At 38.1% G+C, this 245,065-nt stretch overlaps 10 protein-coding genes and 2 long non-coding RNA genes across 22 annotated transcripts; 4 read left to right on the forward strand and 8 right to left on the reverse strand.

Annotated features, from left to right (window-relative positions):
- Window positions 1-44,374: 44,374 nt before the first annotated feature.
- Window positions 44,375-46,505, reverse strand: LOC102216753 (suppressor of cytokine signaling 3-like). The gene is made up of 2 exons (XM_023348887.1): window positions 46,330-46,505; window positions 44,375-45,944 (listed from the first exon to the last, which is right to left on the reverse strand). The coding sequence occupies exon 2, from the start codon at window positions 45,861-45,863 to the stop codon at window positions 45,258-45,260; it is 606 nt and encodes a 201-aa protein (XP_023204655.1). The 5' UTR covers window positions 45,864-45,944; window positions 46,330-46,505; the 3' UTR covers window positions 44,375-45,257.
- Window positions 46,506-66,487: 19,982 nt separating this feature from the next.
- LOC102223380 (cytohesin-1) lies at window positions 66,488-106,619 on the reverse strand. 4 transcript variants are annotated; one of them, XM_023348951.1, is made up of 13 exons: window positions 106,320-106,619; window positions 80,396-80,478; window positions 77,569-77,633; window positions 76,041-76,107; window positions 75,840-75,958; window positions 74,225-74,305; window positions 73,980-74,092; window positions 72,921-73,069; window positions 72,719-72,831; window positions 69,310-69,388; window positions 69,162-69,230; window positions 68,876-69,030; window positions 66,488-68,518 (listed from the first exon to the last, which is right to left on the reverse strand). In XM_023348951.1, the coding sequence occupies exons 1-13, from the start codon at window positions 106,336-106,338 to the stop codon at window positions 68,440-68,442; spliced, it is 1,191 nt and encodes a 396-aa protein (XP_023204719.1). In that variant the 5' UTR covers window positions 106,339-106,619; the 3' UTR covers window positions 66,488-68,439. The 4 variants fall into 4 exon arrangements, with proteins under 4 accessions (XP_023204719.1, XP_014325166.2, XP_023204718.1 ...); XM_014469680.2 differs by lacking the exon at window positions 106,320-106,619 and adding an exon at window positions 101,115-101,482 and having other exon boundaries at window positions 69,310-69,386; window positions 72,720-72,831; XM_023348950.1 differs by lacking the exon at window positions 106,320-106,619 and adding an exon at window positions 92,728-93,018.
- Window positions 106,620-107,975: 1,356 nt separating this feature from the next.
- Window positions 107,976-122,229, reverse strand: usp36 (ubiquitin specific peptidase 36). The gene is made up of 20 exons (XM_014469681.2): window positions 122,140-122,229; window positions 118,100-118,365; window positions 117,764-117,985; window positions 117,422-117,532; window positions 116,049-116,151; window positions 115,901-115,968; window positions 115,676-115,746; window positions 115,502-115,584; window positions 115,265-115,376; window positions 115,004-115,144; window positions 114,813-114,913; window positions 114,594-114,732; window positions 114,143-114,505; window positions 112,631-112,855; window positions 112,189-112,313; window positions 111,464-112,102; window positions 110,939-111,144; window positions 110,124-110,312; window positions 109,932-110,047; window positions 107,976-109,732 (listed from the first exon to the last, which is right to left on the reverse strand). The coding sequence occupies exons 2-20, from the start codon at window positions 118,350-118,352 to the stop codon at window positions 109,601-109,603; spliced, it is 3,399 nt and encodes a 1,132-aa protein (XP_014325167.1). The 5' UTR covers window positions 118,353-118,365; window positions 122,140-122,229; the 3' UTR covers window positions 107,976-109,600.
- A 1,674-nt stretch (window positions 122,230-123,903) lies between these two features.
- On the reverse strand, window positions 123,904-133,908 carry LOC102223119 (metalloproteinase inhibitor 2-like). The gene is made up of 5 exons (XM_005801452.3): window positions 133,549-133,908; window positions 125,537-125,637; window positions 125,344-125,452; window positions 125,096-125,220; window positions 123,904-125,009 (listed from the first exon to the last, which is right to left on the reverse strand). Exons 1-5 carry the CDS (start codon window positions 133,676-133,678, stop codon window positions 124,812-124,814), a joined length of 663 nt encoding a protein of 220 aa, XP_005801509.1. The 5' UTR covers window positions 133,679-133,908; the 3' UTR covers window positions 123,904-124,811.
- A 7,612-nt stretch (window positions 133,909-141,520) lies between these two features.
- LOC102238299 (galectin-3-binding protein A-like) lies at window positions 141,521-145,822 on the reverse strand. The gene is made up of 6 exons (XM_023348656.1): window positions 145,670-145,822; window positions 144,896-144,996; window positions 144,605-144,808; window positions 144,303-144,437; window positions 143,015-143,306; window positions 141,521-142,928 (listed from the first exon to the last, which is right to left on the reverse strand). Exons 2-6 carry the CDS (start codon window positions 144,972-144,974, stop codon window positions 141,872-141,874), a joined length of 1,767 nt encoding a protein of 588 aa, XP_023204424.1. The 5' UTR covers window positions 144,975-144,996; window positions 145,670-145,822; the 3' UTR covers window positions 141,521-141,871.
- Window positions 145,823-147,765: 1,943 nt separating this feature from the next.
- On the reverse strand, window positions 147,766-150,833 carry LOC102238039 (galectin-3-binding protein B-like). Of its 3 annotated transcripts, none has more exons than XM_023348377.1 (6): window positions 150,747-150,833; window positions 150,520-150,610; window positions 150,106-150,309; window positions 149,792-149,926; window positions 149,153-149,441; window positions 147,766-149,066 (listed from the first exon to the last, which is right to left on the reverse strand). In XM_023348377.1, exons 2-6 carry the CDS (start codon window positions 150,605-150,607, stop codon window positions 147,977-147,979), a joined length of 1,806 nt encoding a protein of 601 aa, XP_023204145.1. In that variant the 5' UTR covers window positions 150,608-150,610; window positions 150,747-150,833; the 3' UTR covers window positions 147,766-147,976. The 3 variants fall into 3 exon arrangements, with proteins under 3 accessions (XP_023204145.1, XP_023204146.1, XP_023204144.1); XM_023348378.1 differs by having other exon boundaries at window positions 149,153-149,438; window positions 150,520-150,613; window positions 150,747-150,827; XM_023348376.1 differs by having other exon boundaries at window positions 150,520-150,613; window positions 150,747-150,827.
- Window positions 150,834-151,001: 168 nt separating this feature from the next.
- Window positions 151,002-158,847, reverse strand: cant1 (calcium activated nucleotidase 1). 3 transcript variants are annotated; one of them, XM_005801451.3, is made up of 4 exons: window positions 158,743-158,847; window positions 153,182-153,844; window positions 152,005-152,208; window positions 151,002-151,919 (listed from the first exon to the last, which is right to left on the reverse strand). In XM_005801451.3, the coding sequence occupies exons 2-4, from the start codon at window positions 153,819-153,821 to the stop codon at window positions 151,549-151,551; spliced, it is 1,215 nt and encodes a 404-aa protein (XP_005801508.1). In that variant the 5' UTR covers window positions 153,822-153,844; window positions 158,743-158,847; the 3' UTR covers window positions 151,002-151,548. The 3 variants fall into 3 exon arrangements, with proteins under 3 accessions (XP_005801508.1, XP_014325173.1, XP_023205406.1); XM_014469687.2 differs by lacking the exon at window positions 158,743-158,847 and adding an exon at window positions 156,204-156,457; XM_023349638.1 differs by lacking the exon at window positions 158,743-158,847 and adding an exon at window positions 154,664-154,904.
- A 1,276-nt stretch (window positions 158,848-160,123) lies between these two features.
- On the reverse strand, window positions 160,124-165,161 carry LOC102222607 (synaptogyrin-2-like). Its single transcript, XM_005801450.3, has 4 exons — window positions 164,945-165,161; window positions 162,715-162,952; window positions 161,537-161,670; window positions 160,124-161,428 (listed from the first exon to the last, which is right to left on the reverse strand). The coding sequence occupies exons 1-4, from the start codon at window positions 165,041-165,043 to the stop codon at window positions 161,246-161,248; spliced, it is 654 nt and encodes a 217-aa protein (XP_005801507.1). The 5' UTR covers window positions 165,044-165,161; the 3' UTR covers window positions 160,124-161,245.
- Window positions 165,162-166,561: 1,400 nt separating this feature from the next.
- LOC102237780 (transmembrane channel-like protein 6) lies at window positions 166,562-193,712 on the forward strand. 4 transcript variants are annotated; one of them, XR_002754142.1, is made up of 21 exons: window positions 166,562-166,891; window positions 167,210-167,334; window positions 167,408-167,530; window positions 167,609-167,752; window positions 167,854-168,004; window positions 168,778-168,865; window positions 168,956-169,207; window positions 169,305-169,462; window positions 169,551-169,695; window positions 171,051-171,194; window positions 171,620-171,771; window positions 172,655-172,745; window positions 172,927-173,024; window positions 173,118-173,213; window positions 173,291-173,366; window positions 173,463-173,596; window positions 173,794-173,970; window positions 174,057-174,135; window positions 174,486-174,605; window positions 174,689-175,878; window positions 193,639-193,712. XR_002754142.1 is itself a non-coding variant. In XM_023348971.1 (21 exons), exons 2-20 carry the CDS (start codon window positions 166,836-166,838, stop codon window positions 174,570-174,572), a joined length of 2,376 nt encoding a protein of 791 aa, XP_023204739.1. In that variant the 5' UTR covers window positions 166,562-166,716; window positions 166,814-166,835; the 3' UTR covers window positions 174,573-174,605; window positions 174,689-176,653. The 4 variants fall into 4 exon arrangements, 3 of the variants coding, with proteins under 3 accessions (XP_023204739.1, XP_023204738.1, XP_023204740.1); XM_023348971.1 differs by lacking the exon at window positions 193,639-193,712 and having other exon boundaries at window positions 166,562-166,716; window positions 166,814-166,891; window positions 174,689-176,653; XM_023348970.1 differs by lacking the exon at window positions 193,639-193,712 and having other exon boundaries at window positions 174,689-176,653.
- Window positions 193,713-199,930: 6,218 nt separating this feature from the next.
- LOC111611714 lies at window positions 199,931-201,237 on the forward strand. Its single transcript, XR_002754177.1, has 3 exons — window positions 199,931-200,013; window positions 200,900-200,990; window positions 201,169-201,237. It is a non-coding gene; the product is annotated as an uncharacterized LOC111611714 (long non-coding RNA).
- A 1,085-nt stretch (window positions 201,238-202,322) lies between these two features.
- On the forward strand, window positions 202,323-202,744 carry LOC111611715. The gene is made up of 3 exons (XR_002754178.1): window positions 202,323-202,370; window positions 202,487-202,572; window positions 202,661-202,744. It is a non-coding gene; the product is annotated as an uncharacterized LOC111611715 (long non-coding RNA).
- An 8,578-nt stretch (window positions 202,745-211,322) lies between these two features.
- cenpx (centromere protein X) lies at window positions 211,323-213,407 on the forward strand. Its single transcript, XM_005801511.3, has 5 exons — window positions 211,323-211,392; window positions 212,029-212,080; window positions 212,156-212,209; window positions 212,292-212,380; window positions 213,274-213,407. The coding sequence occupies exons 1-5, from the start codon at window positions 211,357-211,359 to the stop codon at window positions 213,286-213,288; spliced, it is 246 nt and encodes an 81-aa protein (XP_005801568.1). The 5' UTR covers window positions 211,323-211,356; the 3' UTR covers window positions 213,289-213,407.
- Window positions 213,408-245,065: the final 31,658 nt, after the last annotated feature.

A 245,065-nucleotide genomic window follows, 5' to 3' on the forward strand; every position in this document is an offset into this window, starting at 1 on the left:
AGACCAGCCATGGCATGGTCATCGACCAAACTATACAAGACATGCAGCAAATGGAAAAGCAGAGCAGAGGGGCATTGTTACTCTGGAGGAGCCACTGAGAGCTACAGAGCAGTTGAGAAATTATAGGGGAAAGTAATATTCATGTCCTTCATGTGTCTGGTCTTTATATAAGATGGACAAGAACAAATATGTTCTTGGAAGAAAGGTAAGTGACCTATTTGTAGTTTGTAGTCAGTGGATATAAATTAACATGCTAGATCACCCAGATCCCAATTTTCACCCTAAACTGGCAATGGTAGGATGTGGTGGGTAAAATCTTCCTCATGAGGGACATTGATACCAGTCAGAGTTGAAGTCAAGATGGATTGAGTTACATTCAGGCTGATCCTGAAAGTAAACCTTTAAGTAAAGAATAATTGGCACTGGAATGAAAACTTCCAGTGCACACTCAATATCTTTCAATACATCAATCTGAAATGGATGAATGATAGAGTGATTTCTGTCCAAGGACATTCAACAAGCTTAAAGAAGACAAAATAAACATTTGTCTTCTAAAGTAATACTTTTTCATTTCCAAGTGAGATTTTATTAGACGTTGATTCTTCTATTTCTTTAATCCTTTTGTATAAAACATTTCTTTATTCTTACCTTTTACATTCTGTTTTTTTTTTTTTTGGCCTCTTAATTTTCTTTTGTACAGTAAATGGACTGCTGAGGTAAAAGACATTGAACATTGACATCATCGTACACAGGCATCCAAAAACGAGTTGCTTGTTAGAAGACAAACAAGCTTTACATTGCATCATCGATCAGTTGAGCTATTTGTCATTGGGTTGGGAGACAGAGGAGCGTTAGAGGTGTAATGCTTCTTTGTTGTGATATTAATGAACTTATGATGTTGTGAATGATTGTTTTCTCTAACAGTCTGTTCTTTTGTCCCTTATGTTCTTTTCTACTGCCAGAAATTATCTTGTATCTTCTAACTCTGTGAATAAGTAGTAATATGCTAATTTTTATTAGATTTGAAATGAAAATGTCACACTGAATCTTTGAGTGATATATCAGCCTTTAAATTGTAAGTCACATTTTCTCTGATATAAATGAGATGCTTGAGACAATGCTGGGGGTGACTCAAATTCCTCTTGCCTGTATGGAGTATTGTGTAGCTGAGTGATGCCAGACCCCCACTCGCTGCTGTGCACTGCTGGTCAGCTGGCTGAAAGAAGATCAGTACAGTGAAATACGCACAAGTATTCCAAGGCTTTCAAGGAAGAGGAGTTCAGTGATAACTAGCAATCAGCATGGAAACCTAAAAAATACCACTCTCTACTTATATTGAGGACATTTTTGTTTTGAAACTTTACCTGACAAGACACAATATCTGTAGTGCTCAAGTCCAGGCTGGCTACCTAAGCTGATAGTCTGACTAATTATCCAGCTCACATCAGACTAACATTTGTGTTAGTCTGTAAATAACAGAATGACAAAAAGGTAGCGTGTTCTGTACCATCAGTGGATATACATTAAAACTAGTAATAAGTGTATTATGATTATGCTGTAAATCTTTTCAATATTGAGTCCTGTTTTTGCAGCTCTATGGAAAACTATTGCTTTTGCAGACTAAGGGTTGTCCAATCCAGTCCTTTTGAGGGCCTCTAACTTTTAAATGTGTCTGTGGTTCAACACACCTGAATCAGATAATGAATCGAATAAAGGACTCTGGAGAACTAGACTGCATACTGAAGAAGTAATTCAGTCATTTGATTCAAGTGTTGGACCAGGGACATATAAAAGTTGAAGGACATTGGCTCTCAATTTCAGGATTTGATGACCCTTGCTCTAGACTATATGTTTGAGTTAAAATACTGTATGTCATGCTGTATAGTATATATAGAATACTAAATCTAAAAAGAGAAAACCTGAATACGAGTCGTTTTGTCAGAATATAATACAGACACTCCCCATCAGTAAATTAGCATAATAAAGTTAATTCAATTCACTATAAGTAAAGCATTACATAGATTCATTTCACTCAGAATGATGTTTTCAAACTTTTACTTATGTTATTTATGATTTTCTACTTACAGCTGAAGGAAGCATAACATTTAAGATTGGAATATTACATCAGACTATGAACAAGCATTTTAAATACTGTGGCCGTTGTAAAAAGTATATTCAATACTTGTTTAACTGTTATTTTAAAAGGTAATTTTATTCAAATTAGCAAGCATCATCAGGCACATTTTCTAATTTGCTGGATATGATTGTCAGCATATCTGCTAACATACGCGAATCCATGTAAACGAAAGGAATGGAAGTGTGAATATATGGAAGACTACATTTCCATATTCAGGCTGTTATTCCTTGCGTTCAGACATTTATTATGAAACATTATAAATAACACCCATGTCTCACATAATTTGTCCCACTTTCTCATTGTTAAGACATACAATCTCTGTTCATCACAAAGGAGGAAAGAAGTCTTGCACATGCTGGCCTTAAATAAGGATGAAATAAGAAAAAGGACACGAATGCACAGAGAAATAGGTTTTTTTTCTTTTCTTCACAGCTCTCCCATCCTTTACTTGCTGTAATAAATCTTGCCTGGCTGACTTTTTTTTTTTTTTTTTGCTTCAGGCCTACAAAGATGTATTGTTTCTATGGAAGTAAAACATATTCTTATCTTATCAGTGCAGTCCTTCCGTCATACAATAGAACAGCTTGTGAACACAATCCGCATGAGGTTAATAAGGGTAAACGAAGGCAGCAAATTATGTAGAGGGCATGAGGTAAATTATGTGTGAGAAAAAGCCTTTTTTCAGTGATTGCTGGAAATATCATGCAGCGTGTCTGCAGCAGCTGTGGTTGCAGTTATTCCTTCCAGGCACAGGCTAACCTAATAAACCATGACATGCATAACATCTAAATGGATTTAAGATCACCTGAATCTTTTTTTTTTCTTGCAATTTTCTGTCTTAATATACATAAAGATACCGAGGCAAGATCATTTCATTCTGGACAGCCTGTTGTGGGTGGAATTATTCCCGGCAGCTCCAAGAATAAAAGGCTGTCAAAGCAATTAATGCCGCTGTTCATCACAGCTACGTAAACATTTTAAGTATATTTAAAATTAATTATTGTTTACCGTTTTTCTCAAATACTATTATTATGCTGCTCAGACCACAGACAATTAATTTGACATTGAATGTACCCCAGTCCAGAATCGCTAACAGAGGGCACAGAAAGAGGCATTCCTTTCTGGAGGAATAAAAGTAAGCCTGTAACTGTAAAAAATGTTAAAAATCATGGTTTGCATCTTTCCCTTGTGGTCTCCTTAACAACAAGTTCTTCCCAATGCATGAATTCAGGACACTGTAAAAGAAAATTGTCTGTACTACAGTCAGAGCAAAATTTAAAAACAAGTGGTCTATGACAAAAACGCAGTGAGGAGAGTTGTGAGGAAGGCGACAAGACAAAAACTTGTCAACATATCACTGGAGAATAGTAGTAAAAAAAATCCCATCACTGGATGACCAAGTTTCCGTAACAGAAACATGATTTAAGGCTTTTGTGCTCCTTTAAATGTAAATAAGAGTGAAGAGAGTTGTGAATTTCATAATATGCACATTTCTTTCACGTGTAACTGTTTTCTTTGATAAAAGCAACAACCAGTAAAAGTCCATTCAGATATCAATTAGCAAGATGGTGGTCTTTTTAAAATGTTAGAAACATTTTCTTTGAAATGCAAGTATTTTTTTCAGGGTTTTTATTTCCGCTTTTGTTCTCAGATAAATAAACGTCATTTTGAAGTTAAAAACATAAATTTTTAGTTTATTGTTATCATTCTCCTTTCATATGTCTTTGTTCACAAAACATTTTTTGCCCACAGATATTACATCCTTATTCAATCAAAGCCAAAAGAAAAAACATTTTTTGTTAATTATATTTCTTTTATCAGCTGAAGAAATGAAGTTTTGAACATGACTGTTTTGAATTCCTACACGAATTGTTTCATATTTTTGTAGATAAGAGAATATTTGTGCATCGCATTGCAACAGGAGATTAAAACACTGCAAGTGATTAACTGTAGATATGTTTCAGATGAATCTATAAGTTTGTAAATCCACTCTATTCTTCTTCTATATTTATTCTTTCCAAATGTAGAAGAATCCCTCTTTGAACTCGACAGTAAAACAAAATAAAACCCTCAGAAGTTCTATAATTGCACTTACTCTGCAGTAATGCTGCATATAGACTTCATTAAGTATTTGCTTTAATACATTAGTATTTGGTTGTCCAGATTCTGAGCCTAAATGATTCAGACTCTGATCTTCTCAGTTTTGAGACTCATCAGACCAGGCAATGTTTTTTTTTCCAATTTGTAATTGTCCCATTTTAGTGATCCTGTTTGAACTCTAGCCACTGTTTCCAGCTAGCTGAGAGGAGTGACTGCAAGTGTGGTCTTCTGTTGCTTAAGTCAATCTTCTTTAACTTTTGACAACATATAGAAAGAACATTCTGCACATACTGGTTGAAACAAGTGGTTATTTGAGTAACTGTGTCCTTTCTTTCGTCTCACACCAGTCTGCCCATTCTCCTCTGACACCAGCAATTTATTTTCCTCCACACAACTGCTGCTCACTAGATAGTTTCTCTCTGTCGGGCCATTATCTGTAAGACTGAGATGGTTGTGTAAGGTCAGCAGTTTGTAAAATTCTCAGAGCAGCCCATCTTCCAGCAACAACCATGTCAAGTTCAAAGTCACACAAATCTCCCTGCCGTATTCTGATGCCGTGTCTGAATTTCAGCATGTTGTCTTCACCAAGTCTCGATGTTTACATGCACAGAGCTGCCAAGTGATTGGCTGCTTGTATTAACAAGCAATTGAAATATGTACCTGCGAGAGTAAATGAGTGTGGCAGGCAAATGACTGAGAACATATCCATTCAAAACAAGCTACCCAATCATTGATTTTGCAGTTTCTCTCGCACCCAAACACATTCTGTCCTGCAGTTGCTCACTTGTTTTCCCCACACTTGCTGCAGAGAGATGAATCAGATATTTTGGTGAATACATTTTCTAGCATACCATTAGCTTCTTTGCTGTTTGATCATGCAATTATATATATACAGCAGGAATTTTTCTGTCTTTTCTGTTTTTTAAAAAGATAAAAACCCTTTGAAAAAAAGGTCCTTGTAGAAAAGTGAGAACTGGTGGGAAGTGTGAATTGGAACCATAAACTCACAGATGTTACCACCACAGCAGCAATGCGCTGAGACAGGCTAAATTATTACAGAGTTTAAGGGACATGCCAACTTGAACAACCCATTTCTGTTGATGTGGCAGCTTGAACACATTCATTTCCCCAGTCCTTTATGGAAGCTTTATACTATTTCATTGTTAGCCTTTGCTAAGCTTCCTATTGCATTTGGACTAATCTTTCTGAATGTGTTTATTGAGTCACTATGCATTATATTTAATCCACAATGAATCCCTAATAAAATAATAACATAATAATAAAAAAATAAGACTCCAAAAAAATTAACATGATTTTAAAAAAGTTTTTGCTTTTAGATTTGCCGAGAGAATGTGCTAGTCTCCTATTGAAATATTAAAACAATTATCTTGAATGTTTCGTGTGTGACTCACTTGTTATGAATAAGGGATAGCTTTTTCTTTATCACAGATTCAATGATTCTTGTAACAAGGAGAGCATTAATCAATACCCCATATTAGAACGTCTCCAAACAGACCTTTCTTCCCCAGCCCACCTCAGAATTTATTAATTGCTCAATCTCAGTGACCACTAGGTGTCAGCATTTTACCATTTACAATCTAGGTCCATTTTCTTCAGGCTGCAGATGTTTAAAAAAAACAGCCTTTGCATTACTTTGCAAAAGGTGGCCCTTTTATAGTAAATATCTAAAACATAAACTAAATATTTTTGCATTTTGTAAACTCAACTGGTTAAAAAAAGAATTGATTCCATTGAAGAGTTAAAGATTTTGAAAAAAGAAAAAAACAGAAACAAACAATCATCAAAATATTTGGATGCAATCATGCGTACTGCACAATGTTGTGAAGGAATGTATTACTACTCTATTCTGACTGGTATGAGGTGGCGTCTGTCATGTCATGTGAGGAAACTCAAACAGCACAGCCCTTCCAGTAAGGCCCAGCAGGACATACTTTTTGGCACAGTTTCCTGCTATTATGTTCACTTACAGTCAGGTCACAAGCCACACCTGGGGAGAAAGTCTCTTTCTTTTAAAGTTATGTAAACACGTCTTGCTGTTTGACCAGAAATCCTTGTGCAAATAGTGGTAAGTATTTTTTGCACTTTCCCCTTTTATATGGAAGCAAGTCAAGAAAATATTTGCCATTTATGTATTAGATCTGAAATCTCTGTACTTTTGCACACTTTTAGGCTTTCACACATTGCAGGTTGCACCAAAATGTTGGTGCAAGGAAAATGTTCTCTAAACTCTCCTCAGTCTTTGCACAGAGGAGGATCAGAATATCAAGGCTTACTTGCAATGGATGTGGGCCAGGTAGAGCCGTTTCATACACTTAATGAGTCATAATTCACAGTGAAAATCTTACAAGGGATTTTGGGATGCATTAACTGCATAACCAAACTTGGATTCCATTGATACACACCATTCTACTCAACTTATCTGTGTCTATGCATAGGTGACACATGACTGGTGCAAAATAAATGCTAACATTAAAAGGACTGGCTCAGGTTTAAAGCTAATATCAGCAAAAGTCACAACTTCAGTGTAAGAATACAAACTAATCCCAGTTTCCATATCACACTTTTAACCAGTGTTGATGATCGAAGAAAGAAAACCAGAGTAACTTTCAAAACAGCCAAAAGGTATTCTGATGAGTGGCTTTGTGTACCATAATTTCCAGACCATAAGCTGTTATTTGTTTCACACACTTTGAAAACTGCAATGTGGGGAATATATTATTTTCTACCAACAGGTTTTGAAAGGCTGAACTGCAGAGCCATGAAGAGTGATTGTGATTGTTTCTTGGCTGGCCTGAGAAGGCCTTGATTTTAGTGGTTTGAGAGCAAAGGAGGAAGATGATGAAGATCAATTACTTTTTCTGGTAGGCTACTACATTTTTTTTTTACCAGCCTTGTTACAGGCACTAAAAAGCATTCATATGTTAAGTATTTGTCTATATACGTAGCATATTTACATTTTTCTTACCTTTTCAAAATTTGTGGGTGCCACATATATACAGGTGCACTTTATAATTAATTATCCTAATTTTAAAGTAAAGGATTCCAGTCCTGATAAAAAAAAAATAATAATAATAATAAATAAACAACAAAAAAAAAACATTAGGATTGTGTGATTTATTTGTTGCTTTATAAAACAGAATAAATAATGAACCAGTTAAGCTTTGACTCTGGTCCCAAACTGGTGTCTCAAATTTGGGATGTTCCTATGTTTAGAAATTTGGATTAGATTTGGATCTCATCATTTCATGGCAGAGCAAAAAGAAACCCAGTGGTGCCTTTGTTATGGATAGGCTGGACAGATTTCTCCTTTATAAAGCTGCTGTGAGTCAGTTAGAGTAAGGAAACAAAGACAGATGCATTATTCCTATCTACTCTGACATTAGCTATTCACTGCTGTCTTTGTTGTGTTCCAAATCAAATCTACTACTATCACTTTGGCTCAAAGGCTTTGTGCAGAAGGTGTTCACTGGCACTTCTACCAGAACAAAATGTGCATGCTTCCTTTAGCATTCTAATCTGGTTTACCTGTGGTGTCAAGGGAAGTGCGTAAGGTCATCTCTGCATGGTTCAACAAGACTATAAATCTAGCATACTGCTTCCGCTACAGAGATGACGCTAAAGTCAAGCCAAGATGGGAAGAACCAACATTAGGTCAGTGATGGAGCCCTGCCAACTCTCCTGCCGCCATACACCAGACCTTTCTGTTGCAGTTGCTTTCTCTCTTCAATCTCACTCTATTTGCAATATTTCAATGAAAACATCCTGCAGCTTGGAGTGGGTTTGATGAGGTAGCCACAAATTTAATTCCACTAAATGTCATGCCTTCATGCTGAAGTCAGGTGCTTTGAAAATACAGATTTACCCTTTTCTTTTTTCATTGCCTTTTTCCATTCATCCAGCCAACATTTCCTCTCAGCTTTTCTTATTCTTTTTCTTCTCCAATCCAGTCCACTCCTACACTTTAACACAGTCTCACCTCCATTAATATTTTCTTTGTCAGCAACACAAGAGGTTACTGGGGAAAAAAGCTCTATTTGGGGCACAATCAGTCCACCCACACTTCAAATTTACAGGAGAAAATTTTGAGATTACCATAAAAAAGTTTTAAATGTCCACAGGATTTTCACACATTGCAGATCCATCCTCTTCTGACTCGTATTTCATTTTTCTCACTAATTACACTAAGCACACATTATCACAAAGGCCATATTAGATCAAAGTTAATGATTATCAACTTCACCATCTGTTGGTCTTGTACAGTGGGAGCACGTACATTGCTGTGAAACACCAGAGAAGCTTTTTACTGAGAAAGAGGAAACAGTTAAGCCAATCATTCTTGTTGTGTTACAGAAGAAATTCCAGGTTAAATTTCACCACAACGAACATGGATGGTTCACACGAAACTGCAAACAGATTGTGAAAGCACACAAAGATCTGGAATGGGCAAGATGGTCTCGACTTGAAGAGTTATGCCGTTGAGAAGGCGCTACCAGTTGAGTAACGTTCAAAAGAAATCTTTGTATGAAAGCGCAGCCATTTCTATTTTTGACACATATCAGATAGAATAGAGTTGCATTCATTTTTGAGTAATGACTGACATATATTTCAAGCCTCAGGGCATAAGACCTATTGCATGAAGAAGTTTTGATAGAAGTAATATTAACCATATCACTTAAGTACAAAAACATTTGTTTTTACTTTTTTTAAATATTATCTGTTCCTTCCATTTCTTTTTTTAAAATAAAAATGTAAACAACTGATTTAATCATTTCTAACATTTCTAGCATACAGTCAGAATTGGAAATTCTTAAACAACATAAGATGTTAGGGATTTGTTAATGAAAGCTTTTTCAGAGTATTTGTGCATGGCAGTGCATGTTGTTACAATAGCCATATCACAATTATTGATTAGTTTTATATCAGTAACGGACATTCTTAAAGCCGTGAACTAATGACACTGGGGCCTTAAAATGTTACTGCAGAAATAGTAAGGCTTATATTTTCCTCATAACTATTACAGTAAAGTCAGCTTCTATCAACAAATCAGCTTATCTGTATGAATGTTTTTCTTTTTAACTTATTTTTTGCTCGTCATTTTCAAACTGCATCACTACAAAGTAATTGAAGAATTGTGAGGTAGCGAACACTGTCATTTTATAAGTATTTCACCTTTTTCAAACTATCAGACCAAGAAAAATATAACATTATGAAAGACAGCCTGAAGAAATATATATACATTAAAAAAATAAAATAGAAGCTACAAAGCATTCTAAAATAGCGCATCAATAACTAAAACACCACAGGTAAAAATAAACTTCTAAGTTTTCAGACTCATCACACCAGCAGCAACGGCACTTTGAATAAAAAATATATATATTCTCAAATCTGAGGATCGCCATCTGCCTTAAAGGTAATGGACTTTTGACTTTCTTAAGTCTTTAGGCATTTTATTAAAAAGGCAAAATTTATTTTATTTTTATTTAACTTTTTATTACTTTTCAGGCCATGTCACTCTATTTCATTGTGGCTCAGACTGTCTCCTCTTGGTTAAACTTTCATTATATCTGTTCTTGGGCATTCACATCTCCTCTTGTTTATTAAATTACATGTCAACTTTCTGCTTCAGCTTTAGATATGCGACAGATGACCTCCTTCAGTGTTTTCTGTCAGGAAAATAAAATGTTCATTAATGTTGTTTGGTTTTAAATACCAGAATTACAGAACTACTTTTTTTGTTCATGTACCTCAGTTACATTTTGTTGAATGATACCATCTAAATATACACTAAAGATTTGCCTTCACTCATCTCTGGTATTACTGTCATATTTCTATTAGGAATGTTTACAATTTGTCTTATTCAATGGAAGGATTATAATCCCAAAGTAAAAATTGTGTTGAGAAGTTTGATTTTACTTTGGATTATCCTTTTATTCCCACACAGGCAAAATTATACAAACAAGCTCAAATAAATACATACCACCAATAAATGGTTTTGTAAACATCAACATGTTTCTGGTACGATTCTGGTGGAACAATTGTGCAAAGATTTCCTGCCACAGACGAATAGTACATTTTTAAAATGAGTCAGTGCTTTGGGAAGGCCCTTCCAGATGTTTAACATTAGCCTGCTTTAACCAGACCAAAATTCATTTACTGCGTGTTTTGGATCATTATCACACTGTTAGAACACTGTGTCCAAGTTCCAACCACCCAATGGTAGGAAACTGGTTAAGAATTTCAGGAATAACAGCAAACCCAGTGATACATATAACTGGGATGAATCGTAAATTGATGTAACAAAAGTGTCAACTTCCACAAAGTGGCAAGTTTTTCCACTAGCGGAGACTGAGCTTGTTTGAAAGCTGCAGCTGGCCAGATGGTAAAGCCAACTGCAATCTGATCAGACAAGACAAACATAGAGCTAATTTAAACACGTTTAAAGGTGAATGTCTCAAAACTGAGAGCAAATTTAACACAGTGCCTGCTTCACCGGAGATGCTGCACAAGTCTTCCTATTGATCTTCCAGTCTATTTTTCCCTTATTCATCAACAAGATCCCAATGTACTTTGAAATTTCATGAAAATTATGGAATGTGTGGTTTGAAAATCAATATTTGGAGAAAGTTTCCCTAACGTTTCCTGAGAACAAATGGTCGTGCGTTAGTTATTTTTCATTTCTGTCAAATGACAAAATGTTACCCAAAATTCTGACGTCAGCCTTTATAATTGTAAAACTGCATTGAAATTGTGGGTGGTGAAATAGGAAATAGTTTATGACTGATACATAACGCATGTTCTCCCAGTTTTTCTTCCCTTCTGCATATTCAGGGAAAATGTCACATTTTCCACTTTAAGCAATGTCGTCATTATGATATCCAATTCACCTTCTTATGTTTGTGTAACCACTACTTAATTTAATTAGCAATAAATTCAGGAGGAAAGTTACTTTTGTTCTAGGGTCACACAGGAGGATGATAAGCATACAAGTTTTAACAACTCAAGTTTATTTTTCTTTCCCCACAAAAAAATAATAATCCAGGTAACACTAATTACCTTAATAAAATTAAGGTATACAACTTAAATTGTCCACCCTTATATAAAAACATCAAAGTAATATATAGAAAATTGAGGGTAGTTTTTTTTAACTGTAGCTTTAAAACTTACTTCAACAAAAGAAATTACATATTCCAATTAGTCCTTCAATATAACAGTCAAGTCAGTCAGTTCAGTCAATGTGCACATAAGTTGTCCGTTATGAAAATGTTCATGAACAAATAGTTTGTGGAATAAAAAAAAAAGATTTGGGGGCCCAAATGTCCAATAAGCTTATCTGTTGTCCACGCAAAACATCCAGCTCCAGCAGCACCAGGCCCTCCGTCTTTCCAGGCTTCAGTCCGAGTCACAAAGATGGCGGCGGAACCATCCTGGTTCTGGAACTCCACTGGCTCGTTCAGGTATCGGTCGTGCAAAAAAAAAAAAAAACAACCTGCATGCAGAGCGTTAACCGATCATGCAGGTATACGGAAATCATAGAAATCTTTCAATTACTTCTCAGTGAAAACCAAATTAGCGTTTAAAATAAACCAAAAACGCTCAGTAATAAAGAAATTACTTAATACACATCACTTCATCATAAACGGTCTCATTTCACAGAGCTATGCTACTTACAGAGCGACACTTTATACTCCCGGTTGGTTTATTTTTTTCAGTTCGAAAAAAACTGAGCAACGTTAGCTCCAGCTAGGTAGCCATTCTGCGTAAGTAAGCAGCTGAAAATAAAACAACAGACTCACCGGAGAACTGTCAGAACAGAATGTACATTATCCAGTTCAAAATAAACAGATTTCTCTCATATCACAGCAGCACTTATGCGTAGTAACTTCTCTACTTCTGCTGAAATGTGCTTAGTCTGCACAGTCTGCCATTTCTTTTTTCTTCTTCCCTCTTCTTTACTCTTCTTCTCGTACCGACACAGGAGAAATGTGGGTCTAGTGCTCCCTACAGGACATTCTAAGAACTAACAAACAAACATGTTAAACATACAGACAGATCAGCATAGTTTATGGGGGTTACATTTGTCTTACTTCATATTGTGACATTGTGACATTTTACAACAGTATATTAAGTACTGCTATAAAGATTTAAAATGAGCCCAATTAGTATTCTGACTGTGTGTAATTTAACATAAAAATAAACTTTCCATGCATTTGTTTTCTGTAGCATTTATTCTAGTTTACTGTTGTCCGGTGTGTTTTTAGCTACTACTGTATTCAGTTTTATTCAATAATAAACTTCTTGAGCCTTTACAGAACAGAACAACTGTATTTATGAGACACAAGTGGATTCTATTAACTAGTCATATAGTTCTGACTTCTGAGCTCAATTACATTAGATTGAATTTTATTTTGAGGTATATAAATAAAAACCTCAAGGGAGATATAAAAAAGATGGACTACACCAGGTGCCATTTGGAAAGAATGACCCAGGACAGAATTTTTGGGGCCTAAAGAAATTGAAAATCACATAAAAAATGTCCTTCAACAACTTTGAAGATCTCCTGCATACAACCCTTATACTGTAAAACACATTGCTGTTTGTAATTGCAAAGTCACTAAGTGTACAAAAAAAGAGTAAGATTTGAATACTTTTGCAAAGCACTTCAGCTACACATTTTAAGAATCTATGTTTAGCTTTTATTTCTCTGTGACATTTCACTTCCACACTAACACAAAAAGGTGTTTGATATAAAATCCAGGAAGTGGCTTTTATGGGACTTTATTGTCTATTTTAAGGTCTGGGTGGATAAAAAAAAAACATGCGACATCAAACACAGAAAGAGAGGGATGAAGGGAGGAAGTGTGTGTGTTGTGTGCATGTGTTTGTGTGTGAGCTGATAAAAAATGAAAGTGCTTCTCCTTGATCTCCATTCTGTCATCTGATCCAGTTCTGCAGTCTGACTACACACGGCACAGCACAGCATTACCTCACACCAGAGGAGCTAAGGTTGCTTTAGAGCATATAACAGAAGGATTGTGGACCATTCATTCTTCAGCTCATTCTTCTACCCCTTTTTTCTCACCCAATGACTCATGGAGATCCAGAACTGCTTAATCCATGCAGTACTGTATGGATTAAGTAGCTATAGAAAATGGCAGATTAGATGTCCACATGTCCAAATTTTCATTAGGCTTCCATGGGCTGTCCCAAATGACAAATGAGTTTGAAAACCCCTTGTTTCTTACAGTGCTTTCCTGAGATTTGTATATACAAATAAAATCCATGTAGAAAACTTTTATGGATGGCCAAATAGCATACAGATCTATTGCAATAATTCACCTTTAGATGTAGAATATTAAATGTGATTGACTTTATACATGGAAAATTAGTGTTCTCTGCAGGAAAACAAATCTGAGCTTTTTTTGTTTAAACTTTAAGTTTAACTCCTCCTTTCTCAGTTATTTCTGTGCATCCAGGTGCTGAGATTAGTTTGTTTAGCTGCAAACACATGCATGTGCATGACTGAATTCTTGTTCACTAGACTGGAGGTGCCTGAGTCAAATGCTCTGCTTTGTTTAGTTGTTGCTTATCTGTCTTGGCTGAGTTCTGAAGCTGGAATCCTATCGTTTATGTACTGTGTTTATGAACCTTTTGTCCACCTGATAAGCAGCATATCATATCACCTGGTTTTGACATGACATTCTGCTGTAGTAATGGTAGAGTAATTCTTTTCTTGTAAAGAAATTCCCACTAACAAAGGACTTCTTGGGGTTTGGCTTGTTCAGCTTATCTTCTTTCAGCTTTCTCTTCCTTTCCTCCAACATTTTTTTCTTGTTACCTTTATAATGTAGGGGTTTTCCAAAAAAACTTTTCCTCCTTGCTGGTATCCTGGTAGCTGTTTGATCATTTTTGACCTGACAGGTGTAGGCTTGTGTTTCCCGATCGAGGATGATCCACTTCGGCAGTTTAATCCTTTGTGACTCATGGGTAAAAGAAAGCACACTCATATTTAACTTTCAACAACTTCATTTCACTTAAACTGAAGACTGTTAGCCTGCGACTGTGACTATATTTCATTTGTAAAACAATTTACAGCTATTTCTAATGTCCTACCTTATCATTTGGTAATGGTGTTAATGCATTGTAAGCTTAAGCAAATATCCCAAAGGAACTAGTGACAGGGATGATGTCTTAGGAAAGCACAGCTTCCTCGTGATAATGAAACAGTTTATGCAAATAATTCCCATCTCTTTATTGTTCAAGTTCCCCAGAAGTTGCTCATTATCATTTTGAATTGGAATGCTGAGCAAGTGAGCTGTATTTACATGTAAGCACAATTTCCCTCACTTATCAGGCTTTTTTATTGCAGCTGAATGTTATAACCTAGTTTGAGGAGTAAGTTTGTTAGTAATAAATTGGTAAAACATTACAAAGACTGCCTTTGTTTAAAGAGGTTCTTCTTTGAGACCCGAGTTTCATGCCTAATGTTCAGACCAATCTATTTCTAAACCCCTTGTTTACTAAACTCCACAGAACCAACAAATGCACTTGTAAAAATGAAAGTTTGCTTATCAATTAAGCCCATTAAAAACCTTGTGAACTACAATTTTGAATAAATATAAATCCAAAATAGTGTGGCATGCATTTGTATTTAGTATCTTTGCTCTAATCCTTGTAAAGATTTGTATTCTCTACTGCATTCATAAGTCATCAAATTAGTAAATACAGTCCACGCATGTTTGATTTAATGTCAGTTTGACACGGCTGTTCTGTGTAGACTTCAGATGTTTGTTAGAGAACATTTGTTAGGAAACAGCATAATGACGATCAAGGAACACAACACACAGGTCAGAGTTGTACTGCATTCATTCAAAGCTTTAAAAGTACTAAACAGAAAAGAGACCAGGAGGCTTAAGTCAACTCTGGAGGAGCTGCAGCGATTCCTATATCAGATTGGGGAAATGTTAACAGGAAACCTCAGTTATCTACTCCATAAATCTGCCTTTATGGAAAATTGACAAGAGCAAGTCCTGTTTGAAGTTCACCACAGACTGTGTAAGGGATACGAGAACACATGTGGAAAGTGCTCTGATGAGATAAGACTAAAATTAAATATTTACCCCACATGCAAAGCATATCATGTGGAGGAAAACTAACATTACACATTCACATCACCCTGAAAAAGTTATACTTCAGATATTTTATTATTATTATTATTACTCACCAATTAGTACTACTCCTACTTCAGCTTAAAGGATAATGGTGGTGGAAGAATCATCTTGTGGGAATATTATTTCAGCAACGACAAGGAAGCTAGTTCGACTTCATTGGAAGGTGGGTGGAAGTAAATACAGGAAAGTATTTGCAGTTATAATTTATGCAAAAGTTGGTTAAACAAAGAAAGTTGACTCAGGTCAACTGAGAATAAAAGTTTGAAATTATTATTTTTAAAAAAACAGTAAGCCCTTAAATATAGACTTTTATTTACTTCTTTGTGTAGAGAAAGCAGTATCATATACGTACATTCCCCTAAAATACATTGAAATTAGAGGATGTAAAAGTGATGATGTGGAAAAGTTGCTTGGATAGGAATACTTTTACAAGACACTGTATATAAATCACTTATGAGAAAACAAAATTGGATGCTTTGTGACAGTTTATAGCATAGGGGGGAAGCAAGTATTTTAGAACTGTGGAGGAGATTAATAGGAAAAGGGCTGATAGTGCCAGCAATGTTATGGGTAATTCCTGTCACTCCTGTTTCAAGACTTGTTCCATTTCCAGAGAAGCTCTGTGGTAAATGCAAATGAAACCGAATGGAATAATGTGAAAAGAGATATAATATTTCCAACTCATTGGATGATAGGTAAAAAAAAACATACTGAATCCACCAACTGTGGCATTTTTGTTTATTTATGAGCAGAAGTATAAAATGAATAGATTCAGCATGTGCCAACAGTAGGAAATTTTCAAATATAAGAACTAACTACAGGAAGCGTTGCATACAGGGGCCTTATCGTCATGCTTAGTGGAAAGGAACAAGGCATTTCCCTGTGTCATATCTGAATACTGAAGTAAATGGACATTTGAATGGCCCCAATCTTGCTAGGTGCCAAATGAGGTTAACATGTTGTATTCCAAGAAGATCACACGAGGTCACAAGTTTTGATAGCTCTTCTCCCAGAAGAAAGAAATAGTGTTTTGTTCCCTTATCTTTTCTTGACAGGTAAGTGGTTTTGTAATGTGTCGTGCCTTTAGCTTATGGGAATCTTTCTTTTTCTGGTTATCTGAAATGCAAAAGTAACAAAATTTTGTGGCCAGGCTTTTCCAGGAAGCTGCAAGAAGGCCCTCTTTGACAGAACTCACCTGAGTCAGATTAATATGAAAGATATAAAGTTTCTGTCTTTGATGTCCAAAGCCTCAAGCGTTTCACTCTCACGTCCCACAGTTTGCTGTGCGACTGCCGGTTTATCTCTCTGTATCTCTCATCTACTGTTTCCTTTCTGTCTTCTTCTCTGTGTTTTTTTTTCTTTTTTGCCACCCCCACCACCACCACAGATTCACGCAGGAAGACACAAACCAGACAAAGATAACAAAAAACATCACCAAATGTATCAGTTGTTTTTCTTTAAATACCAGAGTTTGAAAAATAACTAATATCCGGTGATTTTTTTTTATAATTTTGCTTACTTTAATTCAAATTTCAGATTCATGCATCTATCATTTACTTTATAATGGCAATGTTGTAAAGTAAATGACACTTTTTCTTTGGCATTTCTAAGTCTTCAGAAGACTTATTATCTGTCATTTGTTATAAAAGTGCTATATATCAAAAATGACTTAGAAGAAATTTTACTTCTTAATTTCATGCCTTGAAATGGGCTTCTGCCTCTTTAAAAACTGGGGCTCTTTTTTTCCTCTGCCTTAAGGAAATCATCACAACATAGCTCCTCTATTAGCCCTTTCACAATGTTTTTACCACTGAGAAGTAGCTTGTACAATGAGCTCAGCAGAAATCCCACTTCCATCAGATGTTTGCTAATTGCTGCCGGCTAGTCTGAAGGTGCTGAGTGGGAGGATCGCAGGTGAGGGATGCTATGTGAGGCAGAAGCTTGAAAGCTTGGAAACTGCAGCTCATAGGAGGAGCTGTGTCTTGCAGGCGGTACACGTCCACATAGGCGTTTTGCACAGCTGAATGGTTGCCATGGGAGATTAAAGGATTACTCAAACATGCTTGAAAGAATTAAGGCAACACTCCAGGGAATGACGTTATAACAAGATGTAAAGCTCAAAAAAGCTGATTTTACATAACACCAGCCTTTTAAGGCCTCAAAGGTTTGTTTGGACAACAGTGAATTATCAAGATCATGAAGACCAATAAACATTTCAAGGTCACCGCTTGTCTCCTCACCTATTTACTGCCATTTAATGCCATCCTACTTTTGTTTCAGCTGTTTGAAACTAAAGCGATAATCCATTGTGGTTCAATTTGCATTTCTTTGAAGTCGTGAATTGGACTAAGGTTGTAGATACATGATCATAAAAAGTTTGTGTATCAAATATCAGTATTTGAAAAGTTTGAATTGCTTTCTGATCACCGTTTGGGCCTGTTGACACATGATCCCTAATAAAACCAGAACCTACAAGAAGGTTTTATTTACTGAAACAAAATAACTATATTTCTTTACATTGGACAAAAAATTAAATTGTTATTTATCAAGATGGGTATGATGGGGCAAAATGAAAAAAACAAACAAACAAAAAGAACAAGTGAGTATCAAAGTTGTGGATACTCAACTTTGATGTGAGGGAAAACTAGCACTATTCATCCCCAGCTTCCTTGTGAAAAATCGTGGTGGCAGAATTATGCTGTGGGGCACATCTGCCAGGAACAGGGAAGTAAGTAAAAGTTGATGGGAAGATTGCTAGCGCTAAATACAGGGAAGTCCTAAAAGAAAACCAGTTCGAGGAATGCAAAGACTAACAACAAACATACAAGAAAAACAAAACCGGAATGATTTATGTCAAAGCATATCTGTAGTTAATAATGGCCCAGTCAAAGCCCAGAACTAAATCCATCTGAGAATCTGTGTCAAGACTTGAAAGTTGATATACATAGACTCTATCAAGTCTAACTGACCTTGAGATTTTGGAAAAGGTTTTAGTAGGTAAACTTGGTGGACTTGCTGCTTGAATCACATCAGAAGTTGTTTCTAAAAATTTATCAACTCAGAGGGTCTGAATTCATACATACATAAAGGTTTCTGAAAACATAATTTTCCTTCCACTTAACAACAATCTACTACTCTGCCTTTATGGAACATTGACAAGAGCAAGTCCTGTTTGAAGTTCACCACAGACTGCGTAGGGAACTATCATTAAAAAAAACATGATAAAATACAATAGTGTTTGTTGTTGGAATGTGACAACGTGAAAAGTTCAAAATTCAAAAAGTATGAATAGATATGCAAGGCAGCATATATGAAAAATTATGCAAATATTAATATGACATCCTTATAACTATAGTGGGTGGTTTCTTGTATGAATTAATTCATGGTTTACATGTGTAACAAAATTATCAACTGCAAAGCTGAAGTAAGTTTAAATAAATGCCAAAAAAGGTTGTAGTCAAAATTAATTATTTTCATTGTCACCATGTGTCAGTTTATATATAGTGAGCTAGTAAGCTATGGAAACAATCTATCATTGATTTAAAAAAAAAATCCAAAATTAGTCAAATCTTCTGAAGACGGACTATTTTCATCTCTGTAGCACCTCAGTGAAATCTTTACAACCTTACAGGAAACTGAGCTCAGAGATTGCCCACCTTAAACAGAAGCAATGGAATAATTCAGTCTGACTAGGTTCTGCATTTTTCTTCATCTGAGTAAACACAATACTTTGATGGTGAAAGACCAAAAAAGAGCTTAAAGGAAATTCATTCTCTGGCAAGGAGGCGGATGAGTTGTTATCACAACCGCAGCTGAAACATAGGGGTCCCAGTGGTTTTGCGACAGGAGAGGAGGGGGTTGAGTATTTGTTCTCACGCACCATGAAAGAGAGATTGAGACCTGCTCATTGCAGTAACATCACCTATTAGAAAGAGCCACATGTTTTAAGATTATGTGCAACACACAAACAAGGACATGAAGTGCGCTAAAAACTGGGCTTGTAAAGAGATTCCAGAGGAGTGATTGGGATGCTGGCTCGTCTGTTATGATTCACAACATTTTCCCAAATACTTTCTTAGGTTGGGAAATACAACATTCAGTTGCTTCTTCGGTTACACGTCACATTTTACTAATCTACAGCCAATGATTCAGACTGACTACAACACCAGTGCTTGTGTCTCTGTTAGGGGAAGTGAGCCTTTCTAACCGTACGGTGACTCGTTTCACGTTTGCAGGTTTGTTTCTTTGTTCCCACTTCGAATCACAACAACCTGGCGTGAGCTTTTATAGTAAATTAAAACCTCAGTGGGGAGATACAGAGCAGAAGGCGTGCGGGTTTAAAAAAAAAAAAAGAAGGGTGGGTGGGGGAGCCATGCCCCCTCACTGTAAGCTTTAAGAGGAAAAGCAAGGTTAGCAAGAGTGTGACTGCTTTGCATAAGCTGTGGTCATATTTGCTCAAGTCACAAAGGTTATGAACAACATCTGAAGGGTTTCCTGATGCGCAGTAGACTGAGTCATACTTCTCAGAGACCACAATCAATTCCTTGAATTGTTAGTAAGAGAGCAAACCCCTTAGACTCCCCCTCCTTGCCTCGTCTCCTCCCATCTTTATATCTGTGGCAGATATTTTCCCATTCACATACATAAGAGTCAATCTCAATCATCAGAAGATCTGCTCTGGCAGGGGATGGCTGTTCCAAGAAGCATATTACCATTAGATACTTACTGATCTTTTTTTTTTTTTTTTTGAGCCAATGTCAATTACCAATTTTGTTTTGGATACATGTTCTTTTCCTCTTATGGGCTACTATACATGATAGAAATTATGTCAGACTGGAACTTTTGTGTAAATACATACACTGATGCATCTGGACACATCATCAGTGATGTTCCTGGAATCATTGTTGGATCTTTCAACTTCACACACCCTCGTCCTGGTGGTTTGATCTTTTTACTGAGTCCCGACCTGCACATTCTGATTTTAACCAGTTACCAAAAACCTACAAGTTATAAAAATATTAATAGCCATTTTCTTCATGGATGTGGGAGTTAGAAAAAAAATTTCATCAAGTGCATAAAATGCTGAGAGTATGTGGTTATGATGGATTTAATGAATAAGAAAATTCAATTTAAAAAAAGAGAGGTGAAAAGGGGTCAAATTAATGGGAGGAAAGCATTAATGCTCTATTTCTTTAAAGAAATGATTTATGGATGCGCATATGGTTATAGTCAAAGCTGATCAACAGTGTATTGTTTACGATAAGTTAAATCTGATAAAAGGCTCCAATGGGAATAAAAAAACAGTCAGAAACATTTTCATTTCCAAGAAAAGCTAGAGCACGCCCAGCTTTGGCCAAATTTTCACATTTCATTTCCTCAAAATATGTGTGGTACAAAGCAGTTTGATCATATCACAATTGTCAGTGTCTAGTTATGTCCTATGAGCCATCAAAGCATGATAGTTTCAGAATATTTCCACTCTCTTTTATCACTTAAACTGGAAGAACTACCCCCTGTCCTTGTAAGTGTGTAAAAGCTCAGAAAAAGCAGCCAAATAACCACAAACGCATAATCATTAGCAGCAGCAGAGACCAATCTGCCAGTGATCAAATTCCCGGAGTTGATTCATTTCTGACCGCTATCAGCATGACGAGGTCATTCTTTTAATATGCACAATCCTCTGAAATTTAGATTGTGCAACTATGTATATTTGGTAAAAAATATTTTGCAAGTTCATACCAGTCTTCTGGAAAAGTTTCTTTCTTTTTTTCATTACTGAATGTTGCAACAGCCACATCAGTTCAGGTCTTTGTATTGCTGCTCTTTCGGAGTTCATTCCAGCCAAAAACAAAATGATTAAAGAGAGAAAGACCAGCTGAGATAGCTTTAAAATCTTCCTTTGGATATACAGTATATATATACAGTACAGACCAAAGGTTTGGACACACTTTCTCATTGAATTCAATGAGAAGGTGTGTCCAAACTTTTGGTCTGTACTGTATATATATATATATATATATATATATATATATATATATATATATATATATATATATGGGAATCTAATAAATATTTATAAGTGTGTGTGTGTGTGTGTGTGTGTGTGTGTGTGTGTGTGTGTGTGTGTGTGTGTGTGTGTTTGTGTGTGTGTGTGTGTGTGTGTGTGTGTAGGGGTGTGTGTGCGTGCGGGGGTGTGCGTGTTGGTGGGAGTGAGGAGTTGATGGGAACAGTGATCTATCCCAGTTTACAGTCACTAGTCTGTACATTGTGACTCAACCTTCAGCAACAGTCACTAATAGGTACCTTTAGTCATTTAAAAGTTTTATGAGGAATCTTGCTGTGCTGGTTAAGCTTTTTGATCACAGCTTGTTCTAGCTTTGTATAGCCACAAATTCTTTTTGACCAGCAGTAAGCAAGTCAAAAGAAACTCATTTTCAAGCAGGTGTTCTAAGAAAGTGCTTTTATGGTTTAATCCCTTTTATTTGCCTAACAGACAAAAAGGTGTAAAATTCTGGATATTTTTTGACAGGTTCATCAAACCGTTTTGCTGTAAGCACTGACTTCTTGGAAGCTTGCTTGAGGTTTCGACAGTATGAAAGTGGAAGATAAGGCTGATTTCAAAGATATATTTCACCTATTTTCTTTCAAACAATGACACAGTTTCCCCAAATTTTAGTGAAATGTCTGCAACATGCTTCTGTAATTTTACCACAAGGTTACATTACTGCTGCACCCTGTCTTCGTGGTTGTTTTAAAGAGCCCACTTCCAGTGAAGTAACCACTCAGGTTTTCTCTGTAACACTATGAGGTCTGACTGTTTTCTTAAACCCTTTGTACCTTCAGAGCCCTCACTCAAAGGTCAGTGAAAGAAAAATTCTTTTAACAGCCAATTTAGTCACAACATGTTGTCTTCAATTTTTAGACAGTTGGAACCAGTTCAGCTTGGCAGACTCTGAACTTGACTGAAGTGAAGTGTTCGTTAACCGTACAGGCAGACAATCAAACATCATATCATATGTATGAAGAATAGACTATGTAAAACCCGGGCTTCCCTTTTCAAACAGTTCCTCTTTTGACATTAAGTCAGTGAGGCTATTTTTTTTTTACTACAGTGATACTGTGAGTTGTCAGAGACCATAGACTTTCCACTTCCAATGAACAGTTCTGGTCAGGATTCTACATAATGACTTTCAGGGTCATGAATGTCATGTTAATTAGAAGTTTTTGATTGTTTCTCTAAACCTTGTTGTTTTCACTGTGGAAATTTGTGGGTTTTCCGTATTGTATTTTTTGTGTATTTACTCTGCACAGTTCCAAATATAAATAAATGATACAGGTTCAAATACAGTACAGACCAAAAGTTTGGACACACCTTCTAATTCAATGGGTTTTCTTTATTTTCATGACTATTTATAAGGCAAGAAATCCCACTTATTAACCTGACAGGGCACACCTATGAAGTGAAAACCATTCCAGGTGACTACCTCTTGAAGCTCATCAAGAAAATGCAGAGTGTGTGCAAAGCAGTAATCACAGCAAAAGGTTGCTACTTTGAAGAAACTAGACTATAAGGGGTATTTTCAGTTGTTTTACACTTTTTTGTTTAGTGCATATTTCCACATGTGTTATTCATAGTTTTGATGCCTTCAGTGTGAATCTACAATGTCAGTAGTCATGAAAATAAAGGAAACTCATTGAATTAAAAGGTGTGTCCAAACTTTTGGTCTGTACTGTATATAAATACAGGAATCTGGGATTTCATTACCAAGGATCTGCCTTGACAAAAATGATTCATCTGAACAATTTTGTACTTGTATGTGCGTGTTCGAATGGATGATCTTAGATATTACTCAAAAAAGCCATTCCCAATAGTACTGGTCAGTCTTGTGATTGTCATGTTGGATTTTAATTTCCTTGCCCACATGCAGGTGCGCACAGAAGAACAGATTTTTATGGTTACGAGGGTTTGTTTTAATGAGGTAGAATTGAGACTGGGGGACGTCAGGAGGGAACGAGAGTCCAGGTAGGTTCGGGGGTCCCGGGCCGCAGCGGATCAGAACTGTTTGGAGGTGCCCACCAACGAGACGCGCCTGACCGGTGGAGTTCCAGGCTTGGCTCCGGGAAGCGGGATCAAGATCTGAGAGGTAACGAAGAGAAAAAGGACAAAATGACTGGACAATACTTAACATGGATTTTGCGAGAACTTAAGGCTGAGTCTGACCAACAAGTGGTAACCATCGAGCGATGACTGGTGGTTCCACCGCTTCTTAAGAAGCCAGCCGCTGGTTACCGGAATCCAATGCAGGTGCGTCAGGCTGTCAAACTCCTCCGCGTAGCTCGTCTCTGGAAAGATCCCTCACTCCAACCTGAATCCTGACAGTACCCCCCCTTCAACGACCGCCACCTGGCGGTCCAGCGACGCTCCTGGGCCTGGAGGCGTGAAACTCACGTAGAACCGACGGGTCCAGAATAAACGATCTGGGAATCCAGGAGCGCTCCTCCGGGCCGTACCCTGTCCAATCCACCAGATACTGAAATCCTCGTCCTCGCCGACGGACATCCAGAATCTTATTCACCGTATAGGCTGGAGCTCCATCGATGATGCGGGCGGGGGGAGGGGAGGCAACCGGAGGACACAGCGGGCTAGTCCTCACCGGTTTCAACAAGGAGACATGAAACACGGGGTGCACCTTAAGAGAGGGCGGGAGCTTAAGCCTCACCGCAGAAGGGTTTAACACCTCCCGAATTTCAAAAGGGCCCAGAAATCTAGGGGACAGCTTCCGAGGCGCGGCCTTTAGGGGAATATCCTTAGCTGAGAGCCAAACCCTCTGACCAGGACTATAGAGAGGGGCCGGCTTCCTTCTCCTATCCGCAAAGCGGCGGTTCAGGGCAGCGGTGCGATGCAAGGCCGCTGCGGCGGCCTTCCAGATGCGCTGACATTTGCGGATGTGGCCGTGGACCGAGGCAACTGCATTCCTCGGTTCGTCAGAGGGCAGGAGAGGGGGCTGATACCCCAGAGAACACTGAAAAGGGGAGAGACCAGACGCAGAGGAAATGTGACAATTGTGTGCATACTCAACCCAGGGCAGATGGACGGACCAGGCGGAGGGGTTGGAGGAGCACAGGCAGCGGAGCGTAGACTCCACTTCCTGATTCAGACGCTCGGTTTGCCCGTTGGTTTGAGGATGATACCCTGAGGACATCGATACCTTGGCCCCCAGCGCGCCACAAAACTCCCTCCACACTCTGGACACGAACTGGGGCCCCCTGTCGGACAGGATCTCTGTGGGAATTCCATGAAGCCTGAAAACATGTTTAATGAGCAACATGGCGGTCTCCAAGGCCGACGGCAGTTTCCGAAGGGGAACCAGGTGACAGGCCTTGGAGAACCGATCAACAACAGTGAGAATGACCGTAAAACCCTTTGAGGGCGGGAGGCCAGTGACAAAATCGAGTGCAACATGGGACCAGGGACGTGCCGGGATGGGTAAGGGTTGCAGGAGACCACAGGGCGGCTGGTGCAGGGACTTGTTTCTCGCACAGGTGGGGCAGGCTGAAACATACTCCTTCACATCCCTGTGAAGGGACGACCACCAGAAGGAGCGTCGGATAAGAGCCACGGTCCGACTGGTGCCAGGGTGACCAGAAAAAGGAGAGGCGTGGGCCCAATGGATTAAACGGGGACGAACAGAGAGGGGAACATAGATACGGTCCGGAGGGCCGGTGCCCGGATCAGGATCAGACTGTTGAGCTGCGAGTACCTGATCAGAGATGTCCCAGGACACCGCCCCCAGGACGCAGGAACTCGGGATTATGGTGTCCACGACAGGAGCTTCGTCGTCCGAGGAGAACTGTCGGGAGAGAGCATCCGGTTTCACGTTCTTCGATCCAGGTCTGTAAGAGATGAGGAAGTTAAACCGGGAGAAGAAAAGGGACCACCTGGATTGCCGTGGGTTCAACCGCTTGGCTGCCTGCAGGTAGGACAGGTTCTTGTGGTCTGTCCATACTACGACCGGAAGTGCGGCTCCCTCCAGCCAGTGGCGCCACTCCGCAAAGGCCAGCTTCACCGCCAGCAGCTCGCGGTCCCCCACATCATAATTCCTCTCCGCGGGCGACAGGCGGCGAGAGAAAAAGGCACAAGGGTGCAGCTTGTGATCGGAGGGCGAAACTTGGGACAAAACCGCTCCCACCCCAGAATCGGAAGCATCCACCTCCACCGTGAACTGCTGAGCGGGGTCCGGTTGAATCAGCACCGGGGCATCCGCGAACTTTTGCTTCAAGACCGAGAAGGCTGCATCCGCTTCCGGGGTCCAAGAAAACTGGGACTTGGTGGAGGTAAGACAGGTCATGGGTCCCGCGGTCTGACTAAAGTTGCGGATAAACCTCCGGTAAAAGTTGGCGAATCCCAAAAACCTCTGTAACTGCTTACGAGAGGCAGGAGTCGGCCATTCCAGCACCGCACGAATCCGTCCCGGATCCGGCTTCACCCGCCCACTCTCTAAAATGAACCCCAGGAACGAGATGGATGGCACGTGAAACTCGCACTTCTCTGCCTTGACATACAAACTGTTCTCCAGCAGGCGCTGGAGGACCAACCTGACGTGTCGTTTGTGCTCTGTCATGTTCTTAGAAAAAATCAGGATGTCATCCAAGTAAACGAATACAAACTCGTCCAAATAATCCCGCAGCACGTCATTAATCAGGGATTGGAAAACGGCCGGGGCGTTCGTCAACCCGAAGGGCATGACCAGGTACTCGAAGTGGCCCACCGGGGTTTTAAAGGCGGTTTTCCACTCATCGCCCTCCCGTATACGCACCAGATGGTAAGCGTTCCGTAGGTCCAACTTAGTGAAGACAGTGGCGCCTTGTACGGGTTCGAAAGCTGACGAAAGGAGGGGGAGGGGATACTTATTCTTGATCGTGATCTGGTTCAAACCTTTAAAATCAATACATGGTCTGAGTGAGCCGTCTTTTTTTGAAACAAAGAAAAACCCGGCCCCTAACGGGGACGTGGACGGGCGAATAATGCCTGCAGCCAGTGACTCGTTAATATAAGTTAGCATGCTCTCTCTCTCTGGCCTCGATATATTATACAGTCGACTGGAGGGCAACGGCGCGCCGGGAAGGAGATCAATAACACAGTCGTAGGGGCGGTGGGGCGGGAGCGAAAGTGCTTTATTTTTCCTAAACACCGAGTGCAGATCATGGTATTCCGGAGGAATTCGAGACAAATCCTGCTTTTCCTCTTGGTCCTCCCGGGTGACGTCACATCGAGGATTCGGCCGGGCCGACTGTAGGCAGGTTGCGTGGCAGGACCTACTCCACGCGTCCACTCTCTCCTCAACCCAATTAAGGTGGGGATTATGCCGTCTCAGCCAGGGGAAACCCAGAACCAGAGGAGACTGTGGGGAGGGAAACACAAAAAAGGTCAACACCTCGCGGTGATTGCCTGAGACTATGAGTTCCACAGGTTCGGTCTGTCGATGAATGGTTGGCAGAGTGCCACCATCCAGAGCCTTAACCAGGATAGGCGCCTGAAGCGTGATCGTGGGAATATTCAGTAGCGTTACTACATCCGCATCGATCAGGTTCTGCTCGCACCCTGAATCAATCAAAGCCGAGATGTTTACTGACCTTTGGTTGATGGAGAGGGAGACGGGAAGAGAAAGTCGGGATTTCAAACCGGAGCAACCACCCACCAGGACTCCCGTGATCACTGGTGGGCTCTCCCTTTTAGCCGAGCGGGGCAGGCGGTGACGAAGTGGCCTGTGAGGCCGCAATAGAAGCATGCCCGGGCTTCCAACCGCCGCTGCCTCTCAGTGGGGGAGATCCGTGCTCGACCAACCTGCATGGGTTCATCAGGCGAGAGCGCGTTCGGGGAGGCGTCATCGGAGGTGTCCTGTACAGGGTTGTTTGAAAAAAACACAGGTTTAATTTCCTTCCTGCCCCGAGCCCTTCCCCGAAGCCGGTTGTCGATCCTGATGGCCAGGGAGATCAACCCCTCCAAGTCGGCGGGTTCGTCCCTGCAAACCAGCTCATCTTTAAGTGTGTCATCGAGAGCCTGGATAAAAGCTCCTTTAAGAGCTTCGTCATTCCACCCAGACATGGCGGCTAAGGTACGAAAGTCTATGGCGAATTCAGCTACTGAACGGGAAGCCTGCTTCAGGTTCCAAAGCCGGTAGGAAATCTCAGCGCTGGATTCGGCGTGACCAAAGGTTTGCTTAAACTCGTCGATGAAGGTGTCAAGAGCCGTTTGAGTGAGAGCTATGAGACTAAATTTCGCTTCTGCCCATTTGAGAGCTTTTCCCTTCAACAGTCCAACCATATATGCTATTTTGGCGGAGTCATCAGGGAACGAGCCTGGAGCTCGGGCAAAAACAATAGAGCATTGCAGGAGAAATCCACCGCACTTCCCGATTTCACCTGAATAATGTTCGGGAGTCGGGGGTGAAATTTCCCGGCCCCGGGGCAACCCCGCCGGTTCGGGTGGAGCGGGAGGCTCCGCCCGCGGCGATGGAGCGGGGTTCGCTGCTCCGGCTAAGTTCAGAGGCTGCATGCCGGAAGCCAGTTGTGAAGCTAATTCCGAGACCGTGGTTTTTAGTTGATCCATCACCTGTCCCTGGAAAGTCTGCTGATCCAATAGGGCGTGAAGCATGGCATCATGACGCGCTAGGTGGTCGGCAGGGGTTGGACCGGGTCTTGTGTGCGGACCTGCTGGGTCAACATGGCTCGATGGTTCTGTCATGTTGGATTTTAATTTCCTTGCCCACATGCAGGTGCGCACAGAAGAACAGATTTTTATGGTTACGAGGGTTTGTTTTAATGAGGTAGAATTGAGACTGGGGGACGTCAGGAGGGAACGAGAGTCCAGGTAGGTTCGGGGGTCCCGGGCCGCAGCGGATCAGAACTGTTTGGAGGTGCCCACCAACGAGACGCGCCTGACCGGTGGAGTTCCAGGCTTGGCTCCGGGAAGCGGGATCAAGATCTGAGAGGTAACGAAGAGAAAAAGGACAAAATGACTGGACAATACTTAACATGGATTTTGCGAGAACTTAAGGCTGAGTCTGACCAACAAGTGGTAACCATCGAGCGATGACTGGTGGTTCCACCGCTTCTTAAGAAGCCAGCCGCTGGTTACCGGAATCCAATGCAGGTGCGTCAGGCTGTCAAACTCCTCCGCGTAGCTCGTCTCTGGAAAGATCCCTCACTCCAACCTGAATCCTGACAGTGATTGTTTTAAACAGATACTGTTATCCTGACACAGTGAAACTGTTATCTGTGGTCATCCATGACCACCGATAAGTTAATTGGCTTGGGCTTTGTCAAGTTAAAAGACATATAAAATCTAATTCTTATACTACACTGTTGTAAATAAAAAAGCCACATTTATAAAAAAAAAAAAAAGGTCATTGCATTTACATTTAAAGTGCTATAGGTAACACACTTAGTTTTGTCAGTTTTGCTTGGTCAATATTTTTGTTGTGCTTGTTTTCCAGTTAGCTCAAAAATAAGGTTGTGCATAAAATAAAATAGGCTTTATGGTTGATGATCGTCATGACTGCATTTTACATTTAACTGAGTGTACAATTTTGTATTGCATAATTCCAAATTCTAACAAGAACCTTTGTGTGTCAATAACGAGTTGCAATTGCAGCTGCTATAGCGCTGTGTCTTGTTGGTGCAGACCTTGTGAGCACCAACATGCATCAACAAACCGATGACTGTGATCTGACAAATTCCCAGAATCAGCCTAAAGGTTTCACAGCATCTGTCACTTGCTGTGTCACAGATGCTGAATGTTTTGCATTGTTAAAATGCAAACAGTTGGAAATATGGAAGTTATTCAATTTAGTGTTCAGGTCAAAATTTACAATAATCTCTTAGAGGGGTCCACACTTTTGTATTTTGTTGTTGAAAGAAAAGTGGGACGTTTATCCCACATTAATCGAAAAGAAGTTGAATTTTAAGATACACCTATAAAATTATAACAACTCCAAATAAACTGAGATGAAGATGAGTTGTTTGCAAAGAGAGAGAGAGAGGAAGGGGGAATATGGCAAACTGTTTTTCTCTATCTCCTCCAAATAATCTTAAATTAACCATGTGAGTCAGTTTTTTAAACTAATTTCCTGACTTGGCTGATGTCCTCTGATGACCTGCGAGCTCAATTTGCAAACACACCAAGTGGAAAGAGCCCCCAGCGCAGTGCACACTGAAGCTTTTCAATGATTTTACTGGCATTCAATAAGGACATTTATTTGCTTCAATTTTTGGACTTTTGAGCTATTTGTGTTTTGTGACACAGAACCTTACTGTTTCCAGTGATTCACATTACTACTTGTGAAAAGTAACAGTAAGACCCCCATCCAAATATCTTCTTTCCTGTCTTTACATGTGTTGCACAATAAAAAAAAATGCATTCACAATTTCTGCCACAGTCTGCATTTTTTTCATCATGTCAGGTTGAATTGTTTTTTTTTTTTTTCTTTTTCATTTTGGTGAGGCCTACTTTTCCCTTCAGGGGGAAATAAATTACTTGGAATGAGAACTTAAAACATCTTTCAGCAACACATATATAAAAGCAATAAAAACAATTTTAATCACAGCTAAATGTTACACACTGTAAAAACAAAAAGCATATCTGATTTACAGTACAGTTGTTTTCTTATGAAACTATCCGCTGAAAAAAGTTGTCCCGATTTGAAGCCATCAAAATCAATGTTTAAACATCTGACAAATAATAGATTATTTTGAAGCTTTCAAAGTTTCAAGGGCTTTGACATGTATTGACAGGCATTAAGAAAAAAAAAAACTTTTTGAAAATAACAACTAATAAGGTTACATATGCCTTATATCATGAGACCTCAGAGTGCCATCTGTGTGGAAAAGTAGCTTAGTTTGACTGGACCTCCATGCCAATGAGAACATGTTCAGGAAATTTGAGAAAATCCATTATTGTAGATATAAGATCAAATCTGAGGTGTTTACATCAACTTACATTGATTTTTATTTCTCCTCTTTTAGTTTGGACCTATAACTATAACTTATCTTTCTGCAAATGACCGAAAACAACACGGGTTGGGGGGAAACTAATAAATATGCACAGATCTATTGTAGTAAATAAATAATAAAAACTCTGTTTTATATTCTATTGTTAAAGAGCACACAGAAAAGCAATGCTGAATATCTAAAGAATATTGGTACAAAGGTACAGATCAACTGATCAACTCAATTAGTTTAGTTGATCAGGTATACATATTTTTTCCAAGAGGATTAGATAGAGTGATTAAATGAATACATGAATGACATGATTAAAATAGAAACTAAGCTCTTCTTTACCTTGTGACTGAGACGTCTTTAGAGAAATGAAAGTGCTTTGTTCTTGCACAAAACATGTGGTTATCTCACTGTAAATCCATAGTTATTTTCTTCAGAACCCTTTTTTATTACAATGGAAACAATAACAAAAATGGTAATAAAAATGCCTACTGCTCTTGTATAATGAGTATTGAACCATGTATGTGTCCCAAATTGTGTCTTTGAGCTGTGAATTTGTCTTATTCTTAAAAGAAGCAACAACTTTTGGGAAAACTAAGCAGTCAGCAGGGGAGAACTAAAACTAAACAGAATAAAACAGATTCAGCTGTTAATTCAACCCTAGTCTTCGGATTCGCAGTCCAGCACTGAATAAATTCGTATGATAGACTTTATCATTCTTTATCTCACCTAAAAGCCATTTTGGCAGAAACCCCTGAGGCAAACCTCTCCAAATAGCATTTCTTTGAAACTAACTGGGAAATTCACTTTCTTTTTCATGCCCCCAAAGTACATGGTAAGGTTTACCAACATAAAATTTTGAATTCAAGTCAAAAGAGCACGGAAAACTGGGGCAAATGCACAACTCGCATGTGGGCTGCGTGTGGCCTGTAGAGCCGCAGCAAGCACTGCACAAAGTCTCTCTGTTCCCTCCTTCCTATGTCTGCATTTCCATGGAAGTGGCAACTGTTTCCAAAGCATTCTCCGCACTGTGTGGTTTCCTTTGAGAGATCTAAATGTCCTCAGCACACATCTCCCTAGCAGCTGTTTGTTATTACAAGTATACCTTTCTGCAGAAAACAGTGGAAAGCTTTTCTGATGTTTTGCTTCCTTAGACATGTTTAAAGAAGGATAGAAATATGAGACAGTGCAACTAATCGCTTCCTTCTGAAAAAGAAAAAAATGGGTGGGGGAGGGAGAGTGTGATCTATGCAGGTTTGTTGGGATTTGTGTTGTTTGGCCAAAAGTAATTGCATTGCATGGAATACTTTCTTTTTAACAGCATGATGAATTATTTTAGGAGTTTTTTTTGTTGCAAAAAGAGAAAAAAATGTTTGCCTTAGCCTGAGGTGAATGTTTCTATGGCTCTTTCGGTAAAATACCCAGGTTGCAAAATTTAAAAAGAAAAACACGAACATTGGCTTGCATGTCTGGAAGTGGAAAGTTAAGGGTAAAACCTAACCACATTGAAATCACTTCAGGTCAGAAGTTTCTACAGAAAAACATATTCATCATAGACTATTTTTTTGTCACCAACTCAGCACACTTGAACACAAAGGGTTTGTAACTGCAGTTCAGTTTTGTACAAAACTGTTATTAAAAAGCTCAACCAAAAGTAGAAAAAGATGAAATTCTATTAAAACATAAAGTCCTCTGCTACAGGATCTGTGCTGTTTTTATTTACAGGCACCTGGTTCTCTCAGAGTTTCCATGCTTTGTTCAGTTTTCTTGATAAACAAGCTTTAGCGGAAAAGTCTCACAATAGATCATGCTCTGTGATGACACTCTCTGATGTCAAAGGCAGAGCCATCTGTCTTTGCGGGTTATCTTTGTTTACTTGACCTTTTACAGTGCATTTCAAGATCATTAATCGCGCTCTCTCTCAAATTTGCCAATTTAGACTTTAACCTTTAAAATATTTTAATAATATTTTATGTGGCGGGCCACCACAAAGTGACACATTCTTTTGAGTGAAGGGAAAATTATACATTATTTTCACAATGTTTTACAAATAAAAATCAAAACAGCATAGTGTGCTGCTGTTGAAAGAATGCCCGATGGGGGGGAAAAAATTATGTGTTTTTCTGCACATAATCATGAATACCCCAGCCCTACCCTAAAAAAAGTAAAATAACGGGACCGACATAGTAATAATTTATAAGAAAGATAAACAAAGCTGAACACCCGACAATGCATGTTTATAAGACTCAAAAGACTTTTCAGTTGGACTTCCATAAAGATACAGACATTTGTTGGTCAACAACACTGATGTTCTGCACAACAGTCACCCACAGCAAAAAAAAAAAAACCCTTTTCCAGTAAGGCATAAATGGCAGATGACCATATATAAATATTATATGATGAACAAATATTAGTTTAATTTTTTAATATCCCCCATTAAATCTCATTGACGCTAAAGCTCAACTGTCACAGTATTGCTAGTGGTCCTGCTGCTCAGTTCCTTAAAAGTGAGGCACTGTAAAAGCGTTGTCACTTTAACTGCAGCAAAATGTTACTCACACTTCGTTTAAGCTTTAGATTTAATTTTACATCAAGTTCCGCTAAAATTCACAGGAATTTCTGATTGTTACATGAAAAAACATGAAAAATTACAAGGATATGATTGCTTTTGTGAGGTACTGTACATTCTCAACCACTTATTCTATTTTTTTTTTGTCAGTGTCCCGGTAGCGACTGGACTCTGCTATTACAGCACTGCATCACATGACAGGTTACACAGGTTCATCTCAGGTAATTTAATTTTCTTCCAGAGATCAGCTTTCAGCTTTTGAGTCTCTATTATTAAGCTGCCTATTACTCCAACACTTTGAAGTCTTCTTTTTTTAAAAAAAGACATCAAGAATTAATGCTTCTCAAAAGCTTCTTAAATGAGTTCCATTTTTCCATGTGCTTCTCTTGATGTGGATTTATTTATTCACTCCTTCCACAAGCACATCCTTTGTTTGACAAAATTGGGTATGACCTTTCAATAAGCACTCCTTTGTCTCGGGAAGCTTGATAAGCGGACAGCTTTAGCGGGAATACTTTTCTGATACTGAAAATCTGCATCAGCACTACCGCGTTATCATTACAGTTACAAGGAAGTTACAGGAAAGATAATTTTACTGATAAGAAGTTGGAATGTTTACATGACTTTACTACATGTCATATGTAGAGATAAAGGTGCCTTGAAGTGCCAGTAAAGAGCAGGTGTTCAGTCCAGCCACCTTGATAAGACAAAGATTTATTGAAAGCCAGGATGCATTGGCTAGGTGGCTTTCTCGGCAGATATGTGCATTATTTTACAACAACAGAGATGTTTGCTTAGCTTAGCATGAGGATTGGTACATAAGAGGCACCAACCTTATGGCGCCTCTTATAACATAAGATGAAGTTATGGCGCCTCTTATATTATTCTCGACTCTTGATGAAGAGTCGAGAAAACTCAGAGGAAATTTTTGAGGAACAAGGTTCCCATGTGATGACTGTCTGTCTGCCAGCTGTTGCTCTCTATTTGATATAGTACACCGCTGCCAAACAGACTGGGTGTTTTGGGTTTTCCTTTTGCTTGTGGGTTGTGTGGTGGAGCTGAATGTTAAACAGTTCTTAATTGGGCCCTGCTCTTAATTATACGGAGCACTGACTTGAGATATTATTAGAAGTACTTGGCCTTGTTGCAGGAAAAAAATGTTTTTTTCATTTGAAAACCATTCAGTCTCCTCGAACTGCTCCACCAGCTTGGTAAAAATAAAAAAAGTTCACTTCTTTAAACATTAGCTGTTGATAATAAACTTCGATTAATTGCCAATGTAAGGAGCAGCTCACATACTTGACTCAGCACATGCTGGGTTGAACCTGGTGATTTATGCTGTCAGCTCCAAATGGATGGATATACATGTTGACATCCTGACGCGTAAAATGTCACGCCCTGTTCCAAGATGAAACAATCACAGGAACATTGTGTAATTCTTGAAATATCCCACTTTTGGCAAGAAACTGTGGAATATGGGACATTTCATAAAACAATCCTGGGAAAGAAATTTTTTCATGTGTAAAAACACATATGATGGGGAAAAATTATTATACAACCAATGTCAAATTAGATATGGCAATATCATAAGACCCAAACAGTTTGTAGAAAATATCTATTTAGGTTGGTGGTTGTAGATGTTTTTTTTTCTTTAATTATCTTAAATTATTTAGCAAAAAGCAATAAAGAAGTAGTAATTTTCTGATCTTATTTTCAAAAGAAATCATTATGATTATGCAGTAGCAAAAAGTGTAAACACTATCAAAAATGTTTGATGGTAAAATACATCAATCATTTTTCCACACAGAAAATGAAATTTATCCTGTACCATTCATCAAGCAAGCTGAAAGAGGAAAAACAAAATACGTAATAATAATTGTGTAAACTATTAAACTAAGGCTTTTCTCAAAGCATTCTCTGATTCAATTAAAGTGTTCCATTTTGTGGGCCCTATTGTCATCCCACATCCTGACTTGACAATATTTATCCACATTATCTTGTAAAAGTTCTCCAAATCCCTCAGAGGGTTAAGGTAGCTCTCCTTTCACAGCCACAACGTATCTGTAAAAGTAAGTTCTGGATTTTGGTTAAAACACTCCAAATGTTTTAACTGAGGCTAGATGTTTCCTTTGGCAGAAAGCAATTCTGTCTTGCAACTTTACTCCTTAGTCCGGTCATAAAGCTATCATGGGAGATAGGCATCACATATCAAACACAACATTGCTGTTGTCCTTCACTGTTGCTATCAACCTCTTAGCAGACCCCCCAATACAATCTTTTTTATTGGTTTTCTAGAAATGTCCACCTTTTGTAATATGCCTGTAATTTCAACTCCCCCCCCCCCCCAATTGAATGCAGGATACCAGTGGAACTTTGTATTTTTCTCCTGAATGATACCTTTGTACAATGGAGTTCATTTATCCTTTTTACTGTCTATTTAACAATGCTGTTCACCAAAGCTAAAAGTATCAAAGTGGAAATGCAAGGCAGTTCGGTAATCTAACTATACTTTTTCTGATAAGTCTTTTCACAAAGATTACGCAATAGACTTCTGAAGAGCGTACTGACGTATCGGTTGTTCCCTTTTACTAATGCTGTGTCATTTCACTCTGCTTCGTGTAGCTGTGACTCAGAGGGTGTTTCCCAGCAAAAGGAGTGGCAGGGATTTCTTTTCAGCTGACGTTGTTTACATGCGCTCGATGGCAGCTACAAATAACCAATATCTGCCTTGAGGAAATATGCAAGAGAAAGAAAACATTTCAGTGGCTTATGTGTTCCAGTAACTTAGTGTCTTTTATGAAATGAAACCAAAAGAAACAAAGTGTCCTTTATAGTAAAGGATTTTTTTCCCCTGATGAAAACATGTTATGTTACATATCTGTTGAATCCAAATCCTGCTTCACTGAACCAAACCAACAATCACTGGCTAGACACTTTATGTTTACTTTTTCTGGTGTTATACAGGCCTTATTGAACTGTGGCTACAAAGGATTTAACAATGTAGTACTTTGAATCAAAAGTACACTCCTTGAATTTGTTCAAGTTTTATCATGTTACAACCACAAAATTCAATGCCATATGTTGGACTTTTATGAGGCAAGTGAAAATATTGTATTGCACAATTGTGAAGAAAAATGGCAGCAATTATTTGCATTCAGCCTTTATTATTTGGATACCACACAATACCACGCCATACCATTCGCTATATATAAAAGCTCTTTAAAACAACCACAGCTGACACAGTGCTGTACACACAAACACCCAAAAAGAAGAAAATTCCTTACATTGTAAATCCATATCATTTAAAACTAAGTCTTTGCCATCTGTTCAGTTCCCATCTCTTTTCAGTGCTTCATCTGTAATTTCTTCCATTGAGTGATTCCCCCAGTTGAATTTTAATCAGACCAATCAGCAAACAGAGGACGAATTTGTGAACGATGACATCAATTTTCTGCGCTGTTTTAGAATTGTAGTCTGCCTTTAGTTTAGCAATGGCAGTGGTAGAAGTGATGGTGATGGTTTCTGTTGACCATACTTCCAAATATTGAACTAACATTAACAGTCATCTCATTCAGTTCTGCATCTCTCTCTACACAGTTGGGAAAGGTTGTTTGCATTGCAGGCAATAGCCGAGGGTTCAGACTCTGTACAAAGTAAAGCGCAGTAAAAAGGAACTATTTTTTTTCTAGGATAAATACAATCTAAACCATGATACAGTTTGAATAATATTGAATGATACTTTAAACAGAATAGTCAGAAAAGAGTTTGGACAACACAATGAAAAAACAGTTAAATTAATATTTGCAGAACCAATTGAAAGCATAGAAATAATGAGATCCAATTTAAGCTTTCTGCAGTGAGTCATCACTTCAGCCAGCTATACAACCAGAGCTTATCCTTTACATAAGTGTCCTATGAAAGATGTGATGAGATTGAAAAGGCTGCTCCCATTTTTGGAGCAGTTCATACAGCTTTTCCACTCATCACAGGCAATGCTTTACAAGCAGTTTCTACTTTTGCAGCATTCTCTCATCTGTTTATCTCCCCTTCTTGGAAACCAATAATTCCCAGTCTAAAGCTTTAAGTTCCAATATCATTTGGCTGAAAGATGCTGAGGTAAGCAAAGATTCAGCATCAAAGAAAACCATAAATACAAGAGTACATATTTATGGGGTTACAGTGACCAGGAACGGAGAGGAGAATTAATTGTAAACTTGAAGACCCATAAGAAGAACAGGACGAGTGTGTGCGAGAAGAGGCTTAAAGGGAGGGATTTGCGGGTTGCGATGACTCACAACCTCTCCCTGGTTGGCTCAGATATCTGGCATCTGGAGCTCATAGACTACAGGCTCCATGGTAACCAGCGGTTGCGGAATTGTAAACAGACTGAGAGACTGGAAAGACGAACGGGAACCAGACTTTCAGTGTTTATCCGCAGCATAGTCAAGGGCTCCGGAAGGGCAATCAGTGTACAGCATTCGCACGGGCTGAGGTCAAAAAGAGCAAATGAGGGAAAATACAACAAAAACAGACATATCACGCACTACAGATTCTTCTTTCTCTCTACCTTTATGGGGGTTAGAGAATGATGGTGTCCCACAGGAGGGATATAACTAGACAGAAGACAGAAAGAAGCCCACCAAAAGAAACGTTCAACCAGTAAAATCCCAAATGAGCAGCAAAACAATACTGATTTGACTACATTTAGAAAAAAAAAATTTTTTTTACACTGACACACATAACAAAGACAAACAGTACACAAATAGAGAACAACTTTGAGTTTTAGTTCAACTAAAACTCAAAAATAACCAAATAAATCCAGAACGCAGTAGTTTTTAAATACAACTCTTCATATGGGTTTGAGTTTGGTTGATCTTCTTTGTCTCTACAACCACAGAAAGTTTCTGTCTTTGCATCTGCTCAGAACTAGGCACTGTCTATAAATCTCTGCTTATGAAGCCTTTTTAAGTTCTTGTCTTGCATTGATACTCTTGCCACCATCTGTGATAAAAATGTGTGTGTCTGGTCTCAAATGTACACGTTTACTTGACTGCTGAACACATGAATGGAGACGTGGTCTTTGACACATGAGATGCCATTGTAAGTCAGCATTTTCTAACACTTCAAAGTAAAGACTGTAAATCTTCAAAGATTCTAATCTATGTTTAATAAAGGTTTTATAAAGTCAGGCTGATGGTTACAGCAACAGACCACATGCAAATAAAAAAAGTCCCTAAAATCATGTGGTCTTCGTTTTTGCCCAATTCTCTGTAGATGTCTGCTGAGAACAAGAAGTGATTAAACAAATATGGAAAATTAAAGAGAATGAGGAACAAAAGACATAGAGCTGCAAATATAAAACAGGAAATTCAAGGAACAATTAGAGCTCAACAAAAATAATAGTCAAAAGTCAAACAACAATATGTTCTGGTTTTATCATTTTCCAGGAACCTACTTTGCATTGGTAAAAATAGAGCAGGTCTAACGGTAGCCTTCCCTTCCTACTCAACAATTCAATAATCAGAAATACTGTAACTAACAATAGCAGTTACAGGGGGGCAACATTTTTTCTAAGTAGTTTCCATTCTTTTGAGATGTTGAATAACCCAAATTAAACAGCACTATTCTTAGACATAATTCAACATTTTGTATGCATTATGGTGGTGCAAGGGCAAAGCACAACCCATAGTCCTCAACACGGCTGTCAGAGGCCTGATGATTTTTACCGCATTTCTCCTCCCTCTCTAATTCTCGAAGAAAGGCCACTAAAGCCAATAAAACCTTTAAAATAAAAAAAGATCCTGTACAATGAACTTTTAATAATCCTGCTATTTAAAGTTCAGGAAGCCGCTCTGAACTGGGGAGGAGCTGTTTTTATGTGGAAAAATGGATGTTGCTACATACTTCCAATTAGTACATACAGTATGTCCTGTTGTTTTTAAGATATTTGGTCATGCTGAGGCTGACACTGAATAGTAATCTTGTCAAATTTCTTTGACAGACAGATATAAATAAATAGGATGACTGCATGGTGTGACACTTTGGACTATGTTATCTCAGTGCTTGTTACAATAAAGCTTACAAACTAATGTGTGAGTTCTCCAGAGGAAATATAGTTTGGTCCTCTTCTACTTGCCTCCGGATCTACCATTGCGCTGCCAATCAAAAAAAAAAAACCCTTTTACTCCATAATCTATCCAAATGTCAATAGCTAGTTTATTTAATTAGATTATGGCCAAAGAAACAATTAGATTAACAAATATCCAATAACTTACGTGATAATGACATAAATATAAATAAAATAAGTTGTAATTTAAGCGAAAGTATTTTTGGCTTACCATGGTAGTATGCACTACCACCATCTCTGACTTCCAGGAAATTGAGAAGTCAGTCCCTGCAGCCCTAATTTGAAGTCAATAGTTGAATCATTTGACTTCACAGAGCCAGTCCGACTCTTTTTCTAACTCAGTTTGCAATAATAGCTATTTTGCAAACTGGGTTATTAATTTATTGTGATGTCCATCACAATAAATGATGGACCATCACAATAAATCACAATAAAAGTCATGGTTGTAACATGATAAAATATACAAAAAGCTATAGGGAATTAATACTTATGCAAGGAATGATGTAAACCTGCATAATTTTCTATTTGTTTGGTGTAAACTTTCAGGTTGAGAAATCTGGAAAACATTCTAGTCCGATATTCATTGTGGAAGAGGAGGCCTTAAGTTTAATTGGCGCAGTATGATCGCAACATTCTTTTGCAAACTCAAACCTCCATATTTGGTGCTCTCTCACAGTAAGATCTCTTTTGTTTTTATCATAAATCCAAGCAGCCACGTCACATGACTCGTGAAAGGAAAAGTGAGTTTTTTTTTCCTTGAACGGTCAACTCTGATATATTGCCCTGACTCACACAGAGGAACACTAGGTGTTGTGGAGTTGTGCTCACATAAAGATCCTGAGGTGGCTGGACCTATTTTTACACCGACCTGATTTGTTTCTGTTAGAACTTGACTAAATAGGCTTCGAGCTGACTGTGAAACTAAGAAAACCATAAAAACAATCCAACCTCCACACACCCAGTCAACACCAAGAGGCATTTTTCTTTTTTAGCACTTCTCTTGAACCTCTTTGTACAGACTTGTTTAATAATAACACTACAATTAGCTCATGTATTTATCTCATTACTTCTGCTGGAGAGCTGGTGGCATGACCATGCATATTATTCTGTATTCCTGTTCATCTTACTTGCCTCAAACTTGGACCTAAATTACCTGTAATAACTGATATCACCTGTACATGCAGAACCTTTCACAGCTGTGCCTTCTAAGGAAAGAAAAAACAAATTAAAGCAAACACGCCACCACTTGCCCTCAATGGTTTTATTTGTACTTCTGTGGGAGCACCAGTTTAAACCAGTGCATCAAGGTTCTAAGTATGTAATTACAACTAAGTCGCTCTTATGGATGGATTTTCCCAGCCTCAGGCTCACAGTTGCCATCTCTTTTAATGTGACAATCTCATTGTTCTGTGTCAATGCAAGCCAGACAGAACTCTAGGACCATCAATCAATTCTCTCGGTTATAAAAAGTCCTAATTTCTTAACATGTCAAATTATGACATAAAAATAAAAATACTGTATGTGAGATCAGAAGATTTTAAATGTGTCGGACTATCAACAAGATTACTGAACAATTACTAGAGCCTGTTTCTACCCTGAAACACTCCTGCAAGTAATTTAACAAACTGGAAGAGTAAATTGCAGATAAATGCTTTATTTTAGCCTAACTTATTTGGAAGAAAGACAGTAATGAAAAAGGAATTCTTTATTTGGTATTTGTTGTGGGTCAACTGTGTTGCATGTTTGACTGCAGCTGCAGAGGGCTTGTGGGTACTTCCTGAGAAAAAACATAGGAACTGTGATGGTTTCAGATTGCCGCCTCAGATGCCTGCAATGGCTGAGGGTGTAACAATAACATATTTGTGAATTGTGTAATATGACACAATAGACCTCTGGGCTTTTTCTATGGAACTACAAGATCACACTCTACCAGAGAATTTCTCCTGATAAACGAGCAAAGTCAGCAGCAGCAGTCATCGCTCTTCCACAGAAAGCAGACCGGTTTAAAACTCTGAAAGTGATATTGTGTTACATGCAAAAAGAATATATGCAGTGGTTTGCAGAAGTCTGCACATTTTGCCACAACACAACCTCAAGCATCAATGTGCTGTACTGGGAATATACAGTACATACTGTATATGACAGACCAACACAAAGTGGTGCATAGTTGTGAAGTGAAAGGAGCAGGAAACACTGTTTGCTTTAATGTTTTTTACATATATCTGAAAAATGTGGCATGCGTTTTTCTTTCAGTTCATTTTTCTCTGTTATAAAAAAACCTTAGGAAGTTATTGATTTTGTTTGGTCCAACGAGGCCACATCTGCACAAATTATGTTTAATAAACAATGTGTGATGGAAACTAGCAATGCACATCAGTCACTGTGAAACATGGTGGTGGCAGCATCTTGTTGTAGGAATGATTTTCTTCAAGAGGAACAGGAAAGTTTGTCAGAGTTTATGGGAAGATACATGGGGCTAAATATGTTGGTTCCAAGAGAAAACGTGGAGGCTACAAAAGATTTGAGAGTAGAGAAGATGTTCACCTCCAGGAGGACAGTAACCCTAAACATACATATCCACTGGATATGTATGTTTCACACAAATGTTGACTGATGTCCTCCATCCAAAATACTTTTAGCTGAAACAAATGCTGTAAAAAAGACTCTATATATTCTACTGAATCAAGTGGGACCAATGTCGTAACTAGTCCATATTTGTAACATTTCACTATTTAATTTTTTCCATTTGGGAAAAAAGTGAAAATGCATATTTTCCTCTCCATTCCAGAAATATGCCTTACTTTCTGCTTCTTCTGCTACGACCTTGAGGAAATACATTCCTGTTTGTAGCTGTAATATGTCAGAATGTGGAAAAGTTCAAGATGTCTGAATACTTTTTCAAGACGCTGTAGTATTGAACTCTTCGCTAATCTTTTAAAAGCCTTTCACAAAAACGTACAACTGAACCAGTCATGTTTTGTTTTGTTTATGGTAACTGCTCTTAGTTCTCTTTTGTGTTGTTCCTGCACGGATCATAGCCATAATCACAGTCTAAGGACACATTCCACAAGCCTAATTGTTTTAAATCCTTACCCTTTCCAAGAAAATCATTATATGGGCTATTTCCTGTTAAGAGAAACCAAATGACTTACAAAACAGTCTAACTGAAGAGAAAAAAACTTAAGCCTTGCTTTTTGTAATATTTATTTATATAGGGGGCAGTGATGCTTTCAACTTGTTTATCATTTTAACAACTAACAATAAAGTTAATGTTTTACTTTGTGCAGTCTTATGTAACGCATATATGGATGTTCACCTGAGTAATAAAAACAGATGGGAATCACAACTTGTGATGGGAAAAACTGTTTATCTGATTGTTATCAATTTCTAAGATTAAAACATTAATGCTGCAGTATGTAACTTTTACAAAATATATATATATATATATATATATATATATATATATATATATATATATATATATATATATATATATATATATATATATATATATATAAATATTAAAAGTATTTATATATGTGTTTATTAAAAGTGCACTATGTATTGACATTATAATATGAGCCAAATAATATATGAAAAGACCAAGCTCCTAAGCTTGCTCTGCCTCACACTGGGAACCTAACACTGGGTACCTAAGTAAAACAAAAGTAAACTTAACCATTAAACCATTAAACCATTAAAAATGGGAAAGCTAATTGCAAAACTCAGCATGAAGGAAACTGTCTTAAATTCTTTGTTAGTTATTTAGTCTGCTTGCACAGCACATTCTGTACTTCCTTAAGATGCTGCATTTCTCAGGTGTACATGACAGCATATGTTGGTGTCATGTACACTAAAGACAATGTTGCAGAATGTCTTTAGTGACAGTACACATTGTTCTATGGAAGCGAGCAGCTCTGCAGCTTCACTCCTGCTCATGTTACACAACATGAAAACAATACACCCCGCAGAGGGTCTAAGTTCCATCGAACTGACGTGTTCGTGTTTGCATATTTTTGAAGTCTGCTAAATGGTGTGCAAGGTAGTGGACATTCTCAGAACTGGAGTATTGCTATAATAATTTTAGACTTCTCTCAGACTGTAGTGTCACTATGCTTGTGCTTGCACTAGCATGTCAAGTCACAGCAACACCTACAAAGAAACCAGTGAGTCACATAAGAACAAAGGACGCGCCTTCCCCTTCTCTAGAAAACTAGATCATAGCCTGAAAGTTCTTGAGTATTTTGACAGAGATCAGTTTCTTTAGTAAGAGGAGCACCATTTTATTCAAAGGGGGACAAGAGCGAAAAAGAAATTTATAACTAAGAGAACAATTTATATCTTGATCCAGTTTGTGATGAGAGGGGTTTTTGCCTAGCATCACTGAAAATACAGCAACATATTGCTGTGGTTTTCTTTAATTCTTTAAGAGTTCAAGGTGTTGCTTAATTTAACATAAGGGGGGAAGTCACGAACTCAGAAGAGCAAACTTGTGGCTTTGTTTCTGTTGCAAGAAAAGTTCAGCTGAAAATGACGTAAACACGTTGACGTTGGTGTGAGATTTCAATAGCAGAATAACTTCTAGTCAAAAATATCCCAGTTCCACAGAATAAATACAAAGATGTGAAACTGTTCCTCCTGCTGCCAGAGCTACAGTTCTGTGGTATTTATTTGTATTTTTCCTCTCATCATAGACTCATGACAGAAAAATACACTTGACAAATTTTCTAAAACTAATAAAACACCTGCTTAGATTTAGTAAATGCAGTCCTTACAGCCAAAATTGGATTATAAAGGTAAAGTGCCTTCTTTCAGAAAGATGACTGGCAGAGTGCAGCAGGTAGGGGAAGGAGAAAGCTGCTGGAAAAATAACCTATTCACTACATTGCTTTTTCTTCCATCTCACTTAGTATTTAACCACAGGAAAACTAGTCAAATACTTAATATATTTACTTTACTGATTTAAAAATGTAAAACCTTAGACTTCTATCATGAAACCTGTAACTGCAGATTCTCTGCACTCAAGAGTATCCCTTTAATTTATATATTTTTGGTCATTTTCATAAGAGCACAAAATATAGATAAACAACAACAACTTGTTTTAATAAAAATATGACTTTATTATAAATTAATATGTTTAGACAAATATAAATAAGTGCAAAGTTGTATTAATCTGCTTGCTTTGTCAAACTTCTCAGATATCTTCAAGCATCCACAACCAGAGTTTGGCTGACAAAAATACATCTTTAAAAAAAAAAGATCACACACACACCCACAAATAAAACAAAAAAAATATACAATTTCATTATGTAAACATGGTATAGAGAAAAGTAAATACTTGATCTACTCCCCTTATATAAAAACATGATAACCAATGTTATAGTTCATCTACAGGCACTGGATATGATCTCTGTGCCACAACACACACACACACACACACACACACGCACACACACGCGCACACACACACACACACACACACACAAAACAACCAAATCTCTTAGAACAGAGTTGTTCATCTCTACTGTCTTGTAGGATTCTGAGTCAGTCATTTTCCAACACGCTTCCATGTTGTTCTGGCAATTTTTGGCATAATCTCCCATCCCCCTGAAGCAACACACAGGTTAACATTTTGTTAACATTTTGTTTAATCCTGACCCATAAACAAAAACCACAAGCATCCACAGTATCTGTTAAGCTCTTAGGCTTCCGATGTCTGGGAACATTCGGCTGCAGATCTATGGGTTTGCTTAGAGCAAGTCCAGCCTTGGTTGTATTGATCGTCTTCTAAGGCTTTCGTTTATGAACTTGTCAGTCTCTCAGGGTGCTGATTAGCATCAGCAGCAGCACAGGAAAGTTTGTGTCATCACATAATAGACAGCTGACTCTGAACTTCACTTGAGTTCTTAATGAGTTGTACGTCATCAGTGAGGCAGAGGAGGACGGCGTGGCTTATCTCTCGTTTTCATATCACCAGATCACAACGCTGCTTTTCTCCTCGTTGTGTCTTCTGACAAACTGAAGAGAATCTGCACTTTCATTTGCTCCACTGGGCCCGATTCAATCATCTCTGCTACATCATACATGGGTGTCCTCCCATAGCTGTACTGGCACCATCCCGTTTTCATTGGCGTCAGTCTAGAGAGCAATCTGGTATCTATCAAGGTATTCTTTAACTTTGCCAGGAAGCTTCTCTTTTATGCCTGAAATGTCCAAGTCTTTGTTAATTTTCTTCCTGCAAAGGTGCTTCAAAGGTGAAATGGATAGGTAGAGTGGTTTGACGAGCATAAGAGGCATCCTCTCCCCTCCAGCGTTGATGTAGTAGACAAAACCTGATGTCCCTAGTCGGATATAGAAATCGACTAGCTTGAGCACACAGTTAAAGCGGGGAGCTTTTTCCACATTCCCGGGATCCGTCTGCAAGTGGAAGGAGTCTTCCTCGCAGACTATGCGCAGATTTTTGGTGCCGGTTTTTGTCTTGACGCTGAGAGTGAAGAGGTGCTGCCTGTCGGAGCTCTCCCGGATCAGGAAGGTACCGGGCGCCTGCCTGGCCAGGACAATCCCGGCCTCCTTCCCAGTAATGGCGCTCCAGTAAAAGTCACTTTCTCTGAGTCCACGTAATGTCTCCAGAACCATCAGAAACTGATCCTCTGAGACAAAAGTCTTGTAGTGGTATTGCTTCTGCATATTGGCAACCATAAAGCAGTCTTCGTTGACAGCAGGGTTCTTGCTGAACGTTACCATCTCTCAGAGGGTGGAACAAGGAGGTGAGGTGAACTGAGGTCCAGAAGTTTGCTGGATTAGGTATGTAGAGGAATGAAGAACCTAAATATAAAAAAAGACAGAAAAGTTGTTTTAAATTTCAAAAACAATAAAATGTCTAACTTTGTAGGAACCGCAAGTCTAATTATTTATATTTTAATTATTTCTTAATGAACAATTAAAAGATATGTTTCAAACCTGACCTGAAATAAAAAGCCACCTTTAGATTTAAATAACATTTGGGTAATCTGTTCGCAATGATCTGCCTTCTGGATCGAGCCATCTCGGTCAGTTCCAGTAAAGTCAATGTAATCCCCACTACGCAATTTGCATGCCGCTGCCGGTTTCTCTAAACACTCAGACCCGGTCAGGCAAACAGCCAAGACATGATATAAGGTTTGTTTGAAAATCCAGATCCGAAGTCCTAATAACAACGAACGATCCTCACCTTAAACTGGTTCTCCAGACGTCGTTATTTTGTAATCCAAAAGATCTGGCGGATGCTCTTCGAAGTTCTCTTGTACTTTATTAGCTTCTTTAAAGTTTTTTTTTCTCTCTCTCTCTCTAACAGGCAGCTTCTGTAAGTTGGCTTTTGTTCTACAGAGCGAAGAGCTGAGTGAAGCAGAAAGGTGAAGAGGGACTTATAAACACTTCTCTATGGTAAAGCTCCGCCTCCTCTTCCAGTAAACTCTTCTTGGCAGATTGACAGGAAGCTTTTTTTTTCTCTTTTAGGATTCCAGCTCTGAGAAGTGCCCTCCCCCTGCCTGTTCATACGTTAGGAGGAGCTGCAAGCAGCAATCTATTTACTTAAGAGTATTCTAAACTCGGCTTTTTATACATATAACAGATCATTTAAGATTTCAAAATCCTGCAAATTAAAGAAATACACATAAAAGGTGATTATATAGCTTTTGTTCGGGGTTTTTTTTTTGCTTCTAGTTTGGGTTCTGCCTATTATCTTTAGAGTGAAGTAATGATTCACTCCTGCAGTTTTGTGTAACCGGTTTCTGAGAAATTCGTGGTAACTATGGCTCACATCATCTGCAAACATGAATGTGCCCTATAGGGGGCAGACTTTATGGGAAATTAAACCAGCTGGTATCCAAGGACATGTAGTTATTGTTTATTCAGTGTTGCCAGGTTTATTTTCAACTGCTTTCCCTGCATTGCTTCGGCACATTTAATGACGTTAAAGTTTCCGTAACATAGAAATGGATTTCTCCTGATTTCCCAATTTAACAATTCACGCAAAATGAAAGCATGGATGTTTTTTGCAAGTTCTCTTCCAAATAGATAAATATGTCAGACAGTAATACAAATGTAGTGTAGGCTACATCAATTAGGCTTAACAGTGTGACGACTGACAAGTGAAGTGAATAGCAATATTTCTTCATGGCACTTGTCAGTAATATTGTCTGCAAGTGATCATTTTGTTTTTAAAACTTCAATTTGCTTAAGAGGTTCGTGCTGGTTCTTGTTGAAAAGGAAATTGAATTTACAGTGCATTACAGTTTTTTGTGTATGCATAAGAGCAGATTATTGGTGTTGTGCTGGTCATAATGTTGTTGTTTTTTTTTGATTGGCGCACATATGTTTAGATTGGTTTCTACAGTTTTGAGATTAGACATGAACACATTTAACAGAATTGAAAATATAGACATAATGGATCTGTTATTATTGATAAAAAAAAAAGCCATGTCAAAAAATGTTTATACCCATCTCAATATTTAATGGTAAAATCTTTATTGGTATTACAGCAATCAGACCCCTCTTTGAATGACTGAAACTCTTTTTGAAAGTACATCATTCAAGCAACATGCTGCTTCTTACTGTAAAACTTAATGTTAGTGTTGCCCAAAGTTGTTTAAGCAAATTGACAAAAGGGATTTTCTTGAGAATTTAAACATCATCATTACATGCAAACAAAGGAAATATATTTGCTTTTCCTTTTTTATTGACTCTTCGGTACTCAAACTGCACATGTCAGTTCTGGGAATCTCCACCCTTGATGGTAACCTTAATTTAAATTCTGACATTAATTTGTCCACAAAACTTCCTTTATTGCCACTTCCCTATTTTTTACTCTTGTTTTGTACTCCTTTATGAACGAAGCAGTTTATGAAATGAGGCTTAGTTTGACAATGTAAGTGTGGCTGAAAGTGTGTTCATACATTCCTTTTCTTTCCCCGTCCAGCTGACTCAACCATGACAACCATAAGCCTCAGGTGATGACTGTGAAACAAATCGCCCTCCCCAAACCTTGGCAAAAGTGTGTGAATTCCCATCTCCGCAGATACAGGACAACTTTTGCCATCTTTTTCTTTATTTTTTAATCATAAAATCCAGCGATTGTAAGTCAACACTTGCCTGATGGTGTATCTACAGGAGTGAGTCAGGTGTTCAGACCCCAGTTGGATGGGGGGAGGGGAGGGAAGTGAGCCATGATAAGCTTCTAACAGCTCGCTTGTTTCCAGAAAATCAGCTGTGTCATCAATGTGAGGCATCTATTTAGCATCAAAGGCCTCCCTGTGGGTGCTGGAGTCAATGGAAAGAAAAGGAGCAGTTAGTCTACTTGAGCTGGGAAAAAGAATCCTCCATGCTATGTTTTAGCTCATCACATGGCCACGGAAACCACTATGGGTTGTATTACAGTATGCTGACTTTGCTTGTAGTACGCGCTGTGCTGTAACGTACACTTATGCTTGAGTAAAGAGAGACTAAGTGGAGCAAAAAGGAAGGTTCTGTGTTGAGTATGTCCTCATGTCAAAGGTTGAAGGGAGACATAGACCATCAAGTTACTGGTCCAGGCAGTCAATATTTGTGACTGAGAGTCCTGGCAGTGATTTGATTCTTAGATTCTTATTCTGTTTGGATAAGTAATAAATCCAAATCTTACACTGCATTCAAGGTTTACGATTGTTTCCAGTCGTGGCAACAGGATTTCGCCTAAGCTGGAGCTTGCACGACAGCTTGCTGGTGTAAACCGCTGTTTGGTGGACAAAGCAGCTGCTTAGGTTTTCCCACACTGACTCAGAATTTACTCTTGCTAATGATTCCCAAAACCCATTGGGGAGTGGGACCAAAAGCATGTTTTATGACAGGAAAGGGCCATGCAAAACATGAAAATGTCCAACTAAATATTTTTGAACTGGACGGTCAAGCAGAAGGGGGGTTTTTGTGGCGCTGACAAAAGGTTTGCTTGTGTTTGAACAGCTGCTGATGGAAATTCTGAATTCAGTTTAAGTCAACAGTTTATAAATATCAAATTTTGCTGGACTAAATTAAGAAGAAACTATTTTTTGCATAAAATTTCAACCAAGCGAGCCACTTAAAACACAGAGGAAATACAGTTTCCCCCACATTACTCCGACATGTTCAGTTACAGTAGAACTGTCACTGATGAGCCACCGGGTGCCAGGAAGTTCCTGGCTTATCAGTCAGTCTAATTCCTGTTAACTCTGCTTGATCAGAGCACTTCCTGCTTCTACCTGTGCTTGTGTGCTAATATCAGAATGTGTCTGCTTTAGAGCATTTCCTATTCATATCTGCGTCACTCTGAAACTTCCTTGTTTGTTCAGCAAGACCACTTCTTCTACTTAGTCAGTGTTGGTTTCCTGTTAAGGTTTTGTCTTACTGTATATTCTCTCTGTCTTTCGCTTTTTGTTGCTTTTCAGCATCTGTTTCAGTTGTCATGTCTTAACTCCTCAGATGAGAATGCCACAGCGTTCACATGAAGCCCAACCCAGTTCTTCAGGGGGAGATCATGGAAACACACTATGACTCTAACACATCAAATGACATCTAAAATAATTTGGGTTTTCCTTTCTCTGTGGAAAAAAATTATATATCTATATATATATAAATCACATCTAGAGTAATAAAGATAGAAGAAACCAAGAGTGAAATCACCATTTTAGATGAGTTCCATTACATCATGTTAGTGCTTATTGAATTTGCAGAATTAGATGTGTTAAAATGATTTGCTTAAAGTTGTTTTGATTTTATCTTAGACCAAAAATGTAATCTAAATTTATTTTGTGGAGTTTATTTCGCAGGAAGTACGTTCTCAGTGTCACATGTTTTTAACGTGGCACTCTACTTTTGCTATACATTTGTCAGGGCTGGCTTCCAACACATCCAGGCAACTTATTTCGAAAGAAGCCAACCATGCGCCCATTAGCAACAAAGCAACAAAGGTAGGCTCAAAGTTTACATATCAAGTAAAGCAAGACTATCATTTTTTTCTGAAGACATGATTTTGCATGTAATATACATGACCTGCATTTTGTGTCCATATTGAGTTATTTGTGCAGCTTATGTGGACTCCATTACCAGCTTGAAAGTGGTTCCCTAGTAAAACTATTTTGTCCCCTGTCTTTCTTCTCCTTTAAAAATGTAAGAATAAAAGCCACAATCAAACCTCATCATCTCAGCTTTCAATCATCTTGAATCGTTCTCTTCACATGGAGAAAACTCAGGCCTTTACTCAAGTCAGTTACCACTGACTTTCTGGGGTTTTTTTTAAATTGCCCCGTAAGGGGTCTTTTTGTGGGCTCTAGTGTCCCTTTTTCAAAGTAGGCTGACAGGAAAGGGGGAAGGAGAGGGGGGAAGACATGCGGTAAACGTCGTCGGGTCCGGGAGTTGAACCCGCGACAGCCGCGTCGAGGCCACGTTGCCTCTGAATGTGGGTCGCGCTAACCCCTCCACCACCACGGCACACCCACCATTAACTTTTTTATCTGAAATAACCATTTCCTTTTTGTAATGGAGTAAGCAATTAAACTAACATGGCCCAGTGTACAAATTTTAATTTCCCTTTGTTAAATCATAAATTAGTTTTGATTAGCATATATCCAGAAAAAAGGGCTAAAGTTATTTCTAAGGCTTTGGCAGTAAGCCACAGTAAAAAAACATGCACAAATGGAACAACATGGAACAGTAGTGAACCTCTCCAAGCAAAACTACCCTAAAAAGTGCACTGAGGTCACAATGCAACCAAGAACAACATCCTAAGCAACACAGGTCTTACTTGTCTCAGTTAATGTCTACATTCATGATTAAACAACAATGGAAGAAACATGGCAGGTATGGTATCCTTGGGAGAGTTTGAACAATAAAAGTACTGGTGCCCAAAAAGATCACAAAGCCTTGATGATCCCCAGGTTTTTGGGAAGAGTATTGTATTAAGTGGACTGATGAAACAAAAGTGGAAATTTTGTGTTTCCACTTACATCCTTCATAAGTTTAAAACATTTGAGGGAAAAAATACACCAAACCTACAGACTAAGATATTCTTCTGTTATTATTCTGACGCTACTTTGATGCTTCTGGATTATTTGCTTTAATAGATGGAACTATGTAGTTTTCTCTTTACCAAAAACCCAGGGAGAGAATGTCCGGTCATCAGTTCATAAACGTACCTCAAGAACTTTTGGTTTACGCAACAAGACAAGGATTTAAAGAACAACAGCAAGTCCACTATTAGATATATTTTAATGATTTAAAATAGAAACAAAATTAAGATTTTTGGTGTGGTTCTAGACCCCCGCCATACTGAAATCTTACAATTCTGCAAAGAACAGTGGAAAAAACTAAATTTTTTATCTACTCAACTTGTTTTTCTCCTAAAATTAAACTTTACTTGATGTTATGAATCATGTAGGTGTGACAAGAAAAGCACAAAGGACATATTTAAGGAAGCCAATACTTTGTCTCAGCATTGGAAGGTCATGATCATATAATTTAATGTCTTACACCATGTTCTCGCTTTGTTTGTTTCTGCTGCATTTGGTAATCTCAGACCAAGTTTCCATACTGTTAGCAAATGCAGTGTTTGCCATCCCTCTTACATATCATCTGGTGTCTATTTGTAGCTGTAACAGCTGTCTTCTGGGAAGTTCCAAAAGCAGAACAGAGAGCAGATCTTCTTTGCAGTCACAAAATTATTCTAATATTTGACTGACCTTTGCAGGGAGGGGGTTGGACAAAATTACCCTCAATATTTTTTTTTTTTATTATCCTCTCACATATAAAGTGGTTAACCACAGAAGCACTGTAAGCACAATTTCTAAGAATATTTTGAGAAGTAATTTTATAAGTTTTATTCCTATATTTCCTGGTTTACTTTTAATGGTTGGTGTAGTCTTGCCAAACATTCCAACTGCATGCGCTTTTCTAGAACTGAACTGCATCACATAATAGCCCTTTTATGAAGACTGGAGCTATTCTTCTTTTTGTTAAAGATAGCTTTAGCATAGAAAGCCTTTTTGTCCGAATGCCTTTAGTTAAAGCAACAACACAACAAAATGGTAAGGAACGTTTAAGCTGTTCTTATGAGATGCATTTCAAAATGCAGTTGCCTGTGTTACTATTTTAGCCACATGACAGAATTATGAACTTCAGATGGAGCTGTTAATAAGCTTGGACTCAAAGCTGTAATTTATCAGAGAGACATTATTGAGTTTCTCCAGCCTTTAGTTTATCTTACAAATATTTCAGAGAAAGGGTCAGGGATGGATTTTTTTTTCCTACAACATGTACAAATGGAATTCCTGGAATAGGAACATGTGACACTGACAAAGAAGTTAACTAATGCAAATGTAGCCAAATAGATCTTGGCTTGGCATCGACTATGTCATTATTTCCCTATGCAAGGAACATTGTGTTCTGCACACGACCTCTGTCTTTACAGGAAGGTTATATTCAGATTCTAAATTTGTATCTCTGCTCATTCAGAAAAAAAATACTTCACTCTAATGTTACAGAAAAGGTGAAATTCATCTAAACATTCATCAGAACACCTAAACTGCACAAGAAGATGAGCTAAAAGTTTAATTAAGGTATGTTATCTAATGTATTATCAGTCACATAAGAGCAGGGAAATGTTTAACTTCTTTTCCTGTGTAGAAAGATTGTAGCATGAAGTTGCATAACTTAATGACCCTGGCTCTTTTTAAAAACTTTGTCTACAGCCAGATTCTTCCTCATTGTAGTTCAAATGGCATGTTTGAACAGATTATTGTCTGTAAAAGTTACAGATCACAACTTTCAAGAATGTTGGGCATCAGTTGTCCAGGATCCTTTGCAAACAATGTCTTGGAACATTAGCATTCCATATTTCTGATCCATAGCTCTGATCACTCAACATTGCTCTGCTGCTTGAGAGTGCAGTTCCTGAAGGTAAAGCACAAACTAACCTTATCAGTGCTACCAAAACTCTCACTACTGATTAACAGACATGAATTACGATGGAATTGCACCTTGTCCACCATCTCATAATGATCCACTTCACTGGTGAAATATGACTGAATACAACCAGAAGACCTGAAAAAAAGGCACCCTGGAATCAAGTCATGTGCAAAGCGTGTAATCTGATAAAGATTTTTTTCAGTTTACCATACTGAAAATAGTATATCTATACCATATAGTATATCTTCTCAAAATGCACATGTCAAGTCCTATAAGCTTAAACTAAGAAGCATGTGTAGACTGTAGATACAGTTTAATTGACACCCTGTCAGGAATCATTATATTCGGAAATGAAGTCTGAACTGCTTCTGAGCACTTTATTATATGAACATGTGATCACATCACCATAAAGGTTCATATGGCACCTCCACAGAGTGCACAACTGCTGCATTCCCCAAAGTGACAGGGGTTCAGATCATGATGACAAACATTCAGATTGCATCAGTGCAGATAATAGAGCTGGTCTACTTCTGTCTGTCTATCTCTGTTTGCATATTTCTGCCAGCAGTGACTGGTTATCTGTATCAGATCCATTGGAGGCAACAAGAGCCAATGGCATAATTGAAATCTTAAAACTGGACTTTGAGCCACACAAATCCCTAACATACTTTTTATTAGGCCAGTTGTAATAAATCAGCTTACGCTACAATAGCTGGACAGCTAAGAGGTGCAGTTTTCTGGAGGGGATCTCATTAAAAGCCCAACAGTGTGGAAACATGCAGCCAAAAAAAGACAAATGTGCAATGGAATTATATTCCGGCTATCAATTTGCATAAACATATGCAAATACAGAAACACACTGTTCCTCTGCAACATAGTGATCGTAATTTGAGCCTGCCTTTTGCCAGTAAGCGTGATATTTTCCAGATATAGTTAGTGTGTATGGGCTGGATTCTCTCTGCAGTTCCAGATAAGGGTGGTGATGCCAGCTCATAATGTTTGCTTCCCACAGGACTTTGACCAAAATAACAAATAGATGGGACTTACTGAAAAAATGACTAGCAACACTAAAAAAAACTAAAAATAAAGCTAGTTTTCCTTTAAAACCTGATAGGAAATCCTTCTTTCATGTCCAGCATTGTATGACTCAGTCATGTGGGCATGATACGTAGATCCTTTAGTCGCCAAAAAGTCTGCCTTCCTAGCTCCTCTCTCTAAATGACTTCAAATGTGATATGATTCAGTCTTCCGTGACCTTGCCCATGATCTCACTGCAGATACAATGAAGTTGTTTCCATGTAAGGGTTCACATTTTTGGAGTTCTGTTTCTCATCTTCTTTGTTGTTACCATAACTTGTTTTTTTACTTCCCTCTGTGTGTCTCTGGAATTTTTTAATTTTTTTTTACTGACGTTGAATGAGAAAGGTGTGTTAGATGGTTGGTTCTAAAGCTACATCAAGAAAGAAATCTTCTGTCTACATTTGGTTGCCACCCTCCAAGAACCCAATGCAGACTGTACTTGTTTCAGTCTAAATTGAAGCAAGTACAGTTTCAATGCAGAAACAATGCATCAGAGCAAATCTGACTTTGCTATGATGCAAAGTAAAATTTATTTTAGGTTATTTTTTGACATATAAAGCATTTTCATTACCAATGAAGGTAACAATGTTATTTGATTGTGTAATAAAAGGGCACTATGCACCTGGAAAATACATAATACACCACTTTATGAACATTAAAGTGACTGCTGGGGCAGTTAGTGCTTTTGTTTCCCCACTTATTGACATAAGCAATCTCATCTCTATTTAACCATCTTAGCTACAGATTCAACAGTTGATATAAATGAGTATCAGTGAGTAGCTGTTTAATCTTGGACCAGCCCTTTATCCCCTCAGGATGTGTGCAGTTCCACACAACAAGAAAAACATCCTTTGTCAGAAAATCCTGTGTAACTTGCAGGAACAGAACAGAAAGTTTTGCATTATGTCTTTTATACTTTATACTTTACACTTAAAGTATAAAGTACACATAAATAGTGTTTTTAAGACCCAAAATCATCCTGAGAATTAGTCATCAACCTTTAGCAGCTACAGCATTATGTCTGCTTATGGAAACGTGCAGACGCACACACATCTCTGGTCTGTGTCTGTTAAAAATAATTGTTCATCATACCAGGAAAAAAAAAACTATTGTTAAACATCCAACAATCTTCAGCATTTGGCATAATGTAAATGCGGTATTAAGGAAAAGAAAATGGATTTCTACCTCTCAACTTATTTGGAGAGAAAGATATTCTGTGCTGTTCCTCGTTTGCAGCCACTAATTATGTGGTTTCAGTCACAAATTCAACTGAGAAAGCTTGAGAGATTTCTGCATCTCTCGAGCTGCTGACTCAGCTGGAGTTTTCTTCACCGTCCTGTTAAGACGACAGGCTGACTTTTTGAGAAGAAATGTGAAAAATCTCTGATTCAGCTGCTTGGTAAAAAAAACAACAACATGTATCTCATTTATGGTAAGACATGAATAAAGATAGGCTGGTCTCTTTAAGAAGACATCAACATCAAGGTAAACTGTACTGTATAGATCACTATAGATAATTGACAGAAACTGATAATATTTCTGTATGAAAGAAAACACAAACTGTACCACAAGTAATGCTGGCAGTGAACCATCCATGTGTGGCCTTGCTTTGCCTAACTCAGACTGCCATGAATAAAGGATGCACTCAAGACATCCTCCAGAAGCATTTTATTTTCCAATAATCCAAGTGCAGTTTTTTTTTATTTGCAATAACTTTCCAGGACAATGGTAGCCTGGCAACTGCTTTTCCAGCACAGTCTCCGATTGATTCGAATCATCTCCGGTCAATTTTTGACTGGACCGATCAACAAACAGAAAGACTAGTTGTGAACGATAACATCAATTTTCTACACTGTTTTAGAATTGTAGTCCGTCTATAGTTTTAGCGACGGCAGCAGAGGAAGTGAAGTGAACAAAGCCATTCAGACCATGTTGGCCACGCTTTCAAATATTGCACTAACATTGACAGTGGAGGATGGTTGTTTACAGCATAGGCAATTTCCGGTAAGCTTCTTAGCGTCGTAAAACTTAAAACTTCAACACAATCCATCCCTCTGGGAATCGTTTCTCAATAGCCGAGAGCTCACACCCTCTGTTCGAGACAAAGTGTAATACACAGGGCTGGTTTTTACCAGGCTAGCATAGTGGAGTATCTGTTGCAAAGCAAAAGTGTCTCCAGAGTCCACAGACATTGTTGGTACATGGTCAGGATGACTAAGACAAAAAAATAGCATTGAGATCCTATTTTAGTGAAGTCTCTCTTGGCAGAATATAAGAGTGTTTTAGGGTCTTTACCTGTGAAAAGGTGGGGCAATACCAACATCTAAATTAAGAATGGCATCTGACAGATCTTCAAAACAAAGTTCTACATCTGTTGTCACTTCCTCCAGCCGATCTACTTCTCATGGAACGTTGGTATGCTTTCTCATATATACTGACTCCGTTTCAGCTACCAAAATACACTCTTGTTAAATGGAAATCACTTAAAATTCCTGCTCCTGGTTACACTTAAAAACCTAGTGCTGCCAGGTGTAGGCTAGCATGCTCTTGCAATGGGGGAGAGTGCTACCTGTGGCCTTAAACAAATGGGAGAATTTTCCCCATTGAGAGATTTCCCAGTTAGGTCTGTCAGCATGAAGCATCCTCATTTGTTATGATGGAGCACAACTGCTGGATTGAGTTTCAGTCAAGAGCATTCCTTAGAAAACCTCAGTTTCATTGTTTCACTTTCCCTCCTGTCAGATAGTTTCCTTGTGCATTCAGGTGTGCCATGTGAAGTGTCACATTTAGTCACCTCACAGTGGAAAATGACACAAAGTTCACAAGAGCCACACCGCAGTTCTTGAGAAAGAAAAGCAGCAATGTCAGAACATCACATTGTGTTTTGTTCTTTTTTTTTACGGTTTGTTCCTGTAGCTCTAATAATATGCTGTGACTCATATGTTATATTCCTCAGCTAACTACCTTCTTTAGTTCCTCAACTAAAGAAGCCAGATATATTTGGAGTGATGACACTGTGAGCAGTTATTACTATAGCAATCAAGAAAAATACTTAATATTTGTAATACTTTTGTCAGCACATTTTAAATTAAGTACAATCAGTTTTTTCATCAAAATGTTTATTCAGAATTACCTACATTTTAGTCAGCTAAAATATAAATTTATAGATCAGCGTTTCTCAACCCTTGGCCCTCAGGATTCGCTTTAGACACATTTAAAACACGAAAAAGAGTTGCCAGGATTCATTAAAACTTCTAGGAAATAGTTTCTCAAACACTGGGGTAAAATATTTATCCCAGGATGGAAGAAATTAAATTTAGAGATTCTTCTGAGATCTACTTTTTAAATTTGAAACTGCATATTTGGATTTGCTTTTTCAATAAAGGTTCAAAAATTGCAAGTAGGACCTGCATTATATGCATAGATAAAGTCTTATTGGTTCTTTCTCCAACTTGTTTCATCTGTGTCTCATTTTTATTAGTTAAAGAAATGTCAGTCATTTTGGCCATGCTTCTAGTCATTCACTTGAGACTAACATCAAATTTTGTTGTGCTTCTGTACAATGACAATAAAGGCATTCTGATTCTGAGTCCTATTCAATTCTCATCTTGTTTTACTTTGCAAAAAAGTTAGCTTTGCCATTGACAACATTAACATTGATCTAATCTAAGATGCTTGACACATCAAATTATGATTTCCATGTGGACTCCATGGCCATCTGAAGACACTGGATTGTGAGAAATTAGGAAAACCTAATTTCAGCAGAAGGCAACTAAGGCTTCTACTTTGTACTTACAAGATAGGATTTTACCTTTTGCTTCTCCTGGCCCTCCTAACACAATGCCAACTTTAATCAACATCACATCTGTGGTGTGATATATGACTGACTTTGTATAGTGTCCATATGTGTCCAGTTTCTGCTCCTCTACCATCGGTTTCAGCATCGTTTGCCAGTCACATTAAAGATTTAAAGTTTGACGCAAGTTTTTTATTATTATTTTGTACAAGATTATTGCAAAATATCATCTCACAAGACATTTTTTTGTGTTTTTTTTTTCTCCTTCTCCTTCCTCAGTTATTAATCTTTGACAGGCTGACAGGAATATTTTTGCATATAAACTGCTGCTTGAAAAACTACTTCCTTCTGCCTCCCTGCAAACAGCACAGTTCAGCCTGCTGTGTGCAATTTGAAGATGTTTACACTTTTCTAAGTCTAGGAGCCCAGAGCATATCTGTTTCTTAGTGCAAATGATTAGAGCAGTGACACATTATATATAGAAGTCATGCCTTTAAATTGCTTCAGAATAAATTTCTCTGAAGTCTGCCAGTCCACTTTGGGTGTGATGAGCTCATAGACTTGGCATGAAGCAAGTGCACTTCAGGCCTTCAGGTCCCAACACACTTTCATGACGAGGTTAAGAAAATAAACTTGTTCATCTTAATCAGGCTTATCGCCTTGTGGTGACAGAACCCTAAATCTGCAGTTAACATCAAAATAGAGCGCGCCTTCATGGGTGTAGTATTTCCATAACACTGCCTCACCCATAGTACCGCTGTTGTTTTGAATTTCCAGTGAATCGCCTATACTACGATTCACAATAACAAAAGGATTCCTGCCTGCGATCCTAAAAATCGCATGTGAAAAAAAAAGAAGCTGAGCAAAACACTGAGGCTACACAATGTTTTTTTGTGTGTGTTTCTAGGAAACCAAATGCCTCACATTCCCTTCTTATTACTTTGAAAAGTTTGACGCTAGACCTGCCAACTTTGCAGCTGTGAGCTCCTCTCCGGAAATGTATTGCTCCACATCTATGATGTTGTGCTTGTTCCCACCGACATTTATGTTAATCCTGAAAGGGTTTTATTGCGAATCTGTTCATTATCTGTTATAACACAACGAGATGGTTATAAGGGACAACTGCCGCTGAAAAACATATGACTGTTAATGTTGTAATCCTATTACCATAAATCTTCCTAACTGAGATGAATAATTCCCAAGAAAATTCCTGAAGACTTGTGTTAACCTTTAGCATACATTTTACAAAGGTTATAACGCTTTAAACCGTATTACCTTTAGACTGTCCCTGAAACATCACCTCTCAGAACATATGACTTAGCTAGTTTTGTTATCTAAATGCAGCACTAAGAAGCGAGTCAATACAAAAGAATTTGAGCACACCACACTTCACCAGAAAGTGTCTGTTCAGAATCAGAAGTGAGAAAACTAATTTACCGACAAGAAAACGGTGTTACAGAGCAAAGAGAAATTCCTTGTCAGTTAACTGATCCGAAAGCAGGTAGGACCAGGCAGCTGGTCCTACAGCAGAGGTTAGCTACAGCAGAGATCAGTTTTGACAATGAGGCATGCTGGGAGAAGAATTATTTTCGGTTGGAGACACAAGGCATCATTACGTGGAAACCTCGCTGTTTCCAGCGAAACAACACAAAGAAAGCTGCAAAACAGCTGCGAATCCAAAACAATTCTATCTGCACATGCGGTTTGCATCAAATCTGCTCTGTTTTGTTTGCTTGGCAGAGCTGATTACTTGAATTAAGTATTTTGACATCTAGGAACTTGGGAACAGAGTGTGTACGGAGGAATAAACCAGTAAATTAACTCTTGAACCCTTGAAAGACTTTGTTAAACAGCACAGTCCAAATATGCTCAAAAAGACCCTGATAAGCTTTGTCTCTGGGTGAAAAATGTATGCAGACTTTAAATAAAATTGTAGGAGAGGGGAGGAAGGGCTGCAACTGCTGTAGCTTTTCCTCTAAGTTTAGAGGGAGGAGGGGAGAATGCAGCTGGATGCAATCTGCAACTTTGCTGTCGTGTCCAATTTAACCGAGGACATCAGCAGAAACATATGTGTCTAAAAACTTTGCACAACACACCCTATGCAGACTCAAGGTAAGCTCGTTAACACATTGATAGGAACATTCTGTTAATGCAGGTGGTTACTAAAAATGGCGCAAGATGATGTCACCTCTATGGTTTGCCTGCAGATCTGCCACATTTCCCATAAGGGAGCGAAGTTCAGATAAACATTACAACACCCAGGTCGCATCGCTGCAGATAAAGAGACTAATGTGGTACTGTCTGTCTGTTTATGTAGTCCTGTTTTTTTTTTTCTTTCTTGCTAATACCTACTTATCCGCATCAGATGCTTGGAGACAAGGAAAGCACATGGTATAATTGGAATGCTAAAAACAGACTCCGATTCCTATAAAATAGCTCTCAATTGAGCCAGCTGTAATAAATCTGTCATAGAGATAAGTGCGGGTTCACTGAGAGGTGCTATTTACCGAAAACAACTGATCAAAAAGCACTGGAAATGGGGAAACACGGAGTCTGAGCAAGAGCGAGTGGTCATGTGCATATAAGCCACATTCACATACACAAGGAATCATGTTCTGGTTATCTATTTTCACATAAACATATCCAGATGTTGACATATGCACTTCCTCTGCAAGATAGTGGTTGTAACTTAAGCCTCGTGTGTGCCAGTAAGTGTGTTGAGTTTTCCTGTGTGTTCTGCGTTCGTTTTATGGTTACTGATAAGGGTGCTTATAGCAACTTGTGATAGGCACTGGATGGGACTTTTAGCTGGATCAGAGGGGATCCACCTGAGAAATATTTTCAGTTTCACTCCCTGATAAAAAGTGTCATTCCTTCATGCCCCACATTGGCAGAATTTCCTGACTCAGTCACATGCGCTTGAGGATACCAGCTCACTTTGATCCTAGGCCCTCCCTGTCTGGCTGAGCGACTCCATATGTGAACGCTGAGTCCTCAATGACCTTGCACAAGATCTCCCTCCCTGGAAATACCATGAAGTCATACTAGCGCCTATTGTTTCTCATGCAGGTGTCCTCCATTTTTGAGCTTTGATTGTGTGAATTGTTCTTACATATCCTCTGTCATCACCTATGAGTATCTGTTTCTTCTCCTTTAATAAGGTGCCAGCTGTATCCTGTTTCTTTGGGTTCCTTCTTGGCTTGTTGACGCCTGTCTCTTTGTTTCACTGACGTCTTCATCAATTTCACACTTCCTAACAGCGACTCTGTGCAGAAATGCCAGTCCTACGAGACGTGCCTGGCACATAAGGGAACTTGGAGACTGGGAAAGATGTGTTGACAAATCTGCCATTTGTGCACATACATTTGAATCTCACTGAATCAGAAATTAATTACAGTAACTGAGTTTCAAAATAAAATCCAGATATATATTTTCATGATACCGTTATGTACTTCAAGTTGTGGATATGGTTCACAGCTGATGAAAACAGTTTCTAATCAAATTCAAATAATACATAAAACCAAAGAAAATAGACACTTCAGACTTATCAAGTCTGAAGTTCTCCTTTTTTAGTTTACAAAAAAAGGAGAAAGGTAGCTGGATCTAAAGCAAAGATTAGAAAGGAACTCTGCAGTCCTCACACCCTGCCTCTTTTTGAAAGGCATTTCCTTTGTCCCTCCTCTAACCCGGCACTCCCTGTAGGCAGGAAATTCATCTGGAGTCACTCCACAGTACTGCCTCTCTTTATCCCATTTTTTACCCCCAATCTTAACCTCACAATCTTTGGAAGGAAGGCACAGCTTGTCCCCAGCCCTCTGTCTCCTGCATGTAAACAAACACTGTGCCTGTTCTAGAAGTCTCCCGTAGCTTATCCACATTCACAATGTTCCCATCTAGGATTTCATGTAATTAAGATGTACGAGAAGCAACAGTGAGCAAAAGATAACAAACAGGATGGATCACCAGGACGTGAGATAACGATGCAAAACCACTTGAGTGGGACAAAATGTGCTTCTTTGTCACATGCACATACAAAAAGGATTTCCCAGAACGAGAGCCACCCACATTCCAATTTTCCCACTGGGACAAACAACCTTCTGTCTTTTTCCCAGTTACCACATTTTTTCTGTATCAGCAACTCAACAACTGCAAAATGTGAACAAGTAAAAGACTTTTGCTTGTTCTTTGCTTTTGTCTTTTGCTTCTGCAAATCAAATCAACTCTGCACACAGACAGCGTCTAGCTCCCAACTCGATTCTGCTCAGTAAAATCCAATTTTTTTTTTGCACCGATTCCAGTCAGGAACAAACATTAGCATGACTGACACAGGCTGAATTACTTCTCAGCTATAATCGTGCAGTTACCGGTAACTGAAGTTATGCGCCGTGTGTGTGTGTTTGTTAAATTATTTACAAGGTCCTTTAATTAGCTGCAAAGGGTGGTTCACAACTGCTCATAAAGTCTCTTATTTTGGTCGCTGTGACTGTAACAGAAGAGAAAAGAGAACTCTTAACAGTACAATGTCTTATCCCTTTGCTCTCGTATCTAGGTCACAGTGTCACCAATGAACAATAATTACAGCTTCTGGGAAACTATCAAGAAAGAAAAGTAGTCTTTTACTGCAAAATACCTCCTATTTGTTCATTTGCATTGCTGTGTTGTATGAAAAATTTATTTCATTGACTGAAGAAAGCGGTTACGACTTTTCTCTTGAAGCTAAAAACGTGTCGATATTTTGTTAACCTCAAATCTTACATAGATTTATGCATATGAAAAATGCTGACATTGTTCCACTGTCTTTTCTTTTCGTTACTGTAAGCTGCACGTGCATGCGGAAGTTACAGTATTGTAATCCACACACAGTTGTGTGCAAGGCAGAGATAAAGGTAATTTGGGGGTTTGTGGGAGGAGGAGGTAAATACGAGACTTTGTTGTGGCTGCTTCAAAACGCCCGTTCTCAGAAGTCCTGCCCTGTGGATAAAACTCGGTGTCCCCTAGCCGAGCGGGAGGATTCCTGAAATGATCTGAGAAGGATTTTGTTTCCAGTAAAGCAACAACACACCCGCCGGCACCGCAGAGTGTGGAATGCAGCCTTGCATCTACGACAAGACGCATATCTGAAAAAAAAGTTTTTTAAATAGGAGCTGCAAACGGCTACCTTTATTTGTCTGTTTAATGTTTGGCTGTGCATTAAGCTGGCTGATAGTTGAATTCGTAGCATGTGAGCAATGACTCACCTGCCGAACTCAAAATATCACGTACGGGCCTGAAATCCAAAAGACCTGTAACAGCAAGTTCTGCGCCAATATGAACTGGATTGCATGGAAACACTCAACAGTATGTGCTGCATAACAGAGAACATATAAGTTCAAGCTTTTGTATGTGTGTGTGTTGCATTCTTTGTCCCAGTGTTTGAAAAAAGAATGGCCAGCTAAGGGCACAGTGGGATGCCCTCTTCCCCTGGAGTGGTGGGCTGAGAGGCAGAGTGTGCGTGTGTGTGGGGGGGGGGAATTCAGAGCTTCTGGGAAACAGTCTGGGCATAATTGGAACCTGACTGTTCTCACATGTCTTCACTTACAGGAGGAGCCGGAGAATCTCGTTGCTTGGCCTCTTAGAGCTGCTGCAGGCCCAGTCCTGAGTAGTGAGATTCTGACTGGTTTCACAGGAAGGAGCTCAGGTGAGCTGGGCCAATTTACCTTTGTACATCCACCTGGGTACAGTTTGTTCTGTGGGTTTTATTTCAGTACAGCACAAGCTCACTCCTGCTATTGTTCTTTCCACTCATTTGGTGCAAGTCTGAGCTTTTGTCACGTTCCCGTTCACACAAAGACCTTAACCACAAAAGGAAGATGAGCCCTTTCGTGTGCTTCTGCTGCAAGAACCTCGCAGAAAGAGAAAAACAAAGACTTCCCCACTTCTGCAGCTTCTTCACAACCACCACACATTCTCACTCTTTTGTGTGTGTTTTTTTTCTCTCTTCCTGCAGCAGCGTGCCTCTCATTTCCCATCAGCCGCAGTCACCTCCTAAGCCCTGATCTGTAATTCTCATAAACATCACTTTCATCCTGTTTTACAGCAGAGATGCAAAATATTGTTGAAAAGCAGCCATGCAAAGATGAATTATGGGTAATCATCGGACTTGTTTTTTTCTCTCTCTCTCTCCGTTTTTTTTTCAGAAATTTTGAATAAAACGCTTCATTTTCATTTGAAAACCACATGCACAAATGCAAATGAGGAATCTTGATCTTTTCAGTGCACATCTGGAACAAATTGCTTCATAATTTGCACCCATGTTCTCGTTAAAAACTAAAGGCAATGGACCATAGTAAAATATTATACAAACAGTGATCTATTTAGGCTCTTTGTGGGCCTGGTTTGGTTTTGCTGCCTGCTGACGCTCAGTCACAACAAGATGTTTAAAGGACTTCTTTTTTTTTAGATAAAACACAAAATTAAATGGAAGTGTCAGCATTGCAAAAGCTCACAGGAAACAAAATTTGATGTTTAAATACTGACTTTTATAAGCATCTTTTGATTTCTGCTGCATGGATTCCTGCAAGTACTGACTGAGAGGTTTTCAGATCCAGTCAAGACTTTGTGGATGATTTTATTATTATTTTTTTTTAATGCTTCACGCTAATGAATAAATATTGCAACTCGATAATTTCCATCATGTGTTTGATATTTAGTTAAGGCTCCTCTGGGGAAAAAAAGAAGCTTTCCAAAAAAGCTTTGGAACACCTTTTCCCTGGAAGCCTCTCCCAGTCTTCTTGGAAAAGTAATTGAAAATGTCCAAATTCAGCCCTTTTCAGTCAGGTCTTTTCAACAGTTATGCTGGTTTCAGATGGAGACTCTGGCTGCTCTACCTTTTCCTTACTTTATTTAAAATCACTCCTGTGTTTGCTTGGCTTTTTGCTCTGGGCTGTTCTTGGCTGACATAAAGGCAGCTCCAGAAATCCCAAGGCTTATTTTTCCTTCCCCTCGACTCTGACAAAGTTCCCAGTTCTTAATGCAGGGAAAGTAAACTCTGTTCAACAATGAAGCTTTTTTGAACCTGATGGTTCAAATCAATCTGCATGGTTGATGCTAATATGGTCTATCTTGCTTTTTTAAATACACAACTTCAGACAGATTAGTTTTTTGCTTTTTACATTCTAACATTATTTCTGGTGTTTTATTAGAAAGAGTCTGTTTGTCCTGCCAGTAGGAACTCTCTCCTCAATTACTCAGTTTGGTTGAGCAACCATATCTATAAATCTGCTGTTTCCAAAGTTCAACCAAAAATGATTAATATTCCTGTACTTTTGTGCATTGCTCGAGTTTCTCTTCTCCATTTTCCCGGATCTACTGACACAATCTTGACTAACTTTTTTTTTTTTCCATCTTTTGCAATTTCATGCATTAATTTACATCGTCATAATCATCTGATTTAGGTCATCAAACTTTTGCAGAACCATGAGACTGAAGTAGGATGACAGCAAATTGAGAAATCATTTCTTTGTCATCAAGGGGAAACATACTGTTCCCCCTTGATGACATGTTCCCACCCGAGTCTGAACTCCTTGTCAGCCTCTGACTGGTTTATTCTGGGAATGCCATGTATTTACGTCCACTCATGTTCATATCAAATCTCTGACCAGCTTCCATGTACTTGCTGAGTGAAAGCACCGCCATTCGGTTTGCAGAAAACTGAAAATTGGACATCTCCTCCAAAGTTACCATGTGCTGCATGCTTTCCTTCCACTTCAGAATTAGGCACAGCGTTCTGATAGTAAAATCATAATAAAATACGTTGAAGCTTGAGGTTCTGAATTGCTTATTGGACTTAAAGAGAAAAAAAAGGATGGAAATAAGTTTTAAAAATTACAAGATTCAAAACTTTTAAATGTTGAAGTGCACATGAGGCTTAGGTTAAACCTTCCAAAGGTCCCCAAAAACGTAGAAGGATTTTTCTCCACAGGCAAGACTCAACTCACTCTCTTTAAGAATCAGTCAAACCTACTAGATACTAATAGAAATTATTGGAGTGGATGTGAATCTTAATGCATTTCAGACTTCATCATTTCCAACATGCATTCTATTGAAAGGTATGACAGTTAATGCCTCCGTTTCCTGCACGACTGTCCCATTGAGAGAGTCGTTTCTATTGATTACTTTTCCAGGCATCATTGAATACGATACTCTTTCACTTGTAAATATCGACCTTTACCCCGCTGCGCTGAAATTTTGTGCCATAAATACTTTAACAAGCAAGCCTGTGAGTTAGTATGAAATGTTATGGAGCGGCAAATAAAAGCCGGGTTTAAACAGTAACAGAAGGTAGGATCTTTTTTATTTGTGTGTGGTTGAAATAACACTCGCCTGATCGGGGAAAAGAGAGCACATGATTCAGTTTCAAGGCTGCCCTCAAGTGGAAGTTCACTTTTCATGGACATGCAGTGATATTCTCGACCCAAAAACTAATGGAGGATAGGCTTTATCCTCTACTGCCACCTGCTGGAGAATCTTGTAAACTGCAGCACACAGATTCCATGAGTCAGTGTTGAGACAAATGAGGCTTTATTTCAAATTGAGTAAATGGCACTAAGAAATCTGAAACAGTGTACTAAACAAAATAATGTCAAAACTAACAAAACTCAGGACAAAATGCCCACTATATATTTAAATATGTACAATTTTGATAAATAAAACAATACTGTGGAGAATTTTGACTGCTCTGCATTCTTTCCTAATCCTCTTGGGAGCAGTCGCCGGAAGTTGCGGAAAGGACAAGAAACAGGAACAGATAATCAACTCTGGACAAGGAAAAGAAAAGAAGGAAAACTAAATATACAATTTGGGATTGTATTTTCAGTTCGTCGCTGCTGCAGCCCTGCCAGCACTCCCACCCGCCCCGTTTCATACAAAAGAAAAACATCCTGAGACGAAGTACATCCCACTTGTTTACAGGCATAGTTTGGAGCTTCAACAGCAACTCTTTTTTTTGTTTGTTTTTTTACAATATGGCTTCCACACAAACTTGGAGTTTACAGTATTTTACAATGGCCAGAGAGGTTATGTCAAAAAATTAAAAAAAGCTAATGCTGCACCAAAAATTAAAAAAACAAACAAGAAGGAAGAATGAAAAATCTGTGCTTGAAAGGGTAAAGAAAACTAAATCAGGCTCGCCAACCAGCAGCAATTCCAGTCACATTTTCTAAAAAGTGCCAAGCACTAACGTTCTCTAGCATGTAAATTATCTCAGTATTAGACAGATGCTGATCTTTTGCTTCATATAAAGTACAAAGAGTGTGAGAAAGCAACTAAGGCTCTGTCCACACTAACCTGGAAGCTTTGTAAAAAGGAAACCCACCGTCTGCATGGCAACGGAGATTTTTCAGAGCTCAGTTTGGGGTGTTCAAGTGCGAATTGGATAACTGGAGATAATTAAAAATGCCGACAGTCAAGGCCCACTTTGCAAATTCCCACTCTGTGCGATTATCACAACAATTAGGAAGAAATTTTTCGTTATTACATATTTGTCTCTATTTATCCTTACGCTGTTTCAATAAAACTTTGGAATAACCAAATTGATCAAATTAGAGAAAAATTTATATCCGTTTGAAACTAAATGTCCAGAGTAGCGCTGCAGTGGACTAAATGGAGCCAATAAATGTGTTTTGCAGACTAAGGTGATGAAGATGCTCATCACTAATCCTCGTGAAGCATCTTCAGGATATTTAGAAAACAAACTTTTAACAATTCTGACTCAGCGAGGCGAGCTTTGAATGGCTGTGTCGTGAGGAGCTCTCCATTTTTGTTTTAATCTCCTGAGTGGCAACTCTTTTGTAACAGGTTTCAGAGTTACACTTTCTTAAAAAAAAAAAAAAAAGGACTAAATATTCCAAATGGCTCCAACCCTCCGTCTGAAAGTCTTTCAGCAGCTACTGCTGCAAGAAAGCTCTATTATATTCAAAGGCAGACAAAAAGAAGAACTCAACTGAAAGCTTTAAAAATAGACGCTTGTTACTAACAGATATTAAAGCACATCAGAGAAGAGCTTTGAGGAATCTTTTGGTTGTTGGTGCCACACTTGGGTCAGACCTGCTGAGTTAAAACGACGTGTGCAAGATGGGATTGCAGGAGCCTGTTGTCAATATATGCAATGAATTTGAATAATGACTTCTTAAAGCTTTTTCAAAGGGGATTTTACCAGCAAGATTCCCTTCCTGCCTGAGACACAGAACCTCCAAAGCTGTGAGAGAAAAGAGGAGACATTCAGAAAGAAGGTTGGAGGACGCTTTGACCCGGCTCTTATCTAAAACCCCAGCATGCTTCCTGTTTATTTTTATTTTTTCTGGCCTGTAGAGGCCAGTGCCAGAACCAATCCGTGAAGAATTCCTTGGAGACGTCTGAGGGAGAGCTCAACCGTGGCTTCTGCACCGACCCAGTTGGGGGAGGCAGACAGTCAGACCTTCAGCCCCCTTTTTGAGTCGAGCGCAACGTCAGATGAGCTCAGTGTCTCTTAATTGACGACACTTTCTTCTTCCTGGCTGCAAGCATTTCATAAAAGGGGTCCCTGCTAATAGCAGCTCTGTGAAAAAAAGATACAGAGAAAGCTGTTAGTGGAAAAAGGCAAAGGAATACAGCGTGCAAACTACCACACCTTTATAGAGCTTTAATAGTGACAGGCATCTCCAGATAGATGTAGTTTAAATGTATTTATTTCATATTCCTAGATTTGCTTTTCAAAATTTGTTCACAATGAAACAACAGACTTCAATGGATCTGCAAAATTAATGTGTGCAAATTAATTTCAAATCGTGCAACACATTCTGAAGTGGATTTAGGCCTGGACTTTGACTGGGACATTGTAACACATTAAAATGAGGTTTCAAACTCCAGTTCCAGAGGGAACAAGCTGCACTGTAATGTGAAAAAAAGTTCTTACTTTATGCTGTTCATCCATTCATCTTTCTCCTCTGCAGTGGGGGCAGAGATGCGATAGAAGGTGTGATTGCCCTCGACAACGCGACCATCCGCCTCAGTTTTGCAAGCTTTTATTACCTGATCTTTGTTGTCAGGGATGAAAAGTTCAAAGCAATGCTGCAGAAATAACATGGACAGAATTCCAGAACATGAAAATTACAATTCCAAGCTGCTGTCAAATCTAACACACTATACAGATCATATAATTTGTAATCTTTATATGCACCACTAGAGGGTACACTACTTACTGGCTTCTTATCCTCAACTTCCCTGATGCTCAGATTCTCCAACGGGATGATCCCTCTGGGCTCTTTGTCCTGGAAAAAAAAAATAAATGTAAATGACTAGGTTCTTACAGAATAACGTGTGACGGGATCAGTGATAAATGATACTCACTGTGGTGTACTCAAAGTAATAAAGACAGTTGTCTGTGAGAATGAACCATCTTCTCTTCCAAGTTTTAACACGGCCTCCTGTGGAGCAAACAGCCAGAATCAGAAAGGCTTGGCGAGACGAAGAGACGAGGAGAAAGAGAGACGAGCACCAGAAGCACCGAGTGGAGCAGCAGACAGGCAGACGGATGTATGGGCAGACGGACAGATGACGCTTCAGGGTTCTCCTGTTAACCACACCACTTATCACCAAGTTCTCCCCTTCACCACAATATCAGACTTTATGGACATTTGAAAACTACTGGCCTCATAAATGAAGATCTACGGACTAAAACTCCTTGCTTTGCATCCCACCCAGCTTTAAAACATTTATTTCTCTCTGATTCACTGGGGCATGTATTTAAAAGAAGGCAGTCAATATGAAACATCAAGATGTGTTTTACTTCCAAAGAAATTTTGTCAACCACTCAGTGACTTGTATTTATTTGCAAGTAAAGACAGAAACTAAAATCTCAGGATGGATTTTAATGCCAGGTTCAAACTTTAATCTGATTTAGCAAAATAAGAGGTGCCTGAGGATTTGGTTTGAGACACAGGGGGTAACTCTGCACTCACTGATCTATGGTTGACCTCTTGGCCTCTTTGTCACCAATACTTCCTGTGAAGGGAAACCTGATTAGAGAAGCAGATGGGCGGCTAAATACTAGGAGGAATGGGATGCCGACAAACTGAGAAAAATAAGAGAGCTCGGGCCAGACAGGACACTTGCCTTCTCTAAAGGCATCTCAGACTTGAATTTCCTGTTTGTCTAGACAAGAAAATCCCACCACCAAGGTTAGTTAAAAGAAACAAAGGTGTGCAGCACAACCCCCCCCCCAAACAGGTCAGGTTTAGAAACTGTTGTACAAATCAAAGAACACACTTTTGTCATCATATTACAGCAAAGACTGTATATGATATCCAGTCATAATCCAGACACAACTTATGTCTAAGCTTAGTATCTAAAGACATTGTTGACATTTGACAGAGATGAAGATCTGTGGCTCCTCGCCACGCGTCAAACAGAAACAAAAACAAAGCAGACCAACAGAAAAAAACACAGATGCATTGGCAGAATCACAAAGATCATTGAGCCGTTTCCAGACAAGCCACGTCGGTTCCTCACAGAAAAGAGTCCCCTCTGCAACAGCATCCGGAAAGAGGAGAAGCCAACCAGCCTGCTGTTGCAGGAGGGGAGTGTGGATGTTGTTGGGCTGGAATGGAGATGGAGAGGAGGGAGTAGCCCATGCAAGATAGGCCGTGGGAGGTCAAGAGGAAGTATGTTTTGGTTTTAGATAAACAAATGTTCATGTTTTTAACTCCTGCAGAGAGGAGGAAGCTCATAATTCTGGCAGATCTACCCAATTTGCATTTTTTTTGTGTGTTTTTGCTTAGATATGTCAATTGAGTCCAATTTTTGCTCTTCCCCCTCCCCCACAGTTTTTTCCACTCCGGTCCACCAAAACAGCCTGCAACCACACTTTTACTCTTCACATCCAGTTCTAGCATGAGATAAGTAGAGGAGAGTTTTGCTGATAAAAAGATGCAGTATTCCCTTTTCATGCAACCACAGAGCAACTCTCTGAGGTTTTGATTATTTTTAAAATCTTTTCTGTGCTCAGAGGATGTTAAAAAGGTATAATGCACCTTCCTAACAAAAAAGGAGATCCAAGAGAGTGACCACCAGAGCATACAGAGGAATAAAAGCTGTTCAGCAGCAGCAGCTCCCTGAGTTCGAGCCCACTACGTGGCGAATGCACTCAGTGACCACCCAGCGAAGATAAAACCGACCAGCTTATTGACATAAACAAGAGACAAAAATCTGAAATTTCAAATGAGCCAATGAGAAGACGAAAAAGTGACATAACCTTGTTTGAATCAAATTTAAAACATGAAAAACGGAACAGAAAGCATGGCAGACCACCAAAAGCACCTGAGAGCCGAGAGATGAACTAGCTTTTTCGGAAGAGCAGGTGTACATACCTCCTGAGGAAAGACAACAGCCAAAATCATGGGAACAAACAAACAAACGAAGAGGGGGGGAAAAAACATAACAAATCAAATGGTAAGTAATTATATCACCACAGTCCTTTTCAATTAGTGAGGCTTCAATGAACTGCTTTACAGCTTCCATTCCACAAGAGGGAGCTCCACTCAATGTGAATGGCTTCTGTAAAACACTACAAGTTAAAAAAAATAAATTAAATAAAAAATAAAAAAAATTACCTAGGTTTATTTCAGTTATGTCAATAATTGACCTTCCACCGTGATTATTTGACTCATTTCTCCCCATAAGGAGTCATTGGAAAAAGTAACTGCTCACTTTTTATTAGAGTTGGTTGTAAAGATTCACTGTGATGTAAATATTTGATTCTTCCATTCCAAATTCATGCAAACCTCCTTGTTCACAGTGAAGCTGTACAACAGAAACATCTCAGAGGAAACAAAGACTGAAGAGTCGGAGGATAGTGAGGATGTGAAATTATTTCTATAACAGTTATTGGTATATGTATTTTTTCCACATTTTGTCATATTACAACGTCAGACTTCAATCTATCCATTTGGGATTTTAATGTGATAAACAAAGTCATCTATAATAGTGAGGAGAAAAGAAAATTGATTTGTGGCTCAAAATGCATTATGAGTAAAAATCTAAAAAAAAAAAAGAAAATACAGAGTTGGATAGACTAGACAGTCATGTCTCTGCAGGTTTGTAGTAACAAAGCTCTTTGGGATGTTGTTTTCTAACCTATCCCTGCTTTAAGCTTTATCCCTAAACTGTCTGCTGCATTCATGATGCTGTTTGTTCTCCAATCTTCTCAAACACACCTCTGAAAGCTTCAGGACTTTCAGGACATTCATCTTTTTACTGAGATTAAATTACTCACAGCTGGACTTCATAATTAGGGGACTTTTGAGGGCAACTGGTCGTACTGGATTTTACTTAGGAGTATCAAAGTAAAGGGGGTTAAATACAACATCTTTAAAACCATGTGTCGCTTTCCTTCTGTTTCATAATCATGTCCTATGTTAGTCTATCTCAAAATGTTGTAACCTGATAAAATAAAGTTCAAAGGGTGTGTTTACTTTCAAATGCATGTAATTCACTGTTGCTTGTCCTCTGCGTGCTTGGAATGTAGTTTATGAAAAGCTCTTAAATAATTGAAATGCCTTGACTTGTTCTAGTCTTGATTCATTATACATTAAAGCAGGCAGAGAGATGCCTTCAGGTGTTTTGCACACCTATTCCCATATGAACACTTGCACCTTAACACACACACACAGGCACTCACAGGCCATAGAGCTCTGGAGAGAACGCTGCCAAAACAAAGTCTTCTATCAGAAAGAGATGCAACACCAGAGTCTCCAACTCACCCAGCTTCAGCAGCCAGCCTTCTCTGTCTGGGTTGAAGAAAGTGTGTGTGAGGTCATTGCCGTCATCCTCGGGAATTTTGAAAGGTTCATTCTTTATGCTGTCGTATAGATTCTGCGACAAAAGAAAATAAAGTTTGATGAAAAAAATGTATATATGGGAGGGAATGATCACTGGAGGTTAAGTGGGGAAACTTTTTTCACCCTGAGCAGGTCTTCAGGTAGGTCTCCTCCGTCATTAATGCCTCTGTTCATAGAGATGAAACGCTCCACGGTCGGCTTGTCCTTCACGTTGGGGTTGTGAAGGCTGGTGTTCAGCATAATGATGGCAAACGAAAGGATGTAGCACGTATCTGTAACGCACAGCAAGAGCTGGTCGGTTTACAAGTGGGTGAAACGTTAAAGTTCATCACAAACATGGTTTCACTGTATAATAATATGATTAAGTATGAATGTGAGCCAGCTGAGCTGAATGCAGAGTGATTTCAGACACAGAGGAGTGGACAGATGTAGCACTGTCTGCGAGCAGAGTGGGCAGACCGCACGTGGGCACTCCAGCATGCATGTGCGTCTCTAAACGTGCATCAAGTATGAGCGGAGGGACGACACAGCAAGCAGAAGGCTGACACAGCAGCACTTTATCAGCACTGTTAGGTTTGAGAAAGCACATTAAATATTCATATCCATCTGATGCGTGTTAGCGCCTGCTCTGGTGGGAGCATCGCTTTCCAGAAACCACGTGCTCAGATGATAAGGAGCTGCTCTGAAATGATCTTCCTCAACTGGCCACCATGTCTTGGCCTTACAGTCTGTTTTTCTCATACAGATTTCAACCTTAGTGTGATACCCAGATGTAACAGAAGACTAAACACAGAAAAATGAAAACTGTGTGCACTCTGGTTACATTTTTTGCATGCCTTTTTGCATATTTCTCTGGAATTCTTACTAATAAAATCCTATTTAAAATAAAAAACAAATCATACAAAGTGCCACAAGAGATCATTCCTCCCTGTAGCCATTAAATTATGCAACTCCCAACTCTGAGGGACTCTAAGTTTAAGTTTTCTCTGAACTCCTATATGGATTTGTAAATGTTTCCATATACATATATACTTATTATATACTTAAATTTCATTTTGGTTGTTCGCTTTCCAACTGTCATTTTTCCCTACGAGATCAAGAAAGCATATTCTGATATTGAACATAATGTCTAACTCACATTTTTTGTAAAGCTTTAAAAATGTAGCAACACATCAAATTTACCTGTGGATTGGAAAACACCAGGGTTGCACTGGCAGTAGCGCTGAGCGAAGGCTTCCATCATACGGTCGATCTTCTGGGCTTCTCCCGGCAGACGAAAACTCCACAGGAACTGCCTGTTACGGGACACACTTTAATCAGCAACGCTCTCACTTCCTCTGGGAAGCAGATGAATTTCTTTGCCTCTGTGATTTATGAGACTAAAGCTAACAGCTGCACCTTGCAACTTTTGAAAACAGGTGACTTACCTCAGGGCCTGAACCAGGTTGAGGTCTGTGAACTCATGAAGCTCCACAAAAGCATGGAGGACTTGGATATTGAAATCATCTCTGATGGAAGCAAAGCAAGACAAACTTGTTACAGCAACATAGTGAGCAAATCAACACTTACTATTTAAAATAAATAGGCAAAATATTCAGAGTTATCCTAACATTTACCTCTAGAATTTTATAATCAGGTAAGCAGATTTAGCAGATCTTTAGCTCGAGCTAAAGATGTGATCGTTTAACCAAATGATCTCCAAATATCAAAAATCCATTCTTGTTCCAGTCATTGGTAGTGTGCACACCCATATGTGCACACTACCAGTTCACACTGACAACAACATTCTTTGGTTTAGATGTAATTGTTGAATGAAGTAAACCTAATGTCAGACATGTTCAGTAACAATCAAGTTTTTAAAAATGAAGTCTGGCTGCAAGACGGCAAGAGAGAGCAAGACATCATGTAAATAACAGGAAGGACAAACAAATAGCGATAAATATTCCCTCTTTTGTGCTTTTGCGATTGGTGGTATAATGTGACCTCTGCTCCTAATGTAAACAATTTGCTCACAGCAAGAAGGCTAGAAAGCTACTTCTAAAGCTGTTCTAACATCTTATATCACATATCTTACTGAGAAGTTTAAATAGGCCTAAACTGATACTAGCAGGGCAAAGCTTTACAAAAATCCAGGAGTCAGAAATTGGCAATAAAATTCACAATTTCTCTGTGAAAACTGGTAAACGATATTGGTAGGTAAACACCTGAGCATTGCACCTCTAACAAATGTATATACTGAAAAGAAAAAAATTTCAAAATGTGACCGTCAAAAAAACTTTATAAATGTGTTTGTGAACTCTGTTTCTGATCTACTTGAAACCAGTTTAAAACATCAGTGTTATAAGTGGTACTCCCCATGAATCCAACAGGAGGGAAGATGAATCCCCCCGCCCTGCTTACTTATCATCCAAACTCGATCATGAGATCATCCCGCCCTTAAAATCCTTTAGAGTAAATGATCTTTCCTTTGGGATGATGGAGAGGCGCTAAGGAGCTAAGCGTCATATCCAATCACCACAGTGGACAAATGACCACCAGAATCTCAAGACTCTCCATGCAATGAAGACACCAAACATTTTAAAGTTTGATAATAATCCAGCGGGGGGCTTACAGTGGATCCCACTGTGAGCGTAGAACTAATTTCACATCAATCCCTTAGTAGAGCAGACTGGACATTGACCAAATTCTCTTCTGATGATCTTTTCTCTCCAGTGAAATCCTTAAATACGTAAAACATACGCATTTCCAACTTCTGAGTCTCGTGACCCATCACTTGGAATGAATGAGTGTACTAACCAAAGACACATGGAGGACTGTTGAGTAAGTGGCACTGTCCTGAGACAGTGCTTGAAATGTGGAGCCAATATCCAATGTTTGGGAAAGGAAAGGGTGTGGGCCTGACAAAACGGAAACAAAGCAATAGCATGCTCTCTGCATTCAGCGCTTTCATCTCTCACAGGGATGTGTGCTGCTAAAGAGATCAAAAGCAAAAGAGCGAGATGTTTAGACAGAGCAAAAGAGGAAAGAAAGAACTCTGCTGACCTCTCTCCCAGATAATCTCCGATGGCCGTTTTGTTCAGACCCTCGCCTTTGTAGAGGAACTGAGCAATGTTGTCGCTGGTATTCTTCAGCAAGTCATTCTCAATCAGGAATTGGATCCCCTGAGGAAGACACCAAACATCCAAATTACACACTACACGTTCAAACGTGAGGGGAAGAAAACTTGTTTTTACAGACACAAACCTTTTTGGGGTCCATGTTGAATTTCTTTCGGCCCATGGCCACCTGTTTGTTCCTCTGCATATTTTTCCTTGAAAGTCAGGAAGAAGTAATGTCATCAGCTGTCCTTGACAGCAACACAATGTGTTGTAGAACAGAGATGCATTTATGACATTAAAGCTTTGAGGGGGAAACATCTAAAAAGTGTGCATATGTATATATTCAGAACACCGATACCACTAATTATTACCATAACAGCTCACAATTAAACATTTTAGTCTTCATGTAAATCACTGTGAGGTGTAAAACTAACACTTAACATCACCCTTAACATGACATCACTGTGGTGAAATATGGTAGTGGCAGCAGTAAGCTATGGAAATCTAATTTTGAATGTGTAGCAAGATGTGAAAATTGTAACCTGATGTGCTTCATCAGGTCAGATGGAAATTTAACCACTTTATAAGTTTAGGCTCTAAATGAGTTTTTGCAGATCTCTACTTTGCTACTACTTTTCTTTTTATTTCCACACACAATTATGCACTACTTTATGTCCATTTGAAACAAAAACTCCCAATAAATATATTAAAGTTTCTGCTTTTACAAACTCATTTACTGTGATTGCCACAGCAAACGACTGTGACAATCATTTACTGTAATGATTGTCACAAAAGGTAAAAAAATATTAACAACTGAGAAGAAAAAAAACAGGACCAAGAGATTGCTGGGATTATGTCCTTTGCCAAAGCAAAACTAAAAGTTAAACAAGTCACAAATTATTTCAACAAATTGTTATGGTCTGATCCTGGCTGGAGAAAAAACAGCAGGGAACAGGCAGACAGTAAATTTATTCAGTGTGAAGTGTCTTTCCCTCTGACATTTTTCTTTTTGGCAGGGGCTAGTGATGCCGTGCCGATCAAGTGAGATGTTAAAAGGTTGAGCTGCATATGGGAATGTCTCATTTCTCAGGCTTTGAATAATTCAGGGGTCAAAGTGCGTCTCAATTCTGAGCTGAGGACACGTCATCTCCTCCGTTCATTGACATCCATGTTCCTTTGGTTTTTAAATGCCAAAGTCCAGCACTCATCTTGGCAGTGATAAGACGAGCTTTTTGGATAGATTTTCCTACATTTAACACATGCAAATCAAATCAAAATCAAAGTATGTGGATCCTCAGTGGGTTACTGATGCAAGTGAAAAAGTGTTAGATGGAATTTTTCATAGCTGATAGGATCCCCATCCACTTAAGTAGACCAAATCCCAAGCCCTCCTTCTCCAGAGACCATCCATTGTCTGCTTCTGCCAGTACACCCACTGCATTATTCAATGAGGCCTCCCATCATGGGGGGCGTGCCTGATGAAACATTTAAACTGCCTTAAAAGCAAAGCCAATTTATGGAGGACATTTGGTGTGATGGAAAGCCCAACCTAGCCATCAAACATGAATAATTGACAGCTTCATTTTGCTAACTTAATAGAGGGGATGCAATGAGCCAGCTTAGGCAAAACATAAAGGGAAGAGTAAGGTCTGCTTTTTTTTCTTTTTTTTTACCTCTCTTCAGTGGAGCCGAGATTCTCAATCTCACTGGTCACTTCTGCTATCTCATCCTTCAGCCGCTGCAAAGAAAACAAACATCCGTCTTAAAATACAACAAATCATCAGTCTACCAATATCACAGAGAGGCACAAAAGGGTGTAACCAACACAAAACCATAAACATAGAATCTAAGAAAAAAAGTTTCCAGTTTTCATGGATGCAGACCTCATAAGGCAATAAACTCAATATAAACCGATCCAACACAGTGTATAAGTGGATTATGTCTTATGATACCCTTTGCTGATGGCTTTAGAGACTGATTTTGTCGATCAAATCGATTGTTCTGGAGCCAGACTGGTGTAATGGTGATAAGACCATGTTGATGAACATGACATCTACTTGATGAAGGAGTGGAATATTGGAGTGCAGCACATATAATGTAATATTTGTATATTTGAAGCATATTGAGAACGATTTACTAGAAGATTAATGAGACCTCGTAAGACTGCACCAACACACGACATTCCATGCATTTGCATCTAGACAGTCACCTGAGCAGTCGACCAGGCAACAAGCAGTCCTCCATTTATCACCGAAGTCTATGGCTGCACAGTATATCACAAGCTTATTGCCATTGCTATAGCAGTAAATGCAGCATTAGTATCACAAAAGACTGCTTGAATTGTAGTAACATTAGCTACTTATATAAATACCAAGCAGCTTACTCTCTGAAGGTCTGTGACTGAAATAAACTTAAAGCAGGCTGACGTTAATGGCCCTTTCCCTACTAGCACCTAATCAGAGAGGCTCGGCTCGGTTCTACTCGAATTTATGGGTTTTCCATAAGTAATGGTTACGAGCAACCAGCCCCCTTTTTAGTACCTTCTTCAAGTGTGGCAAGTTAGCCTTAAAACCCGACGTCAGAAGATTGTCCGTCAGTATCTTAGTCTCTGGCTTTTTGCCCTTATCAGACAAACGCCCACAAACAACAGTTCCATCTCTTCATTGTTGCATTGTGTTTGCATCGATCACGTCATGCAAACACAACGTGGTCACATACAGTGGGGCTGCCCACTGTATGAAAACCCCACTCACTAGAGTTGCTACGAAAAACCACCCAACGTGGAAGAAACTTAAGCAAAAATGAGCCACGTTGAAGAGGAGTTAGTGGAAAAGAACCAAAACACAGACTTAAATGTTTATCACAAGTCATATCTTTATCACAACATTCACCAACATCATAACGTAGGGCATGTTTTTTTTCTTTTCTTTTTAAATGAAACAAGGAGTTACAAGAAGTGACACGTTAGTCATTGTGTTGACAGACTTGACCAATAAAGGCGTCTTGTTTGACAAAGTAGCTGGCAAGATGTGACTGATCTGTAAGCAATGCGAGGATAATACTGCAATCGGCTAACAGTTAGCTACTAACAATGCTAGGTCTGCTTCAGAGGTTCTCAGTGGCGCAAATTAAATAACTTATGCAGAGTTCTTTAAGGGTTTTGTGATGCACTGAATTATCTCTAGCTTAAAGTCTAAACTTTTACCAAATACTTTCACAGTGAGTAAAAACTTTAAAAGTTTGAGTTTTGTGAAACATTTAATCTAGTCATGAAAACAAACTCTCAGACTTTAAAATGCTCTTTTTGGCATTAAAAGAACTCCAGAATAAGACAAGCAAAAAATCAATATATAAATGAGTTAACCCTGAACTAAAATGGTCTACACTAATTACAGACCTCTCACACTTGATTTATTTAAGAAAGCAAATAATCTTGTTTCTTCCCTAGAAGATTTTCAGTATGCATAGTAGTACTCTTAAAATCTACATTCATTCATATTTTTCTTCAGTGATTGTAAATCATTCATTGTGGACAATAGTAACTTAGCAAAGATAAACCACGAAAGGAACATCTGTGTTTTCAAGGGCTATGCAATCACAACACATTCCTCAGATGCTTGCCTAAACCAACAAAGACTGTCCTCATGCAGACAACGACAGGGGCTCTGGTGGGCTGAAACACAGGAGCAGCAGAGAGAAGGGTGTGGGAGTCACAAAAGGGGAGTGGGGTCAGTATGCAGACAACTGAGGGGGCGAGGAGGGAACAGTGGCAACAGTGGTGTTGAGAAAGGAGGAGGGGGAAGGGCAGTGATGGTGTCCCAGACTCATAAAAATGAGGTGATGGATCCCACCTCCAGAGCGCACAAGGGTCACCAGAGGTCTGTCCCCTGGGTGAGATTTCCACTTACTATTACTACTGGTTACCGAGTGATAGGACTAACCTGATGCAATCTAGAATCAGCTACTGCACATGGGTCATGGAAAAGAAGCAAATAGACCACATGTATGGAAATTTAACAGAACTGATTTGACTGTAGAAGTATTCCACTGAATACTTGTTTACATTTCATCACAGTCATTTGCTTGTTTTATTTTACACCCATTTTAAATTCAAAAAAGCATTTAAATAATAAGTAGAACTCATATAGATAGATAAACAGGTTTGTTCTTTTGACACTTAGAGGAGAGAAACGGGTGAGAAACGAGGGGGAACATTTCCCCCTCAATGACTAGTTAGTAGGAAATACCTCACATTCCTCAGGAGTTCATAAGACAACTCAAGAAAAGAAATAATTAATTCTGACTACAAAACAAATGCATTTCAGGCAAATAACGTTTCTATTTCATAGTGTTCTTGAGGTTAAGTCAATCTTTTTCCTACCAATATGACATTACTGGTTTTTTTTTACATTATTATCTGTAATATATATATATATTGATATATAATAATATATTTAATACATCTCATACTATCAGAACCATGTCTTTCTTGTGGATTACCTGAATGTCCTCCAACAGCTCTTGCTTTCGCCGGCGGATATTCTCCAGCTCCTGCTGCTCCGCCGGGGTGAGATCGTCTGGAACTGGACAGAGATAAAAGAGAAGATGAAAGGTTAGCATAGTTAGGCTTATCTGTACACGTCTATTCCTAACGTATATCCCAGAGGAGTGCATTGGTGATCCAAAATCTGATTATACTTTCTAATTTCTAATCTTTTCTTCTTTTTTTTTTTTTAAACCAAAAGGTAAATGCAAAGCCGGGGCAAGAAACTTAGAGAGCAGCAGCAGAACATAACAGGTCTAAATAAAAACGAAGAACAAAAGATGATCTTATTTAGTAAGAACTGTGTTAATGCATTTTCAGTATAAAGAAATAAATGTTAAATACAAAAATACATTAAACTGCCACCTAAATTGGGACACAAATCTGCAGCAGAGAGGTGCGAAGTGAAGAGTGACAAGTGAAAAAGCTCAGAGAAGCTTAGTGGAGCACCAAGGTGACGGCTCTCGAAGTGCTTCTAGTCTTTCTGTCGCTCTCGCAATATGGGCTTATAATTAGCTTGGCCTGTGCCATCAGCAGTGCATTAAAACACAATGTGCTTCTGCGTGAGTGCTACCTGCACAGAGAGCAGCAGCAGCACTCTCCATGTAATATCAGTCTGACCACGGACTCATTTTCAGTGATTTTACTCCTAAGCTGAAGGTGATTCATTTTACTTTTACTCTTATGGACACAAGAATGGCTTCTCCTTTCTAAAAACAGTATTGCATCCATTGAAGAAGCAGAACTCTACAACTGGGGCTACAGGGAAATCATTTGCTAAGTTGCAGTAAGAAAATATTTTAAAAATAATCCACAATACAGATACTAGTGTACAGGTGTAAATTATATTAAATAATAGTAAGGAAATTTTAAAACATCAAAATTTCTCATTTTGCTGTCAAATCCAGTTGTTGGGCCCTGAAATATAAGGCATTTGGAAACGATGCGATTATAGTATGGCACACACAAAACATTACAATTCCATATATAGTGCAGGTCCTTTTATGATCTTGAATTTTAATAGAGAGTATATTTTTCTGATTCCAAGCACAAGCCCTGCCCTCTGACCTCTGCTCTTTAGAAACACAGCAACAGAGTTGAAAGGTCAGAGGTCTGGAGCAGAAGCTTGACCCAATGGAACTCTAGAAACATTTAACAAAGTAATGGTTATAAAGTGAGAATGGAGTATTGTCGAAAACTGGTGTAGGGTTACGGAATTCACAGCTTTCCATAAAAACAAACATTCAGTCCCTTTTCCATCAATCCATTAAATGAACTTTTCACCTTTAGTGAAATCTGTACAAAGGAGGTTACTTATTTTTAATAACAGGAGGCATGTGAGTCTGAGTACCTTGAGGCAAATACCCATGACATTTACTGGAATGTCTGTTAATGTCTGACTAAAGGATAATAGACAATGGAAGTGAGGACTCAGCTAAGGCCTTTCAGCTGGCAGTTAGGGACCTAAAAACAACCATATTTCCTTCCTGAGGCATAAAAGGTTGACCTTTCACACTTCCTACCTTTACAACCTACAGCATCATCCATAAAACATTTCTCAGTATCCAAGGAAACCAAGGAGTTTGATCTTGCTGATGCAGAGGACTCAACAGGATGTAGCTGAGCAATAACAGACACCAGAACACATCCTATAAAATGGGGTGAGGACGCCTCAGGACAAAAGACCTATAGCAGTTAGTCAAGTTCTGTTTCTGGAAACATGACTGTGAAGGCATGCAGCAGTCAGGCACGACACAAGGCAACCACAACATTCTTGACTCAGAAAAGAATCAAAAACTAAAGAGACTGACAGGAGATGAGCAGCAGAAAAGACTTTAATTTGGTTCTGAGGGGGAAGAAAATGATAAAAAATGAGAATTTCAGGATGAAATCTGTTCAAGACTAAAGGAAAAGGTCTTGAATAAAGTCAGACACTCAATCGGCGTAAAATAATCAACATTATAAAGAAAGGAAGAGTCCTTTCTAGAGTGCTTAAGCCATAGATTCTCAGACTGGGGCTTACTTCCCACAACTCAGCAAACGAGGGAAAGCTCATCCAATTAGGTAAATGCTGAGAGCACCGTTCAACTCTTAGTCTGCAAACTTCTGCACTGACTAGGCAAATAAAAAGCCCCTGTCTCTAAAAAAAGCACAGTAAATAAAACAAAGTGAAAATAAAAAAGCAAGAGACGAATGAGAAAAGATTGAGAAATGAAGAGTACACCCTGCTGAGATTCATCTTTATTATTTGAATCATGTACTGACAAGGTTGTTTTCATCATCCCCATCCAAATCTAAACTGGAGTCTCGAATGCCTCAGATGCAGAACTGGAGACACTGCCATATATCAACAGGGCAAGAAAACACATCATTCAGGTGAACTGTGTGTACTATCGCTGTAGGAATGCACAAAGACCAGGAAACTGTGACATAAACCTGCAAATTCCTTCACACCCACTGCTTTTTCCTACTATTCCTGGCATTGTGTCAGGAATTTGATTATTCGATGTTAGCCAAACTTCTTTTGCAATTTTTTAATAACTGTAAAGAAAACAAAAACACAAAAAGAAAATATTCGAGATTTACCAATCGATTGGCAAATTGTTGAGTTTGTCTAATTTTTAATAGATCGGCAGGTCAAATGCTAAAAAATTAAACCCGATGCAAATTTAAATGGATGAAAAAAACATTTTCAAGCCACACCTGACCTGATTAAAATACCATTCCAGGTCTAAACCAGCACAGAGCAGGCTCACATGATTGGCCAAGGTCTTCCTTGATATAATATCCTGAAAATCCAAATAAATAAATAAAATTCCTCAAGAGAAGAACACTCTTCCTTCTTTTACTTTGGACATCAAGTGCTTGTGTTATTTTATTTTTTTCCCCCCATGATATGTGATTTGTTTACAAGTAGGAAAACTATGTTCCCCAATCAAACTCACGCTAGCTATTAGCTATTTGTCTTCAGGAAGTTATTGAGTGAGTGCCTGATTGGCTGTTTTTGCACTTTTTCAAAAGGCCGCCTCAGGTTCGCTTCAGATGTGCGTGGAAATATGATTGCTAATTTCCTCCTACTGGAAGTGACTAAACCCTGATTTTCAGAGCGAGTCTGCAACATGCAAATAAGGCTCTTGGTTTCAATCAGAGAACTTTATAAGTCAGACTTACCGCAAGAATAAAAGCAGGGCACTCATTTTAAGTACTCAATAAGTCCTTAGAAATCAAAAAGAAGAATGTAATAAGTACTCAGTGACTCATTTGACAGTATAATCTGATTTTTGTCCCAGTTTTTATTATTTCAGAGTCCTCTTCAAATTTATGACTCAAAACGGTCAATACGGTTTTCTATTATAGTAATAAGGATGCTTTCTTCAGCCTTACTGCACCAATAACTACTGGAAACTGATTTCTTCATTTACTTAAATACGAGCGTCACACAGTCAAATAAGAAAGACACTGACAGTATGCATGCCCTAAAGTTTTGCATCTTGGAGTATTTTGAGCGTTCTTAGAAAAGCGGATCCATTTTTAGAGAGGGCTGGGTCAGCAGAGAGGACTGCGGTGCGTTACATCAAGGGAGATATCAATTATAGCCCCATCTCCCGCAGCGGGAGAAAGCCACTAATACCCATCCTGATTGCCATCCTGGCAGAGGAGGCAGACGTCTCATTTCCACCCAGATCACAGAAGAATTCTCCTCGGAAAATAAGGAAATTAGAATTCTGTGTGCGGAGAAGATCCCCCCCCGCCACCCTCCCGCCGCTCCAGATGTGACCCAAATTAGGAAGCTCTGCTCATCACGTAAGGTACAAAATCAGTAAAATAAATAAATAATCATGCGTTTACAAAATTATTTCTTATATATGCAGCCACCTTGAGTGCGCTTAAAAGTATGTTTAATAAGGTGGCATAAGGAAGCAATGACATCTATAAGTGAAAATGTTTATGCTGAAACACTACCTGCATCTGCTGACAGAGCAATTATGCATAGAGAGCCATTTCTGCTACCATGTGTTAGTTAGCTTGCACTCTGATTACATTTGATGACGTGCACAACACAGCAAACAACCGTCTCCTGACATTAGACAAGCTTTTTCTTCATGTATGTGAGGATGAATAAGTGCACTTTCCATTAGGCTTTATTAGAGCCCTCCATACCATCTCTATCATGCTGCTCAGTCTGCCTCATTAATAAAATATAACAAAAAAAATCAGCTTCTTTGGTTATTTTCTACCAATGTCTCATCTGGATTTTATCGCAAAATCATTATAGATGTACAGAGATATCGTCTGGTAACTGTTATCGGCACAATTTTCGCCTTCCAGGGATCAGAGCTACTCTTATACTGCATGATGTGAACTTTTGATCAGTTTTCTTTTAAGAAATAATCATGTTTTAAATCGATTGCTCACTCACACAGTGTGACATCACCTGTGGCCCCAACACAAGTAATGGATGACAGCAAGACAAGAAAAAAAAAATATGCTGCAGTACAAATAGAAAAATCAGAATAAAAAAAATCAGTGCAACTCTAAATAAATTTGTGTAAATAAACTGGGAAAGTACATTTGTACTTTTTATTATCAAAAGGCACGAAGTCCGCCAAGTCAATCAGATCCCTTCGACAAAACAGATTGTTCCAATCGCAGCAAAAAGCAGACTCCTCTTCGATAAGATTTACTGAATTTAGCTGGAAACAATCAATAGTTCTTATTCGTCATTGCACAAACATGAGCACACAAAGAACAAGCAGATAAACTCTGGTAGATTTTCTGCTTTTTGCAGTTTTTATTTCTCAAGTAAACAAAAAAGATGACATTTCATCCAAGACTGAATCTCAGTATTAAAGCTAATTCCAAGAGTGCTCATTCATATCCTTAAGCTACACACACAAACATTACTCTTCTAAACCACAGTTTCTAAGAAAGAAGGAATTGCAGGATTTAATGTGATCAACCAAAGGAAATTTGTCATCTTTGACCTCCGGGTTCAAAGATCCAGGAACTGAAAAAATGTATCTGTAATGAAAAGGAGCTTGGATCAAAACTTGGCATAGAACTTGACCTGGCCTGTGGGTGGGTGTATCTGAGGTGACAGGGGACGGCAGGAAAAGGAGTCCTATGTTAAGCCAGGGAGGCGTGGGTCAGTGTGTGGCAGGAGAACACGGAGTCAGTGGGAAGATCACAGCTCCGTCTTTGTGTCTGGAAACAGTCACATTCCTCCAGAAAGCTCAAACACAGGGTTTGCGTTTCTGTACTTCAACATTAGCATTTCAATTACTTTCTAATGCATTCAAATGAAGACATATCTTTCAATGGTGTATAATCTAGAACAGAGAAGACACTGTCTATATTTAAATTTCTACAGAATTGAAGTTAAGAGTTGTACACCTTTCCCATCCCACCAAATTCATAAAGACAACCGACATCAACCCGCTGTCCAGTCATTGGCCCGCTGCACCGGTGCTCAATCGGCACCATTTACTGAAGTGCCAACAATAGGCCATCTTAAACATGCAACAACCCAGGCTGGAGGATGAGAGGACATTCATACAGATTAGTCAAACCACAAGTGGTCAACATGATTTCTATCTTGGCTTTGCTGGTCAGCATGCATCCTCCAAAGCTTTATTTATTTAACAAAGTCTAAGAGTTAAAGTAAAACAAGTGGTCATAAAATCTGAGGAAATTCCAACAGACAGACAACATAAACGACATTGTGAAGAGTAGCCCAAGCACAGAATGAGGTTTCAGTGCAAACCTGAATGAGATGTTCTCCAGTTTCCCTCCTCGGCTCTTCCTTTTACCTCTGGTGATAAAGGAGTCAGATCCTATTGCACAGACATCATCATCTAGTGGCGGAGGGAAGGAGCCTGCTCCTCCAGGCAAGACCACAGATACTGTTGAGGTTTTACAGCTATCAGCTCTCACAGTGAGCTCGCAGCATGCTGACACTGACACAGTCCATTTGGGAAGGAGGCTTCCTCACATACTTCGCTCCCTCCTCTACCTCCCCGCTCACGCTTTGCTGTCACCAGCACCAACATGAAGGCTCCACCCAGTGGTCGTTCCGCTCCCTCCCTCCCTGCTCTCAGAAAACTGACAAGATCCTAATAAAAAGCGAAACAACTATAATAAATGATAATGGCGACATGGGTAAAGATATGTAAAAAAAAAAAAGACTTAAATTAAAAAAAACTCTCACTAAAATAAGAGTAATCAGTAAATCAGTGAGGAAAACAATCCCACATTAAGAGATAAAATGTTTTTAAATGGTCTAACATTTCAAAGAGTTTATGATGCTATACCTTAATGGTCTTTACAAGTGAAACAGTCCCAGAGAATCACACAACTTCCACCATATTTAACAATAGGCATGCACCTCTTTCCTTCATATTCAGCCACTGTTTCACACCAGACCCATCAGCAGTGTTTCAGGGCATCTTGGTTTCTTTTGATCAAACCCCACTGGTCCAGTAGCAAACTTGTTTACGTTTGCTGGATCGCCTCCCAAACAGAAGGTTTGCCTAGCGAGTACTTAAGTGCAGATTAAGAGAGTTACTTAGATTTGCATCTTTTACTTTCTGGGAAATTTCAAGCTTGATGAAATTTTCTGATTTATGGCGAACACCACTTATCTGCTTTCCTTGAACCATGTTTTCTCTTTTGTTTTCCATTTTACGCTCTGTCATATTTATGACTCAAAGGTAACAATTACTAATGATCCAGTTGTTACTAATGATGTAACAATTACTAATTAGATGTTGGTGTAAAGTCTGATCCACTTAAAAATGCAAAGTCCGAATATTCAAAAAGCAATTAAATTACATTAAATTAGGAGTGCCAACAAATTTGTCACAATCTGAATGAGGAAGCAGAAGAAATCTTTAATACTAAAGCATAAAGTCTTTATAAACTAAGAATAAACTAAGTAAGAATAGTCATCAAAATATGTTTTCAGACAAACAACTAAAAATGTCATTTTGTAGACTCTTGGTAAAAGTTCTTCTTAAACCAAAATTTCTCTACAGGCCTTTAATTTCCTGGCCACTCGTCCTCCATCACCACCCACACAGAGTTAAACAACACATTCTGTGCTGGACTCCAACTGGGTGTAAGAAATGTCCCCAATGGAAATGATTCTGCTAAGAAATTGCACAATGTTCTCAGGAGTCCTTGTCATAGATCAAATTTTTACAGCATGAGTGAGAGACTGGCCCCTGGGCGTGCCTGAAGCACGCAGCAGACGTGAACAGATGTGGGAGCTTGCCTCATGTCTGCTTGGAGACGGATGAGTCAAGTTGGAGCCCTCTGCTGTGTCGGCTGAACCTCACCGCCTCACAGTGACAGAGCTTCCTCTGTCTGGTGTCAGCCAACACGTGGCGTTACAGTTCACACTTAAGGTAGTGTTAGCTACTATTATAGTGAGTACCTACTGTATGTGGAAAATAATATATCACAGCAACAGGAGGTTTTCCTCTAAATTACCTCAAAAAACCCCACAAAAATAAAGAAGCGTCACTATTACTGAAAACACAAATATTTCTTTTCACACACAAGCAACTATATCAATAAATAGAGAAAAAAAATAGATGGAATAATTTTAACATTTAACAAAGCAAGAATTTAGTTAAGCTGCCACTTTTTGTAGCATCTGTACACTAACCAGGTTTATTTCTGACTGATGCAGACGTAATGTATTTTTCACAGTCCAAATGGCCTTGATGTTCTTATTTTATTTTATTTCGTTTGCAGGCTCTCCGACAAAGGTGCTCGTTTTGAATCCAAAAAGATATTGAAGAAATAACAACAAGGATGTCCTATTTCAGCATTAAAGCATTTTTGAGTTTTATTACCTGCTTCTGCTTCGAAGTGATGCAAGATGAGTCAACTGTAGAATAAATGTTTTGTTTTTCAGTATTTGACCAAAATTAAAGTTCTAATTTCTGACCAATTGATTTGTTTATGTTGCTATTGTTTTACAAAGACACCATTTAAGTTAGTCAATAAATTAGTTTGTATTATTATTTAAAACTTTGATTAGCAAGAGCCCATAGTTAGTGGTTTAAGTTTAAGCCACAGGAATGACATCAACATGGCAACAAGATGCAATGGCAAAGATTCAAAACATTATATTAAGACAAATAAAAGAAAAATAAAACAATTTTAATTTAATTCCTCAAATAAAATTTGCAATAAATAACATGCTCTGCATATTTAATTATTGTTCAGAGGGTCAAAAAAAATTAAAAAGAACATTTTCAGTTTTTAATTCCTATTAAAAAATTGTATTCCTCTTGCACAGATTTATTTTTGCTACGCATGTGTTTTTAGGTTGGTAATTTTTTATCTGCAGGTACCACTGATAGAGATATGACCTAATTGTTTACATTAAACTTTAAAAGACTAACACTGAATAATGTACAACAGGGCTCCTTTCTTGGAACTAGTTTTTTTTCTTTTGGCTTTTCTTCTTTAGAGATCGAAATGAAAGTCTGAAATGTGAGGCAGGGATTTCCAATGTGTTGAGTTCATGTCTGCATCCTCACTAACCACAAGCACAACATCTAAAGTTGGGTGTTTTTACAGTTCCCGTCTCTTTAAAACACCAACAAGCAGCATCTTATAAAAAACTAAAATGCGTATATTTTATGGCACTAATTAACTTAAATTTCTTCGGGCATCTTGTCTTCCAAGTTACAGACATGCTAGAGAATAAGTTGGGAGAAAGGAGGCGTGTTGAGACAAAACGGACAGCAGGACATCTTGTCCCGGCGCGGGATGTCAAAGCTACTGTGCAGGAATGTGAGGACCGGAGGATGTGAGTGGGTGGGAACCAGAGCTGGAGAATGTATAGCGAGGCCTGGGAACTGTGCAGCTCCAGTCTAAAGCAAACAGACATAAGGCTCAACTTTCTAAACCTGCAGCAACTTCATGCCTACAAACACACATGCACACCAGATTCATGGCTATGGACAGTGCAGTAAAGCTTTATTTAATAATCTGCTGTTTTATTTGCATTAACTGTTTTCTATGGAGGCTTGCTCTATGTTATCCCTCAAAAGCGGAAGCGCTGCTGCTTCCCACAATGCCTTCCTTTGTCCCACTGATGCCGTTAATCTTGATTCTTATCAGGGGACGTCCTATTGTCAACATTCTAGTGCCCGGTAGACATACACACGTCCCACAACCCATGATGTGAAAGCTGGAAGATTTGTTTTAGTCAATGTGAAGCGCCGCTATACATGGTTTCAGTTTGTATCCGTCTTGCTTTTCTCTAGAAGTTTTCACCCACACACAAAATGCCGAAAGTCATTTCCTGTTGAAGGCATTGTCAAACTCCTGGCTTCCTGTTTGTGCACTGTTCTGTTTAGTTTGTGGAGGAGTAAAAGTTTAAACCCCAGGAGAGGAAATTATGAAAAAAAGTTAGTCTTTTAACCCGATGGCAAAAATCATGCATGCACTGAAAAATAATAAGCAAAAACAGAATCACAACAAAGTAGCCACACAGCTCAGGTGATAAACAAAATGCATTCTTTCTATAGCCCGTCTTTTGCCTGAAATCATTTGTAAAACAAAAAAGATCTTATCCACAGAGAATAAATTTTTATGCAACAATGTACAAATGTATAGTTTTAAAAACCTAAAATGTCTCAGAAAAAAAATCTGTTTCAGCCTAACCAAATCATAATCCAGTAAATTTCTATTTGATTAACACACCTCCAAATATTTTCAATATAGTTTCTGCCAAGTGCTATTTTGAATCTATGGGCTGTAACAAGAATGATAACAAACAAAGGTCTTACAGGAAAAACACAACTAGAGGCATGTCTTTACCTGTTGCAGACAAACCTGAAAGTCACACTCATCAGCACTATGAGACCAAAGGTAACATAATGAACAGCAGTAAAAGAAACCAAGAAAGAACATATCCACATTTTCACAGTACTAAAATACTGTTTAGCATTAACATGCTGTCTGACAAATGACTAGAAGTTCAGGAATGTTTGGAGATGGGACGGTAAAGCCTGTTATCCCAACTAGATGAATCATCAGAGAAATGTATTCATATATCAAGCTTGGACTTGTCTCACTGGCACAATGGTTTCTATTATATTTTATACATAAGATTATAAATAACAAGGGGTGCAACAGTTATGCCTAAATCATGGTTCGGAACAGAAAAAGGTTTGATTAAACCCAAAACGTAGCATTTTAAATAACTTTGCCTTAATTTGAAGAGCAATTACGGGTGATACAGAACTGAATAACTTCTCTTGCAGCAGAAATACAAAATGGAGAGGTTATAAAATGTTAGGGAAGTATTGACCTGATGTGACACGGCATGAACACTAAATGGCTTGTTGAGAAGTCGGTGTTTGATGGTATCTCAGGTTTCCGAAACTATCAGGTGAAGCACAGGATGTATTTAGTCCACAAACCAGTAGGCAAAAATGATAAAGACTCTTTGTGTATTTATCATTTAACCTATAACCCTCATGCTAAACTGTGCACTGGTGACTAAAAACAACTTAGCTGTTCTGAGAATCATCATTACCTCTTGATCTTTACATTAGTTTGGTGTGAAGTACTTTGAATACTAGCCAACTGGGACTCACAGCTTGTCAATGCCTTGACAGAAACAACATAATAAAAACTGCAAAATAAAAAATAAAATAAAAAAACATTTCCGGACTTTACCAATATAAAAAAAATAACATCTTAAAAACTAGTTAAAAGACCCATTTTCAGATTATTGTAAACCAACTTTTACAACAAAACAACTTTCACAACAGGGTAAAAATAGAGTGGATATTATGAGCCATCTGTTGTTTTGCACAAGAAAACATAGCAGGGAATAAAGACATTTAGTAACTATGACTGCTGCCAGTTTGTGTTATTTTATGCTTGCATAAGGCTTTTACGGCACTAAACATTTGAATTCTTCACATGTACTACGAAAAACAAGATGTTGATTTAAACACACCTACGTCTGACTGTAAAACAGACTGAAATACATGACAGCATTTGAGTACTGAATGTATTCTCTAAGTCAACCATGCAGGAAACCAAGTAAGGATTAAGCTCCCAAATAACAACACTTTCCTTCCCTGTACATTAAATCCATTTTCCACTATGGTGGAGAGCGGAGCAGGTAAGCCACAGATGCAGAAAAAAAAAGACAGAAATGTGATTATAGGGAGATGATGAAGATTATCAAACTACCAGGGCATTAGTGCCAGCCATAGTGCACGGTACCACAGGACCCATTAGAGCTTTCAGCTCCGTTTATTAGAAAACCATTAGAGAAAACTAGTTTACCCCCACCCCCTTGGACCAGCCACTTTTAAGTGGCAGAGACAAATGAACTCAAAGGGAATCGACTGCTCCTCTCATTGGTTTGGCTGCAACTATAAAAAGAGACAGCTGTATGTGTGTGCCAGCCTGGTTCACCGAGGCAGGGTAGTGTAAGACCAGCAGAACAAAAGGCCAGCAGCTTCGACCCGGATCAGTCAGACGTTCGCCATTATCCAACATGATTAACAGTGACGCAAGTCACGGCTGCTAATTATTAATGTTGCCAGGCTAAACCAAGCCAAGGAGATGAAAGAGGCCTTCTGTCTCATACCAAGGAGCAACCCACTCACTCATTATAGTGACACAACATGTATCACACAGTATGAAAGAATGTTGTGTAAAAGCTTTACAACCAAATGTTGTAATATTAACAGTATATATATTCCAGAGGTTTATAGTAAAACTATATTAAACAACATTGACTGCTACATTTAGGAGAAGCTTAGTCCCACCAGTTGCTGTGCATTCAGGAAACAATACTGTGGACAAACTAAAGGAAGATTAATAGACATTAAAAGTGTCTGATCATGTGGGAAAAAATTGCATCCATCACGCTTCAACAAAAACAAGACGATGCTTTACAAAGAATCATGAATAAATCATGAACATGAACAAGAAAATGCATGTTTTAACAGAAAACGAGAACATAAAAGCATAGATAATATTACAGCAGTTTATTTACATTTTTGAGCTCTTAAATGGCTAAAACAGAGAATATTAACACTATTAAAAAACGTGGAAGAACTGTGTAAAAAGGGGAAGAGAAACAGAAGAAAGCCAGCAGACATTCTTCACACAAATTTATGAACTTACGACCTCACACAATTATGGCTTTCAAAGGACAGGTAGGGTTTTTAGAGGTACCATAAAGACATTCTTGCGACCGAAAATGTCGCTCTGTTACTTTTATCTTTTTTTTTTTACTCACCGACTCCTTCTTCCGACTTTAACACCATGCTGTTCTGTCAGCAAGTCCGCGTCCGCAGAGAAAAAGTTCCTGGAGGCTTCCAAGGGCAAAAACTTTGACTACTAACCACTACCGATAGATTTACGAGTCTTGAAAGTTTTTTTAACTAACAGATAAATAGCGTAAGGTAAAGCGAAGTGAAAGCCTGGTCGTAGTAAGAACGGTACCGCCGTCAGACCAAAGGGAGTGGTTTCAAGGTACTGGACGGACTTTTACCAGCCCTTCCCTCCTCAACCGAGACCAGGCGTCTGTGTTGTGTCAAGTCAAAGGAACAGTCAAAGCGAAACACTTCCTGTCGGGCTTTTCATAATGAAAGCTTACACATTAATTCAGGGAAATGCTTTTGCTACAGCAGCAGACATAACCCATTGCACTGTAATGCAAATAAACAAAATGCACACAGTACGGAGGATACAAATGTGCAAAAGAGAGGCACACTAATATTTAGTTTAACAACAAAAGTTATGTAAAATTAGAAGGGCTGTTTAAGACTGGCGCAATAAGTAATAATATTCAATTAATCACATTATAAATTAAAATGAGTTTGATCATTTCCATTTGCATGATTGTTTTTCTCTTGTTTCATCATTTCCATTTGCATGATTGTTTTTCTCTTGTTTCTCTGTCTCTCTATTGATGACTGGATGACAAAAGGCTTCAGCCTGGTGCATTGGTTTCAACTAGCCTCTCTTCCTGAAGGACAGTTTTGCTTACAGACTTAAGTCGTATCAATTTTATCTGTTGTTTCGATGTTTTGTTCATTTATTTTTGGAATTTTTAAAATGTCTTCCAGTTCCAGTGTTAAATGTTCATAGGATATTAAAGTTTATTGATCTTTGAGAGAGTGTACTTGCATTAGTATGCCATTATCATTATATTATCACAATAACTTCTGGGGAAATGTATTGTCCATCAAAATGTATTATTGTGACAGAGAAATTAATATGAATGGATTAAATTATATATATGGATTAAATATAAAAGTACTCATAGTACAGTACTTACAGTGCAGCTATAGTCACTAATTCACACTCACATTATAAACACCTACATTTTTAGATATGTGAGTTTGCACATTTCCCTTCTGTAGCAATACAGACATAGAATTTATACTATTAATTTGAAGGGCAAAGAACACTTCCGGTTTCAGTGTCTTTTCTGGCACAGACAGAAACCACCAGACTGGTTATGTGCTTCATCTGTTAGCTATCTCTACCACACCAACGCTAGGAGACGCACGTACAGATGCACATGTGCACAGATCTGTTGTTGGGAAAGGTCTGATAGGGGGCAGGGAGAGAATAAATGACACACACAAACACACCCCCACACACACCCCCTCTCTTCTGCAGAACTCATATTTGGGCTCTCCACTAAGCCACATCCGTAGAGCAGAAATCTGTGCCTTCAGACTTTCACCTCGGAAACAAAAGTGAGAAAATAGCAACGAAATTTGTTCAAATATAAAACCTGTAACCATTTCAGAACACCTGTTGAATTATATGGCCTTGTACACAAATTATAGAAGCCACCTACATTTATTTATTTATTTTACTTTCCCCATAATCTCAATGGACATATTTGTCTATATGACATGAATATAGTTTTGGTCATACAAGATATCAATTAGAAAAAATGCAGCACATTTTACACTACTTAAAATCAGTCCTCAAAGACACTTCACTAGTAACCATCTTAAACTGTTTCACAGTTTGACCAACCAAAATATTTGAATATTTTTTACTATGTGTGATAGACAAACACAAAACAGTCAGTACCTGTGAAGTTGAAGGAGAATGGTTCATGGTTTTGAAAGTAATAAAAATCTGAGTTCACCAATTGCCCTCAGAAGTAAATAGTTAACACTTCTGTGTTCAATTTAATGTCAGCAAAAGTCCAGCTGTTCAGCAAAGGCCTCAAAAGTTTGTTAAGGAACATCAAGTTGCAGAGATCCATGGCTCAGGTGGGAAATACCATCAACAGAACAGGACAAATATTAGTTAGTCACTCCTCAACATTGGATATTTGGGTGGCAGCCAGAAAACCATAAGAAATATAATTTGCAAAATGTCATGCCCCACATAGGATAGAAAGCAAGATGGGGAAAAAAGGTCAGTCTAATCATTTGAGACCAAAAATTCCAGTGATAAATGGTAAAGGGATTTTTCCTTCAAGATGGAAATTTCTTGTCTGAACTGGAACAAAAACTGATGCCTTTCTCTTCCTTTTATGAAATGAAATAAATCAGTCTGTCATTTGGATAGCATCTGCACCAGCTGGTGCTCTCAAATAAGAAAAAAAGCCTGTCTCTGCCTGTTGATAAACACAAGAGGAACGAAGAGGAATGCAGCTCACTCAGCCCGAGTGAGGCCAGGTAGAGGCAGACAACCTTTCTGTCCTGCATTTATTGCCCTCTCTCTTGAAATTGTATGTATTCATTTGTATCTTGTAATGGCAGCTTTGGCAAACATTATGGTGGGTTTGGTCACCGTGCAGTGTCAGGCCAGGAAGAAAGTGGGAAATTCCTCCTGTTGCACTGTTGATTTTATTGATCTGCTTTTAAAGATTTACCTGTTTTTGAATATAGTCCTCAAACGTCTCCATGATATCTTTGCTCCAGACGCCTTATCTACAAGCTCTGACTGATGAATGCATCAGCTGTGTGCTGCAACCTCTACAACTGACAATGCCGTCTGTGTGAAAATAAACTCCTTCACACAAAGTTTCCATTCATTGTTGCTAGTTCATCCATGCCCCCAAGCACGGCTGCACAGATGGGCCTAAACCCCAGAACAAATGAAACCAGAGAGCTGTTTGACCTTCACATGAGAAGGTCAGGAGTTAATTATAAACACGCAAAGTTTACCGTCTTCTGCTTCTTCGTGAAGAGTAAATGTGACGTTAACAGAGTGTTTATGCAAACATTCAATCATCGTCATTCTGCATCGTCAGGCAAAGAGGGGTTTTTTGCAAGCACGTAAAATGATGCAGTTGCAAACAATCTTTACATTTTATACTTATTAAGTTTTTTTTTTTTGTAGGAATAGCCATTCTATATTTTAATAAACTTTGTGCCAACTAATTTTGAAATAAATATCTTACCAACAACCTAACTGCTAAACCCCAGCGGGGTTTTTTTCCCCTTTAGATTATAATTGTTATAGTATAAACAACTTCTAAATTATGTTGTGATGCTACACCGCAGCATAATGAAACTTTGTTTGGAGCAATCCAGCCTGAATGTACAAAACATATATAATCTCTTTACAGATTCACACAAACACTTGTCAAATTCAAATAAAAAGAATACATGAAAAACAATAGATGATGTTGATAATGATGATGAGTTTAACGGAAAAAAAACCCCAACAAAAAACAAATGTAAAATCGGAAAGATTACATTTTGGTGGTGGGGGGGGTTCTGCTAAGAATTTTTGTCTGATAATTTGTTGGTTTGTATTTGAGGTTTAAACATGTGCGCATTTCAGCAACTTAAATTTTAGTGAAAGATATAGGAGGGATGTATTTCAATACAGTCTGCCTATCTTTAACTTTTAAACTGAATTACTAAGACAAGGTAGCTTTTGAGGCATTATGCCCTTAACATTAAACAGAAAGACGCCAACAGCGCCCTCTGCTGATCATTTTCGATTAACTGCAAGTTAAATTAAATTCCAAACGCTACTGTTGAAATGTACATCCCTGGTATATTTTGTAACATTTTGTGTTCCGTTTCTTTGTTTTTCTTTGTATTTATAAGCAAAGATGTTCATTAAAAAAAAATAAAACATTAAAACATTTTACTCAATTGCTCACATTGTTTTATGACATCTCAACTGGATAAACAAATATATAAAGTTAGAAAAATAATCAGAATTTATTTATCCATTTATTTTTTCATTATTACTGGTTTTAGCCATTTTTCTTTATAAGAAAAACAATTTGTTGTAACACTAAAAGACCACAGTCAAGTTTTGACCTTCATTTTGTTAGGAAACAAGAGTACACGACATACCCTTGGGAAATTGTATATATGTTTTGTATATATATTTTACTCTTATCAAAATAATAACATAAACATATAAATTTAATTTATCCTGGTCCTTCTCCTGGACCATATTATATCTTACAAACAAAATGTATGTCAAGAAAATCTGCAGAGAAACAAGCAAAGACCAATGATGACACACAAAAAGAAAACAGTTTGCATGGCAAACATTAGCTCTGTCTGTAGCTTTGCTGCCCTCCACACGACTCATCACATGAGGTGATTTTGAAACCACCGCTCTCAGTTCATAGGTACAGTAATAAGACCTTTGGATCAATGTAACCTATAATTTTGTGAGTGTGAAGGGAGGGAGTGATCCTGAAATAAGAGATGTTCTAATCCCGGTATCACATTTCTAATGATGGCACAAGAGTAGAAAAGCACTTTGTGGGTGGCCAATCACATCACAGTTACACAATGTGTATTGAATGGCACACCTTTTAGCAGATGCTACCTGCCCTGCACAAACATACAAAAATACCTATGATGAAATCAGTCTAAACAAGCTTTTGCAAAAGGATGTAGAATGCAGAGAGTTTCCACTAAAAGATAAGTAAATGAGAGAAGCATTGTACTTGGTATAAAAGTCAAAGCAATAAGCAGAATAAAAACATGAGAACCCATCTTTAAAATACAATAAACGAGTTTCACTAAGAAATAGGCCTTTATCACACACCACTAATCAGATCAGGAAGGTTAACGGAAAATCAATCATTTTTACATGCATACCTATTGCTGAGTATAGAGCTGTTTGGACTAACTTCATCTGTTTCAAGATTCCCACACATTCCTGCTGGAGGCGGCTCACTGCCAGACTCTGCCTCACTCGCTATCTAAAACGCATCAGACTGTGTGCTAACAGAAGAAGACAGATCGTTGCTCTGAGGTAGCAAAACACATGTGAGCTGTCCATTTGCATTAGATAGTTCTTTTACTCTATCCCAGTGCACACATTTACTAATTAATTATCCTTACTACATATTTAAATAATAGGAACTGTGGAAATTTTATCTACATAAATTATGCTCTGGACACTTTAAAAAGGGATGAAATTAAACTTTACTTAGTTGTTGTTTTCATCAAACAACAACTAGAAAACACTATTATGTTTGTGTGGAAATGCTGTTTGGTTTACATCACACCGGAGACTGTAGTTTACTTTCGACAACACTTTCACACAAGCTACAGTTTATTTGTAATTTAGTGTCATGAACATTAGCATTACTAACTGCTAACTGAGGCCTGAGATAAAATTGTGTTGTTTTTTTTTTTTTTTTGTAATTCACCCCAATTTACACTTAGGGTGAATTTGCTAAGATATTCACTCTGGAAGCTATTTTGAATATATTCCACTGATAATATATTCCAATAATGAAAATTTTCACAGTTGAATAAATGACTCCAAATTGTTTTGCATTAGCTTTATAACCACTTTATGATGTCTCTGTCTTGGTATTATGTTAGCAAACACCTCTTCGATTCAGAGTAAACTTCTGCTTTTATAAACAGGGGTAAACCTGCTGATGACTAGTTTATTATGCGCCTAAATTAGTTGCAGCTTGCTGATGTTTCTGTTTCCATACCCATGTCATTTTTTTTTTCTTATTTCTTTTTTTGGTTTAATTGATGACAACAGTGTGAATTCAGTGCGTGCTTTTTCAGACTTCGGTCCAGATTTAAATAAATAGATATTCCTTATTTTAGTTTGGACCCAGCTATATGGTTCAAGAGAGTACATCTACACAAAAATGACCACATCAGTACATATTTTATATATCTTAAGTGCAAGCAATACTTTTAAAATTCTGAGACGCAAAGAAAATAGACAAACATCATCTTCAGTCGTATTGATTATTGCAACAGCGTCTTCACAGGTCTGTCCAACAAATCAATCAAACAGCTGCAGCTGATCCAGAATGCTGCTGCTCGCGTTCTCACTAAAACCCGGAAGATAGAGCACATAACACCAGCTTTAAAGTCCCTACACTGGCTCCCTGTAGCTCAAAGAATAGACTTTAAAATACTGTTGTTAGTTTACAAATCACTGAATGGCTTAGCACCACAATACATTAAAGATCTGATGTTACTGTATCAACCTTCCAGACCTCTCAGGTCTTCCGGTTCTGGTCTGCTCTGCATCCCCAGAACCAGAACCAAACGAGGAGAAGCAGCTTTCAGCATCTATGCACCACAAATTTGGAACAAACTTCCAGAAAACTGTAAAACAGCTGAAACACTGACTTCTTTTAAATCTCGACTAAAAACCCACCTGTTTAGAATTGTATTTGAAATGTAATCAATTACAAATTTATTGATGGAACTTGACTTAATGCTGTGTTTTGATTGTTGATTCTATCTTGCATTGTGTTTCTGTGTTTGTAATGATTTAAAGCACTTTGAAATGCCTTGCTGCTGAAATGTGCTATACAAATAAAATTGGATTGATTGATTGATTGAAACACATTGAGTACAACGGCAGTAAAAAGATGATAAAACATCAAGAGAAGTCCTTAACAAAACTTTTCAGAGTACGACCACAAGCTTGACGACCAGCAACAACTGACATCACCACATGCTCCTTTGTGACAAGCTGATCTGGCAGAAATTCCCGAACGCTCGCTGCATCTGACAGACTTGTGTGAGCCTCCATACAGATCAGTGTCCTCAGCTGCCCCCAGAGTCGGCTCTCTATAGGCTCCCTGCCAGAGTCTCAGCAAATGTTTCACAGTGCACCTGTCTCACAGCCCAGATGGTGACTGTGTCGTAATAAGTCAGCTAAATTATTAATATATCTGTTGTACGGGACGCAATGCCCAATATCAGCATGCTGAGTCACGTAATCCCTCTGATGGTTAGTTATATATACACTGCTCAAAAAAATAAAGGGAACACTTAAACAGGTGTTTAACACTTAAAGTGTTCCCTTTATTTTTTTGAGCAGTATATATATATTTATATTTATATATATAGCAATCTTCACACATGAACTTAAGTGAAAAACAGATATTCAAATCACTTTATAAAAGAAGAAATTATTTATCTAAGCTAAACTAAGATTGAAGTGGTTCTGTGCATTGTTACATTACGAAGAAAAATGGTGAAGCTTCAGTACATCATCCCAGCTTTGAAGTATGGGAGTGCCAACATCATGTTGTGTGGTTGACGCGTTTCAGGACAGACCAATAAACTTCACAAATAGGACATATCATAAAGAAAGAACTTTATGTGAAAATCTTGAGGGAATAAAATGGGTCTTTCAAGTGGAAAATGAGCCTGAGCATTGGTAAGTGGTAAGTGGTAAGTGGTAAGTGGCAGTGGTAAGTGAACTACCACTTGACTTAGTGTTTTGGAATGACCACAAAGCTCTGATTTCAGTTCCACTGGAAATTTCAAGGCAGCCCTAACAAAGGTGTGTAAGAAAAGTGACTACAAACTTGACTATGGCACCACTTCTGTTAGAAGGAACCCTGATTTAATATCAGATACGGGGAAAAATTGTAAAAGGATTATGTAAATTCCTGGTTGAAAGAGAAGCTCACATCTTTCATTTTCATAAGCTTTACAAAGGTCATGGAAATTCAGCTCAACTCAATTCTAAAACCAAAAAAAAAACCCCAGATGACATTCCCGTCAAATATCCAAAGCTAAAAAAAAAAAAAAAACCTCTCCTCACACACACGGCTCTGCTGATTCAGGTGTTTTGAAATCACAGAGACAGCACCCCTTCCCGCCCAGTACGTACTCCATCAGCTGATTCGCCACAACCCAACAACAAAGCTGCTGCAGTCACGACAGCAAACAGTTTAAACGCTCCCAGTGGAAAACCTGCAGTGACCTGGAATGCAATTGCAACACTTAACGACGTAGTTGACACTGCAGCAGGCACATCCGCTTCGTCACCATCCAGTTCTGGGCATTACCACATAATGGGGAAGTGGCTTCAAGCCCAGCAAAATAATCTTTTTTCAAAGAGAATAACAGATATTTTCCTTTATGTTTTGCTGTTTACATCTGTGGTGAGTATTAGCTGTACATGTCAACATGACTGTGGAGATTAGTAGTAAAAACATCATCTCATACTCTGTGCACAGAGTTAAATAGTGACAACAAGATTAAGTTACCAGAATCTCCTATTTTTGTCTGACCGCTTGCTTCCATCTCCAGGGAAGCTGTGTGTTCATGCCAGCGGTAAAACGGACAAGCCTGAACTGTCAATTAGCTGCTCGTCTAATTGTTGAGCGTTCAGGACAATGCTACTGTGATATGCGCTTTACTAAATCCTGTTGTGATGTTAATTTACCTGGAGGTGTCTTCACAGCTGGGCACAAGAACGTCTGAAGGCTGGACACACATAGCTCGCTCACCGTCCCCATGGCCTCAGAGAGGGATTCTGTATCTGTGTGTGAAATCGGCGTTAGTGGCCGAGCTGCTCCTTCGACACGCCGCTCAGTTCGGTGAAAAGGGGAAGTTCAGAAAACCTTCAATCCACACTGTGACTGTTGACAGTAACTCCTTGTCATAGAGAGACTCCCAGCTGTTTCCCTGACTGGCTTTGCTTCACTTAATCCCCCGAGTCGGATGACTTCTCTGCCTTCCCTTGCGAAAAATAAAAATCTCTCAAACTCACCAACTTTCTCTTCCCCTTTGATTTGAATGTGCAACTTGCTGGGATGCTGAAATCACTTCTGCTTTCTCCCTCTTCCCCCTTTTTATGTTACACGTCTTCGCCTCAGCCTCTCTCTCTCTTCCCTTCTCAGCTCTCTGTTGCTGCTTGGTATACAGGGCTATGCTCTATCAGTCAGTCCTATGTCACATTCCCCAGACTGAAAACTCAAATGGAAAAACATGCACGACCTTCGCTATGAACTGTCAGCAGCTAGCCCAAGCAGATTTTGATTTCAGTCTCTGGCCTTTGCGGTTTTTTCTCATTTTCTTGATCTGAAAAAGCTGTATTCACCTCTAAAAGTAATGAAAGCTGGGAGATATGAATCACAAAGGCAATCACACAGTCTTACAGCAATGCAAACTGTGTTTATAATCACAAAACAATTTGGTGTGTTTATTCACTTCACTTTAGTCTTTGGCTGGCATTATATTTCCTGCCACTCTGAATTAGCCTACTTGTCAGTCACACAAACCATCCCCGACACCTGAACACATGCTTCTCTCTCTGCCATTAATCAATTCATCAACTCATCCCTCTTTGTCAATCACACTTGTTTCAAGAGCAACACAGCATTGACTTGGTGTAGGCAGCCATTACTGAAAGCAGCTTTTATCATATTGTTTGTACAGTGTGCACGAGTATGCCAACTGTTGTTGCCCCGTTTCATCGCCAGAGGTCCAAATGCTTCAGCTTGACCCTAGCATGAACTGCAATGGCTGCTTTAAATGCTTACAGCTGCACATCACTCAGAGGAACGACACACACAGGAGTCAGCACTAAGGCACATTCCAGTTTTATTTAGGGTGAATATTTTCTGCTTGAACTTCAAAAGACTCTCTCAGCAGTCCTAGCATAGATAGATGTGAATAGATGGTGGGACTATTCATGGGTCCACACATTAATATTTTAAAAACCTTAGTGAGAGTCCAAAAAACAAGCCACAGTGCCTTGCAAAACTGACTAAATCTGAAAATTCTGTATTTTAATTGAGCCTCTTTTACTCCTCAATGGTGTAACCAATTGCCTTGAGAAGCCACTTAATCTGTACATTGAGTCCTGCTGTGTATAATATGATTAAGCTGTTATGTGAATGCCACGGAGGGTTGCAACATCAAGGCCACACCAGACAGGTCAAGAATAAAGTTGTGGAGAAGTTGAAAACATCATAACACTGAAAATTGACCAAAATATGGCCTTCCACCTAGGACTGGCAAGGAGAGTATTGATCAGGGAAGCAGCCGAGAGGCAGTGGTAGCTCTGGAAATTCTATGGTTGGCAAAAAAAATTAATCTCCCTGAACACACCATCTCCATAAAACCTGGTGGTGGCAGCATCGTGTTGTGGAGGGGGTTTTCTTCAGAAAAGACAAAGCTGGTCAGACAGGGATAAGATTAAATACACGGCAAGGAAATTGAAGAAATGCAGTTGAAAAGCATATTTGATTTTAATTTCCAATTCATCATTATGTTTTAGCCTGTCTTAGCTAATCACATAAAATCCCAATCGTAACTTTTTTTGGGCTGTTTTGGTGCACTAGACACTGAGACATTGTTTTCCCAGTACTGCATCATCTACAAACAGAGATTTTAAAAACAAGTATGCATAAACATCTATTAATAGGTTTCTTCAGGCCTTGTTTTTACAGGTAAAAGGAATGGAGTAAAATAGAATGGAATAGAATTCAACTTTATTGTCATTGCACTGTCACAAGTACAAGCAACGAAATGTAGTTTGCATCTATCCAGAAGTGCTCTACGAGATATAAATATTTATTTACAGATGTACAAGACTATGTATGTATGGACTATAAGGGGTTATAGCAAAGAGATATAGCTATTGTGTATAAATATAAATATAAATATGGGAGCTATATGCACAGATTATACAGAATATACAAGAATGTTAGGGAATGGATTATATACTGTATGTATATAATATAATACAAGATAAATAATGGCAGATAAAATGTACAGGTTGTATGTGTGTGTGAAGAAAATAGTCCGTGATGTGTGTGTGTGGGAGGATAGTCCATGTGTTATTGTTGTATGAGAGGATAGGAGAGTACAGTCCTTATAGTTTATGTTTTATGTCAGGAGGCGTTCAAAAGCCTGACAGCTGTGGGAAAGAAGCTGTTCCGGTGCCTGGTGGTTCTGGTATTGCAAACCAATACGCCTTGAATTTTACAGATATGTGATACAGCCACACCTCAGTGATTCATGTGTGGTGGCACTAAGAGATAAACATCATCATTTTCGACATGAGAACAGTTATAAAGGTGTGATTTCCTGCATGCATACAGAGTGTGAAGGCCACACAAAGTCAAACAGCAGCTTCCTAGGGCAGCACATGCCACCAAGTGGGCATAAGATACCAAAGCAACACTTTTGTTTCCATTGCAACAGCAACACTGAAATGTTTCTGGAGCTTAGCAGACAACGTTTCCTCATGTCTAATAATATTGGGATGGATATGGATATGTCCCCTAGAGGTTCTTCACGCAGGAGGAGAACTTTTCCTCGCTGAATATAAAATACACAGAGCTTCACTGATCTGTGTTGGAGGAACTCCCACACATCAGTCAAATGCTAACACCACCTCAGCTGACTAACAACTGGCCGAGAGGAGGCTGATTCAGTCCCACTGCTAATGCATTCAACTGAATATGTATTACACTTACAACAGCTATTGAATATGATCAAAGAAAACAAGAGTATGGTTTAAACTTCAGCTATTCATGTGAGATTTACTGTTGGATTTATTTTTAGGAAGAAGTCCTTTTTAAATCTGGTTTAATTAGTGCAGTTCCTTAAAACACTCAGGTTTATATTTAGAGTTGTATCTGACCTGACTTGAGGAGATTTGACAGAATATTTGAAGCTGCAATTCTTTTTGAATCTTTTGCTTTTTTCAAAAGATGCGTCACAGAAAATTACAGATGTAATATATTTTTAGAAACGCTTCAAACATTAGAAGAACTTATCAGTAATGCATTGTCTTGCAAACAATATTCATACTACTTGAACATTCAATTTTATCACATAACAGCAATAAACTTCAGTGGATTTTACTTGGCTTTTATATGATGGACTAACACAGAGAATAATTGTGACATAAAAAGGAGAATGATGAAGAGTTTCAAAACTATTCTTTGTGAAAAAACTCCTTTGACCAGATAACAGTAAAAATAAAATGTTGACAGAAAACTAAAACACTTAACACAGCAGTCTCTCTGTAAAAAATAGTGGTGGCATCAACATGCTGGGGGGATACACAGAAGTTTGTGGTTATGAGGTGACAAAACATGAAAAGATTCAAGAAAGCATTTGAAAAAACTGGGTATTATATAGGGTGCATCATAATATATAGATTACTAGATCTCACCTTGTCAATCACATTGCAGATAAGGATCAAACACAGAGAGGCAGAGAGAAGACACCCATAACCGCATTTACCACACCTACCTGCAAATGTGGAGCTCCACGCCTATGAACAAATGCACCATTTCCTTTGTATGTACACATTCTATCATACAAAGAGAAACGGGGCAGAACTGACAGGTGCAGGTAAGATGGCAAAACGCAGAGAAAAGATAAAGATAAAAGATAAAGCCACTTTGACACCAAGCAGCTGAAAGCCTTTGAAGAGAGTCTCACAAACAGAGCTGCACCCTGATGAATTCAGAGGGAGAAGGGGGTTAGGGCAAAGGCATCGGGCCACATCGGCAGGGCAGGGTTTGAGAGCAGGACAGAACATCAAACAACATCTACAACTTCAGACGCACAAATATGTGGTGTAAGTCTAACATAAAGTACAAGAAAACCTGTGAGGCTTGGCAGTGGTATGCTTTCTTTTATAGAGACAGAAGCGATAACATGACTTGCACTTTGTGCTTTCGCATTCACAGTATGACAGGCACAGTGACTAATGTCCTTTCACCTTCACCTCACACTTTTGCTGGTCTTTGAAAAATTGTTAACTAATTCATTAGATGCTTTGCCAAAAGAAAAGACATGAAAATAAGGAACGCCTGTAAAAGCAGTCTCAATGCAACCTTTTCCTACAGCCACAGAAAAAAAACAACAATCTAGACTTGGAATAAGTTCATGTGCATTCCTTAAGGCATAAAAAAAAACACATTTCATCTTAATTTAGCAAATGGTTTCTATACTGCTAGTTGTTGTTTCCCCTCCCTTCCTCCTGTCAACACTGCATCTAAAGAAATCCTGCAATGGGGCCACTGTCAGAGCTGCTATTTTGAGAAGCACCAAGCTCAGAGAAACTCTAAATAGCTAAATAATTGACATGATCCTCAATCACAGCCCTCACTGAGCCGTCCTGCTACCTCACCTCATCGAGGCCTGACATCATCAAACAGGTCACCTCATAAAATGAAGTCAGGACCTGATTTTCCAGTAAAACATTGGTGACAGCATCACCGAAGGCTATGTCATCCTTTCATGCCTGTGAATGATCAACGTGAGTTCAGATGAGCAGAGAAGCAACTTTTAAGCCGTATTTGCACCATGCTGTCAGAGCTGCAGTGTGGTGCTCAATAATTCAGCATGCAGATCTTTTTTATGTCTCAGTGGCTGTGCATTCCACAGAGGCCACCTGTTTTAAGGGAAGCTTATGACAGGCTACTGTATAAACACACGCGTTAAAATCCACTGCGGATAACGAGACTTCTGGTTTTAACATTTCTTAGTACATATCACCAACACGCACAGCTTTATGGACTGTGGCATTTCTGACTGGCATCGCATACCACGTACATAGCTGACAGAAAGAAATGCATTAGAATCTGCATTAAAGCTGAAAGCCAAAGTATCAAAGACAAACCGTGACTCTCCCCCTCCATCCGATCCTGATGCTGCGGGCGTCACTGACCGGGGGATGCCGCTCTCTGTCGCGCCTGGAGCGGATCCAAACACCTGCCTCCCCTGCTCTGTTACTTCCTCCTTCCTTCCAGCCCTGCTCGTCTCGCTGCTGGTCCTCCCTCAGCCTCCTCAGCCTTGAGAGCCGAGTTCACCAAAATCTTTTTTTTTTTTTTACTTCTGTTGCTGTTACATTTGCCTCTCTTCTACTCTGTTTTCAGACAGAGATATGCGTGTTTTATCCGGTGTTGGGCGCTCGCCGATCCGCCTCCTCACTCGGGAGGAACCGGACCACATGCAAGGTCCCTCCCACCCCAGATGTGATGTCACGGTCTAACTCACCTTTAACTTTTCTCAACACATAAAAGCATCTCAGAGCATCTCCGCATGCATCGTGCAAATTAAAGTAATTTTGTATAGCAATCGAATGTTTTTCTTTTATGTGTGTATGTTTCATTTTTGCATTAGTGTTCTGTAGTTCTTTAACATGCTTTTTAAAGATAAATTTAGCATTCCGTATAACTTATTGTGTGCTGTCACACACACGAATATATTTTTTTGAATACACAATTACTGACTTAATGTATATTTTTTTTGTTTTCGACAGACAGACAGGTAAATAGATAGATAGATAGATAGATAGATAGATAGATAGATAGATAGATAGATAGATAGATAGATAGATAGATAGATAGATAGATAGATAGATAGATAAATAGATAGTGAATACTTGTACTCTAGCTAGAGCAATTTTATTTTTGACCTTGGTATGACAATTTGCCACAAACACACATTTCCTAAACTCCTCTGTTAGTCAGTGCCTAATGACATCACCGTGTGATGACAGGGTGTGAAGTCTTAGAAGAAAATCAAGCCAGTTAAGAGTTGTAATTTTAATAGAAATGCAGTAAAAGTGTCCTACTGTAAGACAAAACATGGTGACTGTATGGTAATGAATGTTTATTACCTTACATTAAAATACAGCAATAATCATTTAAAGATTTTGGAGTAGCAGTGCTGTCAATGAATTACAATAGCAATTTTAATACTGAAACACCTTTAACAGTAACTTACTGAGACCCAGCTGCAAGTTACAGCTTTTTTAAAAAAAAGTTTTTTATGATACTGATCCAAAATCCAAAATAAGTAAAAGATAACTCAAGCATTATTAAAGTGTTGTTTTCATGAAGAAATCTGTTTTATTTATCCCCTGCCTTTCTTTTGATTAATTAATATAATTAAGCCATTCAGACAGGATTGATTTCATATATGTTTAAGGCTAATGAAGAAAATATAGTTTAACAATTCTGACTTGAAATTTATATAGAATTAAGAAGCCTTCTCAACTGCTATTCTCCACCGTGAGACACCATCATTCTCTGGACAATCCTTCTATTTAAGATATGAATATCACAATTTTTTTTTTCTTTTCCAGAATGGGCTTAATTGGGTTAGTGCATGTGCATTTGGTTGAGAGGGTAAATAGATGAGGGTAGAAACTGTTGATAAAAAAATAAAAAGCAATATACCTCTGCCTTTCTAATTAAAGTGGAGCTTTTGCCTGTAATGCAAGCTATAAATATGTAATATTTCAATGTATTAATAGAAAAATAAAAACAACTCACAAAAGTCACAACTTTATTGCACCTTTTTACTTAAATGTATTGTGGCAAGAGTTTCTTTCATTATGAAAGTTCTCATTCCTGGTCAGAAAAAAATTACGGTGCAAAACACAGAATCATTGCAAACATTCACACTAAATGTTCCTCTGTGCCTCTTTGAGAGTCATAGCCTACGTTATGATTTCACAGTTGACAAAAATGTCCTACAGAAGTTAAGACCGCTTCAACCTCTCCTGCTCTGTATACAGACTACAGTGACAGAGGAGAACTTGCATGAAAACAGGTAAGTCTTATACATAAACACGTTGCAGGTAAATTCTCAAGTCAACATCCATCAACTGAGTATTAGCACATTAAAGATCTTTCTTTTGTTCTTTAAATTAGATATTTATAACATTAAATCCTATAGGTGTTGTAGCCAATTCAAGGCAACATCTCTAAAATGAAAAGAAGTGCATGGGCAAGTCTTTACAGCATAGCACAAGACGGACTGTACAGTCTTCTACGTTGGCAAAGCGTTTTGATAGAACGGGTTTTTCTACGCGTTTGTGCCCCCCGACAGTACACTAATTTGAAATCGTTTGTATAAAACAGTTTCTACAAGATGTACAGGATGCAAACGTGGTGGTCCAGGTAGAATGGTTGCGCTGAAATGTAAAAGGAGGAGGAAGGAACAGGAGGAGGCAGGTGGATCTGGACACCGGGTTGACGGGGGATACATGAGGTCCGGGTTCCTGAGTCTCAGCCCAGTTTTTACATGACTGGCGTGATGGTCAGAAAATTGCATAGAGATAAAAAGAAACGATCACATCCAATTCTGATGCAGTCTCTAAAATAAAATACAAAAGTGATACTTATTGTGGGAGAGTTGTTGTAGAGAATGAGAAGGTTCCATTACCACACCCGAGGCCTCTGGAGAAAAAACTGAGATGCTCAGTTTTAGAAAAAAAATTTAACTCATACAAAAAGAAGAAAGAAAAATAAGACACCAACTTTGTTCAGTCATGCATATATACAACAAAACCCTGGCAATTTCAACCATTATTTTGCCAACAATGAGCAGGCAAAATTTGGTCCAAAATAAAAATAAAAAAAACGACAGGCAGCACCAACTTAAAACCATTTGGGGAATATGTTACATAAAAAAATAAAACACTTAAATGCCTGAATAATTTGGTTTAGAATATATCAAGGAGGAAGGTTAAAACAAAGGTCACTTCTTTACCGTCTAAACTTGAGAGCCCTTATGCCTGCAGAGGCCGCGTCGAAGTTGGACACAAGACAGCCAAAGTGTTGCAGTGAACTCCTCATATTTATACGATGTTTATTTTATTCCAGAGCAGTTTTAACACAGCAACTAAGGCTTAAAAATATGGACACTTAGCAATTAATGTGACATAAATATATGAGGATTTTTTATGTTAATGAGCCAATAAAGGCAACATTTTCATATTTCATACTTTTGGACTGGTCAGACCATCAGTGGGATGCTTATAGCACAAATTGTTCTCCTAAATTGGGGAAACGGTCTTTAACTCAGCAGACAAAGATGAAAACAGGAGTAAGAGTAAGAACAGAGGTTTGGTTTACAGTGTGGCTGTCCAGCTTTCCCGTCAGCGAGAGCTCAGCGTCGCACTCCAAAAACTCGTTTCGCTCCGGGTGTTACTGACCACTTGTTCCGCCTGTCCTGGATCTTCTGGAAGATGCTGCTGCCACTCCTCCACTTCTCTCTTTTGTAGTTCTTAACTTTCTTCACCTGAGCATTTAAAAGAAAGGAGTTCTCATCACCCAACTAAGACTGGCTTGTTTTTCAATTAAACTGTGCAGTGTATGCGTCACATTAAAGATGGAAAAGGTTGGTACATTTTTTTATTTTAAGAATCATAAACATGGCGGGGTGTGCACATTTTTAAGAGCCACTGCACAACACTGATTTCCCTCAATTCTTTCCTCACCTTTCCTCTGTCAAAGTCTTCATCCCACTCATCAATCACCGTGTCAAACGTGGCACTGCGGACATCTTCAATTGCATCCCTACTGACGGCAGAGACTTCACCATCCCAGCTGAGGACTGGAGCAAAAACATACCGACTTGTTGAAGCGTTCCAAATCCTATTTCCAAACACTGTGACTTCAGGTTTACATACCGTTGGCTCCATAGGCTTTGTTGGTGGAGTTCTTGAGAAGCTCTTCCACAACGTCACTGCTCTTTTTCCCATCCCAGCCTGCAGGAACGGCGTGGTTTGAGGTGTTCACCGGAGCGCTTCCATCAGCCGCTGGAGCCTTGCTGCGTTTGTAGCCGTCCCTCACCTGGCTGTCCCACACAACCACTGAGGCTTATCGTCATCAGAGAGAAAAAGGGGAAGTCAGACGAGGTGTTGACTGGTAAATTACATGTTATTCACTTTTGGTGCAATACTGAGTCACCAAACCAATTGTGTTTATTATCTTTCAACATTTTGGACAAATGATCCAGCACAATATATCCACTCACAATCAATTGTAAAAAAAAACCAAACAAACGAGTTATATCTACGTCTAAGATTGTAATTATGGCTGCAATTAACAGTTGATAAATAACAATAATTTGTCGACATCAATATTTTTAGATACACATGATTGTAATTGATTTTTTATTCACATTAATGATTTTTTAGCTTCTTCAAATAAAAAAAGTGAGATATAAGCAGATTATTTTTTTCCTTTGGAAACCCTTTCATGTCTGATCCAAGACCTATTTATCTTTATTATCAGTTCAGTTGCATCTTAAGCTGACACTATGAATATTTGGGCTATTTTTCTTGTAAATCTAAAAATAAGTGCTTTACTGTAGCTTTTTTTTTTAAGGAAAATTGATTGTTTAAATGATGAAATAAAAAAGGTGGCATAAAATGATTAACATGGATCATTACGTTGTGCAACAGAGATGCTTAACTGAGGTTTTCTGTCATAAATAGCTCACCTGTACTTTCTTTGCCAACTTTTCTGTCCTCTGTGGAGATCTTTTTGGAGGCAGGTTCTTCTGCTGACTCATCTTCAGAGCATTTTCTCACTCCTCGCTGCTCTTCTTTTAGCTTCTTCTTTTTCTTTCTTATAGTCAATTTATTGTTCACCTTTATTAAATCTTCTGCATCATGATAGACGTTTGCAGTTTTCATCTCTGGATCCCTGTTGGAGCACACAGGAATTTAGGATTTCCATAAAGCAGATGGAAGGAATGCATTTGAAGCGAGTCTTTTAAGTTTATAAGGCAGAGCAAATTAAACATTTATAAAGATGAGCAACTGATGTGCAGCACTTTATGAAGAGCTGAGTAATGAAACACAAATCACACGGGATCCGTTTCATAAAACGAAACTTTGCTGGAAGTCTAAAAGCTTTAAGGGAGTGCTTAGAGCTTGCTAGAAGCCAAAGTGGCTGATCAAGCTGACAGTTTGATATGGAAATGCTAAAAAAAGACCATTTAAATTTATAAATTTGCACCCACCTTTCTGATGTGGGACATCTAGAGTTTATTTCCTCCAGAGACAACTCCTGTTCAATCATTTTCTTCTTTTTCTTCTTTTTTTTCCTCACAGATTCAGCTTCCTGTGGTTTCTGATCTGATGGCTCTGCATCTGAATGAGGTGTTAGGCTCCATAAGCCGCTCTGACACCAATCCTCCTCTTGATTCGATGCATCCAAATGTGACTGGACGAACTCCCTCTCTTTAGTTTTTTCCCCATCATCACCTTCGAGTTTCCGCTTTTTCTTCCTCTTCTTCTTCTTCTTTTTGCCATTCTTCTCGTGCGCCGCCGACTCTGTGGGGCTGGACTGTGTGGAAGGAGCTGAGGATGGAAAAGTCTCTTTATCATCCTCCACCTCAGAGTGTCGCCTTTTCCTCTTCTTTTTCTTCTTCTTTGGGCTGATGTTTTGAGCCAGAGGGTCAAGGTCTGGCTCTTGAGCTGCGGGGCCGAGGTTGCTGGAAGACTTGGGGCTGGTTGGGTTCGGACTGTGAAGGCCATTGGTTTTGTGAGAAAGGCTGGCTTTTGGTTTTTGCAGTGTGGAGAAAAGTGGCTGCTTGTGAGATCCACATGAGTGAGAAAAAGGTGATAACTGGGCTTTAAGAGGATTAAATGGACTAACTCTGGGGGGAAAAGAAAAATAATGAACGAATGTAAGTCCAGAACAAGACACGTGGGAACTGAAACAAAAATGAGGATTTTAACATACCTGTCAGTGTGATGGGCTGAGGCGGCGGCTGGGGATTTAAGTTGATTTTGATGTTTAGGGTCGGTGGGCAGCTGCTTTGGCGAATGGCGCAGAGCATCAATGTTGCTCAGACTCTGACTGTAAGCCTGCAGTTATCGACATAAATAAAAACTTGGTGGTCTAAAGAAAAATAGCCATGAATGTGACAAAAAAAAAAAAAGGAAGAAAAAAATCATATCAGGAAGACGGGTGTGGAAGAGACAAGATGGTGGGAAGAATGCCAGGAAGAAAGGGTGTGGCAGAGAAGAATTAGAAATGGTTAGAAAAAAAGGGGAGCTAAAGAAAAAGAAGAGAAAATCTAACATGGTTGATTAGACAGATACAGCAGGCAAAATCAATTATTATACAAAATAGAAAAAAAACTTGAATATTTGCCATGCTAAAGGGGTCATGGAAAACTCACCTTCTTGGCCGAGAGAGCCAGTTTCTTGGCAGGTGGTGGAGACATGATGCTGGTGGCCTCAGATGTGATGTTGTTGAGCGCCGGGGGTTTTAACTTAGCCGTCTTCTGTTCCTCTGTGCTCTGAGAGCGCTCCACGCTCCGGGCTGGAGAGGCCAAGCTGCTGGAGCCTTTCCGAGGCGTGGAGGGCGTCTCTCTTACCGGCTCACTTTTTGGACCAACGGACTCCTGGCAAAACGAAGATGTAGGTAGTCTTGCTTTTTCCTTAAAGTCATGCAAAAGTAGTGCTGCGCTTGTTCTCTTTCATCCATTTTATTATATACAAAAACAAAAAATAAAAAATAGATTGATATCTATCAATCCAAACTGACAGAGCCCGAGCTATTTTTTAAGGCTTTCCAAAAATTCTCAACTGGAATAAGTCTGGACTTTGAAAACAAAAAAGGAAAAATTGTATTCCAAGTTCTTTGATGGCGGAAAGAGCTGATAAAAGAAACAAAGAATTAATAATTTGACACATAACTACATGCATTTTAAAGCCCTCATATGAGAAATCTGGACTAAATTATAATTAAGACAATTAGATAGGACTTTTTATAACAAAGCAGAAATCCCACATGTATCTCTATCATTTCACTTGTCAATAATTAACTACTTTTTGTTCCAATTAAATTCATTAAAGTTTGAGCTTGGAACTATATCTTTTTATCTATCCTTGTAATGTCAGTGTCTGCAATATTTATATAGCAAAAGACTGTTTGGAGTAGGACTGAAATGATTAATCAGATAAATCATTTATCCAAGTGATCATCAACTATATGAGTAATCAATTAATTGTTAACTGGTCCATAAAAAAGGCCAATTGCTGGATAAACAACACATTCAGAGAAGTAATAAAAGATAAAAAAATAATTTTTGTAAACATGTTCTACCCAGAACTAAAGTGGTTTTTGCTTCACCTTGTTCAAGTTCTGTAAAAAAACATTTCTATTAAGCACCTTAGACATACAATTTATTGATAAGCTTTCTTTTTATGTCCAGAAGCATCCTTAATTACAAATTACCAAAGGAATGCTTTGTTATAACATGTTTATTTTCTTATTTAATGACTTGCTCATTTGCATATTTTAACGTACATCTGTAGTATTGTATATAAAGGCATAAGCGGTTAAATAAAAAAAATCTACAGAAATGTGCCAATCTTTTTATCCAATTAATCATCAAAATAATGGATAGAATAATCAATTACTCAAATAATCATTAGTTGCAGCTCTGTATGGATAGTTTGGAAGGCAATAATTGTTGGCTCATAAATATTAAGTGTTCTGAACTTTGCATTCTTCATACCAATATAATATTTAGCCAACTGGATGGGGTCTGAACACAGTCCAAAATTCTAAAGACAATATATCATTGTGGTAATATTTACTAATATTATCACTATCACAGTATTTTCTGATATTCTTAAGCGCTACCTCAGCCACTGAAATGACAACATTTTCAGGGCTATTGTACCTTTGAGTCAGTTGTGTCAGCAGAGGAAGAGTCCGACAAAGACTTGAATGAGGTAGATGCTGCCATCCCTCTGCCCTCGCCGCTTTGTTTTTTGTCCCCCTCCGTCCTCGCGACCCCGTTGTTGGAAGGCGTGGGCGTGGTGCTGTGGGACTGTGCCTGACTCTGAGGAGAGGGCTTCTTCACCTTCTTGAAAGGCTCCTCTATGACCGCAGGTCCGCCTGGCACCTTCGGCACGCCGTTGGATGACGACGTCCAGTTGGAGAGCCTGGGCTGCAGCTGGGAGTTCACGCCGTTCCTGGAAACGGGCAGACCCAGGCCGCCATCCATAGACTGGATCTTACGCAGCTGTGCAGGCTCAAGTTTCTGAGGAGGAGAGGTGGTTGAGAGGAAATGAATCCACTGAAATTTAAAAGAAGGCAGACCTCAATAAATTCACGAAATGTTTCGACACCTTGGTGACTTGTGGGGAAGAGAGCGGCCCGTTCAAGTTTGCTCTCTTTATCTGCTCGGACGATGCACTGTTCTTCGCAGAATGTAACATTCCCTGCTTGGTGGTCTGGCCGTCTGCATTCTTCTTCGACTCAGGGATCCTTGAGATATTGCAAGATAATTCAACACCGCCCCCGAAGGGTATAAACACCAGTTTTGATCGGTTTCAGCTCCTTCTCACCTCAGGTAGAAAAGCACATAAGCCTGCTGGTTCAAAACCACTTTGATGTTACTGGAGTGAACCATTGAATCATTCATCTGGTACCACTGCCCGTTACTCGCCTAGAGGAAGGACATTAACGATTAAACTTTCTCTTGACGTTAATTCCTTAAATATAAAGTAGAATGGCACGTACACATTTTTAAGCTTACCTTAACGTAGCAGTAGTAGTGACCAGCATGGCAGCTGTACCCAGAATGCACCAAGACAGCATATAAACCGTACATAACGGGGTCGCCTGAGCTCTGAGACATGTAGGGGCGGATGTTTAGAAATTCTGGATAACCAACGTCCTACAAAGAAAGAAAATTAAAGAAATCAGACCATCCATCAATACATAGCTGTTCCAATAAGTACAAGAGTATTACACTAATACAGTAATAAAAATCAAATAAATAAAGAGTGATGTTTACCTTGGTTATTTTTCCTCCGCTGAAGTTGGCAAACCTCTTCAGAGAAAGGGTGAGGACGTTGGATGTCCGGTGGACAGTGAAGCGCTTGGTGGCCGGCACCTTCTTTTTGCACCTGAAGGAAACCCATTTAGCATCATCTCTTTACAAAAATAAATGTTCAGAATAGAAGCCCAGCATTTCTTCACAAGCTAAAGATATTTTTTAAGCACGCCGTCAGACTGAATAAATGCCACTCACTTGGCACACATGTAGGCATTCTCTCCACTCAGAACGTCCGGTTTGACAAACAGCTCTAGGGCTCGCACTATGTTTGCTGCTTGCTGGAAGATATAAACACACATATTTACCATGACGCTGTTGAATGGTTTCATTTATATGGAAATAAATGTTTCATTAAATCATGCAACAAACCCGGATCTCCACGGCAATGTCCAGGTAAGGGTCATACGTGTCTGAGACACTTTTGCAGATGGAGCATTTCACTAAAAGACAACAACCAAATACAATCGAAAATGATTTTGAGCTACTTTGGGTCAGTTTAACACAGAAAATCCCAATAACTATTTGATGAAGAATGAAGATTTATTTAAAAAAAATACTATGTGGAAAATAAAACCTGAAACAAGAAAACACTACCTCTTGACCTGAGGTAACCTCCAAAGATCTGGTGAACCAGTGTTGTGGCTTGAGTCTGTCTATCGAGTCTACAAAACAGGAATGGAACAAACTGTAAAGCACATAACAGCTTTCGGAACCAGAAACCTGTAACAATGAGAATACATACTTTGGGTATCCATTGAGACAGGCTTTCTGCATGGCATCAATGGTGTAGCGCAGGAACTCATGGGCATCTTCTTGGCTTCCAAAGCGAAAATGTCTAGCGATTTCTGTGGGTAACAGAAGTGCTTCTTACATTTCTGCCTCTTTAATCAATAAGCATGACAAATAATTTAGATACTCTGAGAAACATTGCTGTTTCTCAGTTTGTAATGTCGAGTCAAAAAAAAGATTCCCTGCATGTAGTAACTTGCTACTGAATAAAAGGAAGCAAAACAGGCTGTGCGAGAAATAACTGTTTTACTGAAAGATACATTTGGAAAAATAGCACAGTGCCAGAACAAAGCACACACTTTTCAAAATCACAAAAGTCCCATTAGGACACAAAATATTTTAAAAGGCAAAACTATTTTTATGCCCTAAAACTAAGAAAAAAAATCTTCATTTATTTTTGATTGTTTTTGATACTGTTAAAGTAAAAGTGTACTTCCATTCAACTGGTGATGTACAGTATAAGATTCACTTTAATCAGTTTTATCAGCCTTACTTACAAAAAAAAACATATGTCAGTAGCTTCTACAGACTTGCATCTCATCCACACAACAAGTCCTGCATTAGTGCTAATATAGCCGCAAGATCTCTGTCCTTCTGTGGTCTCCTAATTGAAAAATGGGAGACTTTAAGCTGGCAGATTTCTAATGTGTTCATCACCACATTCCCAGAACTATAGCATCACTCGCTGATGGAGAACTGAGTCACACCAGAGTGGGAAATAAGAGACAATACACTTATGACCAAGCTTGTTCACTCATAGTAGAGAAGGGATGAAATCAGCAGGGAGTAGAGTTGTAACTGTGAGATCAGATACTGCAAAACTCAGTTACAGAGTGCTTTTCTAGCTTTTAGCTAATAAAACGAGGATATATTTACATTTTAACGCTAATTCTATGCAAGAAAAATTTATTTTCACCGCATATCGGAGTTTTCTAAAGGCAGCAACTAAACATAAATGGAACTACATATGAGTCCAGGTGGAGTGGAGGAGAAGCAGGTAGCTCGCACATTTTTTGTGCTAAAGCAGCTCCTCTAAGCCTGCAGTCACAAGGAGACAGAAAGGGCATTGGGGAAGGAGGGAGTTAGGAGGTAAAGAGGGATGGAGGGGGGGAGGGAGGCGCAGAAGACGGAAACAAGGTTGCAGCAGCACAAGGAGAAAGCAGAGGAAGCAGGGCACAAGGCTGCAGTGAAACTACAGTACATCAATGTAAAGCTCCGGTAATGTGCTGGAGTTCCTAATGGTTTCCAGCGCATGTCAGACTTTCCACTCTGCCTGTCTGAGCTGTTCAGACAGACTCATGCTGAGTTTACTGAGGGGAGTCTTACTTTTCAGGTCTCTGATGAAGGAGACGGGCTTAATGGCGTTGCCAGTGTTGGCGAAGGCTTGGATGATATGGTTCTGCATTACACAGATCATACAGAAGCCTGACTGGTGGCCTGAAACAATAACAGTACAGAGATACATTTAAAATCAAGCTTTATTTCCAACAATATTTGCATAATATTAATATTTTGCACCAAAAGATTAAGAAAATGTCCGTTTTTTTTATTAGACACAGCAAAATTCTCAAAAAAATAATAATTTTTGAGCTAATCAATGTCCAACATGAAGCTTTTCTTTTTGATCAAATCAAAACGCTGAGTAAAATGCAGGACTGAGATACTCACAGGCCCGACTGTGCTCCTTTGAGAGCAGGTAGTTGGCGAGTGGTGGGGTGTAGGTGAGACACTGAACGGTGGAGTTGAGGAAGCAGGTGTTTCCAAGGTTGTGAAGACCAGCTCCCACCCTGTACACACGCTCCCACTTCAGATTGAGCTTGTTCCCAGGAAAGAGCATTTTCTGTGGGGCTGGGATCCCGTCACCCTGGCTGCTGATCACATTTTCAGATGCTGATGGAGGACAACAGCACAAGACACGAGAGCTGAACTCCAAGAACAATTACCTTAAAATAACATGAAACATGGAAAGCTCTGAAGCTTTCTCCGCTGCGTTTGAAAGCTCACCTTGCCTCTTTATTTGAGAGGGCTCTGCAGCTTTCTGGCCCGCGGCGCCCTCGGTTCTGGGGTTGAGGATCACATACTTGTTCTTCAGGCTGTCCAGCTGGTAGGAGAAGCCCTTGCTGGCGGGCTCAAACTCGATTTTCTGCAAAAGCACCTTCTTGGCAGAAGAAGCCAGCAGCTTGTTGAGGTCACCATCGTCGCCCGTCTCCTTCCGACCGGGTTTCAACGCCTCCTTGAGTTTGTCTACTATCGGCATCGTTGGAACATTACTGCAGAGAAACAAGTGCAGAATCGCATTAGAGTAGGTGGAGTCGTTTTAGTAGGTAAACACTTTATAAAGGCATCTTGTTCGAGCTTAAAAATAAATCTGTGATTGAAACGGAAGCCAAATTTGACTCTCAATACTTCTGTTTAGATTTAGTTCAGTAGTTACCTGCAGAAGTAGTGTTTATTACTGGAGATAAACTGAGTGGATCTGAAGAGCCAGCTGGCTCTTGGCAGCTGTCCTCTATAGTTAGAGCAGACATCAGATGCTACAAACATGTGGCAGGAAGAACAAGGAGCATTTACAGCTCTTCACGAGGTGTAAACTGCATCTGCCAACTTACATTTACACTAGTTTTTTAATGTTATGTGCATTTAAATGTCTTTAAAAAATACTCTATAATAAACAAAACTAGGCACCCTTTGTTTTCTTATTTATTTGACTGTGTAACTGAGATCCCGTAAATGTGGTAAAGGCCTCTCAAAGTGAAAAGTGCCTTGTGCGGATGATACACACACAGACACAGAAATTGTGCTGGTTAGAGTGGGCAGTGGCGTCATCAAGCAGTAGGAGGGCTGATCATCCAATGTATGCACAAGGACAGCCTGACCTTCCCATGCAGCTGATACTGATACAAGTAAGAGGAACGGAGCCCGTGGGGACCCAGATAACTGCAGAGTGGGGAACTATTACGAAAAGCAGGAAAACTGATGTGAACTAAAACATAGCTCTCAATACATCATGGCAGTGTAGAGACTTTTGGAGCTACACACCAGATGGTGCAGTAATCGTCGTTAGCACGGGTATCTCACAGGAATTGGGTACCAGTTTGATTCTCGAAGTCTTACAGGGTTTCATTTAGATACTTGCCTTCTCCACAGTCCAACAACATTTACATCATGTAAACTTGTTATTCTAAGCTATCTTTAAAGACTGTGTGTGTGTTAATGCATAGTAGTTTGTCTCAGAGTCAAAGTAGAGATGGACCAGAAACTTGCCTTGGACATGTGAGAGCTGGATAAGCTTTAAGCTGTCTTCAAAAGAATATCATCGTTCAACAGTAGGCAATGATCACATTAGGAAAGCATACAGTCATAATATCATCATTGATTGTTGCAGTGACAATATCAGTTACAATTAATCCATGCATTCCCATCTCTGCTTTTTCCCTTAATCACAATGTTCCCATTGCTCTCTGTCCGCCTCATCCTTTAGCATCAATCAAGGAGATTGGAAATCCATCAGACTGGCTAATTTTATTGTACAGAAGAGGAACATAATGCATGTTCTATTAAACAACCATTTACAGCATCAGTCATTTTAAACTATGATTTATTGAAACTACAATAAGTTTCAATATCTCATTATCTCAATACCAGCTCATATTGAATATATTGATTTATTGGATAATGCTTTTGTCCAATTCTTTGTGCTTGTTGGTTATTGATGTTTTAATCACCATCCATAATAAGGGATCAATTGTGCACTACATTACACAAAAATAGCTACATTAGAGGTCATTTAGAATCATCATTTTGACATTTTTATCAAAGTTTTAGGTCAATATGTGAGCTTAAACTTGATCCTAATAATAATTATAAAATGCAACCACCATGCATAGAAAATGAAATGTACTCATGTCATGACATGATACTTTTGGAGCTACATACAACATACAAACAGTGACATACACTGAAACAACTCTGATTCAAGTATGTAGTTTGGCTTTCATATGCCTATAGGGTACAGGAATTAAACACACAAGTTTTTGCAATCACAAAAACATGTGCTTACACACACTGTCCCCATTCCAGCCATCATCTGAAGATGACTATTGGTTTAATCTGACTGGAAGTACCGACCCCCTCATTTTTATATAAAAATCTTTTGAGTTAATTTTTAAATCAATCATTTCATTATTATCTAAAAAAAACCTGCTGTTGCAGAAAATTACATATGTTAGAAACATTTGTTTTCAATGAAGACTGTAGGGTAAAAGTGAAATGTAATTTTCATTCCATGCAGTTTCACATTGTTTCTCGTTGAACCACATTTTACTATGCTCAGACTGAGCAGCTGCCTTGCATGATGCTAATAAGGCAGAGATTTAACCTTATGGTTTATAGATATCATTCCTCAATAACAAAATACTCATTTTAAGTTTTATTATTACGTGAATAAAAAGGTTTCTTAAAATATAAAAAAAATAATAAAATAAATCGAAGAAGTTTTTTTTAGCCTATCCAAGGTCACGATTCCATCAAAAAATGTAAAACATATGTAGATTAACAAAACATGACATTTTGGCTCAATGACAAGCAGATGAAACTACATTGACTAACATTTATTTAACTGTTAAAAAGGCAAAAGATTTCTCAAATATGTATTGAACATTCCATGTCACTGTTGCTGTCTTAATCTTTAACCTACATGTATGATCAAGGTATCATTTATTTAGACTTTTAAAACATTTTAACATATGGGTCAGAAGAAATCAGGAGGAATTAAATTTCAACATAATCACTGTGAAAAGTGATTTTACTGTATTTTAAATAATCCACTTACACATATAGATATTATGTTAAAATTCACACACACTGTCAATCCAGCCTACTACTTGTAGTTTTATCACTTTTTAGGATTTTGTTGCAACCGACTGTAAAAATCTCATCATATTCTCTTCAGCTACAAATGTGTCATTGTACACAGTCGCACAATCCCTGCTTTAAAAATAAAACTTTCCTATTATCAAGAAGGCCCTTCGGTAAACCAGTTGGAACTGAATTCAGTAACACTTAAAAATGCTGTAATATTAATGTATACTGTAATTTAAGAAGCAATTAATCCCAACCCTATTATCAGTTAATGGGACTTGATTTCATTCATCAGCATCACATTAAATGACTAATATCATCCCTACACCCCCAACCAATAATAATAATAATAAATTACATTCACAAAAACCTGGTGAAACTTTTCCCGTGTTTAACAGAAATTAATTAAGTAAAGTGCTCCTTGTTTTAATTTTAATATCTTGTAATTATCCTATTTTTGTGACCTTTGGATCATGTGAAAGATATTTCATTGGTGGTAAAAAAAATAAATCTATTTGTTTTGACGTGCAACTATTGTGAAAATACAGTAGAGGTGAGAATAAAAATCATATAAATATCTGACATATGCGCTATATAAGTCTGGTGTCACTTAATTTTCTGTTATACTGAAGTTACATGACTGCTGCTGAGAAGCCACTACAGTAAGCTCCCTTAGCAATCTTCTTCGCTTACTAATTCTACTAACATGTCGTTTATAGAGTTTATTTATATAGATCATTATTTAAATTGATAAAGCTGAGGCTTGAACAGCTTGGGTTAACCATCTGGACTCAGCACTCCGGCGGCAGTCATTTCAGCTGCCATGCTAGCTTGCTAACTGTCGCTCCCAGCAGTTTTTGGCCTGGATGCTCTAAAACACGAAGATACGTCTTAGCTTAACAACTACGCTACTCTAGATTTCGGTATATTGCCTCTCTTCTGACGTCCGTTTCGTTTTATACAGTAGTGCGTAACGTTGCCGAGGGAGTCAAATTTAGCCAGCGAGCTAACTTAACGTGGCGACAACCTCCTGCCTTCCTGAGCGCTGCAATGTGGGTTAGCATGTAGGAGTCCAGATTGCTAACCGTCTCTGACAGCCGCATTCATGAGTATAGGTTTGCAACCAGAACTACGATAAAAACACACAACACGCATTACATGAACTCACGCATTTGTTCGCTCACCTTTGGTTTAATCGGCCAAATATTTCTCAACAGGGGTATGCTCTCTCAGCTGAAGCTACCGAATCTGGTATTTTTTTTTTTGCCCATGCTGCATTATGAGGGGGCGGGGTCAGGATTGACAGACAAGAATCAGGAACCTATCACAACGCAGACAGTACCGTCACACAAAATGTTTGTCCAATCAGCGCTTAAGATGACGTTGGGCGCTCGGCAGAGAGCCACACGTGACTTCCAGTTGTCGCTGTTTACCATTGACGCAATCGGCGCGATGGATGCTTGACAAGTTTTACTGTGACAAAAGAGCAAAAACGTGTGGAATTGATGGCAAGCGGTATAATCATATAATAACTGTTCTTTGCAGATATCCAAAATATAATTATTACTTAACAGGAAGATTTAAGCCTTCGAAAATGTAACTCATCATATACAAAAAGAACACTTAAGAAATATTGAAAGTCATTCTTTTAAGAATAAAATATACTTCTACTTTTGTTTATATATTTTCATGTAGAAAATTCGTACATTCCTTCTACCCACAGAGAACATGTTTTGTGAAATACATAATACAGAAATTGAACTCTCTGGGAGAACATCCAGCCATCTGTGTGTGACCTACAGCTCAAACATCTTTGGTTATCCAACAGAACAATAAGGTGGACCCCACCTGCTCCTTTGGCTCTTGACACATTTTATTTTAAAAGCAAACATGGTTCTTTGGATAGTAAAGATTACTGACTTAAACTAATGTTTCAAATCAGAAAACAAAAAAATCCTGCTATGTTTATTTCAACCATGTGTTGAAGTAAAAAAGGCAGATATCAAAGGTTTTGCTGAGTGTGAGAAGTGAAGATGGTACCTGATGCTTGAAATAGAGTTCAAACTTCACCTACCCGTAACCCGACTGCAAATTATACTTTGTGGCTGGAAGGCTTGATGAATGTCAAGCCATTAATATACTATATCATGGAAGAATGATGTGAAGTGTGACCTGAAATAAATATTAAAAACTCAATATCTATGTGTAATATACACATTAAATATTGTGAAAACAGGCATTAAATTTGAGGATTTTTTCAGATATCCTACAAATGATTTTTGCCTAACCGTCTCAGTTTTGGAAACATTAAATTACTATTTGCACAACTGGGAGTCTTGATTTACATATACATCTAATTTAATTCTGACACATACAAATGTCATTCGGGAAAATTCTCGACAGAAATCTGGTGTGATTATATTCTACACTGGCCTGCCATAAACTTTGCATCATTGTGCTGAGAAAAGTAGCAACCATTACTGGTTCATTACCACTTTAATATCTCCGATTCCCTGCGCAATTTCCTGTTCTCCGTGGACTTTGTAGTTGGATAGCTATAAACATATTACATGTTCATTAGTTTATTGTAAGTTAACTGTATGTGTATTTATAACATGATGGGTAAACCCAATAGTTTTAACGCACTAGTGTACTAAAATGAGTAAAAATGATGAATAGTTAAAAAAAAAAAAAAATCTCAGATAAACTGCTCTTCTGGACACATGATTTGCCTCGTGAGGCTTGATTTTCTGTGTTTTTGTCACTAGGGGGCAACATTTTGCTACTACAAAGTCCATTGTTCCATTATGAGTCAAACTGCTTTCCTGAGCAATTAGTTATCACAAGGTCATGCTTAATTTCTGCTTTCACCTGAAATGAAAGAATTTAATCTTTCAAACAAATGCTTAATTCATGCATCAACACTGAAATAATCAATATCCAGCACATTAACACAGCATTTACATTTTAATAGCCAAATGTACAAAAACAATCTGAGCTGGACATGCATGCAAAATTATTTTGCCTCCAAAATCCCATGTGAAACCAGCACAAGATATCACATTGCAAAACACAGAAAAAAATTATACAATTTTATATTAAAGTCAAGTGACAACTATTTTCAGCATGTATGCAAGAAAAATGATTGGTTACAAAACCTCAATATGCAACAACCCTAAAGGTTTAGTCAGACATTTAACACTGATCTCATTTGTCTTTTTTAATACAAAATCTGTATATTAAACTAACACATTTGTTTTTCCATATTTTTATCAGTGGCATTACTTGCCAAAAGTATGATCAGAATGTGCGCTTCTTTTTCTAGAAAGTTTGAATAAATGTGTCACTTGCCCATTGAAAGTGTTTGTAAAAACAAAACGGTTCTCAAAGTGCATTTTTACTCTGTTCCAACAGGTGGGCAGGGGGTTGAGAGGCACTATAAACTTGGAACGCCGTGAGAAAATTTCAAGTTTCTGAATGCTGCATTAAACATTTCCATCCCACTTTAAATAAAGCAAAATTAATTCATTACAGATGAGAAGCACATGAGGATAAATACTATAAAACGGTAAACTAAACAGGTTATTTCTGCTGGAGAATAAGTGGTTGATGAGGAAGTGCTTCAAAAAAAGGTTGAAGTGGGGAAAGGTGCAGAGTTTTTCATAACATGCAACCTGAAGTAATTAATAGCTTTCCTCTTTCCAGAGCTCCCACACAACAATTAATAATAAAAAAAAGTCTACAAGGATTTTTTTTTTTATTTGTGTGTGTGTGTGTGTGTGTGTAGGGGTGTATGTGAATGTGTGTTGGAACATTTAAACTGCAACCATCTTCAGATTGTTCCATAAAAGAGGAGTTATGGATCTTCAATGTCCAGGAAATCCTTTCTGGGTGGCACGCTGCCTCTGTACCAGGCGCACGAATCATCGCTCCTTTTGATGCAAGCGAAATGCTTGGCTTGCTCCCCGTTCACCGTCTTCTCAATCACCCAGTCTGTCCAAAGGCACTCCGTCGGGCTGTTGATCATGCAGGGGATGGAGGTGCAACGGATGATCTGAGGGTTTCAAAGGAGACTGAAGTGAGGAAAAGCTACTTTTAGACATAGTTTAAGTTTATCAGAATAAGGGAAAAGGTTTGTACCCTGCAGTCACAGCCGGTCTCATAGCGTTGAGTCAGGCTCTTCTTCTGCATGGCGCTCAGGGCCTCCCACTGCTCAATGAAGTCACACAAGGTGATGTGCATCGTCCCATCTGTCTCCAGTTTACCTACATTTAGGGAAATAATGTAGAAGAAGAAAGTCTAAACGTCAAAAAGGGGACATACAGATCCATTTTGAGCAACGTTGCAAATGTTAAAACACATATTTGGAGATGAGGCAAACATAATACCAGTAATGAGGTACTCCTTCTTTCCGTTAGTGTCCAGGGTCACTCCACACACTGCTGAAGTTGGTGCAGTGTAGATGGCATCGATATCCTGAGTGGGACCCTTGAACATCTGATGATTCAAAGAGTAAAAAGCAGATTTACTATAATGATTATTTGTAGTTGTAAAGAGAATCAAAATAGTTTGCCCTCGTACCTTGATCTGTTTGACATCAAACCGGATACGTTTGATGGGATTCCCATAGACGTCGTTGCCGCTCTCAACTTCTTGCATTCCAACAACCTTTGCCCTAATAACTAAACAGACACACACAGCAACCCAGATGAGCAGATTTTATTTCAACGGACAAAAACTGACAATGCCTGGCTAAATGCTAAATTTTCATCCCTTTTCAACAACATATCTGAAGACATCATCGCCACCATTTCATTTGGCAAGGGAAGACAAAGATTAAATACATCTTTAATACAGATCAAAGATGTATTAAAGTGACTTGAAATCTGATCTCCACAGATGCTACTCATCTAATCTGACTGAGTTGGAGTTGCAAAGAAGAACAGACCAAAAAATATATTCAGTCTATATATGCATAGATGGTAGAGACATAGCCCCAAAAAGTTGTACAAGTAATTGGACTTGAAAGCTCATTTTTATAAATAATGAACATAGGATGAGATCAATTCACAAAAAAGTTCTGGATACTTATAAAAATATTTAAAGCATCAATGTTTGTTTGTAGAGTTTTAAGTAATATAAACATTCAAGGGGCATAAACACGTTTGCAAGGCACTGTAAATCTGAGGGCTCACATGTGCCAACTGCTGAGAAGACAGAAGCACATGAGTGTTTCATCAGCTGCAGTCAAAGAGAGGAATGTGTGCTGCCTGCTTGGAGGTTCTCAGGCCTAGTTAGGAGGAAGCCAGTCAGCAGTCTTTGAAAAGCTGAACAAAATATCTTCCCTTTTGCCTGCCTGCAGGCCTCTTTCTATCAGCCGGCTTTGCCATCTGGATAGAGGTGCTGACGTGCAAATCAAGCACTTCCTTTATTTTTTTAATGCGTGTTGCCTCAGCCCCTCCCTCGTGAGCTCAGAGGAAAAAAAAGAAAAAAAAAAAACCCAGCAGCTCATATTCTCAGCGCAAAATATGGCACCAACTGGAACCAAATACCTCTGGATTACCTGCATAATGCATAAAGTATTACTGTAAATTCCTAACACCACCGCAAAAGGAAAGGGCTTACAGTTTACATTTTTAAGAGGGGGAAACCAGCGACGGAGTTAATGCTAACCAGATGTTCTTTCTCAAATTCCAGTTTGGTCTATGCTTTCTCAAGGTGGCAGCTGCAGATTTCCGTGGATCACCATTTACCTACTGCTTTACCAAATAAGAACAACTATTTAAATTACGCCGTCTCTCATAAGTGAGCCAAGTTTCTTTATTCCAAGTTTTTAGAAAACTTAAAATTTTCTGTTTAAAGTCTGTTGCAGACTCGAGCCAAACGGCAATCATTAAACTTTTCTTTGTACCAAAACAGCTCTTAAGAATGTTTAATGACCTTATTTTATGTTTGCTCTGAGATGTCAGCTGTCTTGGTGCTTTTAGACTCTGGTTCTGCTCTTGCCACTGTAGAGAGTAGTATGAAGGCATAAGGGCAGGAGCAGTAAGGGGCTTGGTATTGAGAGGAGTGATCTTTGGTTGGCCAGGTCTTATTTATACAACTGGAGCTTCTCAATCCATACTTTCTCTTCAACAGCAACAATTTTTACTCAAGGAGTTCAAAGTTCTATTCTCAACCCAGTCTTGTTTTCACCATTTTGAGAGTGATATCCAAATCTTTTTTTTCCTTATTAATAAAATAACTAACAATTTCTTGAAGCCTTCCCTTGATCATCAATCGTACGAAGGCGTGGACGACTTTAAATTCCCTGCATCTCAAAGTTATCAAGACAGAAGTTATTGTACGTTTGGACTTTCTTCACAGGCTTTGTGATCCTTTCACTTCATACAGTCAATGTTTTATTATAGTTTTGGATCTCTCCTTTGAATTCAAAAAGCAGATCAGTTCTTTTAGAGACAAAATAGTTGTCCATACATTTTTAAAACAAAACAAAATTTAGTGTATTTTAAACCCACTAACCAGGGCTTAGATCACTAATCTCCTGAAAGTTGTAGAAAACGTTGCTGCTGCTCAACAATTAAAAAACATATGGGAGTACATCACTCAACAGTCATCCTTACAGCAATAACTTCCTTGTAAGTACAGAATAGAATTTATTACTCTGTAAGATTCTAGTTGACAACAATGTTTAGACTTTTCATCATGAGGAGAAAACTGTTGTTTGAAGATTTCCTCCCCAGCTGTTCACTCTGGAACCCATGCTGAGGTGCTGAAAAACACTTGGAAGTTTTCTGCCCAAGCAGAGGATTATTGATAATCCTCTTTTTCTCAAATGTGCAGAATTATTCAGATCACTGCTGGTAAAGCAAAGTAGGACGGATGCAAAACACATAGGAAAACCATAATAGAAAAAGAAACTGGAGCACAAGACTAAAGGGAATAAAAACATGAAGCTGTAAATATGTGTGGGCTGCAACTTTTTATTTAATTCTGTTGTAGTGGATTGCAAATTAGGTTGAGCTATATTATTCCATCAAGGTTAAGCATATACCCCTGTCCTCGCACCTCATCTCTATTTTAAAAGTAATCTGAAGTATTTTTTGCAGCTCAAGGATTTATCATACTTAAAAGAGATTTTATACATAAATCAAAACAAACCAATTAGTTTACCACAAAATAGATTACTAGTGGCTTTTTTTTTTTCTTAAGTCACGCTGCATCTTGCTTCCTTAGAGTTTAATCAATATACACTAATTAAAGCAAAATTTCCATGGCCAACAATGATTTTAGAGATATTTTAAGACTTAGGGTTTAATCAGAAATTTGATTCCTTTCTGTAGTGAAAAGAAGTGTTTTCAATTTTTTAGAACTGACTTTGTATTATTTTGAGGTTAAAAATTGGGGTAGAAGAGGTAAAAAACAAAAACAATTCCAAGTTTCCAAAACACTTAGGTAGGTCAACTTCTTAGCCAAGGAAGATTGTGCGGACTAGATTCTATTAGATGCTCTTAGATTTTCAGCACACAGCTGTTTTCCAACAAAGACGTTGTCCTGCTATAGGGAACTAGTGGTTTACTTGTTTTACTCAAGTTGAACATTGATGAGTTAAGGAAAAAATAAACCAAAAAATAAACCAAAATCCGGCTAGATGATCAGGCGTTTTTGTATTTTTTAAAGTCAAGTCTAATCATGAATTAATTATGGATTGCCGCAATGCTTTTCCATTTGAATAAGATCATTCAGATTCAGGAACTTTCGAAAATTGATAGGTAGGTGCATTTCAAATTTATGGACAAACATCCAAACACAAAGCTTCTGATTATATCAGCATTGCAAGTTCTTAAAATACCTACATCTTGAAGATTTGGGGATTTTTTTGAGGAATAAGAGTTTCAATTGACATGCGTTAACATCTTGGCAAAAGCGTTTTGAAAGCCTTGAGGGAAATAATTAAATGTGTATAAAGTCAGATCTGTGGGTTTGTAGCCACTAGAAACAGAAATATACTGAGAAAAAAAAACCCAACTTCAAATGCATACTTTCCTATCAACCATTTCAAAATAACATGAATTTAGCCAATATCATCATCATTCATTTTCCTATCCCGGTTTGTTTTTCGTACCCAACGGTTGGGTAGGGAGAATGTGGGAGGAAACCCACACATTAACGGGAAGAACCTGCATGCATACAATGTCCGCGTTTGTTCTGGAGTGACAATGCAAACCATCACACCACCATGTTGCCCACAATAATCACCAAAAACTACAAAAGTGTTTATTTCATCACTCCCATACCACATTGTTTTTTCTCCTCCAACCCTTTTGCTGCAATTGATTTGATGTCCTTTACTGGTACACAATTTATATACATCTCTGGTTGGATATGATAATTACTGAAAGAGGCTGACAAAGCCCCTTAGAAGGCTGTGAGGTTTACAAAACTGGGAACTGAAGGAAGCATTGAATTTTCCAGTTACTCAAACAATAAACATAACTTTTTGCAAAATGGCATTGTGGTTATGGGAGTGGATTAAAACAAAACCAAAGAGGTGAAAAAGAAACATGCATGTCATGTAATTGCACCCGTTTTCCTCTGAAAAGTCACAAAGGCTGAACGAAAGAAATATGAAAGAGACTCACAAACAACTCTCAGTTCTGTGTGAGCATAAAAAATACAACTTTTTTTGTGCCACAAAAATCCCTCTGCAAAGTAAGTTATTGAGGGTTTTTTAATGTATACATTTCTTTTAATCAACATCAAGCTAAAATTTAATTTTTATCAGGCTAACAAAAGCTCATTGAATGTGTCAAACGTCCAAGAGAGATAAACAAACACATCAGTAAGTGGAGGTAGCAGAAAATGTTCTCAGAATTTGGACAGGCTGTTTCTCTTCTGCTCTTCAGAAAATGACAGCAGTGAGATTTGAAAGACTTCAAACTTCACACCAACAGTTTTCCATGCCAGCGCACAGTGGCAACTGACCTTACTCTGCAGACTGATGCAAATTTTTAACTAGTTAAAATTGAGTAAAATAAATAAATAAATCATGCAGCGTCTCCCTAGCTTCATGGGTCCAGCAAAGAAACATTTTCCATACATCATAGTAAAGACATTTAGAGCTGGAAGAGTGGAAACTGAAAAGCCTTTTCAAGACTTGCTTTTCGTAGGAAATGCAGGGTTGCCCATCTTGACTGCATGAGTCAAGTTGGGCAAACGTTCTGGTAATTTACAATTACCATCAAAGTAAAAAGAATAAAGCATAAAAATAAACTAACCCTGAACTGCCCTTTGCAGATGTTACCAAGTGGTTGCATGTGTTGTTTTTGAAGGCAAGTCTCTCAACAAGTTTCCTGAATAAATCCAGTGCCTTATTGCTTGCAGGACGCATTGGATTCGGGCAGCTTTAGTGAGAGAGAAAGGAAGAAAGGAAGTAAAGATTCCTGGTTTCAGTGTCAGCACTGTTTGCACAGCTTGAAGAGCTGTGTGTTTATCTGGGAAGCAAAGTTTAGGCTCAGTTCTACTTTCATGGTCTCAAATGATTCACCCTCCTTGTACAAAAGGGAGATTATCTTTTTTTTAGGAACTAAAGAAGTGCAGAAGTGCATAATGAAGACACCATCTGGCTCCTGAACATTCTTCTGCCTCAGGCAAAAAGCCAGGAGATGGAGTTTTATTAATCTGTAATGTTTTGATACATCCTCCCATATGATAGGATAAACAGACACGAGGGCTTCTAACTAAGCATTTAGTTTGCTATAATAGTGTAAGAAGGACACACTCCAATAAGAAAATGGTAACAAAGCTTCTAACAAGGACTGCATCAGTGGATTGTGACTCTCATTACTGTCACTTCACTGCAGGAGTTCATCTTAAAGTGAAATTGTGATGAAATGTTTCCATTTCTACATTTTTTAGGATCCTCTACGCAGGAGGTTGAGCAACTGGTGTTAGAGAATGTTCTGCACTGCTGGCCTTCTGACCGTCCCTATATCTTGGCAAATTAAGAAATCTGAGATTTAGCAAATCTGCATACCAAGCTAGTTTTATACAGATGTATTACTCTCAACGCTTCATCTTCACATAAATGTTCTACAGCTCACAAAGTGGACCATGAGTTAAATCAAAGCACTAAAAAAAAAATTCATAACCCTTCTGTTTAGTGAGTACGACCTCCCAGACTTTTTAAGTTTAGATTTTTTTTTTAAGGGTCTATCCATGGTGCTGAAGCTGCAGCGGAGGTGTCAGCGTTAGTGTCGTGTCAGGACCTGACCTCAAAGACTCTGATTCAATGAATCAGTCAGGAAGTTCAGGTGACTATCCGCATCCTGGCTTAGTCAGAGCTCCACACTGTCTGGGTTTAAAAAAAATATACATATAGTGCCTTACAGAGACAATTTTGTTGGTTTACAGCCACAAGTGTCAATGGATTTTATGAGACCAACACAAAATAGTGTGCAACAGTGAAATGAAGGGAAAATGATACATGGTTTTTGACAATTCCTCTTTGGAAAACTGCTCAGACTCAATCATATTGAATACAGACAGACCGTGAACATCATTTGTCAGGTTTTACTACAGATTAATAATTGAATTTATATTGCATCTGTAGTTAGGCAGATGCATCATAAGAGACATGAAAATGCTATTAAGTAAACCACTTCCTGTAGCGGTGGCTTTATGAGTAGGATTGTTGTTCTGACAGAAGGTTAACCTCATCCCCAAATTTAAATGTTTTCTTTCATAAATCCTCTACATTTAGAGGATTTAGTAATTTCAGCCAATTACTGAAGAAAAACATGCAAACAGAATAATGCTGCCATCACCTTGTGTGACAGTAGTGTCTTCAATGTGATGTCCAGTGTTGGTGTTTCACTACACAGCCTTTTGCAGTGATGAGACCAAAATGTCTCATCACTCTCATCTGACCAAAGTAACCTTTGTCATTCAAAGGGCAGCATGTTCCGACAGCAGCCTTTGTAAGTCTTACCACAGAACAAACAGTTTATACTTTTAATGCAGTGGTTTTTAATCTGGTCCTCGGCATCTGCTGTCCTGCGTGTTTTTGAGGTTTTTCTGTTCCAGCACACCAGATTCCTACACGGCCTAAAGAAACTGCAAACGGGGAGCTTTCTTTCAAAAATGTCTCTCTTCTCACGACTTTTCCAAGGGTCCGATTTCTGGAGTGCAAGGGTTAGAGTTGACCGGTTCACAGGCACTTACGCAGGAGTTACCATTAGCTTCCCGGCCACATCACTGGCTTCATTTAGGGGTACAAGTGTAAGATTTTTATTGGTACTTGTATACTTTTTTACAAACATGCAATCATTTACATTCCATTTCACCATGATGTGCTACTTTGTGTAGCTCTGCCACATAAAAGCCTATTAAAACATATTAAAGCCTGTGGCTACAAAGTGAGTTAAAGAGTAAAAATGCATTTCTTCTATTTACTCACAACGATTAAACATGACTAACTCATTTCAGGAAGAGAGAGGGGGCGAGGGCTCACTTAAAGTCAACAGGTAGCTAGGTGGATACCTGTAATTAGAGGTGTTGGGTTTTTCCCCACTGTAAACCTTATCCAGCAATGGCAAAACAACCATTTCACACACTGGAACACTCACGGAATGATGCAACCACATAAAGAAGTAAAATCGTCTTCATGCAACATCATTTGAAATATTCGCCTTTTTGATGTAGCAAAAACTGGGCTCTATAGTCTGAAACATTCGTGCCCTGTTCCCAGCTATCAAACTGCTCCATCTAAACGACAAAAAGAAAGAAGCAAAACCAGCCTTTCGTTGGCAGTAAATTCTTCAGGAAAAAAAAAAAAAAAGTTTCTTTAATCTCCATAGCAGTGGAATCCCACGGCTAAGGAAAAATCACTAAATGAGTTCTCTTGTGTATAAATGCCACACATTCAGGCTGCTAGGGAGTAAGGAGAGAGGGCGTGTGTGTGTGTGTGTGTGTGTCTCAGAAACCCTAATTCAAATAACAGCACAAGCTGGTCCCTGTTAGCTCAAGGTATTTCTTAAAAGGAAGAAACGAGCAGTGTTTTGTAAAAGGCAAAATGTTTACTTCACCTTCGGAAAATGAAAGGAAAAAATAAATAGCCAATAAGGAATCTTTCATATGTTGCCAAATCTCTATGTTTGCACAGAACATCAAAGGGAAATACTACAACATGTCAACGTTGTCAGACTTCAGAGATGATGTGTGTGCGCTATATAAACACAATTAAGACAGAGAAAAGAAATGTAGCAAAAACGTTTCAGGAGATTGACGGTATTTCTTTAAACTTCACCTTATAGCATGTGATTTGACTATAATATATATATATATATATATATATATATATATATATATGAGAGAGTGCAGTAAATGCAAATGCAAGATTCAGGAATATCAACAGATGATTAGCTGGGTAAAAGGGGAGGGACATGGAAAGAAAACTTAATCCTCCTACATTTTTTACCGTAAATAGAAAGTAAACATTCTTTCGAGAGACAGTGGACGACTTATGTGCAACATAAACAAATGCATCTTTTGCTTAACAGTTGTATTAAATATTAGCCGTAAAGTCAACTCACCGACGTCTGAGTTGCAGAATGCCTGTTGAGGATGCGCAGGGGAGCAGCTGCAGGCTTCTGCCATTTCTTCAACGCGCCACAGAAACAGGATCGCCAGAGCGACCAAACAGCTGTTCATTGTGCAGCTCATCTTTAAAAACTTTCAACTTACAAAGAGGGTTTAGAAGAAGGCGGTTGCGCAGTGGAGAGTACCCTGTGAAGACTAAAGCCTAACAAAGACGTGAAATGATCCCCTGCTGTAGAACAGACGGCGCAGACTGACTGTCAAAAGTATGAGGCGGCCAGTGGGGGCGAGCAGAGGGTCTTTCCGGTTGCAAAGCCGATCACACTTGATCCCTGTCTGTTTTCCACAAGAAAAAAGGCGAGTTTTATTTGCAGGCATCAGGCTCCGCCTCTTCTTCAGGGCGGCGAGCTGAGAGGTCAGGGCCTCCCAGTTTTTCACATGTGAGGGAGAACTCCGTCAGCTCCGATCTGACGTACGTCAGTTACACGAAGAGGCCGGATTTTGTGCAATTAAGTGTAATTAAGTCACACTCCAACGTCTGACCTTCTCCCTTTTTACATACAGACAGAAAAAACTGTATTTCTTAAATCTATGACTTCTTGAACTAAACTTAACCTGTGTCCCGTAGATGGCTGCCTGGTTTGGTCTCCATGTTTCTGTAAAAAAAAAAAAAAAAAAAAAAAAGAAAGAAAAAAGAATGTTAATAAGGATAAACTTTCTGGAGTGTGCACGCTTTGTGCATATATTTTTGGTCATACACCTGAGGTGGAAAACATCAGTTGTCTTTCTTTTTGAAACACAAATATAATGACTACAAGCTATTATGTTTAGGGTTGTAACGATTGATTAGACATTTTAAATTGGCTTGAATTTCTTTTCACATGTTTTCACATGAAATCACCGGGAAACAGAACCAAAAGTTTGATCCCTTTTGTGAAATTCTAGGTTCTCTTCACACCTGAACTTGAACTAGCAAAGTAAATGCTTGCTGACGTCACTGCCCATTTAAAGGACGAGCGTTTTTAGCTTAAGGCTCACACGTTTTTTTAGAAACATTTTCTTGTCCACTCATACTCGTGAAAATATATATATATATAGTTTTAAGACCGACATCTCAAGTTTTAGTAGTCAACAACCAGTAAGGAAGATTTCTGTCATGTTAAGAGCAGCGGAGCAAAATTGTTGTAAATGTGCTCTGATATTTGTTTTCTACAGAAAAGATAAAGAAATTTAAACAAACTCATCAGCAAAAAAAAAGTAGATATGATTTCTAAAAGTCTGACACCGTTAACCTGTTCTAGTAAAGTTTGTTCTTTGATAATGTGCCCATATGTCGATAAGGTGGTTTTGACATCATGCTCATATTTTGATAAGGTGATTTTGACATCATGCTCATATGCAGTGAAAGTGCAACCATTAAAGTGGATAGCCGTTGATAAGTCTCATTGAATTTTGTGTTTATCCTAAATGTTCTTGAATCATTTAGATTTGTTGGATTTTTATTTTTTTATTTTTATTTTTTATCAGAAACTGATTACTCCAAACTACAAAACATTAAATTGAAGTACAAACTGTTTTTTTCTTCTTCTGTTTTTTGGTCGAAGCTGGATGAGCAGAAACTTAGATTAAGATTCCCTTCATATTTAAAATTTAAAAAGTATCCAGCAACTTAACCAGAATTCTCTTATTCTGACATCCTCCAAACCTCAACCGGCACTAATGCGTCATCCCTCGTGACATCACTGCCCGTATAAGGTGCGGTTGAGAGTTTTTGAGTGCATGCTCAAATACCCTAAAAATAATAAAATAAAACAAACAAATACATCAATATTCTCATCTAAACTCTTCAAAGTTTTTGACATGTGTTTACGATATTTTCTTGTTTCATGTATTTTTTTGTGGTGAAAAATACACAGAACACTTTTGAATTGAAAAGAAGAAACAGCGCCTCTTACTGATAGAGTATTTAATGTTTGTCTAAGACAGTATAGGATTTTGTTTCTCTTACTAATGCTTTTTGACGTCATTAAACCAAAATGCCGTGTTTTCCTTTTTCAACTTTCTTAAGATTATAAAGTTAAACTATGCCCGACCATTTGTGCACTAAAGATTAATATTTCAAAAATTAATATTTCATGATTAAGTATATTTTTTAGCATAGTAAAAAAACCCAGCAATATATTTTTTAGAAATTTTAATTGTTTGTTTTTCAGCTTTCTGCAACAGCCAACCTTACAGCAGTGTGAATATTCATAAACAGAAACAAAAATGGTGGATTCAGATTCTTTTTATTTTTGTCCAACTCTATAACAAAGCTACATCCAACAATATGTGGATTAGTAACTCGGCTTATAACTTTGCTGCTGCTCGCAGTTTTTCTTGAGTTTAGTTGTTTATTTCCTTCAGACTTTTCACGAAAACCAGTAATACCAGACAAAGATACAAGAAAGAGAAAACTAGTAATTTGAAATTGTAATTTAATTTGTTTTAGGGGATTAAAAACCCAAGTAACCAAACCTGGCCATTTGTGAAAAAGTAGTTCCTCCCTTGTTAAACCAAGAATAAACTGATTAAACACGTGTTATTATAAAGCTTAGTTTCACAAGTTGATTACTGTTTTATATTATATTATTGATTTCCCTGTTGATTACTGCCAGAATGGTCGGTGGAAACAACAAATCACTCAGATAGAGCTAGTCTCACAACATGAAGTAAGCTAAAAGATGATACAAAGTGGTAGGTCATGCCCCAATCTAAAGAAATTAACAAACAACAGAGAAACAAAGTTCTTAACATCCATTCACTTGAAAAACATTTTCAAAGGCTATGGGACTCAACCAATTCACAGTGAGATTCATCATTTACAAATGGGGAAAACAAGGAGCAGCAGGATAACCAGATTGGCACACCTGTAACAATTAGCCCAGGACATCACAAAGAACTCGAAGCAACATTTGAAGCATTGCAGGTTTCATTAGCTGACTTCAGGTTTCAACAGTAGAAACACTATTACTTGTCCTATTGGATTTTGCTTAACTATCACAGCATTTCAGAAAAAAAATAGAATAAACAATATATAAACAATTTAACACAGTACTGATAGTGTGATGGCATGAGACAATGTTACTTCCTCAGAACATGGGCAACTAGCTGTCATTCATAGACCCCTTCATTCTGCTCTGAAGCAGATTTAAAAGGAAAAAAAGCCACAAAAAACAAACAAACAAACAAACAAACAAACAAACTAATGGTAAATGGCCTGTGGTTGTCTAGGGACAAAGAACTCCAAAGTGCCTCATAAAACATTCAGTGTTTCACCCGTTCATACACACATTCACACACCGATGGTGGCAAGCTACTGGACTATAGCTCCTTCTGCTGATTTACATAGTTGACCTGGATGAGGCAACTACGTTTCAAAAAATTGTATTATAAGAGATCGTTGGAGAAATGAGAGCAAAGTTCAGCCAGGCGGTTTTAGGAAAATTCACAAGGCTGCACACACAAGAAAACCCCTCAAAGGTCTCACAATTGAAAGTGAGGCATGAAGCAAAATTTCCTTAGAACTGTGTCAGAGACTAGAAGATGGCAAAAGGCAATGCCACTGAACCTATTCCAGCCAAAAATGGGTAAGACTAGCAATTAGGGATTAGGATTTCCCAGTGCTTTCCACAGTGAGAATATACATTTTTGTTGGTGCTGTTACTTTATTGAGTAAAACAATGTCTATTTTTGAATTCTTTACCAGCGTCTATAAAGAATTCAATTTTCTTGGATTTTATTTTCCACATTCCAATACTGAGCAGCAGCTGCGTTTTTTCTCCTAATATCTTTGAGAATGTTTTACTGTAATCCTGAATAGTTCCCTTCCCAATATAGCATGCTGAAGATAACTGCTCATCCCACACAGCAGTTATCAATGATTTGTTTCAGTGAGAGTGTTTATGCATGTAGACTCACTATCAGGAACTTCTGAAAAACCAAAGAGGTCTGTAGGAGACTTGGCATGGTGGTGAACAGTGACATCATCCCCTCATGCTTAATAGATTCAATCTGGTAAGTCCCTCAGCGTAACCAACCCAAAGGCCTCTATTTCTCTGTAGAAGAAGCATATTCTCATATTCTTACATTATTTTTATTTCTAGATGCATGGACAGAAATAGACTGTTCGTTTATTGGAAACTTCACCTCTTTGACAGTGCCTCTGGAAGATGAGGAATTGCTGTGTTTAATAGCGGTGATGACTGACAATAAAAATAAGAGAAGGGAAAAGATGGAACAAGGACTGTGGCTGCTTTGCTCGCTGACATCATATTTGGCTGCTCACTGTCAGTGGTCTCGCCACTCTGGCAAATATTTCCACTGTTTTTCATAGTTTAGCAGTTTTCCTCGATTCTTTTCCACAGGTCTCTCGCTGGATGCCTGACTAAAAACTAGCAAAAGGATGACACAATCAGTGTATCGTCCCTCTTGTGTACTTCCATTTCACTTACCCGTAAAAGTGGAGCCAGTTATATTAGGAAAATTCCTAGTTAGTCGTGTGACTCGAAAACAGCGTGGAAGTTACCAGAAACAAAAGGCGTATCAGGGACAATAACACATATGTCAGGGTGTGATACAGAGATCAAGGAACACGAAAGGAAGTGACGCATCCCGCCTTGTTGGGAATTTGATTCTGTCTCACTCAGGAGGTTTACTGGAGGCAGCAGAGGGGCACCAGATGCCGCCTTCTGGGCAATAACCTGCCTGTCCCTTCTCCAAACATTCAGCTTCCTTTTCTCAAAGATGCTGAAACACTGGGTCAACAAGCTTCTGGGCATTTTTGAAATGACCTCGCGACCTGACCATTCTGTGTATCTTTCCGCATTGCAGATTTCATTTTAGACACAGCATTTCACATGATTCAAGACCTGCATTATTATATCAACATTTGGATTTAATTTTGCTGTAATGAGGTGGATTCGTCCAAGAAGTGCAATGTAAGCAGTCCCCCTTCTTGAAATGCTAAAAAGGGCCTTAAGCTGGCCCGGTGAGCTGGCCCTTATGCCTTAAATTACAGACTTTCTTAGCCAGGAATAGTCTCTAAAGGAAGAGCTCAATAAGGCATAAAAAGAGGGTCTCATTGTGGGGAACTGGTGGGTGCTGTGGTAGAGACCCACATCCTAACTCACGCCTCCTGTTCCCGGGTGCTTGCACACTTTGTGCATGACCTGACCGTTTTGCAGCTTTTCAACCAATTATCCATCCATAAACACAGGGGATTTCCGAAGAGTTTTCCATTCATCAGTGCAGCCATACACATATGAACAGTGACAATACAGGACAGTGAATCAGTCTTACGAACCTCATGAGGGACATAACGGAGGTGGGAAAACATCTGCTTTACAGATCCTCAAACAATAAATAACATAACCACATCACACACTCAAGGGTCAACTGGTTTGACCTGTGGTACAACGTAGGGTCAGACCACATTAGTCACTGTGAGTATGCTGAAAGGTTTCACAATGTTTCCTGCAAGTCTTCATGGTGTTACAATAGATCTGTTGGGCAATTCACATGCACGCTCGCAGGGACTTTCACTTTTACCTCATGAACATCTGTAAACGTTCGTAAGAGATTACTTAGTCATTTCCTCTGCAGAACACAATAACACCAGTCCCTGATTTGCAGCCATGTTGATGGCAGCTCTTGAAATGACTTGTAATTTAATCTACTTTGTAGAGCTTAGAAATGAGTTTGAAAGAGCCTTTGATGGGCAAAGAGAAAAGACATTTACCTTTCCTAGAAATGACACTGTAAAATTTAGAAGAACTATTTTTTTCCAGTAAAACCATCATGACCACCTATTTAAAGCTGATATCTGTTTCTTAACTTGCCATATGCTTAGGCGATTCTGAAAACACTTGTAACAATGGTCCAGATGTGACAAAGTGGATTGGATCCCATCATCTCTGTAAGATATGTGTGCCACTTTTAATAACCCCCTGTGTATTTACATATTAACTTTTTCCTGATAGGGACAATACACATTAACATAGACAAGATGAGTAAAACAAGTGTTCCAGGCCTGTATAATGGTGCTTATAGTGGGAGCTAATTATGCAGCACTTTCTCTGTAATGTATTTATGCGCTGGGGTGACTTATAGTTGAAATCAGAAGTTTACATACAACAAATAAAAAGAGAATTTTATTTCTGACTGTCTGAAGTTGAATCAGAACAAACTTTTTGTTTGGGCTGATTTTTTCATCTTCACATTAGCTGAAAACAAAGCCTTAATTTTCCAAAATGTAGTAATATTATATAATATTATATTAGCTGCAGACAAGTCTTTGCATCTTTGTTTGCCACGTTTTGAAAATAATCATCCATTTCCATATTTTAGTTACAATAAACATTCCGCAAGTGTTCAGATTTGGTACACGTGAATGCAAGACAGAATGCGAATAGCAAACGTTTTCTGCATTAATACATTTTGTTACTCTCCTTGTTATTGTTCTCATGAGCAGGTTGGTATTTTGTTGCCATTCCAAAGATTCATTGCTGACATGACCCTCTAAAGGGGGGTTATATTTGCTTTATACTGTGCCATTATTGCATTAAACATTGTGTTGTTTCTGTTTCTTTTATCAGTATATTGTCTTTTGTTTAAATATGTTGAATGTTTGTCACTCGCATCTAGGGATTCATAAAGCCTTATGAGTCCTTTTCATCTCTACAAACTGTGTTGTTTGTTATTGGGTGTGTTCTTTCACATGTTTGAGTTTTGTTGTAGCCAGCTTGGAAAATTGAGAAATTTTGGAGTTCAAGTGATGAAACTACATGCAAAGAGTCATGTTCATAAATGCCACTCAAGAGAATTTCACAATTTTGGAGCAAATCAGACAAATAAACAGTCATGACTTGTTGAAAGAAATATTTTGTGGGTAAAGAATTAAATTATGATAAACAGTTAGTCATACCCAAATGATAACCTATAATGAAATATCTGAACTTTTTATTATGGTAAAAAGTTTCTGAACAGAAATTCCTCACATCCAATACTCTCTCCTCTCTCTGACTAATTCACTTCTGCTAGCTTACATCAGACTGGTGGAGCCATCATGAATCAGTTAAGCATAAACAAGGATCACCTTTTTGTTGCACGGAAGTTTTTGCAGTCGCCAACAAATCTTGACTAAGTCAGAAAACTTAGTCACAGTTTTCTGACTTTATAAACCACATGTCCATGCATGTATGTGAGACTTTAAGACTCGGTTGTGTGTAGCTGAAATTTAGGAATGTGAAAAAAATTACCCTCTGTTTGTTGAAAGCGTAACTGCCTTGGGAGATTTGATGATTCATTGGGAGAAAACTGTTCAGCTTCAGCTTTCTGGCAGACAGCTCAAGTGTTTGGGCCTAAACAAACCAGTATTATTTATAACTTTCCTCACTTTAAAAAAAAATCAATGAGCAGGATTATGTGTTTCAGTCATAGAGAAACAGGCCTTTTATAATTTTCCTCACTGATACCTTTGTATAATAACATTATTAGGACAGGTAAACATGGTACCAGTCACTATAGGTGATGGTGGGTGAGAACATGAGAGGACTGAAGGTTGGCACATTTGGCACATTCCTCCCATCGATTGTTGTAGCTTTATTTTAATTTCTTTTATTGTATTTTTTTATTTTTTTACCTCAAATCATTTTATACTTAACTTGAGCTGTAAAGGAAAAATGACCACATTGCAAAAAAAGCATTAAAATGATTTTCCAAACAGGTCATTGCAAAATTTTCAAAAGGGCGGTTTCATGTTTGAGAGCCAATGTCTGATCCACCACCTCTTCCTTACTGCGCTGTGAGCCAAAAATCTACTATGTTGTTCCCAAACTAATCTTTTTAGTTTCAAATTTCCTGAAGCACATAAAAAAAGAAGCAGCAACACTTTGATGACATTTTGAATCACTTTAATTGTTTCCCCAAATGAAAGATATGATACTGAAATTCATTGAAATACAATAGAAAATTGTAGAAATGATTGGTTGTAGGGACAGAAAAGAACATTTAAAAGCAAATTTACTATTTGATTTAAATCAGTTAAAGATTAATAACACAATGTATGATACAACTTGTAATCATCATTTTTTTAAGTGCCCAGACAGGAAAGTAGGTAATAAGAGAGAGGGAAGACAATGTGGCAAAGGTCACCAGGCCAGGATCCGAATCTGTGACGGTCACGTCAAGGACTAAGGCCTCCTTATGTGGGTTGTGCTAAACCCCGGTGCCACCACAGCAACCCGAAATCATCATTTTATGTAATTTCCTGTCATTGGATCACACAAACTCTGGTCTCACCACAAATGTGTAAATGTAATTGTCGTCAGGACAGGGATAGACAAGAGCCTGATCAATGTGAGCCATGTCACTGTGGAAGGCCTGAATCTGACAGATGTACCTATTCTGACATGTCAGCAGGATGCGGTTATCAAAGCTGATGTTGCGGCTCAAAGTGTTGTTCTGCTGAGTCAGCCTTGCTGCAGGAAGTGAATTGCAATGAACACCTTCCCTTGAACACTCGTTACTGGTTTTGAAGATATTTGCTGCCCAGGTGACCTTGTTGTCCTCACATACAACAATACTGTGGAGAGATGTATGAAGTAATTTTTCTGATGATAATGGAATGCTATTGGAGTATAGGCCATAGTAATAATGATAGTTGTACTGGTTTAGCCCTTGATGTGATGATGACAATTTTGATGAATCAATAGCAATACTCCAGGTGTTACTGGTGTAGATTCTGGGCTTGTAATCATCAATCTCTTTGACTAATTTTAATTGGGTCAGATTACTGTAGAGTAGAACATTGAACTGATATGCTTTCAAGACACTGTCACGATATAGATCCCTGTGAGCACTGAAGAGAAGAGATTTGGTCTCCAGCTCATACAGCTTCTCAGCAGGAATCATGGGGAAGCGAACGAGACGGAGCAAGTCGGCCGGCTTTTCTGAACTCAGGGAGCCACCATTGTTTGTGATCCAGTCTTCCAGTGTCTGAAGTAAAAAATACTCATCGGCAACCACCAAATCTGAGCGAGTGAGAAGGCTACGAAGGAGCTCCACAGGAAGCTCAGGCCAAACAGGAGAACTGGTCAGGTTTTGGAAATTCCAGGCCATGTACTGGACACAGTTTTCCTCGAGGACGAAGTCCTTTGACTCCACAGCATATTTGTAAAGTGAAACTTGGGAGTAAAAAGAAGCATCATTGGGGAGACTTTTAGAGATCACCTGACCTACATCCTCTAACAGTTTCCTTAATCCAAACTCTGAAGCAAGCTGATGGAGGCACATTGCAGAGGAATAGGTCACATTGATCTGACGAGTATAAAGGTACCTGTAATGGAACAGATTATGAAACATTTCCAAAAGAACTAAGTGCTTACACAATAAACACACAGACATAAATTAGGTTCAGCTTACCTTATTATGGAAGTGGAGTATGACTGGCAGGTTGTGTTAACAGTCACTGTGATGTTATTTTCACCAACTGAAGCATTGAAGTAAGGGTATAACATGAGGATAGCTTTGTGTGCACAGATTGTAGTCATAGTCTCGTCTGGGACGCCGTCTTCTTGTTTGGCTCCAGTTGAGGTCTGGAATGCGATCAGGAAGTCACAAGTGGTACCACTGTCAAAGATTTTTCCGAGATCATCTGAGAGGGTGGTGCTGTGATCCAGAGAGTGTATAGAGTCACTCTGGGTGCTATCGTAATCTGAGAACCAAAGAGGCAAAAAACATATACAAGAAATGTATTTATGATATCATAAGAACAGCTAGAAAAAAATACTTTCATAAAATATTAAACAATAAATAAAATAATATTTAAGGAATCTAGAACACAGTGATCAAAAATTGTTAAAAACAGCCTAAATATATTTCATTGAAAGATAATGGTAATTATAACATTTAATGAAGTGGTTAGCTTCATTACATGAAAAATGTATTCCAAGCATTGGTACTGAGAGGGCAGAAGAAATTCTTAATCCACCAACATCTGTAGAGGAAGTTAACACTTTCTTAGACAGGAATGTGAGTTCAGTGTTCCTTACAGCAGTGAGTGTTAAAGTGATAATTTAATCTGCTTTTAAATTTACAACTAAGACGTACTGACTGTGATGATATAGATACATGCTAGACCTTAAAAAGATTCTTGAGGGAATTTCTAAACTATTACTTCTGTATCTTACTGTTTCAAACTGGTATATTTCCAAACAAAATGAAAGTTGCAAAACACGTACTGTACCTCTGTATAAGACTGGGAATTAACACGCCTTTATGAACCACGTGTGACTTGGAGAACTACCTGGGTTCTCCAAAATTCTAGAAAATTCTCTTTAATAAGCAGTTAGATAAATTCATTGACAAAAACAGAAACAAACTGTAATTTTGACACCATAAATCACGAATCAAACATGAACGTTATGTCAATAGGGGCAACATGTCAAACTGGAAGAAGAGCTATCTTTGTGACAGGAAGCAGTTTGTCAAGTTGGGTGATTACTGTTCCTCTTGCTTAGACATTACTTATGGCGTCCACCAGGGGTCAGAATTGGATCAGTTTTGTTTATTAACGGTTTGTGTACACACTCAGAGGGCAGCACAAAGATGGATGTGGCCAAGTGTTGCATCTACTTACTCTTTAAACGAGTGGAAAAAGAGATTTTGGTGAAATGAAAGACATTTTTTTTCCATATTAGAGTTAACATACTTTGTGTGTCACAGATAACTCCAGCATCCTCCTCATGATTGCAGTTATGTACTCCCCAGTTACTGGATCTACAAGACACAAGCTGTTGCTCTTGGCCACTACATTCGACGTCATCAAGCCAAATGTGTCCATGTGCTATATTAATGACAAAAAAGAATAACAATTATTAACTACTTAATAATTGTAAATCTTCTAGAAATGACAAAAATGACCACAGATGAGTTTAAACGTAGTTCTGAAGTTACAACTCTCCATAGATAGCTCTCTTTTCACTGCCATCTATGACTGGAAAAAAAGGGTACCTTGTCCTAAGTGTCCCCAAGTCACTGCAGCTTTGGCCCCCTGGAAGTTCAGTTGACGACAGACCACCTGGGCGTCAGACAGGTCCCAATTGTCGTCACACACTGATCCCCATTGCATATGATGGTAAATCTCAACACGGCCCTCTGAGGGGAGGCTTGAGTTAGACAGCCTCACATCGCCTTCCTTTGGCTCACAGCTGCTTTCTATTTAGCAAGATCAGATAGAGGTTTGAAAAACAAGTATCTGTCATTCAGTAAGCCAATATGCATCAAAGAACTTAAGTGACTTACTGTGATTGTTGAGCACACAATCTCCTTCAGAGAAATACAGAATTGCAAGAAATATTGCAATAAGTAGTTTTGTGAACATGTCCAAACTCTAATGTAGAAATCTATAAAGAAAAAAGAGAGAGAATCATTCATTTAGATGTAATTTTTAAAATTATCTCTAAGAAATGGATCTATTACATACGGCTTTCACAAAACTTATTTTCTTTTACCCCAAACATATTGAAACAAGGTGGTTTAAAGGGGAGATGCATTAAATTGGTGTCTGATGCTCAGATGTTTTTAATTGGATCAAGAGGAATATTCTAAAATATGTACAGTGTTTGCTTCAAAAAAGAGGCACTGTTGGCAGAAGTTGTAGCACATACATAAGACAGATTAAAGAAATGTAAAAAAAATAAAAAATAGGACAAACAAATTTGAATACTTTATTCATGATGTACATACCTGCTATTATTGAGAAGGAATTGGCATTTGTGAGAGGCGTTAACCTTCTTTGGATTTTGATTTTTTAAAGTTAAATATCTTGACTAATGCTCATTAGCTACTAATGCATATGTTATAAATGAAAAACGATCATTTTCTGAAGCTTGCAGAAGGATTAAAAAAAATCCAATTAAAAGTCAAATACAAACCTCTATGACATTTTCTGACAATTGCATTTCAGTTAAAGTAAAAATGAAATAATTCAACATTCTTTTTCTCTATGTCTTACTGCACTGGACAAAGGATATCCAGACTAAATAATAAATTACTGCCCTATAAAACAATACCCACCTTCAGCCCTCTGATTTTGATCCTCTGGAGGTGCTTCTCTTTTCAATTCTGCAGTTCAAACTTCTCCCCTTCTCACCTGTGAAAGTGTGGTTAATAATGAGGGATGTCAAATATGTATGTTCTGTCACCAGATTTGCCACTCCCTCTGCTTTTCCAGCAATTTGTTTTAGTGAATTTATTAAAGTCAAGCCGCTGTGTTTCAGTTTAGAGCCGTCAACACCTGTTTAATGACAGTCTTGCTTAAAATGTTGTACTGGAAATGTGTAGTGACATGTACTTAATAATTACTCAGAAGGCTCAACAAATAACAAACTCTATTTTCACTTTCAGATTGGTTTAACAGCCACTTTAACCTGGGGAAGTTTTTGTAACACTAGAAATTTCTTAAAACTTAAACAAATTTAGAGAAATAACTAAAAAAAATGAATTGTTCAATTATCATGTCTTACTGTTTCAATAGGATATAGCTTAAAATGCAAATATGAAAATGTAAAGCTTTTCTCATTTGCTGCGGCGCATTAATCTAATCATTCTCAGCATTTGCTAAACATGAAGTGCATTCTCAGAACAAGTCATAAAAACAGCATTGATTACTTGCAAAAACCAATTTCTTTTTCAAAGTCGTCTGTTCATGTCTGAAAAGAAAATATCTGTGTCAGTGAACATGTCAGTCCCTTAGAAAGGCAAATCCTTGTTTCATTGTGTTGTCAATATTAGTCATTAGTCATGTTGTCAATATAACAGTGGAAGGATTTTCTTATGTGAACTATGGCTACGGTTTTTCAAATATAACATGTTGAATTACCTGTCAACTCTGATAATATTCTGCTAATTTTACTCACAGAAAAGCCGATCAATCAAGAGGTTCCACTACCATTTGTGGTCGTGTCAAAACATGTTAGGAGGCTGTTTGAGAAACATACTCTGTCCTGATGTGAAAGATTCAAGATTACCAAAAACCCTAGAGAAAATTTGATCTGTAAAGGGGGAAAGCAGTTTCTCACAGACCTTTATAACATATCAGCCTGGTGTATATTTCATAGAGGGTAAATCAATCAAATCCTGGTCCTGTGTTGACTGAGTAAACCCCTCCAACAGGCATGGTCTTGCCCAAGGACACAATGACAGAGACGGGCAGAGGAACTTAAAACCCACCGATTGCAGGACAAAATCCTATCCCCCTCAGATCTATAATTGTGGCGTCATTTTTAAACACCCAGAGCCAACATCCTTTTTTGCATGTGATCAACCAGTTTGCTACACATCTATAGGCCATTCCATCTAAAACCACCACTGTGTACTGCCTCCTTGCTTACTTGCCCTGGCATGCAAACCTAAATGTTGTTGTGAATTGATGACTATGAGAAGCGAAAATGTAAGAAGGCAATAAAACAAAATAATTTGCTGGGAAAACGCAACCCCATGGGAATATCCCACGTTTCAGTTTATGAGGAAAAAAAAACAACACTATGTTCAAGCAGAACACAGTCTTACTGGAAATGTCATATAGTGACATGCACTTAATAATTATTGATGAGGCTCAAAGAATAACAGAAACTATTTTTCACTTTCAGATTGTTTTAACAGCCACTTGAACTTTTGCAAGTTTTTGTTACACTAGATACAAAACACACAGGTAAAAATATATATTTCTTACTTACTTTTAAATGTTCTGTTCTTCTCCTCTAACCAATCAATTTTCATCTGTATTGGTCTCATATCTTTTATTTCGGGAAAACAATTAATGTGACTGTAATCTAAGTGTTGCTGCATCATTTTTCACATGTTTACCAACTGAGAAAATGTGGTGTACCGGGAGAATCCGGGCAACAAAAGCTGTACCCAACAGGTGTGCTTTTGGACTTCAGGAGGAAGTGAAAGTACCCAGAGAGAATCCAGACATGTATGGTGATAATATGCAAGATCTATGCAGAAAAAGCCTAGGTTGGGATTTAAACCCAGGATTTATTGTTGCAAAGCATCAGGACCACAATAAACAAAAAAAAAGTTAACTGTACTGCAGCTATGAATCAGGCTTTTAGTTCCTTTTCACATTTCCTAGAACATTAAAAAGATTCAGACTCAGAAAGGTTTTGTTGTTGCTTTATTTTTTCTCCATAACAAAAAATATATAATGGATTGATACAACAGATATATAAAAATGTATTATAGAAATTACTGATCATAGGAATCACTGAAAAAAATCATTTAATGCTTTGAATTGGCTTTGAATCAGCTGATAATTATTGATACAAGGCAATTGCTCTGTTCGTGGTCATTATTTTATGAAACTCCCTTTTCATTGGATCACACATACTCTGGTCTCACTACAAATGTGTAAGTGTACTTATCATCAGGACAGGGATAGGCAAGGACCTGGGTATCATTTGTATTCACATAAGCCAGGTCGCCTTTGAACCCTTGGATCTGACAGACGTACTTGCTCTGGCACGTCAGCAGGAGGCGGTTTCGAAAAAGAACACCGCTCGTAGACTGATACTGGTTCTGGAGAGCCAGTCGGGCTGCAGGAAATGATTCACAACGCAAACCTCGCCATGAACAGTCATTCTGGGTTTTCAAAATATTTGCCTCCCACGTGATCATGTTGTTCTTAAACAGAAGGCTGTTGTGGAGAGGTGTGCTCAGTTGCTTGTTAGGGGATGCAGTAGGATTTGGGTAATAACCACCGTAACGACCATAACTATCTCGGTAGCCATAATTCTCGTAGCGGTTTCGACTTTGAGATGACGAAGATTTTGCCAAAGGGTTAATAGCAATGCTCCAGGTCTCACCTGTGTAGATTCTGGGCTTGTAATCATTATTCTCTTTGACTAATTTTAACTGGGTCAGATTACTGTAGAGTAGAACATTGAACTGATATGCTTTCAAGACACTGTCACGATATAGATCCCTGTGAGCACTGAAGAGAAGAGATTTGGTCTCCAGCTCATACAGCTTCTCAGCAGGAATCATGGGGAAGCGAACGAGACGTAGCAAGTCTGTCTGCTTTTCTGAACTCAGGGAGCTGCCATTGTTTGTGATCCAGTCTTCCAGTGTCTGAAGTAAAAAATACTCATCGGCAACCACCAAATCTGAGCGAGTGAGAAGGCTACGAAGGAGCTCCACAGGAAGCTCAGGCCAAACAGGAGAACTGGTCAGGTTTTGGAAATTCCAGGCCATGTACTGGACACAGTTTTCCTCGAGGACCAAGTCCTTTGACTCCACAGCATATTTGTAAAGTGAAACTTGGGAGTGAAAGGAAGCATCATCTGGGAGGATATTAGAAAACAGTCGACCTATGTCCTCCATTAGTTGGTTAATTCCAAAGTCTGAAGCAAGCTGGTGGAGGCACATTGCAGAGGAGTAGCTGATTTCAGTCTTACGGGTGTAAAGGTACCTGTCAATAAAGAGATTGGGAAATCTGTTTAAAACAAGAATTAATTGATTTAAGAAGAAAAAAATAACACATTAACTTCAGCATACCTGATGAAAGAGGTAAAATATGACTGGCAGGGTCTGCTGACAGTCACTGTGATGTTGTTTGCCCCCGCTGAAGCACTGAAGTACGGGTATAACATGAGGATCGCTTTGTGTGCACAAATTGTAGTCTCAATCATCTCTTCGGTCCCATCATCCTTTTTGTTTCCATTGGGGGTCTGGAAAGTGATCAGGAAATCACAAGCGGTACCACTGTCAAAGATTTGACCCAGGTCACCAGAGAGGCCGATGCTGTGGTCCAGTGAATGTGTAGAGCCACTTAATGTCACGTCATCTGGAAGCAAACAGATATCACAAAGAGCATTTGAAGTGCAGGAAAATACAGCTGTTCTTTAACTGTTCTTTAGCCTTAAAGACTCTGGTAATGTTTCCATTGCCTTTAAAACAAGATCAGGCCCATACAGAATGACAGGACCGCTACTGAGCATAACATCGAGCTTCACTAAGCACATTGTGAAACACAAAAAAAAATTCTGATAAGCATAATGGAGACATGGTGCCCACTAGAATATTGAAAATATCGTTAAATTCAACCTAGTCTTTAAAAGAATGAATAGCAGCAGTTAGATGATACAAAACATACATATTTTTCCACATATGTGTGGAATAAATTTTCTAACTTACTTCTTGATTCACAGATAACTCCAGCATCCTCTTTATGGGTACAGTCAGTTTTTCCCCAGCCACTGAACTGGCAAGACACAAGTTGTTTTTCTTTCCCTGTACAGGCAATTTCATCAAGCCAAATGGGTCCAGATGCTAAAATGATTTTTAAAAATGGAGAAAAAAAAACAAATAAAAAAGATTTAAAATAAATCTTTTAGCAATACCAAACACACCTAAATGGAGAAATGAATTGAACTGAAATTACAGCACTCTATTGATGGGAATCATTTTACTGCCATCTTGTGGAGGAAAAAAAAAGAAGTACAGGACACCTTTTCCATAGTCCTTCCCAATCACAACTGATTTGGCTCCAGGGAAGTTGAGTTGACGACAAACCACCTGGGCTTCAGCCATGTCCCAGTTGTCATCACACACTGTTCCCCATATCCCATCATGGTAGATCTCCACACGGCCCTCTGAAGGGCTTTCAGAACCAGACAGTCTCACATTGCCTTCATTTGGCTCAGAGTTTCTCTCTAAAAGCAAAAAGTCCAAGGACACATAGCGTCGTTAAACAAATATTCACAGAGTCTGAAGTTTACCCTCAGCTCATGAATAGCCAGAGCATTTTCATCCTACAGCACATGCATGACAATTACTTATTTACCCACAAAAGCACTTTTCCTTTCTCATGACTACCAAAAATGTTTTCTTAACATGAATGACAAACCATTTCGATGACTTACTTAGAATGTCAAGTCTGTATGCTCTTCCAGAAACATACAGGAGAGAAAGGACGAAAGCAACAAGTAGATTTTGTGGGAAAACGTCCATATTCTACTGTCGAAAAAAATAGAAATATGATAAACACATTATCGACTGGGATTTAAGTAAACAATTTCTTTCACACTATATAAATATATAATGCTAAATGTCCGTATATCAAGTCATTATATTGAATACAAACACCTACCTTTGCCACCTCTGAGCCTCCACTGTACTCTCCAGCTAAAGGGGGAACGTTGAATATATACTGTCGCTGCAGTCGGCTACTCCCACCTTCTCCCCTGAGTTTCATTTTGCAGCAAAACAGAAAAAGCCAACTGTTGCACAACTGTTAGTGGATCTGAAAGTTATTTGAGGACACAACTTATTATTGACCAAGTCTTGCTAGAAGTGTCTGGCTGTCACATGCACACTCGAAGTAAAGAGACAAGACTCTTGGAAGAAGAATCAATATTTTACTGTGAGCCCCCCCACCTGTTCCATACAAATAAAACAAAAATATCCCATACAGCGAATTCCAGTTTTATAAAAAAAAAAACATCCTTCAGATTTTGTTGAGACAAAAAAAATATGTTCAGAGTGTTTACATTGGAGCAAAGAAGAGAAAAACAATGTTCAGAGTGTACAGTGCGAGCATGAATTTGCATTACTTACTGAAAAGAAAATAAACCTCACAGCTTCATAAATCAATCCTATGTATACATTCATTACAAGAAAGGCTACAGTACTGTCAAAAGCCACATTTCATCTTCCAGAAAACAAGCTGACAATGCTCAAATGGTCTTACACAATTCCCAAACTCACAAGACAAACATTTTTTGCAGACTAAGTCTTAAAGTCTTTTGTCTGCAATGAAGACAACCCTACAAGGGCTTTAGTGATGGATTTCCAGGAAGCAGCAAGTGTGTCAAGTCCAACAGTGTCTGGATTGTAAACAATCTTCAACAGTGCAGTGGCCTCAAGACTAAGAGTCTCCATCGTTAAGCCTTCTATATAAACTCTAAACCTTCGTATTTCACATCACCAATCTTAGTCTCGGGTAAGAGAATGCGTCCGTCAAGAGTGAAGGCCGTGATGTAGGTCGCGATCTTTCCCGCGTCTTCCTCTGACTTGAGTGCCAGAATGATTTGGTCATCTGTGTTGGGGATGAACTTGAATGAAGAGAAACCGTGCGTGGGGATATGTGGCCCCACACGGCTCACTTTGATGTCTTTGAAATCGGGCGAGCAGCTCAGGGCGAGGTTGGTCCCGCGGCGCTCGTCCGCCGTCTCCTCGTAGCGCTCTTTGCTGGCGCGACGTGGGAGGAAAAACCATCGCTGTAAGGTGTCGCTCCAGGCGGCCGACTCGTGAATAAAATATCCTGTGGAGATGAATGAAGTGTGAATGAAGTAAAGAAGAGAGCCAGAAGTCGATTGGATAAAAAAAAAAAAACAGAGTTTCCTCACCTGGCGGCTCAATTCCCGCAGCTACTTTCATAGATTTGTACCTGGGAACCCAGTTTTCGTGCTGCACATCACCCCGGAAGCCCACCACTTTCACCCACTCTGGGTTGTTGTTGACAAACTCGCCTTCAGTGGTTGTCCACTCTTTCCCCAGGCCACCAATGTACAGGTGTTCATCCTTCACTGCCAGCCACTCAGCTTTAAACCCTGCCAAGCGAAAGCACAACTACATTTAATTTGACATTTAATTGAATTGTTCTTGTGGGCAGCTGCAAGTTAATAGTCAAGTTGCACAGTATCAATTACAGTGTAGATCAGCAGCTTTATTTCATGACAATGCTAAACTGGTTTCATTATAGAGTCTGGTGTAGTTTATTGCAAGCTTGAAACTTGAAAGTTCCTGTTTTTTTTTCTGAATACAGTTTTTTTCATCTTGGGGAGACAGCTTAGGTCAGATGGTATAAACTCAGACAAAATTGGGTATTGCAACATGATCTTAAACTGATATCAAAACTTGTTAGATGATGGTCAAATTTAACTTTGACTAAATCAAACGTTCCCCCAATCTGTTCAGAATTTGTGGACTCTAGTGATAGAGGCCACGACTGTGTCAGGAACCCATCAAATGTACATTAAAGGCAAAAACTCTTCAAATATCCTTGCTGATGGCTACAAAAACCACATGGTTGAGGCACAACTTAAGCAACATTTAACCAAATATTTTGAGGGTGAGTGTGTATGTTTGAATGTGACCCAGAATTAATCATTTTGACTCTTTGTAAATTAGAAAAAAGGAACAATAAATTCAGACGTGTATATCTCTGCAATCGTGACTCAGTGCGTAGAGTAGCCGTCTTGCAATCAGCAGGTTGCAGGTTTAATTCTAGGCCTCAAGTTGCCGTGTACAGTACAAATGTGAATGTGGTTCTATGTAAAGCATAGTCTCCTTCTTCCAAAGAAATTTTATGCAAAATTTTAAAGTGATCTTGTTTGATGACTCTCTGGACGTCTTCCAAACAAAAACCTTGAAAGAACTTTAGAAATTCTGGGGAACTATTAATTTAGACCACGTTAACAGGTCAGGATGCAACATTTGTTCTTGGAGGTACCAACTAAAAAAACTGAGATTATGTTTAAAACCTTGTCAAAGTACTGCCTGATAAAAAGTCCATTCTTATACCTTTGGCAACATTCCCATCTCCATCAGGCAGGATAACCCAGGGCACAGCCTTGTCTCTGTCTATATGGTAGATGATACCCGTTCTATCGTCGACGGAGTAGAGTTTTCCATTGAACCCCACCAATTCAGAAAGCTCCATGCCCCTGCCCTTCTCTGACAGGTGACTCTCCAGCACCACTTTGTCGGCGTCCCATTCAACCGCCACCTTGTCTCCACTCTGCGACACCAGCAGGTGCCCCTTCCGCATGTAGCTGAACCACGTCAGCTTCTTCTCACTGGCAGAGTTCGTGTCCAGGTCCGCGATAACCCCGATGCGGTAGCGCATTCCCTGCGATGTGCGCTCAGGTGCAGTTAGAGGGTAGGTGTCGTTGTACTGCGAATCAGTGTCCCTGACTGCGCTGCCGTGGCAGGGTCTCGAGCCCTGCGAGCTGTATGAGCGGCCTGAAAAAAAGTGCATGAGGAGAAGCAGAACCAAGGCCAGGGATGCGGCCACGGCCACGATGGGCCTCCACTTGAGCCGGAACCGAGGGTCGGTGGGACTGGCCATGGTAGTCAGCATGGGGAGGCCTCCTACAGATATACGCAAAGGGTTCATGGGCTCATTCTGCTCCAGTCGAGTGTAGCCTGGAGGAGCAGACATGGAGGACGGAGGCCGAGAGCGACCTATGCAAAAGGACAAATTACAATTCAGAAATTGGCATTAAAAAGACATGATCAAAAGGTCTGCATGTACAGGTCAACAAAACAAAGCTCAGATTTATCACACTGAGATATAATTAGTTAAAGCAACTCAAAAATTTGGTTTCTTCAGAAGTGATTACCTGCTGCAATAATATTGTAATTCTCACAAAAGGAACCTCAACCACATTTTGATTGAAAATAAATTGATTTAACAGCAGTCTGACATTTGCATATTAGAAATCCTTTTCTGATTGCTCATATCCTATACATTAGCTGATGCCATATTCTTCTAAGTGAAGAGAAATTAACACTTTTTCATATATTACACAACATATAATAAATGCCAGTTTTACATTTTGAAATGAGTTATTTAAATGACTTTATTTTTCAAGGACATTCTAATTTATTAACATGCACGTATAACGTGGCACTACAATTAGTGAATGGCTAGGTTGTTCTGGTTCCACAAGTTTTACTCTTATTGCTTTGCTTGCTTACCATCCTTAAAAATATACCAATTCAAATACCAACGGCAGGAAGAAACCGGGCCCAACTTCTAATTTGCAACCAACAGGTGAAAGGACAAGATGTTCCTATGAATCCTAAAAACATATTTAGAACTAATAACAATAGAGAAACAAATAAAATGTGCTTCACGTAAAGTGGATCACTACATTCTAAAGTGCTATATTTACTGCTCCACTGTCAGGAAAGCAAACTGATTTTGTTGTCATTAAGTTACTAACAAATACGTTTCATTCAGACCTCCTTTCAAAACACGAATACGAGTTAATTACTCACCGCCTTCTTTCTGAGTCTTTAGTTCAGACTGTATTCAGTTAACTTTTTCTCTATTATACGCTCTCACAAGTGTGGTTGTTAAAGCATAACCAGGAGCAGGAAGAAAACCAGCTATGGGCGGGGCAAACATCAGAATAGCCACCAATGTGCTTTGTCTGCGTGGACGTTAGGAAGAGATAATATAAATCAGAGGCTCTAACTGGAAAATCAGGAAATACAGCTCTAGGTGTGTTTATTACAAGGTCCAAAAGCAGACACTAATCTTTTTTCACTTAGACTTTACTGATTCTTTCAATTATACATATTAAATTTTAAGTAAGATTTTCAATGTTATTTAAATAAAAGATTTAAGAGAGACTGAGGTTTTAAAAAAAACTGGTTCTCCAAGGAATCTCTTCAGCTGTTGTATGGATTTGTAGCGCAAGACAAAGACGTTTTAGAATTCAGAAATAGATATGGAAAGATTCTAAACCGTCAAATAATTGATTTTCTATATTCAAATGGAGACTCAAATTATCGCCAACTTGTTGCTCAGCAGCTCTGTAGTAGCAATCTGCGTATGGAGTCTGTTGCTAGGTATCAAGTTTGTTGCTCAATCCTGACAAATAAAATTTCCAAAGACCTAAGAAAAAAAATAAATAAGAAAGAGCATCTAATAATCATCTAAAAATACAGCCACCTACTTTGAGCAAAGCACAGAACAGGTGGAATGACATGAAGTTAAGTGCATTTTATCTTTAGAATCATGGATACCTCACACATCCACAATACAAAACACATTGCGTGCGTTACGACACTACAACCAAATGGCGAAATCACAAGTAATCTCTGTCTTATTTAAAATTTAACTTACTTTTCTCCACCAGCAATAGTTATTTTAAGTCGTCTTATTTCTTGCTCTATCTGTATGTGTGGATCCGGTGAGATGAGTTGCTGTTTTCTTATAGCAATTTCTTGGGATTAAGATTAACACCAGTTCTCTTGTCTTTCCCATTTTGAAAAATGGTTAAGAGAAATAGGCCTTTTTCACATTGCATTTGTACCTCAGGGAAAAAAGAAATCATAGATCCGTACTTACATTTACATACATAGCCTCCACAGACATGATTTTAAAAAACGTCATTCAATAAGCTCTCTTTCTTTCTCACTTGCATAAAGATTTAATGACCTGAACAAAGGTTGAAGCCTTAATTTGATTCGGGTTTTTTTTTTTATTTACAAGGCATGACGCACCACAGAAAGCTGCTGAAAGAGCCCATAAACTACTGTAACCTTTCATCTCAGTAAACAATGACAAGGAAACTCAAAAATGGATGTGTGCTTTCATGTTTTAGAGAGCCTGTAACATTAAAGCTCGATTTACTCCAGTACTAATTCAGCCTGAGGGCATGCGGCATTTTTACCAAGACGAGACCCCGATCTGAAAGACCCTTTCATACAAGGGACCTCAGCCAAAAAGCAGCCCGTTATATTTTCAACATCAGGGGCCACACCGACAAATCTGCCCACCTCCACTGAAAGCTGGAAAAACACAGCTTACCTTTCCGCCTCCGTCCCCCAGAGTTCTTAACCTGAGTCATTAAATCTGCTAAGGAAGGCCCTCGCAGTCAAATCTGAGCTCCAAACTCCCTCTCTGCTCACTGACGATCTGCTACGCAACCGGGACGTGCAGCCATTTCAGCACAGTGCTTGTGAACTCTGCCTACACTAGGAAGATTATGAACCAGTCCAAAGGGGCAACTCCAACACTGGAACAACCTGGCTCATTCAGCTATCGTTCATCAGAGTAATCCATCCAAATCACAGGAGTTAGGGAGGCACAGGCTGAACAAGAGCACAACCAGGTGAGAGGGGAAAGGCGGTACCTCGGTCAGGAGAAAACAAACACAGATCTTTGAATGGATTTTACATAACATGGCAGTTGCTGTGATGCAACCATTACTCTGACCGAGCCCACAGATCACTCGGGTTGGAGCAACACAGCTGATGTTTCTGGCCTATAATACCCTCTGTTAATTACTGACACAGTCATTCTAGGCTTTGGGTCAAAAAAGATATTCTTGCTCATAATCAATGGACACACAATCAGTGAGGCTGATATGAAAAAGGGCAGTTGAGAAACAATAAATGTTTTTATAAATTATTAGCTAAAACCCTCCAAGTGCAGTAGTTTTTTACCAAGCAATATTACAACACAGTAAAACGCAAATTTCCAACACGGTTGCATCCATATATGGGTATGTGTGAGACTCTGGATGAGACCAACATGCACATGCTGGTCTGTTTACTTTTATATGCTATAGAGACATTAATAAAATGTTTTGGTTTCATTGTTGGTAAAAACTGACCAATCAGAACCAAGTTAGGAGAAAAAACATGAACATGAACATGCAACAAAACTTGTGCTGGTTTGACATGTTCTGCAGAAGCTTGATCTTCCCAGTCAGAGCAGACTCGCAGTGACACATGTGCATCTCTACAAAATATAGAAAGAAGCAAAAATATAACAAAACTTCTGCATGTATTTTTTTTAAAATCTGTAATTAAATTCCTGAATTCATATTTGAAATTGTCATGCGCACAAATTGAGACTTAAAAGTTTGCACTCCCACCTTTAGGAGGACAAGACACGACAGCGGTTTGACCATCAGCTTGAAATACCACAATCCGGTGCATGACCCATGAAGGTCACACAGATCCAAATGTCCTTTCATCACGGAGATACTCTGCCATCAAAGCTTCTTAAACGGGTTACCTATGCGGAATCTATTAGATACCATTTTCACATCACCTCCTGCAACTAACTTTAGGAATCACAAGCATAAAAGGCACAACTCTGAAATCCTATAGGTGATTTTACATTAATTCAGATATTGCCCTCTACTAAAAAAAAAAATCTTGCTGCTGATTGGGAACCCCTATGACTTTGATTTTATTTCTTTTTAAGAGCACATTTATGTCGGTACATAAATATCAAGTATTGACATTTTTATTTGTTGTTGTTATTGTTTGCAGACAGAAAATGTAAAGATTAACTAGATTTATTTATTTATGTATTTATTTTACCTCAGATGACACAGAAAAGCAGGTGTGGGTGTGTTGTAACTATCAGCCAAAATGAAGTGGCTGAAAAGTAATTAATGAAAGTAATAATTATTGCTCAGTTGTACACCATATGTCAAGTGGCTTAAAGGAGGATCCTGTAATGTTCCCTTGCTCACAAGATAACCTAATGTTTTTATTATTATTATTATTTTTAGCCTCACTCTCCCAAACATGCAAACAAGAACAAAAAAACAGAAACTTAAATGAGCACGACCATCTCTCTTACTACAGCAACACTGTCTGCTAACCAGCCCACTGACAAAGCATATTTCACCTGACTAATTAACCAGAAAAGATCAGTATATCATAAACAACAGTAAGAATATGTTATAGACAGCATTATTAGAACTGTAACACATTATTTTGGCATCAAACAACAAACAGTTGTTGCCTTTCTGTTTAAAACTGAGGAAATTAGATCATATTAACCATTTTTGCTGTTGAAATAGAGGACATAGTCTATAAAGTAATAAACAATGCTATTGGTTTGTAAACATTCTTTCTTTATTTGCTTTTATGCACAACCACTGCAGCATCACTAAAGCTGATGATTCCAAGGACTTCCTAAAAGTAGGATCGGACACATGAAGTGATGCAAGGAACTTCATAGATCTGGTCTTGTCCGATAGGAGGGCTTTGCTTCCAAGAGGTTTCGGGTTTTGTATCCCGGAGACATTTCCGTTTGATTTATAGGCAGACCTATGGATATTAATGTTAAATAACCCAACACCTGAACTCCAACAGCTTCACTGAGGGTCTCAGGAAGAAAGGAAGTCTGTTAATGTTGTATCCCTTTACAGTTTGTAGATGAAGGGACGGACCTGAGCGAGTGCCACACTCGCACACACACGTATGACTGGAGCTGGGTTATTATGTTTGTGTCCTGCCAGAGTCACCAATTAGATACAAAGATGCTGTGACGAGTCAGATGACACCTGACATGTTTCAAGTCGTACACCCTCCTTCAAACTCACCTCAGATATTAGATCTTCACCTTGTGACAGCAACCAGCGGCTTCGAGCACTTCAGGTGTCATCGTCGCGTCGCTTCCTCCTTCTTTCTTACACAGACAAAACTGGTCGCTACTTCCTATCATTGCCGATGACGACAGCAACGTGTCAAGTGACGTGTCGGTCTCAACCGAGCCGACAAAATATGCCTGTTCGGTTATATCGCGCTGGATATTACATTTTTGTAAATATTCCTGGAAGACAAATATAATTTCAGCCATTGATGTTTACATCTGACCAATATTTCTCATAACGATAAATCAGAAGTTGGCAGAAGCGAAGTGTCATTTAGCTGCAGACGGAGCTGAGACAAATTGTTCAGATCTCATGGAAGGGCCGGAAATCCCATTTCATGACGTAGCACAAGAGCTAGCGTTGCATTCAGGTTCTCTGGAAAATATTAATCTGGGAAGTAAGTCTTCGTAGTACAAGGTGCATTGCTTTGTCTCAGGAAAGGGTAGACTACCCAAAAATTGTCCTCAAGTTAAAATGGCACTACATCAATATATTTTTACAAGTAAAGGTAAAAATTACCCATATGAAGCGCTACGCAAGTACGTATAAGTTTTCTGCAAAAAGATAAGCAATGTCATGCAGAAACTTCTTTTTCAAACTTCTTATTAAACTAATATTTAGGTAATTTATTATGTTAAATAGGATGCAGTACTTCCAATGACAATATGTACTGTATATTCACAAGAAATAGCACAGCTTCAGCAGATATAAAAAATAACAGCTTGTGTACAAACAAGAAGTTTCATCAACATGTAGGTGTACGTATACCTGTCTTTGGTCCATTTTTGTTAAAAATATTGCTCTTCATTCAGTGAAATTACTCGGAATGTGAAAAAGAGCGATACATTTGACACTAGTTTAGCAATACTTCATGGTAATATCGCTCAAGTAAAAATACGACATAGTAAAACTACTTTTAAATGTAATTTCTCTGGTAAATATAACTAGTTACTACACACCACTGCTCAGTTTACAATAGTTGTTGTTTAGCATGCTGTCACCCACTTCAGTAAAGACCTTGTTACTGACAGGAATCTAACTGCAGGATTATATATATATTTAAGCACATGTACCAAAAAAAAAAAAAAAAAAAACTGAAGCCTGGACCAATGCCAATTGTGTTATTCTAAACACAATTTATTAATAATGCTTGGCCTCCTTTCATTCAAAAGAGGTTCCTCTAGCCATAAACTATAGTAGTCAAACACAGGTAATAAAACAGACAGTCCTTTTACAGTTTAGGAGTTTCCTCACATTCACAAAGACAATCCCATCTCAAATATTTGCACAAAGTAACTGCACAGGATATCAATTATGGGCTGACCCGGAGAACCTGGAAAAGTTTTTATTTGGCAAACCCCATCTGATACAGAACACTGTATAAGGCACTTGAACAATTTATTTTAATAAGAACAATAAACATGTTCAAAAAGTAATCTAGAAGAGAAAAAAAAAACTGGATTGCCATGTATCTGTTTTTAAAACAGGATTAGGTAAAATAATAAATGTCTTCAAATTTACCCAAAAATCAAAAACCTTCCACAAATTTAGCCTCAAATATATGCTAAGAATTGCTAATCTAAACTAAAAACACGCTCACCAACCAGTTTGGGCAAAATGGAAAACAACCCAAAACATAAGGAAAGATAACAATCAACGTAAAAACTATAAACTTACAAAAAATGACTACCAAGCTAAAGGAAGATTACTCAAACTGCCAATCGAAGACAATAAATCTTTGAGGATTAAAGCTTTTCAGTGGTTGATCATAAAAAAGAAAATACAGTAGTTCGAGCAGGGATTTTAATAAAAATAAAATAAAAAAAAAACAACTTGTGACTACATCATGTGCATTTGCTTATTCATTAAACAACACTTGCCAAGCTAAACTGACAACTTATGGTTGTGGAACAGCTGCACATTAACATCAGAATACCAAACTAAAGTACTGAACAGTAACACATTTGAAGAAAAACTTCACTTTCCTATTTTTAAAAAAAACAAAATGCATTTCTCGAGAAACATATAATTCAAATCACTTTGTTATCATTTGACACAAAAACATCTCAGTTGTACACAAAATTGAAACCGAAGGAGCTGTGAAACTGTGGCAGGTGTCTTGGTTTAAAGATAAACATTGGCATCTTACTTTGTCCTAAAGGGTAAAAAAAAAAAATCACCTTTGAACATGGAAAAAAAAGGAAAAAAGAAATCTCTCCAGATTTCATTTGTTTGTCAAACAGCACAACAACACATCCACCGTACAATGTGCAACTATAATGCAGCAAACTAAAACTCAGTGCCCAAACATATGCAAAAAAAAGTGGAAGTGGTGAAGACAATCCCAATTTGGAACAAAACCATTGGCACATTTTTTTATTTATTTATATATATATATATATTTTTTTTTAAGAAGAATCCCCTCCCATTAGGATTCATGTGTGCGAGTCCTTCAGTAAGTTGGAGGTTGATACTCCCCCTGTGGCCCTTGGTTGTTGGTGAAAGGCGCTTGCTGGTAGTTCGACGGGGCAGGCGGGTACGGAGAAGAGTGGTCCTGGGCGGGGTCTGTGTAATCCTGATTAAACTCACTCACTCCTTGGCGATATCTTCCTAACGCAAAATAGGACAAAAGAGCCTGTAGAGAGAGATGCCTGTATTTACTAAGTGTAAGAGGTTTCAATCCCTACCAAATTCTAGCAAGATCAAATTCTGTGAAGTCCTTTGAGGGGACCAAGAGGCTCACCCAGGTAACGATCGAGAAAAAGGAGAATGCGATCACGGCCCTGGCGGCGTCAGCCTTGACTAACCCGATGTCGGTTTTGGTCCACTGGCTGGTCAGGACACAGAAGCAGATGAACCAGAGGAATGTCCAAGCCCCTGTTTAAAAGATAAAAAAAAAAAAAAAAAAATCAGGTTATTGGTAGGGCACAAAATCCTGAAAATCACCTTATTTCTATTTTATCCATATGTTTTACACAAATACAGTGAGAACACTCCATGTTAGGACCACATATATGTCACAAATGTACCGTTATTTTGATATAATTGTAAGCAATATCACTTTGATATAATTGTATGCAATATCAGTTTTGCAAATAACTGCTTGGTTGACTGGTAATAATACTCTGTCTTCTTTGAATTTAGAAGATGTTTTAGGAGGGCAGATGTGATGTAAACTAAGAACATTTGCTCTTAATTTACATCTGTCAACTAAGGTATTTCTCAACCAAATTGCAAAATTTTTAATACAACCATTTATTAGAATATACATAAGGATTAAATTTTATCCATCTTGGGGCTGTGTCTGCAACTAAACTAATGCAGTAAGACAACATTATATAGTTCAGTCTATTCAATGCCATGAGTATTTTCTAACACATAATCTTTTCTAATATCATGCAACAGTTCTTGGCGTTCTCTTCCAAATCAAAAACATGACTTTTTTTTTTTTTTTTTTTTTACTACTAAACTTGTTATTAGGGTTCTGAGCCCACAGGAGTGAGTGGCTGGCCAATGCCAGGGACGGCTGTTCGCCTGCTCCCTGCGGAGGTAGCGCTATGTTAGAAAATATGCATTTCAGCTTATAATGCCAACACTAGAAGTCACATGAATAAAACTGATGGGGGAAAAGTTTCTTAGAAAGAAATTCAATTAAATTCAAAAATACTCTTATTTAATCCCATAGGGAAACAAAATGTGTTCTTCGAAGAGATACAGATGGCTGTGGGCAGGAAGGAACTATAGCGGTCTGTAATTAGACAAGCCTTTAAATTGTAGATTTAACCAGGCTGATAAACTTTAACTTGTTGGGATGTTTGCAAAAACTAAATGACCATTTATCATACATGCATCTCCTTTTTTGTTTAATCTGATACAAATACATAAAAAGGGAAAAAAAACAAAAACAAAAAATACAATCACCTGAAAAGGATAGATCTCCAACAACAATGTATTTCCTCTCTTTGGCATTACTGATGTTTGGGAAATAGGCGTCCAGTAGCAAGAAGATGACACAACCCAAGAAGGCCAGGATTCCAATTCCCACCGCATAGCTGCATGCACTGTCGTTACTGTTGAACATGCATTTGGTTTCTCCCTCTGTATGTGGGTTAATGTAGCCTTCAGCTGTAATGCTTGCAAAAACCACTATGGAAAATACCTGCGAAAGAAGAAACAAGCAGGGTCAATTTCTGCTAGGCTTCCTCTTGTGTAGCCCCATAAAAAGTCCCCAAAAAACCCAATAAAGAACACGTGTGTTCCCTGACCCAAAGAAGTACAGTCAGCAGACCATGCTGGTTAAGTTTCAATTCCTGCCTGGTTTTAACAAATATATTATTAAAAAGAAAGAGGAACGAGTCTGTAAGTCACTCTACAGTGGTACCCATTTCATAAAAAAAAGTCATACCTCACTGTCTCTACTATTTCTTCACATCTGCATTTGTGTACATAGTATGGCTTTTTTTTTATAATTTAAGAGCACCGACCATATTTTTTCAAAGCCCTTCACTTCAATCATTTATATAGTGATCCTTTTTTTTAAATTGAACTTTTCTGACCTACATTTGAGAAATGACTAAATGCAATTTTTTTTATAACCCTATATAAAATATAAAAACAAAAGATGAAGCGTTTGGGGGATTTTTTGTTTTGTGTTTAAAACAGAATACCCAGTTATGTGATGAATAACCTGTAGAGTGGCTCAGTGGTTAGATCTGTTGCCTTCCAGGTTAAAATTCCAGTCTGGACTCTTTTTGCATGGAGTTTTCAAGCATAAAGATGGTTTATCTTCATTCCACGCACATGACTGCAGGGCTAATTATTCACTCCAAGTGGACTTTAGGTATAAGTGACCAATTGTGAATGTTGCACACATTTTTAATTAGGGCTGTAGCGACACACTAATCTCACGATAAAAAATTATACACGATGTTCTGCTCACAATACAATATATATCACAATATTCAGCAAACAATATGATTAGATACATTTTTAAGATTTTCTGAAAGATTTTAGAGGGACAGAGTGATTTTGGTGACATTTTGTCTGTTCCATAGAGTTGGACTGAGTTAATTGAACTGATGGTGTAATAAATGTTGTTTTTGTTATACATTTGCTTCGCTTTGTTTAAATGTTAATTGTGTGGCTTTGTGTATTTGGTTATGCAGAAAAGGAACCTTTTTTTGTCTTATTGACTTATGTTAGATAATGCAAATTATCTATTTAATTAAATTTCTTAATTAATTGTAACTAGCTGCTTTATTACATGTCATTTTTAATGTACATGTGCAAGTTGGGTAAAAAAAAATGTCATGTTTGATAGCAGTCAATTCATGACAGGTCTCACATAAAACTCAAAGTGGGATTTAATGTATCGATACTCGCGGATGAAAAATCAATACTTTGAGGAATAGAATTTTGATAAATATCGTAGAATCGATAAAATTACGCAGCCCTATTTTTAATCAAAAACTGCATTGTGAGCCCACACATCATTTCTCGCATAATGCAACTTTCCCTGCGTCAACAATAACGCATTTGAAGCTTTGAAATATATTGAGATTTTTCTAAACTGTTAAACGCGATCAGTCAGTAATCAGTGTAAAGTCGATTGACCTTTTTACGTGCTCTGAAATGCTCCTCCTGTGTAAAACTTAACTACACTGGTATAGAAAAGCAAAGAAGGAGGAAGGAAGGCAGGCAGGCAGCAACAGATGACGCTGGGACATTTTCACAGTTCCAGTGAACTACCAACACAAAACACAGCAATACGTGCAGAAGCAGAGCTACATGTTTTGTTTCCCTACTCTTTTCTTTCCCAGTTATGTACTATTAGTGTAGCTTCCAACCATTAAGTGGACCACAGGTACAGGTTGATCCCCCTGTACTGTATTTGTCTCTTTTACTGCAGTGACACAGCAGTGCACATGCTAGCCACAAGCTACAATCAACTAACGACAGCTTAAACATATTATGGGCACTTTTTGAAAGCTTATAATCGGCTCATACTTGAGAAACGCTTAATGTGCAATTCAAAGCGCACACACAGCCAACAAGCAGTTTAATCTTTACTTCGCTGTGAAGCCTGGAAGCTGACATATGTTAATAACCTTTAAGGTTGACAGTTGCTAACGTTAACGTCCAAGTCACTCACCCAGCTCAGGAAGCGCAGAATAGTCTGTGGTTTCTTCACAAAGCTCTCGAAATCAAAGGCCCCGCCGGCCAGAGAGGCACCGTAAGCATTGCTCTGCATTATTTCACGCTCTGGAAAAAAAAAAGTTGTCAGGCAAATTTAAGACGAGTTGTGAACTCTTTCTGTCAAAGTTCGGGAGGAGTTTCGATCTATAGCAACCTACTTCCTGAGAACTTTTGTTTAAAGACCGCCCCCTTTTTGATGCGTTTAGGATTAGCTCGGACAGATTGGATCATTTAGCAAGTGTATTTGTTGCATTTTGTTGCATAAAAATTAACAACAAACAAACAAACACAAAAACAACAACAAAAACCATTCACGGATAAAAAATCTTTGTAATTAATCTATACTTATTTTTCAATATAGGAAGGTCTAAATATCAATAAATGTTTCCAGGAATCAATAAACAGTGCAAAAGCACTTTTGCATTTAACAGTGCAATAGCCACTTTAGCACAAAGGTCGACCTTTAGCATCGACCTTTGGCTTCCTTAACTTCTTCAACCACTTGTGTTGCGTTGCCCTCCCCCTGCTCACCCTTTTTTTTTACACTGCTTACTATGTGAAGAACACAGGAGGGTGCCACAACTGCGCCGCCCATAAAATCTAACCTAATATTACGATTGAATATCATGTGATATAATTGTACATTATTGGCGACACTATTGGCGACACTATTGGCTTGTAGCAAGAAGGTTCTGGGTGCGAAGTCCAGCCTGAGGCCTTTCTGCATGTGTGTTACAAAACAGATTGTGTGGACATTCTAAATTGTACATTATGTGTGTAGGCGTGTGTGTGGGGGTGCGTGGGTGGGTGTGTATGATTGCGTGTCTCTGTGTTGCCAGATGTATTGGCTATCTGTCCAGGGTGCATCCTACTCCTCACCTCACCTAATAACTGCTGAAGATCATGTGCCCATAACCTGGCATGGACACGTGGTATGTGCTGTATAACATTTTGGTCTTTGTCCTTTTGGCGTGATAAAGTGAATTGCAGTTCTAGATTTTGACCACTGGATGGCAGTGTGCCCTCAGGTATGAAGGCATTGCGGCAGATTCGAAGGAATTTCAGAATGCAAGGGGAAACAAACCAACAAAGATATAAAGTATTTGATTGGATTTTTAAAAAAAAACATATATTGTCATCATTTTTGCATACAGTTATCAATATTATTAGTGATAATATTAGCACTACCACAACATGTCGCGGTGGAGGACCCAGTCAGTTTATTCATAAATTACTGAGTAAAGTTCAAACTTTAAACTAACCTGTTTAATGCCAGAATCATAAAAATCATCAACATTATAAAATCAAATGTGCCACTTCAAAAACAAAATGTTAATCTCTTTATATTTGACATACAGAAACCTGCAGAGCTATAAGAGACCCCAATCTAATTAAAAAACATGACCAATTTTATTTTAACTTGTTTTTCTGTAGTTTCCTCTGCACAGAACATGTCAAAGAAGCAAGCATACACTAATTGCAGATAAGCTGCAGCTGTAAGAGAGAAAGAGGAAGTGTGGCTTTGTCTTTTGTTTAATGTTTCTGCCCTTTGACCAGTTTATTAAGTCTTTCCTTTTTGACATATTACTTAGTGGTGTGAGACATTGAAGCCCATGCAAATACAAAAGCCTGAGAGAAGCATTTATTCTGTGCATATTCCAGGAAGAAACAGAACCTTTTACTCTTTCTTGCTCCTTAAGCAGCTTTGCATGATAAGAAAAGGAACTGGTAAGCTTTGGTTATCTATTTTTAGTGTCTCTGATAATTTACTACCCCCAGCAGCTATATGCGGTTGACGTGGACTAAGCCAGTGTAAGTTTCACAGAAAACGATGATCAGCATCAACCATGGCAAACGGTGGGAGCTTCAACGTCAACATTTATGAAGAGGATTATGACTATGAGTAAGTTTTGTTTTTTTTCTTTCCATGTGATGTGTATTATTTTAATTTTTTTTCTAGAATATATTCAATGTTAAACAGTATTAAATGTCTTTACTCAAATTTAAGTAGATGTTAAGCAAAAGGTGATGTTTCTTTAAAATCTTGCAGTATTTAAAGCCTTTCCTCCTTTTCAGAACTGAAGCATCAAAGGATTAAGCTAATTTAAAGGCGTAATTTAGTTTAGTGAAATCAAAATTCTCTATTATTGAAAGTTATCCAGGAGAGCTTTGCTGAAAGACTGTGGGATATTTACTCAGTGTTATTTCCACTCGCTTGCAGAAATCTTGGCGAAAGTGGACCCAGTCAGGACCCTTTCCAACTCTTCAAAGAACCAGCATGTAATGTTCAGGGCAATCCTGGAGACATACAGATGGAAATGTTCACAAAAAACTCAGACACATCTGGTATTCACTCCAGCCAAAGTTTTCAACTCAGAATATTGTTTAAAATACCAATAAGATAAATTATGTTTTTCAGACAGCGAGTCAACAAGCAGCAGCAAAGAATCATATAATGGATGCCGATTGAGATCTTTGCAAAGAAACAACTGGTCAGCCGCTACAAGGAGGGTACTCTCCTCCATGCCCAGTCGTAAAATTGGTTAGATAAAGCCCACTTTTTGACTATTTTTAATCTACACAACTGAGATATTTACGGTTTCTTTCCTTACTTTCACAGGGTTACATAGTTCTGCAGGCATGGCTGTGCGAGAAACATGTGCACTACCGACACACCAGACCTCGTCCCGTGTCTCCCTCCACATCCCCAGAGTGACCCAGGACGATATCACATCACCAGAGTTTGAGGAAATTAGTACTGAAGGTAAACAGAAGATATGAATTGACCAAATGGAAGGTATAAACAGGCAACACTCGCACTCTCAGGCCGAGGTGAAACTGTTTCTATATTGATGATATCCACAGACGAAGCAAATAATTTGGCTGGTTCAGGCTTGTGGTGCACTGAAACCAATAAGGAGCAGCTGGTGTCAGATCTCCGAGGCCTCTCTGAGAGTGAAGGCTTGCGTAAGCTGCGAGCCATGCCACTCAGCCTGGCGGACAAGATGGAAATCAGGTAAATGGAACAAAGATCCCATTCACATACGGCACAAATATCCTGAGCAATCCAATCAGACAGTTTTTAAACTGGGTGTGAACATTAAACGTCCTAAACGTTGGGATAGCTTCCCACAAATCACATTTGGATGTAACTAATGAGGCGAAGTGTGGATGAATGTGTACCAAGGATCTCCTAAAAATAAATTTACTTTTCTGAAATGACTCCCCTTGAACAGCTGCATTACCTAGGATTCTCTTTTTAAAAGATGTATAAACAAGATCAGCTAACCTCCAATAATTGAGCTTTTGCATGGAATCGTCATCAACAGCTTTAATTTTTTCGTAGTTTTAGTGGCTAGAATTCTAAGTTAAAAAGGAAGCTCTTTTTAAAGTAAAGGATGTTTTCGTTATTGGATATTATTTAGTAGAGAGAGTGAAAGTTTCTTTGGGGGGGTATTTGTAGGTTTTGAATTCTTTTTGTGTCTGAGTAAATTTGGTGTGCTCACCAGGTTGTAAAATCACTTCTGTTATTTACAGGCCCTCACTGTCCTTCTCGTGAAGCACATGTGATCTATTGCTTGTTTACAGAAATCCAATCGCATAACAAAAATTAAAACTCTTTAGGCCTCTAGAATGGGATTTAAATTTGAAAGGTTGCTGTTTAATGAAGCTATTATCACACTTGTTGATACCAGGTCTGAACACGCTAATTTTGGAGTTTGAATAAAACGTTGTGTGCTTTTTGCCAACATTTGGAGTAACCTATTTCTACTTATCTGTTTTCACAAGGAAGCATTTTTTTAGCCCTTTAGCTAAGAATTTGGTCATCAACAGGAACTTCCCTTGTCGTAATCTTCCATGCATGTACCTTTCAAGGGTAGGTTTAAAAAGATTTACTGCTCCTGTAAGGTTTGAACTGTTTATTGGCTATTGACCACTTACTTGTGGTTTGTTTGCTTCCTCAAAGATGTGGCGCCATTGCAGATATGCCCCCCGATTTTCTACCTCTCTCAAGTTGTGGAACTCATCCATGAAAAAACTGAGTGGACGTTATGGAACCGGAGTTCTCTCCTACTTCACTTTTCTCCGAACGCTCCTGTTCATCAACCTGCTTTTCTTCATTACTACCTTCTTGTTTCTGGTTCTTCCTCAAGCCATCCACCCTCCACCTGATTCCCATGGCGAGTCTTTCTCTTGGATTGAAATTTTCACGGGCATGGTGAGTTGGTTGTACTAAATTGCTAGATTATTTGTTTCTATAGATCCTATTTCACAAATTTGATCTGAAACTTGTCTCAATGTTTCATCTTTGGCAGGGTTACCTTTCTCGGAGCTTGATGTTTTATGGTTACTACTCAAACATCACGATTAAAACTACGAGCATAACATCTATGGTACCTTATTGCATACCAACTGCCTATTTTTTTACCATCACAATTTCCTTCTTTATTATCTGCATTATTCTGGTGTACAGGTTGGTATACAATATTCACTTTAACATATTTTGCCTTTTTTTTTTCTCATCAGTTGTGTGTATGTAACAGTCATTTTCCTCCTTGCAGCATGTCCAAGTCTTTTGGGAAAAGCTTTCAGGTGTTCAAGTCAGACGGGAATCTGTCAGAAAACGTTTTCTGCTCCTGGGACTTTAAAGTCACCAAAAAGCCTTCCATCAGACTTCAGTCTGAGAAGATCAGCACTCAGCTCAAAGTATGCAATCATTTTATTAGTACGTTTGTAACAACAAATTTATACTTGCTGTCTGAGCTTGTTTTCTTGCTAAGACTATTAGATTAATTCAGTGAAAGTAATTCTAACACAGGAAATTTCTCATGCATTTGTTTTCACACCTCTGGTTTTGTCTTGCTCTTTTGCAGGAGCAAAAGGTTAAGCATGGTGTTTTGTGTGAGATAAATTTGGTCAGCATCTTGTTTGGGAATGGTTTCACCCTAAGGTTTACATAATTTGTACACAGCACAAGAATCAAATTTAGAAGAGTTAAGTTTGAGTGGTCATTTTCTGTATAACTTTATCAGTCTTTGCAAAGGAGTTTTATCCTATCCTTGCAAAATGTACTGCATTTTAAACAGGTTGGGGTCTGGACTTTGATTGGACAGAAGGTTTCCTTTTTTCACATGACAGCCGTGTCAGTTGTTGCAAAACGGGCAACAACCTAGCCTAGCCTTTATCCACTACTTTGACTCAGAAGATCCAAACAAAACGCGTTTGAGTTTACAGTGGCAATGTGAATAAATCCAAAGATGGTGAAAAATTCTACAAGGCAGTGCACAGCAAAGTTCACAATTTACTCACGGACAAAGATTCAGCCATATAGCTACAAAACAAGCTCCAATAATTCCTCCTCCACACGTGTTTGACGGCTATAAAATGTATTTGTGCTAATATGCTTTTTGAGTTTTTCCCATACTGCGTACTATGACCAAACATCTCAACTTCAGTCTCTTTTGTCACTGGTAAGGATCTTGTGGCCCATTTGCAACTTTGAAAACTTCATTTACAAACAAAAATGTTTTTGTCTTTATCATACCACCTAAAAGATGTAGCTTTTTAAAAAAATTGGACATCGAGGTAAATGTACCAGGACACCCACTTCTGAAATGAACGCCAACTTTAGTGTTTTCTTCCCATTAGTGGTCACTCTGACTTTAAGTTATAATCCTTACCATATTGACATGCAGCAGCAATCATTTCTCTAACAATCTAGCGATCATATCTAAGGCGATTAGGTATTGCTGATGTCCTTCTTGGCATTGTGTCATCACACAGCAGTTCTCTCCAGACCAACTGAATATTGAAGCTTCTGTTTTGATGGAGGTAGTGTCCCCTGTACTGCTCAATTCATTAAATTATTTTCCCTCTTGAATCCTGCCAATACAGTTTGGGTGTAGTATTTTATTTCCTCTTCGCCTGTACTGACACTGACAAGATCCTTTTTCTCGTGTCTATATCTGTGAGAGTAAAACTGTTAAACACCACTGGTAACGGTGGTTAACATTTAATCACTATTTATCGGCGCCACCTCAAGCAGACTGCTTTTCCAACAGGAGCAGCTTTCTGAGCTGGCCAGCAGAGAAGAGGAAAGGACTCTCATGCAGCGGTTCCGCAACTTCCTTGTGCACGTGGCAGCATGGTTCATTTGCCTAGCGAGCATCTTCTTCAGTGCCTTGGGTGTCTACTTTCTTTCAAAGGTTAGAGGAAAAGTCAGAGACTTGACAGATTTCAAGCGTACATGAGAACTCCCTTGAGTCTCCTCACCACTGAGGCATACAGAAAAGACTTCCTGTCACATTAATTTAGTTCTGCTTTTCTCTTCTGCCATGTGTTATCAGAAGTACTTTTTAACACCATCAATTTTACCATCAAATGCAGGATACCAATTTCTCATGTGACATTTATTACACTCAAGACAGCATTTTATAAATACATATGTAGCTTCCTTCTAAGAAGTCTTTGCAATGTTTCAGTGTATCATTAAATGGGAATTTAGATGGACAATAAAAGAGCTAAGTTGGAAATAAAAGTTGAATTTTATGTATTCTTGTTTTGTCCCCATCACAAGTTGCTCTGAACTTTATGCTCCTTACTGTGAATTATTCTCCCTCTTCTACCAAAGACCATCAGTAAAGTGCTTCAGAATCTTGATTTGCTGTTCATGGCTGCAGTGGTGTCTGGATTCAACCTGCTGCTGCCTGGGATCTTCAATTTCTGTGCTTGGATGGAGAAGCATAACTCGCCCTGCACACGTGTCTATGTCTCCATCTTCAGGTGAGAGGCAGTATTTAATCAGTTAAGCTTATTTGTATTGCAGCAAGGCAGCTGAAAGTGCTTTACATCATAAAATCACAAAAATAAAAGTTCTAAAATAAACATGCAGTCAACATAGAAACCAGTGATGCATATTACATTTTGGATAGTGCAAATCAATATCAAAATCAATACAAGTTGAATATATTGGTCAGTTCTTCATTTGTTATGGTCCAAAAACATTTCTAAACAGGTGAGTGTTTAGTCTTGATTTAAAGGAACTCAGTGTTTCAGCTGTTTAGCAGTTTTCTGGTAGTTCATTCCAGATTTGTGCTGCATAGACGCTGAATGAAGTTTCTCCATATTTCGTTCTGGTTCGGGGGATGCAGACCTGAAAGGTCTTATTTAAAACAGACCTTTAATGGATTTTGGTGCTAAACCATTCAATGATTTACAAACTAATAACAGTGCTTCAAAATTCATTTTCTGAGCTACAGGAAGTCAGAGCACAATTTCCTGATGGTAAATCTTCCTGGTCTTAGTGAGAATGCGAGCTGCAACTTGCCACTCACTAATGAGTTGTAGCTTTAGTATTTCTTTCTCTCTTTGTTTCTTTGTTTCTTCCTTTCTAAAATATATTTTAAAACATTTTAGAAACAATGAATTATTTTCCTTCCACTGTACTATTATGTTGTGCTTTGGACTCTTATTTTATTGCGACAGTCTGAAAAAGTTTATTGGCATGAGTACCTGAGCAAATATCTTCACGTAAATTATAACTGTAATCTTAAACCGGATAATAAATATATTCTTACTGCAAAAGGATTTATAATGTTATTTTATTTTGGTCACAGATGCAGGAACATTGTTAAATGGAAATGTTGTTTCCGTCTTCAATTCACAGGAACCTGCTGCTGAAGATCAGCCTTGTTATCATACTGTGTTACCACTGGCTTGGAAAAATTGCTGTGGAACAAGACCCTCAAGTTTCAAAGGTTATTAGCCTCCTCATTCTTAAACCTGTCAATGTGACACCACACAGTTATAGCATAAAAAAATATGTGGTTCTTTCCCCCACATTGACAGCAGGTGATCTCATTAACACTCGTGCTGTTTTGTTTTTCTTGAACTTCTTAAAAAAGCAAATAGATTTTTCTTCTTTGTGTGTCTGCGTAGTGCTGGGAGAATTTTGTGGGGCAGGAACTTTATCGCCTGCTCCTGATGGACTTCATCTTTACAGTGCTTTACACTTTTCTAGGCGAGTTCGTATGGAGGTAAATCTGAGCTTCATGAGTCATGTAAATACATTGTAATGTTTTCACCTGGAGGAAATGACTTTCATTCACAACATGCTGTCTACCCACCAGGATTTTCTCCCAAAAAATCTTAAGAAAGAACAGAAAGCCAGTGTTTGACATTGCTCGAAATGTTCTGGAACTTATATATGGACAAACGCTGACTTGGTGATTGTAATACATTTGAAATTGATCAGATCATTAACAGACCTGCCTTAGACTGATTTCCCATTTTCTGCCTCCAGGCTTGGGGTGTTGTTTGCTCCTCTCCTCCCCGCTGTCCAAATTGCAAAACTGTTTGTGCTGTTTTACATGAAGAAGGTTGGCAAAGCATATGTCATTGAATCATTTCCATAAAGCACACACAAATATCCAGATGACCTACTTTCTCTTATCTTTCTGTTTTTGTCTCCACAGAACAGCCTGATGCTCAACTGTCAGGCATCTAAAAAGCCCTGGAGGGCAACTCACATGACAACAGCATTCATTACTCTCTTGTTCTTCCCCTCATTTCTTGGTGCTGCTGTTTTTGTTGCGTATACAGTTTGGAAGTGAGTGCCATGTTACTTCTTGAATATGCTGCTCACAGGAAATATTGCCGTTTTACATAGCAGTGGCATAAAACCCAGAGGAGACCCGTGAATGTTTTCATGTTTATTCTGTCAAAAAACATGAAAACTATTTTGGAAGTGAATATTGTATATTATGTGTCTTGACCATAATGTCTCAGAATCTCTGTCCTTTACAGAATCAAACCATCATCAGGATGTGGCCCTTTCAGGAACCTAACCAGTATGTTAGAATCCGTGAAGCTGTGGGCTGAGAGGATGAAGGACCATCACCAAATTCTTTCTTGGCTCTTTCGAGCTTACAATGCTTTCACAGATAACCCGATCTTCTTGTTCATGCCCTCTGGACTATTTCTGTATGTCCTCATAATCATAACTAACCCAGATTATGTAATTTGCCTGATGTGGTCTAATGTTTTTAATATTTTTCTCCCGTTTTCAGACTGTTGATATATTTCCGTATTCAGGTAGTAGATGGCCAAAGGAGAATCATCAGACGGTTAGAAAAGCAAATTGACGATGTAAGTAAAGCCTGACCAGTGTGTTGGAGTCTGAGAAAAACAAAAGAAAGAAAACAATATATTTTCCTTTCACTTCACCATTATGAGCTATTTTGTGTTGATCCATCTCTTAAATCTCAACAAAGGGATTTGTTGGAAGCAAATTGACAATGTAAGTTAAGCCTTGCTTTTAATCTAGTTTAAGTCTAGATTAAAAGACCGAAACTATTTTTTTGAAAATATTAGTCTTGGATTTTAACATTGAATTCCTAGCTCTATTTTAGCTCAACATATGGAGACTTTAGTTTGTAAAAAAAGCAAGACACCAGTAAAATGTGAGTTGACCTAAATATTGTTTTCTCTGTATTCAGGAAGGTAAAGACAAAAAATTCCTCATCACCCAACTGCAGTATTGGTATGAGGAAAATAATCCAAATTCTAGTAAGAGACAAAGGTGAACTGGGTTCACTTCCTTCTTGGACACCTTTCTGGTAAGTGCAGCAACCATCATTACTAAAGAAATGGCAAATTGCACTGATAACTGTCATGTATTTTGAATTTGTTTTCTTTTCAGAGGAAGATGATACCTCCACGTTGTCATGCACGCTTGTCATTAAATTGTGTTATCATCACTGACATGTCTAGACATTGAGAACTTCCCTCATAAATACCATAGAAAAAAAACAGGAAAAGCAGCAACAAACTTTGTGAAGTTTTGATATACTTTGTGATATTTGATTAATTTACAACAGGTTGAACTCTTCTGCATCCTTTTACTATTCTAAATAAAAGACTTTGTATACTATGTAATTTTAGATTCACTTTAAAGTTTTTGTTTGTAAAATGCAAAAATAAAATTTTACCGCATATTATAATTCTCCAAATGTGTCATGGGGCTTTACACAATAGTCCACAGGAGTAATTCTCTGAGCTGTGACGTTGTCTTTCTAAAAATATTCCAGAGATGGTGTTTGCAGGTTTCTGCAGAAAATCATATATTGGTATAACTTCATTATTTTTCATGAAGGAAAATTTTCCTGTCAGCCTGGTGGAAAAACTATTCTACACATTACAAATCTTTACTTAAAATTGTACAACATTTTAAAGCATGCACTGTCAAGTAATTGATGGCCTTTTTCCTGAGATGAGTCATTTATCTTCATAAGAACAAAATATTTTTACTGAGAATTTCTTTAGTTTCTCATTGCTGATCAATGCCATGCTAAAATGTGTAGAAGAGAACTAAATAGAGCTTAAAGTGTCTGATAGAAATCCGGAATGACTGGAAGGCTTTTATTTGGAAGGCTTTAGAACAGAGAAGTGGGTGTTGAAAACCTTTTACTAAACAATCTCTGTCTGCAAAACACATGGACTTTTGTAACGGGGGCAACAAAAATGTTTCACATATATCTAATTTATATAGTACACAACACACTCATGTGCACTACAAAAATTATCTCAAGTTAAAAAAGGGATAATTGGGATTTATTTTTTGTCGTGAGGTTTTATGAAGATACTATTAATATTTCCCGTAGAAACAGTCCTATTTGTGTGAGTTATTTTAAAATGTTGACGTCTGTTAAATTGGGGAGGAGAAAATCTGTCTGGCTGTTACTTTGGACCACTCTGAGGATTGCTTTGTTTTTCTACAATCTCGCTGAGATATATCTGCTTCAGATAAGGGGCTGGTAGCAACTCGCTATAACATGCCTTTGGTGTCATCTCAAGCACTTTTGGGCAAGTGTTTGGGCACATCCTGGTCAGGTAGTCAGTCCTTAATGATGTCCCATCATTTGTGATAATTGTTTTCATCATACATGCCAAAATTCATAGAATAGATATGCTTTACTGTTGTTATCCCTCTGTTTGCTTGAACTTGTGAATTGTTATGGAATATTTAGTGCAGAAAACTAAAAGCTCTCATATTAGCAAAAATGGGTTGTAAAAAATACTATAGTAAATAATATCAAATTAACAACTGTCAGTCATGTTTTGACTGTTTTTATATAATCTCAAAATGAATTTCACTGAAAACTTCAGTGCAAATAAACTTATGTAACATATCCTCCATGGAATATTTTCTTTTTTTTCTCCATTTCCTGTTTACCGCATCAGATGTTGTGCAACAAAAAAAAAAATGTTTATAACTGTTCAACAGTAGTAATCACCTGTTTAAGGTTTTCCCCTGGCTGCTTAACAGGTTTTGTGACATTGATCTGTTTGAAAGCATTTTTCGTTTGAACTTGAGATAAAAACAAAACTAAAAGAAGGAGGAAACTTTCTCCTCCTACGTATAAGGAAATATACTCATTTCAAAAAGTATAAATCAGGCTTCGTCCACTTGTTGGGCATAATTTTTCCTTCCATTTGTCTCACATCTGCGTCTGGATAATGGCCTCTGGTAAGGGAAAACTTCCATTCATGATTTTAACTTCTAATTTGTGTAGTTTTTTTTGCCTGAATTTTTTTCTTGGTGAAAAGAATATTAAAAAGGATGATGAATTCTATTTATTTCAGATATCGGTGAGAGAGCACCTAAAGAAAGAATGTACATAGAGCTCCCAAAGAAATACCGGGCTGTCTTGTCCAAATTCTATGATTTGGTAAGCAACATTTGATGCTACATGGATCATCTTGATGCTAAATATTTTTGGGATCCTTAAGTTTCATTGTTTTTCTGTCATTTAACAGGATCATGGCTTGTTCATCACAGACCTGGATCCCTATATAAATGAAGATTATGTAGCTGCCTATTTTAAACCTTTTGGATGTGTCACAGTGTGCCAGGTGGAGTCAAACCCACATTTTATTTGAACTTTTTTCTATCATTTTGTCCTGATTTATCTACAGAAATGATTCTATAACCATTTGTGTTTTGATTTTGATTTGATCAAAGATCAAGAATAGTCCCGGTTCTTCAAAGGATAGACTGGCCTATGTGAGGTTTTCCACCGAAGCTGAAGCAGACCTAGCAGACTGGGCTGGTCCTCACTTTATAGGAGGGACAGAATGTAAAGTGAGACGGGTTGTCAGTCCAAAGGTGAGGTGTAATTCGTTTTACATATGTAAGCAAAATATGTATTTTTCATCTATCACCTTGTCAGCTAATATACAAATTTGTCTTGTAGGTCGAAGGCTAGTCATACGGTGTGCCCACTCAAGTGCAAATTCAACCTTTACTTCGCCGTCCAACGGATCTGGGCTACAGACTGGAAGATCCTCAGTGGTTAGATGAAGATGATAAGAATAAACAAACCAATTAGGGTTGAGATAAATCAGGAAACTCGAGAAGACTTGCAGATTTTAACAATGAGGAATGTTCTCAAAATAACATCTAAACTCTTCCTAATTTGCCGTCACATCTGTTATATGTGTTATGGAGACATGACACATTTTCTTCATAAGGCTTTCTCACATTTTGCTGTGATATGCCTGTGTGTTTTTGAGAAATATTTTGTCCAAATATATCATTGACAATGATAGACGAATAAAATATAAAGTGTGCATTTGCAAATTATACAAGCCAAATTCCTATGTCTTACTAAATACACAAATCAGATCATCACCCAACTCTGCTGTGAAAAATAACTGCATTTATGAGTCACATTTTTTTGTTTCTTGCATGTGCAATTGTTTGTATTATTTAAATGTATATAAATTAAATTGAAAATATTGTGTTTTTATTTTTTTTGTAATCAAAGTGATTGTCAATAAACTAAAAACTAATAAAAATTAAACTCTTGTGAATCATTACTCAAGGTAAAAATTTTTTTGATATGTCATGCAACAACAGCAATTTATGGAGCAAAAGCTGTTTAAATATAAGAAAAAAATATTAGCGACAGACGTTTAATGTCAGAAACAGGAAACTTATGGCAAGTTGTTTTAACAGAAATTCAGTTGTAACGCCCTTGCATTCCAGATATCGCTCTTTTTTTATGACTAGACGTTTTAGCTTTTAAGATATCTCTAATTATATTCTGACTAGTCAAAATAACCTCAGATTTACAGTTGAGTTGTATGGAGACTTCAATTCAAGATATCTACAATGAATTAGTGACTTTATGAAATACACATTTCAGATACCTTCAATTAAATTATGACTATGACTTCTTCTAAGAAGTCTTCACAATGTTTCAGTGTATCATTAAATGGGAATTTAGATGGACAATAAAAGTATTAGTCAGAAATAAAAGTTGAAGTTTTATGTATTGTTTTGTCCCCATCACAAGCTGCTCTGAACTTTATGCTCCTTACTGTGAATTATTCTCCTCCTTCTACAGAAGACCATCAGTAAAGTGCTACAGAATATTGAATTACTGTTCATGGCTGCAGTGGTGTCTGGATTCAACCTGCTGCTGCGTGAGATCATCAAGTTCTGTGCTTTGATTGAGAAGCATAACTCGGCCATCACACGTGTTTATGTCTCCATCTTCAGGTGAGAGGCAGTATTTAATCAGTTAAGCTTATTTGTATTGCAACAAGGCAGCTGAAAGTGCTTTACATCATAAAAACACACACAAAAAAGTCCTAAAATAAACATGCAGTCAACATAGAAACCAGTGATGCCTATTACATTTTGGATAGTGCAAATCAATATCAAAATCAATACAAGTTGAATATATTGGTCAATTCTTCATTTGCTATTGTCCAAAAATATTTCTAAACGGTTGTTTAGTCTTGATTTAAAGGATCTCAGTGTTTCAGCTGTTTAGCAGTTTCCTGGAAGTTTGTTCCAGATTTGTGGTGCATAGAAGCTGAATGCTGTTTCTATGTTCCGTTCTGGTTTGGGGGGTGCAGAGCAGACCACAACCAGAAGACCTGGAAGGTTGATACAACAGCCGACCTTTAATGTATTTTGGTGCTAAACCATTCAATGATTTATAAACTAATAACAGTTCTTCAGAATCTCTTTTCTGAGCAACAGGAAGTCAGAGCACAATTTCCTGATGGTAAATCTTCCTGGTCTTAGTGAGAATGCGAGCTGCAACTTGCCACTCACATTCTCACTAATGTGAGTTGTAGCTTTAGTGTTTTTTTCTGTCTTTCTTTTTAAAATATATTTTAAAACATTTTAGAAACAATGAATCATTTTCCTTCCACTGTACTATTATGTTGTGCTTTGGACTCTTATTTTAATACGACAGTCTGAAAAAGTTTATTGGCATGAGTACCTGAGCAAATATCTTCACGTAAATTATAACTATAATCCTGCACCGGATAATAAATATATTCTTACTGCAAAAGGATGTATAGTGTTATTTTATTTTGGTCACAGATGCAGGAACATTGTTAAATGGAAATGTTGTTTCCGTCTTGAATTCACAGGAACCTGCTGCTGAAGATCAGCCTTGTTATCATACTGTGTTACCACTGGCTTGGAAAAATTGCTGTGGAACAAGACCCTCAAGTTTCAAAGGTTATTAGCCTCCTCATTCTTAAACCTGTCAATGTGACACCACACAGTTATAGCATAAAAAAATATGTGGGTCTTTGCCCACATTGACAGCAGGTGATCTCATTAACACTCGTGCTGTTTTATTTTTTGAACTTCTTAAAAAAGCAAATAGATTTTTCTTCTTTGTGTGTCTGCGTAGTGCTGGGAGAATTTTGTGGGGCAGGAACTTTATCGCCTGCTCCTGATGGACTTCATCTTTACAGTGCTTTTCACTTTTCCAGGCAAGTTCTTATGGAGGTAAATCTGAGCTTCATGAGTCATGTAAATACATTGTAATGTTTTCACCTGGAGGAAATTACTTTCATTCACAACATGCTGTCTACCCACCAGGATTTTCTCCCAAAAGATATTGTTACGCCCCCTTAGGTCTAGGGGTCCAGGGGCGGCGACATAAAATGTGTCCAGAGATAAAAGTGGAATGAAAGAATGATTTATTACAAAAGATGGTTTTCACAAAACACAATACAACTTAAGCCAATTAAACAAAAGTAAAGAACCAACAAACGCAGAAAACACTGAGTGCAAATTAAATAAGATGTGCAAACACATCAGTCTAAAGTAACTCAAAACAACCAAAAAGAAAGAACAAAGGGGAGCACCAAAAACCTCCCAAACACAAGCCTCTAGCTTGTTCAAAGTTTATCTAAGGCAGATTCACTACTTAACAAAAGAAACAAGAACAAAATTGCTCAAACTGTCCACAAACAGTCACAAAACACAGAAGGTGGGGGTCAGCTGTACACAACCTCTTCCTGCTAGCTGCCCCACTGGAGGAATGAACTCGGACGTCTTTTATATGATGCAGGTGGGTCTCATCAACGTCTGATTGGCTTTGCTGCTCCAATGGGGTGGCTGCTCTCCTGCAGCTTCTAGGCAGCCAATCAGAAAACTGTGCCCGCACAGCTGATCCTGCATAATAGAAAAAAAACAAAGCCTGCACAGCCTCAAGAGGCCAGGGGCCGTAACACTCCCCCCCTTAAATTACAAAACCAGGTTTTGTAAATGCTGAATGTTACACAAAACAAAAGAATACTCACATCCTGGACAGGCCATCTGCAAGAACATTTTCTGCCCCTTTCTTATGCCGAATATTTAGGTGGTATTCTTGCAACAGTAATGCCCACCGCATAAGGCGCTGGTTGTGGTTATACATGCGAGAAAGAAATACTAGTGGATTATGATCTGTGAATACATCAATCGGTAAACTACTGGAACCAAGGTAGACATGAAAGTGCTGAAGAGCCAACAACAGAGCCAAGGTTTCTTTTTCAATGGTGGAATAGTTCAGTTGATGTCTGTTGAACTTGCGAGAGAAATAGCAAACAGGATGATCTAAACCCTGCAAATCTTCCTGAATTAGCACTGCACCAGCCCCAACAGCGCTGGCATCCACCTCCAGCTTGAAAGGTCGGGTCAGATCAGGTGCAGCTAGTACTGGTGTGTGACAAAGAAGAAACTTAGCACTTTCAAAAGCATTCTGGCATTTCTCTGACCAAACAAAATCAGTCTTTGGGCTGAGTAGATTGGTTAATGGTTGAACTACTGAGGAGAAATTTCTGCAAAAGTTCCGGTAATAGCCAACCATGCCCAGAAATCTACGTAGTTCACGGCGTGTTTTGGGTGTGGGATAATCATTAATTGCTACAACTTTAGCGTTGAGGGGACGGACTTGGCCTTGCCCCACCTCTCTGCCTAAATATGTCACTGTGGCCTTGCCAAATTCACACTTAGCAAGGTTAAGGGTCAAGGAAGCTTGGGCCAAACTGTGAAATACTTGATATAGTGTTTGCAAATGTTCCTGCCAGGTTTCAGTATACACCACCAAGTCATCTAAATACGCACTGCAGTTGGAGATGCCACGCAGTACTGTATTTATCAGTCTCTGAAAAGTAGCTGGAGCGTTACACATACCAAATGCCATAACAGTGTATTGCAAAAAGTCATCTGGGGTCACAAAAGCTGAAATGTTGGAAGCCCTTTCAGTCAAAGGGACTTGCCAATAACCCTTAAGAAGGTCCAACTTTGTAACGTATTTTGCAGCTCCAATATTGTCCACACAGTCTTCAATCCTGGGGAGAGGATAGGCATCAGGTACAGTGACAGAATTTACCTTACGAAAGTCAGTGATAAAGCGTGGTGAACCATCTGATTTGGTTTCTAACAAGCAAGGTGAGCTCCAGGGACTTTGACTAGGTTTGGCTAAACCATGTTCCATCAGATATTCAGTTTCCTGTTTCATTAAGGAACGTTTTGTGGGATTAGCACGATAAGGATGCTGTTTGATGGGTTTTGCATTTTGAACATCTATGTCATGTTCTAGAACAGTTGTACGTGTTGGTATATCATTAAATAAACATTGGTATTCATTAATGAGGACCATTACATCCTTTTGATGTTCAGGGGATAAGTGGTCAAGCTGGCTCTGCAGGGATTTTAGCATCTCTGAATTTGTAAGGCGGGGGCTAGAACAGAGAGGATAATTCATTCTTAGGCCATCAGCATTGTTTACCTCACCTATTTCTAGTTGAGTTGTGACCGCCACTGGAGCACACCCCCCACTAGGTTCTGGTGCAGGTCGAGAGTGGTATAATTTAAGCATGTTCACATGGCAGACACGGGTTTTGCGCCGCCGATTAGGGGTACCAATGACATAATCATTCTCCCCTATTTTCTCTAGAATTTCATAAGGGCCATCAAATTTGGCAGACAAAGCCGAGCCAGGAACAGGCAGGAGTGCAATAACCTGATCTCCTACATGAAAAACTCTTTTGACAGATGTTTTATCATAGTGGTTTTTCATTTTTCTTTGAGAGTCAGCTAGATGCTTCTTAGCATGAGCATTAGCTTGACACAGGCGCTCACGAAAGGCTTGCACATACTTAGTCACACTTGTCTTGGAACATTCTTCAGGAACTAAAAAAAGTTTCTTTTAAGGCTCTTAAAGGGCCACGGGGTGTGTGTCCAAATACTAACTCCGCTGGACTAAAGCCAAGGGATTCTTGAACAGCCTCTCTAGCAGCAAACAATACAAATGGAACCCCCTCATCCCAACTTTTACCAGTTTCCAGACAGTACTTGCGTAGCATCGACTTTAAGGTCTGATGCCATCGTTCTAAAGCACCTTGGGACTCTGGGTGGTAAGCAGAGGAAACAACATGCTTAATGTTTAGGGTTTTAGCTACTTGCTTGAACAACTTTGATTGAAAATTTGTTCCTTGATCTGTTTGTAGGGTTTTAGGCAAACCAAACACAGAGAAGAACTTTGTCAGAGCTTTAATCACAGCTTTGGCTGTAATCTTATTCAAAGGGATGGCTTCAGGGAATCGCGTTGCAGCACACATAATTGTGATCAGATATTGATTTCCACACTTTGTTCTGGGTAAAGGTCCAACACAGTCTACTATGACATGGTCGGTCTATCACTGGAATAGGACACAATGGAGCAGGTGGTATTACCTGGTTTGGTTTACCAGCAATTTGGCACACATGACAACTACGACAGAAATTTGAAATGTCACGTTTCATACCAGGCCAGAAAAAGTGCTTTAACAGAAGTTGGTATGTTTTGGTAATGCCTAAGTGACCAGACCACTGGCTTTCATGAGCCAGAGATAGAATTTTCTGTCTATAGGCGGTTGGTATAACAATCTGTTTAACCTTACTCCAATCTGAGCTTCCTGCACCTGATGAAGACCACTGACGCATTAAAACACCTTGTTCCACAATGTAAGCTTGTTTCTCTTTATTGGCTTGCTCAGCACTTACCACATTCTTGAAACATCTTTGTAATGTTTCATCAGCTTCTTGAGCAGATGACAAGTGTCGTCTGGTCAGGGGGATGGATGCTGTCTCCAAGAGTGGACAAGGCTCCTCCAGCTCCACCAAATCTGGAAGTAACATCATGTTGTTACTTTTGGTTTGTGCATCACCCTCACTAGAAAATGGAGACATTAGAACAGAATCAGAAATGGAAATATCCCGATCCTTGCGTGCTTGTGCACGGGTGACCACACAGGCTGGTTACAACTCAGGGTCTGAAGAGTCTGGGGTTGTCTGATCTAAGGGATTGTCTAAAACCTCCAGACTGGGAAGTACTAAACCTCCAGCAATGTCATTTCCCATTAGCATAGCCACCCCATCTATGGGTAACTCTGGGCAGACAGCAACAGGGAAAAAGCCAGTGACAAGTTTGGATTTTATGTAAACTCTGTGGACTGGTCTTGGAGTGTAGCCCATCTCTATCCCCCTCAGAACAGAGTTATAACCACAGGCACTCTCATGTGTGAAAGGTAAAACATTTGCGAGAATGACTGACTGGGAACCTCCAGTATCTCTCAGGATACGTACTGGCTTCAAATCAGAGGGATCAGCCGTCAATGAGATTAAGCCATCGAAAATGAATGGTACAAAACAGGGATCAGGTAATTTGTCACCACAACCAACGCTCTTATTACGGGGTTCTTTTTTCACAAAACCAACACCTTTAGTTTGTTTAGAATTTGACTGTGTTTTGCGTTTTAAAGCTAAACAATCAGCGATGACATGTCCAGGTTTGTGACAATAAAAACATTCTCGGCTTTCTTTTGGAACCGTGGTCTTAACCATCTGAGACTGTGGTACAGAGCTAGTAGGTGACTTTTCATTAAAAGTGAAGGATGACTTATGGGTAAGAGCATACTCATCAGCCAGAACAGCAGCAGATGCCAAAGTAGTCACCTTCTGTTCATTTAGGTACACCACCACCCGATCTGGAATGCACTTCTTGAAGTCTTCTAGCAATATTAGCTCACGTAATGTCTCATACTTATTTACCCTGGATGCAGTACACCACTTATCAAAGAGAATGGATTTCTCTCTGGCAAACTGAACATGCGTTTGTCCAGCAGTTTTCTTCTGCTGTCGAAACTTCTGTCTATAAGCTTCTGGGACCAACTCATAGGCTTGTAAGACAGCAGCTTTAACCAGATCATAGTCTAAACTATCTTTTAAAGGGAGCGCTGCCAACACCTCTTGAGCTTTACCAGAAAACTTACATTGTAACAAGAGTGGCCAGGTTTCCCTAGGCCATTGCAAAGCACCCGCAATGCGTTCAAATGCTGCAAAGTATGTGTCCACCTCAGATTCTCTAAAAGCAGGTACTAAAGAAATACACTTACTGATGTCAAATGGCATAGCAGACATGGAGGTGGAACCGGGTGTGACAGAGGCAGAGGGCGCTCGAGTCTGGGCCTCCAGCTCAAGTTTGCGCAGCTTTATAGCTTTATCAGCCTCTATTTCCAGTCTCCTGACCTCAAGCTCCAGCTGAGCTTTTCTGTCCTGGGCTTTTTCCTCAGCCTCCATTTGGAGACGTGCCAACCGCACCTTCAAACGAGCTCCATCTCGTCCTTCTGAACTCACAGAAGACAGTGGATCATAGCGAGGGAGTGTGCGAGGTGTCTTTCCCCGGTCACTCACTGCTGCTTCCGCACTAGGACCATCTTTGAAGTCCTCCACAGACAGGGTCTCTCGGCTTGGCACCGCAGCAGCCTCAGGCAGATCAGGCTCTTTGATCACCCCAATTTCCACCAACTTATCCACTATCAGAGCCTTTAGGTCACCTTTAAGGACCTGTTTTGGGACCTGCAGCTGAAAGTACTCCACAATTTGCAGCAATTCATTCTTGCGGCAGCTATCAATAAGCTCAAGAGAGGGATCGGCTAAAAAGTGCTCCAGACTGAATGTACCTGACATAGTTGCTGGATACAGACAACCAAAAATGTTCCTCTTCTAACTCTGAACAGAGGGATCCTCTTAACGAGGATCCCGGACGAGCCCCCACTTATGTTACGCCCCCTTAGGTCTAGGGGTCCAGGGGCGGCGACATAAAATGTGTCCAGAGATAAAAGTGGAATGAAAGAATGATTTATTACAAAAGATGGTTTTCACAAAACACAATACAACTTAAGCCAATTAAACAAAAGTAAAGAACCAACAAACGCAGAAAACACTGAGTGCAAATTAAATAAGATGTGCAAACACATCAGTCTAAAGTAACTCAAAACAACCAAAAAGAAAGAACAAAGGGGAGCACCAAAAACCTCCCAAACACAAGCCTCTAGCTTGTTCAAAGTTTATCTAAGGCAGATTCACTACTTAACAAAAGAAACAAGAACAAAATTGCTCAAACTGTCCACAAACAGTCACAAAACACAGAAGGTGGGGGTCAGCTGTACACAACCTCTTCCTGCTAGCTGCCCCACTGGAGGAATGAACTCGGACGTCTTTTATATGATGCAGGTGGGTCTCATCAACGTCTGATTGGCTTTGCTGCTCCAATGGGGTGGCTGCTCTCCTGCAGCTTCTAGGCAGCCAATCAGAAAACTGTGCCCGCACAGCTGATCCTGCATAATAGAAAAAAAACAAAGCCTGCACAGCCTCAAGAGGCCAGGGGCCGTAACAGATATTAAGAAAGAACAGAAAGCCAGTGTTTGACATTGCTCGAAATGTTCTGGAACTCATATTTGGACAAACGCTGACTTGGTGATTGTAATACATTTGAAATTGATCAGATCATTAACAGACCTGCCTTAGACTGATTTCCCATTTTCTGCTTCCAGGCTCAAGGAAATTTTGCAGTTTTACATATCAGTTGCATAAAACCCAGACGGGACCCGTGAATGTTTTCATGGGTTTTTTTTGACAGAAAAAACATTACTGGCTTTCACAGTCACTATTTTGGAATTGAATATTGTTTATTATGTGTCTTGACCATAATGTCTCAGAATCTCTGTCCTTTACAGAATCAAACCATCATCAGGATGTGGCCCTTTCAGGAACCTAACCAGTACGTTAGAATCCGTGAAGCTGTGGGCTGAGAGGATGAAGGACCATCACCAAATTCTTTCTTGGCTCATTCGAGCTTACAATGCTTTCACAGATAACCCGATCTTCTTGTTCATGCCCTCTGGCCTATTTCTGTAGGTCCTCATAATCATAACTAACCCAGATTATGTAATTTGCCTGATGTGGTCTAATGTTTATAATATTTTTCTCCCGTTTTCAGACTGTTGATATATTTCCGTATTCAGGTAGTAGATGGCCAAAGGAGAATCATCAGACGGTTAGAAAAGCAAATTGACGATGTAAGTAAAACCTGACCAGTGTGTTGGAGTCTGAGAAAAACAAAAGAAAGAAAACAATATATTTTCCTTTCACTTCACCATTATGAGCTATTTTGTGTTGATCCATCTCATAAATCTCAACAAAGGGATTTGTTGGAAGCAAATTGACAATGTAAGTTAAGCCTTGCTTTTAATCTAGTTTAAATCTAGATTAAAAGACCGAAACTATTTTTTGAACAGATTAGTCTTGGATTTTAACATTGAATTCCTAGCTCTATTTTGTTATGTTCCGGGGATCTCTGGTTCTCTTGGTGGGTTTTTTCCTGTGCGTCTTTTCCACCTCTTACCACCAGATGGCGACAGGTTCCGGTTGGAGTGCGGTGGTGTCATCATCATCCACAGCTGTCATCGATTACCCTCATCAGCGGAGCATACTTTAGGAGTTGACCGCCAGTCCACAGTCGCCTGAGTGTTTGCCAGTCACGGTACCTCTGAGCCCCCTTGAGCCCTGTCTTTGTGTTCCTCGTTACCTTGAGCTTTCCAATGATCCTCTTTGTGTTTCTCTGTTGCCTTCAGGTGATCCCTTTGACACTCTGGACCCGTTGATCAGATCCTGGCAGTTTTCCTGGTTTCAGAACCTCCCTCGTGACGCCGTGGAAAGTACCCACTGGTTGCCCAGACTCACCTCTCCGTTGTTTTGGAAGTATCTCCTGGATCCCACGGCTGGCGGTCGAACCACTCCTCTGTTTCTCCGTTGCACCTGAGCCTACCTGTCCGTAATCCGCCGCACTCCTCCATTGTGCCTGGACCCACTAAGAGACCGAGACCCTGGACATACTCAGTTACCCTCCAAGATTCCGATCCAACCACCACCAGTAAGAACAACCTGTGTTTCATCTGAGATTTCCATGTTCCCACGACCCCTGAACTCACCAGTCTGCTCTTTCCCCTCGCAGTGAACCAATGCAGCCCGTTACCATTGATTCCCTGGACCGGACCACCTCGATACTTCCTGATAATTGTGTAGTCTTAATAAATCACTTAAACTGATTCCAACTCTCCTGTCTTGTGTTCTGCATGTGGGCTAGAAACCTTAAACCCATCATGACAATTTTAGCTCAACATTTGGAGACTTTAGCTTGTGAAAAAAGCAATACACCAGTAAAATGTGAGTTGACCTAAATATTGTTTTCTCTGTATTCAGGAAGGTAAAGACAAAAAATTCCTCATCACCAACTGCAGTATTGATATGAGGAAAATAATCCAAATTCTAATAAGAGACAAAGGTGAACTGGGTTCACTTCCTTTTTGGAAACCTTTCTGGTAATTGCAGCACACATCATTACTAAAGAAATGGCACATTGCACTGATAACTGTCATGTATTTTGAATTTGTTTTCTTTTCAGAGGAAGATGATACCTCCACGTTATTAAATAGTGTTATCAGCACTGAGATGTCTAGACAATGAGAACTTCCCTCATAAATGCCATAGAAAAAAACCCAGGAAAAGCAGCAACAAACTTTGTGAAGTTTTGATTTACTTTGTGATATTTGATTAATTTACAACAGGTTGAACTCTTCTGCATCCTTTTACTATTCTAAATAAGATACTTTGTATACTATGTAATTTTAGATTCACTTTAAAGTTTTTGTTTGTAAAATGCAAAAATAAAATTTTACCGCATATTATAATTCTCCAAATGTGTCATGAGGCTTTACACAATAGTCCACAGGAGTAATTCTCTGAGCTGTGACATTGTCTTTCTAGAAATATTCCAGAGATGGTGTTTGCAGGTTTCTGCAGAAAATCATATATTGGTATAACTTCATTATTTTTCATGAAGGAAAATTTTCCTGTCAGCCTGGTGGAAAAACAATTCTGCACATTACAAATCTTTACTTAAAATTGTACAACATTTTAAAGCCTGCACTGTCAAATAATTGATGGCCTTTTTCCTGAGATGAGTCATTTATCTTCAAAAGAACAAAATATTTTTACTGAGAATTTCTTTAGTTTATCATTGCTGATCAATGCCACAACAAAATGCGTAGAAGAGAACTAAATAGAGCTTAAAGTGTCTGATAGAAATCCGGAATGACTGGAAGGCTTTTATTTGGAAGGCTTTAGAACAGAGAAGTGAGTGTTGAAAACCTTTTACTAAACTATCTCTGTCTGCAAAACACTTGGACTTTTTTAACAGTGTCAACAAAAATGTTTCACATATATCTAATTTATATAGAACCCAACACATTCATTTGAACTACAAAAATGATCTCAAATTAAAAAAGGGATAATTGGGATTTATTTTTTGTAGTGAGGTTTTATGAAGTTACTATTAATGTTTCCCATAGAAACAGTCCTATCTGCGTTATTTTAAAATGTTGACGTCTGTTAAGTTGGGGAGGAGAAAATCTGTTTGGCTGTTACTTTGCACCACTCTGAGGATTGCTTTGTTTTTCTACAATCTCACTGAGATATATCTCAGATAAGGGGCTGGTAGCAACTCCCTATAACATGCCTTCGGTGTTATCTCAAGCACTTTTGTTCAAGTGTTTGGGCACATCCTGGTCAGGTAGTCAGTCCTTAATGATGTCCCATCATTTGTGATAATTGTTTTCATCATACATGCCAAAATTCATAGAATAGATATGCTTTACTGTTGTTATCCCTCTATGTTTGCTTAAACTTGTGAATTGTTATGGAATATTTAGTGCAGACAACTAAAAGCTCTCATATCAGCAAAAATGGGTTGCAAAAAATACTCTAGTAAATAATATAAAATTAACAACTGTCAGTCATGTTTTGACTGTTTTTATATAATCTCAAAGCAAAGTTCACTGAAAACTTCAGGGCAAATAAACTTATGTAACATATCCTCCATGGAAGATTTTCTTCTTTTTCTCCATTTCCTGTTTACCGCATCAGATGTCGTGAAATAAAAAACATATGTTTATAACTGTTCAACAGTAGTAATCACCTGTTTAAGGTTTTCCCCTGGCTGCTTAACAGGTTTTGTGACATTGATCTGTTTGAAAGCATTTTTCTTTTGAACTTGAGATAAAAACAAAACTAAAAGAAGGAGGAAACTTTCTCCTCTTACGTATAAGGAAATATACTCATTTCAAAAAGTATAAATCAGGCTTCGTCCACTTGTTGGGCATAGTTTTTCTTTCCATTTGTCTCACATCTGCGTCTGGATAATGGCCTCTGGTAAGGGAAAACTTCCATTCATGATTTTAACTTCTAATTTATGTAGTTGTTTTTGCCTGAATAATTTTCTTAGTAAAAAGAATATTAAAAAGGATGATGAATTCTATTTGTTTCAGATATCGGTGAGAGAGCACCTAAAGAAAGAATTTACATAGAGCTCCCAAAGAAATACCGGGCTGTCTTGTCCAAATTCTATGATTTGGTAAGCAACATTTGATGCTACATGGATCATTTTAATGCTAAATATTTTTGGGATCTTTAAGTTTCATTGTTTTTCTGTCATTTAACAGGATCATGGCTTGTTCATCACAGACCTGAATCCCTATATAAATGAAGATTATGTAGCTGCCTATTTTAAACCTTTTGGATGTGTCACAATGTGCCAGGTGGAGTCAAACCCACATTTTTTTTTACCTCTTTTCTATCATTTTGTCCTGATTTATCTACAGAAATGATTCTATAACCATTTGTGTTTTGATTTGATCCAAGATCAAGAATAGTCCAGGCTCTTCAAAGGATAGACTGGCCTATGTGAGGTTTTCCACCGAAGCTGAAGCAGACCTAGCAGACTGGGCTGGTCCTCACTTTATAGGAGGGACAGAATGTAAAGTGAGACGGGTTGTCAGTCCAAAGGTGAGGTGTAATTCGTTTTACATATGCGAGCAAAGTATGCATTTTTCATCTATCACCTTGTCAGCTAATATACAAATTTGTCTTGTAGGTCGAAGGCTAGTCAGACGGTGTGCCCACTCAAGTGCAAATTCAACCTTTACGTCGCCATTCAATGGATCTGGGCTACAGACTTGAAGATCCTCAGTGGTTAGATGAAGATGATAAGAATAAACAAACCAATTAGTGTTGAGATAAATCGGGAATCTCGAGAAGACTTGCAGACTTTAACAATGAGGAATGTTCTCAAAATAACATCTAAACTCTTCCTAATTTGCCGTCACATCTGTTATATGTGTTATGGAGACATGACACATTTTCTTCATAAGGCGTTCTCACATTTTGCTTTGATATGCCTGTGTGTTTTTGAGAAATATTATTATTATATATCATTGTCAATGATAGATGAATAAAATATAAAGTGTGCATTTGCAAATTATACAAGCCAAATTCCTATGTCTTACTAAATACACAAATCAGATCATCACACAACCCTGCTGTGAAAAATAACTGCATTTATGAGCCAAATGTTTTCGTTTCAAAAATGTGCAATTTTTTTATATTATTTAAATGTATCTAAATTTAATTGAAAGTATTGTGTTTTTATTTTTTTTGTAATTAAATTGATTGTCAATAAACTAAAAACTAATAAATATTAAACTCTTGTGAATCATTACTCAAGGTAAATAATTTATTTTGATATGTCATGCAACAACAGCAATTTATGGAGCAAAAGCTGTTTAAATATAAGAAACAAATATTAGCGACAGACGTTCAATGTCAGAAACAGGAAACTTATGGCAAGTTGTTTTAACAGAAATTTGGTTGTAACGCCCTTGCATTCCAGTTATCTCTCTTTTGTATGGCTAGACGTTTTAGCTTTTAAGATATCTCTAATTATATTCTGACTAGTCGAAATGACGTCAGATTTACAATTGAGTTGTATGGAGACTTCAATTCAATACATCTACAATGAATTTGTGACTATCTGAAATACACATTTCACATATCTTCAATTAAATTATGACTATGACTTCTTCAAAGAAGTCTTCACAATGTTTCAGTGTATCATTAAATGGGAATTTAGATGGACAATAAAAGTATTAGTCAGAAATAAAAGTTGAAGTTTTATGTATTCTTATTTTGTCCCCATCACAAGCTCCTCTGAACTTTATGCTCCTTACTGTGAATTATTCTCCTCCTTCTACAGAAGACCATCAATAAAGTGCTACAGAATATTGATTTGCTGTTCATGGCTGCAGTGGTGTCTGGCTTCAACCTGCTGCTGCGTGAGATCATCAAGTTCTGTGCTTTGATTGAGAAGCATAACTCGGCCATCACACGTGTTTATGTCTCCATCTTCAGGTGAGAGGCAGTATTTAATCAGTTAAGCTTATTTGTATTGCAGCAAGGCATCATAAAAACACAAAAATGAAATTCCTAAAATAAACATGCAGTCAACATAGAAACCAGTGATTCCTATTACATTTTGGATAGTGCAAATCAATATCAAAATCGATACAAGTTGAATATATTGGTCAATTCTTCATTTGTTATGGTCCAAAAACATTTCTTAACAGGTGAGTGTTTAGTCTTGATTTAAAGGAACTCCGTGTTTCAGCTGTTTAGCAGTTTTCTGGAAGTTTGTTCCAGATTTGTGGTGCATAGAAGCTGAATGCTGTTTCTATGTTTCGTTCTGGTTTGGGGGGTGCAGAGCAGACCACAACCAGAAGACCTGGAAGGTCTCGAAGGTTGATACAACAGCAGACCTTTAATGTATTTTGGTGCTAAACCATTCAATGATTTATAAACTAATAACAGTGCTTCAGAATCTCTTTTCTGAGCAACAGGAAGTCAGAGCACAATTTCCTGATGGTAAATCTTCCTGGTCTTAGTGAGAATGCGAGCTGCAACTTGCCACTCACATTCTCACTAATGTGAGTTGTAGCTTTAGTGTTTTTATCTGTCTTTCTTTTCAAAATATATTTTAAAACATTTTAGAAACAATGAATTATTTTCCTTCCACTGTACTATTATGTTGTGATTTGGACTCTTATTTTAATACGACAGTCTGAAAAAGTTTATTTGCATGAGTACCTGAGCAAATATCTTCACGTAAATTATAACTATAATCTTGCACCGGATGATAAATATATTCTTACTGCAAAAGGATGTACAATGTTATTTTATTTTGGTCACAGATGCAGGAACGTTGTTAAATGGAAATGTTGTTTCCGTCTTGGATTCACAGGAACCTGCTGCTGAAGATCAGCCTTGTTATCATACTGTGTTACCACTGGCTTGGAAAAATTGCTGTGGAACAAGACCCTCAAGTTTCAAAGGTTATTAGCCTCCTCATTCTTAAACCTGTCAATGTGACACCACACAGTTATAGCATAAAAAAATATGTGGTTCTTTCCCCACATTGACAGCAGGTGATCTCATTAACATTCGTCCTGTTTTATTTCTGAACTTCTTAAAAATGCAAATAGATTTTTCTTCTTTGTGTGTCTGCGTAGTGCTGGGAGAATTTTGTGGGGCAGGAACTTTATCGCCTGCTCCTGATGGACTTCATCTTTACAGTGCTTTTCACTTTTCTAGGCGAGTTCGTATGGAGGTAAATCTGAGCTTCATGAGTCATGTAAATACATTGTAATGTTTTCACCTGGAGGAAATGACTTTCATTCACAACATGCTGTCTACCCACCAGGATTTTCTCCCAAAAAATATTAAGAAAGAACAGAAAGCCAGTGTTTGACATTGCTCACAATGTTCTGGAACTCGTATATGGACAAACGCTGACTTGGTGATTGTAATACATTTGAAATCAGATCATAAACAGACCTGCCTTAGACTGATTTCCCATCTTCTGCCTCCAGTCTCAAGGACATTTTGCCATTTTACATATCTGTGGCATAAAACCCAGAGGGGACCCGTGACTGTTTTCATGTTTTATCTGTCAAAAAAAACATGAAAACTATTTTGGAAGTGAATATTGTTTATTATGTGTCTTGACCATAATGTCTCAGAATCTCTGTCCTTTACAGAATCAAACCATCATCAGTGTTTGGGCACATCCTGGACAGGTAGTCAGTCCTTAATGATGTCCCATCATTTGTGATAATTGTTTTCATCATACATGCCAAAATTCATAGAATAGATATGCTTTACTATTGTTATCCCTCTATGTTTGCTTAAACTTGTGAATTGTTATGGAATATTTAGTGCCGAAAACCAAAAGCTCTCATATTAGCAAAAATGGGTTCCAAAAAATACTATAGTAAATAATATGAAACTAACAACTGTCAGTCATGTTTTGACTGTTTTTATATAATATCAAATCAAATTTCACTGAAAACTTCAGGGCAAATAAACTTATGTAACATATCCTCCATGGAAGATTTTCTTCTTTTTCTCCATTTCCTGTTTACCGCATCAGATGTCGTGAAATAAAAAAATGTTTATAACTATTCAAAAGAAGTAATCACCTGTTTAAGGTTTTCCCCTGGCTGCTTAACAGGTTTTGTGACATTGATCTGTTTGAAAGCATTTTTCTTTTGAACTTGAGATTACAACAAAACTAAAAGAAGGAGGAAACTTTCTCCTCCTACGTATAAGGAAATATACTCATTTCAAAAAGTATAAATCAGGCTTCGTCCACTTGTTGGGCATAGTTTTTCTTTCCATTTGTCTCACATCTGCATCTGGATAATGGCCTCTGGTAAGGGAAAACTTCCATTCATGATTTTAACTTCCAATTTATGTAGTTTTTTTTGCCTGAATTTTTTTCTTAGTAAAAAGAATATTAAAAAGGATGATGAATTCTATTTATTTCAGATATCGGTGAGAGAGCACCTAAAGAAAGAATGTACATAGAGCTCCCAAAGAAATACCGGGCTGTCTTGTCCAAATTCTATGATTTGGTAAGCAACTTTTGATGCTTTATGTATCATTTTAATGCTAAATATTTTTGGGATCTTTAAGTTTCATTGTTTTTCTGTCATTTAACAGGATCATGGCTTGTTCATCACAGACCTGAATCCCTATATAAATGAAGATTATGTAGCTGCCTATTTTAAACCTTTTGGATGTGTCACAATGTGCCAGGTGGAGTCAAACCCACATTTTTTTTTAACCTTTTTTCTATCATTTTGTCCTGATTTATCTACGGAAATGATTCTATAACCATTTGTGTTTTGATTTGATCAAAGATCAAGAATAGTCCCGGCTCTTCAAAGGATAGACTGGCCTATGTGAGGTTTTCCACCGAAGCTGAAGCAGACCTAGCAGACTGGGCTGGTCCTCACTTTATAGGAGGGACAGAATGTAAAGTGAGACGGGTTGTCAGTCCAAAGGTGAGGTGTAATTCGTTTTACATATGTAAGCAAAATATGTATTTTTCATCTATCACTTTGTCAGCTAATATACAAATTTGTCTTGTAGGTCGAAGGCTAGTCATACGGTGTGCCCACTCAAGTGCAAATTCAACCTTTACTTCGCCGTCCAATGGATCTGGGCTACAGACTGGAAGATCCTCAGTGGTTAGATGAAGATGATAAGAATAAACAAACCAATTAGTGTTGAGATAAATCAGGAATCTCGAGAAGACTTGCAGACTTTAACAATGAGGAATGTTCTCAAAATAACATCTAAACTCTTCCTAATTTGCCGTCACATCTGTTATATGTGTTATGGAGACAGGACACATTTTCTTCATAAGGCTTTCTCACATTTTGCTTTGATATGCCTGTGTATTTTTGAGAAATATTTTGTCCAAATATATCATTGTCAATGATAGATGAATAAAATATAAAATGTGCATTTGCAAATTATACAAGCCAAATTCCTATGTCTTACTAAATACACAAATCAGATCATCACACAACCCTGCTGTGAAAAATAACTGCATTTTTGAGCCACAATTTTTTGTTTCTAGCATGTGCAATTGTTTGTATTATTTAAATGTATATAAATTAAATTGAAAATATTGTGTTTTTATTTTTTTGTAATCAAAGTGATTGTCAATAAACTAATGAACAACTAAACTGTTGTGAATCATTACTCAAGGTAAATAATTTATGGTTGGTTCTACAACAACACTGAGAACTGTACATGAGAACGCCCTTGAGTCTCCTCACCACTGTGGCATAGAGAAAAGACTTCCTGTCACATTGATTTAGATCTGCTTTTCTCTTCTGCCCTGTGTTTTTATCTGAAGTATTTTTTAACACCATCAATTTTACCATCAAATGCAGGATACCAATTTCTCATGTGACATTTATTACATTCAAAACAGACTTTTATAAATGCATATGGAGCTATATGCATTCTTAAAAAAAACTTCTTAAACACTTCTTAAAAAAGCAAATAGATTTTTCTTCCTTGTGTGTCTGCGTAGTGCTGGGAGAATTTTGTGGGGCAGGAACTTTATCGCCTGCTCCTGATGGACTTCATCTTTACAGTGCTTTTCACTTTTTTAGGCAAGTTCTTATGGAGGTAAATCGGAGCTTCATGAGTCATGTAAATACATTGTAATGTTTTCACCTGGAGGAAATGACTTTCATTCACAACATGCTGTATACCCACCAGGATTTTCTCCCAAAAAATCTTAACCCTCTATGGCATGGCGTTGCCCTCAGGCAACAAACCACATAGCTGTACCTCACATTGCTCCTTTATTTTATTTTTTGGGGGGCATGATTTTTGACATATTTTTGTCCAAAAAATAGTTCTTTTATGAATATAGTTTTTGTTTGATTTGTATTTCATTTCTCATAATCAGTGTAGACAATCTTGGTGTTCTAGACCAATGTTACCCTGAGGCAACAAACCCAAATCTGGTTCCAGGAGGTGTCAGAGTCCGATTTTATGATTGACATGTAATTAGGGACCACCAAGCTCCCAAAGAATGCAGGAAAATATTTCTTCCCCACAAAAATAAAAAGTCAGAACAGAAAGCCAGTGTTTGACATTGTTCGAAATGTTCTGGAACTGGTATATGGACAAACGCTGACTTGGTGATTGTAATACATTTGAAATCAGATCATTAACAGACCTGCCTTAGACTGATTTCCCATCTTCTGCCTCCAGGCTCAATGAAATTTTGCCGTTTTACATATCTGTGGCATAAAACCCAGAGGGGACCCGTGACTGTTTTCATGTTTTATCTGTCAAAAAAAAACATGAAAACTATTTTGGAAGTGAATATTGTTTATTATGTGTCTTGACCATAATGTCTCAGAATCTCTGTCCTTTACAGAATCAAACCACCATCAGGATGTGGCCCTTTCAGAAACCTAACCAGTACGTTAGAATCCGTGAAGCTGTGGGCTGAGAGGATGAAGGTCCATCACCAAATTCTTTCTTGGCTCATTCGAGCTTACAATGCTTTCACAGGTAACCCGATCTTCTTGTTCATGCCATCTGGCCTATTTCTGTAGGTCCTCATAATCATAACTAACCCAGATTATGTAATTTGCCTGATGTGGTCTAATGTTTTTAATACTTTTCTCCCGTTTTCAGACTGTTGATATATTTCCGTATTCAGGTAGTAGATGGCCAAAGGAGAATCATCAGACGGTTAGAAAAGCAAATTGACGATGTAAGTAAAACCTGACCAGTGTGTTGGAGTCTGAGAAAAACAAAAGAAAGAAAACAATATATTTTCCTTTCACTTCACCATTATGAGCTATTTTGTGTTGATCCATCTCATAAATCTCAACAAAGGGATTTGTTGGAAGCAAATTGACAATGTAAGTTAAGCCTTGCTTTTAATCTAGTTTAAGTCTGGATTAAAGGACTGAAATTTTTTTTGAAAATATTAGTCTTGGATTTTAGCATTGAATTCCTAGCTCTATTTTAGCCCAACATTTAGAGACTTTAGTTTGTGATAAAAGCAAGACACCAATTAAAATGTTTGTTGACCTAAATATTGTTTTCTCTGTATTCAGGAAGGTAAAGACAAAAGATTCCTCATCACCCAACTGCAGTATTGGTATGAGGAAAATAATCCAAATTCTAGTAAGAGACAAAGGTGAACTGGGTTCACTTCCTTCTTGGAAACCTTTCTGGTAATTGCAGCACTCATCACTACTAAAGAAATGGCAAATTGCACTGATAACTGTCATGTATTTCGAATTTGTTTTCTTTTCAGAGGAAGATGATACCTCCACGTTGTCATTAAATAGTGTTATCAGCACTGAGATGTCTAGACACTGATAAATGCCAAAGAAAAAAAACCCAGGAAAAGCAGCAACATGCTTTGTGAAGTTTTGATATACTTTGTGATATTTGATTAATTTACAACAGGTTGAACTCTTCTACATCCTTTTACTATTCTAAATAAAATACTTTGTATTCTATGTAATTTTAGATTCACTTTAAAGTTTTTGTTTGTAAAATGCAAAAATAAAATTTTAGCTCATATTATAATTCTCCAAATGTGTCATGAGGCTTTACACAATAGTCCACAGGAGTAATTCTCTGAGCTGTGACGTTGTCTTTCTAAAAATATTCCAGAGATGGTGTTTGCAGGTTTCTGCAGAAAATCATATATTGGTATCAATTCAATATTTTCCATGAAGGAAAATTTTCCTGTCAGCCGAGTGGAAGAAAAATAAAAACTGCAGATCCAGTCACTCGATAAATGTCAACCTCTTAACTACAACACAGCTTTATATATTACTGATTGTAATTCGGGCAAAAAACAAGAGAGTAGGTTGAATTCTACACATTACAGATCTTTACTTACAATTGTACAACATTTTAAAGCATGCACTGTCAAATAATTGATGGCCTTTTTCCTGAGATGAGTCATTTATCTTCAAAAGAACAAAAATATTTTTACTGAGAATTTCTTTAGTTTATCATTGCTGATCAATGCCACGCTAAAATGCATAGAAGAGAACTAAATAGAGCTTAAAGTGTCTGATAGAAATCAGGAATGACTGGAAGGCTTTTATTTGGAAGGCTTTAGAACAGAGAAGTGGGTGTTGAAAACCTTTTACTAAACAATCTCTGTCTCCAAACACTTGGACTTTTGTAACAGTGTCAACAAAAATGTTTCACATATATCTAATTTATATAGTACCCAACACATTCATTTGTACTACAAAAATGATCTCAAATTAACTTAGAGGGATAATTGGGATTTATTTTTTGTAGTGAGGTTTTATGAAGTTACTATTAATGTTTCCCCTAGAAACTGTCTTATTTGTGTGAGTTATTTTAAAATGTTGACGTCTATTAAATTGGGGAAGAGAAAATCTGTCTGGCTGTTACTTTGCACCACTCTGAGGATTGCTTTGTTTTTCTACAATCTCGCTGAGATATATCTACTTCAAATAAGGGGCTGGTAGCAACTCCCTATAACATGCCTTTGGTGTCATCTCAAGCTCTTTTGGGCAAGTGTTTGGGCACATCCTGGTCAGGTAGTCAGTCCTTAATGATGTCCCATCATTTGTGATAATTGTTTTCATCATACATGCCAAAATTCATAGAATAGATATGCTTTACTGTTGTTATCCCTCTGTTTGCTTAAACATGTGAATTGTTATGGAATATTTAGTGCCGAAATCTAAAAGCTCTCATATTAGCAAAAATGGGTTCCAAAAAATACTATAGTAAATAATCTGTTTTGTTTATAACATGTGCAATTTTTTGTATAATTTAAATTTATATAAAATAAATGGAAAATATTGTGTTTTTATTTTTTGTAATCAAAGTGATTGTCAATAAACTAAAAACTAATAAAAAATAAACTCTTGTGAATCATTATTCAAGGTAAATAATTTTTTTGATATGTCATGCAACAACAGCAATTTATGGAGCAAAAGCTGTTTAAATACAAGAAACATATTAGCAACTGACGTTTAATGTCAGAAACAGGAAACTTATGGCAAGTTGTTTTAGCAGAAATTCGGTTGTAACACCCTTGCATTCCAGTTATCTCTCTTTTGTATGGCTAGACGTTTTAGCTTTTAAGATATCTCTAATTATATTCTGACTAGTCGAAATGACGTCAGATTTACAATTGAGTTGTATGGAGACTTCAATTCAATACATCTACAATGAATTTGTGACTATCTGAAATACACATTTCACATATCTTCAATTAAATTATGACTATGACTTCTTCAAAGAAGTCTTCACAATGTTTCAGTGTATCATTAAATGGGAATTTAGATGGACAATAAAAGTATTAGTCAGAAATAAAAGTTGAAGTTTTATGTATTCTTATTTTGTCCCCATCACAAGCTGCTCTGAACTTTATGCTCCTTACTGTGAATTATTCTCCTCCTTCTACAGAAGACCATCAGTAAAGTGCTACAGAATATTGATTTGCTGTTCATGGCTGCAGTGGTGTCTGGATTCAACCTGCTGCTGCGTGAGATCATCAAGTTCTGTGCTTTGATTGAGAAGCATAACTCGGCCATCACACGTGTTTATGTCTCCATCTTCAGGTGAGAGGCAGTATTTAATCAGTTAAGCTTATTTGTATTGCAGCAAGGCATCATAAAAACACAAAAATGAAATTCCTAAAATAAACATGCAGTCAACATAGAAACCAGTGATTCCTATTACATTTTGGATAGTGCAAATCAATATCAAAATCGATACAAGTTGAATATATTGGTCAATTCTTCATTTGTTATGGTCCAAAAACATTTCTTAACAGGTGAGTGTTTAGTCTTGATTTAAAGGAACTCCGTGTTTCAGCTGTTTAGCAGTTTTCTGGAAGTTTGTTCCAGATTTGTGGTGCATAGAAGCTGAATGCTGTTTCTATGTTTCGTTCTGGTTTGGGGGGTGCAGAGCAGACCACAACCAGAAGACCTGGAAGGTCTCGAAGGTTGATACAACAGCAGACCTTTAATGTATTTTGGTGCTAAACCATTCAATGATTTATAAACTAATAACAGTGCTTCAGAATCTCTTTTCTGAGCAACAGGAAGTCAGAGCACAATTTCCTGATGGTAAATCTTCCTGGTCTTAGTGAGAATGCGAGCTGCAACTTGCCACTCACATTCTCACTAATGTGAGTTGTAGCTTTAGTGTTTTTATCTGTCTTTCTTTTCAAAATATATTTTAAAACATTTTAGAAACAATGAATTATTTTCCTTCCACTGTACTATTATGTTGTGATTTGGACTCTTATTTTAATACGACAGTCTGAAAAAGTTTATTTGCATGAGTACCTGAGCAAATATCTTCACGTAAATTATAACTATAATCTTGCACCGGATGATAAATATATTCTTACTGCAAAAGGATGTACAATGTTATTTTATTTTGGTCACAGATGCAGGAACGTTGTTAAATGGAAATGTTGTTTCCGTCTTGGATTCACAGGAACCTGCTGCTGAAGATCAGCCTTGTTATCATACTGTGTTACCACTGGCTTGGAAAAATTGCTGTGGAACAAGACCCTCAAGTTTCAAAGGTTATTAGCCTCCTCATTCTTAAACCTGTCAATGTGACACCACACAGTTATAGCATAAAAAAATATGTGGGTCTTTCCCCACATTGACAGCAGGTGATCTCATTAACACTCGTGCTGTTTTATTTTTTGAACTTCTTAAAAAAGCAAATAGATTTTTCTTCTTTGTGTGTCTGCGTAGTGCTGGGAGAATTTTGTGGGGCAGGAACTTTATCGCCTGCTCCTGATGGACTTCATCTTTACAGTGCTTTTCACTTTTCTAGGCGAGTTCGTATGGAGGTAAATCTGAGCTTCATGAGTCATGTAAATACATTGTAATGTTTTCACCTGGAGGAAATGACTTTCATTCACAACATGCTGTCTACCCACCAGGATTTTCTCCCAAAAAATATTAAGAAAGAACAGAAAGCCAGTGTTTGACATTGCTCACAATGTTCTGGAACTCGTATATGGACAAACGCTGACTTGGTGATTGTAATACATTTGAAATCAGATCATAAACAGACCTGCCTTAGACTGATTTCCCATCTTCTGCCTCCAGTCTCAAGGACATTTTGCCATTTTACATATCTGTGGCATAAAACCCAGAGGGGACCCGTGAATGTTTTCATGTTTTATCTGTCAAAAAAAACATGAAAACTATTTTGGAAGTGAATATTGTTTATTATGTGTCTTGACCATAATGTCTCAGAATCTCTGTCCTTTACAGAATCAAACCATCATCAGTGTTTGGGCACATCCTGGACAGGTAGTCAGTCCTTAATGATGTCCCATCATTTGTGATAATTGTTTTCATCATACATGCCAAAATTCATAGAATAGATATGCTTTACTATTGTTATCCCTCTATGTTTGCTTAAACTTGTGAATTGTTATGGAATATTTAGTGCCGAAAACCAAAAGCTCTCATATTAGCAAAAATGGGTTCCAAAAAATACTATAGTAAATAATCTTAAACTAACAACTGTCAGTCATGTTTTGACTGTTTTTATATAATATCAAAGCAAATTTCACTGAAAACTTCAGGGCAAATAAACTTATGTAACATATCCTCCATGGAAGATTTTCTTCTTTTTCTCCATTTCCTGTTTACCGCATCAGATGTCGTGAAATAAAAAAATGTTTATAACTATTCAAAAGAAGTAATCACCTGTTTAAGGTTTTCCCCTGGCTGCTTAACAGGTTTTGTGACATTGATCTGTTTGAAAGCATTTTTCTTTTGAACTTGAGATTACAACAAAACTAAAAGAAGGAGGAAACTTTCTCCTCCTACGTATAAGGAAATATACTCATTTCAAAAAGTATAAATCAGGCTTCGTCCACTTGTTGGGCATAGTTTTTCTTTCCATTTGTCTCACATCTGCGTCTGGATAATGGCCTCTGGTAAGGGAAAACTTCCATTCATGATTTTAACTTCCAATTTATGTAGTTTTTTTTGCCTGAATTTTTTTCTTAGTAAAAAGAATATTAAAAAGGATGATGAATTCTATTTATTTCAGATATCGGTGAGAGAGCACCTAAAGAAAGAATGTACATAGAGCTCCCAAAGAAATACCGGGCTGTCTTGTCCAAATTCTATGATTTGGTAAGCAACTTTTGATGCTTTATGTATCATTTTAATGCTAAATATTTTTGGGATCTTTAAGTTTCATTGTTTTTCTGTCATTTAACAGGATCATGGCTTGTTCATCACAGACCTGAATCCCTATATAAATGAAGATTATGTAGCTGCCTATTTTAAACCTTTTGGATGTGTCACAATGTGCCAGGTGGAGTCAAACCCACATTTTTTTTTAACCTTTTTTCTATCATTTTGTCCTGATTTATCTACGGAAATGATTCTATAACCATTTGTGTTTTGATTTGATCAAAGATCAAGAATAGTCCCGGCTCTTCAAAGGATAGACTGGCCTATGTGAGGTTTTCTACCGAAGCTGAAGCAGACCTAGCAGACTGGGCTGGTCCTCACTTCATAGGAGGGACAGAATGTAAAGTGAGACGGGTTGTCAGTCCAAAGGTGAGGTGTAATTCGTTTTACATATGTAAGCAAAATATGTATTTTTCATCTATCACTTTGTCAGCTAATATACAAATTTGTCTTGTAGGTCGAAGGCTAGTCATACGGTGTGCCCACTCAAGTGCAAATTCAACCTTTACTTCGCCGTCCAATGGATCTGGGCTACAGACTGGAAGATCCTCAGTGGTTAGATGAAGATGATAAGAATAAACAAACCAATTAGTGTTGAGATAAATCAGGAATCTCGAGAAGACTTGCAGACTTTAACAATGAGGAATGTTCTCAAAATAACATCTAAACTCTTCCTAATTTGCCGTCACATCTGTTATATGTGTTATGGAGACATGACACATTTTCTTCATAAGGCTTTGTCACATTTTGCTTTGATATGCCTGTGTATTTTTGAGAAATATTTTGTCCAAATATATCATTGTCAATGATAGATGAATAAAATATAAAATGTGCATTTGCAAATTATACAAGCCAAATTCCTATGTCTTACTAAATACACAAATCAGATCATCACACAACCCTGCTGTGAAAAATAACTGCATTTTTGAGCCACAATTTTTTGTTTCTAGCATGTGCAATTGTTTGTATTATTTAAATGTATATAAATTAAATTGAAAATATTGTGTTTTTATTTTTTTGTAATCAAAGTGATTGTCAATAAACTAATGAACAACTAATCTGTTGTGAATCATTACTCAAGGTAAATAATTTATGGTTGGTTCTACAACAACACTGAGAACTTTACATGAGAACGCCCTTGAGTCTCCTCACCACTGTGGCATAGAGAAAAGACTTCCTGTCACATTGATTTAGATCTGCTTTTCTCTTCTGCCATGTGTTTTTATCTGAAGTTTTTTTTAACACCATCAATTTTACCATCAAATGCAGGATACCAATTTCTCATGTGACATTTATTACATTCAAAACAGACTTTTATAAATGCATATGTAGCTATATGCATTCTTAAAAAAAACTTCTTAAACACTTCTTAAAAAAGCAAATAGATTTTTCTTCCTTGTGTGTCTGCGTAGTGCTGGGAGAATTTTGTGGGGCAGGAACTTTATCGCCTGCTCCTGATGGACTTCATCTTTACAGTGCTTTTCACTTTTTTAGGCAAGTTCTTATGGAGGTAAATCTGAGCTTCATGAGTCATGTAAATACATTGTAATGTTTTCACCTGGAGGAAATTACTTTCATTCACAACATGCTGTCTACCCACCAGGATTTTCTCCCAAAAAATCTTAAGAAAGAACAGAAAGCCAGTGTTTGACATTGTTCGAAATGTTCTGGAACTGGTATATGGACAAACGCTGACTTGGTGATTGTAATACATTTGAAATCAGATCATTAACAGACCTGCCTTAGACTGATTTCCCATCTTCTGCCTCCAGGCTCAATGAAATTTTGCCGTTTTACATATCTGTGGCATAAAACCCAGAGGGGACCCATGACTGTTTTCATGTTTTATCTGTCAAAAAAAACATGAAAACTATTTTGGAAGTGAATATTGTTTATTATGTGTCTTGACCATAATGTCTCAGAATCTCTGTCCTTTACAGAATCAAACCATCATCAGGATGTGGCCCTTTCAGAAACCTAACCAGTACGTTAGAATCCGTGAAGCTGTGGGCTGAGAGGATGAAGGTCCATCACCAAATTCTTTCTTGGCTCATTCGAGCTTACAATGCTTTCACAGGTAACCCGATCTTCTTGTTCATGCCATCTGGCCTATTTCTGTAGGTCCTCATAATCATAACTAACCCAGATTATGTAATTTGCCTGATGTGGTCTAATGTTTTTAATACTTTTCTCCCGTTTTCAGACTGTTGATATATTTCCGTATTCAGGTAGTAGATGGCCAAAGGAGAATCATCAGACGGTTAGAAAAGCAAATTGACGATGTAAGTAAAACCTGACCAGTGTGTTGGAGTCTGAGAAAAACAAAAGAAAGAAAACAATATATTTTCCTTTCACTTCACCATTATGAGCTATTTTGTGTTGATCCATCTCATAAATCTCAACAAAGGGATTTGTTGGAAGCAAATTGACAATGTAAGTTAAGCCTTGCTTTTAATCTAGTTTAAGTCTGGATTAAAGGACTGAAATTTTTTTTGAAAATATTAGTCTTGGATTTTAGCATTGAATTCCTAGCTCTATTTTAGCCCAACATTTAGAGACTTTAGTTTGTGATAAAAGCAAGACACCAATTAAAATGTTTGTTGACCTAAATATTGTTTTCTCTGTATTCAGGAAGGTAAAGACAAAAGATTCCTCATCACCCAACTGCAGTATTGGTATGAGGAAAATAATCCAAATTCTAGTAAGAGACAAAGGTGAACTGGGTTCACTTCCTTCTTGGAAACCTTTCTGGTAATTGCAGCACTCATCACTACTAAAGAAATGGGACATTGCACTGATAACTGTCATGTATTTCGAATTTGTTTTCTTTTCAGAGGAAGATGATACCTCCACGTTGTCATTAAATAGTGTTATCAGCACTGAGATGTCTAGACACTGAGAACTTCCCTCATAAATGCCAAAGAAAAAAAACCCAGGAAAAGCAGCAACATGCTTTGTGAAGTTTTGATATACTTTGTGATATTTGATTAATTTACAACAGGTTGAACTCTTCTACATCCTTTTACTATTCTAAATAAAATACTTTGTATACTATGTAATTTTAGATTCACTTTAAAGTTTTTGTTTGTAAAATGCAAAAATAAAATTTTACCTCATATTATAATTTTCCAAATGTGTCATGGGGCTTTACACAATAGTCCACAGGAGTAATTCTCTGAGCTGTGACGTTGTCTTTCTAAACATATTCCAGAGGTGGTGTTTGCAGGTTTCTGCAGAAAATCATATATTGGTATAACTTCATTATTTTTCATGAAGGAAAATTTTCCTGTCAGACTGGTGGAAAAAAAAAACTGCAGATCCAGTCACTCGATAAATGTCAACCTCTTAACTACAACACAGCTTTAAATATTACTGATTCGGGCAAAAAGCAAGAGAGTAGGTTGGATTCTACACATTACAAATCTTTACTTAAAATTGTACAACATTTTAAAGCATGCACTGTCAAATAATTGATGGCCTTTTCCTGAGATGAATCATTTATCTTCAAAAGAACAAAATATTTTTACTGAGAATTTCTTTAGTTTATCATTGCTGATCAATGCCACGCTAAAATGCGTAGAAGAGAACTAAATAGAGCTTAAAGTGTCTGATAGAAATCCGGAATGACTGGAAGGCTTTTATTTGGAAGCTTTAGAACAGAGAAGTGAGTGTTGAAAACCTTTTACTAAACTATCTCTGTCTGCAAAACACTTGGACTTTTTTAACAGTGTCAACAAAAATCTTTCACATATATCTAATTTATATAGTACCCAACACATTCATTTGAACTACAAAAATGATCTCAAATTAAAAAAGGGATAATTGGGATTTATTTTTTGTAGTGAGGTTTTATGAAGTTACTATTAATGTTTCCCATAGAAACAGTCTTATCTGCGTTATTTTAAAATGTTGACGTCTGTTATGTTGGGGAGGAGAAAATCTGTTTGGCTGTTACTTTGGACCACTCTGAGGATTGCTTTGTTTTTCTACAATCTCGCTGAGATATATCTCAGATAAGGGGCTGGTAGCAACTCCCTATAACATGCCTTTGGTGTCATCTCAAGCTCTTTTGGGCAAGTGTTTGGGCACATCCTGGACAGGTAGTCAGTCCTTAATGATGTCCCATCATTTGTGATAATAGTTTTCATCATACATGCCAAAATTCATAGAATAGATATGCTTTACTGTTGTTATCCCTCTGTTTGCTTGAACTTGTGAATTGTTATGAAATATTTAGTGCAGAAAACCAAAAGCTCTCATATCAGCAAAAATGGGTTGCAAAAAATACTATAGTAAATAATATCAAATTAACAACTGTCAGTCATGTTTTGACTGTTTTTATATAATCTCAAAGCGAATTTCATTGAGAACTTAAGGACAAATGAATTTATGTAACATATCCTCCACGGAAGATTTTCTTTTTTTTCTCCATTTCCTGTTTACCGCATCAGATGTCGTGCGACAAATTTTTTTTTTTATCACTGTTCAACAGTAGTAATCCCGTTTAAGGTTTTCCCCTGGCTGCTTAACCGGTTTTGTAACATTGATCTGTTTGAAAGCATTTTTCTTTTGAACTTGAGATTACAACAAAACTAAAAGTAGGAGGAAACGTTCTCCTACGTATAAGGAAATATACTCATTTCAAAAAGTATAAATGAGGCTTCGTCCACTTGTTGGGCATAGTTTTTCTTTCCATTTGTCTCACATCTGCGTCTGGATAATGGCCTCTGGTAAGGGAAAACTTCCATTCATGATTTTAACTTCTAATTTGTGTAGTTTTTTTTGCCGGTATGTTTTTCTTGGAAAAATGTTTAAAAAGGATGATGAATTCTATTTGTTTCAGATATCGGTGAGAGAGCACCTAAAGAAAGAATGTACATAGAGCTCCCAAAGAAATACCGGGCTGTCTTGTCCAAATTCTATGATTTGGTAAGCAACATTTGATGCTACATGGATCATTTTAGTGCTAAATATTTTTGGGATCTTTAAGTTTCATTGTTTTTCTGTCATTTAACAGGATCATGGCTTGTTCATCACAGACCTGAATCCCTATATTAATGAAGGTTATGTAGCTGCCTATTTTAAACCTTTTGGATGTGTCACAATGTGCCAGGTGGAGTCAAACCCACATTTTATTTTACCTCTTTTCTATCATTTTGTCCTGATTTATCTACGGAAATGATTCTATAACCATTTGTGTTTTGATTTGATCAAAGATCAAGAATAGTCCAGGCTCTTCAAAGGATAGACTGGCCTATGTGAGGTTTTCTACCGAAGCTGAAGCAGATCTAGCAGACTCTGCTGGTCCTCACTTTATAGGAGGGACAGAATGTAAAGTAAGACGGGTTGTCAGTCCAAAGGTGAGGTGTAATTTGCTTTACATATGCAAGCAAAGTGTGAATTTTTCATCTATCACCTTGTCAGCTAATATACAAATTTGTCTTGTAGGTCGAAGGCGAGTCAGATGGTGTGCCCACTCAAGTGCAAATTAAACCTTCACTTCGCCGTCCAATGGGTCTGGGCTACATGCTGGAAGATCCTCAGTGGTTAGATGAAGAAGGGAATGAACAATCCAACCAATTTTAAGATGTATTGTTTTTAGAAGACCTAAAATACAGACTTTGAAAAGTTGTATGTTGTCAAAATAACCTGTAAATGCTTCCTAATCTGCCGTCAGGTCTATTATGTTACGGAGACATAACACTTCAAAAATCATTCCCCTTTTGCTTTGATATGCCTGTTAATGGGTAAATATTTTGCCCAAATATATGTTGTTATCAATTATAGAAGAGCATATACAGTACTTTTTAAACAAGTCAAACTCCTACATACTACTAAATGTCAAACAACTTTGATTTTAAAAATAACTGTACTTTTGAACCACATTTTTTTGTTTCTAACAATAAACATACTTAAACTAAATTGAATTTATTGATGTGGTATATTCATTTGTGGTGAAAATGATGGCCCATGTACTTGAAACTGCTAAGACAACAAAAATCATGTGACCATAAACTATTACTCAAGGCAAAGCTCTTATTTTGATGTGTAATTTAATGTAATAACAAAAGCAAATTGTTAAGTAAAAGTTAACAATTTAAGTTTTGCTTAAATGCAAAAGAATACTACTGAACACGTATCCTTGGACGCAATGATTTACATCACAGATTAACATTCAATCACAGTGCAGAGCATCAACACTGACTGTAAAAACATTACTTTTCAAAGGAATCTCCATGCCTGAAAGCATGGAGATGTCCTCTTGTTTAACAGTGTTATCTCATCAGTTGAGATGCCTGGACAGAACATCACTCATAAATGTCAAGGAAAACAAAACTAAAATAAGTTGCAAGTTCTGATATACTTTGTGAGTTTTGATTAAAATACCATATCAGTCTGAATTCTTCTACATCCACTGTTATCTAATAGCATGTTTTGCATTGTATGTATTTTGTAACAAGTCTAATAGTCACTGATTGTGGTTTGGCCAAAGAACAAGTAAATAGATTGTTCTGAGAAGAATAACCTTGAAAATCGTCTTTATCGTCCGGCCGCCACTTTGTGATGCCTAAGATTAGAGCCAGAACCAAACCCTTACCCATCTAGACAGGGATTGTTCAAAAAAAAATTGTTCAAAGATACTCTTCTGTCTGTCCGTGTAAACCAGTGAATTGTTATAGAATATTTAATCCAGAAGACTGAGAGCTTTTGCCTATTGCCAAAAATTGGTTGCATAAACTTTTAACAGCTGTCAGTCATGTTTTGACTTTTTATATCATCTCATACTGCAGTTTTCTGAAAAAATAAGTTTGCATAAACTTATCTAACATATCCTCCAGTGAAGATTTTTTCATTTGCTTTATATCAATAACTGATGTTGTGCGACAAAAAAAACCCAACAAACTTTTATCGCTGTTCGTTTGAGTAAAAGAGTAAGCCCTTGATTAAAGTTTTCACCTTGGTTACTTAACAGGTTTTGTGACATTGACTGGTTTAAGCACATTTTTTCTTTGAACTTCAGATTAAAACAAAACTAAAAGTAGGAGGAGATTTCCTTGTACTTGAGCATAAATGATGCTTCATCTGCTTGTTGAACATCATTTTTCTTTTCTGGACGACGTTTGTCTCACATCTGCATCTGGATAATGGCGTCTGGTAGGGCAAAACTTCCATTCTTGATTTTATGTTATATTGCTGAGTCTTTTGGTTTTTTTAAGACTGGCTTTATTCCTTGGAGCAAAATAAAAAAAAGGGTCCTGAATTATGTTTATTTCAGATAACGTTGGGACGGCACCAAAAAGAATTTTCATAAAACTTCCAAAGAAACACATGGCTGGTCTATCCCTATACTATGCCTTGGTAAAGAATTTCTAATGAAATCTGAAGCTAAATGTTAATGGAATCCTTAAGCTTATTTGTTTTTCCATGACTGAACAGGATCATGGCTTGTTCATCACAGACCTGAACTCCAATGTCAGTGAAAGCCATCTGGCTACATATTTTACAGAATGGGGTTGCATCACAATGTGCAAGGTAAGTTCAAACCCACATTTTATAAGTACTGTTATTTCATACCTTTATTTAAATTTGTCTTGAATTACCTGCAAAAGTGATTGTATAACCATATTAACATTGCCATTTGTGTTTTGATTTGATCCAAGATCAAGAATAGTCCCGGTTCTTCAAAGGATAGACGGGCCTATGTGAGGTTTTCCACAGAAGAAGAAGCAGACCAAGCAGACTGGGCTGGCCCTCACTTTATATTTGGAAAAGAATGTATAGTAAGACGAGTTGTTAGTCCAAAGGTGAGTAAAATTTGCTTTCCATATGAGAGCAAAGTATGTATTTTTCATTCATTGCCATGTCACCTAATAAAATTCTGTCTTGTAGGTCGAAGGCGAGTCAGACAATGTGCCCATCCCAGGGCAAAACAAACCTTCAACTCGCCGTCTAAAGGGTCTGGGCTACAGACTGGAAGATCCTCAGTGGTTAGGTGAAGATGATAAGAATAAACAAACCAATTAGTGTTGACATAAATCAGGAATCTCGAGAAGACTTGCAGGCTTTGACAATGAGGAATGTTCTCAAAATAACATCTAAACTCTTCCTAATTTGCCATCACATCTGTTATATTTGTTATGGAGACATGACACATTTTCTTCATAAGGCTTTCTCACATTTTGCTTTGATATGCCTGTGTATTTTTGAGAAATATATTGTCCAAATATATCATTGTCAATGATAGATGAATAAAATATAAAGTGTGCATTTGCAAATTATACAAGTCAAATTCCTATGTCTTACTAAATACACAAATCAGATCATCACACAACTCTGCTGTGAAAAATAAATGCATTTTTGAGCCACTTTTTTTTGTTTCTAACATGTACAATTCTAATATTAATTAAATGTATATAAATTAAATTGAAAATATTGTGGTGTTTTTACTTGTTCTAATCAACTTGATGGTAAATGAACTAAAAACTGATAAACAACTAAATTCTTGTGAATAATTACTCAAGGTAAATGATTTATTTTGATATGTCATGCAACAATAGCAATTTATAGAGCAAAAGCTGTTTAAATATAAGAAAAAAATATTAGCGACAGACGTTTAATGTCAGAAACAGGAAACTAAGCTACTAACCTTGGACGCAATGAGTTACGTCATAGATTAACAGCCAATCCGGTGCACAGCGTCAACACTGGTTGCGTGAAAACATGGCGGAGAAAGAGGAAGAAGTCTGCTTCAAAAAGGTAGGAGCGGGAACTTCGCTCAAAATTTAAGTTTTTACCGACTTGTTTCAGCTTTAAATACACTCAAAATAACTCGTGCCGTATCCTTCTTGTATGCTTACGTTACGACAAGTCCTTCCACCTTCAACAGACCTAACTACGAAAGCACTGTTTGTTGTTTAACTTTAGACCAAGCTAATGCAAATTATGCATTGCCGAATTGAAGTTCGTTTCTTAAGCATTTAATAAAGTCCTAAATATTCTGTGCTTGGCTTGACAACATGTGGAAATCCCCATGGTGTTTCACAGAATGTAGTTTTTCAAAGGTAAGTCTGGTTGTTACAGAGAAGGAAGTAAAAAATATTTAGAAGCTTTCAAACGAAAGCTTACACATCAAACGAAAGCTTCTAAATAGTATTTAGCAGCAAAGGAATTTGCTTACTTCCTTTAAAGCAAATTCCATGAATTACAGGTCTTATCACTAAATGCAAATTCACAGGAAAAAATAAAAACACCTGGCATCTCATTAGTGTATGTAGTGCACAGTTAAACTTAACTTATTGAATTACTTGTTGAAGTTTTCACCAATATTCTAATTTAGTGAGATTTATTTGTACTCTCCTTCACTGTGCTGTTATGTTCTTTTACATCTCATAGGAAACTGTGAGCAAACTCCTGTGCAGTTTCTTTAAAGAGGACAATACCAGATGTGAGTTTCAGAAAAGTGTTTTATTTTTATTATTTGTAATTTGGTGACAAAACTGAATAAATCTTTGTGTTATAGTAGGCAGTGATGCTACGCTACTCATGAGAGAAATGCTGAAAGTGTTTGTGCAAGGTGATGATCTCAGTGTCTAGATTACATGAGTACTGTACTCAAGTTAAGTTGTACAGCAATAAAATTCTTTGGTCATTACCAGAGGCTGCTTTGAGATCGCTGAAACAAGCTGAAGCTGAGGACTGCAACCAAGTTGAGATTGAGCATTTTGAAAAGATCCTGCCGCAGCTGGTAAGTTGCTCAACAGGTTCAGGAATTTTTGTGATTTGGCATGCTTACACGTAGCCATTGTAATTTAATAAAATCTTATTCAACTTTAAAGTAAGAACTGGTTTAGTCATAAACAGATCTACTCAAGTTAGATCTGTTTAACTTATATATATATATATATATATATAAATTTATGTATGTATGCGTAATGGATCAGATAGGAAAATTGTGATTTTGGTTAAGATTTATAGGAGCAGTATTGTGTGTTTTATAGGCACAACGTGACATTTTATTGTATAAACAATTGAGTATGTTAACTTTTGTTATGAAAATGAAATGTATAATATACAATTATATTGTATATTAAAATTGTAATTGGGTCTCTTTTTCTTTAAAAAATACTGCTCTTTCTGGAACTCCACATTCAGGAAGTCATCACAACATCACTCCTCTATTAACCCCTTAATAGCGTTTTTTCTAGCGTTGCACTGATACTGGAAACTGCAACTCCGAGGAGGAGCTATGGTGCTAGACCCACCTAGGCGTTTTGCTCAGCTTAATGGTTGCCATGGGAGATTAAAGGATTTCTCAAACATCCATGAAAAAATCAAGCCACACTCCAGCCGTGTTTTTGATTAAAGAATAACATCATAACATGATGTGGAGTTCAAAAAAGTCGATTTTACATAATACTGCTCCTTTAACTAAAATGAAATGAGGGTGTCATGCAAATGTAGCTTGAATCAAGTAAAAACTAATTCATTCAATTTCTTTTCAATCCAAAAACCTGTTAAGTAAAAACTAATTCATTCAATTTCTTTTCAATCCAAAAACCTGTTAAATAGTAAATGTGCGTTTTTTGAATAAAAGTTTTGTTTTTAACTTGCGGTTTTTCATCTTGTTTCCTTTTGCAGCTTCTGGATTTCTAGTTGAGCCACAAGATGGAGCCAGAGGGCAGCTAACAAGTTGCTACAAGCTTTTGCTTTTGAGATTTGTTTTTTTCTTCAGTAAAAATACCTTCCGAATTAAATCTGAGGTTACACTGATATTTCTGTCATGTGTTTATATATATATATATATATATATATTTTTTCAGATTTAAATTTAAAAACCCCACAGCGTTGTCCAGACGTAACCCCACTTCCACCAATAAGGGCCACCTGTGCTCATCTATGGAACAACAGGTGCTTCCAGCATGCTCCATGGCGCCCTTCATCAAAGCCTCCAGGAGCAGTTGGAAGCAATTAGAGTAATAAGGGGAGCAGCCAGTCCCTTAGATGATGACAAGTGCCAGGAAAAAAGGAGTACCCCCTCTGGCCACTTTGAAGTTCCCTTTTGCTGTCCTGCGATGTTTGGTTAGAGGTAGGGGGAAGGGCAAAGGGGACCTCTGGCACAGGGAGGAAAGTTGAATGGGAGTGAGTGTGTGTGTGTGTGCATGTGTTAGCCAAACACGGCCGAAGACCACACGCATAGAAATTCTGTTTGAAAGGAAACATAACAAAACACATCGGAACATGGTCCAAGAGGAGCAGGGTGTAATTCTGAAGGTAAATAAACAAAACAGGCGAGGAGTAGAGGTGCTCTCTGCTTTCATCACAGCAGAGAGAAGGTGGGTGGGAGGGGAAGCTGGGCCTACCGGAGAGAGGCTAATGTGGGGTTTTTCAAACCCAAGTGGCTCTTATGTTTTTCCACCAGCGGTGTGTTTGACCAAAGTGTCTTTACTGTGAGTCAGCATAGCTGTACAACACCTCACTCTGTTTATTTGTGTGCCTCTTGGGTGACTCACTGCACTCGCATGCAGCTGGAAGCAACTTAAGTGAAAGTCAAGAATCCAGGCTTGGATAGGTGTTCAAGGACACGGCACCTGGAGTTTGACCCAGAACCATTTATAATTTGAAAGGCCCAGGCTAGATTTGTGTTTCCCTGGTGTGATCTCCAGAGAAGACGATCAGGAAGAGTCGGGTTTGGGTTGAGTGATGTGACGTTTTAGAGTACTAGTATAAGGTCTATCAGGGAAGACAACTCATTTTTGATTAGTAAAAACAACCATTTTAGTTCTTTGGCATAACAATACCTTTGAACTCCCCTCAAACTTTGTCATTGCCATATTTGTCACATGCAAATGTCATTTTTTTATGTCCTGAAGACTATTTTCCTTGATTTCTTTCTTCTGTCGGTGAGAATTCTGTACTTGCACTACCATATGACTCCTCTGCTTATGCATCCTAATGGAACAAATTACATCTGAAGGCAGTATTATTAAACATGCGAAAACAGTTAAGACAAAGAATGGGGAGGGGCGTTAAAAGTAATGAGGTAAAGCTTTTCTTCATCCTGCATTAAGGGCAGGGAGTGTCGACAGACAGTCCAGACGCCTTGGAGAAGCTCTGGAGTGAGAAGCTTTTCCCGGGAGACAGAGGCTGATCTGTGTCCAGCTTTCTTTTTCTTTTTTTCCGGGACAGCCTAAAATATGACATACAAATACTCATCTGATTTATCCAATGTTAGTATTTGTTTTAAACTAATTTGCCTGCCAAAATTATTTCTGACATGTTGGTTTTGCATTTTGGGCAGTTTAGCAACATCACAGTTTATAAAGTCCCGGGAATTACCAGCTTTTTACATAAATAAAAGAATAATTGCATACAAAGCTGGTATCAGGAATCATGATTTATAAAATTGTTTTCCTGAGGTGGAGTTGACTTGATTATTGTGCAGAGTCCCGGTGAGGAGACGTCAGGATTATATTGGATTTCTCGCCTTAATTCTCCTCTAACTAGTCTGCGGTTGCTCTTTCTGACGCAGTTTTCCAACTTTCCGTCACCTCAAAACTTCTCGGGTCCAAACGAAAACTCAGTATGTGACAAGTCAACATAGCACACCCACTTCTGTGACTGCTGGAGTTTTGCTTTAGCAAAAGCCTATGAGTTAATGCCTATGATTTAAGGTTAAAATATAAAACGTTGTAAACTAATGAACAATATCTTTGTATAAGAAACATTTTAATACAGTTTGAACAGTTTTATTCATTTCATAAACAAGAGATAGCTACACTTTTGGACAGAGGCCTGCACCTGTCATCAGTCTATCATGATAGATGATAGACTAATGACAGATGCAACCTATCATCAATCATGATGATATCATGGCATCCTATCATAAATTTGATAGGGTGCGAATTTAAGTTAGTAATTTTTATAAAGCAGTCAATTATTAGAAGACCCTCACAACTGTAAACCACAGTAAAGTAGCTTTTACCATTTGACACATCAGCAGAATGAAATGAGCTTCCTTTAAGGAGCTGTCAGCCTATTGTGCATAAACAAGTTATCCTATAAGACATTTGCAAGGAGTCTTCTGTCCCTTCAGAGAGTATTACAATTTGGCTCAAAGGACTGGAAAAAGAAGCAAAGTGCCCTGTTAGAACATGCCAGATATCTGAGTGTAGTCCAGGTAAAAATACCTCATAGGTCCTGAAGTGGTACCCATCAAACACCAGTGATGACATCAATAGTAAGAAGACAATGGAAAGGGCTAGATTTGCCAAAAAAGCAGAGTGGAAAATGCTGCAAATAGATGAGCCAAAGTATGAGGCATTTATGAGACAGAACAAATGAAAATATATTGAAACAGTGCTCATGGTGGAGTCAGTTTGATGGTCTGGGGGTACTTCAGGCGCAATAAAAAGGGAATTGTACAGACTGAAAGGCACATTGAGGAGGGAAAGCCATCATTGGTTTTTGCAAGAACACCCTGTAGATAGCATTTTATAGAACCAATTTAGTGCTATATCAGATGATGAAACAAAATACACCTCCAAAATATGTTAAAAATCTGTAAAGAAGTAGAAAAACCAGATTCTTTACCTGATCTGAATCTTATTGTTGGGTGCAGCTTGACCACTATAGTACAGGAACAGTCAGTCAATGAAGCCGTTCTATCTTATGGGATGTGCTTCTGGTAACATTGAACAAAATCCAGTCAGAGCACCTTTGAAAATTAGGCTGCACACCTACTTATGAATGCAAAGACTGCTGAACCAATTCAACACTTCCATTAAAATCCTAATTTCTACCTCTGGTTGTCTATCCAATTCATGTACAATAATTTCTATTCAAACTCAATTTAATATGTTTCCACAGAAAACAGAAATATTATTAGGTGATCCTAACCTTTTGAGCGACAGTGTTTCCATAAAATAATCTGTGTTGAGGCTCTGTTTGACTGAGACCTTATCTGTATAAAGCTGGAGGAAATGAGCAGTTATCCATGTGTTTTTTAAAATTTTTTTAATTTTGTCTTTTTACAAAGACAAGTCAAAATTCCTAATGCAGAAACAGGTGCCATGCACCGTAAGTGACACTTTTAATCTCCATGGTTTCAGCTACATATTCAGAAGTACTGAGAAAGTGAATATGACTCCATAAGATGCATCTGTTCTTGAACGTATGTGCGTGTAAGAATGCTACACTTCATCTAGGGCTGCGATGCATTAGTGCTCAGGAGCCAAGAGGCCCTTGTGGCCCCCTCATGGGCATGGAACTGTCTAACCATGGAGGAATGCTGAAGGGGACTCAAAGTTAGTGCATTCCTCTTAGATGCCCCATGCTAGACTCTCACTAATGTTTATTGTTAAGAAAATAAATATAAACAATCCCTGCTGCAGATGTTTACTGTCCATGCATCTCGCAGGAAGCTTGCGTGTGAAGAGAATATAAATGCATACACAGCATCTCTGATGAATGTGTATATTTATTCAGGACATGTAGGTTTGTGGGAGGCCCTGGGCCCCTATAAGGGGCCTGGGGTCCTTGGGCTAAGCTTTGTTAAGGAGCCACGAGGCCCACGCTGGGGATGATTAGAACATACCTGGCAGTTTGAGCCACTTGGGCGCTCTGCTGGGATCACTTCTAAATGGTTGTGGCGCTTGGCTGTTAGTCTGAGGCTGGGGATGGTCTGCTGCTGTGCTCTGTGTATCGGCCGGAGCTTTGGTAGCCACGGGGTGCGGAAAAGATTCTTCCGGAACCAGTGAGGTGGATGATAAGGTTGAAGACCTTGGCACGCAGCTGAAGAAGGAAAAGGGGAGCAAGAGAGATGTGCAATTAGGCCTGCAGCTGGGTTATTTCTGGAGCACTGTACTACTACTACTACCTGAATTGCATTATCTTCACCCTCCACCTCAGGTCTCCTTTTCTCCCCTTTTGCACTCCTCTGTGTGGTGGCCGGCATGGTCAGGTGGATAGGTGGTAAAAACAGGGTAATCCCCTTACATAACGGTGCACAAACTCAACAAAACAAGACCGTTCAATTAATTTCTTTGTGCATCTAAAAATAGAGGCCCAGTTCAGACGAAGTGACGTCAAAACATGTGTGGGGGGTAGAGGTCAGCAGAGCACTCTATTTTTAGAACTCTTCAAAAGTGGCTATTTAAAAAAATACTCGCAAGATCTGTCGATCATGATTAAAGAAGCTGTGAACATGAAGGTCACGCATTAGGACTGATGAAAGCACTGATGTTAAAAAAGGAGCCAAAGTAATGACAGAAATCTCTTTAGCTGCTGGATGGTGGCACAGTGTGTGGTTGGCTTTTGTGAGACTTGTTAACAGACTTTATCAGAAGACGTGGAAAGCCCTGAGTGAAAGGGTAGCAATCTCTGCAGTACCACCGGGATGGACAAACAAGCCGGTGTCTGAATTCTGTCTTAATTTAAAGAAGGCTAGAAACTATGCCACAAGGCCAAATAAACATTTATACTGACATATTTTCCCTCAAAAACATCTAAAATATATCTTAAGCCGGTGTAAGCAAGTGTTTGCATAAGGTCAAGCTCGTCCGTCTAAGATTTCCTCCACAGGTCCAGCATGCTAGCTGTATGTCCTCACTGTGGTCAGGGGCACCGGAACTCTAAATTAGCCCCGGTGAGTCAACAGAACCACTTTCATGTGGACAATGTAGACAAGACCTCTTGTCAGATTGTAAGAAAGGTCATGACGTAAGGGTTAGAGGTCAGCACGCAGTGTTGGTCCTTGTCTTTAACAGCTTCCTCTCTGCTGTGTTGTGCAAACCTGAGCTGTAATCCCTTGTGATGCACTTCAAAGCAAAGAGTTTGCCGCACCCTTCCGCAAAGGAGAGGAACAGGACTCTGCTCTGCTTGCATTTGGTAGGGAGGCAATGCTGAGGTAAATACACGCCAGACAGAGGCTGCTTCAGATCGGCAAAACCAAATCCTGAGGAGAATCAAAACACAGAAAGATTGTTCATGTAAATTTCTTTAAGGAAAGAAAAAAAATGCATATTAATTTTGTTTTAAGTGTTTTACTGTCACACTGAAAATAAATCGGAATTCCTTGAAACGTAATAGAAAATGGCGTAATCTTTAAGCAAAAGGTAAATCCTACTTTTATTTTAAAATAAAAACCTGAAAAACATGGTGCTCATTTGTATTTGTCCGCACTTCTGAATGAAATCCAGTGCAACCAGTTACATTACGTGAACATCTGCGTAATTGACGTTTGTGGTAGTAATGTGACAAAGTGTGGAAAAGTTCAAGAGTCTTATCAAGGCTTTTTCATGACATTAGACATGCACAGTCATACAGCAACCTGATAAAAAAAAAAGGCTGGTACTGTTGTGGGGAACCACAGGATGATGGCATAAAGAACACTTCTTTATGAAATCAAGAAAGTTATGGACGACTCACAGCTTCCTCTTCAGTCTGAGGCTTCTTCAGACCATACAGACTGCTGTGATCCTTCCTGTTCATAGCCAACTCTTTTGAAGAACTTTAGTTAATATGACTTACAACAACATTTAATTCCCCTTTGGGATTATTAAAGTATCATTGAATATTAATTAAATTGAACAAAAGAAAATGCTGACCTTTCCAAGGCAGGTACTTGCACAACTCTACTGGAAATGCTCCACCTTCATCTTACAAAAGTGAACAAGGTACTTCTCATTTCCAGACATAAAACAAGAGCTCTCGCCAAAAACAGCAATGGAGCAGATCCACTCCCAATGAACGGTAATTATTTTGAAAAAGCGTCTCCTGGAAAATCAACAATAAATTTAAAAGGGCTTCAAAGGGGCCGCCGGTGCTCTCATTTCTCTTTGCGTAAAACAAAGCACTGGCATGCTCAGAAACCACTCAGTTGCTCAGACCTTGATGAAGTAGTGATCAAGCAGCACACTGAGAGGTGAGTCTTTTGAATTTGACTTACTGTCCAGAGGACTCACTGTTGAGAGACTTATAGTCTTTTTTTAAAATCTTTTACAATCTCTGACTTAATCTTCTCCTTAATATGGTCATAATTTAGAGCAATGGACATAAAAGGAACCATGAATATGTCGACAAATCAGGTGCATCCCACACTGTTGGATGGAAATGAGTAAACAAAAGTCACAGCCAGGTAGAGCTGAGTCAAGTCATGTTGAAGAAAAAGCAGATGAACAAAGCAGTTTAAGTGCACCTGACAATGTTTCCTTAGTAGAGGAGGGAACTTTTCAGTCCATCACACCCTTTTCATAAATACTACAGTCTGCTCATAGTGCTGATGAGAGTTTCTTGCTTACAATATTTTTGCATGCATGCTTTGCCATATGTAAAAAATTGCAGCTGGTAGTCATCAAGCATACGTTTTCTCTGTTTATATATTATTCTTGTTTTGATGAAATCACATCATCTACAGTAAATGCAAACAAATCTGTGGATGTTTGTGGCCTGGATCCACAATCTTCTGGTTTTGGGAGAAGATGCTGTGTTCTTATTATTTCCATCTATTGTTTTTGGCAGCGGTAGAGTTAATGTCTTTGCCATTTCTGCTTATGCTTGCTCTGCTAGGCAAAAAAAAATAAAAATCTAAGTAAGTCCCTCTGCATTTAGCTTTGTGATGACATTGCACAGAGATCCTTCTGGCCATCCATCATTTTGTGGATGTCATTCCAGTTATGAAAGTAAAGGGGACTTTTTTCTGGCTGTGTCCAAAGTCTTTGCCATGAAAGTGAAAATAGTCAGGTTCAATGTATACTTGGTCACAAACATGTTAATTGATTTTGCATGAAATATTCTATTTTTACCAGTTATTGAAAAATGGAGAAATTTTGATAAAACAAGGTATTCTGAATTTTGTAGAAAATGATGGAAAGGGCCTTGGACTTTGGCTTCTTAAAAGAAAGACATACAATTTCCTAAACTGTTCTGATTCCATTGCTTTCTACAGGTGAGCCAAAAGTATTTATGTCATTGCCAGAATTGGGTTGAAAGTAATCTTTTAATTTACCAATATGTCTTTTCTGACTGGATGTAATTTTAACATTTTGGAGCGGCTCTGCCAAAGTCCTGACTTGATTCAAACAAAGAATCTATAAAGGCAGCCAAAGATTAAGATGACGGCAAGGCGGCCTTCCAAACTCAAATATTTGGAGGTTGTTTCCAAAGACGCATTCTGTAATACCAGTGGAAACGTGAATAGTGGGACAGCAGCAGGAAAGAAAACATTAACTAATTTTGAGCTTAACTTTATTTTCTTGGTTTAGAAAAAAATGTAGTCACTATTTCCATGAACAAGTTTAATCAAGCTTCAATAATGTCTGCTTTTTGGTAAACATCTCTTGATATTTTTACTACGTACAATTTTATAAAAGCAATTTTAATGTTGTCTGCACCTTGTTTTAAAGACCTCACATAAGTAAAAGTAATTTTCGAAGTGTTTATCTTCATTAACTACCTGGACTGGGGGGACAGATTTGTACCTTCCTACTGCAGTCCCAGGCTCCCTAAATTTATTCTGAGGGCTTTGAATGGACTCCAGGCCACACTTTGAATACTCCTGACAGAATATCTTACCAGATCATTGGAAATGTGAGTAATTTCTGTTTACTGATTTATCCACATCAAAGTCTCAAAAGAAAAGGAATTATTCAGTCTTTAATGCTGTTTGAAGCAATAATTAAGAAATAAAAACTAGACATGATTAATGCATGTCTGGGGATGCAGTGATTTTCCTACTGCATCAAAGAAAATAGTGCGTGTGTGCACACGTGCGTTAGGGGCCGGGGGTCGTGAATACAGGTCAAGGTTTAAGAGACATTTGGCTTTCAAAGTACCTTGTCCTGTTTATTGGAGGAACCTACAGTGTCAGTCAGCTATTTGCTCATTATTGCCCCTAAGAACATATTTATGTTGGGATATAATTTATGCATTTTAACCATTTTGTTTTCATGATGGGCCAATGAATCAAAAGCATGTATTTAATATATCTTAATCATATATTTGTACTTCTATTACAGTACATACCAATGCACAACAGTACAACATATATTTTTATTGCTGCTCAAATGCCGCTTTGACATGCTGCATCTTTAATGCATTTAAAATAATCGGTCGCATCTTTGCCCTTTTTGTAACCATCGACAATTTTCCAGCATTATTCTGGCCAGATTTCTGACCCTTCTTCATTTTTAATCAGTTGGTCCCCTGCCACAGTTTTTAAGCCTTGTCCGTTCATTCTAGCTGAGGGTAAATGCCAACTTTGGACCAATTCACCAGTACAACTGATATGAAAACAGCTGCAGGGCATCATGCAGCCACCACCATGCTGTTGGTGTTTGTAAGTTAAAAAAACTTCACCTTCACTTCTGCAAACATTAAGGATATACAGTTCTTATTTTGTTTCTGCAAACTATAAAACTTTTCCACATAAACCAGGTAGTTTTTACATCTGTGGCAGATTCAAATTTCAGTGGAGCTTGAGTGTGTCAGTTTTTGTGAAACTTATTTCACTGGTCATTTGAATCTCGTCTGAGGAAAACCGTCTGGGACAGATGATTGAAACTTGGACACTTTATCACAACTGGAGCATACAAAATATCCATGGTGGAAGTACAACTTGCAAAGGTACATTTAACCAAATATTAGTGTAGGTGTACGGATATGGGGTGTATATGTAGTTTAACTTGAGGAATTACAAAAAATATGCCATTACTTTAAACTTGTGCATCCACTAACTGTTTTTACAATTTATTCAAGTTGTTTTTGTATGATCATTTTGAGCCACGAGCAGAATGGCTAATGTTAAAAAAATCACTATGACATCCAAATCTATGAGTGGATGCAAAGTTTTGACCAGTTTTTTTCGCACCCACTCATACACACACATTTTCTAATGTTTGTGAGGGTGGAAATATATTGTTACTGGCATACTTCCATTAAAAACTAATCCGACTTTTGCAACCAGATAACTAGCTGAAGCTGTTGGAATTTGCCCTGATTCATTGCATAGATTAAGGAGCTTCAGGACGCCCTTCAGTGGATGTGTAATATCCTGCATCCTGCTTCTGTCAGGCGGCACAGCCATGACACGTCTGAGTGGTCAAAGAGAAGAGGCCAGGTGTCTTCTGGACTTCTTCCTGTCCCCCACAATCCAATGGTGATGTTCCTCATTATTGGCACCAGAGGTCCGCCACCTTTTACACAGTACCCTGGTTCACTGAGCCAAGAAGCCGCATGGAAATGAGAACTTGGTTAACCACTGCTTAGATGAAGAAATTAGATCAAAACAGGAAACAGTTGATTTATTGTTACCCTTTTGAGCTACAGCCATCTGCAAGGTATTTACCATGACTAATTAATTTGACTCCATAACAATATATCCATGTTCAATCCAGCTTGTCAAAACTATTTGACATGTGGGTTTTAGTGGAATCCAACACTTATTTAATTTAAAATGTGTTTGTGATTATATATTTTTTAAAGTCAAATCCTGGCTCTTTTTCTGTTTTGACCGAATGGTGAACTTTAAAAAGTGTTCTAAAGTATCATGAAGACATATTTCACAGAATTTATGTTATATTTTTTAAACACAAATCATAAAATAGAAGCAAAGCTCAATAGAGCAGAACCATTTTTATTTTTAACTTAAAAGTTACAAGCAATGACAACAGAATAGCGTCTGGAATAGTGAAACCAAAAATCTATTCAACAAAAATTACAATTTAGAAAAATAATAACCAGAAAGATCAACCACAAAAATAAAGTATTAGACTTCTATCAGACCCCTGTATCTGTAGTGGAAAAATGTATATTGCAGGTTTTAAAGATATACCTTTTATGAAAAGTCATCGTGCTGAACAAGGAATACTTGCCAACTACACACCTACATACAAATTTCTCATTTTGTTAATGTAATGCAAATGTTACTCAATCAGTCACCTCCATGAGTCATGGAGTCTTACAGAGTTTAGTGCTTGAAGTACTATTTTTAATCTCATATCTGTATGTCTATTACATAATATTACACAACTCATATACTTTACCATTTGTTGACAGCCAATTGTTCTCCTTACATGTATTTTCATTGCTGTTCAGATGTTACTCAGATATGCTATCCTGGCCCATGGCACTAGATGAAACCTGATTAGAAGTTATTCTTGAAGCATGCCTGTGTGATGCATTCAGTTAATCTAGAAGTTGGATTTGGGAATGACAGCATGCCTAAATTTAGCATGCTGTTATGTATCAAAATCAGAAAACGAGAGGCAGTGGTTGGTGTCGGTGTTCAGTCTAACTAAAACTAGAAAGAGATTATCCCAACCCTTCTCTCCCCCATCATCACCTCATCTCACACATAACCAAAAACACAATACACTCCAGTGAGAAGTGTAGACATTCTGCCTAAAAATAACAGTAGACAAAAAAACAAACAAAAAAACAGTAAATGTATTTCACCTGATTTGTTCCTTGTGAGGTCCAGGGTGGCTTATCTTCAGTAGTCACCTGGAAAGTGTTAAGGTACACCCTGGACAGGTTGACGATCTATCACAGGCAAAACGGAGTAAGCAAACAAACACATAATGAGAAAACTTCTGTCATGTTAGTTACCATCCATATAACCGTTTCCACACTTTCCATTCATCTGTGCTATGACCATAAGTATTTGACCTTAACCGTTTAAGTTGTTCCAGATTTGCAAAATGAAAAAAGTACATTTTCAAAAAGCTCCATTGTAAGCAAATGCTAATTCTTCTTCACCAAACAGTAAGTTCTGCGTCACTGAGGACTTTTCACGTCCTGGAAATTTAGGGATTCTGGGCTTCTGACCTTGGTGTTGAAAACACAGTCAGGACTGGAGCTGACGTTTACTGCACTTCTGAGGTTACGAAACATTGTATTTGCTGACAGCTGCTCAGTCTCCTTCCTTCATCTTTCTTAGCTGAAGAAATATTGTCTCAGTGTGAAAAGGAAGGTCAGATGGTTAGCAACAACTTTAAAAATACAGCCACCAAAACAATTTTATTCGGTTCAGCAACTGTGACACTGAGAAAGGAAGTGGACCTTGTTCATCCACAGCTGAGTAAACTACTTAAGTCCATCTTATATGGCTACAAACATGATTCTGAAATGAAAAACCCAATGCGGTAACGACGGAGATGGACAAAAACATAGCTGCATTTGGTTACCAGACTTCCTTTTATTATTTCACAGTGTGTTTGAAGTCGTGAGAGAGTGAGTTCTCAGTGAACTGTCTTCGGATTTTACACTTCTTGTGAAAGAAAACCAAATGATAAAATGTGCCAGATAAGATTCTTAGGCTTTAACTGCTGCAATGCCTTCTACCCGAACATCTGAGATCTTCTGTTGTCCTCTGAAACCAGCTGTGGCAAGCTTGACCACAACAAGATAAGCTGTGGATCTGTTTACTGCACAGCCTATAAATATGGCCTAATTACTCTCTAGTTGAACTGGCGGGACAGATGTTAAAGCTGCATCCCTCCACTCGCTCAACTATGTCGTGATGGTTCACAGACTGTTTACACACTTTTCATTCATCTGTGCTATGACCATTTCCAGTTGCAGTCGTCCGCAGGCCCTGGTAGTTTACAGAGCTGGGCCCTTCCAGCATGTGGAGCCCATGCTCTTTTACCCTCTGCTTGTTTCGTGACTGCACACAAGGAAATAAATAAAAAGGGAATATGTATGCTCGACGGTAATCCATAGAGGAGCAGGCCTTGTGGCTGTGAGAATTAAACAGACTCTGATGACTGTATATATGTGGGGTGAGTTAAACAAGTGACACAGAACGTTATGCTTTGATCTTATAATTGCAGCGGGAAACAACCTAAAAACTAAACGGCTGTGATCAAGCCAAGTGCATTACCTGCATTTTCCACTTTGCATGCCACAGAAGTTCTCAAGATAGGGTTTTTGAGGTCATTCATCTTATCCAAACCAGTAATCCATTAAATATTAACATTTGATTGATTTAAAAAATATTATTAAAACTGTTTGATTGAGTTGTCCTTAAATTCTTTAAATGTTACTTCCATAAAAAACAAAACATTTTTGTAATATTTGGCAGTTGTCTCGATCCATAGTTCTTCATACTTTTTGCATACCTGAAAATACTTAAGGTCTTGTTGTTTATCGGTTTGATTGGAAAGCCACTGAATTCTGAGCTATGGATCCTTTAGATATAAGAAAGACACCTAAGCTAAAAGCCTGATCCAGTTTGGAGTCTGGATCATGCCAGATCCAGACTCTATTAGCTGTTGGGGTTGTAACCCATATCTTGACACACTTCAACGATACAAGACAATAAAGATACACAAAGCAACCAAATAAGATATAAATACAGTAGATTAAACTTGCACATGAATTACACGAATCAGATTGACCGTGATTCCATCTGATTCATAGTTTTGATTCAACTGAACACAATACACTGAAATATGACAGCAGCTAAGGATGAAACAAGACAATTATGATTTGTGACTTCATAACAATAACCTCTGCTGAGCCAGTTCATCCATAACAAAAACTAGTTCTTTATTCACCATATATCTTAATACATTAATTTACTGTACATGTTTGAACCTATATTTATTTTCTTCAGGAAAAATCATAGCAGAAGAAATGTTGTTAGTTTTTGAATGAATTTTTTATCTGAACCAGTAGTATTGTTACTGATAAAAATATTTAAAACATACATCTAGATGTTAAGAATTGGACTTTTAGGTAGTTTGTGTTTTGCTCCTGTCACAACAGCCCAGTATTAAAGAAATGTATAGAACATTTTTCAAAAGCCCAAAGACAAATTTTTAGGCCTTTCAGAAAACTTGACAAAATTTTGATCAAGATCATTACCAAAAGGTTAAAAGAAAGTCTGATTGTGTCAACTGAAAGTAAAAGAAGTGTGTGTGGTTCAAAATGTTTTTATGACATCCTCTATATTCTGGGTGGTGCACAGTTGGTGTTGGAGTGTTCAGCAGTTAATCTTGGCCAGACCACCGCCTTTCTGTATGGTGCTAGTTTCTGTCGGGCTATTGAAGTTTTTTTTTTTCCACAGACCAAAAGCATGGATGTATTTGGACTGTGGATCTGTTCTAGTAATCTAGGCGGTTCATCGGCGGTTAATCTAGGCCAGACAACCGCCTTTCTGTATGGCGCTAGTTTCTGTCAGGCTACTGAGACTTTTTCCTCAGTCCAAAACCGTGAATGTTAGGTTAAGCTAACAATTTAAAATGCACTCTGTCTCTGTTCTGACTTAGCATAAGACTGGCAATCTGTCCATGGTGTATCCAGCCTCTTGCCAATTGGCAGTTTGAGTTCGTCAAGGAGCACTAGGTTATTGTGCTTTTTAAGAAAATCTTATATAGTATAGTGAACAAAATAGGAAAGTCAATTAGCTGCAAATGTCCCTAAAACTAAGGGGAAATTAAAATGTTCTATGTTTTGCTTGACTTTAATTGCTTCCAAGTACTAAGCAATTAAAGTCAGAACACGATCAATGTTTACGACTTGCAGTTCTCATTACCAGCCATTGCGTTTGGCTTGGCAATCCTCTCTTCACAGTGGTAATGCTTATTTATATCACACGCAAATATCCAATAGGCTTCACATTTAGTTTTTATTATTACTTAGAAACTGTGGAGTACTCATTATTTTTTACAAATTTAGAACACACTTAGAAAGTCCAGAGATTACTTACTTACTTATCTAGCAACCCAGAAGTCCAGAGGATACTTACTTACACTTATTTAGCAACCCAGAACAGGTATTAGAACTTGGAACCCAGAAAAACTACCTTAGCAACTAAACTCTCATTCTCCCAAACCAGAAAAGGAATTAGACCAGAGGATACTTACTGTACTTATACTTATCTACCAACCCCAAATAGGAGTATCTAGTTTATTTACTTTAGATCAAAATTAGATTATTTTTCTTCTTTTGCTCTTTCCTTTGGTTTGTTATTTTGTTTGTATTTCCTTTTAATTCCTGTAAAGCACTTTGTATTGCCTTGTTGCTGAAAATGTGCTATATAAATAAAATTATCTTTATGTTTACCTTTACCTTTTATAGCATAGCTTTCTTCAGGATCAAGTTGGCACATTGCATATGTCACAGTCAAATGTTAGTGATTGGGCAAAATCAGGTCCAATCTTCCAAAACTCCAACAGAGTTCACACCTCCACCAGGTAATCATTTCTCAATAGCTGAGGGTCCAGACCCTCTGTGCCAAGCAATGAGTAGAACAAGAGTCTGGTTTTTATCAGGCTACTAATTTCTTTCCATAGGTCAAAAATGTGTATGCTAAGTGTTTCCCAACACTAGATGCATGTCTGTTCCAGCACATCTGATTCCAATGATTGCATTACCTCCTCTACATGCCATCTAGTGCTAATTGAGCTTGTTAATCACTCAGTTATTTAAGTCAGGTGTGCAGCAGGAAATAAAAAATGATCTAGCTTTAACTTGGATGTAGCTTTCATTGGGTTGATTTGTAAGCATTTGATTACAATAAAGTTGTCTTTACTTGATATCCTTAATTGTCCTAAAAAGATTATTAACAGCTGCATATCGGTTATGACTTTAATTGCAACTTAGCTTTAAGTTGGCTAAAAAAAATAAAATGCAGGGGCTGTGTTCAGGTTTAATGAGGTCTTTGGTGAAACAAGACTATTGTGTTGGCACAAATGTAGCTGACCAAATTTGCCTCCAGTGAACCAGAGTAGTTCTGCAGTGATTTGATGTCTCTGCCCCACTATGGGGTTGTGAAGGTATGTAGTGATATCTTTAGCTCTTGGTGTGTAGGGGTGAGCACACATAAATCACAGAATAGGAAGGTTAGTTTTCAGTATCACAGAGTAAAGTATGTTGGCATTGTAATAGTGGTGAAAAGCCAGACGGAGAAGAAGTGTTTTTTTCTTGCACCAACAACAGCTGGAGATTTTCACATCACTTGGGTGCACAAAATACAATATTAGAACACAAAGTGCCAACACAGACACAAACAAGAATGAGTACAAGCAGACCCATTGACAACGAGATGTAACTCAAAGCAGAACAGAGCCAAAAAAAAAAAACTGACAACTATGAACTCCAGGCCTTTTAGGCTGTGACTGTGAGGGGTACATGGTTCACAGTCTCACATGGAGTCCAACGCCTTCAGGCCCCATTCCAGTTACTTTGTTTCTTTATTCACCGGTCCCCTCTGCTAACCCCCGCCGCCCCATCCTTGAGTCCAGCTGATGGAGGCTCTTTTGTCAACTAGCACCCAGGCAACAACATCAAAGAGTTGCTGGGTGTAAATGCAGAGTGCCTGAAAAACAAAATCGAAAAATAAAGAAGTCCCGGAGGGAACGGGAGATATTCACCACAGCACCCTGGAGAGGGAGGGAAAAACGAGGTACTTTACTGTAGAAAAGAAAGAAAAAGAAAAAAAGAAATTACCTAGATTTCCTGGTATTCATTATCAACAATGGTCATATGAAGAAAGATGTTAGACTCTACCTAAGACTGTAACACTGTCTTTGTGCTAGGTCATCAAAGCCCATTAGGACATGCTGAAAGGCCTTCCATTGCTGGTTGTGACCACTTCCTTACTCTGTGACAGCTGAATTGGCAGACTGCTGGATTGTTGTGTAAGACAATGTCATACTTTTGGCATGAATGCTTTGCTTTGATCTCATGGGGTGCCCTTTAATGTTTGTCAATGGCTGATATGTTAACCACCTATGTGATTATTCTGCTTTTTTTTCTTCACATTCTGCATGGGGTTCTGCTGTCAGTCAGACCCCCATGAGGAAGGGAAGGTGGGAGAGGAATAGGGTAAAAAGAGACAAAAAAAAACTTTCATCACTGCCCGCCTTGTGAGAATCCTGCAGAGTTGTGTGAGGCACGGCAGCATGCCTCATCTCATACCCGCAAAGTGCCCGCCAGTGACACACTGACTCCAGAGCTTGGCACCGGGTCGCCAGTCAGCGCAGAGCAAACCCTCTATTCAGCAAGATGAAGGAAACACAACTACATCGTGCCCTTGGCTTATAATTAAAAGTCCTCAGCCTCAAAGAGCAAAGCATCTCCGTCTTAATGTTAGGCTTCCATCTTAGGCATCCGTTTAATACTTACTCTGTGTCCCATCAGATGTGGACATAAGAAAAACAGACACACATTAGGACTACAAAGAACATATGTCCAATCAAAGATTAGAGGCTCACTTCTCCTTCAGTGGCTTAATAGCCGGATTGGAAGATCAAAATCGCTTTGTTGCAAGATCAAGACCATTGTATTTCTCTTGTCCCACTGCTGTTGCACAATAACTCACCAAAAAGCAGCGACAAACCGGGAGGGAGACCAGGAGTCATGGAGCGAAGATGAATGTAGTTCATGTTTAGAGAGCATGTTGTGTGATTAAGGGAAACCCACATCAAACACTGTGGTTTCAGAAAACCACCAGTTGAAAAACAAGATGCTTCTTCAGTGCAGAGCCGAGCCGAGCCGACTGGAGATGCTGTTGTTCAGAAGGCAGCCCAGCCCAAAGCTAACCCGCCTGTCTGTCTCTCAAGACAAACAGTGAAATAAGAGACAGTGGCGATTTGACAAAGAGCCTGGAACATATCCTCAATGAGAGAGAAGGATTAGCTCCAGACTTTTAATTCAGATTACAACTGAAAACATAGTTGTTACAGTTTGTGCCCTGGTATGACTTTTGTTCTAAATACGTGCAATATGAATTAATTTATAATTTTTTTCCAAAGTTTTAATATATGGTTTTGTGTAATTATCTATTTTCATATAATGCAAAAGTATTCACCTCCTTTGAAATGTTTGGGATCTGTTTCTACCAGATTGTCGTATTTAAATCGTGAATTATCTGCACATTCTTATCAGTCAGTTTGACTGGAGAGTGTCTGTGAGGATCAATTTTCAACTCTACAAATATTCAGTTGAATTTAGGTCTGTGCCTTGAGTATGCCATTGTAATACTTGAATATGCTTGTGACTAAACCATTCTGTTGTGCATGGCTGTATGTTTGCTGTGACATGATTACAAAAGGGAAATCTACGACCGAATAACTAAATCCTTTGCTTAGGTCCATCAATCTTTTCATATACTATGATCAGCTTCTGCATTCCTGCTTAAGAGAAGCGTCCCTGCTGATTGGCACTGCTTCTAACTTTTTTAACAGTAGAGAATGCATGTTCAGAGTTACATGGAATGTTAGTTTCCTACCACACATAAACTGTCCCTTGTTGTTCAGAGGGACAACAAGGGACAGTTGTTGTCCCTCTGACAGCAACTGTCAGAGGGACAACTGACCAGATTGACAATCTGGTCAGATGACTTTGGTCTCATCTGACCAGATTACCTTCTTTCACGTGTTTGCTGTGTCCCTTGCATGACTTGCGGCAAACAGCACTTACTATGGCTTTCTTTCAGCAATGGCTTTCTTCTCGTTCCTCTTTCGCAAAGGCCAAATTTGTGAAATAGATGTGTAATAGTTGTCCAGATAATTCAATTTACCACCTAAATTGCATATCTCTGCAGATCTTCCAGCATTACTATGAGTCTCTTGTGCTGTTTCTGCACTTTCAATACTCTTCTTTCCTGCATGCTAGTTTGGATGGGTGACCATGTCTTGGTAACCTCACTGTTGTGGAGAACAATTTTCTTTGTAGTGCTCTTTGAGAAGTTCAGAGGCATTGATATTTGAATTTCTGCTTTCAATTTGTCAACAGATTACCTCCTGACCTTTGTGTTGTATTCATTGTGTTCCATGAGTCCTTTTGTTCTCTAATGTTCACTACCAAACCTCTGAGGTCTTCAGAAAACAGTTGAGTTTTGACTGAGATTAAATAGCACATGGATGAACGTTCTTAGTTGACTGCTAAGAACGTTTAGAGGTACCAGAGTAAGGGGGTCCGATTACATGCAAAATGCATACTACACGTTTTTTTTTTTTTTGTTTTGTTTTTTTCCACTGAGAGAACCCTTCTGGACAAAAAAACCTAAATATTGCAGCCACATGTGTGAGCCTGTTTACTTGTGTTTGACTTTTAACTACAGGAATTTTATGATTTCAACAATAACAACAACATCCCAGACTAAATTATTAGCATGTTATGGCAGAACATGATGTTTCTGCTTGACTGGAATTGGAGAAGGTGCACACGTGTCCAGCAACACCAGCGGGCATCCTCGTTGATTATGCAGGAAGACTTGAGACGCCTGATGTCTCACACACACCAAATTCCCCAATCTCTTAAGTAAAGACATGGAGAGTTTATTTCTAAAACTGTAATCATGGAAATCTTTCCTTTCAACAATAAACTTTCAACTTTTCTCCATGTCTCGTCATGCCAAGACCACATCAAACAAGTTCTAAGGTCAGCTGGGGTCAGCAGAAAGATTTGGATAATGATGAAGCTCAAAGTTGGAAAAAAAAAGAAATAGGGGCACTGAAAGGTAAATGGTAAAAGAAGGGAGCGAGGTTGATGGGAATAGAGGAGAGAATGTAGAGAAGGAAGGTGCAGAGGGAAGGTCGTGTATCGTTGGACCCTCTGATTACATTATAGCACAAATAAACAGGTCCTATTCAGGCTCCCTGGAGCCCAGCTGCAGTGCAGGAGAGGAAAGCTTTCATTTTGTGGGTCTGAAGTTGAGCCAGGGAAGAGATGGGATGGGGTCTGGGTGTCTACTCACACAGTTGCCCTTCTCCATCACCAATTCAATGAACACAGAAGAAGGTTAAGGTCTCAATTGAGAGACTCATTGATTCTTTCACTTAAAGATTGCTAAAGGAGCTGCATGTGTTCAAAAGGAAGGATGAAAATATTTTGCAGTTTTGGTGCTTCATAATGATGAGGGGGCCATCTGCCTGGGGTCAAATAAGTGTTGGAATAAGGAAGGGCGTGAGAGACGAGGTTAGGTTAGCCTCGAGTCACATCTGTAATCGTCTCTCCTTCACCTCCGACCATTACTGGGTCCTGGTTCGCTCTTCCCTCTGTGTCTTGCAACTATCAATTCCCACATCAAGGCATGCCCCTGCCAATTGTGTGCCCCTCTATTAAGGGGCCATCATCAGATAAAGAAGATAAACAATTCCAATTCATGACGGGACTGATCAAAGGACTCAGTGTTAACCCCATGGCCAATTTCAAGTAGGCAAAAATCAAACACAGCTGGCTTCAAATGAAAAAGGAGGAAGTTGAGCCATTGTCACTATGGAGAGGACAGTGAACAGGGTGCACATAAGAATGTAGTGATTTCTAAACAGGAATATACCCTCAAACTTTATAAGGTACCAGGATGGGTCCACTTTTCCCTTCAGAACTGCCTTTATTGTTTGTGAAAAATGGTGTCTGGCTGCACATCCTCATGTGAATCTCCCATCTTACTATAGTCCAAAGCACTAATCGATTAAGATATTGTGACTATAATGGCCATTGATGAATTTGATTTCATTATCAGGATTCAGTTTGAGGTGATTTGATCTTTGCGGTATTATAGATTATCCTGTTAGAAGTAATCATGACGGACCTCCTGCATAAAGAGTGCGTGCGGCGCCATAATTTACGCACAAGTCCGCATGTATAAAATTTAGCTTTGTGTCAAAGTTTGCGTAAATATACGCACGCTTTTTCGCTGGCGTGAAAATGTACGGCAGCCACGCAAACTTTTTCTGTGGACAATATCAAACTACAAAACGTCAGAACTCACCTAAATACATTAACATCTGACTACATTCAGTGTTATTTAGACGAAGAAGCATCGAACCCGATGTTTTTTTTTTTCATGATTTAAATATTTTATTGTTTAAAGTTAACAATGAAACTAAACTGCATTTATCCTCAGACAATAAGCTAACGCACACAAAATAAAGAAAGCAAAAATAAAAGGATGCGAAAACCTCACTGGAATGTAAAAAAATACATTTTCTCAGTTTTTGCCTCATAAAGATGTAACGCAGTGTTCTGTGCGAAATGCATCTATGGGGTAATTTCATTCTCACTAAAAAAATAAAAAATAAATAAATAAAAATGGTTGGTGAGCTGCTAACTGTGTAGAGCTTTGGCTCTGATGGAGAACAGCGCCAAGGGAAGGCTTCAGAGGGCGCGATTGATCATATAGATCTGCTGGGAAATGTTGATGATGGTTTGTTAGTGTTTAGATTAATCCAGACTGATTATCCTGGAGCTCTGAGCAGAACTTATAGACCGTGCCGTGCTGTACAGTCATCCTTCAGTGGAGCCGCCACATTTGTGAATGCTCCTTTCTGGACAGAAAGTATCTCTATTCTGTAAATGTGCAACTTATGCACATGATTCCAGTATTTATAATAAACGTCCATTTTACCAACTCAAATGACTGTCTGTCTTTAAATCTTGGCTTAACGCTTTGCTGTTCGAACAGGCATTTGCACAATCTCTTTACTTTCTTTTTTTATTATTTAGCTTTTTTCTTTCTTTAAAATGTATTATTTTTATTTTTGTGAGGTTATCTTATGTTCCCTGAAAGCACCTTTTAAATAATACATATAATTATTATTATTATTATAAATACTTATACTGCTACAAACAAAGACGTTGTCATGGTTATTGCTTCACTTGGTGGCAGACTTCCGGGTATTTATACTAATGTACATTTGTATTTATGGAGGCGACAGGGCGGACCATCAGCTGTGCTCTATTTCCCGGAAATGTGATGTTTAAAGGAAAGGTGCATGGCCACGTGCGTGCGCACGGCTTTATACATCCGAATTGTTTTAGGCGCCGCACTTTTCTAATTTTTTCCGTACGCAAAGTTTTAGTGTGAAAACTGCGCACTCTTTTATGCTTGAGGCCCCATGAGCAGTTTACATTGTGGCCATTAAGAGATGGACACAGTCAACAACAGTACTCAAGCAGACTGTGGTGTTTAAATGGTGCTCAATTGATACTAAGGGGCACAAAATGGATCAAAAAAATATTCCCTACACCATGACGCCTCAACCATTAAGTCAAGGCAGGCTGGAGCCTTGCTTTAATGTTGTTCCTCATCTCTAACTTCTGTCTAAATTTTACAGCTGAAATTAAGACTTATCAAACCAATAATCTACTTTGGTGAGCCTGTGTGAACTGTAGCTTTAGTTTCCTCTCTGCTGACAGGAGTGACACCCAGTGTGGTCTTCTGCTGCTGCAGTCCATCTGCTTCATTGTGTTGTCCATTCACCTTTTACATGACTTGTTTGTGGTGATTGGCTGAGTTACCTTTCTTTTATTTCAAATCAGTCTGGCCGTTCTTCTTTGACATCTGACATTCGTCGGCTATTTTTCAGCACACAACTTATAATCACTGGATCCCTGTAAATAGAGAAAATTAAGCATTAGATCCAATTAGATTAGCAGTTTTTAAAATAGTCAGACCAGCTTTCCTTTTAGCCAGCTTTCCATTTATGCCATGTTCAAAGTTGCTTAAATCCTCTTTCCTCCCCATTTTGATGTCTGCTTTAACTTTAATAAGTCATCTTCACATTTAAATGCCTTTATGCACTGGAGTGCTGCCATGTGATTGGATGAGTTGGTATTTGCGTTGACAAGCAATTGAACAGATGTAACCAGTACCCAGTAAAGTGGCCTTTTATTCATTCATCATCAACATAAATTTCACTCTTTCGATGAAGCTGCATGAGCACCTGCCTTCTCCTGCCATTTCTATGAGAGCATCAGCCAGTGAATCCCAAAGTCTTGGAGGGAATACAAAGGGCCATGCTCCAAGCTGTTAAACTCATTTTAGTTGATGATCATGGGTGTAACTATTTGGCTGCTGCACATCTACACAAGTGATGAATGTGAAACCCTACACTTTCTTTTGGATTTCCCTCGTAGATAATTGCGTCACTATGATCAAGCATTTGCGTAACTGGGTGTTTCTTTTTCCAAAGCTTCTTCGTCATCTCCTTTAAGTAAATCAATCCCCCTTCAAACAGCCACGGAGGACATATCAAGTCATATACATTTAAAAGAAATGATTGTTTTGTTGTTCGCTCAAATATTGAAAAGTCCTGATTTCATAAACACACATTCTTTCAGGGACTCAGGAGGTGAAAGACCCTTTCTTTCAGTCTCAGATTTTGTTTTTGTGTCCTAAAAAGCAAAGTCTTTTGCTTTATAGGGAACAAAAGCCACTTCAACAGCTTTGCCTGCTGGTGGTGGACCAGTGACACTAATTGAATGGCAGCTTCATTTCTGTCAATCTGCTCAGGGCACCACCATCAGTGTGTGTATGAATGAGTGAGTGACTAATTGTAGTGTAAACCACCTTGGAATCCTATGTCTTGGTAATGCTCTATGCAAATACATACACAGCATTTTTACCATTTCAATATGTCCATGCTGAACTGTAATGAGAGGTTCAATCCAGCATAATCAGACGACTCCCCCACAAGACCACCCACAATGAGTAAAGCAAAAATATGTATCTCTACTTTTCATGGGACTATCATTGTGACCAAAAACCAGGAAGCACACAGAGTGTTGGTCATAATCCTCCAAAAGGTTGCTGCTTTCTTGCAATGAGTATCATTGTGGTGAATTGTTAAGCATAAAGTAATTTCATTTAATGGATCAAATTCGAAACAAAAATGTTGATACATCTTACTTGCAAAGTATTCAGTTTTAAGTCTTATCTTATTATGGGAAAATGTCGGTCTGAGCAAGCATAAGTCTTACTCTCAAATGATCCTGAAAATGATAGGCTTGGTCTAAATTTAGCTCTTGACTTTCTGAAAAACCTTTAACTGTTGTAACTGGAAGAAGAAGACATAAACAAAGCTGGAGGAGCTCAGAGAAATATGTGATCCCAGCAACATACTATCCTCAGTTACTATAATGGTGACAGAATTAAATTGTGACAGAAGGGGATATTCCAACACCACATGAAAGTCTGAGATATCATCAGACTGTCTTGGTGAGCCTCATAGGTTTGGATGATGAAAACAAGTTCTAAGTCAGACACAAGACAGACTCTGTCAGCATCCATCAAGGCTGCAAATAAGGCCGTCTGATGAAGTACATATTTGTCAAAATAGAGAAATCGCTCTGTCAAGTTGTGTCTTACATAAAAACTCCAATTTTCATATTTGTCTCCTCGTCTGTTGGGTGGAGAGTTTTGCTTGGGTTGGTAGACCAACCCAACCCAGTTTCTTTAGTCTTGGCTAATTATAGGACCACAAGTCATCTGATTTTTGACAAGTTCAAAGAGACCTGAATGTCCTCTTCTGTAATTTCAAATGACTGATTTCTGTTATTAATTATACATCTTAAGTGCCTTTGAAGAATGCTGCAGACCATCCTTCAGCAAGAAGACATAACGTCTAGTGCAGAAAGAAGAAAAAAAACACTTAAGAAAGCAATGCTTTACCTCATTGGCTCCAATAAATCAGAGCTTCCAGGAAAATCATCAAGTCTTGTCCTATTATATCATTAATATTTGTCTGCCTCCTGTTTTTTGTACCAAAACACTTCAGTCTGACATTAGTGCATCACTGTCATTTCAAACGTTTCTGGAAGCAGAGCATGAGTTGTGATTGAAGTCTGGGCCTTGCCCCGGAGCTATACTTTGAGGAAGAAACCACGGAACCACAGATAATGCTTTACAGTCCACTGGTCTCAAGTACTGTCATCAGATTTTCACTTTGTAGGATACTTGAAATAGATTGTCACTCTGTTCTTTTTGTCATACTAAAGGGCATTGCACTAATGTCAAACTAAAAACTTTCTTTGTAGTACTTTAGACATATGATAAGTTTGCATGACAAATCAGACACTGTGCTTGAAAACTGGGGAAAACATCAACTAGCCACAAGAAAGCTTGAAGGATGAAGAAGAGACATTTCGATCTCTGGGCAGACAAACACTGTTGACATTGTCTTCATTGTCATCAAGAGTAATCCAGGCAAATTTTATAGTGAGACAACAAAAACATCTCAATGTCAAGCACACAATAAAAAGGAAACCACCTCTGTTGACTGGTCAAAGAGTTGTAAGGGACAAGACTGAAGTTCAAACAAAGCAGAGGCTCTTCCTTGTCTACTTCCCACTCAGCTGAAGACTTTTTAGGAGACAGGGGAAGGCATCTCTCTTTCATCCTTCACCACAGCCAAACATAGACATATAAAAACATCCGTGCTGAAAAAGTGGCAATAGTCCTTTTAATTCCAGACAAACCCAATGAGAAGAACTTAATTACAGAACGGGGGCAACCCAACCCTTTTGAAAATTACACTTACAGTAAGACCTTTGAAGCAAGTACATCCTTTATGGTATTCTGCCCTTTGTTAAATGTTTTGTCTCTTTTAAAGCATACCATTGACTACTGTGGTTTCTAGTGCGTCCCAGTCTTTTTTTCGAACTTGCAGCAGCATTCACTCATCAAAGGCATATCTTTCGGACACACAGAGGAGGGCAGAAAATATTAACTTACCATGTAATCTGTTAATTGATGCCCCTTTTAACTGCTAGAACGAAGAAAATTAGACTTTTATGTCAAACAATAAAAGGTGTTGCTTTTGCAGCACAACATTTGCAGTTAAACAGGTACATAAATCTCCTCTTGCTACGTTGGCAACACAGTTTGGTTGTTTTTCTTTGTGGTCTTGGTCTTTGATCCTTGTTTCTCAGCAAGTTCTCATTATGCAAGAATTAGGAAACACTATTTGCAGTAACTGAAGATTGGGCAACAACAGTTGGACTACTTTTAGCAGGCCGTCCATTAAATTCTTGAGAGTTGTTGACGGGTTGTTACATGCTGCGCCTCAGAAATAAGCCAGGTTCAGGTTGCCAACTTAAATTACAACACTATTAGTCAAGTACCACAATTTTCTTTTTTTTTTACAATTCTCAGGTAATACTGCTTTAAAGATGGAGTAGAATATCATGACATAATGGAACTAGAATACAGATGTTTCTAATTAGTTTTACAAGAAACCAGTTAATTGTGTGATTTTGTACATAAATTGCTCATAAAGGGATCATGTATTCTCTGTATTAGTACAGCAGTTTCTCACATAAAAAAGGCATTGTTGGACTGGATCAAAACGTTTGGCTTTTACCTAAAGCTGTGGTAGTAAATTTATAGCGGGAGTGGTATGGTGGAGGCCACATATCATTCTTAACTTTTTCTCAAGCAACTGTCGGATGCTGTGCCAACTCTAAGTGGCATTAGAGCTAAGGTGTTGGGTTCACCAGTAAAGCAGCCTGGTCTACAGGGATCAAAACGTTTTTCCATTTCCCACGCTTTTATCTAATCTCATAAAAGTCTTAACCTTGTGATGAACAGAGCCTGCCTGCCAGGGGAAATGGGCCGCCCATTGCATTGCAGTAGGTGCAGTTTTGCTGGTTTACTCTTCATACCAGGATCCAATTGAAAAACAATACAAATTCCTATAATATCTTTAAACAAAAACTCCCAATACAAATTTCTTACATCAGACTTTGCATTCTTGAATAGCCCAAGCTTACAATTATTTTAAGATTTTGCATGTCAACTTTGACGTATTATAAAATGTTTCTGAATATAAAATGAGTTGTACATGCACAGTCACTTCCCAATTTTACACTCTGAAAGGAGGCTTGTGCAAAATGTATTGAAAGCTTATGTGTCAAGCATGCATTGAAGTATTGTGACAGCTCCTGTGATTAGGATTATTTTTTTTCTTTTTATTTATTCTTTCAAAATTTCATCTTAAATATTTATTTGTCTATCATTTGTAGCTCTTTGACATCTGTTTTTTTTTTAGATTTTTAAATACACACATTTTCATAACAAATGACACTTGTTTTATTATCTTTTCTTCCTATATAATATATGGAGTCAATACCTGTTAACCTCCTGTAGTGGCAATCTAACATTAGCTTGTAGAAACATTCACATCAATAACATGTGACATTCATTCATTCAGTTTTTAGCTGTCGTATTTTTTAAAATTTTATCTTTAGTTAAACACTATGGCAATTTATATGCATAACAGTGTTTATTATGTTTTCAAGTTCTTAAGTGTGAAGCCAAAAACACATGAGAACTCCCTCCGTGCGTGCATCATCTTATGCCATAAGGCTCAATGGATGAATTGGTCATACATTGTCATGACACAACACAGATCAGCCATATGTAATTCTTTTTTGCCCCATCTTTAAAATATAAATGTGCCTAGACAGATCACTGATAGCAGTGGCACATAGTTACAAATTCTTTGATTTGTAACAAAACTGAATGAGGATTGTTTCATTTCAAAAATGGATTTTCTGCTGTTAATATAATTTCCACTGTAACTATGCAACAGATTAAAGTAAAATCAATTGACATGCAAATCCTACACAAACAAAGCTTTGTGAAAAAAGAGAATCAGGCACACTGTGGCACTGAAATACAAAGTTTGCGTGTGAAAAATAGGTGGCAGGAAGAAGACATGAAACGACTCCATGGAAGACTAATAAAATGTCTGGAACAACAGCAACATATAACGAAACAGACAAACATCAAAAGGCTTCTTGTTTGATCTCCAAGTTTTTTCCTCTCTCTCTTTTTTTTTTTTTTAACTTCGCTTCATCCTGTTAACATTCTGGTTTACATTATCTTGTTTTTCCTTGAAAATCATTTTAAATTTAGCAGGTCTTACATGAGAAAGGGGCACACAACTTTCAGATAGAGAGTAAACGAGATCTTTATGGTGACTAATCCAATACAAACATTGTCCTGTCAGTGTGACATCCTCTCCAACCGAAGGACACATCTAATGTGAAATCTTGTGCTGCTTTCTACATAGTTGGAACGGGTGATCTGGTCTTTAGAGAGGTTTATGGCTCGCTTTTCAAGATGAAGATAAAACACAAGCAGTCACCCACTCCATCCTAAAAGAGGATAAATCCATAAACATGAAAAAGAGCAGTTAATGCGCTGGATAGCTATACGGTGGGAGTAAAAACTTTGATTTTGCCTGCTGTGTAAAGTCTTTCAGAACCAGTACTAGATGCACGCATGACCAAGAAATTAATGTTGGAAGCTGTTGTGGTCAGGGTGTATCAAACATGTTCTGTTAGGCCAATAAAAACTAAACACTGGCAGCTGCACAAAAACTCAATCACAGCTTGGTTGGCTTGGCAGGATTGAGAAAATGTCTATGTAACAAGTTTTTCAGAGTCTTTTTTTCTCCTGATTAAGCTTTCCCTGAAATCCACATGGATATTTCCCTGTGGTTATAACTAAACATGCTTTATGTGTGTAGAAATACTTTTTTCTGTCCTTTCTCCATTGCAACATGTTTCCAAGTGTGTGTACATCAAGCCTCAAAGAGACAAGATCACTTGTGCCCATAGCGTCTGGTAGAGCTCGTGACTGGGCCTGTTTAAATCCACCAACAGAGAAGCTGCTCCACAAAGCCCATCACACAACCCACAGATGTCCCACAGAACAGACAGGACTGCGCTGCAACCAATGAGGGGCGATAATAGCACCCCCCAAACCTCCACCCCGGTCCCCAGCATAACACTGAGCCATGCACACACACATTAGAGACATACACACCGCCAGATGAAATGAATCGTCTTCAGAGTGTGGTGATTACAGCTCATTCTATTTGTTGCGACCAACATCCATCTGAAATTAGTCATTTTCATTGCTTTTAAAAGTTCTGTGTTGTACCAGCCTTATACAGTGGCCCCAACAGAGAAGCTGTTATACCAATTTCACACGACAGCATCAAAAATGTTGGCAATCGCAATTTGCATCAATGTTTGACTTAAGTAGTGATTAATAATAATTATTATTATTTCTGGCCAGCAGTTTAGAAGGAAAAAGGCTCAGAGATGATAAGAATCTCTGTTGGAGGTTGACTCCAAAGACAAGATTTTGGAATTCAGGTCTTGCTTTTGTAGTAGTGATCAGTTCTTATTTGATCGACTCTTAGTTTTATTGTAAGGGGAGGCAGTTTTGACAGTAGGTCTCCTCTCCAGCACAAGGAAGTCTTGCAAGTCCTTGAACAAAAATGGAATCCATCATCCATTTACAGTTCTTTGACCTGAAAACATTTTACATAATGTCTTTGCATATTTGATTCTACACTAAGTTACTTGCGCATTTTTTCACACATTACATTTTGGAGAAACTGAAAGATTTGCGTTTTTAATCGGGCACAATTAAGAGCAGTAAGAGTACCATTTGATTGAAAATGAAAATGTCAAATATGTTTGTTTGTGCTAGTGAGAAGGAAGACATGGGTCCAAAGGGAAGTCAGAGGGGAACTCAAGCATGTTTTGGTTTTTATCTTTATATTCACAGTTGGGCAACTCTTCAGGGTTTCCTGGGGCTGACAGGCAATGTGAGCACAGACTTCAAAGTAACCAAAGAAAATATATACATACAAAACCATTAGCCAGCATGTTTTCTTTAGTTAACATTTCAAACACACTGCGGAGTGGATCATGTTTTTCAGTCCCCCACCTTCACCCACCTCTGCGACTTAAAAGTTGATGTTGTTTTTTTCTGATGGTCCTGTAGTGCCACAGCTGAACAGTCGGCAGCAGCCTGAGAAATGACTTAACAAATACACCCCAGACAGACTGAAAACAGCAACCTTGGTGTGGACTTTCCAGCCAGCTGTCTCTTTAGGAGACAATTTGCATTTGACCATCAGTAGATCAACTAACCCAGCAGGATCCAATATCAGCGATAGATCAAATATGCACACATCTAAACCCCAGAGGTGGTAGGTGGTAGGCAGAACACAGAGAGAGAGACAGATCGCTATATTTGATTAAACTCTTAAACAGTGAGTGTAAAATAATTATTTATCTGCAGACTTCAGAAGAAGAGTTTAATTACAGGTGCTCTGCATTTTCAACTTTGGATCTAAAGGAGATTCTCTATGTAGACAGATTACCACTTCATTATACAATTGAAGCTCTTAAAAGATTAACAGGGCCTTGGCCCCTCACACCACAGAGTGTGAACAACACATTTCCAAAACCCACATGAGACAGTAATGTTGCCATTCCAAACATTTATTTGGAGGAAATCAAAAAATGGGAGTTCTTTTGTCTTCAATACTCATTCGTGCCCACACAATTACTTTTAGGCAGTAAAGAACTTTATAAGCTTTGGGTACAAATGCTTGAGAATAGCATTTTGTGGCTATTTTTAAACTCTGCTTGGAGCTAAAATAACGTCATAAAAATACACATGAATCAGTAAAAATCATGTGCCGGGGGAAAATAAAAACCTTCGTCTGTTCCAAGTAGCTATTATAAAATTACAGACAGCTGTCAGCAGAAGACTTTGACATGTGCGACCACAGTGCAAGTTTGACCAGGTTATGCTGTAAAAACATAACAAAGCCTCAGCAGCATAATGGCACCATGGCAAATTTTGTGAAAAGTGAGGAAAAATACTATAATCATACTCTAGTCAGCTATCATGGAATTTTCTAGGCCTTTCATTTATTGAAACCCATGAAGCATTAAATCACTTGCTCAAACAGATTAAAACAAACTGCTGCTCTAATGTTCCTAAGTTATATATTTGTAATTAAAGTCATCAGCCAGTGTAGCTAAGTTTATCTATATATACACAGTGTCTTACATAAACTTTAGGTTTGTTTTTTTTTTTTACATTTCACCACATACCTGCAAAGTTTAATGTATTTTATTTGAATTTTGTGTGATCAACCAACCCACTGAAAAGAAAGATATGTGGATTTTAACAATGTTAAATACATATCTGAAAATATGGTGTGCATTTGTTTTTAACTCCCTTTTACTCTGCTGCTCCTAAATAAAATTCAGTGGAGCAACTAATTAATAGGAGACTCAATTTGTTTATATAAGTCTTGCAAAAAAAAAAAAAAAAAGTGTCCCTTGTTTCAGTTTTCACTGCTCTTATTCAAAATATTTTTTATTTATTTGTTCAGTTATCTTTAACCATCTTGCTTTATCCAATCGCAGTGCTTAAATATTCATTAAAAGATGGAACATCTTGAAAGGGTGTAATTGCTTATCACTCATCAGCACATTAATGTCACTAAATTGTCATAAAAGGCTATAATCATGTTTATTTTGTAATTTTAAAAATGCATAATATCAAGTAGAAATTGACTTATTGAATCTAAATCTGAGCTTTATCAAGTGTTCCAGAGGTTCTAAGACAAGATTGTTTGATCAGTTAGCTTCGTGTCACGCTTTACAATTTTTTATTGTAAAAAGTATTTGAACCTTTCTATTTCAACATGTTGAATACTTTAAATTTTCACTGAACAGGGATTGATTAATGCACAATTTTACATAAATGACATATTGATTCAAGTTTGAAAACACAATTCGAAGCAGTACCATAACTTTTCCAGCATGAGGACACCTCAAAGTTAGACAAGCAGTCTAAACTTTACAGATTATAAGTTCTTTAAAACATTGTTTATGCAACTGAAACAATGAGATTTTTAACTTTACCACAAAACTAACAATTTTGTTTTCTCAAAAGTCATACCATATATCTTCTTGTATCAAGAGCTGATTATTTCATTACACATCTAATGATAAATAATTCTGTTCATCAATCAAAATAACCGAGCACTGTTGTGTCGTTGTTCGAACTCACAAAATAAAAAATCTTTCTCAAGTTTCTCAAATAAATATTACATTTGAGCCAAACAATCTGGTCTTTGAAAAAGGATTTTCATCTAATCCAATCACATTCCAGAAAGCGACGGGCAGTGGCACGGTGGAAAACTGAGCCGTTCTCACTTCAAAGAGCCAGGAGGGGGGGGTGCTTTTAAAAATCACACCGGCAATAAACTACAGCCGAAGTTCATCACTTTTCTACAACATGAAAGAGGTCCTCATAGCTGGATCTCCTCAAGTGGTCGCCCCTTCTCACTGACCTGATTCTGCACAAAGTTTGAAACAAAATTTGCATCGGCAAAGGGCCGGCGAAGCTGAGTCTGTTTACATGGGAGGCGTAACCAGGGAGTGGTCAAATTATTTACATTTCAAAGACAGTGGACAACATGCCACTGTTTGAGAAAGGAAGAAAAAAAAACAGGGTCTTCATTTAAAACTAATAAATCACAGCTACAAGCTAATATAATTTCTTTGAATGAAGGACTGACTTCTTAGGTGTCTTTCATCCTGCTACCCGTGGACAGAAATGGGCGAAATTAAAATGATGAATATGCCAGTGACACTGCGGAGTTTATCTTTGTTTGGTAGTAAATTATAATCTCAGAGACAGCAGCTGAAACCCTCCTCTCCCGCATGACTAATTGAAGTAATTACAGAAGGGACATGAAAGGGGTACAATGCTCTGCCAGTAAATCAAGTCTTTGCAGATTCCAACAGGGTAAACATATAAAAAAATTTACAAAGAATGAAAATTGTAAAAAAAAAAAAAAGAGAGAATGAA

Source organism: Xiphophorus maculatus, chromosome 16 (genome assembly GCF_002775205.1).
Source record: "Xiphophorus maculatus strain JP 163 A chromosome 16, X_maculatus-5.0-male, whole genome shotgun sequence".
In the NCBI taxonomy this organism is placed as follows: domain Eukaryota; kingdom Metazoa; phylum Chordata; class Actinopteri; order Cyprinodontiformes; family Poeciliidae; genus Xiphophorus; species Xiphophorus maculatus.

Bases quoted from the DNA above. Each gene is read 5' to 3' on its own strand.
- LOC102216753 (XM_023348887.1), bottom strand. From the start codon at position 45,863: ATGGTAACGTTCAGCAAGAACCCTGCTGTCAACGAAGACTGCTTTATG.
- LOC102223380 (XM_014469680.2), bottom strand. From the start codon at position 101,187: ATGGGGACGGTGAGCGAGCTATGTGTGTCCAGCCTTCAGACGTTCTTG. The intron at 76,108-77,568 runs GTAAAAAAAAAG...CTGACTTTCAAG, and splicing joins CTCGGCTCCACTGAAGAGAG to GAAAAATATGCAGAGGAACA. The intron at 74,093-74,224 runs GTAAGTCACCTG...GTCCCGTAACAG, and splicing joins AACCTGGTTCAGGCCCTGAG to GCAGTTCCTGTGGAGTTTTC.
- usp36 (XM_014469681.2), bottom strand. From the start codon at position 118,352: ATGCCGATAGTAGACAAACTCAAGGAGGCGTTGAAACCCGGTCGGAAG. The intron at 114,914-115,003 runs GTAAGCTTAAAA...TCCTTCCTCTAG, and splicing joins ACTACTACTGCTACGTTAAG to GCGAGTAACGGGCAGTGGTA. The intron at 109,733-109,931 runs GTGAGGAAAGAA...TTAAATGCTCAG, and splicing joins AAGACTTTGACAGAGGAAAG to GTGAAGAAAGTTAAGAACTA.
- LOC102223119 (XM_005801452.3), bottom strand. From the start codon at position 133,678: ATGAGCTGCACAATGAACAGCTGTTTGGTCGCTCTGGCGATCCTGTTT. The intron at 125,638-133,548 runs GTGAGTTGACTT...GTGTCTGTTTAG, and splicing joins ATTCTGCAACTCAGACGTCG to TTATTAGGGCAAAGGTTGTT. The intron at 125,221-125,343 runs GTATTATGTTTG...CCCTAAATGTAG, and splicing joins GAAGGAGTACCTCATTACTG to GTAAACTGGAGACAGATGGG.
- LOC102238299 (XM_023348656.1), bottom strand. From the start codon at position 144,974: ATGTTCACAAAACTACTTATTGCAATATTTCTTGCAATTCTGTATTTC. The intron at 143,307-144,302 runs GTATGTTAACTC...TTTGGTTCTCAG, and splicing joins AGTTATCTGTGACACACAAA to ATTACGATAGCACCCAGAGT. The intron at 142,929-143,014 runs GTAAGCTGAACC...GTTCCATTACAG, and splicing joins TACTCCACTTCCATAATAAG to GTACCTTTATACTCGTCAGA.
- LOC102238039 (XM_023348377.1), bottom strand. From the start codon at position 150,607: ATGGACGTTTTCCCACAAAATCTACTTGTTGCTTTCGTCCTTTCTCTC. The intron at 149,927-150,105 runs GTGTCCTGTACT...AAATCATTTTAG, and splicing joins TGGGAAGGACTATGGAAAAG to CATCTGGACCCATTTGGCTT. The intron at 149,067-149,152 runs GTATGCTGAAGT...CTTTATTGACAG, and splicing joins TATTTTACCTCTTTCATCAG to GTACCTTTACACCCGTAAGA.
- cant1 (XM_014469687.2), bottom strand. From the start codon at position 156,243: ATGACTCAGGTTAAGAACTCTGGGGGACGGAGGCGGAAAG. The intron at 153,845-156,203 runs GTAAGCTGTGTT...CCTTTTGCATAG, and splicing joins TGGGGGACGGAGGCGGAAAG to GTCGCTCTCGGCCTCCGTCC. The intron at 151,920-152,004 runs GTGAGGAAACTC...TCATCTCCACAG, and splicing joins TGCGGGAATTGAGCCGCCAG to GATATTTTATTCACGAGTCG.
- LOC102222607 (XM_005801450.3), bottom strand. From the start codon at position 165,043: ATGCAGAGCAATGCTTACGGTGCCTCTCTGGCCGGCGGGGCCTTTGAT. The intron at 162,953-164,944 runs GTGAGTGACTTG...CTTCTTTCGCAG, and splicing joins TTCTGCGCTTCCTGAGCTGG to GTATTTTCCATAGTGGTTTT. The intron at 161,429-161,536 runs GTGAGCCTCTTG...CTCTCTCTACAG, and splicing joins TTTTCTCGATCGTTACCTGG to GCTCTTTTGTCCTATTTTGC.
- LOC102237780 (XM_023348970.1), top strand. From the start codon at position 166,836: ATGGCAAACGGTGGGAGCTTCAACGTCAACATTTATGAAGAGGATTAT. The intron at 167,753-167,853 runs GTAAACAGAAGA...TGATATCCACAG, and splicing joins TGAGGAAATTAGTACTGAAG to ACGAAGCAAATAATTTGGCT. The intron at 172,746-172,926 runs GTTATTAGCCTC...GTGTCTGCGTAG, and splicing joins AAGACCCTCAAGTTTCAAAG to TGCTGGGAGAATTTTGTGGG.
- cenpx (XM_005801511.3), top strand. From the start codon at position 211,357: ATGGCGGAGAAAGAGGAAGAAGTCTGCTTCAAAAAG. The intron at 211,393-212,028 runs GTAGGAGCGGGA...TACATCTCATAG, and splicing joins AAGAAGTCTGCTTCAAAAAG to GAAACTGTGAGCAAACTCCT. The intron at 212,210-212,291 runs GTGATGATCTCA...GGTCATTACCAG, and splicing joins GCTGAAAGTGTTTGTGCAAG to AGGCTGCTTTGAGATCGCTG.